Below are 288,358 nucleotides of genomic sequence, written 5' to 3'. Positions count from 1 at the left end.
TCATACTGTGTGTGTGGGGGATGTTATGGGATCATCCTCATACTGTGTGTGGGGGTGTTATGGGATCCTCATACTGTGTGTGTGTGGGGGATGTTATGGGATCCTCATACTATGTGTGTGGGGAATGTTATGGGATCCTTATACTGTGTGGGGGGTGTTATGGGATCCTCATACTGTGTGTGGGGAATGTTATGGGATCCTCATACTATGTGTGTGGGGGAAGTTATGGGATCCTTATACTGTGTGGGGGGTGTTATGGGATCCTCATACTGTGTGTGTGGGGGATGTTATGGGATCCTCATACTGTGTGTGGGGGATGTTATGGGATCCTCATACTGTGTGTGTGGGGGATGTTATGGGATCATCCTCATACTGTGTGTGGGGGTGTTATGGGATCCTCATACTGTGTGTGTGGGGGGGATGTTATGGGATCCTCATACTGTGTGTGGGGGATGTTATGGGATCCTTATACCGTGTGGGGGGTGTTATGGGATCCTCATACTGTGTGTGTGGGATGTTATGGGATCCTTATACTGTGTGGGGGGTGTTATGGGATCCTCATACTGTGTGTGTGGGCGATGCTGTGGGATCCTCATACTGTGTGTGTGGGGTGTTATGGGATCCTCATACTGTGTGTGTGGGGTATGTTATGGGATCCTCATACTGTGTGTGGGGGATGTTATGGGATCCTCATACTGTGTGTGTGGGGGATGTTATGGGATCCTCATACTGTGTGTGGGGGATGTTATGGGATCCTTATATTGTGTGGGGGGTGTTATGGGATCCTCATACTATGTGTGTGTGGGGGATGTTATGGGATCCTCATACTGTGTGTGTGGGATGTTATGGAATCCTTATACTGTGTGGGGGGTGTTATGGGATCCTCATACTGTGTGTGTGGGCAATGCTATGGGATCCTCATACTGTGTGTGTGGGGTGTTATGGGATCCTCATACTGTGTGTGTGGGGGGATGTTATGGGATCATCATACTGTGTGTGGGGGATGTTATGGGATCCTCATACTGTGTGTGGGGGTGTTATGGGATCCTCATACTGTGTGTGGGGGATGTTATGGGATCCTCATACTGTGTGTGTGGGGGATGTTATGGGATCCTCATACTGTGTGTGGGGGATGTTATGGGATCCTCATACTGTGTGTGTGGGGGATGTTATGGGATCCTCATACTGTGTGTGGGGGATGTTATGGGATCCTCATACTGTGTGTGGGGGGATGTTATGGGATCCTCATACTGTGTGTGGGGGATGTTATGGGATCATCATACTGTGTGTGTGGGATGTTATGGGATCCTCATACTGTGTGTGGTGTTATGGGATCCTCATACTGTATGTGTGGGGGATGTTATGGGATCCTCATACTGTGTGTGTGGGGATGTTATGGGATCCTTATACTGTGTGGGGGGTGTAATGGGATCCTCATACTGTGTGTGGGGGGGATGTTATGGGATCCTCATACTGTGTGTGGGGGATGTATAGGATCCTCATACTGTGTGTGTGTGGGATGTTATGGGATCCTCATACTATGTGTGGGGGAGTTATGGGATCCTCATACTGTGTGTGTGTGGGATGTCATGGGATCTTCATACTATGTGTGGGGGAGTTATGGGATCCTCATACTGTGTGTGTGGGGGATGTTATGGGATGCTCATACTGTGTGTGGGGGTGTTATGGGATCCTCATACTGTGTGTGTGGGGGATGTTATGGGATCCTCATACTGTGTGTGTGGTGGATGTTATGGGATCCTTATACTGTGTGGGGGGTGTTATGGGATCCTCATACTGTGTGTGTGGGGGATGTTATGGGATCCTCATACTGTGTGTGGGGGATGTTATGGGATCCTCATACTGTGTGTGAGGGGATGTTATGGGATCCTCATACTGTGTGTGGGGGATGTTATGGGATCCTCATACTGTGTGTGGGGGATGTTTTGGGATCCTCATACTGTGTGTGTGGGGCATGTAATGGGATCATCCTCATACTGTGTGTGGGGGTGTTATGGGATCCTCATACTGTGTGTGTGTGTGGGGGGGATGTTATGGGATCCTCATACTGTGTGTGGGGGATGTTATGGGATCCTTATACTGTGTGGGGGGTGTTATGGGATCCTCATACTGTGTGTGTGGGCAATGCTATGGGATCCTCATACTGTGTGTGTGGGGTGTTATGGGATCCTCATACTGTGTATGGGGGGATGTTATGGGATCCTCATACTGTGTGTGGGGGATGTTATGGGATCCTCATACTGTGTGTGGGGGATGTTATGGGATCCTCATACTGTGTGTGGGGGGATGTTATGGGATCCTCATACTGTGTGTGTGGGGGATGTTATGGCATCATCCTCATACTGTGTGTGGGGGTGTTATGGGATCCTCATACTGTGTGTGTGTGGGGGATGTTATGGGATCCTTATACTGTGTGGGAGGTGTTATGGGATCCTCATACTGTGTGTGGGGGGGATTGTATGGATCCTCATACTGTGTGTGGGGGATGTTATGGGATCCTCATACTGTGTGTGAAGGGATGTTATGGGATCCTCATACTGTGTGTGGGGGATGTTATGGGATCCTCATACTGTGTGTGTGGGGGATGTTATGGGATCATCCTCATACTGTGTGTGGGGGATGTTATGGGATCCTCATACTATGTGTGTGGGGGATGTTATGGGATCCTTATACAGTGTGGGGGGTGTTATGGAATCCTCATACTGTGTGTGTGGGGAATGTTATGGGATCCTCATACTATGTGTGTGGGGGAAGTTATGGGATCCTTATACTGTGTGGGGGCTGTTATGGGATCCTCATACTGTGTGTGTGGGGGATGTTATGGGATCCTCATACTGTGTGTGGGGGATGTTATGGGATCCTCATACTGTGTGTGTGGGGGATGTTATGGGATCATCCTCATACTGTGTGTGGGGGTGTTATGGGATCCTCATACTCTGTGTGTGTGGGGGATGTTATGGGATCCTCATACTGTGTGTGGGGGATGTTATGGGATCCTTATACCGTGTGGGGGATGTTATGGGATCCTCATACTGTGTGTGGGGGGATGTTATGGGATCCTCATACTGTGTGTGGGGGATGTTATGGGATACTCATACTGTGTGTGTGGGATGTTATGGGATCCTCATACTGTGTGTGGTGTTATGGGATCCTCATACTGTATGTGTGGGGGATGTTATGGGATCCTCATACTGTGTGTGTGGGGATGTTATGGGATCCTTATACTGTGTGGGGGGTGTTATGGGATCCTCATACTGTGTGTGTGTGTGTGTGTGTGGGATGTTATGGAATCCTTATACTGTGTGGGGGGTGTTATGGGATCCTCATACTGTGTGTGGGGGGGATTGTATGGATCCTCATACTGTGTGTGGGGGATGTTATGGGATCCTTATACTGTGTGTGAAGGGATGTTATGGGATCCTCATACTGTGTGTGGGGGATGTTATGGGATCCTCATACTGTGTGTGTGGGGGATGTTATGGGATCATCCTCATACTGTGTGTGGGGGTGTTATGGGATCCTCATACTGTGTGTGTGTGGGGGATGTTATGGGATCCTCATACTATGTGTGTGGGGAATGTTATGGGATCCTTATACTGTGTGGGGGGTGTTATGGGATCCTCATACTGTGTGTGGGGAATGTTATGGGATCCTCATACTATGTGTGTGGGGGAAGTTATGGGATCCTTATACTGTGTGGGGGGTGTTATGGGATCCTCATACTGTGTGTGTGGGGGATGTTATGGGATCCTCATACTGTGTGTGGGGGATGTTATGGGATCCTCATACTGTGTGTGTGGGGGATGTTATGGGATCATCCTCATACTGTGTGTGGGGGTGTTATGGGATCCTCATACTGTGTGTGTGGGGGGGATGTTATGGGATCCTCATACTGTGTGTGGGGGATGTTATGGGATCCTTATACCGTGTGGGGGGTGTTATGGGATCCTCATACTGTGTGTGTGGGATGTTATGGGATCCTTATACTGTGTGGGGGGTGTTATGGGATCCTCATACTGTGTGTGTGGGCGATGCTGTGGGATCCTCATACAGTGTGTGTGGGGTGTTATGGGATCCTCATACTGTGTGTGTGGGGTATGTTATGGGATCCTCATACTGTGTGTGGGGGATGTTATGGGATCCTCATACTGTGTGTGTGTGGGGGATGTTATGGGATCCTCATACTGTGTGTGGGGGATGTTATGGGATCCTCATACTGTGTGTGTGGGGGATGTTATGGGATCCTCATACTGTGTGTGGGGGATGTTATGGGATCCTCATACTGTGTGTGTGGGGGATGTTATGGGATCCTCATACTGTGTGTGGGGGATGTTATGGGATCCTCATACTGTGTGTGGGGGGATGTTATGGGATCCTCATACTGTGTGGGGGGGATGTTATGGGATCCTCATACTGTGTGGGGGGGATGTTATGGGATCCTCATACTGTGTGTGGTGTTATGGGATCCTCATACTGTATGTGTGGGGGATGTTATGGGATCCTCATACTGTGTGTGTCGGGATGTTATGGGATCCTTATACTGTGTGGGGGGTGTTATGGGATCCTCATACTGTGTGTGGGGGGGATGTTATGGGATCCTCATACTGTGTGTGGGGGATGTATAGGATCCTCATACTGTGTGTGTGTGGGATGTTATGGGATCCTCATACTATGTGTGGGGGAGTTATGGGATCCTCATACTGTGTGTGTGGGGGATGTTATGGGATGCTCATACTGTGTGTGGGGGTGTTATGGGATCCTCATACTGTGTGTGTGGGGGATGTTATGGGATCCTCATACTGTGTGTGTGGTGTATGTTATGGGATCCTTATACTGTGTGGGGGGTGTTATGGGATCCTCATACTGTGTGTGTGGGGGATGTTATGGGATCCTCATACTGTGTGTGGGGGATGTTATGGGATCCTCATACTGTGTGAGGGGATGTTATGGGATTCTCATACTGTGTGTGGGGGATGTTATGGGATCCTCATACTGTGTGTGGGGGATGTTTTGGGATCCTCATACTGTGTGTGTGGGGCATGTTATGGGATCATCCTCATACTGTGTGTGGGGGTGTTATGGGATCCTCATACTGTGTGTGTGTGGGGGATGTTATGGGATCCTCATACTGTGTGTGGGGGATGTTATGGGATCCTTATACTGTGTGGGGGGTGTTATGGGATCCTCATACTGTGTGTGGGGGATGTTATGGGATCCTCATACTGTGTGTGTGGGATGTTATGGGATCCTCATACTGTGTGTGGTGTTATGGGATCCTCATACTGTATGTGTGGGGGATGTTATGGGATCCTCATACTGTGTGTGTGGGGATGTTATGGGATCCTTATACTGTGTGGGGGGTGTTATGGGATCCTCATACTGTGTGTGGGGGGGATGTTATGGGATCCTCATACTGTGTGTGGGGGATGTATAGGATCCTCATACTGTGTGTGTGTGGGATGTTATGGGATCCTCATACTATGTGTGGGGGAGTTATGGGATCCTCATACTGTGTGTGTGGGGGATGTTATGGGATGCTCATACTGTGTGTGGGGGTGTTATGGGATCCTCATACTGTGTGTGTGGGGGATGTTATGGGATCCTCATACTGTGTGTGGGGGATGTTATGGGATCCTCATACTGTGTGTGGGGGGATGTTATGGGATCATCATACTGTGTGTGGGGGATGTTATGGGATCCTCATACTGTGTGTGGGGGGATGTTATGGGATCCTCATACTGTGTGTGGGGGATGTTATGGGATCCTCATACTGTGTGTGTGGGATGTTATGGGATCCTCATACTGTGTGTGGTGTTATGGGATCCTCATACTGTATGTGTGGGGGATGTTATGGGATCCTCATTCTGTGTGTGTGGGGATGTTATGGGATCCTTATACTGTGTGGGGGGTGTTATGGGATCCTCATACTGTGTGTGGGGGGGATGTTATGGGATCCTCATACTGTGTGTGGGGGATGTATAGGATCCTCATACTGTGTGTGTGTGTGTGTGTGTGGGATGTTATGGAATCCTTATACTGTGTGGGGGGTGTTATGGGATCCTCATACTGTGTGTGGGGGGGATTGTATGGATCCTCATACTGTGTGTGGGGGATGTTATGGGATCCTTATAGTGTGTGTGAAGGGATGTTATGGGATCCTCATACTGTGTGTGGGGGATGTTATGGGATCCTCATACTGTGTGTGGGGGATGTTATGGGATCCTTATACCGTGTGGGGGATGTTATGGGATCCTCATACTGTGTGTGGGGGGATGTTATGGGATCCTCATACTGTGTGTGGGGGATGTTATGGGATCCTCATACTGTGTGTGGTGTTATGGGATCCTCATACTGTATGTGTGGGGGATGTTATGGGATCCTCATACTGTGTGTGTGGGGATGTTATGGGATCCTTATACTGTGTGGGGGGTGTTATGGGATCCTCATACTGTGTGTGTGTGTGTGTGTGTGGGATGTTATGGAATCCTTATACTGTGTGGGGGGTGTTATGGGATCCTCATACTGTGTGTGGGGGGGATTGTATGGATCCTCATACTGTGTGTGGGGGATGTTATGGGATCCTTATACTGTGTGTGAAGGGATGTTATGGGATCCTCATACTGTGTGTGGGGGATGTTATGGGATCCTCATACTGTGTGTGTGGGGGATGTTATGGGATCATCCTCATACTGTGTGTGGGGGTGTTATGGGATCCTCATACTGTGTGTGTGTGGGGGATGTTATGGGATCCTCATACTATGTGTGTGGGGAATGTTATGGGATCCTTATACTGTGTGGGGGGTGTTATGGGATCCTCATACTGTGTGTGTGGGCGATGCTGTGGGATCCTCATACAGTGTGTGTGGGGTGTTATGGGATCCTCATACTGTGTGTGTGGGGTATGTTATGGGATCCTCATACTGTGTGTGGGGGATGTTATGGGATCCTCATACTGTGTGTGTGGGGGATGTTATGGGATCCTCATACTGTGTGTGGGGGATGTTATGGGATCCTCATACTGTGTGTGTGGGGGATGTTATGGGATCCTCATACTGTGTGTGGGGGATGTTATGGGATCCTCATACTGTGTGTGTGGGGGATGTTATGGGATCCTCATACTGTGTGTGGGGGATGTTATGGGATCCTCATACTGTGTGTGGGGGGATGTTATGGGATCCTCATACTGTGTGGGGGGGATGTTATGGGATCCTCATACTGTGTGGGGGGGATGTTATGGGATCCTCATACTGTGTGTGGTGTTATGGGATCCTCATACTGTATGTGTGGGGGATGTTATGGGATCCTCATACTGTGTGTGTCGGGATGTTATGGGATCCTTATACTGTGTGGGGGGTGTTATGGGATCCTCATACTGTGTGTGGGGGGGATGTTATGGGATCCTCATACTGTGTGTGGGGGATGTATAGGATCCTCATACTGTGTGTGTGTGGGATGTTATGGGATCCTCATACTATGTGTGGGGGAGTTATGGGATCCTCATACTGTGTGTGTGGGGGATGTTATGGGATGCTCATACTGTGTGTGGGGGTGTTATGGGATCCTCATACTGTGTGTGTGGGGGATGTTATGGGATCCTCATACTGTGTGTGTGGTGTATGTTATGGGATCCTTATACTGTGTGGGGGGTGTTATGGGATCCTCATACTGTGTGTGTGGGGGATGTTATGGGATCCTCATACTGTGTGTGGGGGATGTTATGGGATCCTCATACTGTGTGAGGGGATGTTATGGGATTCTCATACTGTGTGTGGGGGATGTTATGGGATCCTCATACTGTGTGTGGGGGATGTTTTGGGATCCTCATACTGTGTGTGTGGGGCATGTTATGGGATCATCCTCATACTGTGTGTGGGGGTGTTATGGGATCCTCATACTGTGTGTGTGTGGGGGATGTTATGGGATCCTCATACTGTGTGTGGGGGATGTTATGGGATCCTTATACTGTGTGGGGGGTGTTATGGGATCCTCATACTGTGTGTGGGGGATGTTATGGGATCCTCATACTGTGTGTGTGGGATGTTATGGGATCCTCATACTGTGTGTGGTGTTATGGGATCCTCATACTGTATGTGTGGGGGATGTTATGGGATCCTCATACTGTGTGTGTGGGGATGTTATGGGATCCTTATACTGTGTGGGGGGTGTTATGGGATCCTCATACTGTGTGTGGGGGGGATGTTATGGGATCCTCATACTGTGTGTGGGGGATGTATAGGATCCTCATACTGTGTGTGTGTGGGATGTTATGGGATCCTCATACTATGTGTGGGGGAGTTATGGGATCCTCATACTGTGTGTGTGGGGGATGTTATGGGATGCTCATACTGTGTGTGGGGGTGTTATGGGATCCTCATACTGTGTGTGTGGGGGATGTTATGGGATCCTCATACTGTGTGTGGGGGATGTTATGGGATCCTCATACTGTGTGTGGGGGGATGTTATGGGATCCTCATACTGTGTGTGGGGGATGTTATGGGATCCTCATACTGTGTGTGGGGGGATGTTATGGGATCCTCATACTGTGTGTGGGGGATGTTATGGGATCCTCATACTGTGTGTGTGGGATGTTATGGGATCCTCATACTGTGTGTGGTGTTATGGGATCCTCATACTGTATGTGTGGGGGATGTTATGGGATCCTCATTCTGTGTGTGTGGGGATGTTATGGGATCCTTATACTGTGTGGGGGGTGTTATGGGATCCTCATACTGTGTGTGGGGGGGATGTTATGGGATCCTCATACTGTGTGTGGGGGATGTATAGGATCCTCATACTGTGTGTGTGTGTGTGTGTGTGTGTGGGATGTTATGGAATCCTTATACTGTGTGGGGGGTGTTATGGGATCCTCATACTGTGTGTGGGGGGGATTGTATGGATCCTCATACTGTGTGTGGGGGATGTTATGGGATCCTTATACTGTGTGTGAAGGGATGTTATGGGATCCTCATACTGTGTGTGGGGGATGTTATGGGATCCTCATACTGTGTGTGTGGGGGATGTTATGGGATCATCCTCATACTGTGTGTGGGGGTGTTATGGGATCCTCATACTGTGTGTGTGTGGGGGATGTTATGGGATCCTCATACTATGTGTGTGGGGAATGTTATGGGATCCTTATACTGTGTGGGGGGTGTTATGGGATCCTCATACTGTGTGTGGGGAATGTTATGGGATCCTCATACTATGTGTGTGGGGGAAGTTATGGGATCCTTATACTGTGTGGGGGGTGTTATGGGATCCTCATACTGTGTGTGTGGGGGATGTTATGGGATCCTCATACTGTGTGTGGGGGATGTTATGGGATCCTCATACTGTGTGTGTGGGGGATGTTATGGGATCATCCTCATACTGTGTGTGGGGGTGTTATGGGATCCTCATACTGTGTGTGTGGGGGGGATGTTATGGGATCCTCATACTGTGTGTGGGGGATGTTATGGGATCCTTATACCGTGTGGGGGGTGTTATGGGATCCTCATACTGTGTGTGTGGGATGTTATGGGATCCTTATACTGTGTGGGGGGTGTTATGGGATCCTCATACTGTGTGTGTGGGCGATGCTGTGGGATCCTCATACTGTGTGTGTGGGGTGTTATGGGATCCTCATACTGTGTGTGTGGGGTATGTTATGGGATCCTCATACTGTGTGTGGGGGATGTTATGGGATCCTCATACTGTGTGTGTGGGGGATGTTATGGGATCCTCATACTGTGTGTGGGGGATGTTATGGGATCCTCATACTGTGTGTGTGGGGGATGTTATGGGATCCTCATACTGTGTGTGGGGGATGTTATGGGATCCTCATACTGTGTGTGTGGGGGATGTTATGGGATCCTCATACTGTGTGTGGGGGATGTTATGGGATCCTCATACTGTGTGTGGGGGGATGTTATGGGATCCTCATACTGTGTGGGGGGGATGTTATGGGATCCTCATACTGTGTGGGGGGGATGTTATGGGATCCTCATACTGTGTGTGGTGTTATGGGATCCTCATACTGTATGTGTGGGGGATGTTATGGGATCCTCATACTGTGTGTGTCGGGATGTTATGGGATCCTTATACTGTGTGGGGGGTGTTATGGGATCCTCATACTGTGTGTGGGGGGGATGTTATGGGATCCTCATACTGTGTGTGGGGGATGTATAGGATCCTCATACTGTGTGTGTGTGGGATGTTATGGGATCCTCATACTATGTGTGGGGGAGTTATGGGATCCTCATACTGTGTGTGTGGGGGATGTTATGGGATGCTCATACTGTGTGTGGGGGTGTTATGGGATCCTCATACTGTGTGTGTGGGGGATGTTATGGGATCCTCATACTGTGTGTGTGGTGTATGTTATGGGATCCTTATACTGTGTGGGGGGTGTTATGGGATCCTCATACTGTGTGTGTGGGGGATGTTATGGGATCCTCATACTGTGTGTGGGGGATGTTATGGGATCCTCATACTGTGTGAGGGGATGTTATGGGATTCTCATACTGTGTGTGGGGGATGTTATGGGATCCTCATACTGTGTGTGGGGGATGTTTTGGGATCCTCATACTGTGTGTGTGGGGCATGTTATGGGATCATCCTCATACTGTGTGTGGGGGTGTTATGGGATCCTCATACTGTGTGTGTGTGGGGGATGTTATGGGATCCTCATACTGTGTGTGGGGGATGTTATGGGATCCTTATACTGTGTGGGGGGTGTTATGGGATCCTCATACTGTGTGTGGGGGATGTTATGGGATCCTCATACTGTGTGTGTGGGATGTTATGGGATCCTCATACTGTGTGTGGTGTTATGGGATCCTCATACTGTATGTGTGGGGGATGTTATGGGATCCTCATACTGTGTGTGTGGGGATGTTATGGGATCCTTATACTGTGTGGGGGGTGTTATGGGATCCTCATACTGTGTGTGGGGGGATGTTATGGGATCCTCATACTGTGTGTGGGGGATGTATAGGATCCTCATACTGTGTGTGTGTGGGATGTTATGGGATCCTCATACTATGTGTGGGGGAGTTATGGGATCCTCATACTGTGTGTGTGGGGGATGTTATGGGATGCTCATACTGTGTGTGGGGGTGTTATGGGATCCTCATACTGTGTGTGTGGGGGATGTTATGGGATCCTCATACTGTGTGTGGGGGATGTTATGGGATCCTCATACTGTGTGTGGGGGGATGTTATGGGATCCTCATACTGTGTGTGGGGGATGTTATGGGATCCTCATACTGTGTGTGGGGGGATGTTATGGGATCCTCATACTGTGTGTGGGGGATGTTATGGGATCCTCATACTGTGTGTGTGGGATGTTATGGGATCCTCATACTGTGTGTGGTGTTATGGGATCCTCATACTGTATGTGTGGGGGATGTTATGGGATCCTCATTCTGTGTGTGTGGGGATGTTATGGGATCCTTATACTGTGTGGGGGGTGTTATGGGATCCTCATACTGTGTGTGGGGGGGATGTTATGGGATCCTCATACTGTGTGTGGGGGATGTATAGGATCCTCATACTGTGTGTGTGTGGGATGTTATGGGATCCTCATACTATGTGTGGGGGAGTTATGGGATCCTCATACTGTGTGTGTGTGGGATGTTATGGGATCCTCATACTATGTGTGGGGGAGTTATGGGATCCTCATACTGTGTGTGTGGGGGATGTTATGGGATGCTCATACTGTGTGTGGGGGTATTATGGGATCCTCATACTGTGTGTGTGGGAGATGTTATGGGATCCTCATACTGTGTGTGTGGTGGATGTTATGGGATCCTTATACTGTGTGGGGGGTGTTATGGGATCCTCATACTGTGTGTGTGGGGGATGTTATGGGATCCTCATACTGTGTGTGGGGGATGTTATGGGATCCTCATACTGTGTGTGAGGGGATGTTATGGGATCCTCATACTGTGTGTGGGGGATGTTATGGGATCCTCATACTGTGTGTGGGGGATGTTTTGGGATCCTCATACTGTGTGTGTGGGGCATGTTATGGGATCATCCTCATACTGTGTGTGGGGGTGTTATGGGATCCTCATACTATGTGTGTGTGGGGGATGTTATGGGATCCTCATACTGTGTGTGGGGGATGTTATGGGATCCTTATATTGTGTGGGGGGTGTTATGGGATCCTCATACTGTGTGTGTGTGTGTGTGTGTGTGTGGGATGTTATGGAATCCTTATACTGTGTGGGGGGTGTTATGGGATCCTCATACTGTGTGTGTGGGCAATGCTATGGGATCCTCATACTGTGTGTGTGGGGTGTTATGGGATCCTCATACTGTGTGTGTGGGGGGATGTTATGGGATCATCATACTGTGTGTGGGGGATGTTATGGGATCCTCATACTGTGTGTGGGGGTGTTATGGGATCCTCATACTGTGTGTGGGGGATGTTATGGGATCCTCATACTGTGTGTGTGGGGGATGTTATGGGATCCTCATACTGTGTGTGGGGGATGTTATGGGATCCTCATACTGTGTGTGTGGGGGATGTTATGGGATCCTCATACTGTGTGTGGGGGATGTTATGGGATCCTCATACTGTGTGTGGGGGGATGTTATGGGATCCTCATACTGTGTGTGGGGGATGTTATGGGATCCTCATACTGTGTGTGTGGGATGTTATGGGATCCTCATACTGTGTGTGGTGTTATGGGATCCTCATACTGTATGTGTGGGGGATGTTATGGGATCCTCATACTGTGTGTGTGGGGATGTTATGGGATCCTTATACTGTGTGGGGGGTGTAATGGGATCCTCATACTGTGTGTGGGGGGGATGTTATGGGATCCTCATACTGTGTGTGGGGGATGTATAGGATCCTCATACTGTGTGTGTGTGGGATGTTATGGGATCCTCATACTATGTGTGTGTGGGATGTCATGGGATCTTCATACTATGTGTGGGGGAGTTATGGGATCCTCATACTGTGTGTGTGGGGGATGTTATGGGATGCTCATACTGTGTGTGGGGGTGTTATGGGATCCTCATACTGTGTGTGTGGGGGATGTTATGGGATCCTCATACTGTGTGTGTGGTGGATGTTATGGGATCCTTATACTGTGTGGGGGGTGTTATGGGATCCTCATACTGTGTGTGTGGGGGATGTTATGGGATCCTCATACTGTGTGTGGGGGATGTTATGGGATCCTCATACTGTGTGTGAGGGGATGTTATGGGATCCTCATACTGTGTGTGGGGGATGTTATGGGATCCTCATACTGTGTGTGGGGGATGTTTTGGGATCCTCATACTGTGTGTGTGGGGCATGTTATGGGATCATCCTCATACTGTGTGTGGGGGTGTTATGGGATCCTCATACTGTGTGTGTGTGTGGGGGGGGATGTTATGGGATCCTCATACTGTGTGTGGGGGATGTTATGGGATCCTTATACTGTGTGTGTGGGCAATGCTATGGGATCCTCATACTGTGTGTGTGGGGTGTTATGGGATCCTCATACTGTGTGTATGGGGGGATGTTATGGGATCATCATACTGTGTGTGGGGGATGTTATGGGATCCTCATACTGTGTGTGGGGGTGTTATGGGATCATCATACTGTGTGTGGGGGATGTTATGGGATCCTCATACTGTGTGTGGGGGATGTTTTGGGATCCTCATAATGTGTGTGTGGGGCATGTTATGGGATCATCCTCATACTGTGTGTGGGGGTGTTATGGGATCCTCATACTGTGTGTGTGTGTGGGGGGGATGTTATGGGATCCTCATACTGTTTGTGGGGGATGTTATGGGATCCTTATACTGTGTGGGGGGTGTTATGGGATCCTCATACTGTGTGTGTGGGCAATGCTATGGGATCCTCATACTGTGTGTGTGGGGTGTTATGGGATCCTCATACTGTGTGTATGGGGGGATGTTATGGGATCATCATACTGTGTGTGGGGGATGTTATGGGATCCTCATACTGTGTGTGGGGGTGTTATGGGATCATCATACTGTGTGTGGGGGATGTTATGGGATCCTCATTCTGTGTGTGTGGGGGATGTTATGGGATCCTCATACTGTGTGTGGGGGATGTTATGGGATCCTCATACTGTGTGTGTGGGGGATGTTATGGGATCCTCATACTGTGTGTGGGGGATGTTATGGGATCCTCATACTGTGTGTGGGGGGATGTTATGGGATCCTCATACTGTGTGTGGGGGATGTTATGGGATCCTCATACTGTGTGTGTGGGATGTTATGGGATCCTCATACTGTGTGTGGTGTTATGGGATCCTCATACTGTATGTGTGGGGGATGTTATGGGATCCTCATACTGTGTGTGTGGGGATGTTATGGGATCCTTATACTGTGTGGGGGGTGTAATGGGATCCTCATACTGTGTGTGGGGGGGATGTTATGGGATCCTCATACTGTGTGTGGGGGATGTATAGGATCCTCATACTGTGTGTGTGGGATGTTATGGGATCCTCATACTATGTGTGGGGGAGTTATGGGATCCTCATACTGTGTGTGTGTGGGATGTTATGGGATCCTCATACTATGTGTGGGGGAGTTATGGGATCCTCATACTGTGTGTGTGGGGGATGTTATGGGATGCTCATACTGTGTGTGGGGGTGTTATGGGATCCTCATACTGTGTGTGTGGGGGATGTTATGGGATCCTCATACTGTGTGTGTGGTGGATGTTATGGGATCCTTATACTGTGTGGGGGGTGTTATGGGATCCTCATACTGTATGTGGGGGATGTTTTGGGATCCTCATACTGTGTGTGTGGGGGATGTTATGGGATCATCCTCATACTGTGTGTGGGGGTGTTATGGGATCCTCATACTGTGTGTGTGGGGGGGATGTTATGGGATCCTCATGCTGTGTGTGGGGGATGTTATGGGATCCTTATACTGTGTGGGGGGTGTTATGGGATCCTCATACTGTGTGTGTGTGTGTGTGTGTGGGATGTTATGGAATCCTTATACTGTGTGGGGGGTGTTATGGGATCCTCATACTGTGTGTGTGGGCAATGCTATGGGATTCTCATACTGTGTGTGTGGGGTGTTATGGGATCCTCATACTGTGTGTGTGGGGGGATGTTATGGGATCATCATACTGTGTGTGGGGGATGTTATGGGATCCTCATACTGTGTGTGGGGGTGTTATGGGATCCTCATACTGTGTGTGTGGGGGATGTTATGGGATCCTCATACTGTGTGTGGGGGGGATGTTATGGGATCCTCATACTGTGTGTGTGGGGGATGTTATGGGATCCTCATACTGTGTGTGGAGGTGTTATGGGATCCTCATACTGTGTGTGTGGGGGATGTTATGGGATCCTTATACTGTGTGTGGGGGGGATGTTATGGGATCCTCATACTGTATGTTTGGGGGATGTTATGGGATCCTTATACTGTATGGGGGGTTTCATGGGATTCTCATACTGTGTGTGGGGGATGTTATGGGATCCTCATACTGTGTGTGGGGGATGTTATGGGATCCTCATACTATGTGTTGGGGATGTTATGGGATCCTCTTACTATGTGTGGGGGATGTTATGGGATCCTCATACTGTGTGTGGGGTGTTTGTTATGATCCGGTGACCTTGGAGCCGCATGAGACGTTCTCTGGAGTAGGTGGTACCTGTACTGACCGCAAACCCTAAACTGACACCGCAACTAGAAGTAGCCGTGGGGTGTACCTAACACGTCCTAGACACCTCGACACAGGCGGAGGACTAAATACCCCTATAGATGGAAATGGGAATTCTATCTTGCCTCAGAGCAGAACCCCAAAGGATAGGCAGCCCCCCACAAATATTGACTGTGAGTATAAGAGGAAAGACACACGCAGGCAGAAAACAGGATTTAGCAAAAGAGGCCACTCTTGCTAAATAGGAAAGGATAGGACAGAATTCTAAGCGGTCAGTATTAAAACCCTAAAAATATCCACAGCAGATAATACAAATATTCTACATCTAACTAAAGACATAGAATGTATATCTGCATCTCCAGAGAATCCAACATGACTGAAAAATCCAAACAAAGTCTAAGCTGGACAAAAACACAATGAATTGCACTGAATTGTAAAGCACACTGCATGTGTGCTGCAGAGACAAAAAACCAGACACTTATCTTAGCTGAATTGACAGCAGGGCATGAGGAGCCAGACAGAGATGCAATCCCTCCAAGAACAATGGACAACTGGCAAGGACTAATGGATCCTACACACCTAAATACCTAGTAGAGCTGCAATCAGCAGAAACACCTGCCCTGGATTACAACCCAGAGACAACTGCAATACCACCAACAACCACCGGAGGGAGCCCAAGAACAGAATTCACAACAGGTGTTATGGGATCCTCATACTGTGTGTGGGGGATGTTATGGGATCCTCATACTGTGTGTGTGGGGGATGTTATGGGATCCCCATACTGTGTGTGGAGGGATGTTATGGGATCCTCATACTGTGTGCGGAGGGATGTTATGGGATCCTCATACTGTGTGTGGGGGATGTTATAGGATCCTCATACTGTGTGTGTGGGGGATGTTATGGGATCCTCATACTGTGTGTGGGGGGGATGTTATGGGATCCTCATACTGTGTGTGGGGGATGTTATGGGATCCTTATACTGTGTGGGGGGTGTTATGGGATCCTCATACTGTGTGTGTGTGGTATGTTATGGGATCCTTTTACTGTGTGGGGGGTGTTATGGGATCCTCATACTGTGTGTGTGGGCGATGTTATGGGATCCTCATACTGTGTGTGTGAGCGATGTTATGGGATCCTCATACTGTGTGTGTGGGGTGTTATGGGATCCTCATACTGTGTGTGGGGGATGTTATGGGATCCTCATACTCTGTGTGGGGGATGTTATGGGATCCTCATACTGTGTGTGTGGGGGATGTTATGGGATCCTCATACTGTGTGTGGGGGATGTTATGGGATCCTCATACTGTGTGTGGGGGATGTTATGGGATCCTCATACTGTGTGTGGGGGGGATGTTATGGGATCCTCATACTGTGTGTGGGGGATGTTATGGGATCCTCATACTGTGTGTGAGGGTGTTATGGGATCCTCATACTGTGTGTGGGGGATGTTATGGGATCCTCATACTGTGTGTGTGGGGGGGATGTTATGGGATCCTCATACTGTGTGTGGGGGGTGTTATGGGATCCTCATACTGCGTGTGGGGGGTGTTATGGGATCCTCATACTGTGTGTGTGGGGGGTGTTATGGGATCCTCATACTGTGTGGGGGGGATGTTATGGGATCCTCATACTGTGTGTGGGGGGTGTTATCGGATCCTCATACTGCGTGTGGGGGGTGTTATGGGATCCTCATACTGTGTGTGGGGGGTGTTATGGGAGCCTCATACTATGTGTGGGGGTGTGATGGGATCTTACTGTGTGGAGGGATGTTATAAGAGCATTATACTGTATGTGGGCTGTTATGGAATCATCATATATTTCGCAGTATCATTAAAAGACCCTGGGAACAGAAGCTGAAGAACTTCTTTGGAACTGGATCCTTCAACAACACTCCAAGATCCTCCTAAGGTCAGTTTCCCATCCTCGTCGCTGTTTTTATCCTGCCTGATCCGAAATTAACAACTAATTTGAGAATTTGGTAAAAATTAATTTTTACAACCACTACTCCCATCATCTCTCTTATTATATGAAGTGAATTTCAGTATCCTTCCGCCATCATTCAACCAAAAATGTAGTCCCTCCACTTCTGATTATTTCCCTTCCTCTCCAGACTCTCCCGCTGCCGCCGTTTCTTTTCCCTCCAGCTTTTGTTTTTTCTTCCCATTTGGCTTTCCTTTGTCATTCAAACTGAATTTTACAAGAAAAAACCTCCTCACAATAAAAAAAAGAAGAAGCAGCCAATATCAAGGCGCGAAGAGATCGCAAACCCCAAGCCCACAGCAGCTGCGCCTCAACCTAACCCGAGGCAAACGGAAGCGCCGGCTTTTTCTTTTTTTTTTTGACGGACAACATGTTCAACTAATAAGGATACGAGGCCTGCTTCCAAAATTCGTCAGCGACCAATAGGGATGCGAGAGGGACGGGACTAGCTGGAGGAGCGGGTTAGGTTGTGGCCGAGCCGCTGTGGCTGAGGCAGAGTGTGTGGAGCCAGTGCGCGCGGCGATGTGACGGGAAAGTTGTCGCTTGTTCTGTGGGGGAGTCGCGCGGCACCGGCAGAGGCGGCTGTCACGAGCGGCGGCTCCTCTCGGGTTATCATCCCGCTGCACACCGGCAGACGCACGGTTTTATTATTTATCTTTTAATTCCCCGCCTGAGTGGAGCTCCCCTCTAAATGCCCGCAGCCATGATCGAGAAGGGGGCAGAGGGCTCGGGGAAGCGGAGGGGCAGGAATAACGCCGCCAGCAGCAAAAGTTTGACTGCTCCGAATGGCAATGGCAGCAACTCGTGGGAAGAAGGCAGCAGCTCCACCGCGTCCAGCGACGACGAGCACGGTGAGTGGTAGCCTCGGACTCCGGGATGTGCGGCCCGCCGGGGAGCTGCCGCCTCACCCTCTCCTCTCTTCCAGGTGGCGGCGGCGGGATGCGGGTGGGCAGCCAGTACCAGGCGGTGGTGCCGGAGTACGACCAGGGTAAGTGAGCGTGCATGTGTGCGCTGCTGGGAGCCTCGAACTCCTCTGTGTCTGTCCGGGGGCAGTGGCGCCGACGTGACTGGCCGGGGCTGCTGGAGGAAGTGCCTGTTAGATGGGGGGGGGGGGGGAAAGGGTCGAAAACTGTAAAAAAAATGTTTTCTATTTTCCCCTCCTTATCACAACTGTTTGCGTGTGGCACTGCAGGAGTTAATGGGGTGGGTACAGCTTTACTTGAGGTAGTGATGTGTTGTGGGTACTCACCTTTCCCAGAACCCACAATGGAATTCCCTCATCTGTCTAAAGCTTATAAATACAAGGAATAGAACAGTCAGTCACCCGGCTATCCCGGGGCATAGCTATAAGGAGGTGCGGGCAGTCACCTAGCTTTCCAGGGGGCATAGCTTTCAGGAGGCGCAGGCAGTCATCCAGCATTTCTGGGAGCATAGCTATAACAAGGCGCTGCGGGCAGTCACCCAGCTTTCCCGAGAGCATAGCTATAAGGAGGTGCTGCAGGCAGTCACCCAGCTTTCCCAGGAGCACAGCTATAAGGGGACGCTGCGAGCAGTCACCCAGCTTTCCCGGGAGCACAGCTATAAGGAGGCGCTGTGGGCAGTCACCCAGCTTTCCTAGGAGGCATAGCTATAAGGAGGTGTGGGCAGTCACCTAGCTTTTCTGGGAGCATAGCTATAACGAGGCGCTGCAGGCAGTCACCCAGCTTTCCCAGGAGCACAGCTATAAGGAGATGCTGCGAGCAGTCACCCAGCTTTCCCGGGAGCACAGCTATAAGGAAGCGCTGTGGGCAGTCACCCAGCTTTCCTAGGAGGCATAGCTATAAGGAGGTGTGGGCAGTCACCTAGCTTTTCTGGGAGCATAGCTATAACGAGGCGCTGCAGGCAGTCACCCAGCTTTCCCAGGAGCACAGCTATAAGGAGACGCTGCGGGCAGTCACCAACTTTTCCGGGAGCACAGCTATAAGGAGATGTTGCTGGCAGTCACCCAGCTTTTCCAGGAGCACAGCTATAAGGAGACGCTGCGGGCAGTCACCCAGCTTTCCCGGGAGCACAGTTATGAGGAGGCGCTGCGGGCAGTCACCCAACTTTTCCCAGGAGCACAGCTATAAGGAGACGCTGCGGGCAGTCACCCAGCTTTCACAGGAGCACAGCTATAAGGAGACGCTGCAGGCAGTCGCCCAGCTTTCCCAGGAGCACAGCTATAAGGAGACGCTGCGGGCAGTCGCCCAGCTTTCCCAGGAGCACAGCTATAAGGAGACGCTGTGAGCAGTCACCCAGCTTTCCCAGGAGCACAGCTATAAGGAGATGCTGCGAGCAGTCACCCAGCTTTCCCAGGAGCACAGCTATAAGGAGATGCTGCGGGCAGTCACCCAGCTTTCCCAGGAGCACAGCTATAAGGAGGCGCTGCAGGCAGTCACCCAGCAATCCCGGGAGCACAGCTATGAGGCGCTGCAGGCATTCAGCTTTTCCAGGGAGGCTGTAGCTATAACGGAGCTTTCCTAGGGGGCTATTGCCATCAGCGGTGTTCACTCAAGTTTCCAGGGCAGTCACCCAGCTGTCCTGAGGGCCATAGCTACAAATGAGGCGCAGACAGACGCGCAGCTTTTTGGAGGGCAGAACCCTGTGCAATGGACACCCAGGTTTCCCACAACCCATTGTGGTATCCCATCAGCCTTACAAAAGTCTACAGATACTAGTTAGATCAGAACTGCCCAGCTTTCCCAGAGTCCATATGTCAGCTGTGTTCACTTAGATTTCCAGGGGTAAATGGCTTCATACAGCAGTCACCCAGCTTTCCCAGAAGCCATGACGGACAGTCACCCAGCTTTCTCATGGGTCATGACTATAATGGAGGGGCAGGCAGTCATCCAGCTTTTCCATTGTGGTATTCCCTTATCTCTCCAAAAGTGAATAGATACTAGAGAGAACAGGTTGTCACCCAGCTGTTCCCAAAGGCCATAGCTATAATGGAGACGTGGACAGTCGTACAGCTTTACCAAGGGCCATTACCATGAGCGGTAGTCGCCAAGCTTTTTCAGGGGCATTGAAACAAGACCAGATTAGTAACCCAATTTTTTTTTGTTTGTTTGTTTTTTTTGCAATAGCTGACAGAAAACTGCACTTGCCCAATTTTCCCAGAGTTAATATGTACAAGGGGGATGAGGGAGTCACCCAGCTTTCCTAGAGGCAATATCTGTAAGAGCTGATTGTAGTCTACTTTAAGAGTGGACTACAAAGTAATCCAACTTTCTGAACCGGAGTCTCATTTATGGGAAGAGTACTAGTAGTCACCCAGCTTTCCCAGTCTTCTGAGTCTTAAAACGGCTAATATAGACTTGTCTAGATAGCTGGGTGACTACCTGTCCTCTTACATGCAGTTATCAGGCTGGAAAGGTTGGGTGCCTCCCGTGTAACCTACCCGAATATAAGAAAGAGCTGGAAAAGCTGTGTGACCATCTGCTTCCCTTAATGCAATACACTCCCTTAATATGGGTCTTAAAATTTGGGCAAGTTGGGTTTTCCAGCCTGTGAAACCCTGGAAAAGTTGGATGCTTACCCCTCTCCCTTTTTAAGCTGTGTGACTGCAGTTCTCCACCTTACATGTACAGTGCTGCTTGTGCACTTTGTTGCAGCCATTGTTTTCTAGGCGTTCTATATTCTGGCATATTTAGGTGACATTGTATTTATGTCCTGTCTAGTCCAGTTCTGGTTTATTCCTCATTTGCAGAGTTTTTATCAGGATTTCCTTGTAGTGTTTCATCAGTAGATGTAAAACGAATACAAAGAGCAAAAGTCCTGAGATGTGCTGCGGTGGTAGCCTCAAACTCTCCGACACTTGCTGCCACGCTGCAGCTCTTGGCTCCTGTAATTCCACATGTGGACAGCAGGGGGCCCAGAAAAAAAAGTCCTGCAAATCCCCCTCAATGTTTCACAGTTTAAATTAATTCTAGAATGATTAAATTGATAGGATTAAGAATAAAAAAAAAAAATAAATAAATTTTTTTATGTTGCCAGGAAATTTAAGAGACACAACAGACATCACTACAGAGGGTCGGGTATTCAGGGAAGGAGGGAGATGTAAACAATGAGCTTTACTGTGTATTAAAGTAATTTGCTTGTCTTGTTACTTTGTTTTATTGTTACTTTTTTTTTGCACATAAATGTAATCTGATTGTAAACGTTGCGCCGAGATCTGCGCCGACTTGTTACATATCACATCTGACTATTACAACCTTGTAAGAATCGATGCTGTGGGGTGATTGCAGAGATCTGGTAATTTCTTCTCCATGCCCCTGTATTTGGCTGCCGTCACACTAGCAGTATTTGGTCAGTATTTCACATCAGTATTTGTAGCCAAAACCAGGAGTGGGTGATAAATGCAGAAGTGGTGCATATGTTTCTATTATACTTTTCCTCTGTTTGTTGCACTCCTGGTTTTGGGTTACAAATACTGATGTAAAATACTGACCAAATACTGCTAGTGTGACGGCAGCCAAATACTGTAAATGCTACATCCTAGTTGGTGGGGACAGTATAGATTTTTTTCCATTAATGTTAATACCTTACTGATTGCAATTTTGGAGAGAAGAGCCTCTGATATTTTCTTGCATGCGCAAGAGTGAAGCGTTTACGTCATCGTGGGGCGGGTGCACTTTTGCTAGAGGGGAATACTTTGGCGATTTCTCGCTGCTGTTGTCATCCTCCATGTAGGTGGCGATTAAATGGGGAGTAATAAAAGTGCACCTAGCGTTCAGAGAGGGAATGGCAAACGGGACAAATGTTCCCTGCGAATGTAGCCCTGGATGCTCCTCCCTGCAATGTCGGGTGCTTGTGAGACATGCAACTGGAGGCACATGGGGTGAATAATGCAAATCCCAATGGTAATTTTTCCCTACAGTATACCCTAGATTTGTGTGGAGTGCGGCTGGTGCAGCAGATGAGAGCAGCTCGGAGTTGTTTGGCCCAGACTTCATTCTTGATATTAAATGCTGATTGTAATGAGCGCCACCATTGGGGAATTTGTTCAGAAATGGCCCCGCTCTGCATATATTCCATAGGATAATCCCTTTGAGCTTATTTGGCCGGCGTGTCGGCTTGTGCAGCATTTTTTTGCTAATGCAGTGTATTGGAGTTGGCCATGCGTTTGTCGTCTAGCACCTTTTGTCAATGAAGGGTGTTGACTTTGCTGGAAGGTGCATTATCTGAGACTCTGCCTGCTGGAGAAGTGCATGGACTAATTAAAATCAACAAATTCCCATTTCTTCTGTTTCCTATGCTCCTTGCATTGTGATCGATTTAACCATTTGAGGGCTGCTTTATTCTTACTCCATTATATAGGAGTCATGCACTTTTTTTCTTATGCCTGCACATATTACACCTCCTCCCTTTTTTTTTTTTTCTTTGCTTTCCACTCTTTTTAAGCTATGCAAATGGCGGCTGCCTGGGCCAAGACAGATTCAATCACTTGTTCTCAGAGAAGGCACCCCTCATTGTATGTCTTATGCACACTGACAGGGCCCACCCGCCTATTTCACAATATGGTGAGTGTGCGCTGAAGAGGAGGGGGCTGCTGTTGTGAATAACTTTTATACTTTCTCCCCCCTCCTACCTCATCCTACTGCTGCTCACTATAAGCTGCTTATATTCATTATATAATTATATTTACATCACATGAATACTGATAACCAGGAAACCACGTCAACTTTCCCACTGTTTTTTTTCTGCAGTTTCAGCGTCAAAAGTACAGTTGAATTATTTTTCAAACCGTAAATGAATGGTTGAGGGTCGCCTTTAAAGATTTTTCTTGAAACTCATATAATTCACACAAGAAAAAAATTATTTACAAAAATAAAAGCTCTTATGTAAAAAAAAAAAAAAAAAAATTATATGTATATTTTTTTACATATTGTATATTTTTATTCTCTATGTTGGGAGGATGTTTTTGGAAGCTAAAATAAAAAAATTGTAATTTTTTTTTTTTTTTTTTCCCCCTTAAAAGCGAATTTCTTAGACCATTATATAGGTTTCCAGAAATGGTTCCTTAAAATATTTTTTTACAGCCTATCTAAAGTTACAGTAATTAGAAATAGAAAAAAATAAAAATATGTAATCGGTCGCATTTGTCCCAGCTGCAGCCCATTCCCACGGGACAGAACTGCAGCTTTGCTAATAGGCATTGGCCTGTGTCTGTGTAATGAGTGAGCGAGGCGTGGAGCATCGCAGCCCATCAGTCTGCCTGACCATCAGCTCTTAGTAGCCACTATTTAAAATCCCTAGAGATATATATATATATATATTTTTTATTATTATTATTTTTTCATATTCCATGGCGTTTTACATGTGAGGAGGGGTATACATAATAAAAACAAGTACAATAATCTTGAACAATAGAAGTCACAACTGGTACAGGAGGAGAGATGACCCTGCCCGCGAGTGCTCACAATCTACAAGGGATGAGTGAGGATAGAGCTCGTCGTGCAGTGGTTTGGTCGATCTGTAGTTACTGCAGGTTGTAGGCTTGTCGGAAGAGGTGGGTCTTCAGGTTCTTTTTGAAGGTTTCGATGGTGGGCGAGAGTCTGATGTGTTGTGGTAGAGGGTTCCAGAGTAGGGGTGATACGCGAGAGAAATCTTGTATGTGATTGTAGGAAGAGGAGATAAGAGTGGAGTAGAGAAGGAGATCTTGTGAGGATCGGAGGTTGCGTGCAGGAAAGTACTGGGAGACGAGGGCACAGATGTATGGAGGAGACAGGTTGTGGATGGCTTTGTATGTCATGGTTTTGTACTGGAGTCTCTGGGTAATGGGGAGCCAGTGAAGGGATTGACAGAGGGGAGAGGCCAGGCAATAGCGGGGGGGACAGGTAGATTAGTCAGGCAGCAGAGTTTAGAATAGATTGGAGGGGTGCGAGAGTGTTAGAGGGGAGGCCACAGAGCAGGAGATTACAGTAGTCGAGGCGGGAGATGATGAGGGCATGGACTAGGGTTTTTGCAGATTCTTGGTTTAGGAATGTACGGATCCATGAAATATTTTTGAGTTGAAGTCGGCAGGAAGTGGAAAGGGCATGGATATGAGGTTTGAAGGAGAGATCAGTGTCAAGGATTACCCCGAGACAGCAAGCTTGTGGGACTGGGGAGAGTGGGCAGCCGTTTACTGTAATGGATAGGTTCGTTGGGGGGGGTCGCGTGAGATGGTTTTAGAAATCTAGCAGAGAAGAAGGATGAAATAGGATTTCTGGTTAGTAGGGTGGTGATATCTGGTCCAGAGATGCAGATCTGTGTGTCATCAGCATAGAGGTGACACTGAAAACCATGAGATTCTATGAGCTGTCCCGGGCCAAAAGTGTAAATGGAGAAGAGCAGGGGCCCAAGGACTGAACCTTGTGGGACTCCGACAGATAGGTGAGGAGGTGGTGTGTGAGTGGGAGACGCTGAATGTCGAGTCTGTTAGGTATGATGAGATCCAGGATAGGGCCAAGTCTGTGATGCCAAGGGATGAGAGGGTCTGCAGCAACAGGGAATGGTCCACTGTGTCAAAGGCAAAGGACAGGTCTAGGAGGAGGAGGATAGAGTAAGTGTCGCTTGCTCTTGGCAGTTAATAGGTCATTGGTGACATTAGTTAGGGCAGTTTCAGTGGAGTGGTGTGACCGGAAGCCAGATTGTAAGCTGTCGAAGAGGAGCAAGAAGATAGATGGGAGGACAGTTCAAGATGGACGTGGTGTTCCAGTAGTCTTGAGGCATAGGGGAGAAGTGATATAGGGCGATAGCTCTATACAGAGGATGGGTCAAGAGAGGGCTTTTTGAGGATAGGTGTGATATATATTTATTTTTTTGCCTTATGCAATACCCTGCACAATATACATGAACAGGACTTTGAATCTTTACTGTTGCTATACATAGGATCTAAGTACTTTGTATAGTACGGCGCCGCCTGGTGGTTGGTCTACAGCAACATGCACAGCCCATAGTCAGCTTGATGCACATCCTCAGTCACTCATCCTAGAGCCGGGTCCTTGCATAGTGATCCTCCAAGCCTCTAGTAACGGCTTCTTGCCTGCTTGTCAGGAAAGGAGCTGAGTCTCTGCTGTAACATGACGCTCAGTGCTGCTGCCGAAGTACAAAGGGACTATATTGTCACCTGTTGGAAGACTGTTAGGCTATGTGCACACGTTCAGGATTTCTTGCAGAAATTTCCTGAGAAAAACCAGAAATTTTCTGCAAGAAATCTGCATGCGGTTTTTGCGCAGATTTTTCCAGACTTTTCCCAATGCATTACATAGTGGGAAATCCGCAAAAAATCCGCAAAATTAATGAACATGCTGCGTTTTTTAACGCAATTTTTTTTCGCTGAAAAAAAAACGCGTCATGTGCACAAAAATTGCGAAATTCATTCTAAATGATGGGATGCATAATGTATGCTGTTTTTTTGCAGTTTTATAGCGAAAAAACGTGAAAAATTAGCAACGTGTGCACACAGCCTTAAGATTCAGGTCGCTGGATCCCCAAGGGTTTATTTTATTTTTTTGTGTATCATAGAAATGCAGCTTATCAGCTGACACATAGTAGTATGTGATCTGAACTTTTCACATTTGCAGTTCATGTGTATCTGTATCAGTGTGAAATGTTTCATTTGCTGCTGCACTGAACTTGTGAAAAGAAGCTGCTCTGTTGGTTCCCGAGTCAGTGACTTAAAGGGACAGAGCGCACTGAGGAGATTGCATTAAGTTTCTGTCTGGTGATTGTGCTCGTAAAAAAAAAACAAAAAACAAACCCTGTGTATGAATGTAGTCGGGCCCCGCTCTGATCTTTATTCTGTTATTTGCAGCTTATTTTGAGAATTGTCTGTTCCTTGTTGTCTTGTAAACGACAGCTGCCATCATAGATGCATGTACTGAGCAGATGTTAGCAGCTCATAAATGGAAGCCCGTGACCCGTTCCGTATTGATGCCTTGTCTTGCAAGAATGGTTAGGTCCTCTGCTTTTTTTTTTTTTGGGGTGGGGGGGGGAGCATACTGTGTTTTCTCATTGTGGCAAGTGTTGATGTGTATAGGTACAGGCATATAGATACACTTTTTTTTTTTTATAATGCTCATAGAAAATATGTATAAAAGGGATTATAGCTTCATGCACTGTTTGTAAACCTCCCTCTGCAGGGTCTATCTGTAACTTTCAGGTTTCTCTGAGCTGCTGGGTACCGACTTGCTGCAGTGATATCTTGCAAAGAATTCATCAGGTCTGTTTAGCACATGTTCAGAAGCAGCATCTTGGAGGATATTATACAGCAGTACTGATCAATGTAGCTGTGAATGCTGCACCAGGCTGAAATAGTGCTTACTAAATAGAGCAGCACTCAGTGCCTTTTTCTTCTCCATAGACTTACAATAGAAAACTGTAATCTGATTCCTCAGTTTCAGAGTAAATAATGATTTTAGAAGGCGGGGCAAGATGTGGCTCATGAATGGAGAAAGATTATTTTGCTTGTAAGATGTATTACGAGTTGTCTCATTTTGCTTGTTTATGTAAACCCTTACTAATTTAGTTTGTCGACATTTAAGACATCTGGAATCTCCGCACCCCATACATAGGGCCCTGTGATTTACCTTGCGGCGCCGCAGCGTCGCCGCAAGGTAAACTGACCTGCTGCATTCTAAAAAGACGCGCCGCATGTCCGGAAACGCAGGGCCGCCGGGTGCGTGTTCGCACGCATAGTGGAGATGGGATTTCATAAAATCCTCTCCACTATGCTGTAACATCTGGACGCTGCGGGTTGAACGTAATCCGGCCCGTGGACACATACCCTAAATCTGAGAAGCAGTGGTGGTTTTTTTTTTTTTTTGTTTGTTTTTTTTTTTCTTGGTCAGCTTGTCAGAGTATTATGGGAGACGTGAGCAGGAGGCTGAAAAATGGCTAATGTGAAGATCTAGTCATCTGTGACATCTTCTGAATGCCATTTATTGCTATAACATAAGATATAATGTGTTAATATATTAAATGTCGCCTGTTGCATGTTTTTTTTAATCCAATTAATAAATGGCTTTTTATATTGCCTTATTGCAAATATTGGGATTTTCACATGTTCTACCTTTTTTTTTTTTTTTTTTTTTTTTTTTTTACTGCATTGGATGCCTCTACCAACCCCATTTTTAAGGTTTTATCTACTAAATGTTGCACTATTAATTCTAAATAGCTGTCCTTGTCCTTGGAAGTGTTGGCTGGTACTTCTACAGACTAAGCTCTGTTCAGTTCCCTTCCCCTTGTAATGACGTGTTCCCTTCTGTGCTGAAAGGCCCAGTGTAGACGGAGAGCGACAACCGGCACTTCCTAGTCTGTGACGTTGCACATCATTCCCTCTGTGCAAAGAGGACAGATAGCTGCACGCTCCCAAAGTGCTTTCAATACCGACAATTATCCGTATCCCAGTTGTGCGCTTGCTGCCTATATATTTAGATTTTTTTTTTTTTTTTTACCTTCTTCCTACGCACAATATATCAGATCATACAAGAAACTACTAGAGGGGACCATTGATGGGGCTTCTGTGCGTCGCTTGTATTTTTTGCTCTGGGATTGCAGTTTGGAAAAAGATGGCGGGCAGCCTTCTGATATTGCATTTATTTATTTTTTCTCAAATTGATTGCATCTGTTGCACTAAAGACAGAAGATCTAAAAGTTACGGCTATTCCTTCTTTCAGTGGTTCTCAATACTGACCCCTCCTCTATTATCCAGAGTCTCAACCACGAACTGAAAGTGTATATATAAAATATATCATAGCTCTTTCTCTGCTCCTATTTATCATGTAATCCTTTTTTTGAGACTTTATCTAATGTGAATGGCCTGCTTAATGCAAATTCCCTCCTCCATTCACCTGTCCGATAGGAAGTAAGAAATGGTGTAACTACAATTCTCGGAAACACCCTATTTCTCGCCATTGTGACTTGTATTCTTTCCTTCTCCGTTAAAAGCATCAGCAGTTTCAACTTGCTACTTTTCTTCTTTTCGTTTCTTTCCAACTCCCCTCCCTCACTTCTTCATAGACTTCTATAGGGAGCAGGTGTAAGTTGATTCCTCACTGCAAGCAGATTTGAGCAGCTCTTGAGGGTGAAGGTGACAAAATGAGCCTCTTTCCACACTTAACAGACAATAAATGTTCAACCACAAAAAATTCCCATGTGTAATACCTGTGGCAATATGAAGATTAAATACAAATTAATATTAAAATTCAACTTTATTAAATATCAATTAAATATACCATCAAGGGCCACCATGCAGAAAGAAGGGGGGGGGAGAGATATTGCACCAAAATTGATTTAATTAATCAATGACATGCAAATCATGTGCCAAAAACCCATTTTATGCAAAACCTAAATTGTTTAAGTTTATAGGACTAAACGTATACAATATCTCGATGTGGTTACCCCTTATAAGTACAACTAATGACCAATGTAAAACTGCATGTGAACAATATCCCCTTACAGTTTCAAGGCAGTTTCAATCCCAAAATTCATAACACCCAAAAATCAGATGCAATATTAATTCTATAATAGCTGTGAAAGAGATTGTTTATTATGCCCAAGATAGTTATACTCTTATAAATAGAGGTAGCATTACCGGTAGCAAGAGGTCACGTGTAGTCCTATAAACTTAAGCAATTTGTTTTTCATAAGATGGGCTTTTGGCACATGATCTGCATGTCATTGGTTACTTAAAGGGAACCTGTCACCCCCAAAATCGAGGGTGAGGTAAGCCCACCGGCATCAGGGGCTTATCTACAGCATTCTGTAATGCTGTAGATAAGCCCTCGATGTATCCTAAAAGGCCTCTGACCTTTCCCGGCGCCTGTGCACTGCAGTACTTTGCTCTGCCCTCAACAGGGCAGACAAAGTATGCCTGCACCGGAGCCGCAGCGTGAAGACAAGAAGAGGACGTCATCTGATGAAGATAGGAGGCACTAGACCGGACCAGCAGCTGGACCGCCCCTGGGTGAGTATAATATAACCTCTTATTCTCATCTTTTATGGTACATCGGGGGCTTATCTACAGCATTACAGAATGCTGTAGATAAGCCCCTGATGCTGGTGGGCTTACCTCACCCTCGATTTTGGGGGTGACAGATTCCCTTTAAATCAATTTTGGTGCAATATCCCCCCTTCTTTCTGCTTGGTGTCCCTTGATGGTATGTTGCTTTTTATATGGTATTTTTAATTGATATATTAAAGTTGAATTTTAATATTTGTATTGGATCTCTTCATATTCCCATGGGTATTACACATATGGGAGTTTTTTGTTGTTTGTTGTTGAATCTTGTTGAAGTGCCTTCTATACTATGGACATACTTTTTTTGAGACAATAAATGTTACAAAGTTTCTTAACTTTCTCTTTCAGAAATTAATATTAAAAGCCAACATATTTCCTCTCCCTCCCTCTCTTGCTGCATATGGTTCTCCCTCCTTTACTCCCCTCTTGTCTCCCTCTCTTCATCCTCCCCTGGCCCTCCCTCTCTGGCTTCCCCTGGCTCTCCTTCCTTGCCTCCCTCTTCCTTAGCTCTCCTTCCCTCCCTCGGCTCTCCCTCCTTCCCTCCCTCGGCTCTCCCTCCTTCCCTCCCTCGGCTCTCCCTCCTTCCCTCCCTCGGCCCTCCCTCGGCTCTCCCTCCTTCCGTCCCCTCTCTTCATCCTCCCCTGGCTCTCCCTCCTTGCCTCCCTCTCTGGCTTCCCCTGGCTCTCCTGCCTTGCCTCCCTCTTCCTTAGCTCTCCCTCTCTCCAGCGTCCCCTGGCTCCCCCTCCTTCCCTCCCTCTCTTCAGCTTACCCTGGCTCACCTGCTCTTCCTCATTCTCTTTTGGTTCCCTCCCTCTCTGCAGTAGACATATCACTAAAGTGTGACTTTCCCAGTGTGACCAAACTCAACTGGCATTTCATGTCTGTTCATAGAGGCTAGGAAGATGAGCACATTTCAGACTTTTGTGATGCTACTTATGAGAAATAAGGGGAAGGGGTGATGGGATAGGACACAATGCTCACAGGTTGCGTGTCTTAACCTCTTTCACTCCTCACATAAGGGCTGATGTTAGTCAGTGTGTTGTTTTTTGTTTTTTTTTTCTCCTGTAAAGCCCCTTAATGTGGGTAAGAACAACCGCATGTCCGGTCATCTAATTAGTAAAATTAATAAATATTAACAGGATTTGAAATCCTGATTCATTGATCTCTCCTGAATGGTGGACAGTGTATCTGAGTAACTGGTTTTAATTAGATTTTCGAGGGCTTGCTGATTTCTAGACCATCTGTCAGGGTTGAAAGGTAGATCAATGTTTTTCCAGGAAGGCCCACCCCATTTAAATTTAGAGTATTGGGGACAGATTACCAGCACCAAGTAAAGTTTAATTGTTTTGGACGTCTTTGAAGATTGGATTAGGTACAAGTTTTGACTCTATTTCTATGAAACCATAAAACTCCTCTACAGGGCTTTAAGGTACCTTCACACTAAACGACTTTGCAACGAGAACGACAACGATCCGAGACGTTGCAGCATCCTGGATAGCGATATCGTTGTGTTGACACGCAGCAGCGATCTGGATCCCGCTGTGATATCGCTGGTCGTTGCTGAAAGTCCAGAACTTTATTTGGTCGTCAGATCGGCGTGTATCGTCGTGTTTGACAGCAAAAGCAACGATGCCAGCAATGTTTTACAATGGTAACCAGGGTAAATATCGGGTTACTAAGCGCAGGGCTGCGCTTAGTAACCCGATATTTACCCTGGCTACCATTGTAAAAGTAAAAAAAAAAAACACTACATACTCACCCTCTGATGTCTGTCACGTCCCCCGGCGTCCGCGCTGCTGCTCAGAGCTTCCTGCACTGAATGTGTCAGTGCCGGCCGTAAAGCAAAGCACAGCGGTGACGTCACTGCTGTGCTTTAGGGCCGGCGCTTACACAGTGCAGGGAAGCTGAAGGCGAGGGACGCGACAGACACAGCAATGTAAGTATGTAGTGTTTGGTTTTTTTTACATTTACACTGGTAACCAGGGTAAACATCGGGTTACTAAGCACGGCCCTGCGCTTAGTAACCCGATGTTTACCCTGGTTACCCGGGGACTTCGGCATCGTTGGTCGCTGGAGAGCTGTCTGTGTGACCGCTCTTATAACTGTAAAAATATTCAGTGGGAGGGTGGGGATGCAGGGCCTCGCACCAGCCATACTTTGTGCAAAAGTTAAGGGGTTCAAGCCCATTCCTTTTTTTTTTTTCCCTTTTTTTTTTTTTTTTTCTTAGTCATTGCTTAGCTGCAGGGGAGGGGGCTTCGGTCTAAAAGGTTTACTATGAATTCTGCTAGAAATTGTGCTAAATTACAGCAGAAACCAGCGCCAGGGCTTCCTAGCATGCACCAAATATATTAAGAGGTGCGTGCACTTGGTGTGGTTTACCCAGCCCTTTTTTTTTTTTAATTAAGATTGGAGTATGAAAGCTGGTCTTAACCCCTTTCTGCCAGCTGACTCAATAGTACGTCAGCTGGCAGATCCCCTGCTTTAAGGTGGGCTCCGGCGCTGAGCCCACCTTAAAGCCGCGACATGTCAGCTGTTTTGTACAGCTGACATGTGCGCGCAATGAGCACGAGCGGAATCGCGATCCGCCTGCGCCCATTAACTAGTTAAATGCCGCTGTCAAGCGCTGACGGCGGCATTTAACTAGCGCTCCCGGCCGCGCGGCCGGAGGTCCTCGCACTGCTGACCCCTGTCACATGATCGGGGGTCAGCAGTGCATTGCCATAACAACCAGAGGTCTCCTTGAGACCTCTATGGTTGTTGATGGCCGAATGCTTTGAGCGTCACCCTGTGGTCGGCGTTCAAAGTACACGACCATTTCTACTACATAGAGGTGATCTGTACTTCACCTCTATGTAGCAGAGGCGATCGTGTAGTGCATGCTTCTAGCCTCCTATGGAGGCTTTTGAAGCATGCCAAAATTTAAAAAAAAAGTGTTCAAAAATATATAAAAGTTTAAATCACCCCCCTTTCGCCCCAATCAAAATAAAACAATTAAAAAAAATCAAACATACAGATATTTGGTATCGCCGCGTTCAGAATCGCCCGATCTATCAATAAAAACAAAAGATTAACCTGACTGCTAAATGGCGTAGCAAGAAAAAAAAAATCAAAACGCCAAAAATTACGTTTTTTTGGTCGCCGCGACATTGCATTAAAATGCAATAACGGGCAATCTAAAGAACGTATCTGCACCAAAATGGTATCATTAAAAACGCCAGCTTGGCACGCAAAAAATAAGCCCTCGCCTGACCCCAGATCACGAAAATTGGAGACGCTACGAGTATCGGAAAATCGCACAATTTTTTTTTTGCAAACTTTGGAATTTTTTTCCACCACTTAGATAAAAAATAACCTAGACATGTTAGGTGTCTATGAACTCGAAATGACCTGGAGAATCATAATGGCAGGTCAGTTTTAGCATTTAGTGAACCTAGCAAAAAAGCCAAACAAAAAACAAGTGTGGGATTGCACTTTTTTTGCAATTTCATCACACTTGGAATTTTTTTCCCGTTTTCTGTTACACGGCATGGTAAAACCAATGGTATTGTTCAAAAGTACATCTCGTTCCGCAAAAAAAAAGCCCTCACATGGCCATATTGACGGAAAAATAAAAAAGTTATGGTTCTGGGAAGGAGGGGAGCGATAAACGAAAACGAAAAAACGGAAAAAGCTCCGGGGGGAAAGGGGTTAAAAAGGTTTGCGGCAATATTTTAAGTGATCAGTGGGAAGCTACCTTTCCAAAAGATGGCGTACTTGCTATCATAATCCGCTCTCCACTTGGTCAATTATGTCCAAACCAAGAATTACCCGACTGCTACAGTCACTGATTTTGTCTGCTGACTGGTGGTCGGGACATCACTTTGGTTAAGCAGAGACCTGATTATGATGGTTACTATGCCTTCCTTTTTTATTAAGAGAAGCTTCTCCACTGATCTTAGACAATTATATATATATATATATAGATACATATACACAACCTTTTTCTAAGGGTATGTCTCCACGTTCAGGATTGCATCAGTCTTTGGTCAGGATTTTATGCAAGTAAAATCCTGACCAAAACTGCACCTGAGGTCACTGGCAGGTCACCTGCGGTGTACCTGCGTGTTTTGCTCATAGTAGCAACATGCAGCGTTTTGAAAAAACGCACAACGCATGCGTTTTCGCGGCAAAAACGCATGCGTTTTTAAACGCATAGTGGAGTCTGGATTTCATAAAATCCCATCCACTATGCTGTAACATCTGGACGCTGCGTTTTTGACGCAGCAGAAAAACGCAGCGTTTCCTGAACGTGGAAACATACCCTTAGGGGTACTTCTGTCTGTCTGTAACGGAAATCCCACGTTGCTGATTGGTCGCGGCCTGGCGGCTGCGACCAAATCAGCGACTGGCACAGTCCGGCCGAGAATTAGTCCCTCCCTACTAACGTCCAGTCAGTGCCCGGCGCCCGCTCCATACTCTCCTCCAGTTAGCACTGACACAGGGTTAATGGCAGCGTTAACGGACCGCATTATGCCGCGGGTAACGCCCTCCGTTAACGCTGCTATTAACCCTGTGTGAGCAACTTTTTACTATTGATGCTGCCTATGCAGCATCAATAGTAAAAAGAACTAATGTTAAAAATAATAAAAAAACAAAAAACCTGCTATTCTCACCTTCCATCGTCCGCCGATGCGCAGCTGCCGCCAGCTTCCGGTCCCGGCGATGCATTGCGAAATTACCCAGAAGACTTAGCGGTCTCGTGAGACCGCTAAGTCATCTGGGTAATTTCACAATGCATCGCCGGGAACGGAAGCTGGCGGCAGCCGCGAGCGCATCGGGACAGCTTCGCTGGACGCCGGAGGGCGAGTATATAACTTTTTTTTTTTTTTTTTTTTTTTAACAGGGATATGGTGCCCACACTGCTATATACTGCGTGGGCCGCTGTTATATACTGCGTGGGCCGCTGTTATATACTGCGTGGGCCGCTGTTATATACTGCGTGGGCCGCTGTTATATACTGCGTGGGCCGCTGTTATATACTGCGTGGGCCGCTGTTATATACTGCGTGGGCCGCTGTTATATACTGCGTGGGCCGCTGTTATATACTGCGTGGGCCGCTGTTATATACTGCGTGGGCCGCTGTTATATACTGCGTGGGCCGCTGTTATATACTGCGTGGGCCGCTGTTATATACTGCGTGGGCCGCTGTTATATACTGCGTGGGCCGCTGTTATATACTGCGTGGGCCGCTGTTATATACTGCGTGGGCCGCTGTTATATACTGCGTGGGCCGCTGTTATATACTGCGTGGGCCGCTGTTATATACTGCGTGGGCCGCTGTTATATACTGCGTGGGCCGCTGTTATATACTGCGTGGGCCGCTGTTATATACTGCGTGGGCCGCTGTTATATACTGCGTGGGCCGCTGTTATATACTGCGTGGGCCGCTGTTATATACTGCGTGGGCCGCTGTTATATACTGCGTGGGCCGCTACATACATATTTATTCTAGAATACCCAATGCATTATAATCGAGCCACCATCTAGTATATAATAAACCTTCAAGGAAATGTCCAACTAGTTATCCCAGTTCCCTTTCTGTGTGTCCTGGTGGGTTGTTACAATGTCTGTTTGGAATTTGGCTGTTGGGCTCATGATCCTTTTTCACTGGATACAATTGTAACCCCTCATGTAAGAAACATTCCTGTGCCTCTTTTCTTTGACTGATCCAATTCACTGACATCAAGCAGTGATTTTAAAAATAGTAAGTAGCTGAAACAAAAACATTCTAAAGTCATTCTTTTATAAGTCTGTGGTCTCCAGATGAGAATGCAGGAAGGAATTTACTATTGACACAAACTGTCCTAATATTTCCTTTTTGCCATGTTGCCCACTGATACATATAATTGCAACCCAGATATAACTCCACATTGTCTTTTGATGCGTTTATCTCTGGGTCATCTTACAATAAGATCTTTAGTCCCGAAGGAGATTGTCCAACAATAAAATATAATTTATATACTTAAAAAAAATATATAAAAGGAATACCTAAACAAAATGTAGTGTGAAATTAACCTGTCTAGTTATGAAGCAACACTGATCGTGAATCCATTTCTTCTGCTATTGTGTAAATGGAACAGACAGGTAGAAGTGATAGACAATTAACAAGACACCCCCTATAAAGGAATGGTTCTGCAGGGGATGACAACAGACCATTTCTCTGTTCGCATTGTTTTTGGCTGTTTTGGTCATTTTTGCATTTTGTCAATACTTTCCACCCCTAGAGGAGGTACTGTACAGTAGCATGAGGCGGCGTCTACAAACCACAGAGGTTGCACAGGTAGTGTATCTTTTGCAGTATGGCACATCAATGCAAGCTGTGGCAAAAAGGGTAGCTGTGTCTGTCAGCAAAGTGTCTAGAGCAGGGGTCCCCAACCTGTAGCTCGGGAGCCACATGTGGCTCGCTGTCCCATGAATTGTGGCTGTCTGTCAGCTTGCTGCATTAGCTCCAGTTCTAGCAAACAGATATGAAGAGCACATCTGAAAATGATTAATTTTTTGAGCAGCCCTGCACAAAAGAGCAGATCTGGATGCATATATCCTGGTCTTAGGGGTTTTGAAATAATTTAAGTATGGTACGCTGGAGACAAGATGACACCACCTGTCAGAGGAGATGTTTGAAGCTGGATGTGACAGTGTCTTGGGAGTGCTTTATAGGAGAATACTGAATGGAGGTTATTGTAGGAACCTCTGGATCTTTGTATACTGCTTTGGGGTGATTGTTTGTTGTGGAAAAGTTTTGGTTATCATTATTCCTGTAATGGGGGCTTTGGTTGCCACTATTGTGAGGGGAGCACGAGCTGAATGTGGCTCGCGACCCTCTCTGAGCTGAATGTGGCTCTCGAGGTCAGAAACGTTGGGGACCTCTGGTCTAGAGCATGGAACAGATACCAGGAGACAGGCCAGTACACAAGGAGACGTGGAGGCGGTTGTAAGAGAGCAACAACCCAGCATCAGGACCCCTATCTCCTCCTTTGTGCAAGGAGGAGCACTGCCAGAGCCCTGCAGAATGACCTCAGGCAGGCCACTAACATAACATCCATGTGTCTGCTCAAACTGTCAGAAACAGACTCCATGAGGGTGGTATGAGGGCATGACGTCCACAAGTGGGTGTTATCCTTACAGCCCAACGCCGTACAGGCTGAGAGGCATTTTCCAGAAAACACCAGGATTGACAGATTCGACATTGGTGCTGTGTGCTCTTCACGGATGAGAGCAGGTTCACACTGAGCACATGTGACAGTCTGGAGACTCCGTGGAGAGCGATCCTCCAGCATGAGTGGTTTGGCAGTGGGTCAGTAATGGTGTAGGGAGGCATTTCTTTGGAGGGCTGCACAGCCCTCCATGTGCTCGCCAGAGGTACCCTGACTGCTGAGTACCGGGATGAGACCCTCAAACCCATTGTGAGACCATATGCTTGTGCACTCGGCCCCCTGGGTTCCTTCTGACACATGACAATCCTAGGCCTCATGTGGTTGAAGGGTCAGCAATTCCTGCAAGATGAAGGCATTGAAGCTATGGACTGGCCTGCCCGGTCCCCAGATCTGAATCTGATTGAGCACATCTGGGACATCATGTCTCGCACCATACACCGATGTCACGTTACACCACAGACTGTCCAGGAGTTGGCGGACGCTTTAGTCCAGGTCTGGGAGGAGATCCCTCAGGGAGACCATCCGCCGCCTCATCAGCACCATGCCCAGGCGTTGTACAGTAGGGAGGTCATACAGGCACGTGGAGGCCACACACACTACTGAGCATTATTTCCTTGTCTTGAGACATTTCCACTGAAGTTGGATCAGCCTGTAATTTGATTATTCACTTTTATCTTGTTTCCTTCCAAATCCATACTTCCATGGGATATTGATATGATTTACATTGATCATTTTTCGATTTTATTGTTCGCAACGCATTCCATTATGTAGTGAATAAAGACTTGCAACTGTAATATTCCATTCAGTGATATTTAGGATGTGGGATTTTGGTGTTCCCTTTATTTATTTTATTTTTAGCTGTGTATAATCGATATCTAAATGTAATTAGTCTCCTTCCAGCGCTCCCATGGAATTTGAGCAGGCTGCTCGGGAGATGTCGGCCCACTCCAGAAGTGGTGTTTGCCTTATCAAGAATTCACAGCACCGCTGCAGCAATCACTTGACTAGGAGAGCGCATCATTGTGATATTTCTCTGAGTACACATTCTTCTATTCACAAATGATTGGCTGCATCTGTGTTGGAACTTGCGAATAGGAAAAACTCCACATTCTGTGCCTGCAGACATCTCTGCAGCAGGGGGCTCTGGATCCATGGGGGGAGGGCATGCACAGAATAGTGAGTATCCCTTTATTTTTAATCAGTACTGTCAGACAAACCTTTCTCATTCAGGTGACTTTTCAGAATAAGCTATCGTGTATCCAGACAAGGAATAACACTATTTCTGGCCATTATTACTTTTTAACTATATTTCTCGGCAGTTTCCCCCTCTGCAGACTCCATCTCTAATTTTCAGTTATCTCTGAACTAGAGGATGAAGACTCACTGCTGTGATGCCTGCACACAAACATGAGGGATTCCTGCTCTCCTGTGTCTGTAGCTCATGTTCAGCACCAGACGCACAGAAGACATTATCCTGCAGGGTGAGAAGCATCTACTAAAGCGCAGCCGCTTGATTCTCTCATCTCCATAGACTTCAATAAGCAGCTAAACTCTGATCAATAAATGACCATTCCAAGATGTGAGTGAAAGATTTCTGATTATAATATAATCTTATATTCTTGTTCTATTGATTTCTGCAAAGTTTGGAAAAGACTGAGCCTATGAAAATTCTAGGAAAAACCATTTTAACGAGAAAGCTAAAATATTTAGGGCATAAGACGAGTGTGACCCGTAGGGCTCCGCTCCGCTCTGCATGGTGCAGTGCTTAGGTCTTTCTTGGAACTTTCTCTTATTTTTCTGCCGGTTGCTCCAAGGAATAGAAGTGAGTGGGGTAATGTTACCATAATTATATGGATCTGGCTACACCCATATGGCCAATATTACTAATCCATGTTTAGTGTTTATCTCATCCGCTATGGGAGATTTCTCGGGTCTGTCATTGGATAATGAGCACTGGGACTTGCTGCTGTTAATAGGAAGCAATCGGTAATCTTTCATAATCCGATATACGGGTGTCCACTCCCCGTATACATCAGTGCCGTCCTGTGCGTATTCCACTGTTGCCTTGGAGGAAGATGTAATTCACCATTCTGCTTTCTGCTGTTCCTTGCATTAATCTTGGATACTTCTTCGCCCTACTCTTCTGGCTTATTTTAGTATTTGGATCACCCGGTCGTCTTCTAGGAAGCGGACGGATATTTCGCCTTCCGCTTGTGTGGAGTGACCTTTTTCATATGCTGCGAGTATGTAAAGGATAGTAGTGGCAAACTTGAGTTAAGATTATAAAAGGGGCAACTATCGCTGTTCACAAATGTATATAGAAATATCTGCAGACATTAACCCCTGCATGACCTTGGGATTTTCCGTTTCTCCGTGCTTGTTTCTACCTCCCCTCCTTCCCAGAGCCATAACTTTTTAATTTGTCAATATGGTCATGTGAGGGCTTATTTTTTGCGGGACGAGTTGTAGTTTTGAACGACATCATTGGTTTTACCATGTCGTGTACTAGAAAGCAGGAAAAAAATTCCAAGTGCGGTGAAATTGCAAAAAAAAAGTGCAATCCCACACTTGTTTTTTGTTTTGGCTTTTTTACTAGGTTCACTAAATGCTAAAACTGACCTGTCATTATGAGTTCATAGACACCAAACATGTCTAGGTTCTCTCTTATCTAAGTGGGGGGAAAAAATTCCAAACTTTGCTTTAAAAAAAAAAAAAAAAAAATGCGCCATTTTCCAATACCCGTAGTGTCTCCATTTTTCAGGATATCGGGTCGGGTGAGGGCTTATTTTTTGCGTGCCGAGCTGACGTTTTTATTGATACCACTTTTGTGCAGATGACGTCCTCTTCTTGTCTGCCCTGTTGAGGAAAGGTCAGAGAGGCCCTGCGCACTGCAGTACTTTGCTCTGCCCTCAACAGGGCAGAGCAAAGTACGCCTGCGCCAGAGCCGCAGCCTGAAGACAAGAAGAGGACGTCATCTGATGAAGATAGGAGGCGCCGTACCAGACCAGCAGCGGGAACGCCCCTGGGTGAGCATAATCTAACCTTTCTCATCTTTTAGGATATATCAGGGGCTATTCTACAGCATTACAGGATGCTGTAGATAAGCCCCTGATGCCAGTGGGCTTATCTCACCCTCGATTTTGGGGGTGACAGATTCCCTTTAAAGATGAAGTCGTATAGTCGTGATAGAGGGGGTTCGGCCTCGGAGGCCTTCTCATCGGCATTATTTTGCTGCCTTTCCTTTCAGCACCCTTACTTTGGGCTCTTGGCTTTGTTGGACAGGATGTCCAGTTAAGCGATTTTGTTACTAAATTGCAACACTCAAAGGGGGTACTTAATTTCATGTTAATCATCCTGTAAAAAAAAAAAAGAAAAAAAAAAAGACCCTTGCGATTTGCCTACGCCTAGGCTCATTTGGCGAGAAGATGGTATTTCAGGTTGTTGTCACTTTAAATTCAGAGTCCACTTACATAGTTATTAATGGGCTTTGTGGACTTTAGAGGTGGTAGTCAATCACATTGGTGCTGGACACCCACCTATTGGCTGTTTCTCCACCAACAGCTGAAAGTAAATATTGTACAGAGCCTACACAACACGACTCCATACCCTTGTCTAGTGGCGGTTATCGGGTACTGCAGCTCAGATCACAAGTAAAGGGGAGCTGAGCTGCAGTACCCAAAACAGCCACTACAGTGAATGGCGCTGTGCTGTTTTCAATTTGGATACTAAACTTCTAGTGGGCGTGGTACAGCTGAATGGTGGGGGTGCTGGGTTTCAGATCCCCATTGATATATTGCTGATCTATCCATAGGTAATAAGTATCTTAGTCCTGGGTGCTGGGTTTCAGATCCCCATTGATATATTGCTGATCTATCCATAGGTAATAAGTATCTTAGTCCTGGACAATCCCTTTAATCTGCTCGTTGCATGAATACATTATTTTGCAATTTGTCCTTTCTTGTATGCAAACAATCTGAATGACCGCACTTCTGGAGTCATGTTCCTCAGCCCAGGCACTAGGCAGACAGGCGGCCGTCTGTGTATCAGGTAGATGACCTGTTACATTATTTATAATGCATTCTTCCAGGGCCTCCCTCTCTGACGCAGGAGCAGATCTTGCAGTAATTACCTAGGTTCTGTGAGCTTTGTACCTTGTGGAGGGATCGTCTGGGTTCAGCGCTGGGGAGCAGGGGATTTGTACAGGCTTTGATGCACAATGCAACTTTCAGCCCAGTCCAAATCATTAAAGTATTCATCTCAGAAAAGAGTTTAATGAAGACGTTTTCTGCCAGAATAGTCAAAATATCACTGCTGCCCATTGGCGGCTATGCAGATCTTCCTTACAAATGAAGAGGGCAATGTACATTTGAGTTCCTGCATAAGATTACATGGTATAGCGAATTGTTACATGTGAGAATATCTGATGCTGTCAGTTCAGTTTTATATAAGAAATCCATTAACATTTTGTTAGAAATAACGTTTGGCAGTGTAGCCCCCAAACAGATTAATATTGGCTGATTGCACTCACACGTACCCCCGATTTTGGTGAGACCGAGTCACAAGATGCATCCTCTATTATACTCCAGAGCTGCACTCACTATTCTGCTGGTGCAGTCACTGTGTACATACATTACATTACTGACCCTGAGTTACATCCTGTATTATACTCCAGAGCTGCACTTACTATTCTGTTGGTGCAGTCACTGTGTACATACATTACTGATCCTGAGTTACATCCTGTATTATACCCCAGAGCTGCGCTCACTATTCTGCTGGTGCAGTCACTGTGTACATACATTACATTACTGATCCTCAGTTACATCCTGTATTATACTCCAGAGCTGCACTTACTATTCTGTTGGTGCAGTCACTGTGTACATACATTACTGATCCTCAGTTACATCCTGTATTATACCCCAGAGCTGCGCTCACTATTCTGCTGGTGCAGTCACTGTGTACATACATTACATTACTGATCCTGAGTTACATCCTGTATTATACTCAAGAGCTGCACTCGCTATTCCGCTGTTGTCACTCGTGGACCTCGCCCGTTGCTGCTGTGCAGTGGCTGTAAGATATTCTGGTGACAATGAGTCATGACGACCTAGAGAGACTCCCTGCTCAGTATTTATCCCTGGTTATCGGCGTTTCTCTCTGTAGCTGGTAATGGACATTAGACGCCTGCAGATTGCTCACTTTTCGGATCCGCGCTTCCTGCATGGATTCCTGTGCGCTGCTGAGCAGGATGACCGCGTGGCTGCTCCACAATGCACGTTCACTGCCCCCTGGAGGCGAGCGCTGGAAGCACAGCCTCATTACAACATATGTATTGGCAGCAGTATATAAAGGCGCAGTGGGTGATACTGTTACTCAGTAGGATGCAGGATTTTCTACAGAAAAATCGATGAATCCAGCAGAAATGTAGTAAAATCAATAAATTTATGTCTTCATTTTTAAAAAAATGAAAGGGTTGTATCCTATGGTACACCACTTGTAAATGAGTTCTAATTTCTTACAGCATTATGCACACATGGCAGCGTTCTTCCGACGCGTTTTGACTAACATCTTAATCATTGCTCACATTTGCAGGATTTTCTAGGTTGCGAAGTTTCAAAAAGAATGTTTATAAGGAAAAACATGTTCTGTTACACTAAAACGCACTACTGTATAGCTTTCTAATGTTTTATTTTCTAGCTGCTGTAAGATTTCAGTCTCTTGCTTATCATATATAACCTGTATTTTGTTTTCACTTATTTTATTGTTTTTAACCTACAGAGGTGGCAAAAGCTTGTCAGGAACGAGAAAACCTTGGCATGCTGGTGTGGTCACCTAATCAAAATCTATCAGAAGCTAAATGTGAGTATCTGGTCTGCTGTGGCAGGGAGTGGGTTAATCTGCATCCATGCTGTATTCAGCCACTAGATGGCAGTCGTGGGCCGTATGACGGCACAGCACGGTTTTTAATGCCTTGCAGATCGGCCCTGGATCACCCACCGTTCACACTGTCCTGCTTGGTAGATAATTTTATTGATTCTAGTTTTTTTTACATTACCACCTAACCAATAATTCAGTGAAAAGTTTGCCCATGTGCACTCTGAGACTTTCTTTCTCCAGTCCTTACGTTTCCCACTCTGTTGAGCAGCACGTAGTTCATAGTCTATTCCTTGCAGAATTGCTCTATCGGTCGGTACACTGCACCTTTCTCCATGGCTTTGCTTCTGTTTGACACCGCGTTGTCAGATATTTGTCACACAGGCTTATACACTGATCTAACCTCTTTGCTTTTCAGTGGATGAATATATTTTGGTTGCAAAGGAGAAACACGGCTACAACATGGAGCAGGTAATGAGTAGCACAGAGGTGGTGTGGTCAGGGTTTGTGGTTTTTACAGCAGCTGGGAAGACACCATTTTGAGAGTAATTTCAATGATAGTAGAGATCATCCTACGGAAAGCCATGCAATTGGGAAACTACAACACCCAGCATGTAACAGCCCTAGATAGCTATCTGCATGCTGGGTGTTGTAGTTTCTGGAGCACCACAGATTGCATTTACTAGACAACAGATCAGCAAAGTGATTTCCTTGGTATTTTTTTGCCGCATTGGGGGGAGATGACCTGCCGGGTCTGGGTGTATGGAAATATTGGCAGCTCTATGAAGCGAGGTTCATGCTCCCGCCACTGCTCACGTGATTTCACTCTTCCTTCACAGGCCCTGGGAATGCTTTTCTGGCACAAGCACAACATTGAGAAATCCTTGGCTGATTTACCTAACTTTACACCATTTCCAGATGAATGGACTGTAGAAGATAAGGTTCTGTTCGAGCAAGCGTTCAGCTTTCACGGGAAAACCTTTCACCGGATCCAGCAAATGGTAAGAACGATACAAGGGGCAAAACATGATGACTGCAACATGCAGGACAAAGCATCTTCCACAAGTCAGAGCGCATTTTTTTTTTTCCCATCAACAGCCGTATAAAGGATTGTGATTTTACTTTTTTTTGTATACCCACGTCATAAAAAAAAAAAAAAAAAGGTGACACAAACTGATTCTTTTATTTTATTTTTTTAAATTAAACCGTGAAATGTATATAAAAAAATTAGACCATTTTGGTATTGCAGTAATAATGGGTTTGTCTCCATTTTCTCACACCTTTAACAGTTCTCTCAGCTGTGCGAGAGAGGGCTTATTTTTTTATGTACCTGGCAGCAGTCTCTCTTGGACTTGGTGATTAGTGATGAGCGAATACACTCGTTACTCGAGATTTCCCGAGCACGCTCTGGTGTCCTCCGAGTATTTTTTAGCTCTCAGAGATTGTTTTCCTCACCGCAGCTGAATGATTTACATCTGTTTGCCAGCTTGATTACATGTGGGGATTCCCTAGCAACCAGGCAACCCCCACATGTAAGTACATGCTGGCTAACAGATGTAAAGCTGCAGCGATGAAAACTCAATCTCTGAGCACTAAAGAATACTCGGAGGACCCCCGAGCGTGCTCAGGAAATCTCGAGTAACGAGTATATTCGCTCATCACTAGTAGTGATGGCTTAATTGTATAATTCTTTTATTTTTTCTTTATAGCACTTATAGTAAAAAAAACACATATTTTCAATGTACCAATTTAGATAGATCAGACAGGTGTGACAATAGCATATTCCCTCCCTCACCCCTTCGAAATGGACTCCCAAGTTCACTTAATTTTTGCACATCTTCAGGTTGTGAAAGTTTTGTGAATTTTCATAGTGTTTGGCACAAAACTTGTCTTGCAGGTAACTGCACCTGCTTAATAGTAAAATTTCAGTATTGCAGTACATTGTGAAGTGGAAACTCAACTGTGGAAAGACTGGCAAACTGCTGTCAGAAGGATGCAGACTGTGTGATACAGATGGCACCTGTCATCTACAGGGCAGCGCTCCTTCCACCGGCACCCAAACTGTGATGTTACATGTCGAGGAAGGGATCGATCGATAGATCGCATAGTGAAGAAAGCATTTACTGTGTTATTACCCGAATATGCCTGATGCTCACATGCGGCCTGGACGATTTATTAACCATTACATCTTTGCCCTGTTTCTTTACAGCTTCCAGATAAATCCATTGCCAGCCTCGTTAAATTTTACTATTCATGGAAGAAGACCAGATCCAAGACCAGCGTGATGGACCGTCACGCACGCAAGCAAAAGCGCGAACGTGAAGGAAGGTGAGCGAAGCTGAAGGCTCTGGGATCAGATGCCTCGTTCCCGCCAGTCACTTCTCACCCGTGTCTGTGCCAGATTTATCCTGGTACTTTCTGTTCCCGGTGCTCTATTTTACAGTAATGTCCCTTTGTTAATCGCTCCAGGAATAAGCTAAAATGGTCTACAATTCACCGAAGGAAAATATCCATAGCAACATTTCTTCTCCACTACACGCCAACATTGTTTGGTCGGCTGGCGGAAGCCAGTGGCATTGTCCATTACATGTAGGAGTTTTGCTGATTTCATTTTGATAGCGGCTTTAAGATGGCTGAATGCTCCAGCAGTCAACCGCTTTGTCCCCCTCCTCCATAAATAAGAGTTTAATTCCACTGGGAAAAAAGCTGTATAGATTGTGTACAGACCCCAGATCAGCAATAATACCCCTTTAAAGGGATATTCTCATAACGAGATGGTTGTGCCATCACTTCATGATCTATATGCATTTTATCTCTGGGACCCTCACTGATCCTGGAAATAAAGGGGCTGCAGCACTTCCCTACACAGTAGCGCTCCTGGGCAGACACTGTGCAGAGTAACAGCAGCACAGGACCATTCTACAGGTCCCTGCACAGCCGTATAGTCGCGCACCGCTGTGCAGGGGTAGCGCAACCTGCAAACTGATACATGTTACATGTAATGTATCATGATGTGTGATTAAATATTTTTGAAGTATATAAATGAACATATTTATATGCATTTTTATTTTAGCGGAGACGAATTGGAAGAGCACAATGGCAACAACCCAATTAATATGGAGGTCGATCCACAAAAAGAACCTAAAAAAGAGGCAAGTAGTTGTCCATGGGCTCTGAAACATAGGAAAAGGGACCTTTGTTTAGGTGATGATGCACGTCCGACAATAATTCTGGATCTTTATTTCATAATTCTGCATTGTGCAGGTCCTCTGTTGTTCCTCCTGGACATATTATTGGCCACTGGACTGATAACGTTTATTTTGTCGGCAAGTTGTGTGCACTGATTACGCCCCATTGTATGACTCCCCATTAATAATTTATTAATAGATTAAAAGGAGCCGTCAGTGTTATATTAAAGGATACACGGGTATTTACTAAAATGGCCACGTCAGGAGTGGAGATAGATGTCAGAGATGACTTTGCAGATTGTATATACTGACGTTTTGTCGCTATGTTTTGGTGATACTTTCTTCTGTTCCCTGTTTTCTGGGGTAATTTTGCAATTACAAATGGCCGCCTGAGTCTATGATTTGAATGAAGAAAATTACTGCGTTGTGTTTAGTTATCAGCTGCCTTTTGTGTGTTAATGGTGAACATTCATCTATTCCCGTTTTACATTTTCCAACTAAAATTGAATTAGAGGATCAGTCGCTGCCGGGAAATTCATTATATAACACTTTTTGAGTATTTATTCAGGGTTTATTCTGCTAAAAGTATCTGAGATTCTCACTGTTACGTAAAATAAACGGTTATTGAATTTTATCACATTAATCTTCAGTGTTCACAAACGTTACATCCTTATTATACCCCAGAACTGCACTCACTATTCTGCTGGTGCAGTCACTGTGTACATACATTACATTACTGATCCTGAGTTACATCCTATATTATACTCCAGAGCTGCACTCACTATTCTGCTGGTGCAGTCACTGTGTACATACATTACATTACTGATCCTGTACTGATCCTGAGTTACCTCCTGTATTATACCCAGAGCTGCCCTCACTATTCTGCTGGTGCAGTCACTGTGTACATACATTACTTGACTGATCCTGAGTTGCATCCTGTATTATACTCCAGAGCTGCACTCATGCAGACAACCCCTCCTGACCCTTCCCTTCTCCCAAAGGTGTAGCGATCTTGCTAGGAGAGAGGAAAAATTCTGCAAAATATCTTAAAAATGCCACAAAATTTATACAAAATGCTTTACGATTTTAGAGCTTTTCCATTTATAAAAAAAAGGTTATTTCTCTATTATCGTAAAAGTTTAATTCCTCTGATTTTTAGGAATCGTTCAGATTACGTTGCATTGATATGTGTTATCTTACATGCGGACAGGAACCGAAAAATGATACCATCCCCCATGTTAAAAAAGAGAAACATCCATCACAGGCGAAGAACCGAGCGAAGAGGAAACCTCCCAAGGGAATGTTTCTTTCCCAGGAAGATGTATCAGCCGTTTCTGCGAACGCCAATGCTGCGTCCACACTGCTGAGACAGCTGGACATGGAGCTCGTGTCCTTAAAGAGACAGGTAAGTACCAGCACCCGGCATCCAGGGGAGTGATCACAGATGATTACTGTAGGGGGCGCTGCAATGTGCTTCACAAGGGACACTGATTTCAATACTTAAGGACAGAAGTGGATGACCAATCCTTGACCCACGTCAATAATACGTAATAATAATACGCCCACGTCGGACTCCCTCCCTTTGATGTGGGCTCCGGTGCTGAGCCCACATCTTTTCCGGCATATCTCAGCTGTTTTGAACAGCTTACATGTGCCTCTAGCAGCCGCTGGTGGAATTGCGATCCGTCTGCGGCTGTTAACCCATTAAATGCCGCTGTCAAACTGACAGCGGCATTTAACTCACACTGGAAATCCCACCCATCAGTGACCCAGTCACGTGATCGCTGGTCACCGATGGGTTGGCATGACAACCTGAGGTCTCCAGCAGACCTCTATGGTTGTCATAGCCAGATTACTATGAGTGCCGCCCGGTGGTTGGCGCTCATAGCAAGTAAGTAGTTCTGCTACATGTTATCTAATCATCGTCTGTATGTAGCAGAGCCGATCGGATTATGGCAGCTTCTAGTCTCACATGGAGAGACATATTTGGTATCGTCGCATTCAGAATCACCAGATCGCTTAACGGTGTAGCGAGAAAAAAAAAAAAGTCAAAACGCCAGAATTACGGGGTTTTTTTTGTCACCACTGCATTGCAATTAAATGCAATAACGGGTGATCAAAAGTTCTGCACCAAAATTGTACAATTACAAACGTCAACTCTGTGTGCAAAAAATAAGCCCTCACCCAGCTTGAGATCACGGAAAATGGTGACGCTATGGGTCTCGGAAAATGGCGCTTATTTTTTTAACCAAAGTTTAAATTTTATTTTTCAGCACTTAAAAAAAAGAAAGAACCTAGACATGTTTTGGTGTCTGTGAACTCGTAATGACCTGGATGATCATAATGGCATGTCAGTTTTAGCATTTAGTGAACATGGTAAAAAAAAAACTGTGGCACTGCACTTTTTTTTTTTTTTTTAATATGCAATTTTACCGCTCTTGGACATTTTTATTTTTATTTTTTTCCCAGTACACGATAAGTTAAAACCAATGGTTTTGTTCAAAAGAACAACTCGTCCTGCAAAACACAAGAGCAAAAAATTAGTTATGGGTCTAAGAAGGGGAGCAAAAATGGAAAATGGCCCGGGGGTTGAAGTAAGGTCTCCTTTATTTTGCTGTTCATTGGGATAACCGTTCTGATTATTTTACCAAATGTACTGGAAAAACCAAAAAAAATGGAGTTCAGTGAAATGGTAATAAATAAAAACGCTACAGGTCATGGAAAACGCAAAAACTTTTTTTTTCTTTTTTTTTTTTCTAATTTTTCAGTACCTAAATAAAAAATAAGTGGTATCTGTGTACTCGTACCGAGCTGGGGAATCCTTTTGCCAGATCAGTTTTACCATATAATGAACATGGTAAATAAAATCACAATTGTGGATTTGTAGTTTTTTATTTTTTGCTATTTCGCCACACTTGGAATTTCTTTTTCTCGTTTTTCAGTACACATTGTGGCAGAATAAATGATGACATTTTAAAAGTACAACTCATCCCGCAAAAAAACAAGCAGTCATACTGCTTCATGACCAGAAAAAAAGTTATGACTCCTGGGAAAGGAAAAAATGTAAAAAAAAAAAAAAAAAAAAAAAAAAAATCTGAATGGGATTTAAAGTGCCCCTGTCAGCAGGATTGTGCACAGCAACTACAGACAGTGTCAGGTTGGTGCCGTTATACTGATTGCAATGATACCTGGTGATGAAATTCGTCTTGTGGTTGTTGTGTAATCTTTCTCCTTCCCTGGGGCAGCCTGGAGTGGGGTCTTCATGTGGTGCTCTGATTAGGTATTCATAATGCACACAGCTGACAGATCACTGATCCCTCACGGTGATCTCCCGAGAGCTGCTACTGCACAGGCGTAGGCTGCGCCATCTTGAAGGAGGATTTTTCTCCTACACCTCATTGGGGGACACAGACCGTGGGTGTTATGCTGCTTGCCACTAGGAGGACACTAAGTGATACAAAGAAAGTTAGCTCCTCCCCTGCAGTATACACCCTCCTGCTGGCCCTCAGCTAACCAGTTCTTGCTTAGTGTCTGTAGGAGGCACTTGGGTCTGTTTTCAGACCCCAACTTTCTTATTTTAATTTAAATTTTTATTTTTCTGTAAATTTTTATTTTTTATTCAACGGAGTGAAGGGGGCGACGGAACCTTTTTTATAGGACCCGCTCTCCCCCGAACCAGCAACAGGCGAGCACGGCGAGTATACCTCCCCGTCCCTCTCCTGCGACGCTGGAGCACGCCAATTTTTACTGGGGCGACGGGTTTCCATCTTTGGTCCCGATCTCCCCCCTGCAAGACGGCGAGCACATAGAGCCTGCTCTAATGTTCCTCTCCGGTGGCCCGACATACAAGGCCCACATCACATGGCGTTGCATACTTGCGGCAGAGCCCAAAGGGATTACAGAAGAGGATGAGGATGGAGCGCGCAGGGACAGGGGGACCTGCATTACCGGACTGTGAGTACATCAGGAGTTCCCCTCCTGCGCTCCGGATCGCTTTGCGGCCGCGCCACCACACACCGCCGGGCAGGCCGGAAATTTAGTCCCCGGCTTTTCAGCCGGAGTAGGCCGCAGTGGCCTCTATGGGGTAGGCGCCGGCGGTACTTGCGGCAGAGCCCCTGGGGAGAGGCGCCGGCGGTCGGGAGCTGCGGCGGTTAGCGTCGCTCCGTTGCGGCCGCCGCGCATCACCAGGCAGGCCGGAAATTTAGTCCCCGGCTTTTCAGCTGGAGTAGGCCGCAGTGGGCAGATCCCTCCCACGGCCGTAACCCCGCCCCCTATATCGGCGCTTCTCGTCTGGGACGAGAGGCGCCCTGCAGATCTCGGGGGCCATTCTTCCTCACGCTGCCTGCGTGGAAGATGCGGTCCTGGGGGTGCCACTGGCCGGTACGCCAGCGGCAATCATTCGGCGCGCGGCCCGCCGACGCGCTCCACCGGCAGCCTCCATAAATTTAGTCCCCGGCTTTTTCAGCCGGACTAGGCCGCAGTTGAAATCCCCTTCAGGGGCAAAAGTGCCTTCACGGTCCCGATGGGCTGAACTTCGTGAATGTACAGAAGCCCCTCCTTCGCCCCATTGGGGGACACAGACCATGGGTGTATGCTGCTGCCACCAGGAGGCTGACACTAAGTAATACAAAGAAAGTTAGCTCCTCCCCTGCAGTATACACCCTCCTGCTGGCTCCCAGCTAACCAGTTCTTGCTTAGTGTCAGTAGGAGGCACACGGGTCTGTTTCAGACCCCAACGTTTTTATTTATTTTTTTTTTTTTAATTTATTTTTTTTTGTTTGTTTGTTTTTCGGCATCCATCGACACTCGGGATGCTTACCCTCTTTAAAAAATTCCTTCGCCTTTCCATCCGTGAACAGCATTTTCAAGTCACAACCTTGTCCTTCGGCCTTGCTTCCGCACCCAGAGTGTTCGCACAGGTCATGGCGGATGTCATGTTTTCTCTTGCACCCTAGAGGCGCGCTCGTCCTGCCCTGTTTGGTCGACTGTCTAGCCGCCCTTCCAGGACTACGCTGAGTCGTCTAGATCACTTGCGATACCCTCTCACCTGGACTGGCAGCTACACTTAAACAAATTCTCCTCATTTCCAGCCCAGCAGATATCCTTTTTGAGGATAATCCTGCACACTTCTAGAACGCTGGTAATTCTCCCTCGAGACAAGGTCATGGCCCTTCAACAGGGATCTCGCGCAAGGAGAGTTCTGAGGGCTTGATTACTCTCCCCCTCATTTCATTCGATTTGCTAGGAGAGTTCTGAGGAAAAATGGTGACGACAATGGAAGCGGTTTCCTTCGCTCCGTTCTTTTTCAGCAAGTCAAAAAGACTTTCAGGCGATAGTCTCTGAGCTCCTTCTTCATCCAGGGCCTTTCTCCTGGTTCAATGGTTATTAGTAACTACCAATGCCAGTCTTCCTCTCCCTATCATTGCTCTGGAGATCCGAACGGTAGTCCTACAGCAGGTCCACTGCCTTCTGGCGGGTCACCCTATCCAAATTCAATTGGATAATGCCACGGCAGTGCCATACCTCAATCATCTAGCAGGTACCCATGGCCAGGCGCCATGACCGAGATACCTCACGTTCTATGATGGGCCGAGATCTATCATTCAGTGATCTCGGCAGTATATATCCCAGGAGTAGAACTCTGGACGGCAAACAAATTCAGCCATCAGGGTTCCGCCTCAAGTCAGTGGGAACTTTATTTGGGCTTCCTGACGGTAGAAGAAGGCTTCCTGACGTTTTCAGGAAGGGTTTAGCCATTTCATCGGCCATGCTAACATGGTGAATCCGTTTCACCATCCAGGAGTCCTTCCATGCTAGATGTCAGCCTATCTCCCTGTCTGTCGAGGGTTCTAGGCACCAGGCGTCGGCAAGGCACGCCTGCAAGCTTGCGGATTCGTCCAGTCCGCATGCATTGTTGAAGCACTATAATTCCCACACTTCCACAGATGTGAGTCTGGGCAGGCGGACTCTGCAGGCCGCAGTGGCGCACTTGTAAGTGGCGGTTACACGGCCTGATCTGATGTTGTCCCCACCCAGGGACTGCTTTGGGACGTCCCATTGTCTGTGTCCCCCAATGAGGCGAAGGAGAAATAGGGATTTTTGTGTACTCACCGTAAAATCCTTTTCTCCGAGCCATTCATTGGGGGACACAGCTCCCTCCCTATTATTAGTTGTACTTGTTTTTATCATTTGATATGTTATACTCTCATAATGTGACATGCTATACGCTTATATGTTGTTATTGATCTCCTACTGCTTTTGCACCGAACTGGTTAGCTGGGAGCCAGCAGGAGGGTGTATACTGCAGGGGAGGAGCTAACTTTCTTTGTATTACTTAGTGTCAGCCTCCTGGTGGCAGCAGCATACACCCATGGTCTGTGTCCCCCAATGAATGGCTCGGAGAAAAGGATTTTACGGTGAGTACACAAAAATCCCTATTTTTTTTGTCCTTCTCCAGTAAGATGGTGCCGCTGGGGCATGCGCAATAGCAGTTATCGGAACATGTATATACACCAATAACTGCTACTGCGCTGGCGTGTCAGGCGCCATTTTCAAATAAAATTTTTTTCTAGTAGAATAACATGAAGAACAATTATTGGCACATATAATACATGCGATTATGCTTGTAGAAGGTGTGTGTTTTTTTTTTTTTTTTTTTCCCCTTCTATAATGTGCAGATATTAGTTATGCAAACTAGGGGGCAAGTCAGTGAGGGATCAGTGATCTGTCGGCAGTCTGCGTTAACTAATCGGAGCACCACATAACCATCCCCATACGCACGCATGCCGTACCGGAGCATAGGTATATTATTAATTCAAAATGAAAATAAAGATTCCACAACAACCACAAGACAGATTTAATCACCAGGTATCAGTGTAATCAGTATAACGGCGCCGACCTGACACTGTCGTTACTGTGCACAATCCTGACAGGGGGCACAAAAAAAACACCTCAGTATATTTTTCAGTTAGTCATTTTTTTTTTTTCCTCACATATTTTTACCATTTTAATCACTTTTTACCATTTTTTTTTTTTCACTGTTCTACATCAATACTCCTGAATATAAGAATTTTTTTTTCCTATGAAGCCTATCCACAAGCGCTGCTTTGCAGGAGCAGAAAGATGGTAGCCATTGGGGTCTTCAGCTGTCCTTAGCGGTCTTAACCTCCAATTGCCCCCTCCAATGATCGCATTGGCAATTACATTTTTCACTTGCTGTAGTCAGTGATTGGCATCAGCATCTAAATGATTAGACTGTAGCAATCAGAGATGGTGGCCGTGTACCAACAGCTTGGATCTTCTGGGTTTGGTGCTGGCTACGCTCCTGAGCCTGATCCTCACACTGACACCCAACATGACGTGTTATGTCACCTATTGCTAAGGGGTTGACACTGGAAAGTCCAGGTAATCTTGTCTCTCACTGTCCTGTTGGTTTATTCTTTTTATTTTTTTTCTTAGATCCAAAATATTAAGCAAACGAACAGCGCCCTTAAGGAGAAGCTTCAGGGTGGAGTAGAAGAGTTCAGGGTTCCTGAAGTAAGTGCTGGTCTTTTCAGCCTTTATACAGTGATGCGCCATCATGTTGATCTGTGAGATCTGTCCATCATGAATGGAAGGAGAACCTGAAAACTCCAGTGACTTGATATCCTGAAATGAAATCCTTTGTATTTATATTAAGGTTGCTCAGAAGTTCAATGCTCGCTGGACGACCGAGGAACAACTTCTCGCTGTACAAGGTAGTGATAAACGGTCAACATCATGATGATGTATTTATTTTTTTATGTGCAGTCCCTTCTCCCTGGGCACTGATGCATATTCTTACCAAGGTACCCACCAAATAATCACGTGTCCTCTTACAACAGAGTTTTCGGATGCTAGGAGAGTTGATTGAAACCTTTGCATACCCACCCATAGCTCCATGCTGGGTCTCCATGAGACCCGAATATTATAAATGTTTCCCATTTTATTAACTTATTTTTACATCATGCATCCAGATTCTAGTTTTAGTTTTGTTCCCTGACTCACAGCGATCCGAAAGTACGGACGTGACTTTCAAGCGATCTCCGACGTGATTGGAAACAAATCTGTGGTTCAAGTGAAAAATTTCTTTGTGAATTATCGTCGACGTTTCAATATTGACCAAGTTTTACAAGAATGGGAAGCTGAACATGGCAAAAGCGAGGAGAATGGCGATTTCCTGGAGAAGCCCATGAAATTAACAGATACTGCTAATAAGATGTCCGATGAGGAGGAAGAGGTATGACATGACCCCGTTGGGTGTACTGGTTGCTTGGAGATATCAGAGTTTACTGCTTGGTGTTATGGGTTAAATGTAGATAAGGGAGATAGTGAACACCTTGTGTTAAAGGGGTATTCACACAAATAAGTTATTGCCCCCCAAACCTGTGGATAACTCTGATTACTGGGTGTCCAACGCTGGGATCCTCCAGTGATGTCAATATTGGGGCCTTGCATGATTCTCTCATGGGATTGTCAGAAAAAGCAGAGCGCTGAGCTTTGTTTTTTTGAAACAGAGCACCATTCAGACTGTTTTTTGCAGAACCCTGTTCTCAGGTTTGCAAAAGTTCCTTTTAATAAAATGACATGTTCCAGCACTGTCTTTACGGACATAAGGATATAATGCATCCGTAAGCTGTCCCTGTTATTGGACAATGCTATAAAGACGTTTGCTCCCATGATATCCGCCTGGCAGTTTAGCTAAGAGGTTGTCCGTAGTGATGAGCAAGCATGCTCGGATAACACTATAGCCAAGCACGCTCGCTCATCACTAGTTGTCTTACACAAAAAAAGGCATGACGGCGCCTCCTAAAAAATTATACATTGACCTAATGCCGCTAGGCAAAAATCTATGACTGAACATGATTGTTCTTAGTGTAACATTCTGATCAGACTGTATGACACCCACTGCCACGGTGAACTTCTGAGGGTCTCTATCCCTCTAACAAAGCGGAGCCGTGCGCCAACCACCATTGCAGCGACAATGCATCGGCAGGGCAGACGGCCTGGTGCCTCAAAGTGCCCATGGCAAGGCAGAGTCTCCATGACTCCAGACCGCGTCGACCCACCAGCAAAAACCACAACAATGGCTGCCACACAGCACCGACACCTAAATGAAAGGAGCATTCAAACTCCCCTTCCTCAAACTGTCTCCAGTTAATAAAAAATCAGCTGTGCCAAATGGAAGGAGTGCAGACAGAAAATGCAATAACGCCAAGAAAAAGCATGACTACACCTCCAAAAAATCATACATTAATCTAATGCAGCTAGGCAAGATTTTTTTTCTCGTCACGGCGAACCTCTAAGTGGGACCTAACTATGGTTTTGTGCTGTCTGGAGTCATGGGGACTCTGCCTTGCAGCATGGGTGCTGTGAGGCACCAGGATGTGCGCCCTGCTGCTGCATTGTCGCTGTGAAAGTGGTTTGCTCATGACGCTGCCATTGAAGATGGGACCCACTGAGAGATTTGCCGTTATGTGGCAGTGGCTTCGTACAGTCTGATCAGAATGTCACACTAAGACACTCATGTTCAGTTATATATATTTTTGCCTAGCGGCATTAGATCAATATATGATTTTTGGAGATGCGGTCCATGCTTTTTTTTTTTTTAATGTTGTCAGACTTGCGTCTGGTCCAGATGGGGCGTATTTCACTGTCCATGTACCGACTAAAATGCCAAGACTGACGGCATGTTTCCTGACCTGAGCCAAAAGCCTCATGGACACAAACTTACAAGCCCGGTTTTGGAGACCTATGGTTAGTCCAGACATGTGATGGACGCCCATCTGAACCTGGCCTTAACAGAGCTGATTCACCTCATAATACTTTTTTCACTTTTTTTTTTTTCCTACTTACAGGCTGCTCTTCTAGACGTCAGATTCACCCCGGCTTCATGAGACCAAGAACTGTTACCGTTGACTTAGTTTCCCAGAATTTCAGGTATTACAAGGACTCGGCTAACCACCTGCATCATACTTTGTGGACAAGCAGCTACTTACCAAAAAGGCAAATAACGTCCAGCCCTTGAAGATATCTGCCTTAATCATCTCTAGTCCCCACACACATCCAAACTCTGCTTCCACTCCGATAAGCAACGACGGGGGACTACACTTGTTCCCCTCGACACTTTCTACACACCATCAGAACGATGTGACCTCTTCTGCCTGTAAATACCCTGCAAACTATCCCCAGCCCCAATCTTCTAATTGAGACTTTTATTGCTGCCAGATGACCACGGTTCCAGCTGTACAGATGCTGCATGCACAAACTTGTGTGTTCTGCTTTTTTTGGATGTTGTATAATTAGTTTAGCATTAATGAAGACCCATCCTGTACGCAGGAATTATTCCTTTCCTCCAGTTTTATCATTTTGTTTTATGGACAAACGGATTGTTGGATTTTTGCTGATTTCTACGGACATGTAATTTCAATCACTGTTCAGGGTCTTGGGTGTTGTCTCCATATTTTGGGAGGGAGAAGAATCTACTAGAATTTCCCTAAATATTAGGGAGTGTGTTTTATTAACTAGATAGGTTTTTGGTTTAATTTCTTTTACGATTTTATTTTTGTAATTTAAATATTGGCTTCATGTCCTGATAGCCAAGAAAAATGTAATAACACGTGTAGTCTTTCACATAAATGGCCCTGCCTCGCAGTCATATCGAGCTGGTGTCAAAACTTTGCTTTGTAGTCTTGGGACCAGACCGTTGCCTCATTGATGCATTAACGTCCTAAGTCTTAACAATCCACCATCCCATCCGCTACACTTTAATGCAGCTTTGGCTGTGAATGGATCATAAAATCAGAAAACAGCACTAGCTCACCGTGCCGAGCATTGTGCATACATCTAAACTGTGAAAGGTGGAGGGTTTTTTTTTTTACCTTTCTTAGCATTAAGAGTGGTGCAATGTTCAAATGATCCCATAATTTCTGTAATATCGATATCATGTCTATAATTTTAGTCTTTGTAACTTTACAAAACTCCAGACTTTCATCGCTATCTTGTCTCCATATTACTGGCTAATACAAAAAATTTTTTTATATATATTTTTTTTCCCGTTCCATAATTTATTTCCTCTTCAGATCATGTGTATTTAAGTCTTTTTTTTTTTTTTTTTTAAATATATATTTATACTTGCATGCTCGTCTTATGTGCCTTTTACATTTTACTACTGGCGAATGACCTGTATCTACTGGATATATTAAGGTGTCTCCTTTTTTTTTTTTTTTTTTTTTATATATCCCACCCCTTCCTCTATTGTGACTTTTTCTTGTTTCTGATTTGCAGTTCAGAAAACTGATATATTTGCAAATTTCTTTTTTTTTCTTAGTCTGTATAGAAGCGTTCTGTAATCGTACTTTATATTTATTCAAGCGGGGAGAGAATAGTTGGGAGATATGGTTATATATTATGCCGTGTTTTCTGTAAACTGGACTCCTGGCTAATAGAAAGCTGTGTTTACTGTCACCTACTCCATATTGGGGTCTCGCTCCTTCTGCCTGCCCGAGACAAAGAGCCAGCAGGATAAAAAAACACTGAATCCTATATTAGAATAGAAGACTGAACATGATGATCTGCCCTGTGCCCGGATAAGGCCAGGTTGACCTCTGAGTCATTGTGAAAATCAAGGTGCCAGATAAGCAAGTGCTGAATACTGGTGTCGGCAGCTCCGCAGTTTCCGCTGCTTTCTAGATATAAAAGCAATACAGGGTGTTGTTGGGGCATAATCGCCCACTTGTCAGCTGCCCCATGGGTGTGCCTGCATCCATTATGTCCTTTTACAGACCAGTTAGTCCGAGCCTCAGCCTGCAGGGACATACCTGCCACTCCTGACAGCTTCTTTTCTGTGGGATCTCCCCACCTTTATCTTTAGTGTAATAGTTGCTTAAAAAAAAATTACTTGCAGTAATACAGAACTTAATTTATTCTTATTTAACACCAGGAAGAAAAGTTTCCATTGTTTCCCTGAGTCAATGTACGTTTCTATTTGCATTAATTTTTGTGAAATTCTTGCCCGATACATTCCCGCAATTTTATAGCAATGTGAATGTGCAAATTATGTTTTAGTGAAAAACGGAAACTTACTGTGTATAACAGAATAATGATCTTATAGTTTTCTTTAATCTGAGCAGTAATTCCCTTACAGCAGCACAAGAAGAAGTCGGAGCAATGTACAATAATGCAATCCTACTTTTCAGACCACCTCCACTCGTTTACATTTTTTTTTTCCACATTATCTTGTATGTAAATCTAATGGACGATTTATTCCCTTCATGAGGAGCAAAGTGCAGGTATCTCATTAGATATGTTTTGGATGCATCGGTACCTTATAGACATCATTGGCTGATAACGCAAAGCCCCTACACAACCCACCTTAAAGTAAATCCTACACCTTTTAGCAGATAGATATATCTTTTTCATACAGTGTGACGAATCCCCGGCAGAAATAATTTAAAGGGTAAGTGATGGCGGATTCCTAAAATATGCCAACAATGAATAATCGCTGGTGATGAGGAAGGGGCAGTAACGTGGGGTCACCTGTCATTTTCACCCACACGCCTATATTAAAGGGCTGCAAACCTACCAATTTCTAGATCGGTGGGTGTCAGACTGCTGGGACCCCCCCAACAGTGTGATGAATGCCCCTTTGTAATTGACTTGTGATTGCCACTGCATCGTCCATTTTCACTGGGACTGTTCTGTTTAGGAGTGATTGCTTCAGTCACCACTAGAGGGGGTGTACTGTGCTGACACTTATCCAGTGTGCTGAAGGCACCCTCTAGTGGCAGCTGTAGGCAGACTGGTGGTTTTTAAACCCCTTAGTGACTAGGTTATTTTTTTTTTTTTTTTATCTGACCAGTGTCATTTTATGTATTAACTCTAAAATGCTTCAACATGTCCCATTTATTTTAAGATTGTGTTTTTTTGTTTTTTTTTCTTGACACATTATACTTTTGATAATGGTGAATTTAAGTTGATGTGTTTGGCTTTAATTTACAAAAATATCAGAAATTTGAAAAAAATGAGCAATTTTCAACCTTTGAATGATCCAAATGGTGATACCACGCAGAAACATTAACACAGAACAATTCTCTCATGTCGGCTTTACATCAGTGCCCTATTGGAAATGTTTTATTTTGTTTTTGTATTTTAGAAGGTTTAAAAAATGTAGCAGCAATTTGTTCACTTTTTTCCAAAGAAATTTGCAAAGCTTATTTTTTAGGGACCTTTTGGAGTGACTCTGGGGGTCCTATGTATTGAAAACCTCAAAAGTGATGCCATTTTAAAAACGGCACCCTTCAGCATTTTAAGGTACCTCTTTAACCCTTCAGGTGACATGACAGGAATGAAAGTTTATTTTTACCACCTAAGTTTTTATAACTTTTAAACAGGCTGCTATAGCCAGCAGGCTCTAAGGCTGCTATTTGGCCGTGAATTGCTATGGTAAACATCAGGACCACACAGTCATGATCTCAGGCCGCCGATGGCGATAAATAGGAAGCCCCCACACTCTGATAACCATTTATGATGTAGTCACTATTGACAGCAGCATCTAAGGGGTTAAACAGTTATGGACTGTGCCAACACTGATCGTGGCTGATGCAGTAAGTTGTCAGCTGTAGTGTTCACTACTGGATTGTCACCTGTATGGGAATGCTAGACTCATATCTCTGGTCAGTAAAAAGACGTATTGGCGGCCATTAAGGGGTTAATTTACCCTCTCCGTGCCACAGGGAGATCACTGATGATCCGCGCTCACAGATAATTATGGATTATCATCTAGTACACCTCTGTATAGCCCTTTCAATTTAGTTTTTTTTTTCTGACTTTAATCAGTTGAGACTTTATTTAATGTGTCGCACGTTACACCCCGTTCTCCTGAGAGCTTCAACCCTTTTGTTTTGACACTTTAAGATGAATATTTAAGATGTCGCTTTTCTTTTGATCGTCATTTTGTAATTTGCAAGGGAAAGTTGTGAACGTTTTAACATTTTTTTAATTTTTTTTTTTAATTTATTTTTATTTCTCTTCTCTGAGTTATATTCTCAAGTCACATCCCAAGCTGAAAACTAAATGTTTTCACTGCAGCTGTAGGTGTGACTTCAGTGTCTAAACCTCAAGACAAGTGTACTGTAAAACAATGAATCAAAGCAGTGTCAATGATTTGTGACTTTGGAGTCTTCATAAATACAGAATGATGGGGGTTATACTATCATCTCTGCAATGCCTGCCCCGGCTTCCGCTGTGTGTGTTTTATAACTGGGCGTCTGCATATATTAAATGACATTTCTGCTGAATGATTATTACTTTCCAACCCGACGCTTCAGATCTTCAGGATAAGAACGACCTGCAATCATCGTAAAAAAACAATCCTGGTGTGGTGATAGATGAGATGAATGTCCACGGCTCATCAAAATGCTTAATCACTGGCGATTGTTTTTTTTTTTTACGTTTGGTTTTATTTTGAGGGTAAGAAATTTATAATTTTTCTGTATTAAAAGGAAAACAAAAGTGGAAGCAGAATTGGTGATCTTACACTATTAAATATATTCTTTATGTATGAATGTGTTTGATTTTTGTTCTTAAAAGGAGACACTAGATCTGAAACACTTTGCATTTTAAATAAAGGAAATAAAATTGTCATTTTTCTGTATTCACCTTCCAACACAGCATAGGAGGTTATCTCCACACCCTAATAGGGGGCAGGAAGCACAAAGAGGTTAAAAGCCCCTCCCTCCGCCTACTTGCCAATGTCTTTCCTGTCCCCCATGGAGCGATTTTGGGTATGCTGCGTGGCTGGCGACTGCAGTTACCTGTTCTAATGTAGCCGTGCATTGGTGGTCGAGGGCTTTGCCTTTTCCACTTCCTTGCTGCTCCCGCCTCCCTTTGCTGGTGGATTCTGGGAACCCCTGGCCCACCTGTGCCCCCGTGAGGGTAAAGCGGGCCAGGGATCCCCATGCCAGAGACCTCCCTGAGCTCTCTGATCTTCCTCCTTGCGTGTGCGCTGTTCGGTGACCCGGAATTGATGTAATTGGAAGGCGCGTGTCACTTCCGGGTCTTGTTTTCCACAGTGGAATGCATGAACTTCTGGTTTCGGCCTCCGGACCTCTGAACGGTGTGCAGAGCACATGGAAGTTAGTGGAAGCCTGCTCAGGACTCCGGGAGGAGAGAAATGGCTGTCAGTGCTGAGAGCAGGGCTGATTTCTCTGATGCCCATGACGGCACCACGGAGAGAGGGGATCCGCCCACCAAGGACAGGAAATCTACAGCTAAAATGGCGGTACCTCTCTCCCACATCAGTTGGTTTCCTGTTCTTGATGGGAGACCTACAGACTCACCTCAGAAGAAAGACATTGTCGTGGGATTCCGGGGCCAATCAGCTCGATTCAGGCAGCGGGGGTCCCCCTGCCTCAGCTGGTGTGGTGACCCGAAGCGCCACCGCTGGGGCTAGTGGGCCTCTAGGGTGCTCGGAGATAGGTGGCTGGATCACGGCCATCTCTCTAGGTAAGACGCAGCAGCGGTATTCAAGGGGGGACCGACCCTCTGTGGATAGGAGCCGACATCTTGCTCCTCTAGCGTCAGTCTGCGGGCTGTAGTTCCCGGGGGTTCCGGGAATCCAGCAACATGCGGTGATGCGTGGCGCCATCTTGGTTCAATCTGCGCATGCATGAGATCGGACGAGATTTCACGTGGCGCAGGGACTCTGCGCGCGCGGCTGGCTGAAATACCGCTCACAGCGATTCTCGCTTCTGCGCACGCGTGGGCTCTAAGCAAACTGCGCAGGAGCGGGATTTTGTGCGCGATCTTGCGGGGCAGCTGCGCATGCGCGGGCGGGAAAAGTGGCGCAATCCACCAATATTTAAACAAAGGCACACCTGGGTGCAAACGCTTCCAATGGAGACCGGCCAGTGCTCACCAGCCATGATCGACGCAGAGCAGGCTTCTCCCCTGTCCAGGGCATCTCCACCGCCACAGCAGCAGAAGCGACGACCGCAGAAAGGACACCAGGATATTACCGGCAAAGGGCGTTCTGGATCGCTGCACCGCAAAGAGTCCAGTATAACGTCCGGCTCAAGGGATAAACCGATAACAGACATGGATCGTCCCCAAATGGTATTTATGGGTCCACAAGGTGGTAAGTGATCTCCGTGAAAGCTAGTGATAGTGAGGGCTATCTTTGTGTTTTCTTACTATAGGGGAAGAAAAGCACAAGCAAATCTAAGCATAAATTATGTGCCCTGTGTAGAGAGAATCTTCTATCTTCGTTGGAAAAGAGACTTTGCAGTGTTTGTATTCAACAGAGTGTCAGAAGGCCTTCCCGGGTTCGCTGCGGACCTTAAAGGGAACCTGTCACCTGAATTTGGCGGGACCAGTTTTGGGTCATATGGGCGGGGTTTTCGGGTGTTTGATTCACCCTTTCCTTACCCGCTGGGTGCATGCTGGCTGCAATATTGGATTGAAGTTCATTCTCTCCTCCGGAGTACACGCCTGCGCAAGACAATATTGTCTTGCACTGGCGTGTACTCCGGAGGACAGAGAATGAACTTCAATCCAATATTGCGGCCAGCATTCAGCCAGCTGGTAAGGAAAGGGTGAATCAAACACCCAAAAACCCCGCCCATATGACCCAAAACTGGTCCCGCCAAATTCAGGTGACAGGTTCCCTTTAAAAACCTGATCAAAGTCCAGGTAGAAGAGACCTTTAGATCTCTTAAAGGGGGAGAAAAGCGAAGGAAGACCAAGCACAGATCTCCTTCTCCTGAGTCCGGTGATTCAGGGGAAGATATGGATTCGGACATGTCTAATTCTTCCTCCTCGTCGTCTTCATCATCTTCTTCATCTTCCTCGGGAGGTCATAGTTGCTTTCCTTTAGAGGAAACTGACAGTCTTGTTAAAGCTGTTAGGAGCACTATGGGGTTGACAGACTCACCCAAAAAGATCAGTTCAGGACATAATGTTCGAGGGTCTCGACCAAAACAAGAGAGGGCCTTTCCCCTTAATGAGAAAATCCAGGCTTTAATTAAGAAAGAGTGGAAGAAACCTATAAGAAAGACACTACTTACGCCAAAAAGGAAATATCTGTTCGATGACCAATCTTGTTCCTTCTGGGATAAGGCGCTTAAGCTAGATGTTGCCATCGCTAAGGCATCCAAAAAAGTATGTCCTTCCATTTGAGGACATGGGGGTCTTAAAAGACCCGATGGACAAGAAGGCAGATGCCTTCCTCAAAGGTTCATGGGAGGCAGCTGGTGGAGGCCTTAAACCAGCAGTCACTGCCGCATGTACATCCCGCTCCCTACTGGTATTGTTAGACCAATTAGAAAGCCAGCTCAAAAACAGGTCATCTCGTGATTCAATCTTAAATACTTTACCAGTTATGCGTGGAGCTGCTGCCTTCTTAGCAGATGCTTCTGCCGATTCAATCAGACTATCTGCTAGGTCAGGGTTTTTTCCTAATGCCGCAAGAGCCCTTTGGCTAAAATGTTGGCCGGGAGATCTCCAGACAAAGTCTAAATTGTGTACCATCCCCTGTGAAGGAGAATTCCTATTCGGGCCAACTCTAGATGATATCTTAGAGAAAGCGGGTGATAAAAAGAAATCATTTCCCTCCCTTGTTTTCCTTTCATACAGGAGGCCCTTTCGGAGCAAGAGGTTCTTCCGAAGGAAGCCGGGGAAAAACCAAGATAGGTGGGAAGACAAGCGAAACAAAAACAAGGGTTTCATATTCAATAAGAACCCTAACGACAACAAAAAACCTGCCCAATGAATGCTTGCCCCAGGTGGGGGGGAAGACTGTCCCTCTTCCTTTCAGCCTGGGAGAAAATTACCAGCAGTCCTTGGGTTTTGAATATAATAAATCGGGACTAAAGCTGAAATTTCAAAAAAACCCTCGTCCCTCCTTCATGATGACATCGCTAAGGGCTTCGGAGGAGGAACAACTAGCATTAGAAAAAGAAGTCATGGGACTAGTGACCAAAGGGGTTCTCATGGAAGTCCACCTACAAGAAAAAGGGCAAGGATATTACTCCCCTCTGTTCCTGAGGAAGAAACCGGCTGAAGAATTGGACGGCTGACTTCCAATCGAAGGTCAAACTCTGGGGGGTACCCTGTGAAGGACAATATCTTTTTGGTAAGGCCCTAGATGAGATCCTAGAGAAGGCATCGGACAAGAAAAGCGGTTTCCACCTCCTTCCTTTCCTAGGCGCCGATGGGAGACCTCTTGTTAGTCCTTTCGTGGATCTGGATATAGAGTGGGACGCTGCCGGTCAGACGACAGGTCTGTTCGGGGCAGACCTTGGAAAGACAGAAAAGAAAGGGGATTCCTTTTTAATAAGCCTCCCCCCCAAGCCTGATCCCAAACATCAATGACTACAAAATCCCAGTGGGGGGAAGACTCTGATGGTTTGTCCACCACTGGGCAGCGCTACCGGCTTCTCAATGGGTAACCAGCTTATTGTCAGAAGGTCTAAGACTCAAGTTCTCCAGCCTCCCGCCAAATCGCGTAATAATGACCCAAGTGGCCGAAAAAAATCAGGCCACACTAGAGAGAGAGGTTCATCTCATACAAAAGGAAGTACTAATAAGAGTACCCCATCAGGAGATAAGGGAAAGGTTTCTACAGCACCTTGTTTCTAAAGCCAAAACCAGACGGCTCGCTGAGAGCAATATTAAACCTGAAGGCTCTAAACCATTATATTCAAGTGGAGAAATTCAAAATGGAGACCCTAAGAACAGCGATAAAAGTACTCAACCCAAACTGTTAAATGGCAGTAATAGATCTTACAGATGCTTACTACCATGTGCCAATTGCTGGCCAACACCAACAATACCTGAGATTAGTGGTAAACCTTGCAAAAAAAAAACACCCATTTGCAATATCAATGTCTTCCCTTCGGGGTAGCTGTAGCGCCCTATGTGTTTACAAAAATCATTTCCGAAGTGGCGTCCTTCATCAGGAAAGAAGACATAATGCTGGTGCCCTATTTGGATGATTTTCAATAGCAAACAGAGAAAATTGCGAAAAAACTGTCGCAAGAGTACTGGAGGTACTAACCAAATTAGGATGGATTATAAACCTAAGAAAATCAAGACTAATCCCAACTCAGACTCAAGAATTCCTCGGGATCCTGTTGGATTCAGTCAAACAGGAATGTGTCCTCCCACAGAGGAAAATTCAAACTATTCAACAGAAAGTACAACTGTTCCAGCTATGACAGGCCATCTCACTACGGAATGTGATGTCGCTATTAGGGGTTCTAACGGCAACAGTTCCAGCAACCCGGTGGGCACAAAGTCACACACAAGAATTACAATGGCAGATACTTACCGAACAAATGAAGAATCCATACAATCTGAATCGGAAGATTCTTCTATCTCCAAGAGTTCAGGACTCACTAGAATGGTGGCTGAGAACAGAAAATTTAAGCAACGCAGTGCCGTGGTCAGTGCAGAATCCAGTAGTCCTTACTACCGATGCGAGCCCATGGGGGTGGGGGAGCACACTTGGAGGATCAGGTCCTACAGGGTCAATGGGGGTCTCAATGAGAGCAGCGTCTTCCAATCTAAAAGAATTGTCGGCAGTAAGGCAAGCACTTCTTCATATAGGAGAAAGTATACAAGGAAGACATGTTGTGGTGTTGTCCGACAACAAAACAACAATAGCCTATGTAAATCGTCAAGGGGGCACAAGATCAGCATCCCTTATGGCAGAAGCCAAAGAACTGTTCATATGGGCCGAGAACAACCTTCTTTCCTTAACAGGAACATACTTAAAAGGGTCAGAGAATCAAGTAGCCGACTTCTTAAGCCATCACATATTACATCAAGGGGAGTGGTCCCTGAACCAGGGAATATTTGGGAAAATGTGCCAGCTGGGGCGTTCCAGAAATAGACTTGTTCGCCACAAAAGAAAATCGGAAGGTGAGGAAGTTCTATTCTCTGAACCCAAGAGAACACCCGGAGGGAGTGGACGCGTTTCTGCACAGATGGAACTTTCATCTAGCGTACGCATTTCCCCCAATACCGTTAATCCCGACAATACTCAAGAAAATTCGGGAGGACAAGGCACGAGTGATCCTCATAGCTCCCTTTTAGCCGAAAAGGGCATGGTTCACGTGGCTCAGACGCATGTCTATCTCGGACCCGTGGATCTTTCCGGATGCCCCGGATCTCCTACACCAGGGACCAGTTCAACATCCCCAAGTACACAGGCTACATCTCACCGCCTGGAACTTGAAAGGGGGCTTCTATTAGCAAAAGGATTCTCGAACCCTTTGGTGACCACTTTGCTCGCTAGTAGGAAAAAGGTCACGTCAGACAAATACCAAAAAATTTGGCAGAAGTTCCTGGAATTCTCGAGGCGACAATTGTCCGACACAAGCCAAGAAATTCCGGTAAAAGAGATTCTAGAATTTCTTCAAAAAGGGTTAGAGAGGGGACTATCTACTAGCACCTTAAAGGTGCAAGTCTCCGCCCTGGGTGCACTGTTTGATCAAAAACTCACTGACCACCCTTGGGTCTATAGGTTCATCCGAGCCTCCTTTACATCCAGACCCTCAAAATTATTACCTAAGGTGGCTCCCTGGGATCTAAATTTAGTTTTAAATGCCCTGTTTCCCCCTTTGAGCCTCTTGCTTCCTTTTCAATAAAATCCTTGACCCTGAAAAGTCGTCCTGGTTGCCTTCAGCCCGACGTACCTGCGAGCTGCAAGCTATTTCGGTGAACCCCCCTTACACTACCTTCCAGGATGACAAAGTGATTATTAAAACCGACCCGGCCTTCCTCCCAAAGGTCAACTCAAAATTTCATAGGGACCAGGAAATAATTTTGCCCTCAACCAAAATCCCAGGGAGAGCAAACCTTCCATTGTCTTGATTTCAGACGCTGCTTCGATACATAGAAGCCCCAAAATCTTGGCGTCAGTCATCAGCCCTTTTTGTCGCCTTCCAGGGGACAAACGGGGAAAAAGGCCTCAAAGGCAACTATTGCACGGTGGTTGTGTACGGCTATTTCACTTTCATATTCCTCCTCTGGCAAAGTTCCCCCACAGGCTGTTACGGCCTACTCCACGCGTGCTGTTGCCACATCCTGGGCGGAAAAGGCAAACGCTTCGGTGGAGCGGCAGTATGGTCTTCACCCTCTCTTCCTTCTTCTGACATTATAGGCTAGACTTAGGTCTATCTGCTGTTGTCCCACCCTAGGATTCTTTCTATTTCTTCCTCTCACGTACGGTGCTGTCATGGTGAAGGGAAAAAATGCTAATTACTTACGGGTAATTTGATTTTCCAGAACCATGACCGCACCGCATTAATTCCCGCCCTATCTTGGTGATGGTTGTGTGATTCACAAAAAAAAACCAACACTTTATCATTGTGTGTGTGTGTGTGTGTCCCTGTTCGGTTGTGTAGGCCTCCACCCGCGCTTTGGGGGCTCTGCCCCCTATTCTGGCACCTCCAGCATACTCTCGGTAGCCATCTCCATTCTCCTGCCTCTTCTGGACATGAGCTAGCATCTGGAAGCGGCTGCTGCATAGGACTCAGCGGTATTCAGTGCTGAGGACAGCGCTAATCCAATGCGAACTCCGGGGACCCAGGATCCAGGTAAGGAGGCGCTGCTCCCGCACCTCCCCCCTGCAGTGCCTCCTACAGTATTCCCTGGTCTTAAAGGGGCAGGACCAGTATAAAGCTCCCAAAAGGTCTAAGAAAACTATAAGGCTACTTTCACACTAGCGTCGTACACTGCACGACGTTGCAGCGCACCGATGCATAGTGTGGAAGCGCTGCACAACGGGGGCAGCGGATGCTGTTTTTCCACGCATCCGCTGCCCCATTCTGAGCTCCGGGGAGGAGGGGGCGGAGTTCCGGCTGCACACAACGCACAAAAAAAGTTACATTTAACATTTTTTTGTGCTGACGCAGGATGACGCACTGCGTCGCTAATTCATGTCTATGGAGAAAAAACGCATCCTGCAAGCACTTTTGCAGGATGCGTTTTTCCTACAGAACGACGCATAGCGACGTGCAGTGCACGACGCTAGTGTGAAAGTAGCCTTACAGTCTTCACTCTGCAAACCCGGTCACCCCAAATGCGCTCAGGAGCCCTCCGCTGCCGCCGATCCCAGTTTATCCCACTTCCCCTGAGTGGGCTTCGTCACAGCCACAATCCATGGCTTCTTTGGCCAAAGAAATTGGATTCCTCTATGATCCCTCTGTGGATCAGAGCGTTTGCAGGACCGATATATAGGGATCCTCTCCTACACGGGAGCCGTCAGCTAGCAGGGGCTGCAAGTATTCTAGAAACGTACAGGCGTCTAGGAAACGGATCCATAGAGTATGTTACCCGAGCAATCACGTGCCTTGGTGTCCGTGAGCTAAGTTTCCCGATCTCTCACCAGAGAATTGCAGCGAACAAGACTGCGTATGAATCTGATGTTTCCTTGCATCTGGACTTGCCAGAGTTCCAGAAAATGGTGGATTTGCTTATTGAGGCCGTCAACCAGATTCTGAAGGTTGTTGATAATTCCAGTTCTGTCCCGGATCACGCAGTGTCCTTCAAGAGGACTAAATGAGCCTCATACAGCATTCGCCATTCACCCGGGAGTTCAGGTTATAGTTAACCGGCGCAGGGAGCGACCAGATAAATGCTTTACAGGTCGGAAGCCTTGTGAGGCGAGGTACCCTTTTTTCAGCTGGTCTGCAAGTAGATTGGGCTGAATCTCCTGCATTACATCTGCCAGTATCTTGCCTGACATCCAGAACCCGTCTATCCTAGCTGGATGGATCATCAATTAAAAGTCCCACGGACCGTCAGACTGAGAATCTGGCTCACTCCGTCTTTCAGGCCAAGGGTACTGCAATCTATCCATTTGCTGCGGCATGGGAAGCTAAGGCAATGGTCTCCGGAATTCGTCTTTGGATGCAGCTAGCTGCACTGCACTATCAGCTGCAAATGCCATCACTGTCAGAAGGATATGATTGCTTAGAGAATGGACAGCGGACTCTGCGTCCAAAATCTCTCGGACATCTATTACCAGAATGGCTGTTTATTTGAAGAGAAGCTGTATCAGCTTGTCTCTGATGCTGAGAGGAAAGAGCAAATTTCTTCTCCAGCAAGGCTCAGGCGTCCTTTTCGGCGTCGGCAACAAATCCATTTTCGGTCCTTTCGCACAGGGCATTCCCCACATAGGGACAAAGGATCACAGGTCTCCTATAGGACCTGCCAGCAGTGGAAGAGTCGATCCAAACAGTCTAGATTTAAGGGATCTAGGTCCAAGAGATTGTCCGTTCAATGACTCCAGGCATTATCTGATCGACACCAGCAGGGTATGCAGCAACCTCCGGTTCATCAGGCTTGGTTTTCGATCGTTCACAACGAATTGGGTCAGAGACCTGGTGTCTTCTGGATACAAGGAAACTGCAAGAAGACACGGTCACATGTGAACTGGCGGTAATGCAGGAATAATCGTCACTGGTGTCTTCTGGTTATGAAATGGATTTTCCCTCCATATTCCTATTTTTGTCCCCTTCACTAGGAATTCCCGTGCTTTGCCATTCACGTACAGCATTTTCAGTTCACGGCCTTTCCCTTCGACCTCGTTGCTGCTCCCAGAGTGTTCACAAAGGTCATGACGGCCGTCATGTCCATTTGGCACTCTGACCGTGGTCGTTCTTCCCTTCTTGGTCGACCTTCTAATCAAGGGTCCTTCCTTCCAGGACTGTGCGGAGTGCGTTCGAATCACTTGCGATACTATTTCTCGCCTGAGTGGGCTGAACAACATAAGCAATGCTTCCCCCCGTTCCATCCCAGCTGATGTCCTTTTTAGGGATGACCCGGGACACCTCCCGAGGGTTGTTGATTCTTCCTCGAGTCAAGATCCAAGCCCTTCAACAAGGATCCTGCACATTTTCCCACTCGTCCCATCATTCCATCTGGTTTACCATGAGGGTACTGGCAAAAATGATGGAAGCGGTCCCCTTCGCTCAACTGCATCTCTGTGCTCCACAGCATGCTCTTCTGGAGGCTAGGGATAGGAGCCCGTTCTCCCTCGACCGCCGGTGCCACTTGCCCTGCGGGTCAGGCAGCCTCTCAGGTGGTGGTCATTGAGGTCTTCTATCATCCAGGGAAAACCCTTTCTCCTGGTTCAATTGCTAGTGGTGTCTACCAACGCCAGTCTTCTTGGCTGGGGAGCAGTCTTTCGTATCCACACTGCTCAGGGATGCTGGTCAACTCAGTAGTCGAACCTCCCTATCAATGTTCTGGAAATCCCAGCAATCCAGCTAGCCTTGCAGCAGTTCCATTATCTCCCGGCAGGTCACTCTATCCGAATTCTATCGGACAAAGCCACGGCTGTGGCATATATCAATTGTCAGAGGGGTACCTGCAGCAGGATGGCCATGCGTGAGATAGCCCATATTCATGATGGGCAGAGAGGAACCACTTGGCATTTTCAGCAGTGCACATCCCAGGCATAAAAAAGAGAAACAATAAACTGAGCGGCAGTTTTGTCTCAGCCGTCAAGTTCTCGCCTCGGAACAGGGGAACTTCACCTGGAGGTCTACGACAGATGTTTTCGTTATGGAACTCCGGTTGTGGATCTGATGGATTCAAGATTGAACACCAAGGTACTTTACTTCTTAGCTTGGTCTCGGGACTCTTAAGGCCATCGAGGTGGATGCACAAATTTTCTCCGTGGCATCAGTTTTGTTTTCTTTACTTCCAGGGGTTATCAGGAAGATCAAGGAGCAGGGGGTTCCAGTAATCCTAGTCTCCCAGGTTTGGCCAAGCAGGATGTGGTATGCAGAGTTATTGCAGAACGTCGCCAATGTCCCTGGCATCTGCCAGATCGTCCAAATCTGCTCTGCCAATGTCCGATTTGCCACCAGAACTCAGGGGACCTATTTTTAGCGGCTTGGCCATTGGAGCTTGAGTTCTAACTCAAGTTGGGTTCTCTCATCAGGAGTTTCCACCATGATTAGCATTTGGAAGCATGCATCAGCTCGCATCTATCACCTCACCTGGGAAAAAAAAAAGGTTTGCATGGTGCAAGGGGCCATGGACGTCCTCCTTGTCTCTGTTCCTTCCATTTTGGAATTTCTCCAGACTGGCCTGTCATCAGGTTTGGCGCTCTGCTCCCTCAAGGGTCTGATCTTGGCCTTATTCCTATTATTCCAGCACAGGATTTGTTCCAAACTGCAAGTGAGGATTTTCATTCAGGGGGTCTCCCATGTGGTACCCCCTACAGAATGTTTTTAGAGGCCTGGGACCTTAGCTTGGTTTTGGGAGCTCTTCAGGAGACACCTTTCGAACTGTTGCAGAATGTCTCACTGACAGTTCTGTCTTGGACAGTTGCCTTTCTTGTCGCAGGGACACCTATCAGGCAAGCCTCGGAGCTAGCTGCCTTGTCCTTTCTAGCTCCTTTCTGATTTTCCACCGGGACAAGGTGGTCCCCAGACCGTCTTCATCTTTTATGCCCAAGGTAGTCTAGTTTTCCACCTTAACGAGGACGTTGTCCTTCCTTCTTATTGTCCAGCACCTGTACATCAGGTGGAAAGAGCTCTACACACCCTGGAGGTAGTGAGGGCTCTTGGAAGGTACGTTTTGAGGACGGCACCTTTCCATAAGTTGGATGCCCTATTCGTGCTTTCTGAGAGTCTCGGGAAGGGTTTAGCTGCTTCAGGGCCACAATAGCCAAATGCATTTGTTCGGCTATTCAGAGTCTTACTGTATCAGAGGCAAGCCTCTACCTGCGGGGATTAAGGCACACTCTACTTGGTCAGTGGGTTCTTGGGCCATTTGGCATCAGCTTTTGCAGACCAGATCTGCAAGCCTGCGACTTAGTCTAGCCTGCACACATTCCCAAAGCATTACAGTATTCACATTCAGACTTCTGCACATGCAGCCTATAGGCAGACGTATTCTGCAAGCGGCAATACCGAATCCTTAGTCAGTTGGTACATGGGGTTCGATCTGTTATGTTCCCCACCCAAGGACTGGTTTGGGACATCCCATGGTCTGTCCTCCAATGAGGCGAAGGAGAAACAGGGATTTTTGTGTATTCACCGTAAAATCCATTTCTCCGAGCCACTCATTGTAGGACACAGCACCCACCCTGTTAGCCTTTTGGCTTGTGCTTGTTTTCTTTATTTAGATGTGTTTGTACTCTGATATGATGTTTATGATCTCCTACTGCTTTTGCACTGAACTGGTTCTCTGGAAGCAAGCATGAGGATGTATAATACAGGGGAGGAGCTAACTTTCTTTGTATTCACTTAGTGTCAGCCTCCTAGAGGCAGCAGCATACAACCCATGGTCTGTGTCCCCCAATGAGCGGCTCGGAGAAAAGGATTTTACGGTGAGTACACAAAAATCCCTGATTTTTGTCCCTATCTGCCTCAGACCTCTCAAGCTAGGGAAGACTGGAAGGTGGAGCTATGCTAAGGGGAGAGGAACATCCGTGTCCCGAAGCACCAGGATAAACAATGACTCTGATCCGGTGGGGGGGGGCCTCTCTGGGTTCTTTCATCAGTAGCTGGCGATTTCCAACTGCCAGTGGGTCCTCAATATTATGAAACATGGCCTTCTTATAGAGCTCAAGTTCTCCCCTCCTCGGGGTCTGAGAGTCACCTTCCTAACGTCCAAAGCAGCTCAAGACCTCTTGATCAGGTCTCCAGAAATTGACGAGTTAAAATCTAATTTCCCCCGTGCCAACAAAGGAGTCGGGAAGAGGTCACTACTCCCACCTCTTCATAGTAAATAAACCTTCAGGGGATGCACGCATCATTATAAATCTGAATGCGGTACAGAAGATTCAAGATGGAGTCAGTGAAGCCAGCACTTCCACTGATAGGTCCCCATTTTGTTATGGCTACCATAGACTTGAAGGATGCTTACTTTCATGTCCCCATTCACCCTCGCCACAGGAAATACTTAAGGTTTGTGGTTCTACTAAACCAGCAGGTGAAGCACTACCAGTACAATGTTTTCCCCGTCAGCATCTCCAGCACCGAGGGTATTCTCGAGAATAATGTCAGAGATAGTAACCTACATCTGGGGGCAGGACATCTGCATTGCACCATATTTAAACCTGCTAATCATAGCTCAGTCTGCTCAAACACTCAAGAGTTCAAATACGGAAATCACTGGACAAACCACTGTCTCGAGGATGGGTCCAGAATCTAATAAAAATCCGAGCTCCAACCTTCCATATGTCAAAGTATATTTGGGCAATGTCACCACTGTAGCTCACCTCAAACATCAGGAGAGCACAAAGTTCGACAGTTTAAAGAATATATCTGTCACGGGGAGGATACCTTTATCATCCCCACCACTTACACCAATTTGTCTTGAACCGGAGTTATTTGGTTGCCCCTGGTTCTTTCTGAAGCGGATTTATCTATAGCCCACTTCCTAATTCCAGTTTGGAACTTGCAGCTCTCTGGCACCCCCTTTACCCTCAGGTCAGACCAGGTACTGCACCTAGAATAATTAGTCGCCAGAAAGGCTGCCTTACTTTGTACTGGCTAATGGGCACGCTGCAGCGAGGGCGATATAACTACTCCCACTCAGGCGGGAACAATAATCAACGCCGCCGTCGATACAAAGCCTCCCAAATGCACAGGACAAATTCCGCTGCCACCAGCCCCGATTTCTTAATTATTAATGGATCCAGAGCCAACCCAGTAGCGTAATTCACTTCAGAGGATGTGACCGTATGTTATAGAGCAAGGAGAGACACGGGAAACATTTCAGCTCACCCAATAGAAGCATTCATCTGTAATCCACGTAATGTCCGAGCAGGGAAACATCTCTGTCCGACGCTGAAGCTTGTATACAAGGAAAGAAAGAGGATCCTGCTCCAGGAGTAAAAATATCAAAAATTTATTTGAGCATATTAAAATTTGAAAACGTGCTAACAAGCGATCTTGCTGAAGTCTAAGAGCACCGTTTGTGCTCGAAACGCGTCCAGCGGCTACATGGTAGCTTCCATCCAAATGATGTTATTGTTAGCAGCTTTCCAAATTTTAATATGCTCAAATAAATTTTTGATATTTTTACTCCTGGAGCGAGATCCTCTTTCTTTCCTTGTATAGAGCAAGGAGAGACAAAGCTAGTAGTTTTATATTTTACTCCCAAAAAAAGGTAGGCAGTGTTTACAGAAGTATAAAAAGATATTATAAAGAAAAGTGTCGTATTTACAGTATAATTACAAATAAAATGGGTTTAAAGTTGAAAAAACACTTACATTTCGTTCAGATCATTTCATCTCCTGGTCGCCAATGTGCGCAAGGGACACATCAAGATGCATATCACACATCTGTGTAGCAGCTAGACCCTGGACAAGACACTCACAACTCAGTAGGGTTAAGATATGCCCTCTGGTTGTGACATCACTGAGTGGGCTGAGTTATGAAATGCACTCCTCCTTTCTCAGAGTTATGACAAACCATTTTTTGACATAGCTCGCTGTATGAACTTCGTATACGGATGACACAATGAACAGGAGGTGCATCACATCGGGGGGATTCTTTTAAGTGTATACGGCGTAGTTACACGACCCACTTACGGAGCAACCCGCTACTTGCACTCGTTGGGTTTAGCTTCTAGCGATTTCAGGGAGTTATACATCTCTCGATGGGCATCCGGAATATATAATCCTTATATCTGTAGCCCTGATCATTGCCAATATACATAACCTTAAAAGAACAATAGAATCCCATGCGTTCTGTACCAGTTTTAGCCAGTATCAAGTGGGAGGGGGGAATGAGGAGTGTAGGGAGACTTGTCTGTCCTAGCACAGAGCCATAAAAATTCTTGAAGGGGGGGGGGAATGGGGGGTTTAGGATTCCAGCCTTCTGCTGGCAGGCACAGGAAACTGCAACTGAGAGCTTTGTATGTGTAATTGCAGAAATCGGAGCTTCCTATTTCCTGACAATATCAAACCGAATACTTTGCTGGGCCGAAAAGCATCTCCTATCACAGCTGTCCATCTGCAGGGATCCGCCAATCTTCAGGCAGACTTCCAGAGTTGGCAGGACATACAACCAGGAGAATTGAGTTTTAAACAGGGAATCTTCCGTATGCTAGTAGCAAGAGGGGGGCTGCCAGAGATAGATCTGTTTGCCTCAGGTCAGAATTCACAGCTCTAGAATTTCTTCTCTCTGGATCCCAAGGACAGATCCAAGGGGATAGACGCCTTCGCTCAGCAGTGGAATTTTCATCTGGCTTCTTCTTTCCCCCCCAATCCCGATGCTAGCAAAAACTCTTCAAAAAATCCGGGAAGATCAGGTCCCAACCATCCTGGTGGCTCCAATGTGGCCCAAAAGAAGCTGGTTCAACCTGGTGATCGAACTTCAGGAGGACGGTCCAATCCACTTACCTTTAGATACAGTTCTCTTTCAGGGACCTTTGTATCACCCAGATCCCCAGAAGTTGAAGTTAGCTGCTTGGCTACTGGAGGCCAGGTCTTGCGTGTGCAGGGGCTATCGGACAAAGCAATTGTCACCTTACAGGCGTCCAGAAAGACAGCAATGCAATATATAACAAAGTATGAAAGAAATTCTCTTCCTGGTGCACACCTAACACGCCAGACCCCTTTAACCCCAACATTTCACAAATTCTGGACTTCTTACAGAGTGGGTTAGAGCTAGGCCTTAAGCCTAGTACCTTTAAAAGTTCAAGTCTCTACCCTTAGTTTAGTGTTCGACCAGAACTTAGCCAACCACCGTTGGGTTAAAAGATTTATGGTGTCGGCCCTTAGACAGTTTCCTAGGAAACAGCCTGTCATCCCCCCCATGGGATCTAAATGTAGTCCTCCGGGGTCTTACACAACCACCATTCGAACCTTTATCCTCCTGCACCCCTCAACTTCTATCTTTTAAAGCAGCTTTTCTAGTAGCTATTACCACGGCAAGGCGCATAGGGGAACTACAGGCTCTATCTGTAAGAGAACCGTATTTAATAATCAAAGATGATTGCTTAGTTCTCCATCTGATCCATCCTTTCTGCTCAAGGTTGTGTCTGACTTCCACCGTTCTCAGGACATTGTGCTTCCCTCCTTTTGTCAAAATAACAAAAATACAAGGGAGGAAGAATTCCATACACTGGATGTTCGACGTACAATTTTATCCTACCTGGAACAAACCAAATCATGAAGAATTGATCCAAATCTATGTATTCATCCATCAGGGAAGAACAGGGGAAGGAAGGTGGCGAAGAGTACAATTGCAAACTGGATCAAGAGGGCTATCTCTGAATCATATTTAGCCCAAAACATGACTCCCCCAAGTGGCGTCAGGGCTCTTTCTACAAGATCTACCTCAACCTCCTGGGCTGAGAGAGGCGGTGCTTCTACTGCGCAGATTTGCAGAGCCGCTACATGGTCATCAATTCATACTTTTACCACACACAACAAATTGGACTTATTGTCCAATAGGGATTTAGCCTTTGGCCGGAAAGTTCTCCAGGTTATTGATCCCCCCCAAGTGTAGAATCAGTTGGTATTCCTCCCTTTGCTGTTGTGGAAGGTGACTAGAGAAAATAGAATTAGACTTACCTGTAATTCGGTTTCTAGGAACCTTCCACGACAGCACTATTTCCCTCCCTATGTTCCTTGGATTATTCCGGGGAGCTTAAAGGTAACCGATGCTATGGTGTCCGTTATAAGTCACTGGCAAGTAGGCGGAGGGAGGGGGCTATTAACCGCTTTGTGCTTCCTGTCCCCCATTAGGGCGTGGAGACAACCTTCTATGCTGTTGCCTATGCTGTCGTAGAAGGTTCCTAGAAACCGAATTACTTGTAAGACTAATTCTATCTTTGTATCCATGCATCCTGTAATATACTCCAGAGCTGCACTCACTATTCTGCTGGTGCAGTCACTGTGCACATACATTACATTACTGACCCTGTACTGATCCTGTATTATACTCCAGAGCTGCACTCACTATTCTGCTGGTGCAGTCACTGTGAACATACATTACTGATCCTCAGTTACATCCTGTATTGTACTCCAGAGCTGCACTCACTATTCTGCTGTGCAGTCACTGTGTACATACATTACATTACTGACCCTGTACTGATCCTGAGTTACGTCATGTATTATACTCCAGAGCTGCGCTTACTATTCTGCTGGTGCAGTCACTGTGTACATACATTACTGGTCCTGTACTGATCCTGAATTACATCCTGTATTATACCCTAGAGCTGCACTCACTATTCTGCTGGTGCAGTCACTGTGTACATACATTACTGGTCCTGTACTGATCCTGAATTACATCCTGTATTATACCCTAGAGCTGCACTCACTATTCTGCTGGTGCAGTCACTGTGTACATGAATTACATTACTGATCCGGAGTAACATCCTGTATTATACTCCAGAGCTGCACTCACTATTCTGCTGGTGCAGTCACTGTGTACATACATTACTGGTCCTGTACTGATCCTGAATTACATCCTGAATTATACCCTAGCGCTGCACTCTCTATTCTGCTGTTGCAGTTACTGTGTACATGCATTACATTACTGATCCTGAGTAACATCCTGTATTATACTCCAGAGATGCGCTCACTATTCTACTGGTGCAGTCACTGTGCACATACATTACATTACTGATCCTGAGTTACATCCTGTTTTATACCCCAGAGCTGCATTCACTGTTCTGTTGGTGCAGTCACTGTGTACATACATTACATTACTGATCCTGAGTTACATCCTGTATTATACTCCAGAGCTGCACAAACTATTCTGCTGGTGCAGTCACTGTGTACATACATTACTGATCCTGAGTTACATCCTGTATTATACTCCAGAGCCGCACTCACTATTCTGCTGGTGCAGTCACTGTTTACATACATTACTGATCCTGCACTGATCCTGAGTTACATCCTGTATTATACTCCAGAGCCGCACTCACTATTCTGCTGGTGCAGTCACTGTGTACATACAGTACAGACCAAAAGTTTGGACACACCTTCTCATTTAAAGATTTTTCTGTATTTTCATGACTATGAAAATTGTACATTCACACTGAAGGCATCAAAACTATGAACTAACACATGTGGAATTGTATAGTTAACAAAAAAGTGTGAAACAACTGAAATTATGTCTTATATTCTAAGTTCTTCAAAGTAGCCACCTTTTGCTTTGATGACTGCTTTGCACACTCTTGGCATTCTCTTGATGAGCTTCAAGAGGTAGTCTCCAGGAATGGTCTTCCAACAATCTTGAAGCAGTTCCCAGAGATGCTTAGCACTTGTTGGCCCTTTTGCCTTCACTCTGCGGTCCAGCTCAACCCAAACCATCTCGATTTGGTTCTGGTCTGGTGACTGTGGAGACCAGGTCATCTGGCGTAGCACCCCATCCATCTCCTTCTTGGTCAAATAGCCCTTACACAGCCTGGGGTGTGTTTGGGGTCATTGTCCTGTTGAAAAATAAATGATGGTCCAACTAAACGCAAACTGGATGGAATAGCATGCCGCTGCAAGATGCTGTGGTAGTGTCTCCAGCAAAGCACCCCTACACCATCACACCTCCTCCTCCATGCTTCACGGTGGGAACCAGGCATGTAGAGACCATCCATTCACCTTTTCTGCGTCGCACAAAAACACAGTGGTTCGAACCAAAGATCTCAAATTTGGACTCATCAGACCAAAGCACAGATTTCCACTAGTCTAATGTCCATTCCTTGTGTTCTTTAGCCCAAACAAGTCTCTTCTGCTTGTTGCCTGTCCTTAGCAGTTGTTTCCTAGCAGCTATTTTACCATGAAGGCCTGCTGCACAAAGTCTCCTCTTAACAGTTGTTGTAGAGATGTGTCTGCTGCTAGAACTTTGTGTGGCATTGACCTGGTCTTTAATCTGAGCTGCTGTTAGTCTGCGGTTTCTGAGGCTGGTGACTCGGATAAACTTATCCTCAGAAGCAGAGGTGACTCTTGGTTTTCCTTTCCTGGGGCGATCCTAATGTGAGCCAGTTTCTTTGTAGCGCTTGATGGTTTATGCCACTGCACTTTGGGGCACTTTCAAAGTTTTCCCAATTTTTCGGACTGACTGACCTTCATTTCTTAAAGTAATGATGGCCACTCATTTTTCTTTACTTACCTGCTTTTTTCTTGCCATAATACAAATTCTAACAGTCTATTCAGTAGGATCAGGTGTGTATCCACCAGACTTCTGCACAACACATATATCCAAAAGAAGGGAAGTACTACTCAAAATGCGTAAAATATGAAATACTTTATTAATATATTTTGAAACATACAAAAAACAAAAATAATAATAAATATATATGATACTCAAAGACAAGAGGGCAAGGCAAAGTAAACCAAAGCAATCCAACATATAAAAAATAATTATACATCCAAAAAAGATAATATAAAGGATAAATACCCTATGCACACCAGCAGGTGTCGCTAAAGCTCACATAGTAAAGATAATTGAATAACAAAAAAAGGGGGGCTCAATATGAACGGTAAAGTGTCCGTGCACTTATTGCAGCAATAGGTAAGTATAAAGTGTCACTGCATGTGCAAACCTGGAATTAAATAAGGACTTAAATAGTCAGGCTCCTAGATGGAATAAAGTGTCTTATGCATGTGCAGATCTAGAAGTCAAGTAAGCCAGTAAAAAAACCTATGGAGATGTAACATGGCAGCAAAGTTGGACTACATAAATACCTGCTGGGAAGTGGATTGCAGTGGACAGGGAAACCCCGACGCGCGTTTCGCAACGTAGCTTCTTCCTGGGGGTCGACCCCCAGGAAGAAGCTACGTTGCGAAACGCGCGTCGGGGTTTCCCTGTCCACTGCAATCCACTTCCCAGCAGGTATTTATGTAGTCCAACTTTGCTGCCATGTTACATCTCCATAGGTTTTTTTACTGGCTTACTTGACTTCTAGATCTGCACATGCATAAGACACTTTATTCCATCTAGGAGCCTGACTATTTAAGTCCTTATTTAATTCCAGGTTTGCACATGCAGTGACACTTTATACTTACCTATTGCTGCAATAAGTGCACGGACACTTTACCGTTCATATTGAGCCCCCCTTTTTTTGTTATTCAATTATCTTTACTATGTGAGCTTTAGCGACACCTGCTGGTGTGCATAGGGTATTTATCCTTTATATTATCTTTTTTGGATGTATAATTATTTTTTATATGTTGGATTGCTTTGGTTTACTTTGCCTTGCCCTCTTGTCTTTGAGTATCATATATATTTATTATTATTTTTGTTTTTTGTATGTTTCAAAATATATTAATAAAGTATTTCATATTTTACGCATTTTGAGTAGTACTTCCCTTCTTTTGGATATATGTTACATTTTGGTTGTACACCATATTTTATTTGTTGGTCTATATATCTGGGAAATAAAAAAAAAATTCTGCACAACACAACTGATGGTCCCAACCCCATTTATAAGGCAAGAAATCCCACTTATTAAACCTGACAGGGCACACCTGTGAAGTGAAAACCATTCCCAGTGACTACCTCTTGAAGCTCATCAAGAGAATGCCAAGAGTGTGCAAAGCAGTCATCAAAGCAAAAGGTGGCTACTTTGAAGAACCTAGAATATAAGACATATTTTCATTTGTTTCACACTTTTTTGTTAAGTATATAATTCCACATGTGTTAATTCATAGTTTTGATGCCTTCAGTGTGAATGTACAATTTTCATGGTCATGAAAATACAGAAAAATCTTTAAATGAGGTGTGTCCAAACTTTTGGTCTGTACTGTACATTACATTACTGATCCTGTACTGATCTAATTTACCTCCTGTATTATACTCCAGAGCTGCACTCACTATTCTGCTGGTGCAGTCACTGTGTACATACATTACATTACTGATCCTGAGTGGCATCCTGTATTATACTTTCAGAGCTGCACTCACTATTCTGCTGGTGCAGTCATTGTGTACATACATTATATTACTGATCCTGAGTTGCATCCTGTATTATACTCCAGAGCTGCACTCACTATTCTGCTGGTGCAATCATTGTGTACATACATTATATTACTGATCCTGAGTTGCATTCTGTATTATACTCTAGAGCCGCACTCACCATTCTGCTGGTGCAGTCACTGTGTACATACATTATATTACTGATCCTGAGTTACGTCCTGTATTATACTCAGGAGCTGCACTCACTATTCTGCTGGTGCAGTCACTGTGTACATACATTACATTACTGATCCTGAGTGGCATCCTGTATTATACTCCAGAGCTGCACTCACTATTCTGCTGGTGGAGTCACTGTGTACATACATTACATTTCTGATCCTGTACTGATCCTGAGTTACATCCTGTATTATACCCCAGAGCTGCACTCACTATTCTGCTGGTGGAGTCACTGTGTACATACATTACATTACTGATCCTGGGTTACATCCTGTATTATACCCCAGAGCTGCACTCACTATTCTGCTGGTGGAGTCACTGTGTATATACATTACATTACTGATCCTGAGTTACATCCTGTATTATACTCCAGAGCTGCACTCACTATTCTGCTGGTGGAGTCACTGTGTACATACATTACATTACTGATCCTGAGTTACATCCTGTATTATACTCCAGAGCTGCACTCACTATTCTGCTGGTGGAGTCACTGTGTACATACATTACATTACTGATCCTGGGTTACATCCTGTATTATACCCCAGAGCTGCACTCACTATTCTGCTGGTGGAGTCACTGTGTACATACATTACATTACTGATCCTGAGTTACATCCTGTATTATACTCCAGAGCTGCACTCACTATTCTGCTGGTGGAGTCACTGTGTACATACATTACATTACTGATCCTGAGTTACATCCTGTATTATACTCCAGAGCTGCACTCACTATTCTGCTGGTGCAGTCACTGTGTACATACATTACATTACTGATCCTGAGTCGCATCCTGTATTATACTTTCAGAGCTGCACTCACTATTCTACTGGTGCAGTCATTGTGTACATACATTATATTACTGATCCTGAGTTGCATCCTGTATTATACTCCAGAGCTGCACTCACTATTCTGCTGGTGCAATCATTGTGTACATACATTATATTACTGATCCTGAGTTGCATTCTGTATTATACTCTAGAGCCGCACTCACCATTCTGCTGGTGCAGTCACTGTGTACATACATTATATTACTGATCCTGAGTTACGTCCTGTATTATACTCAGGAGCTGCACTCACTATTCTGCTGGTGCAGTCACTGTGTACATACATTACATTACTGATCCTGAGTGGCATCCTGTATTATACTCCAGAGCTGCACTCACTGTTCTGCTGGTGGAGTCACTTTGTACATACATTACATTTCTGATCCTGTACTGATCCTGAGTTACATCCTGTATTATACCCCAGAGCTGCACTCACTATTCTGCTGGTGGAGTCACTGTGTACATACATTACATTACTGATGCTGGGTTACATCCTGTATTATACTCCAGAGCTGCACTCACTATTCTGCTGGTGGAGTCACTGTGTACATACATTACATTACTGATCCTGAGTTACATCCTGTATTATACTCCAGAGCTGCACTCACTATTCTGCTGGTGGAGTCACTGTGTACATACATTACATTACTGATCCTGGGTTACATCCTGTATTATACCCCAGAGCTGCACTCACTATTCTGCTGGTGGAGTCACTGTGTACATACATTACATTACTGATCCTGAGTTACATCCTGTATTATACTCCAGAGATGCACTCACTATTCTGCTGGTGGAGTCACTGTGTACATACATTACATTACTGATCCTGAGTTACATCCTGTATTATACTCCAGAGCTGCACTCACTATTCTGCTGGTGCAGTCACTGTGTACATACATTACATTACTGATCCTGAGTCGCATCCTGTATTATACTTTCAGAGCTGCACTCACTATTCTGCTGGTGCAGTCATTGTGTACATACATTATATTACTGATCCTGAGTTGCATCCTGTATTATACTCCAGAGCTGCACTCACTATTCTGCTGGTGCAATCATTGTGTACATACATTATATTACTGATCCTGAGTTGCATTCTGTATTATACTCTAGAGCCGCACTCACCATTCTGCTGGTGCAGTCACTGTGTACATACATTATATTACTGATCCTGAGTTACGTCCTGTATTATACTCAGGAGCTGCACTCACTATTCTGCTGGTGCAGTCACTGTGTACATACATTACATTACTGATCCTGAGTGGCATCCTGTATTATACTCCAGAGCTGCACTCACTGTTCTGCTGGTGGAGTCACTTTGTACATACATTACATTTCTGATCCTGTACTGATCCTGAGTTACATCCTGTATTATACCCCAGAGCTGCACTCACTATTCTGCTGGTGGAGTCACTGTGTACATACATTACATTACTGATGCTGGGTTACATCCTGTATTATACCCCAGAGCTGCACTCACTATTCTGCTGGTGGAGTCACTGTGTATATACATTACATTACTGATCCTGAGTTACATCCTGTATTATACTCCAGAGCTGCACTCACTATTCTGCTGGTGGAGTCACTGTGTACATACATTACATTACTGATCCTGAGTTACATCCTGTATTATTCTCCAGAGCTGCACTCACTATTCTGCTGGTGGAGTCACTGTGTACATACATTACATTACTGATCCTGGGTTACATCCTGTATTATACCCCAGAGCTGCACTCACTATTCTGCTGGTGGAGTCACTGTGTACATACATTACATTACTGATCCTGAGTTACATCCTGTATTATACTCCAGAGCTGCACTCACTATTCTGCTGGTGCAGTCACTGTGTACATACATTACATTACTGATCCTGGGTTACATCCTGTATTATGTATTGCAGGGGTGCATTCGTGCACTATTATTCGTGTACTTTTTTTTTTTTTTTCAAAGTATATTTTTTTTCTAAGAATGACGCAGTTATAACATGGCAGAATATAACAAGCATCTCTCTTCTCTTCAATACAGGTAAACATATCATTCATTCCCTGAACTGAACTATCCTGCATGTCTATTGCTCCATTCCCTGACAGCAAGCGGCTTGGATGGTAAACATATCATTCATTCCCTGAACTGAACTATCCTGCATGTCTATTGCTCCATTCCCTGACAGCAAGCGGCTTGGATGGTAAACATATCATTCATTCCCTGAACTGAACTATCCTGCATGTCTATTGCTCCATTCCCTGACAGCAAGCGGCTTGGATGGTATCTGATTCATTCTATCTTCGGCATTGAATCCAGCCTATAGCTATATATGTTAGTCATCTTATTATGCATTTGTTTGTGTTTATAGATATTTAACTCACTTTTGCTTGTCCCTATGTAGAGAGATCACATAACTTTTTCAAAGGGGTTTATGATCCATGTAGACCTGGACATTTGTTTATCTGATCACTACATTTATTGTGTCCTGCTGTCTCTACTGAGTTAGATTGATTGGTAACAAGAGGGGGAGAAACACCCTTTTCCCCCAAAAAAAATGAGATCTAAGAGCTAGCCTTCTATAAATGTGGACATAACTTGTGGATGCATTCATGCAGGGGTGCATTCGTGCACTATTATTCGTGTATTTTTTTTTTTTTTTTTCAAAGTTTATTTTTTTTTCTAAGTATGACGCAGTTATAACATGGCAGTTAGACAGGACAGGAGACAGGTAAGACAATCTAAATCTATTCACTATTCATTTGGAACAGAACAAATACTCACCATATGTATCTGTATAATCTATATCCTGGCTGCTGCATTCACTCACCGCCCTTGCATAAACTCTTTAAACTCCATCCATATCGGCCCCTCTGTCCTTGCCTCTCCTATGTATAGCACTCATGCTCTGTTCACATTGCTTAACAGCGCAGATCCATTCAGTCCCACCATCCAACACAAGAGACGCTCGCACAAATCAGTTAACCATCTGCTCACTCTTTCTATCCTCCTTCTCCTAGTCGCTGGAGACATCTCTCCAAACCCCGGCCCCCCATGTTATAGCCAGTCAAACCTCCCAACTGCTACACCCAGAAACCCCTCTAACCTTATTAATATTCCATGCATGCCTTCAGTCTCTTTCAATTGTGCTCTCTGGAATTCTCGCTCTGTGTGTAATAAACTCTCCTTCATTCATGACTTCTTCCTTTCTAATTGTCTTAATCTCCTGGCTCTTACTGAAACCTGGATCCAGCAGTCAGACACAACCGCTGCTGCTGCTGCTCTCTCCTATGGTGGACTACACTTTTCTCATACCCCAAGATCAGACAACAGAGCAGGTGGAGGTGTTGGGCTGCTCCTTTCACCCAAATGTACCTTCCAAGTTATCCCCCAAGTACCCTCACTTGTATTCCCTTCCTTTGAGGTCCATGCTGTCAGACTCTACGTCCCCTTCTCCATGCGAGTGGCGGTGGTGTATCGTCCTCCTGGCCCCTCTCATCAGTTCCTGGATCACTTTGCCACCTGGCTTCCGCACTTTCTCTCCTGTGACACCCCCACCCTTATCATGGGTGATTTCAACATCCCCATTGCTTCTCCCCTTTCCCCGTCTGCTTCTCACCTTTTATCTCTAACCTCCTCTTTCGGCCTCTCGCAGCATACTAACTCTCCAACGCATGAAGATGGAAACTCCCTTGACTTGGTCTTCTCCCGACTTTGCTCAGTGGATGATTTCACAAACACCCCTCTCCCGCTCTCTGACCACAACCTTCTTTCATTCTCTATCAAGAACTGCCATCCCGCTCAGGTCACCCCCACTTTGCACACTTATAGAAACATACAGGCCATTAACACCCAGAAACTTATGAAGAACTTGCAGTCCTTATTGGCCCCAATCTCCTCCATCTCATGTCCTGATTCTGCTCTGAACCATTACAATGAAACCCTGCAAAGTGCCCTGGATGAAGCTGCTCCTCCTATACATAGAGCAACTCGACACAGATGGCGACAACCGTGGCACACGCTGCAAACACGCTTCCTGCAGCGGTGCTCCAGGTGCGCCAAACATCTGTGGAGAAAATCTAATTTACCCGAAGATTTCATCCATTATAAGTTCATGCTAAAAACATACAACTCTGCCCTTCACCTCTCCAAACAAACCTATTTCAACACCCTCATCACCTCACTGTCCAATAACCCTAAACGTCTCTTCGACACTTTCCAGTCCCTACTCAACCCAAGAGAGCAGGCCCCAACCACAGATCTCCGCGTTGACGATCTGGCCAATTACTTCAAAGAAAAAAATTGACCACATTCGACAGGAAATCCTCTCCCAATCTCTTCATACCAGGCACTGTCCTCCCTCCCCCACTGCATCTAGTTCACTCTCTGACTTTGAACCAGTTACTGAAGAAGAAGTAAGCAGGCTCCTTGCATCTTCTCGCCCGACCACTTGCACCAGTGACCCCATTCCGTCACATCTCCTCCAGTCCCTTTCCCCGGCTGTCACCTCTCACATAACAAAAATATTCAACCTTTCTCTCACTTCCGGTATTTTTCCCTCCTCATTTAAGCATGCCATCATACATCCATTACTTAAAAAACCCTCCCTCGACCAAAACTGTGCCGCTAATTATAGACCTGTCTCTAATCTTCCCTTCATCTCTAAACTCCTGGAACGCCTGGTCCACTCCCGTCTTACCCGCTATCTCTCAGATAACTCTCTTCTCGACCCTCTTCAATCTGGCTTCCGCTCTTTACACTCTACTGAAACTGCCCTCACTAAAGTCTCTAATGACCTACTAACAGAAAAATCTAATGATCACTACTCCATGCTAATTCTCTTGGATCTTTCCGCAGCATTCGACACTGTGGATCATCAGCTCCTCCTCACTATGCTCCGCTCCATCGGCATCAAGGACACCGTTCTCTCTTGGTTCTCCTCCTATCTCTCTGACCGATCCTTCACTGTATGTTTAGCTGGTTCCTCCTCCCTCTCCCTCCCCACTGTTGGGGTTCCTCAAGGATCAGTCCTAGGCCCCCTCCTCTTCTCTTTGTATACTGCCCCTATTGGACAAACAATCAGTAGATTTGGTTTCCAGTACCATCTCTATGCTGATGACACTCAATTATACACCTCTTCTCCTGCTTTCACTCCGACCTTCTTAGAAAACACCAGTGATTGTCTTACCGCTGTCTCTAACATCATGTCCTCCCTCTATCTGAAACTGAACCTGTCAAAAACTGAACTCCTCGTGTTCTCTCCCTCTACTAACCTACCTTTGCCTGACATTGCCATCTCCGTGTGCGGTTCCACCATTACTCCAAAGCAACATGCCCGCTGCCTTGGGGTCATCCTTGATTCCGAGCTTTCATTCACCCCCCACATCCGATCACTGGCTCGCTCTTCTTATCTGCATCTCAAAAACATTTCTAGAATTCGCCCTTTTCTTACTTTCGACTCTGCAAAAACTCTTACTGTTTCACCTATTCATTCCCGTCTGGACTATTGTAACTCTCTACTAATCGGCCTCCCTCTTACCAAACTCTCCCCGCTCCAATCTGTCCTGAATGCTGCTGCCAGGATCATATTCCTCACCAACCGTTATGCCGATGCCTCTACCTTGTGCCAGTCATTACACTGGCTACCCATCCACTCCAGAATCCAGTACAAAACTATTACCCTCATCCACAAAGCACTCCATGGCTCAGCACCACCCTACATCTCCTCTCTGGTCTCAGTCTACCACCCTACCCGTGCCCTCCGCTCCGCTAATGACCTCAGGTTAGCATCCTCAATAATCAGAACCTCCCACTCCCGTCTCCAAGACTTTACACGTGCTGCGCCGATTCTTTGGAATGCACTACCTAGGTTAATACGATTAATCCCCAATCCCCACAGTTTTAAGCGTGCCCTAAAAACGCATTTGTTCAGACTGGCCTATCGCCTCAACGCATTAACCTAACTATCCCTGTGTGGCCTATTAAAAATAGAAAAAAAAACCAAAACACATAATCAGGTTCCTTGCATCGTGTTCTCATACACTTTATGCAGTTAATAGCACTCTGTGTCTGTACTGCTACATACTTAGGCAGTGAACTGGTTCATGCAGCTTTACATGAACATCCGAGCCTTACACTATGGCTGGTCCAAATAACTAAAGCAATTGTTACCATCCACCTCTCGTGTCTCCCCTTTTCCTCATAGTTTGTAAGCTTGCGAGCAGGGCCCTCATTCCTACTGGTATCTGTTTTGAACTGTGATTTCTGTTATGCTGTAATGTCTACTGTCTGTACAAGTCCCCTATATAAGTTGTAAAGCGCTGCGGAATATGTTGGCACTATATAAATAAAAATTATTATTATTATTATTATTATTATACCCCAGAGCTGCACTCACTGTTTTGCTGGTGCAGTCACTGTGTACATACATTACATTACTGATCCTGAGTTACATCCTGTATTATACCCCAGAGCTGCACTCACTATTCTGCTGGTGCAGTCACTGTGTACCTACATTACATTACTGATCCTGAGTTACATCCTGTATTATACCCCAGAGCCGCACTCACTATTCTGCTGGTGCAGTCACTGTGTACATACATTACATTACTGATCCTGAGTTACATCCTGTATTATACCCCAGAGCCGCACTCACTATTCTGCTGGTGCAGTCACTGTGTACATACATTACATTACTGATCCTGAGTTACATCCTGTATTATACCCCAGAGCCGCACTCACTATTCTGCTGGTGCAGTCACTGTGTACATACATTACATTACTGATCCTGAGTTACATCCTGTATTATACCCCAGAGCCGCACTCACTGTTTTGCTGGTGCAGTCACTGTGTACATACATTACATTACTGATCCTGAGTTACATCCTGTATTATACCCCAGAGCCGCACTCACTATTCTGCTGGTGCAGTCACTGTGTACATACATTACATTACTGATCCTCAGTTACATCCTGTATTATACCCCAGAGCTGCACTCACTATTCTGCTGGTGCAGTCACTGTGTACATACATTACATTACTGATCCTGAGTTACATCCTGTATTATACTCCAGAGCCGCACTCACTGTTTTGCTGGTGCAGTCACTGTGTACATGCGCCTTCTGCTTTAATTGTTAAAAGCGCTGCAAACAGGAGTAAAATAACCTATCTATCTTTTTCTGGCGCCACCTAACGTTGAGGAGTGTTCACTGCTATTGTTGAAGTTGCTCTGTTAGCTGTAGGTTGCCATGGGGATCCAATTAACCTCGTATCCAGATACTTTCTCTGCTGTAGAAAACGGTTGACATCGTAGAATGAAAATGGAAAATAAAGCTACTGACAGAAGACAAGGAGAATGGGGCGATAGGCCGGTACACATCACTAAAAGGAGCATCTATATGTAATGTGGGGAGGAAGATGCAAAAGGAAAAAGATTCTGTAATGAAAGCAAAAAAAAGAATGAAGCTCTTTACTTGCTGACAATGAATAGCGTCACTCTTGATTACGTGCAAAAATTAAAACCACAGATCTAATTTTTTTCCCTAATATTTATACTTTTTGCATTCCCTATCACAGGTGTTGTTCTGATATCTGCAAATGTATCCAGTCCCAAGAATGTAACTTCTGTCTGATACATTGTAGCAATTTGTTAAGGTAAGAAACCTGTAGAGTTTTCTTTAGACTGGGTATAATTGTAACAAAACCTCAGCTGTGAGATAACAATGACATCAGTCTTTACCAGGGTAAACAAGGGTTCCTAGTCACTGACTGCAGGTAGCAACGGTGAGGGAGAAACGTGCAAAAAGGTCCGGGAGAAACCTTATAGAAAACTGTCAAAGCCTGTAAATGCTCGCTTCTGTTCCGATTGTATCTCAATGTCTTTCACTTGTTCCATCCAGTCTGTGTTTCATTACAAAAAGGAACGTGAAATCTTAAAGCAAGAATTAAAGGGGTTTTCTATTTTGTGGACAGGTTTTTTTTTTGTGTTTTTTTATGGAATTATGGTGAGTATGAAAAAAAAATACATGTAAAACTGTAGCTGCATTTATGCTACATGTGATCAGGGCCTTAAAAAATACAATTTTGCTTTACAGGCTGTTTGTCTCCTGACACATTTAACTTTATGTTGTCTGTGGTCATTAATCAGCTGAGAGGAGATCAGAAAACAATAAAATAGTTGCAATCTCTCCCATTGGACCAGTTGAATTAACTCCTCCCGCAGACCGTGCAGCACTGAGGATACAGAATGTAAAGGGTGCAAAACTTTTTTGAATCCCAATTGTAAAATTGATTTTTAGCTGAAAATACATGCATTTACACTGTGTTCCAAATTATTATGCAAATAATATTTCCTCATATTTTCTCTAAAATACCTATCTGAATTGCAGTCATTGTTATTTTCCAGTCATCTACTATTCTAGTATAATTGCAATGTTTTGGAACAAACTGCCTATGAAAACAGTATCTTTTAAAAAAAAAAAAAAACACTCAAAATGCATGTTCCAAATTATTATGCACAGCAGAGTTTTCAACCTTTTTTATTTTATTTTGAACAAAAAAATGGCCAATTGTGAAGTTATAAGCATTATCAGCTTATTACAAAATGAAATCAAACAGTTTTCAAGTGAAAACTTTATTCTAGGTGATGTTACATTTGCACATAGGACCCCTTGTTCAAAATAAGCTTCTGAACTCTCTCGTCCATTGAATTTGTCAGTTTTTGGATGGTTTCAGCTTCAATTGTTTTGCATGTGGACAGAATACCCTCCCAGAGCTGTTGCTTAGATGTGAACTGCCTCCCGCCATCATAGACACTCCTTTTGATGATGCTCCAGAGGTTCTCAATGGGGTTGAGGTCAGGGGGAGATGGTGGCCACACCATAAGTTTGTCCTCTTTTATGCCCATAGCAGCCAGAGATGCAGATGTGTTTTTTGCAGCATGAGACGGTGCATTATCATGAATGAAAATGATCTTGCTGCGGAAAGCACGGTTCTTCCTCTTGAACCATGGCAGGAAGTGTTGTTTTAGAAACTCAACATAGATTATGGAGTTCATCTTTACCCCTTCAGGGATCATAAAGGAGCAGACAATCTCTCTCCCCATGATTCCAGCCCAAAACATTACTCCACCTCCTCCTTGTTGGCACCTTAGCAGTGTTTTCATGGGGTGTCCATCAACCAGCCATCCTCCACTCCATCCATCTGGACCATCGAGCGTTGCACGGCACTCATCGGTGAACAAAACAGTTTGGAAGTCAGTCTTCATGTATCGTTTGGCCCACTGGAGCCATTTCTGATTGTGTGCAGTGGATAGAGGTGGTCGACAGGATGGCTTACGCACCTCTGAAGGACCCTGCATCTTGTTGTTCTGGGGACCTTAAAGGCACCAGCAGCTTCAAAAACTTGTCTGCTGCTATGACAAGGCATTTTTGCAGCTGCTCTTTTAACCTTACGCAATTGCCTGTAGGGAAGAGCCCTCAATTTTTCCTTATCAGCACGCACACGTGTGTGCCGGGAATCAGCTACATACTTCTTGATTGTGCGATGATTACGATGAAGTGTCTTGGCAATGTTGATTGTAGTCATGCCTTGACCTAAATACTCCACAATTTGTTGCTTCTCAGCAGCCGACACATCCTTTTTCTTCCCCATTTTGGCCCAAAATGTAGGCTGCTTAATAATGTGGAACAGCCTTCTTTTGTAGTCTTGCCTTTATTTGGACACACCTGCCAAACTAATGTGCACAGGTATCTGCAATTGCTTTCAGTGATATAAAGAGCCCTGACACACATCACCATCAATGAGTTTAAATGACAAACAAAAAAATTCTAACCTTATCACTCCTAAACTCTTTGTGCATAATAATTTGGAACACAGTGTATGTAAGAAATCCCCATAGGAAGACAGGACCACTTCTCGCTTCCATTTCATGGACTTTTTTTTTTAGGAAAGTAATACTCCCAAAGTAAGTTGGGAGTTGTAGTTTGTTACAATTTTTGGGGGGCTCAGCTGGATCTACTGATGAGATATGGAAGTGAAGAAGTGTTGTTGTAAACATGGTGGTTAAAAGGGTTTTTGCCATGGTTACACGTTATCCCCCATCCATAGGATAGATGAGATCTTACTGATTTGACCCCCGTCATAATGAATACTAACGGATATAAAGAGATGTGTTTATCCTTGCTAAGTGACCAAACAACATATGTCAGAGTCCCAAATAATCCAATAGAGAGAACCAAGAGTGATTTGAAAAATATCCTGGATGAGGCCAGGACTGACCAATTGATCAGTCAGGCAGAACACGAAATTGGGAATTTCTTCTCCCAAAACACCCGGTGGCGGCCACTTTTTATGCACTTCCAAAATTGCATAAGGGGGTCCGCCCCCTTAAGGGTAGACCAATAGTATCAGGTATAGGGAGCATAAGTCATAATGTAGGTGTGTACCTAGATGAGATACTTAGACCCTTTGTGAGCTCCTTACCATCGTACGTAAGAGACACGGCTGACCTATTGAGTAAACTTGAGAACATCAATGTGGAACCAGGTGTGTTTCTTGCTAGCATTGATATTGAGGCACTTTATTCCTCTATCCCACACAAATTTGGCATGAGAGGTGTCGAACATTTTTTGGTTACAAGAGGTCTTCAGTGTGTCCCCCACAATAGGCTGGTTATCTCTCTTCTTGATTTTGTCCTGAATCAGAATTATTTTTGTTTTGATGGTAAAGTCCTCCACCAGCTCAGGGGCACTGCAATGGGTAATCCATGTGCGCCAAGTTATGCCAACTTGTTCCTGGGCTGGTGGGAGGACACCATCGTTTTTTCAGACATATCTATGAATCTGACTAGTAAAATTGACCTTTGGGTCAGGTTCATAGATGATGTTTTCATACTATGGCGGGGTACTGTGGTTGAATTTGAGGAGCTCATTGACTTCCTGAACCATAATGAGATGGGCCTGAGGTTTACGTATGAAATTGATTTAAAACAACTGGCCTTCCTGGATGTCCTGATTACAAAATCAGAGAGGGGCGATACCTTGGAGACTACCATTTTTCGTAAATCAACCTCCACAAATTCCTTGTTAAAGTGGGACAGTCATCACCCTTATTCCTTGAAAAAAGGTATACCTAAGGGTCAGTACCTTAGGCTAAAAAGGAATTGCTCAAATGAAAAAGAATTTAAAAACAAGGCAGACGATCTCCATCAAAGGTTTCGTACCAGAGGCTATCCTGACCATATACTCAGGGAAGCATTTAAACATGCCATTAATCAAGACAGGAGAGGACTTTTGGTCCCCAAAAAAAGAATTGAGAATTCGGCAGGGAAGGCTCGACTTATTTGCACGTTTGATAATGGAGCCCATATGGTCAGAGAGGTAATCCAGAAACACTGGGGTATCCTCCAGATGGATGAGGACATCAGAGAGTTTATAGGTGAGAGACCACAGATCACCTATAAAAAGAGCCGGACGTTGGGAAACCGCTTGGTACACAGTCATTTTGTTACACCTACGGTTAGGGGAACATGGCTACCTGCCAGAACGAAGGGATGCTACCGCTGTGGGGAATGCATTGCCTGTGAGCACATCCTGGTGGGTAGGAGTTTTGAAAGCGCCGGTGAGTCTTTTGAGATCAGAGACTTCATCAATTGTAAAACCAAGGGCGTAATCTACCGTATCATCTGCAGATGTGGCAAGGCCTATGTGGGTAAAACCATAAGAGAATTTAGGAGGAGGATAGGAGAACATCTGGGCGACATCCGCAATAAAAGAGATACATCTGTGGCAAGACACGTTAATGGTTCACATACTGGGGACATGGGGGCCATACAATTTATGGGTATTGAGAAAGTGACGCCACCGAGAAGAGGTGGAGATTACGATAGGATTCTGCTCCAAAGGGAATCCAGGTGGATATTTCGCCTTAATACGTGCCATCCATATGGCTTAAATGAGCAACTAAGCTACAGTTGTTTCCTTTGAATAGAAACTCGATATAGTCTATTGCTGTACATTTATAGGTTGGTGTGTTGGAATTTTGTCTTTTAGAAATGTCTAGCTAATAAAACAGACTTTAGGCCTTCTATTAAGAAGGAATTAGTAGGATATCAGCCACTGCCATATCTTACATATATCCATTTCTCTGGCCTAAACATATATGGCAGAAATTGAGAATTATCTTTTATGGACTGCTCTGATTGAAGGGGTTTTTTTTCCCCCATTTATATGGTTTCCTCATGTATGAAAGATCTGTTATTTGTCCCTTATATAGTTACTGCTTTACTTACTCTATCCCATTTTATTGGAACGAAGAACCACGATGTTCTATAACTCCAGAGACACGTATTTGTTTCATGGGGTCTAGGTAGCTTTTTCACATAACTACCGTGCCCTGACCTATTTAGGCTATATCCTACTAATATCTTAAATCTAAATTGGTATTGATGTGGTTCTTGGCTTGTTGCCATATTTATAGTACTGTTTATCAGTAAAATTGAGTCAACGTAATATACCATCTTTATTATGGAGTATAAATATGTGTCTCCGGTATATGGTAATAATAAGCATTAACATAAACACATCTGGATATAATATCCAGTATATGGGCATTTATATGAATATGGGCACCTTTTTCAATAATATCCAGGTGTTTATTATAACATTGGTTCAAGCCCCCTTGTCTTTCTGGGAGCATTTTATATGGGCAGAACAGCTTAAGAATAGCAGGGACACCTTTAAAAGTTATTAGTACTCATATTGTATGTCTTTATATATTGCCGATAATGAGCACATAAGTGAATGTGGGCGTCATGATTGTAACCGCTATGATATGCGCGTTACCTAGGAGACGGGTACTCTGCCTGTACAGGAACCGTTTTTCTCGTCCACTTTCTCCTGATTGGAGTTGCGCGTGCGCAATGAACATGGGTCCGGGCAGCGCAAACCGGAAGTGACGGCGGCGTGTTTTCCTTACTGCATGTGCTGCGGGTTAGAACGCAGCACCTCCGACACGGAGACACCTACTTATAACAATGGCGGTGCAACGCCATTGAACGCCATGTGGTCCTAATGTAAGAGAGGTAGGACGCCATACAATTATTTGCTCAGAGGAACAGGAAACTATATAAGGGGGTATATTGCCGCCCTGTGTCTCACCCTACCATTTAGTCTATGCTAGAAACCGGAAGCATCGGACACATAGCAGCTACCTCCCGATGGAGGGGCGCTTTTTCTGAATAGCATATCCCACAATCTTGTATTTCCCCTGATGAGTCTCACTGACGTGAGAGGAAACGCGTAGGGTAGTTTAATTCCTTTTGTGGTGGGTACAAATATTTAGCCTGACTTGGGTACTGCCCTTGTCAGGGCAGGAGCAACACAGGGGCACGACTGGGGTAGTATAGTTATTGTCTTCCTCCCCCTTCCCCCTTAAAGCATCAATTCACTCCTGTCAAGAATTAATCATCAATTTGGTGAGACAAAACCATTTTTTTATTGAGCGCTGGTATGCACTGTTTGCACTTTATCACGTTTTGTTGTGTCCATAAAATGTTTTTATAATAATGGTATTAAAAGTTATGTTTTAATTTATTCTATAAAGGATTCTCTTGGCTATTTATGTACATGATTTGACCCCCGGGACCCTCATCAATCACGATAATGGATTTCAGAGCCCTGTACTTGACTGTCTCCTGCAGCCCCATAGACAATGGAGCGGAGTTGCTCATACTCGACCTCTGCTCAATTCATGCCTGGTTTGGAGCAAAGGTTAAAGGTTTTTGTTGTTGTTGTTGGTGCCCCTTTATTTTATAAATAAATAGACTTTAGAAGCTTTTTATTTCTTCTTTGTTGTTAGTACATGCTGTTTTTGCTGTTTTCATATTTAGCATTTCCCCATTGGATTTCAGTAGGAATATTTGCCCTAGAAATGCCAAGTATCAGGCATAACGGTGACTTGTAGCATGTCCCGGCAATATTGTCCTGTAAATTTGCCACGTAATAAAATTTTTAGATGACTTGATGAAATCTTGCTTGTGAGCTGGGGCAGGTGATGACCAAAGCACCGAAAAAAATAAAAATTAAACAATTTTGCAAATAGTAATAAATAATAATAAAAAATAATAAAATATCTTAGGCCCCATTCATTACTGCAGATGTGCCTGTTTCTTGCCTAACGTTTTGTGTTTTCTGCCTTTTTTTATTTTTGTTTGGAGCAAATTCATCTTTCCCTTTGTGACTTTTTTAACTATGTATGTATCCTAGTTTTTTTGTTTTTCTTTTATTTCTAAATGTTGACGCTCTTGGTAATGTTTACGGTTTTCAGATCTCAGATTTTTTCCGATTCATCATCTGTGACTTTTCAAAAAAGTTGCAAATGTATTCCTGCTCCTCTCTAAAGTGATACATATCAGAATTTTTTTAAGCAAGTTTTGTGACAATTTGAACAATATTTTTGCTCTAAAAAGAGAATGGACAGAAAAAAAACTATTTTTTTTTTTTTACTTTTCTCAAAATTAATGAACTGTGTGCGCCATTTTAATCAATTTGCCATAAAAAAAGAACACAGCAAATGCTACAAAATAAAAAAAGAAGAGTGACATAAAATAAAAAGCACAAATGATCAATCAGGCCCCTACTGGTTTAGGAATACAGCTTCTGTGCAGACAGATATGTTTCTGTAGTTACAAGCTATATACTCCTTTGAGCTTATATATTATTTGCATTTTTTTTAAACTGACTTTTATGTTTTGTGATATTTGTAGCATTTTTGTGCCAAATTCGGCAAAATGGTGCACGCTGGAGAATGTATTTTGAGTGACTTTTTTTGTCCTTTTTTATTCTTAGAGCAAAAAGTTGCTTCCTATTAGTTTTGCAAGGTTGAAGACGGACGTGTGACAATATAAACCAAACAAGATTTTGTCCTCCACTAGGGCATGAAGGTATGTGCACAAGTTCAGGTTTTTTTGCATTTTGTTCAGGTTTTTTTCGCGATAAAAACGCTATAAAAACTCATTAAAAACGCATGCATTATGCATCCTATCATTTAGAATGCATTCTGCATGTTTTGTGCACATGGTGCGTTTTTTTCCGCGAAAAAAACGCATCTCGGTAAAAAAAGCAGCATGTTCATTAATTTTGTGGATTTTCCGCGTTTTTCCCGCAATTCTATGCATTTGGAAAAAACGCACAAAAAAAAAGTGTCAAAACGCGAAAAAAACGCATGCGGATTTCTGGCAGAAATGTCCGGTTTTTGTCAGGAAAATTTCTGCAAGAAATCCTGACGTGTGCACATAGCCTCAGTACGCGACAATTTAGCAACTTTTTGCAAATGACAAAAAACATCCGTATAATCAACACTAAGTAAAGTTAACAAAAAAGCACAGACTAAATGAGGAACTAGACGCAGACGGGGAGCTCTTTATTAAATCTATGTTTGCTTTTGTCTATGAAGAAATGATGTAGGTGAAGCGCCTGCCGGATCAGACTTACATGGGAGCTGTGTACAGAAAACACAATCTTCTATTCATAAAGCTATTCTTTTTTATTTTAGATGCATTTAGGAAATAAAATAGCTGCAGAAGTGTGTATATATATATATATATATATATATATATATATATATATATATATACTCTATACTAGTGGTTAAAGTGCACAACCACCAACATGCAAGACTGAGGTTCAAATTCCAGCTCTGCCCTGTTGGAAATAATAAACCAGTAGTGGTCCTTGGGCAGGACTACTAACACTATAGTGCCTACCTCAATAAACATGAGAGTGTCACGAACAAAGAGATTCATACCGGCTCGGATGTTGCGTGGATTAACAAGGTTTGCGTCAGATGTTGAGGAACCAGGACAATCTAATGATAAATGGGCTACTGGAACAAACCATACATGGACAAGGCAAGAAAACCTGGATCTGATGAAATGCTACTATAACAGCAGACCAAATGAGAGAGGATATATGAAGCGTATGAGGAAACTCTGGATGGATACAAGACCTGCATCTCCATTGACTGAGAAACAACTAGTCACCCAACGTTTCAATATCGTAAACAGAAAGCTATTATCACAACTTGAGATGGATCAACTTCACTGCAGATCCGCCCCACATAAAGATCTGGAAGAACAACATGTGCAACCCCCTGAAGAGCCTGATCCAATCCTACAACTAGAAAGCACTGCAGCTGATCTGAAACAGAAGATCTTAGATAAACTAAATACCATCAATTCCAGAGATCAACTGCTAAAGCTCAGCAAAGAAACACCACCAGACAGTATGCTAGAAGATGCCAATAGAGCACTTGCATCAATACCTACCACCACCATAACTCAAACTAATCTATGCTACTGTGATTGCAATTTATTTTTAATAAAAAATATATTTTATTTAATATAATCTGGTCTGAAGGAAATTTTTTAAGGGTTCATTTCTAATCTATGCTACTGCCTGAGCAATCATGGAAATGCTTGGCTATACAACCAGCAAAAACAGCAGAAGTACGTGCCCCCCTTGGAAAAGAAGACTGGGGACAAACATCAAGGTGACACGAAGGGAAGTCAGTCAACTAACAGAAATACAGAAGGGTGTAAAGATCAAGAATAAGACCAAGCTAGACACGTACAAAGGGCTGAACAAAGGCTCGCAGCATTCGCTGCAAGACTAGGTAGATAAACTAGAGAAGCTGAGGCCAAGCAGATAAATGCCCTGTTTTCCAAAGAACCATCCAAGGTGTACTCCCAACTACAGAGTAACAGCACAAAGGCAGCAACTCCACCAATAGCAGAGACTGAGCAATATTGGAGGAACATTTGGGAGAAGGAAAAAACACACAACACCAGTGCAATGTGGCTGCAAGATCTGAGAATGAAACACAGCAACCACCTAGTCACAAGTACAGAAGCAGACATCCAACAGCGTGTCAAGAACATGAAGAGCTGGACAGCACTTGGCCCAGACATGATCCACACCTACTGGCTAAAGAAATTAACAGCGGTACATGAACGCATTGTAAAGCAGATGAACCAACTGCTAGAAGCTGTCCACCACCCAGATTGGCTAACACAAGGAAGTTCCATCCAATTACCACCCAATAACCTGCCATACAACAACATGGAAAGTCCTGTCAGGCATCATAGCCACCAAGCTACAGAACCATATGAACCAGTACATGAATCCAGCTCAGAAAGGCATTGGGACCAACACCAGAGGCTCCAAGCACCAGCTCCTAGTAGATAGAGCAATCGCTCAAGACTCAAGATCCAGACAGACCAATTTCAGCACAGCCTGGAGTGACTACAGGAAAGCCTATGACTCAATGTCACACACATGGATCTGTGAATGCTTGGCTCTCTACAATGTCAACAGGAAATTAAGAACCTTCCACAGAAACTCAATGGGGCAATGGAGAACAACATTGGAAGTCAACTCAAGACAACTAGCATAATTGACCATCAAATGCGGCATATACCAAGGTGATGCACTGTCCCCGTTGCTGTTCTGCATAGGCTTGAACCCCCTCAGTCAGATAATTACAGAATCTGGCTATGGATGCAAGTTCAAGAGTGGAAGCACCATCAACCACCTTCTCTACATGGATGAAATCAAGCTGTATGCGAAAAACGAATGAGACATCAATTCACTGATCCACCTGTCAAGGATCTACAGCAAAAGACATCGGGATGTCCTCCGGACTGGAGAACTGCTGCTGGTTGGTAATAAACAGGGGCAAGGTAGTCAAGACTGATTGAGTGGAATTAGCAGCAGGACACACATCAGATTTCTTCAATTCCTTGGATATCTTTTTGTATCCCTTTCCTGTTTTAAACAGTTCAACTACCTTTTCCTGTAGATCCATTGACAATTCTTTTGCTTTCCCCATGACTCACAATCCAGGAACGTCAGTGGCTGGATGAAAGATGCAAGAGTCTGTCTGGATCCCAGAAGCTCTCTCAGCTTTTATGCACACACACTGATTACAAGCAAACAGGTCACAGGTGAGAATGTTACCTTTAGTAGACATTCAAACCCATTTGTGTCAACTTCTGTACATGTTATGAGGCCAAAATCATCAGGGTATGTGAACTTTTGATCAGGGTCATTTGGATGTTTTTTGTTGTCATTATGATTTAAAAAGAGAAAACACAGTAGTTTGACAATAAATCGCTTCACCCAACCACTAACCATGAATAGAGAAAATGGTTTTTGTTATCGTTCATATTCTCTGAAAGCTCTCCCTGGCTCCTGAATGTCTCTGTATATTGCATTGAATTTTCTATGCCTTCCCTGGATCTGAGTGTCTTGGTGCAGCACATATAATCCTTTTTAGTATGCTTTCTTACCTATCAGCCTGTTTCCATGACCTCTTCCATATATCTCATTGTGTTATTCTGGCATCTCTCTGAGTGGTCAATCCAACCCCTCCCTCTCTTTATGACCTCTGCTTAACTCGCTACATCTGGTCTCCCATACCCAGCCACCTCCTCATTCACACCTGAATGCCCTTAACTGGGGATATATTCACATGCAGGCGTCTGCTACAGACGCAGTCTGCTGCATTTCATCTTTTATCTTCCATCTTTTAAATTACATCTTTTTAATTATGAATTTGAATTAGACTGAATTGGACTGGAATTCACTGGAAGGTAACAGAACACCAAACCACTACAATGTTTCGGTTTCTTTTCTCATTCACCCCCATACTACTTTCCTTCTTACAATCTCCTGCAATCCCTCCACCTTGTAAGGAACTAGTCATTTCTTCCTCCATCCTCCCCAGCCATCTCACCTTATCCTCAGAACTGTTCCTCCACATACAATCCTTTTTCTCCAGACACACACGACCACATCATGTCCTATCCTGCTCCCACCTTCTAACGCTCTGTCTGCTACTCCTCATTGCCGGTGATGTATCCCCAAATCCCGGCCCACCTCAACACATCCCCACGCTCATTTCTAACCCCCTACCTCGATCCTCCGCACGTTTTCCCAACCATGACAACCTCATACCCATTCATCCAGCCCCCACTCCCCCGGTCCCCTTACCTGGAGCACTATGGAACGCACGCTCCGTCTGCAACAAACTGCCATTTATCCATGACCTCTTCATCACCAACAAACTCTCCTTCCTTGGCATCACGGAAACCTGGCTCACCCCCTCTGACTCAGCCTCTCCAGCTGCGCTTTCCTACGGCGGTCTCCACCTCTCTCACACCTCTCGCTCCACCAACAAACGTGGTGGAGGGGTTGGCTTGCTGCTGTCTGACACCTGCTCCTTCACTCCAATCCCGCTACCACCCTCCGCTACTCTTCCCTCATTTGAGGTGCACTCCATCCGCATCTATTCCCCCTCCAACCTCCAGCTGGCTGTCATCTACCGCCCCCCAGAACTAGCCATCTCCACCTTTCTCGACCACTTCACCACATGGCTACTTCATTTCCTCTCTGTTGACATCCCCACTATCATCATGGGTGATTTCAACATCCCGATTGACACTTCCACCTCAGCTGCCTCTAAACTTTTATCACTGACTGCCTCCTTTGGCCTCACTCAATGGTCCTCTGAGGCCACTCACAAAGATGGCCACACGCTGGACCTCGTCTTCACCCGCCTCTGCTCCCTTACTAATCTCACTAACTCACCCCTCCCCCTGTCTGACCACAACCTACTGACATTCTCTTCCCTCTCCTCTCCTAGTGTGCAACCCCCACTCCACGAACTCCCTCGCAGAAATCTCAAACATCTCAACTTACAATCACTCTCTGAGTCCCTTCTCCCTCTTACCGACATAGCCTCCCTTCATGACACAAATGCTGCTGCTGCTTTTTATAACGCCACAATAACAGCAACACTCAATTCGGCCGCCCCGCTCATGCATAGCAAAACTCGTACAGTCAACAGGCAGCCCTGGCTGACCAGCCTGACTAAAGAACTGAGACGGGCTTCCAGGATCGCTGAGCGAAGATGGAAGCGATCCCGCTCTGCTGACCACTTCACCGCATACAAGCAGTCCCTCGCCAGCTTCAAGTCCGCGCTCACTGCCGCAAAACAAACTTACTTCTCATCTCTCATATCCTCCCTGTCTCACAACCCTAAACAGCTTTTCAACACTTTCAATTCTCTACTCCGTCCCCCTGCACCCCCTCCCTCCCCTCTCATTTCTGCTGAAGACTTTGCCTCTTTCTTTAAACAGAAGATCGATACAATCAGAGAAAGCTTTGGCCCACAGCGCCCACTGCCCCTCTTAGCTGCTCACCCCTGCTCCTCCAAAACCAGCTTCTCCACCATGACAGAAGATCAGCTCTCCACCCTCCTGTCGAGATCACACCTCACCACCTGCACGCTCGACCCGCTCCCATCTCACCTCATCCCTAACCTTTCCACGGTCTTCATCCCAACCCTAACGCACCTCTTCAACCTCTCACTCACAACAGGTGTCTTCCCCTCATCCTTCAAACATGCCAAGATCACACCCATCCTCAAAAAGCCCTCCCTCGACCCATCCTCTGTGTCTAGCTATTGCCCGATATCTCTTCTTCCTTATGCCTCCAAATTGCTGGAGCAACACATCCATCTTGAACTGTCCTCTCACCTCTCCTCCTGCTCCCTCTTTGATCGATTACAATCTGGCTTCCGTTCCCATCACTCAACTGAAACTGCCCTAACTAAAGTCACCAATGACCTACTAACTGCCAGGAACAAGAGACACTACTCTGTCCTCCTTCTCCTGGACCTGTCTTCTGCCTTTGACACTGTGGACCACTCCCTAACAAGAGACACTACTCTGTCCTCCTTCTCCTGGACCTGTCTTCTGCCTTTGACACTGTGGACCACTCCCTTCTGCTACAAATCCTCTCATCTCTTGGCATCACAGACTTGGCCCTTTCCTGGATCTCATCATATCTGACAGATCGGACATTCAGTGTCTCCCTCCGCCACACCACCTCCTCACCTCGCCCCTTGTCAGTCGGTGTTCCTCAAGGCTCTGTTCTAGGACCCCTACTCTTCTCCATCTACACCTTCGGTCTGGGACAGCTCATAGAATCCTACGGTATGCAGTACCATCTCTATGCTGATGACACGCAGATCTACCTATCCGGACCTGACCTCACCTCCTTACTTACCAAAATCCCGCACTGTCTGTCTGCTATTTCAGCCTTCTTTTCTGCTCGCTTTCTACAACTGAACATGGACAAAACAGAATTCATCATCTTTCCCCCATCTCACTCTACCCCTCCACCAGACCTATCCATCAATGTCAATGGCTGCTCACTTTCCCCAGTCCCACACGCCCGGTGCCTCGGGGTGATCCTCGACTCTGCCCTCTCTTTCAAGCCACATATCCAAGCCCTTGCCTCCTCCTGCCGCCTCAAACTCAAAAACATTTCCCGGATCCGCGCATTCCTTGACCGTGACACCACAAAAACACTAGTGCATGCCCTTATCATCTCCCGCCTCGACTACTGCAACCTCCTACTCTCTGGACTCCCCTCTAGCACTCTGGCACCACTCCAATCCATCCTACACTCTGCTGCTCGACTAATCTACCTGTCTCCCCGCTATTCCCTAGCCTCTCCCCTATGCCAAGCCCTTCACTGGCTTCCTATTGCCCAGAGACTCCAGTTCAAAACCCTCACAATGACCTACAAAGCCATCCACAACCTATCTCCTCCATACATCTGTGACATGATCTCCCGGTACCTACCAACACGCAACCTCCGATCCTCTCAAGACCTCCTTCTCTACTCCCCTCTCATCTCTTCTTCCCACAACCGCATCCAAGACTTCTCCCGTGCTTCCCCCATACTCTGGAACTCTCTACGCCAGCACATCAGACTCTCGCCTACCATAGAAACTTTCAAAAAGAACCTGAAGACTCACCTCTTCCGACAAGCCTACAGCCTGCAGTGATCCTGAACCTACTGAACCGCCGCACAACCAGCTCTGCCCTCTCCTAGTGTATCATCACCCATCCCCTGCAGATTGTGAGCCCTCGCGGGCAGGGTCCTCCCTCCTTATGTACCCGTGTGCCTTGTTTTTTTTGCTCATGTCTAATGTATTTGTCTATATTTGCCCCGTATTTCACATGTAAAGCGCCATGGAATAAATGGCGCTATAAAAATTAATAATAATAATAATAAATGTATGTGTGTGTGTGTGTATATATGTATATATATATATGTATATATATATATATATATATATATATATATATATATATATATACACACATACATATATATATACAGTGGGGCAAAAAAGTATTTAGTCAGTCAGCAATAGTGCAAGTTCCACCACTTAAAAAGATGAGAGGCGTCTGTAATTTACATCATAGGTAGACCTCAACTATGGGAGACAAACGGAGAAAAAAAATACAGAAAATCACATTGTCTGTTTTTTTAACATTTTATTTGCATATTATGGTGGAAAATAAGTATTTGGTCAGAAACAAAATTTAATCTCAATACTTTGTAATATATCCTTTGTTGGCAATGACAGAGGTCAAACGTTTAAGTAAGTCTTCACAAGGTTGCCACACACTGTTGTTGGTATGTTGGCCCATTCCTCCATGCAGATCTCCTCTAGAGCAGTGATGTTTTTGGCTTTTCGCTTGGCAACACGGACTTTCAACTCCCTCCAAAGGTTTTCTATAGGGTTGAGATCTGGAGACTGGCTAGGCCACTCCAGGACCTTGAAATGCTTCTTACGAAGCCACGCCTTCGTTGCCCTGGCGGTGTGCTTTGGATCATTGTCATGTTGAAAGACCCAGCCACGTTTCATCTTCAATGCCCTTGCTGATGGATGGAGGTTTGCACTCAAAATCTCACGATACATGGCCCCATTCATTCTTTCATGTACCTGGATCAGTCGTCCTGGCCCCTTTGCAGAGAAACAGCCCCAAAGCATGATGTTTCCACCACCATGCTTTTCAGTAGGTATGGTGTTTGATGGATGCAACTCAGTATTCTTTTTCCTCCAAACACGACAAGTTGTGTTTCTACCAAACAGTTCCAGTTTGGTTTCATCAGACCATAGGACATTCTCCCAAAACTCCTCTGGATCATCCAAATGCTCTCTAGCAAACTTCAGACGGGCCCGGACATGTACTGGCTTAAGCAGTGGGACACGTCTGGCACTGCAGGATCTGAGTCCATGGTGGCGTAGTGTGTTACTTATGGTAGGCCTTGTTACATTGGTTCCAGCTCTCTGCAGTTCATTCACTAGGTCCCCCCGCGTGGTTCTGGGATTTTTGCTCACCGTTCTTGTGATCATTCTGACCCCACGGGGTGGGATTTTGCGTGGAGCCCCAGATCGAGGGAGATTATCAGTGGTCTTGAATGTCTTCCATTTTCTAATTATTGCTCCCACTGTTGATTTCTTCACTCCAAGCTGGTTGGCTATTGCTGATTCAGTCTTCCCAGCCTGGTGCAGGGCTACAATTTTGTTTCTGGCGTCCTTTGACAGCTCTTTGGTCTTCACCATAGTGGAATTTGGAGTCAGACTGTTTGAGGGTGTGCACAGGTGTCTTTTTATACTGATAACAAGTTTAAACAGGTGCCATTACTACAGGTAATGAGTGGAGGAAAGAGGAGACTCTTAAAGAAGAAGTTATAGGTCTGTGAGAGCCAGAAATCTTGATTGTTTGTTTCTGACCAAATACTTATTTTCCACCATAATATGCAAATAAAATGTTAAAAAAACAGACAATGTGATTTTCTGGATTTTCTTTTCTCAGTTTGTCTCCCATAGTTGAGGTCTACCTATGATGTAAATTACAGATGCCTCTCATCTTTTTAAGTGGTGGAACTTGCACTATTGCTGACTGACTAAATACTTTTTTGCCCCACTGTATATACATACATATATATCATTTTGCAGAATTTTTGTACACCCTTTCTGATTTATTAGGTGTAATATTTGCATTTGGCAGTAGTATTAGAGCAGCACGATGGCTCATTGGTTAACACTGCGGCACTGCAGTCCTGGGTTCAAATCCCACCAAGGACAAGTTTGTATGTTCTCCCCTGTGCTTGCATGAGTTACTTCACAGACTGATAGGGAATGTAGATTGTGAGCCCCAGTGGGGACAGTGATGATAATATGATGGAGCATAATAATTTGGTGCCAATTTTTGGGCGATCATAATTCCTGTGCAGACTTGCTGCTTTTATTTAAAAAAAAACAAACAAACTATACTAATGATGTATTTTTGCATTTTGTGCAAGCGGGGGTGTGGCCACCCTCTCCTGAGCTGGAAATTACATTTAAAGGCTTCCCTAGACTGGTTTCCACTGGTTGGGACCTGGTCCTTTTCTCTACCCTTATTCACACACTGAGGTCAACTCTGAAAAATGGTAAGGTTTTTAATATTAGACAATGTAGGAGCGTCCCAATCAGAGTTACCTTGTCGTGGTGGGATGGCTTTTATGCTATTTTTGATCAAAAACAATATTACTAAAAACCCTGAGTTATTTAATTGCACTTGCTTTTTACTTATTTTGTTACACCAAGGTTTTGAGGTCTGGTATTGTCCTGCATTAGGAGGAACCCAGGGCCAACCGCACCAGCATATGGTCTCTCAAGGGGTCTGAGGATCTCATCTCGGTACCTAATGCCAGTCAGGATACCTGTGGCAAGCACATGGAGGGCTGTGCGGCCCTCCAAAGAAATGCCACCCCACACCATAACTAACCCACTGCCAAACCGATCATGCTGAAGGATGTTGCAGGCAGCAGATCGCTCTCCACGGTGTCTCCAGACTCTGTCACGTCTGTCACATGTGCTTAGTGTGAACCTGCTTTCATCTGTGAAGAGCACAGGGCGCCAGTGGCGAATTTGCCAATCCTGGTGTTCTGTGGCAAATGCCAAGCGTCCTGCACGGTGTTGGGCTATGAGCACAACCCCCATCTGTGGATGTTGGGCACTCAGACCATCCTCATGGAGTCGGTTTCTAACCATTTGTGCAGACACATGCACATTTGCGGCCTGTTGGAGGTCATTTTGCAGGGCTCTGGCAGTGCTTCTCCTGTTCCTCCTTGCACAAAGGCTGAGGTAGCGGTCCTGCTGCTGGGTTGTTGCCATCCTACGCCACCTCCATGTCTCCTGGTGTGCTGGCCTGTCTCCTGGTAGCGCCTCCAGCCTCTGGATACTACGTTGACAGACACAGCAAACCTTCTTTGTTGTGAATTAGACTTTTTTGGCTCCCTCTTGTGGTCACTAGTGGTATGACTCTGAGATTGTCTTTCCCTAGTTTGGCACCCACCTGGGTCGTTAGTCCAGGGGTATTGCTATATGAACTTCCTGAATTCTTAGTCTGGTGCCTGGCATCGTTGTAATCAGTCCTTTCTGTTTGCTCCTGTCTGCTGGTCCTGGTTCATGCAAAATTAAGCTAAGTCCGGCTTCCTTGTTTTTTGGTTATTTGTATTGCTCTTATTTTTTGTCCAGCTTGTACTAAATGTGATTCCTGATTTTGCTGGAAGCTCTAGGGGGCTGGTATTCTCCCCCCGGGCCGTTAGACGGTTCGGGGGTTCTTGAATATCCAGCGTGGATATTTTTGATAGGGTTTTTGCTGACCGTATAAGTCATCTTACTATATTCTGCTATTAGTCAGTGGGCCTCTCTTTGCTAAATACCTAGTTCATTCTTATGTTTGTCTTTTCTTCTTACCTCACCGTTATTATTTGTTGGGGGCTTGTATCCAACTTTTGGGGTCTTTTCTCTGGAGGCAAGAAAGGTCTATCTTTTCCCTTCTAGGGTTAGTTAGTTCTCCGGCTGGCGCGAGACATCTAGAACCAACGTAGGCACGTTCCCCGGCTGCTGCTATTTGTGGTGCTAGGATTAGATATACGGTCAGCCCAGTTACCACTGCCCTATGAGCTGGTTTTTTGTGTTTGCAGACTTGGTATTTATTGCAGAGACACTCTGCCATTGGGGTCATAACAGTATGCCAGGCCCAAGTTGAATGTTTAATGCATTGCAGAAGTGGGATTATAAGAAAGGAAATTCTGAGTTTTTTTTTTTTCCTCTCTTTCTTCCTCCCCTTTACCTCTGAGTGGCTTAAGCTTGCTGCAGACATGAATGTCCAGACTCTGATTACAAGTGTGGATCAGCTTGCTGCTCGTGTGCAGGGCATACAAGATTTTGTTACCAGTAGTCCTATGTCTGAACCTAAAATACCTATTCCTGAACTGTTCTCTGGAGATCGATTTAAGTTTAGGAATTTCAGGAATAATTGTAAATTGTTTCTTTCTCTGAGACCCCGTTCGTCTGGAGACTCAGCTCAGCAAGTTAAAATTGTTATCTCTTTCTTGCGGGGCGACCCTCAGGATTGGGCTTTCTCGCTAGCGCCAGGAGATCCGGCATTGGCGAATATTGATGCGTTTTTTCTGGCGCTCGGATTGCTTTACGAGGAACCCAATCTTGAAATTCAGGCAGAAAAAGCCTTGCTGGCTATTTCTCAGGGCCAGGATGAAGCTGAAGTGTATTGCCAAAAATTTCGGAAATGGTCCGTGCTTACTCAGTGGAATGAGTGTGCTCTGGCCGCAAATTTCAGAAATGGCCTTTCTGAAGCCATTAAGAATGTGATGGTGGGTTTCTCCATTCCTACAAGTCTCAATGATTCCATGGCGCTGGCTATTCAAATTGACCGGCGTTTGCGGGAGCGCAAAACTGCTAATCCTCTGGTGGTGTTGTCTGAACAAACACCTGATTTAATGCAATGTAATAGAATTCAGACTAGAAATGAACGGAAAAATCATAGACGGCAGAATGGGTTGTGTTTTTACTGTGGTGATTCTACACATGTTATATCAGCATGCTCTAAACGCCTTACAAGGGTTGTTAGCCCTGTCGCCATTGGTAATTTGCAACCTAAATTTATTTTGTCTGTGACTTTAATTTGCTCATTGTCTTCCTACCCTGATATGGCGTTTGTGGATTCAGGTGCTGCCCTGAGTCTTATGGATCTGTCGTTTGCCAAGCGCTGTGGTTTTGTTCTTGAGCCATTGGTAAATCCTATCCCTCTTAGAGGTATTGATGCTACGCCATTGGCGGAAAATAAACCGCAGTTTTGGACACAGGTAACCATGTGCATGACTCCTGAACATCGGGAGGTGATTCGTTTTCTTCTTCTGCATAAAATGCATGATTTGGTCGTTTTGGGTCTGCCATGGTTACAGACCCATAATCCAGTCTTGGATTGGAAGGCAATGTCTGTGTCAAGTTGGGGCTGTCAGGGAATTCTTGGTGATTCCCCACCGGTGTCTATTGCTTCCTCTACTCCTTCGGAAGTTCCTGAGTATTTGTCTGATTATCAGGATGTATTCAGCGAGTCCAGGTCCAGTGCTCTTCCTCCTCATAGGGACTGTGACTGCGCTATAGATTTGATTCCGGGTAGTACATTTCCTAAGGGAAGATTATTTAATCTGTCTGTACCTGAGCATACCGCAATGCGTTCGTATATCAAGGAATCTCTGGAGAAGGGGCATATCCGTCCATCCTCTTCCCCTCTTGGTGCGGGATTCTTTTTTGTGGCCAAGAAGGACGGATCTTTGAGACCTTGTATTGACTATCGGCTTCTGAATAAAATCACTGTTAAATTTCAGTATCCTTTGCCTCTGTTGTCGGACTTGTTTGCCCGGATTAAAGGTGCCAAGTGGTTCACCAAGATAGATCTTCGTGGTGCGTACAACCTTGTGCGCATTAAGCAAGGAGATGAATGGAAAACTGCATTTAATACGCCCGAAGGTCATTTTGAGTACTTGGTGATGCCTTTTGGGCTCTCTAATGCTCCTTCAGTGTTTCAGTCCTTTATGCATGATATTTTCCGGAAGTATCTGGATAAATTTATGATTGTTTATCTGGATGATATTCTGTTTTTTTCTGATGATTGGGACTCGCATGTAGAGCAGGTCAGGATGGTGTTTCAGGTTTTGCGTGAGAATGCTTTGTTTGTTAAGGGCTCAAAGTGTCTCTTTGGAGTACAGAAGGTTCCCTTTTTGGGTTTTATTTTCTCCCCTTCTGCGGTGGAGATGGACCCAGTCAAGGTCCGAGCTATTCATGATTGGACTCAACCCACGACAGTTAAGAGTCTTCAGAAGTTCTTGGGCTTTGCTAACTTCTACCGTCGTTTTATCGCTAATTTTTCTAGCGTTGTTAAACCTTTGACGGATATGACCAAGAAAGGTTCTGATGTTGCTAACTGGGCTCCTGCAGCCGTGGAAGCTTTCCAAGAGTTGAAGCGCCGGTTTACTTCAGCGCCTGTTTTGTGCCAGCCTGATGTCTCACTTCCCTTTCAGATTGAAGTGGATGCTTCTGAGATTGGGGCAGGGGCCGTTTTGTCGCAGAGAGGCCCTGGTTGCTCTGTAATGAGACCATGTGCTTTTTTCTCTAGGAAGTTTTCGCCTGCTGAGCGGAATTATGATGTTGGCAATCGGGAGTTGCTGGCCATGAAGTGGGCATTTGAGGAGTGGCGTCATTGGCTCGAGGGTGCTAAGCATCGTGTGGTGGTCTTGACTGATCACAAAAATCTGATGTATCTCGAGTCTGCTAAACGCCTGAATCCTAGACAGGCCCGTTGGTCATTATTTTTCTCCCGTTTTGACTTTGTGGTCTCGTATTTACCAGGTTCAAAGAATGTGAAGGCTGATGCTCTTTCAAGGAGCTTTGTGCCTGACTCTCCTGGAGTCGCAGAACCAGTTGGTATTCTTAAAGAGGGAGTAATCTTGTCAGCCATTTCTCCGGATTTGCGACGTGTGTTGCAGAGATTTCAGGCTGGTAGACCTGACTCTTGTCCACCTGACAGACTGTTTGTTCCTGTTAAATGGACCAGCAGAGTCATTTCCGAGGTTCATTCCTCGGTGTTGGCAGGGCATCCGGGAATTTTTGGCACCAGAGATTTGGTGGCTAGGTCCTTTTGGTGGCCTTCCTTGTCGCGGGATGTGCGGTCATTTGTGCAGTCCTGTGGGACTTGTGCTCGAGCTAAGCCTTGCTGTTCTCGTGCCAGCGGGTTGCTCTTGCCCTTGCCTGTCCCGAAGAGGCCTTGGACACACATTTCCATGGATTTCATTTCAGATCTTCCGGTGTCTCAGGGCATGTCTGTCATCTGGGTGGTATGTGATCGCTTTTCCAAGATGGTCCATTTGGTATCTTTGCCTAAGCTGCCTTCCTCTTCCGATCTGGTTCCTTTGTTCTTTCAGAATGTGGTTCGTTTACACGGCATTCCTGAGAATATCGTGTCTGACAGAGGATCCCAGTTTGTTTCCAGGTTCTGGCGATCCTTTTGTGCTAAGATGGGCATTGATTTGTCGTTTTCGTCTGCCTTTCATCCTCAGACTAATGGACAAACGGAGCGAACTAATCAAACTTTGGAGGCTTATTTGAGGTGTTTTGTTTCTGCGGATCAGGATGATTGGGTGACCTTCTTGCCGTTGGCTGAGTTTGCCCTTAATAATCGGGCTAGTTCCGCTACTTTGGTCTCGCCTTTTTTCTGCAACTCTGGTTTCCATCCTCGTTTTTCCTCGGGACATGTGGAGCCTTCTGACTGTCCTGGGGTAGATTCTGTGGTGGATAGGTTGCAGCAGATTTGGAATCATGTGGTGGACAACTTGAAGTTGTCACAGGAGAAGGCTCAGCGTTTTGCCAACCGCCGCCGCGGTGTGGGTTCCCGACTTCGTGTTGGGGATTTGGTATGGCTGTCTTCTCGATTTGTTCCTATGAAGGTCTCCTCTCCTAAATTCAAGCCACGCTTCATCGGTCCTTACAAGATATTGGAAATCCTTAATCCTGTGTCCTTTCGCTTGGATCTTCCGGTGTCGTTTGCCATTCACAACGTGTTCCATAGGTCTTTGTTGCGGCGGTACGTTGTACCTGTGGTTCCCTCTGTTGAGCCTCCTGCTCCGGTGTTGGTTGAGGGCGAGTTGGAGTACGTGGTGGAGAAAATCTTGGATTCTTGTCTCTCCAGACGGAGGCTTCAGTATCTGGTCAAGTGGAAGGGCTATGGTCAGGAGGATAATTCCTGGGTGGTTGCCTCTGATGTGCATGCGGCCGATTTAGTTCGTGCCTTTCACGCTGCTCATCCTGATCGCCCTGGTGGTCTTGGTGAGGGTTCGGTGACCCCTCCTTAAAGGGGGGGTACTGTTGTGAATTAGACTTTTTTGGCTCCCTCTTGTGGTCACTAGTGGTATGACTCTGAGATTGTCTTTCCCTAGTTTGGCACCCACCTGGGTCGTTAGTCCAGGGGTGTTGCTATATGAACTTCCTGAATTCTTAGTCTGGTGCCTGGCATCGTTGTAATCAGTCCTTTCTGTTTGCTCCTGTCTGCTGGTCCTGGTTCATGCAAAATTAAGCTAAGTCCGGCTTCCTTGTTTTTTGGTTATTTGTATTGCTCTTATTTTTTGTCCAGCTTGTACTAAATGTGATTCCTGATTTTGCTGGAAGCTCTAGGGGGCTGGTATTCTCCCCCCGGGCCGTTAGATGGTTCGGGGGTTCTTGAATATCCAGCGTGGATATTTTTTATAGGGTTTTTGCTGACCGTATAAGTCATCTTACTATATTCTGCTATTAGTCAGTGGGCCTCTCTTTGCTAAATACCTAGTTCATTCTTATGTTTGTCTTTTCTTCTTACCTCACCGTTATTATATGTTGGGGGCTTGTATCCAACTTTTGGGGTCTTTTCTCTGGAGGCAAGAAAGGTCTATCTTTTCCCTTCTAGGGTTAGTTAGTTCTCCGGCTGGCGCGAGACGTCTAGAACCAACGTAGGCACGTTCCCCGGCTGCTGCTATTTGTGGTGCTAGGATTAGATATACGGTCAGCCCAGTTACCACTGCCCTATGAGCTGGTTTTTTGTGTTTGCAGACTTGGTATTTATTGCAGAGACCCTCTGCCATTGGGGTCATAACACTTCTTGCCACAGCTCGAACTGATGTGCCATCCTGGATGAGCTGCACTACCTGAGCCACTTGTGTGGGTTGTAGAGTCCGTCTTATGCTACCACGAGTGTGAAAGCACAACCAACATTCAAAAGTGACCTAAACATCAGCCAGAAAGCATTGGTACTGAGATGTGGTCTGTGTTCCCCACCTGCAGAACCACTCCTTTATTGAGTGTGTCTTGATAATTGCCAATAATTTCCATCTGTTGTCTATTCCATTTGCACAACAGCATGTGACATTGATTGTCAAACAGTGTTGCTTCCTAAGTGGACACTTTGATTTCGCAGAAGTTTGATTTACTTGGAGTTATATTCTGTTGTTTAAGTGTTCCCTTTACTTTATTGAGCCGGCTTTTGCCGGCTCCTCTTCCTCTCCTCGTCCCCTTACTATCGGGGTTCCGCAAGGCTCAGTCCTAGGCCCCCTCCTCTTCTCTTTACACGGCCCCTATTGGACAAACAATCAGCAGATTTGGGTTCCAGTATCATCTCTATGCGGATGAAACCCAATTATACACTTCTTCCCCCGACATCACCCCTACCCTAATTCAAAATACCAAGGATTGTCTGTCTGCTGTCTCTAACATCATGTCCTCCCTCTACCTGAAACTAAATCTCTCCAAAACGGAACTTCTTGTGTTTCTCCCTTCTACTACCCAACATCGAAATTACCCTGGAGGGTTCAACCATAACTCCCAAGCAGCATGCCCGCTGTCTTGGGGTCATATTCGACACCGAACTTTCCTTTACTCCCTATATCCGATCACTCACTCACTCTTGTCACCTGCATCTTAAAAACATCTCCAGAAAACAACCTTTTCTCACCGTTGAAACTGCTAAGACTCTTACTGTCGCTCTTATTCATTCTCGTCTGGACTACTGCAACTTTCTTCTAATCGGTCTCCCTCTTACCAAACTTTTTCCTCTCCAATCCATTTTAAATGCTGCAGCCAGAGTCATATTTCTGTCCAGCCGCTTCACCGATGCCTCCATCTTGTCCCAGTCATTACACTGGCTACCCATTCGCTACAGGGTCCAGTATAAACTCCTCTCTCTCACCCACAAAGCCCTCCACAGTTCTGCACCGCCTTATATCTCCTCTCTCATCTCTGTCTATCGCCCTACACGCGCCCTCTGTTCTACAAATGACCTAAGGGTACCGTCTCACTATACGATTTACCAACGATCACGACCTGCGATACGACCTGGCCGTGATCGTTGGTAAGTAGTTGTGTGGTCGCTGGGGAGCTGTCACACAGACCGCTCTCCAGCGACCAACGATGCCGAGGTTCGCTGGTAACCAGGGTAAACATCGTTTTACTAAGCGCAGGGCCGCGCTTAGTAACCCGATGTTTACCGTGGTTACCAGCGTAAAAGTAAAAAACAAACAAACCGTACATACTCACCATCTGATGTCCTTCAGGTCCCTTGCCGTCTCTGCTTCTCGCTCTGACTGAGTGCCGCCGTACAGTGAGAGCAGAGTGCAGCGGTGACGTCACCGCTGTGATCTGCTCTCACTTTCCGGCCGGCAGTCAGTCAGAGCGGGAAGCAGACGGCAAGGGACCTGACGGACATCAGATGGTGAGTATGTACGGTTTGTTTTTTTTTTACTTTTACGCTGGTAACCACGGTAAACATCGGGTTACTAAGCGCGGCCCTGCGCTTAGTAACTCGATGTTTACCCTGGTTACCAGCGAACGCATCGCTGGATCGCTGTCACACACAACGATCCAGCGATGACAGCGGGAGATCCAGCGACGAAAGAAAGTTTCAAACGATCTGCTACGACGTACGATTCTCAGCAGGGTCCCTGATCGCTGCTGCATGTCAGACACTGCGAGATCGTAACTATATCGCTAGAACGTCACGAATCGTGCCGTCGTAGCGATGAAAATGCCACTGTGTGACGGTACCCTAAGACTAACATCCCCTGTAATCCGAACCTCACACCTCCGTCTCCAAGACTTCTCTCGTGCTGCGCCAGCTCTCTGGAATGCACTTCCCCAGACGATCAGACTGATACCTAGCCCCGACCTATTCAAGCGCGCTTTGAAAACCCATCTATTCAAACAAGCCTACCACATCAACTACTCAGTAAACTAACTTTGCCCTGTTCCCTCCTTCCAAATATTACTCTGAATCTGCACCCTATATTCATCTGTCTCCACACCCTCCATGCACATGATAACTGCACTTGATACTTGACTATTGCACTTAAACACATGGGCTGATGACCGGATCATGCAGCTTTGTATGAAAATCCCTATTTATTATAATTGCCTGACCTGAAATAACAAGCACTTTTCACCTATTGTGTCCCCCTATTTCCTTGTAGATTGTAAGCTTGCGAGCAGGGACCTCACTCCTAATGTCACTGTTTAAATTGTCTTAACTCGTACCGAATTTATTGTTTGTGCATGTCCCCGCTTAATTGTAAAGTGCTGCGGAATATGTTGGCGCTATATAAATAAAAAATTATTATTATTATTAGTATTATTATTGAGCAGTGTATATACGGCTGATCTGGAGGAGACGATACTTTGTATATACTCATGATCTGGAGGAGATGATACATTGTATATACTGCTGATATGAAGGAGATGATATTTTGTATATTCTGCTGATCTGGAGGTGATGATACTTTGTATACTGATGATCTGGAGGTGATGATACTTTGTATATACTGATGATCTGGAGGAGATGCTACTTAGTATATACTGATGATCTGGAGGTGATGATACATTGTATATACAGATGATCTGGAGGAGATGATACTTTGTACATACTGATGATCTGGAGGTGATGATACTTTGTACATACTGATGATCTGGTGGTGATGATACATTGTACATACTGATGATCTGGAGGTGATGATACTTTGTACATACTGATGATCTGGTGGTGATGATACTTTGTACATACTGATGATCTGGAGGTGATGATACATTGTACATACTGATGATCTGGAGGAGATGATACTTTGTACATAATGATGATCTGGAGGTGATGATACTTTGTACATACTGATGATCTGGAGGAGATGATACTTTGTATATACTGATGATCTGGAGGAGATGATACTTTGTATATACTGATGATCTGGAGGTGATGATACATTGTACATACTGATGATCTGGAGGAAATGATACATTGTATATACTGGTGATCTGGAGGAGATGATACTTTGTATATACTGATCTGGAGGTGATGAAACTTTGTACATACTGATGATCTGGAGGAGATGATACTTTGTATATACTGATGATCTGGTGGTGATCATACTTTATATATACTGATAATCTGGTGGTAATGATACTTTGTACATACTGATGATCTGGAGGTGATGATACTTTGTATATACTGATGATCTGGAGGTGATGATACTTTGTACATACTGATGATCTGGAGGTGATGATACTTTGTATATACTGATGATCTGGAGGTGATGATACTTTGTACATACTGATGATCTGGAGGTGATGATACTTTGTATATACTGATGATCTGGAGGTGATGATACTTTGTATATACTGATGATCTGGAGGTGATGATACTTTGTACATACTGATGATCTGGAGGTGATGATACTTTGTATATAATGATGATCTGGAGGAGATGATACTTTGTACATACTGATGATCTGGAGGTGATCATACCTTGTATATACTGATGATCTGGAGGTGATCATACTTTGTATATAATGATGATCTGGAGGAGATGATACATTGTATATACTGATGATCTGGAAGAGATGATACATTGTATATACTGATGATCTGGAGGTGATGATACATTGTATATACTGATGATCTGGAGGTGATGATACATTGTATATACTGATGATCTGGTGGTGATGATACTTTGTATATAATGATGATCTGGAGGAGATGATACTTTGTACATACTGATGATCTGGAGGTGATGATACTTTGTACATACTGATGATCTGGTGGTGATGATACTTTGTATATACTGATGATCTGGAGGTGATGATACTTTGTACATACTGATGATCTGGTGGTGATACTTTGTATATAATGATGATCTGGAGGAGATGATACATTGTATATACTGATGATCTGGAAGAGATGATACATTGTACATACTGATGATCTGGAAGAGATGATACTTTGTACATAATGATGATCTGGAAGAGATGATACTTTGTATATACTGATGATCTGGAGGTGATCATACTTTATATATACTGATAATCTGGTGGTGATGATACTTTGTATATACTGATGATCTGGTGGTGATGATACTTTGTATATAATGATGATCTGGAGGAGATGATACATTGTATATACTGATGATCTGGAAGAGATGATACATTGTATATACTGATTATCTGGAGGTGATGATACATTGTATATACTGATGATCTGGAGTTGATGATACTTTGTATATACTGATGATCTGGAGGTGATGATACATTGTATATACTGATGATCTGGTGGTGATGATACTTTGTATATAATGATGATCTGGAGGAGATGATACTTTGTACATACTGATGATCTGGAGGTGATGATACTTTGTACATACTGATGATCTGGTGGTGATGATACTTTGTATATACTGATGATCTGGAGGTGATGATACTTTGTACATACTGATGATCTGGTGGTGATACTTTGTATATAATGATGATCTGGAGGAGATGATACATTGTATATACTGATGATCTGGAAGAAATGATACATTGTACATACTGATGATCTGGAAGAGATGATACTTTGTACATAATGATGATCTGGAGGAGATGATACATTGTATATACTGATGATCTGGAGGTGATGATACTTTGTACATACTGATGATCTGGAGGTGATCATACTTTGTATATACTGATGATCTGGTGGTGATGATACTTTGTATATATTGATGATCTGGAGGTGATGATACTTTGTACATACTGATGATCTGGAGGTGATCATACTTTGTATATACTGATGATCTGGAAGAGATGATACTTTGTACATAATGATGATCTGGAAGAGATGATACTTTGTATATACTGATGATCTGGAGGTGATGATACATTGTACATACTGATGATCTGGAGGTGATGATACATTGTACATACTGATGATCTGGAGGAGATGATACATTGTATATACTGATGATCTGGTGGTGATGATACTTTGTATATACTGATGATCTGGAGGAGATGATACTTTGTACATACTGATGATCTGGAGGTGATGATACTTTGTACATACTGATGATCTGGAGGTGATGATACTTTGTATATAATGATGATCTGGTGGTGATGATACTTTGTATATACTGATGATCTGGAGGTGATGATACTTTGTACATACTGATGATCTGGAGGTGATGATACTTTGTACATACTGATGATCTGGAGGTGATGATACTTTGTACATACTGATGATCTGGAGGTGATGATACTTTGTATATAATGATGATCTGGTGGTGATGATACTTTGTATATACTGATGATCTGGAGGTGATGATACTTTGTATATAATGATGATCTGGAGGAGATGATACTTTGTATATACTGATGATCTGGAGTTGATAATACTTTGTATATACTGATGATCTGGAGGTGATGATACTTTGTATATACTGATGATCTGGAGGTGATGATCCTTTGTATATACTGATGATCTGGAGGAGATGATACATTGTACATACTGATGATCTGGAGTTGATAATACTTTGTATATACTGATGATCTGGAGGTGATGATACTTTGTATATAATGATGATCTGGAGGAGATGATACTTTGTATATACTGATGATCTGGAGGTGATGATACTTTGTATATACTGATGATCTGGAGTTGATAATACTTTGTATATACTGATGATCTGGAGGAGATGATACTTTGTACATACTGATGATCTGGAGGTGATGATACTTTGTACATACTGATGATCTGGAGGTGATGATACATTGTACATACTGATGATCTGGAGGAGATGATACTTTGTACATAATGATGATCTGGAGGTGATGATACTTTGTACATACTGATGATCTAGAGGAGATGATACTTTGTATATACTGATGATCTGGAGGTGATGATACTTTTGTATATAATGATGATCTGGAGGAGATGATACTTTGTATATACTGATGATCTGGAGGTGATGATACTTTGTACATACTGATGATCTGGAGGTGATGATACTTTGTATATAATGATGATCTGGAGGAGATGATACTTTGTATATACTGATGATCTGGAGGTGATGATACTTTGTACATACTGATGATCTGGAGGTGATGATACTTTGTATATACTGATGATCTGGAGGAGATGATACATTGTATATACTGATGATCTGGAGGTGATGATACTTTGTATATACTGATGATCTGGAGGTGATGATACTTTGTACATAATGATGATCTGGAGGTGATGATACTTTGTACATACTGATGATCTGGAGGTGATGATACTTTGTATATAATGATGATCTGGAGGAGATGATACTTTGTATATACTGATGATCTGGAGGTGATGATACTTTCTATATACTGATGATCTGGAGGTGATGATACTTTGTATATACTGATGATCTGGAGGAGATGATACTTTGTATATACTGATGATCTGGAGGTGATGATACTTTCTATATACTGATGATCTGGAGGTGATGATACTTTCTATATACTGATGATCTGGAGGTGATGATACTTTCTATATACTGATGATCTGGAGTTGATGATCCTTTGTATATACTGATGATCTGGAGGTGATGATACTTTGTATATAATGATGATCTGGAGGAGATGATACATTGTATATACAGATGATCTGGAGGTGATGATACTTTGTATATACTGATGATCTGGAGGAGATGATACTTTGTATATACTGATGATCTGGAGGTGATGATACTTTGTATATACTGATGATCTGGAGATGATACATTGTATATACTGATGATCTGGAGGTGATGATACTTTGTACATACTGATGATCTGGAGGAGATGATACATTGTACATACTGATGATCTGGAGGAGATGATACTTTGTATATACTGATAATCTGGAGGTGATGATACTTTGTATGTACTGATGATCTGGAGGTGATGATACTTTGTATATACTGATGATCTGGAGGAGATGATACATTGTACATACTGATGATCTGGAGGAGATGATACTTTGTATATACTGATGATCTGGAGGAGATGATACTTTGTATATACTGATGATCTGGAGGAGATGATACTTTGTATATACTGATGACCTGGAGGAGATGATATTTTGTACATACTGATGACCTGGAGGAGATGATACTTTGTATATACTGATAATCTGGAGGTGATGATACTTTGTATGTACTGATGATCTGGAGGTGATGATACTTTGTATATACTGATGATCTGGAGGAGATGATACTTTGTATATACTGATGATCTGGAGGTGATGATACTTTGTATATACTGATGATCTGGAGGTGATGATACTTTGTATATACTGATGATCTGGAGGTGATGATCCTTTGTATATACTGATGATCTGGAGGTGATGATACTTTGTACATACTGATGATCTGGAGGAGATGATACATTGTACATACTGATGATCTGGAGGAGATGATACATTGTACATACTGATGATCTGGAGGAGATGATACTTTGTATATACTGATGATCTGGAGGAGATGATACATTGTATGTACTGATGATCTGAAGGTGATGATACTTTGTATATAATGATGATCTGGAGGAGATGATACTTTGTATATACTGATGATCTGGAGGTGATGATACATTATACATACTGATGATCTGGAGGAGATGATACTTTGTATATACTGATGATCTGGAGGTGATGATACATTATACATACTGATGATCTGGAGGAGATGATACTTTGTATATACTGATGATCTGGAGGAGATGATACATTATACATACTGATGATCTGGAGGAGATGATACTTTGTATATACTGATGATCTGGAGGAGATGATACATTATACATACTGATGATCTGGAGGAGATGATACTTTGTATATACTGATGATCTGGAGGTGATGATACATTGTATATACTGATGATCTGGAGGAGATGATACTTTGTATATAATGATGATCTGGAGGAGATGATACATTGTACATACTGATGATCTGGAGGAGATGATACATTGTATATACTGATGATCTGGAGGAGATGATACATTGTATGTACTGATGATCTGAAGGTGATGATACTTTGTATATAATGATGATCTGGAGGAGATGATACATTATACATACTGATGATCTGGAGGAGATGATACTTTGTATATACTGATGATCTGGAGGTGATGATACATTGTACATACTGATGATCTGGAGGTGATGATCCTTTGTATGTACTGATGATCTGGAGGTGATGATACATTGTATATACTGATGATCTGGAGGTGATGATACAATGTTACATTTAAATTCAATATTTTTTTCCATGCCATCCACAGACTGCTGTGCAAAAACTGCCCAACCTGATCTTTTTTTTTTTTCTCCTCCTCGGGCTCAACCATTACCATTTGCACAGGGGGTGAGCGCTGCCTATACGCTCCTTTTCATTCTTTCAGGCAATCCTTTATACAGACAGTCCCCCTGTGCACTGGTGGCACCCAGCCGGAGTACAGCAGTGCTATGGGTGCTATGCTGTCTGCTCTAGAATCTGCAGCTGCAGCATCTGTTCCTCCCTGACCCCTCAGCACCGCAATGGCCTCATTCCTCCCAGCAGCCTACAGATGACATGCTGCCATCTCCTGTGCACCTATCCCATGCCTACCTGCTCGCTTACCTATGCGCCAGCACACCAGTATTGCTTGTAATTTACTTTTTCATTTGCATTAATTAATATATATATTTTATTTTTATTTTACAATGGAATCTAGAGCTCTGGTGCTAAGAGCCAGCGCAGAATTCAATAAAGTGAGGAAAAGGTAAGTGCAATGTGCTAATGTGCACTGTGATGGGTGACCTTAGTGCTCTGGAGGGGGGAGCACTTAAGGAAAATGAATGGATGTGCATGTCCTTTTACATTTTTTTTTTTCCATGGGTTTTTGCTGCAAAAACTGCCCTTGTTTCCCATGTTGGCATGCTGGATGCAGAGACAGGGAGAGCTGCAAAGGAGGTTACACTCCATGCCAGCGCTGGGGCAGGTGCAACAGTGATTGATTGCATCCGTATGTGATCAGATATGGTGCATAGGAATAAATATGTGCACCCCCCTTCTCCAACCTGGGTACCGATACCGCAGTGTTAGGGGATCAGAGCGCTGTGCACTGGATCAATGCAGGAAAGCGTAATATAGGGCTCCCTCAGTATAGTGACTGCAGGAATAAATACATCTATGACTGAGCGATTCGCATCTGCCAGGATCACGGTGCAAATATTCATGACTCCTGGCATGGCACGGTGCGGACCGATGCTGTGTCATCCAAGGAAATAAAATGTTACATTGTAACAGAAATGTATCCGCTGTCACTAATATAACAATTATCTAATACTTTGGAAGCGATACCCAAATTTTAAGTGAATTATAACCAGGTCTTTTTTTCAAATATATCCACTTATTTAGTATTATTATTATTTTGTTAATTGGATTATGTTCCAGGATCGGATTATTTTAAAATTATTTTTCTTCGTGTAGTCGTCTTATTTTATCTTCTCTAAAATGGCTTACTGATGGTACAGTATGATGGCGTTCACCTAACTGATGATTTAGATTTCCCCCCCCCCCCCCAATTAAGAATATATAAATAAAAACCTGGATATAATGTCTTGTCGGACCCGTTATATGAGATTAATGTGTGATGAGATGAAGTAATGAGACGGTTGTAGAATGTAATTGGGGGTGCAGTACTACTGATGGCAGCTAGGGGTCTCCACGGTCTTACATGAACGGTGTCTGACACTTCTGGATTGGATTGTGGAAAGATGAATTTCTTATTATTTTCTGTAGCGGTAACATAGTCTGCAGCACTGTGCGGGGGAATATAACTGCTCTAGTGGGGGCTCTGATCTCAGACTTTATACTCTGAAGTGTGGGCCCAACAAAGAGTCTCCATGCAGATATTATCCCTGGTCAGATTCAAGCCCAGAGCCGCTGTACAGCAAAGTGATCCTTATACGCATAAATCAGTTTATAAAGGGATTGGCCATTACTTTTCTACAGGATAGGCCATCCATTCCAAATCGGTGGGGGGATGACACCCGGCACTCCCACCGATAACATCTGGCCAATACTGGAACCAGGTTATGAATTGCAGATCTGCACAGCTCCATAATCTGTATAGTGGCCACAGTCGGTACTGCACATCTGCCCCTATCGGATAATTAGGAAGGATCTGCAGTACCCCACTGCAGCCACAATACAGATAATGGCGCTGTGCTCTTTCGACTCCACAACTAACATCCTTTTTTTTTTTTCTATACTATGTTGTGCATAAATATGTGATTCTTCAGAATTTGTTTTAGTCTTTGCCTGATGAAGAGACGTATGTAGTCTCGAAAGCTTGCAATTTGTTACCATCTTTTCAGTTAGCCATTAAAAGGTATCAACCACTGAGGACTCTCAATTCTAAATGTTTTTCTATCCACTGGCTAACACGGTACCAAGATATATATCTTTCCTGCAATTAACATTCAGGCAGAGCCAGAAACCGCTGATCGGTGGGGGGTGCGATGCCTGGGGTCACAACCCCTTTCTGTCCTAAGTAGAGGTCATCAGTATAAAAGTAGTGGACAACCCCTTTAACCCTACAGTGTGCCTTTCCCTGACTGATCTTTATAAATTATGAGAAACCTCCTTGGTCACCCCCCAAAAAATCATCTAGAGCCTCTCCGTAAATGCTGGACAGAGAGGAGGGGGGATGCAGTTGCAGCTGGGCTCTGTCTGAGATTTATGCTGTGAGAGGGGAGAAGGAGAAGACCCGAGATTAGAGCTCGCAGCAATCAGGCGGACTGACATAAATTGGTAAGACGCTTGTGCATGACTGTGAAATTAGATCTAACATGGCTGACTATGGTAGCAGAACTAGAAAGAGATGCCTGCACATAATAATCATCATAGAGACCTGTAGTGATTTAAAGGGGTTGTCCTGGTGAGGGGATTGGGCACCAGGCTGGAAGAAAGAGAGAACACCACAGCGCCGCACACTGTGTGTGGCCATTATCAGGTACTGCAGCACAGTGTCTATTGAAGTGCATGTGACCTAGGGTGCAGTGCCTAAAAATGACCAATAGAAGGTGTATGCAGCTGTACTGCTTTGGCTCCATTTCCTGTTTACTTATGACTGTCACTGATTAGCTGGTTTCAGACCCGACTCTGTCCAATCTGATGAAACGGCCTTCATCCATAACATAGTAGTGGACAACCCCTTTAAGTGCAGCGTTCTCACACTGTTCAGTGGTGGAGAGATAATTGGAAGCATGTTAAAATCTAATAGGGTCCCATAGACCTCCATATGTGCCGCCATCTGGCGCCCTGCAGCTATGAGCCGTCAAGGTGGTGGTATATTTGTGTCGCCATCTGGTGGACGTGGTGGTTACTGACCCTGACTAGCAGCTAAGCTGTATGCTAAGAGGATATCCTGGTGGTCTCTTGTATATATGTGACGATCAGATCAATTTTCGGCACCGGCGCTATAGACACGCTCACAGTGGTATAAAAGGGAGAATGACTGATGCTCGGCATCAGCAGGAAGGATTTACTCATCATGGCAGCCATAACAGTAGAAGGAAGAATTGTGGGGGAGGTATAAAATGTAGGTTGTTACAATGTATCGGGCAGACAGATATACAGCCGCTTTTTTCTTACACTGATGCATTGCAACAAACCTTCAGCTGTAGCATTAGGTCCGGGGATTTTCACCAGATCTGTGTGCATGAATCCTAACAGCAGAGGGTTTGTCTCCTCCACCATCTTAAAGGGATTGTTCACTGCGTTGATATTGATGATGACCTATCCTTAGCATATCAGATCGGTAGGGTCCGATACCCAGTGTCCCCGCCGAGCAGCTGTTATTGGCCTCAGCTATGCTGCCAATTACCCCACTGAAAATCCACAGTAAAAGGAATTCTTCTTTTTCATGTGTTTTTTTACCGCAATGTGTGAATTAACGCTGCCTGTGAGACATGTTAGGTAAAGAACATCTGAAATATTATATTGGGGCAACAGGATGCACGGATTACTGTACGTATGTCGTGGGGTACTGCAGAAGTGGGGCACCCACTAGGACCGTGGGGTATTCGGTACCGGGCCAGTTCTGTCCTTAAAGGGGTGGCCACGTTGGCAGTGACCCGGTCCGTGGCCCTGGGCATCCAAGTAAAAAGAAAGGTCTTTAAAGGGGTTGTTGTGAATAAAGAATAAAGTTTGTTCGTGATGCCATCTGTGGTATTCGGTCAGGGATGACCGACGCTACTTAAAGGGGTCCACTGGGAATGATGTTATGGCAGCAGGGATGGTATGGCTTCCCACAGGTGAAGCCTAGTCCCAGGGCTCCCGGTGTAGTAGGCAAAGATGACCGACGGTGTAGTGCCGGAAAGAATCAGAGAACACAAGGTTGCAGTCTCTTTACCTTTACTGGTAGTAGGCAGCCACAGTCCAGGGTACCAGATCACAGGTGATGGTGAGGTCCGGCCAGCCTGGAAAAAGATTTGGAATCCCCCTAGCGAGGTGGGGTTGGAAGCCTTGCTTACTGCGCTGTCTTGTAGTCCCTTGCTGCCTAAGGCTTCACACAAGGTCCTTGCTTCCTTTCTTTGTCCTATTAATAGGACAATATCCGTATGGCAGGCAACTCGAGCCTTTTTACAGGTGTCCCTACTTGCTGCGACTTCGGGCTCTGTATGGTGCTGTGCCTTCGGATGTAATGGTGGACAATCTCCTGCCCGCTGGTTTATGCTGTGGGGCATACAGTTCCCCCACAGCCTTGGAATTCTGGCCTCCGGTTTCTGCGCTTTAGCGCAGAGGGAGCTCAGTCGTGGCTCCCCTCCAGCTCCTAACTTCTCCTCTGCTCCTTCTCCCCTCACAGTCTCTTACAATCTGCTCTGTCTCTCTTCTCTTTCCAGGAGTTGCAGAACATCGTGTCTGCACGGCCCCAGCTTTCCACTCCTCACTCCTGACCAGTGTTGGACTGGGGTGCCAAGGGCCCACCAGTTACATTGACTTTGGGGGGCCCACTTTTCACCTGTATACGAATATTACATTATTCTCATTCACAAATGTATGTATATATATATATATATATATATATATATATATATATATATATATAAATAAATACAAAACTGGATAGTTTGGTTAATGAATGAGATGCTTAGTTTTTCTGTACAGAGTGAATAAAGTGAATTATGCCATGTACTGCCCATATAGTGGGGTTGGGGGCTCAGATTTGCACAGGGGCCCCGCCAGGGGATTTCCCTGTTACCCTATGGGCCAGTCCGAGCTTGCTCCTGACAGACTCTCTCTGTCTCTCCCTCTGACAGACTGACTAACTCTTCCCCCAGCCAGAATATATATAGAGAAGCTCCCTTGAAACCAGATATAGATCCCCCTCCTGGCCTGGAGTCAGAACAGTGTTGTGTGTACATGTTACCTGACAAAGGGATCCTCGTTGCTTCCAAGCATGGCATCACCCTCCCCGTGAGGAAGGCAATACCACTGTGACAACCAAACTCCTGGGGTGTCACAGAAGAATGGGGGTGCATTGCGAGCCCCCAGGCAATGTGATCAGCTGATTCCAACTTTTATTATTGCAGGTCACAATGCGACCACATTGGATTGGATTCTCAGTGGCATAAGCGATCTTTAGCCTTGAGTCATCTGTCGCCACAACAGTCGCAGTGTCACCTGGCATCAATCAGACAAGTCGAGCCATTTACACTGATGTGTAGATGGATGCATTGCATGATATTACAAGAAAATGGTATTTCCCCAAGTGTAAAGTTCTCCCAAGGATCCAGGAAGGACGATGATGATGAGGATGATGATGTCGGTGGTAACAGCTTCCTGCTCCACCAGTTCAGCAGATCGTCCTTGCTGACGTCATCGTCGCCTGCACTAAGGCAGCAGCTCTCTGCACCCTTGTGGCAGGGAATAAATTAAAGAACATGGAGCACAAGAACACTAACAAATTTCAAAAATAAAAGGAATAATTTTATTGATACATTATAAAATATACAAAATACAAAGACAGCCCAAACAATGGGCAATCTACAAGTAAGAGGAAAAGGTAAGGAACCTGCTAGCACAGCAGGCAAAAACGGACCAAAAAGGTAAATATTGCAAGGGCTAGTCTGGCAGAACCAAAAGAGGGGGGAGGGGAAAATAAATTCCCAATGAGTCCTAAGTAAGACCACGGACCAGGCTCTGTACATAAGGCCCTGTGGATATCGCCACCAATGAAACCCCTTCTTGAAGAAGCACTTACGCGAAACGCGCGTCAAGGGGTCACAGCAGGCGTGACCGAGGATATCTGTAACTATGGGTGAGTGTTGGCAACCTATTGATATGTGTAGGGGGTTTTGAGGGGTTTCATTGGTGGCGATATCCACAGGGCCTTATGTACAGAGCCTGGTCCGTGGTCTTACTTAGGACTCATTGGGAATTTATTTTCCCCTCCCCCCTCTTTTGGTTCTGCCAGACTAGCCCTTGCAATATTTACCTTTTTGGTCCGTTTTTGCCTGCTGTGCTAGCAGGTTCCTTACCTTTTCCTCTTACTTGTAGATTGCCCATTGTTTGGGCTGTCTTTGTATTTTGTATATTTTATAATGTATCAATAAAATTATTCCTTTTATTTTTGAAATTTGTTAGTGTTCTTGTGCTCCATGTTCTTTAATTTATTTCATGCTTTGGGAGTAGTACACGCATGATTAGTGTAGTTTCATTTATGTATATACGGAGAGAGCAGGGCTTCGGCCCCTCTGTCTGGATATTTTGTTATATTTGTTGTGATTTCTGTTATATACCCTTGTGGCAGGGATTCGGGGGGCTTTTTGCATCACCCACACCAGTGCCCGTCTGTGCAGACACTGCTGTTTTAAGATTAACCAAGACACAAGCCTAACGGGTATTTAGGACTTAGCGGCCCTGACCTAGGTTACCTTTACCTTTACTTTTTTTTATGTAAATGAAGAGTAAAAGTTCTGCAACTTTCTAATAACTATTTACAAACCCTGAGCTCGCTGTAATCAGAACCTTCTTATTTAGCTCCAAAACTTGTTCCCATCCGATATTTCTCACAGCTGAGGGTTTGTTACAGTCATGCAATGGTCACTGAGTATATTAAAAAGAAAATGTTGTTGTCACTCTCTTCCTTTCCCCTTGCTGCACTCTTGGGGAGACGGGAGGAATATGTATGTGAATAATGCTGTACAGGGTCGGTTGGCAGCCAGTGCAGGCAGCAGCCTATGGGCATTCATGCCGCGGTCACAGATCCATTGGGAAAGGTTACCTCTTCTCTCCCTCCCTGCTATAAACATACTTCTCATTACAGGTAACCTTCGTACAAGAAAACAAGTCTGTACAATGACCTTTGTATGGTAACAACCGCCGAGACCTGAAAGGACCTTCCTTATATAATATAGGGGATTTCCTGCCTATAGATCAGCACACATGGCTGCCTGCACCTGCTTTCACTGGGATCTATCAGGGCAACATGGTATTCATCCCTCTAAGGCAGAGCAGCAAAACTACAACTCTCAGCATACCCTGAATGCTGCCGCCATTCTGGGGTCTTAAGAGTTTGCTTGAGTGTCAGCCCCCTGAGGATACACAGATGCTGCTCCAGCAGAGGGTGGTGGGTAGGGGGAAATGGGCAGGTTTCAGACTCTTTAAGTGTGCAGACCCCATATACTTTGCAGTTGTGCTCATGCCCAAGGAGAACAAGGCAGCAGCGCATGCGCAGGATTTGGCGGGCCTGGGCGATGATCCAACACTTGCAGGGGCAGGATACCCTGACTCGCTGCAGCGTACCCTTCCACCAGACGTGCTCAGTCTGATACATGGCTGATCTCTCCCCTCCAGTTTAGATTGAAATCCCCCTCTGCCTACCAGACTCCTCCAAACCTTGCGTGCGCTACACCAGTGCCTTGTACTTTTGGGCATGAGCAAGGAGTGTTGACTGTGCCCGGCTTATTCACGGTGCACCTCGCTAAGGCTACGTTCACATTTGCGTTGTGCGCCACAGCGTCGGCGCCGCAACGCACAACGCAAACAAAAACGCAGCAAAACGCATGCACAACGCTGCGTTTTGCGCCGCATGCGTCCTTTTTTTCATTGATTTTGGACGCAGCAAAAATGCAACTTGCTGCGTCCTCTGCGCCCAGACGCGGGCGCCGCAGGGATGCATGCGGCGCAAAACGCAAGTGCGACGCATGTCCATGCGCCCCCATGTTAAATATAGGGGCGCATGACGCATGCGGCGACGCTGCGGCGCCCGACGCTGCGGCGCCGACCGCAAATGTGAACGTAGCCTAATCTGGGCATGCTCGGATGGACCCGACTACGTGACTCTTCCGTACAGACCCACAGGACTCTTCACCGGCCATTAATATTTGCAGTTTTTAAAAGTGATTTTATCACTTTTGCTGCAAGTAATAAATACCGAGTCAGATTAGGAAGAATTGTGTAAACACCCGATAACCTTCATACACAGCCGCCCGACCGATGGTCACTTCTTGGAATATGTAGTGAAAATATGACATATAGTGGAGGAAATAAGTATTTGATCCCTTGCTGATTTTGTAAGTTTGCCCTCTGACAAAGACATGAACAGTCTATAATTTTAAGGGTAGGTTAATTTTCACATTGAGAGTTAGAATATCAAAAATAAAATCCAGAAAATCACATTGTATAAATTATATACATTTATTTGCATTTTGCAGTGAGAAATAAGTATTTGATCCCCTACCAGCCATTAAGAGTTCTGGCTCCTACAGACCAGTTAGACGCTCCTAATCAACTCATTACATGCATTAAAGACAGCTGTCTTACATAGTCACCTATATAAAAGACTCCTGTCCACAGACTCAATTAATCAGTCAGACTCTAACCTCTACAACATGGGCAAGACCAAAGAGCTTTCTAAGGATGGTCAGGAACAAGATCATAGACCTGCTCAAAGCTGGAATGGACTACAAACCATAAGTAAGATGCTGGGTGAGAAGGAGACAACTGTTGGTGCAATAGTAAGAAAATGGAAGAAATACAAAATCACTGTCAATAGACATTGATCTGGGGCACCATGCAACATCTCACCTTGTGGGGTATCCTTGATCATGAGGAAGGTGGAAGATCAGCCTAAAACTACACGGGGGAACTTGTTAAAGATCTCAAGGCAGCTGGGACCACAGTCTCCAAGAAAACCATTGGTAACACATTACGCCATAAAGGTTTAAAATCCTGCAGTGCCCACAAGGTCCTACTGCTCAAGAAGGCACATGTGCAGGCCCATCTGAAGTCTGTCAATGAACACCTGGATGATTCTGTCAGATGAGACAAAAATTGAGGTCTTCGGCATTAACTCAACTCACCGTGTTTGGAGGAAGAGAAATGTTGCTTATGACCCAAAGAACACCATCCCCATTGTCAAGCATGGAGGTGGAAATATTATGTTTTTGGAGTGTTTCTCTGCTAAGGGCACAGGACTACTACACCGCATCAATGGGAGAATGGATGGAGCCATGTATCATAAAATCCTGAGTGACAACCTCCTTTCCTCTGCCAGGACATTAAATATGGGTCGTGGCTGGGTCTTCCAGCAAGACAATGACCCAAAACATACAGCCAATGCAACAAAGGAGTGGCTAAAAAAAAAAGCACATTAAGGTCATGGAGTGGCCTAGCCAGTCTCCAGACCTTAATCCCACAGAAATCTTATGGAGGGAGTTGAAGCTCCGAGATGCCAAGTGACAGCCTCAAAATCTTAATGATTTAGAGATGATCTGCAAAGAGGAGTGGACCAAAATTCCTCCTGACAAGTGCGCAAACCTCATCATCAACTAGAAAAAATGTCTGACTGCTGTGCTTGCCAACAAGGGTTTTACCACCAAGTATTAAGTCTTGTTTGCCAGAGGGATCAAATACTTATTTCTCACTGCAAAATGCAAATACATTTCTATAATTTATACAATGTGATTTTCTGGATTTTATTTTTGATATTCCGTCTCTCAGTGTTAAAATTAACCTACCCTTAAAATTATAGACTGTTCATGTCTTTGTCAGTGGGCAAACTTACAAAATCAGCAAGGGATCAAATACTTATTTCCCCAACTGTATTGTGTCTTCTGTCCTCCAGATCCCGGAGCTGCGCCAGCGATGACTCTTCTGTGTTTTGTTTTTAGACTCTCGGCCTTAAAATACATTCATGGGGCTTTCCTGAGACCTCGGAGTCTGGTTTTAGAAAGATTTCTTCTGGTTTTGGCTCCAAGAAAGCTGCTCACATGATTTCCACTTAAAAGGTCACTCAGCTCTACAGTATTTCGCTTCACTCTAATTTTATTTGTCCTTTTCTGTGGCTGATTAGAGAGGACATGGCTGTCTCTGGTTACCATGCCATAAAGCCAGCCCTGTCCTGGCAGCGGGATCTTGCATCGCACATATTGGGGTACAGGTGACCCGCCTTGGGGAAGCCCAAGTCTTACCCTGCATGTGCCCTACTCCTGCTGCTACTTTTAATTCTTTTTTTAAACTGCAGCACAGAGGAAGTCAGGAGGTTTTTCATTTCCTTGGGTGCTTTCCCAACGTTAATTACATGGTTGGTTGCATAAATGTATCTTGTCACGATCACACAAGAGCAGGCTTCAGTGGGGTAAGTGTCATCCTGAGAAGATCCAGGAGCGATGCCGGGCGTCCTCCCCCCCTTACCTGTGAGTGGTTGCCTACATTTCATTATGGCTATGTATTATGGTGCCCTATGCATCAGATACATTTACTGGATCTACTTCGATACATTTTATCCTTCTACTTAACTTCTCTTCACCAGACTATTCTGTTATCATTAATCCATAGCGGTGAGTCCGACCGTTGGATCCTGTGTCACAGCAGAACGGCGCACCTTTATGACTGTTAGAATGGCGCAGCAGTGCACATGCTCGACCGCCGCGCCATTCATTCTCTAAGGCTAAATGGAGCGATGGCGGAGTGTGCACACTGCGGTGCCCCCTTATGCGCTCGGGGCCGATTCCCCACTGATCTATAAGCGATCACCGATCTTCACCGGACAACCCCTTTATAGCTCTTCTTCAATTTTGTCAATATCTCTGCTTGCTGTCAATAAATGTCAAAACTTGCTGCATATCCAGGTGCTGAAAACTCTTCTATTTCTCTGAAGAGTTCGGTACAGTCTCCTCTGTGACCTGAATACTTCAGCATCACACTTTTTGTTATCATGTCCTGTTTTATGCAATGTATCGATACAAAAAAAATCTCAGACTGAAGTCCTGTGGTATTTTAGTCACTGCAGAGTGTCTTGAGCGGATGCAATTGTAACGAAGCTTCAGCTGTGAGATGCATTAGCTCTGTACCAGGTTTTAGCTTTTGGTGATAGATGAAAATGCTAAAAGTAAAAATGAAATATTAATTTACAGAAATGTACTGTTTATGTGACTATATAATCTTCTGGTTCGGTGACGTTTTACATGACATCGCAGATCTGTGCTGGATTATCGGACTTTCTAGATTATCAAGTGTCAGATTTGACTGCATTTTATGATCAGCATAGGGCCGTGCTTAGACGATTCCTATTGCATCGGTTTCATACTTTACCTGCATTGGATATAGGGTTATTATTATTCTTTAAATATTTGTTAGTTGTTTTTTATGTTATTTTTCAATTCAGTCGCTGGCACAACCGGCTCAGATTCCTGTGATGTTGACACATAATCTTCTGTTTGTGAGCGAAAGGGGAACTCCAAAGAATTTGAGAAGGAAAAGATCACATCAAATTCCTCGGTGCCTCTTGTACCAAAAATAATGTTTACTATTATTAAGAGACGATAATCGCCGCAGATTTCCCCCCATCGGGTTATTTACAGGGGGATTAGTGTTTGCGAGAGAGTAAACTGATAATTAACATCGTTCCCCTGATAGAAAGCAATGTCTGGGGGGCTTTTCCGCTAATGAAATGCAGTAACATGGGCACAATATGGACACAGACTACAGTAAGGATCCTGTGGATTATCAGAAGTATCGATTTACGTGATACATATCATCCCCACATCGCCTCTCGCTGCACCGCGTTCACACCACGGCGTCCGCCAGTGTTGATTTGTCGCAGACCACCAATAATCCGGCGCTGATCACCTAGCACCAAACTGCCATCTCCAAGAATACAACTTCATTAATATTGCTCCTCGCCGATCAGAATATACGCGAATGGGGAGGTCGGGTTTTATATACAGTTGCGAGGAAAAGTAAAAGTCTGTCCTTAGATTTACCGGGATTTCAGCATGAATGTGATAAAATGTGGTCAGCTTGTTATCTCCTGTCACTATTATCTATAGATACAATGTAACCAAAGTAATAACATTTGTTTTTTCATTAAGTAAACATTCTCAGGGCGTGGTGGCGAACTTTGTGCTAAAATGTACCTGAAGTTTCAGGTGACTTCAGAATAAGTCATCCTGTGTGTGTACATGAGGGAATATCACTATTTCTGGCCTTTGGAAGACTTGCATCCTGCCTTTGTTCACCATATTCTTCTCCTCAGTTGTCTCTGAGCTAGTGGCTAGAGATTAGCTGTACATTGTCTCCCATACACAATGTACGTAAAGACATGAGGGATTCCTGCTCCTTTGTGTCTATGGAGCATATGTTCAGAATCAGCAGCAGGGCGGACATTATACAGCAGTACTGAGCAGTGTAACTGTGAATCCAGCAAATGAGGAGAGATCAACACTTTCTAGAAAGCCACAGATGAAGAAAATTATACAGCAGTACTAAGTGATGTAGCTGTGAATCCTGCACTTGGAGACAGAGAAAACACTTACTGGAAAGCCGCAGCAAGATGTATGCCTCTCTTCGCTCCATAGACTTCAATAAACTACTGTAATCTTATCCTATAGTTAGCAGGCAGCCCCTGTTGTTTGAGTTTACTAGACACAAGGTGGAAGTGGATCAAAAGTGGAAAGAGACATAAGAGATATTGATAAGAAAATTACAAAAGAGTCTTATATTATTTGTACTATTGATTTGTGAAGAGATTAATAAAACAACCATTTAATGACCTCTTCCAGGGCTATTTGGCTAAAGTTATTGTAGTTAAGCAGATGAGATTGACAGTGGTGTTCGCAGGTACTGTGCAGCTAATAAAGGAGCACAAAGCCTGGTTACTGGCTGTTTATCTCAAGATTGCCAAGTTTGGACCTTTCCTTGTCAAAGCGACGCATGAAAACTAGAAAAGCTTTGGTAAAGAGTCAATCCATGGTTAGACACGTTCTGTACAGATGAAGAAAACATAGAATTGATTTAATTCTCCGTAAATGTGAGATCCTGCTAAGATCACTCAAAGTGCACATTGGGAAATATTGCAAGAGGCGAGGAAGAACCCAATGGTGGCTGTAAAAGTCCACTGTAAGAGGATCAAGAATGGAAGAATGCTACAACTGCTCTCCATAAAAATGTGTAGGCCAGGCTCAAGATTTACCCAAGACCACCTGGATGTTCCATAATGCTACAAGGAAAATGTTCCAAGGACAGATGAGAGAAAAGTGGAGCTTTTGACTACAAATTCACAAGGAGTCTTATTGTAGATGGAATCTAAAGAGGGATAGAGGCTCATTGTGGAGGGAGCTTCTTAGTGAAGGAAGCCTCAAGGAGTATCATGATGGAGGGAGCATTCCTGGGCTGGAGCACCTTGCTCAAAAAAAGCTTTATGGGGGAGGTAGCATCATGTCGGACAGACCATCTTGGTGGATGAATCCTCCTGTTGGCTGAAGCATCATGGCAGCAAGAGGATCTTGGTGAAGGGGGTCAAATGGTAGTTGGAGGAAGTATGATGGTGGATGGAACCTCATGGAGGAGGAAGTATGATGTTGGATGGACCCTCATGGTGGAAGAAGTATTATGGTGGATGGACCCTCATAGTGGAATCATGGTGGTGGATGGACCCTCATGGCAGAGGAAGTATGATGGTGGATGGACCCTCATAGTGGTGGTGGATGAACCCTCATGGTGGAGGAAGTATGATGGTGAATCGACTTTCATGGCTGAGGAAGTATGATGGTGGCTGGACCTTCATGGTGGAGGAAGTATGATGGTGGATGAACCCTCATGGTGGAGAAAGTATGATGGTGGATCGACTTTCATGGGGCAAGAAGTATGATGGTGGCTGGACCCTTGTGGTGGAGGAAGTATAATGGTTGATGGACTCACATGGTGGAGGAAGTATGATGGTGGATTGACTCTCATGGTGGTGGATGGTGCATCATGGTTTGGGCTGTGACGCTGCCTCAGGGCCTGGATGTTTTGGGATTTGGGGGAAAGAATGAATTCTATGGCGTATAAAATCATTTTCCAGCAGATGGTAAGGGACGCCATCCATGACCTCAAGCTGAAGAGATTGTGGGTTATGTGACAAGACTATAACTGAAAGAACGCAAGTGATCAACTAAATAATAGTTAAAAAGCAGATTTGTGTTTAGGATTGGCCAAGTAAGAGTCCTGACATTAACCCTATATATGGAGACATTGCAGCATGACCGGAGTAGGACTGTGCACACAAGCGCCCCAAATACTCATGAGCTGAAGCCATACAGTATTTGTAGGAAGGAATGGTCCGAAATGTTCTCCTTTCTAAGCACATAAAACTTATGGTGGAGGCTTCCTGCACTGTGGATACTTACCCAATGTGTGTAATGACTGGCAGGAATTGTTATTACTTTAGTTGCATCGTGTTTGTCTGTGACGTAGATTACAGACCGCATTATCATCATCAGTGCAGAAAAGTAGCGTTCACGTCGGCTTTCCTGCATATCATTTCTGGATATATATCATTTCTAGCTATAGACTCAATCTTTAGATAGTTGCATATTGCTCATACTTTAGCTCCTCTTCTCCCACAGAAAGCTGTAAGTATAATAGATATTTATTTCCTTAAATAACGTGATCTCTAATTCCGACACTTAATCCAGCCTCGATTATTTATTTATTTCTATAAGTGCACTCATGAGACTAGGCTGAGAGCCCCAGAATTGGCGCCACCTCCCCGAGCTATACAAGGATGGCGACAGTCCTGGAAGGAGCCTTGGTCGTCCTGTGCCCGCTATCGGGTTACTGTAATCCAGTGTACCAGCTGTTTATTCTCAGATCTGTGCGGCCGGTCTCCTCTGCTCACCCACAAGGCAGGAGTCACTCAGTCCTTAGAGGAGTTGTCCAGATTTGGTAAATTCGGTGCTTTTCTTCCTCCTTCTTACCTGTAGCTGCCCCCCCTATCCCCTTATGAATGTGGCTACAACGTTGCATTGTTGAAGCTTTTTTTATTGACAAGAGACAATAAATCAATACATGGATTTCAGAGACAAGGGACCATGGGATTGGTGTGGCCGCCCCCTGTAAAGTGGAGCCCCCCACTGATAGAAATCGGATGCCCACAGCAATGTACTGATTGTTTTTCATTTTCGACATAATGTGGAAAGTCCCGTTCCCATGTTTACAATGAAATTTAAAATTCATCTTTAGGAAACCACCAGCAAACTGCTGTTGACGGATCTGTTATTCTGTTTATAACCTTGAATACCTATTGACTCATTAACACCTTAAACCCCCCTAACCTTGCTGCTCACTAACCCACAGGTAGCTTCCCAATTTTACATTTGTTAAGTGTATACAGAGAGGACTGTCAATCACTGAGTAGGACCGCCCACTGGACTCCGAGCTATAGAAATGGCAGGAATTTAAAGACATAAAATACAAGATATACTGTATTAATTCCCACAAATGCTTCCTGCAGATCGGACTCCATGTTTTCTGTGTCACTGGAGCTCAGAAAACAACCGATGTGAGTTACAAACCCTCCAGACAGAAGGAGCTCACTGATGGATTCTCAGTTCACTCATTCGGCAGTCAGCAATAGCCCACACAACATTGAGGTTTATAGAATGGAAACTGTGCAAAATGTTTAATGAAACCTGATTGCAAACGTGATTAATTTTTTTTTTAGCTCTCAATACACTTGTTATTAAATTGCTTTGGGGGGGGTGGATTAGTAAATGGAGGGGATTTTACAGCCCCTCCTTTTCTCTTGCTCCGCCTCCTATGACATCACATGTAACCCTTGGCTCACCTATTGTAATCGTAAAGGAAAACCGTCCTATTCTGGAAGGAAATGAAGAATGACTTAAGAACCACATGGCGACTTCCAGTCAAATGTCATGAATGATCTGATAATCTCAACCAAAACAATCAGTAATTAAAACTGCATTGTACGCGGAAAACCCCCCGAGCCGTGTGTACGTTCAGTGACGGTAAACGGCCATTGTGAGTCATGAGAAGGCGAAACACAGATCATTGTGACATCAATAGTTTTATCCTCTGTTATCCCCTGAGAACAGGATACGGGACACCTTACTGCAAGGTGGAGCATGATCCCTTCAGTCTGGATGCGCCTGTTACTTTCCCGCAGTCCGACAGGTTTGCACGTATGCTCACCCCACCCTCCATTCAGATGGTTCATTCTCACAATTGATGGGCATCCCCAGCAATTGGTAAGTTATTCACTGGCCAAGGGATAGAGGATAACGTATAAAATTAGTACCGCCCCTTTAATGCGTCATTCCAGGTGCAGAATAACCCGTCCTGTGTGTCCATGATAAATTACATCATCTCTGGCCATTATATGACTTGTATACTGTAATTTCACTAGTTTTTCACACTGCAGGCTCTATCTCTAATTTTCAGTTGTCTCTGAACTGGTGGGTGAAAACTTACTGCTGCATTGTCTCGCATACACATCACACACAGACATGAGGGACCTATACTCTCCTGTATCTATGTAGCACACGTTCAAAAGCAGCATGGGGGACACTAAACAGTAATACTGAGCAGTGTGGCTGTGAATCCAGCATTGGGGGTGAATAAACACTTACTCGAAAGCAGCAGCATGATTTATTACTCACGGTCTCTCATTCTGCTCCACCCCTATCCATAGACTTCAATAGGCAGCTGAAATTTGATCCTTTAATTAGCTGACCGTCCCTGTTTGCATTTTATCAGTTTTTCAGATTAATGATGAGTTCAGGAGACATAAACAGATAAACATAAACATAACAGATATTTCAGCTAAGATGTATTACAAAGTGTCTTCTGTTCACTTCTATTGTTGATTTATACAACTGTTAGGACAGAAATCATAGAGGCAACCTGTCGTGTTGTAAATGGTTTCTGATCTGCAGGGCGGATGTTATAAAACAGAGGAGAACATTTCAGTAAAAGTTGGATTTTATTACGGTAATTGAAATCTCTGGTGTTTGTATGCATGAGTCCATTGGGCGGTCCTACTAGTGATTGACAGTCATCCATGCATGATGCATGCAGCGAGAGCTGTCAATCACTAGTAGGACTGCCCACTGGACTCACGAGTACAAACACCAGGAAATTCAATGAATAAAATACAAGTTATGCTGAATCTTTTCCAAAAATATTCTGCCCGGTGTCTCCTTCTCTATAAAGAATGCAGCTCTGGAGTACAACACTGGATGTTACTTGGGATCAGTAATGTAATGTATGTACGCAGTGACTGCACCAGCAGAATAGTGAGTGCAGCTATGGGGTATAATACAGGATGTAACCCAGGATCAGTAATGTAATGTATGTACACAGTGATTGCACCAGCAGAATAGTGAGTGCAGCTCTGGGGTATAATACAGGATGTAACTCAGGATCAGTAATGTAATGTATGTACACAGTAACTGCACCAGCAGAATAGAGAGTGCAGCTCTGGGGTATAATACAGGATGTAACTCAGGATCAGTAATGTAATGTATGTACATAGTGACTGCACCAGCAGAATAGTGAGTGCAGCTCTGGGGTATAATACAGGATGTAACTCAGGATCAGTAATGTAATGTATGTACACAGTGACTGCACCAGCAGAATAGTAAGTGCAGCTCTGGAGTATAATACAGGATGTAGTTTAGGGTCAGTACAGGATCAGTAATGTAATGTATGTACACAGTGACTCCACCAGCAGAATAGTGAGTGCAGCTCATGTATAATACATGATGTAACTCAGGCTCGGGTCACTATTTCACTATATACATGGATTCTATAGACACCTGTACACTATGGAGTAGCTGAGGTTACTATACACAGTGGTTATATAAGCGCCTGAACACAGGAGCAGCTCAGGTCACCTTTTACATGGATTCCATAGGTTCCTGTACACCATGTAGCAGCTCAAGTCACTATATACAGTGACTCTATAGGCTCTTGTGCACTATGGAGCAGCTCTGATACCTACGTACAGATATGCTATAGGTGCTTATACACTATGGAGCAGCTCAAGTCACTATACACAGTGATGCTATAGGCGCCTGTACACCATGGAGCAGCTAATGTCACTATATACCTGAATTTTATAGGTTCCTGTGCACCATGAAGCAGATCGGGTCACTATATGCATGGATTCTATAGGCTCCTGTATGCTATGGAGCAGTTCAGGTGACTATATACATGGATTCTATAGCTCCTGTATCCTATGGAGCAGCTCAGGTCTCAATATACAGTGATTCTATAGGCTCCTGAACACTATGAAGAGGCTGAGGTAACTATATACAGTGATTCTCTAGGCACTTGTACACAATGGAGCAGATCAGGTCACTATATACATGGATTCTATAGGCCCATGTACATTATGGAGCAGCTTATGTCACTAAATGCATGGATTCTATAGGCACTTGTACACTATGGAGCAGCTCAGGTCACTATATACATGGAGTCTATAGGCCCCTATGCATCATGTAGCAGACCAGGTCACAATATATATATATATATATATATATATATATATATATATGGATTCTATAGGTTCCTATACTCTATGGAGCAGCTCAAGTCACTATATACATGGATACTATAGGCTCCTGTGCACCATGAAGCAGCTCAGATAACTGTACAGAGATGCTATAGGTGCCTGTACACTATGGAGCAGCTCAGGTCACTATATACAGTGAGGGAAATAAGTATTTGATCCCTTGCTGATTTTGTAAGTTTGTCCACTGACAAAGACATGAACAGTCTATAATTTTAAGGGTAAGTTAATTTTAGCATTGCGAGATAGAATATTACAAATAAAATCCAGGAAATCACATTGTATAAATTCTATAAATTTATTTGCATTTTGCAGTGAGAACTAAGTATTTGATCCCTCTGGCAAACAAGACTTAATACTTTGTGGTAAAACCCTTGTTGGCAAGCACAGCAGTCAGACTTTTTTGTAGTTGATGATGAGGTGTGCGCACATATCAGGAGGAATTTTGGTCCACTCCTCTTTGCAGATCATATCTAAATCAAGTTGTTGCTTGGCAATTCAGAGCTTCAACTCCGTCCATAAGTTTTCTATGGGATTAAGGTCTGGAGACAGGCTAGGCCACTCCATGACCTTAATGTGCTTCTTTTTTAGCCATTCTTTTGTTGCCTTGGCTATATGTTTTGGGTCAATATCTTGCCGGAAGACCCAGCCACCACCCATTTTTAATGTCCTGGCGGAGGGAAGGAGGTTGTCACTCAGGATTTAACGATACAGGGCTCCATCCATTCTTCCATTGATGCGGTGAAGTAGTCCTGTGCCCTTAGCAATGAAACACCCCCTAAACATAATATTTCCACCTCCATGCTTGACAGGGGGGATGGTGTTCTTTGGGTTATAGGCAACATTTCTCTTCCTCCAAACACAGCGAGTTGAGTTAATCCCAAAGACCTCAATTTTTGTCTCATCTGATCACAGCACAGCAATATATTTATAAAATTTATACAACGTGATTTTCTGGATTTTATTTTTGATATTCTATCTCTCAATGGTAAAATTAGCCTACCCATAAAATTATAGACTGTTAATGTCTTTGTCAGTGCGCAAACTTACAAAATTAGCAAGGGATCAAATACTTATTTCCCACACATGGATTCTATAGGCTCCTGTACACTATGGAGCGTCTCAGGTCACTATATACAGTGATTGTATAGGTTCCTTGATACCATGGAGCATATCAGGTCACTATATACATGGATTCCATAGGCGACTGTACACTATCGAGCAGATCAGGTCACTATATACATGGATTATATAGGTGTCTACACTATGGAGCAGCTCATGGCATTATATACTGTGATTCTATAGGTTCCTGTACACCATGGAGCGGCTCAGGTCACTATATACAGTGATTCTATAGTCTCCTGTACAATATCGAGCAGATCAAGTCACTATATACGATGATTCTATAAGCACCTGTACACTATGGAGCAGATCATGTCACTTTATACAGTGATTCTATAGGCGCCTGTACACCATGGGGTGGCTCAGATCACTATATACAGTGATTCTATAGGCTCCTGTAAAGCACAGAGTGGCTCAGATCACTATATAGTGATTCTATAGGGTCATGTACGCAATGGAGCAGATCAGTTTGTTCACTGTATACAGTGATTATATAGGTGCCTGTACACTATGGAGCACATCAGGTCACTATATACAGTGATTCTATAGGCTCCTGTACACCATGAAGCAGACCAGGGCACTATATACAGTGATTTTATAGATGCTTGTACACTATGGAGCAGATCAGGTCACTATATACAGTGATTCTATAGGCACCTGTACACTATGCATCAGATTAGGTCACTATATACAGTGATTCTGTTGGCTCTTGTACACTATCAAGGAGATAATGTCACTATATATAGTGATTCTATAGGCTCCTGTGCGCCATGGAGCAGATCAGGTCACTATATACAGTGATTTTATAAGTTCCTGTTTACCATGGATCAGATCAGGTCACTATATACAGGGACTCTATAGGTTCCTGTGCACCATGGAACAAATCAGATCACTATATACAGTGATTCTATAGGTGCCTGTACACAATGGAGCAGATCAGGACACTATATACAGTGATTTTATAGACGCTTGTACACTATGGAGCAGATCAGCGCGCTATATGCAGTGATTCTATAGGCTTCTGAACACCATGGAGTGGATCAGGTCACTATATACAGTGATTCTACAGACACCTGTACACTATGGAGCAGATTGAGTCACTATATACACCATGTTCCAAATTATTATGCAAATTACATTTTTCTCGGATTTTCCTAAATGGTCGTCAGGCCCGGATTTAGGGATGGGCCCAAGGGGCACAGGCCCTGGGCCACCCACCAAGCGGGGGCCTCCCACCAATATAGGGATAAATATCTCAAAACATGTAAAATACACGTCTCTTTGCTGTGAACCATGTCTAATGATAAAGAACATTTAACAAAAGACAAACTATTGAAAGTGTAGGGACCTGGCTACGGTCCTACAGCTCAGTGGCTGGCGCAGAGCGGCAGAGTCATGGCACCTGAACTACGTCAGCATCCACTGACCTGGCTAGCCTAGCCAGACTTCCTTAGTACCCTCCATGTACCTAATGCTTAGCTTATGGCATGCGGCAGCCTTCTCCGATCCCAACAGAAGCTTCTAGGCGCTACCTATTCAGCTATATGATCGCTCCCTCGGATTAGATGAGATGAGAGTTTGTTCAGCTACCTTCGAGGAAGGAGGAAGGAGGCGGAGCCACGATGTCGGCGCGAGAAGAGGATTCTCCACCGCGGAGAGCGGCAGGACTTCACTCAGTCACTGAAGATCCAGAAGTGAAGTGGTTCAGTCTTCACAGTGTCGCGGTGGGTGAGTATGATTCTGTCTGTGTGTGTGTCTGTGTGTCTATCTGTGTATCTTTCTTGCAGCTCCGGTCCTACACAGTACCATACTGTATATACAAGTCCACACTATATCCTGCATTACAGTGTGTCTGTGTATACTGTATGCATATAGTGTGGACCTGTTTACAGTATAGTGCTGTGTATACACTTTATACAGCCCCTCAGCCTCTATTCTATATACAGCCAGCACAGCAACAGCCTCTGATATATACAGGTAAACAGCCTCTGACATATACAGCCCCGCAGCAGCCCCTCATATATATACAGCCCAACAGCAGCTTCTAATATATACAGCCCGGCAGCAGCCCCTCATATATATATATACAGCTAAACAGCAGCAGCTTCTAATATATGCAGCCCAGCAGCAGCAGCCCCTCATATATATAAACAACTCAGCAGAGGCCCCTCATATATATACAGCCAAGCAGAAGCCTCTCATACACATACAGCCCAGCAGAAGCCTCTCATACATATACAGCAAGCACAGCAACAGCCTCTGATATATACAGCCTGGCAGCAGCCCCATACATATATATATATATATATATATATATATATATATATATATATATATATATATACACTCACCGGCCACTTTATTAGGTACACCTGTCCAACTTCTTGTTAACACTTAATTTCTAATCAGCCAATCACATGGCGGCAACTCAGTGCATTTAGGCATGTAGACATGGTCAAGACAATCTCCTGCAGCTCAAACCGAGCATCAGTATGGGGAAGAAAGGTGATTTGAGTGCCTTTGAACGTGGCATGGTTGTTGGTGCCAGAAGGGCTGGTCTGAGTATTTCAGAAACTGCTGATCTACTGGGAGTTTCACGCACAACCATCTCTAGGGTTTACAGAGAATGGTCCGAAAAAGAAAAAAAATCCAGTGAGCGGCAGTTCTGTGGGCGGAAATGCCTTGTTGATGCCAGAGGTCAGAGGAGAATGGGCAGACTGGTTCGAGCTGATAGAAAGGCAACAGTGACTCAAATCGCCACCCGTTACAACCAAGGTAGGCCTAAGAGCATCTCTGAGCGCACAGTGCGTCGAACTTTGAGGCAGATGGGCTACAGCAGCAGAAGACCACACCGGGTACCACTCCTTTCAGCTAAGAACAGGAAACTGAGGCTACAATTTGTACAAGCTCATCGAAATCGGACAGTAGAAGATTGGAAAAACGTTGCTTGGTCTGATGAGTCTCGATTTCTGCTGCGACATTCGGATGGTAGGGTCAGAATTTGGCGTAAACAACATGAAAGCATGGATCCATCCTGCCTTGTATGGAGCATCTTTGGGATGTGCAGCCGACAAATCTGCGGCAACTGTGTGATGCCATCATGTCAATATGGACCAAAATCTCTGAGGAATGCTTCCAGCACCTTGTTGAACATATGCCACGAAGAATTGAGGCAGTTCTGAAGGCAAAAGGGGTCCAACCCGTTACTAGCATGGTGTACCTAATAAAGTGGCCGGTGAGTGTATATGAGGGGCTTCTGCTGGGCTGTATATATATGAGGGGCTTCTGCTGGGCTCTATATGTCATAGGCTTTTGCTGGGCTCTATATGTATGAGGCTTCTGCTGGGCTGTATATGTATGAGAGGCTTCTGCTGGGCTGTGTATATATGAGGGGCTTCTGCTGGGCTCTATTTGTCATAGGCTTCTGCTGGGCTCTATATGTATGAGAGGCTTCTGCTGGGCTGTATATGTATGAGAGACTTCTGCTGGGCTGTATATGTATGAGAGGCTTCTGCTGAGCTGTATATATATGTGGGGCTTCTGCTGAGCTGTATATATATATATATAGATTCAAGATTCAAAGAAGCTTTATTTGCAGGACCAAATGCACATTAGTTTTGCCAAAGCAAGTGTATAAAGGCAATAGGGATAGGGACTGTGGGGATGTTGGGTAGGAGCTGTAGGGGAGGTGGATGGGGGCAGATCCAGGGTGGGGGCTATAGTCCATGGCATAGGGAAGGTGGATGGGGCAGATCCATTTTGGGGGCTATAGTCCATGGCATAGGGAAGGTGGATGGGGGCAGATCAATTGTGGGGGCTATAGTCCATGGCATCATGGCTGTCTTTCTCGCAGTCTATGACATTCGCTCACATACCGCGCTGCTATCTCCACTGCTCTCTCTTCTTCTCCCAGCAGGATATATGTCTCCTTCATGGTGATGAAGTCCGGGAAGAGATGTGAGAGTCTCCTGAAGTGAGACTCTCACTTCATATATATATATATATGAGGGGTTTCTGCTGGGCTGTATATATATATATATATATATATATATATATATATATATATATATATATATATATATATATATATATATATATATATATATAAAAAATATATATATATATATATATATATATACACACACATACAGCTCAGCAGAAGCCCCTCATATATATACAGCCCAGCAGAAGCCTCTCATACATATACAGCAAGCACAGCAACAGCCTCTGATATATACAGCCTGGCAGCAGCCCCTCTTTTATATATATATGTATATATGTGTGTATATACACTCACCGGCCACTTTATTAGGTACACCATGCTAGTAACGGGTTGGACCCCCTTTTGCCTTCAGAACTGCCTCAATTCTTCATGGCATAGATTCAACAAGGTGCTGGAAGGATTCCTCAGAGATTTTGGTCCATATTGACATGATGGCATCACACAGTTGCCGCAGATTTGTCGGCTGCACATCCCAAAGATGCTCCATACAAGGCAGGATGGATCCATGCTTTCATGTTGTTTATGCCAAATTCTGACCCTACCATCCGAATGTCGCAGCAGAAATCGAGACTCATCAGACCAAGCAACGTGTTTCCAATCTTCTACTGTCCAATTTCGATGAGCTTGTACAAATTGTAGCCTCAGTTTCCTGTTCTTAGCTGAAAGGAGTGGTACCCGGTGTGGTCTTCTGCTGCTGTAGCCCATCTGCCTCAAAGTTCGACGCACTGTGCGTTCAGAGATGCTCTTAGGCCTACCTTGGTTGTAACGGGTGGCGATTTGAGTCACTGTTGCCTTTCTATCAGCTCGAACCAGTCTGCCCATTCTCCTCTGACCTCTGGCATCAACAAGGCATTTCCGCCCACAGAACTGCCGCTCACTGGATTTTTTTTCTTTTTCGGACCATTCTCTGTAAACCCTAGAGATGGTTGTGCGTGAAAATCCCAGTAGATCAGCAGTTTCTGAAATACTCAGACCAGCCCTTCTGGCACCAACAACCATGCCACGTTCAAAGGCACTCAAATCACCTTTCTTCCCCATACTGATGCTCGGTTTGAACTGCAGGAGATTGTCTTGACCATGTCTACATGCCTAAATGCACTGAGTTGCCGCCATGTGATTGGCTGATTAGAAATTAAGTGTTAACAAGAAGTTGGACAGGTGTACCTAATAAAGTGGCCGGTGAGTGTATATACAGCCCAGCAGAAGCCTCTCATACATATACATCCCAGCAGAAGCCTCTGACATATAGAGCCCAGCAGAAGCCTCTCATATATATAGAGCCCAGCAGAAGCCTCTCATACGTATACAGCCCAGCAGAAGCCTGTCATACATATACAGCCAGCACAGCAACAGCCTCTGATATACAGTTAGGTCCATATATATTTGGACAGAGACAACATTTTTCTCATTTTGGTTATAGACATTACTACAATGAATTTTAAACAAAACAATTCAGATGCAGTTGAAGTTCAGACTTTCAGCTTTCATTTGAGGGTATCCACATTAAAATTGGATGAAGGGTTTAGGAGTTTCAGCTCCTTAACATGTGCCACCCTGTTTTTAAAGGGACCAAAAGTAATTGGACAGATTCAATAATTTTAAATAAAATGTTCATTTCTAGTACTTGGTTGAAAACCCTTTGTTGGCAATGACTGCCTGAAGTCTTGAACTCATGGACATCACCAGACGCTGTGTTTCCTCCTTTTTGATGCTCTGTCAGGCCTTCACTGCGGTGGTTTTCAGTTGCTGTTTGTTTGTGGGCCTTTCTGTCTGAAGTTTAGTCTTTAACAAGTGAAATGCATGCTCAATTGGGTTGAGATCAGGTGACTGACTTGGCCATTCTAGAATATTCCACTTCTTTGCTTTAATAGACTCCTGGGTTGCTTTGGCTTTATGTTTTGGGTCATTGTCCATCTGTAGTATGAAACGACGACCAATCAGTTTGGCTGCATTTGGCTGGATCTGAGCACACAGTATGGCTCTGAATACCTCAGAATTCATTCGGCTGCTTCTGTCCTGTGTCACATCATCAATAAACACTAGTGACCCAGTGCCACTGGCAGCCATGCATGCCCAAGTCATCACACTGCCTCCGCCGTGTTTTACAGATGATGTGGTATGCTTTGGATCATGAGCTGTACCACGCCTTCGCCATACTTTTCTCTTTCCATCATTCTGGTAGAGGTTGATCTTGGTTTCATCTGTCCAAAGAATGTTCTTCCAGAACTGTGCTGGCTTTTTTAGATGTTTTTTAGCAAAGTCCAGTCTAGCCTTTTTATTCTTGATGCTTATGAGTGGCTTGCACCGTGCAGTGAACCCTCTGTATTTACTTTCATGCAGTCTTCTCTTTATGGTAGATTTGGATATTGATCCGCCGACCTCCGGGAGAGTGTTGTTCACTTGGTTGGCTGTTGTGAAGAAGTTTCTCTTCACCATGGAGATTATTCTGCAATCATCCACCACTGTTGTCTTCCGTGGGCGCCCAGGTCTTTTTGCATTGATGAGTTCACCAGTGCTTTCTTTCCTTCTCAGGATGTACCAAACTGTAGATTTTGCCACTCCTAATATTGTAGCAATTTCTCGGATGGGTTTTTTTCTGTTTTCAGAGCTTAAGGATGGCTTGTTTCACCTTCATGGAGAGCACTTTTGACCGCATGTTTACTTCATAGGAAAACCTTCCAAATGCAAGCACCACACCTCAAATCAACTCCAGGCCCTTTATCTGTTTAGTTGAGAATGACATAATGAAGGGATTGCCCACACCTGTCCATGAAATAGCCTTGGAGTCAATTGTCCAATTACTTTTGGTCCCTTTAAAAAACAGGGTGGCACAGGTTAAGGAGCTGAAACTCCTAAACTCTTCATCCAATTTTAATATGGATACCCACAAAGGAAAGCTGAAAGTCTGAACTTCAACTGCATCTGAATTGTTTTGTTTAAAATTAAATTGTGGTAATGTCTATAACCAAAATGAGAAAAATGTTGTCTCTGTCCAAATATATATGGACCTAACTGTATACAGGTAAACAGCCTCTGATATATACAGCCCGGCAGCAGCCCCTCATATACAGTGGGGCAAAAAAGTATTTAGTCAGTCAGCAATAGTGCAAGTTCCACCACTTAAAAAGATGAGAGGCGTCTGTAATTTACATCATAGGTAGACCTCAACTATGGGAGACAAACTGAGAAACAAAAATCCAGAAAATCACATTGTCTGTTTTTTTATCATTTTATTTGCATATTATGGTGGAAAATAAGTATTTGGTCAGAAACAAACAATCAAGATTTCTGGCTCTCACAGACCTGTAACTTCTTCTTTAAGAGTCTCCTCTTTCCTCCACTCATTACCTGTAGTAATGGCACCTGTTTAACCCCTTAACGACCTTTGACGCATACGCTGCGTCATGAAAGTCGGTGCCAAAACGACCTATGACGCAGCGTATGCGTCATGGAATGATCGCGCTCCTGCAGATCGGGTGAAAGGGTTAACTCCATTTTCACCCGATCTGCAGAGACAGGGGGAGTGGTGCTTCAGCCCAGGGGGGGTGGCTTCACCCCCCCGTGGCTACGATCGCTCTGATTGGCTGTTGAAAGTGAAACTGCCAATCAGAGCGATTTGTAATATTTCACCTAAAAAACAGGTGAAATATTACAATCCAGCCATGGCCGATGCTGCAATATCATCGGCCATGGCTGGAAAACCTGAAGTGACCACCCCCCACCCCACCGATCGCCCCCCCAGTGCTCCGGTGCGTGGTCCGGTCCCCTCCGTCCTGTGCTCCGCTGCCCCGTGCTCCTGCCCGCTCCCCCGTCCTGCTGTCCGCTCCCCCCGTCCTCCGATCACCCCCCCTGTGCTCAGATCCACCCCCCCACCACCATTTCATACTTACCGATCCTCCCGGTGTCCGGCCGTCTCCTCGCTGGGCGCCGCCATCTTCCAAAATGGCGGGCGCATGCTCAGTACGCCCGCCGGCCGGCAGATTCCTTACAGGTACATTTTGATCGCTGTGGTAGGTTCTACCACAGCGATCAAAATAAAAAAAATAATAAATAAACCCCCCCCTTTATCACCCCCATAGATAGGGACAATAATAAAATAAAGAAAATATATATATTTTTTTTTTCCACTAGGGTTAGGGTTAGAACTAGGGTTAGGGTTAGAACTAGGGTTAGGGTTACGGGTAGGGTTAGGGTTATGGCATGTGCGGATTTGGCAGCGGATCCGCAGCGGATCGGCCGCGGATCCGCAGCGGATCGGCCGCGGATCCGCAGCGGATCGGCCGCGGATCCGCAGCGGATTGGCCGCTGCGAATTCGTAGCAGTTTTCCATCAGGTTTACAGTACCGTGTACACCTATGGAAAGCCAAATCCGCTGTGCCCATAATGCGGAAAATTCCGTGCAGAAACGCTGCGTTGTATTTTCCACAGCATGTCAATTCTTTGTGCGGATTCCGCAGCGTTTTACACCTGTTCCTCAATAGGAATCCGCAGGTGAAATCCGCACAAAAAAACACTGGAAATCTGCTGTAAATCCGCAGGTAAAACGCAGTGCCTTTTACTTGCAGATTTTTCAAAAGTCGTGCGGAAAAATCTCACACGAATCCGCTACGTGGGCACATACCCTTAGGGTTAGGGTTGGAATTAGGGCTAGGGTTGGAATTAGGGTTACGGGTGTGTTGGGGTTAGGGTTGTGGTTAGGGGTGTGTTGGGGTTAGGGTTGTGATTAGGGTTATGGCTACAGTTGGGATTAGGGTTAGGGGTGTGTTGGGGTTAGTGTTGAAGTTAGAATTGAGGGGTTTCCACTGTTTAGGCACATCAGGGGTCTCCAAACGCAACATGGCGCCACCATTGATTCCAGCCAATCTTGCATTCAAAAAGTCAAATGGTGCTCCCTCCCTTCCAAGCCCCGACGTGTGCCCAAACAGTGGTTTACCCCCACATTTGGGGTACCAGCGTACTCAGGACAAACTGGGCAACAACTGTTGGGGTCCAATTTCTCCTGTTACCCTTGCAAAAATAAAAAATTACTTGCTAAGACATAATTTTTGAGGAAAGAAGAATGATTTTTTATTTTCACGGCTCTGCGTTGTAAACTTCTGTGAAGCACTTGGGGGTTGAACGTGCTCATCACACATCTAGATAAGTTCCTTGGGGGGTCTAGTTTCCAAAATGGGGTCACTTGTGGGGTGTTTCTACTGTTTAGGCACATCAGGGGCTCTGCAAATGCAACGTGACGCCCGCAGACCATTCCATCAAAGTCTGCATTTCAAATGTCACTACTTCCCTTCCGAGCCCTGACGTGCGCCCAAACAGTGGTTTACCCCCACATATGGGGTATCACTGTACTCACAACAAACTGGGCAACAAACATTGGGGCCCAATTTCTCCTGTTACCCTTGTGAAAATAAAAAATTGCTTGCTAAAACATCTTTTTTGAGGAAAGAAAAATGATTTTTTATTTTCACGGCTCTGCGTTGTAAACTTCTGTGAAGCACTTGGGGGTTGAATGTGCTCATCACACATCTAGATAAGTTCCTTGGGGGGTCTAGTTTCCAAAATGGGGTCACTTGTGGGGTGCTTCTACTGTTTAGGCACATCAGGGGCTCTGCAAATGCAACGTGACGCCAGCAGACCATTCCATCAAAGTCTGCATTCCAAAACGTCACTACTTCCCTTCCGAACCCCGACGTGTGCCAAAACAGTGGTTTACCCCCACATATGGGGTATCAGCGTACTCAGGAGAAACTGGACAACAACTTTTGGGGTCCAATTTCTCCTGTTACCCTTGCAAAAATAAAAAATTCTGGGCTAAAAAAATATTTTTGAGGAAAGGAAACACATTTATTATTTTCACGGCTCTGCGTTATAAACTTCTGTGAAGCACTTGGGGGTTCAAAGTGCTCACCACACATCTAGATAAGTTCCTTGGGGGGTCTAGTTTCCAAAATGGAGTCACTTGTGGGGAGTTCCTACTGTTTAGGCACATCAGGGGCTCTGCAAATGCAACGTGACGCCCGCAGAGCATTCTATCAAAGTCTGCATTCCAAAACGTCACTACTAGGGTTGAGCGAAACGGGTCGATCATTTTCAAAAGTCGCCGACTTTTGGCTAAGTCGGCGTCTCATGAAACCCGATCCGACCCCTGTGCTTGTCGGCCATGCGGTACGCGACTTTCGCGCCAAAGTCGCGTTTCAATGACGCGAAAAGCGCCATTTCTCAGCCAATGAAGGTGAACGCAGAGTGTGGGCAGCGTGATGACATAGATCCTGGTCCCCATCTTAGAGAAGGGCATTGCAGTGATTGGCTTGCTGTCTGCGGCGTCACAGGGGCTATAAAGGGGCGTTCCCGCCGACCGCCATCTCACTGCTGCTGATCTGAGCTTAGGGACAGGTTGCTGCCGCTTCGTCAGAAGCAGGGATAGCGTTAGGCAGGGTCCACTAACCACCAAACCGCTTGTGCTGCAGCGATTTCCACTGTCCAACACCACCTTCGGTGTGCAGGGACTGTGGAAGCTATTTATTTTTTTTTTTCCCCTCAGCGCTGTAGCTCATTGGGCTGCCCTAGAAGGCTCCGTGATAGCTGTATTGCTGTGTGTACGCCACTGTGGAAACCAACTGCTTTTTTCAAAGCACATATCCTCTTGTTCCTTCCTTTCTGCACAGCTATCTTTTTTGTTTGTCCACACTTTTTATTTAATTTGTGCATCAGTCCACTCCGTATTGCTGCCTGCCATACCTGGCTGAGATTACTGCAGGGAGATAGTAATTGTAGGACAGTCCCTGTTTTTTTTTTGTTTTTTTTGTGGGAGATTAAGATTGGCATTTCTGCTACAGTGCCATCCCTGTGTGTGCCATCTCTCACTGAGTGGGCCATAGAAAGCCTATTTATTTTTTCCGTGATTTGTGTTCTAAATTCTACCTCAACACAAAAACACTACATCAATCAGTGGGAGAAAAATATTGGCCTCAGTCAGGGCTTGTGTGCCACTGCTGTGTGTGCTATCTCTCATTCAGTGGGCTATAGAAAGCCTATTTATTTTTTTAAATATTATTTGGTTTCTAAAGTCTCCCTGAAAAAAAAAAAAAAACCTAAAAAAACAGTGGGAGAGTAATATTGCCCTTTCAGCTTGTGTGCCAGTCTTGACTCCTGGGTGTGCCACCTCTCTCTCTCATTCAGTGGGCCATAGAAAGGCTATTTTTTTTTTGGTTTTTTTAATATTATTTGGTTTCTAAAGTCTCCCTGAAAAAAAAAAAAAAACATAAAAAAACAGTGGGAGAGTAATATTGCCCTTTCAGCTTGTGTGCCAGTCTTGACTCCTGGGTGTGCCACCTCTCTCTCATTCAGTGGGCCATAGAAAGCATTTTTTTTTTTTTTTCCTTGATTTGTGTTCTAAAATCTACCTCAACACAAAAACACTACATCAATCAGTGGGAGAAAAATATTGGCCTCAGTCAGGGCTTGTGTGCCACTGCTGTGTGTGCTATCTCTCATTCAGTGGGCTATAGAAAGCCTATTTATTTATTTATTTTTTTTCTTATTATTTGGTTTCTAAAGTCTCCCTGAAAAAAAAAAAAAATAAATAAAAAAACAGTGGGAGAGTAATATTGCCCTTTCAGCTTGTGTGCCAGTCTTGACTCCTGGGTGTGCCACCTCTCTCCCTCTCATTCAGTGGGCCATAGAAAGCCTTTTTTTTTTTTTTTTTTTAAATATTATTGGGTTTCTAAAGTCTCCCTTAAAAAAAAAAAAATACATAAAAAAACAGTGGGAGAGTAATATTGCCCTTTCAGCTTGTGTGCCAGTCTTGACTCCTGGGTGTGCCACCTCTCTCTCTCATTCAGTGGGCCATAGAAAGGCTATTTTTTTTTTTGGTTTTTTTAATATTATTTGGTTTCTAAAGTCTCCCTGAAAAAAAAAAAAAAAACATAAAAAAACAGTGGGAGAGTAATATTGCCCTTTCAGCTTGTGTGCCAGTCTTGACTCCTGGGTGTGCCACCTCTCTCTCTCATTCAGTGGGCCATAGAAAGGCTATTTTTTTTTTTTGGTTTTTTTAATATTATTTGGTTTCTAAAGTCTCCCTGAAAAAAAAAAAAAAAACATAAAAAAACAGTGGGAGAGTAATATTGCCCTTTCAGCTTGTGTGCCAGTCTTGACTCCTGGGTGTGCCACCTCTCTCCCTCTCATTCAGTGGGCCATAGAAAGCCTTTTTTTTTTTTTTTTTTTTAAATATTATTGGGTTTCTAAAGTCTCCCTTAAAAAACAAAAAATACATAAAAAAACAGTGGGAGAGTAATATTGCCCTTTCAGCTTGTGTGCCAGTCTTGACTCCTGGGTGTGCCACCTCTCTCCCTCTCATTCAGTGGGCCATAGAAAGCCTATTTATTTATTTTTTTAAATATTATTGGGTTTCTAAAGTCTCCCTTAAAAAACAAAAAATACATAAAAAAACAGTGGGAGAGTAATATTGCCCTTTCAGCTTGTGTGCCAGTCTTGACTCCTGGGTGTGCCACCTCTCTCTCATTCAGTGGGCCATAGAAAGCATTTTTTTTTTTTTTTCCTTGATTTGTGTTCTAAAATCTACCTCAACACAAAAACACTACATCAATCAGTGGGAGAAAAATATTGGCCTCAGTCAGGGCTTGTGTGCCACTGCTGTGTGTGCTATCTCTCATTCAGTGGGCTATAGAAAGCCTATTTATTTATTTATTTTTTTTCTTATTATTTGGTTTCTAAAGTCTCCCTGAAAAAAAAAAAAAACTTAAAAAAACAGTGGGAGAGTAATATTGCCCTTTCAGCTTGTGCGCCAGTCTTGACTCCTGGGTGTGCCACCTCTCTCTCTCTAATTGTGGGCCATAGAAAGCCTTTTTTTTTTTTTTTTTTTTAATATTATTTGGTTTCTAAAGTCTCCCTGAGAAAAAAAAAAAATAAATTAGGTGGGAGATTAATATTGACATTAGTGCTTGAGTGACAGTCCTGCGTGTGTGTCATCTCTGTGATTTTGTGCCACAGAAAACAGAGTGTGTAACATTGTGCCTGATTTTCCTTGTGGTCTCACCAACCTGTTAAGGGATATTGAAATCATACTGAAGTTATAGCTCACCGTGTAAGTTGTTTGACAGCAACAAATAAAGTTACTTTGGTTAAGATTTTAAAACAATGAGGAAGTCTGGTGCAAGAGGTCGTCGTGGGCGTTCATTGTCAGCTGGTAATGATGGTAGTGGTAGTGGAGCATCAGGTGGTCGTGGGGATAAAAATATTCCACCTAAGTCTGGAGCTGTGGAGCCAGTTTCGTCGTCAGGCTACACAAGGCCTCGAACGCTCTCTTTTCTGGGAGTAGGAAAACCGCTTTTAAAGGCGGAGCAGCAACAGCAAGTTTTGGCTTACATTGCAGACTCAGCCTCTAGCTCTTTTGCCTCCTCTTCCGAAACTGGTAAATGTAAAAGCAGCGCGTCGCTTGTGGATGTTCACGGTCAGGGACAAGTCGCTTCCTTGTCCTCCTCAGCAAAAACTACAACAAGAGAGAAGGATGCAGCAGGCGACACAACGGGTCACTCCATGGAGCTCTTTACACATACCGTCCCTGGCTTAGAAAGTGAAACATTTAACAGGCCATGCCCATTACAAGTATATTCTGACATGGAGTGCACTGATGCACAGCCACAGCCAGAGTACTATGCTGCTCCTTTGACTCAGACCACCACATTGCCCTCTCAGGGTACAGATCCACAATCAGACCCTGATGAGACTATGTTGCCCCGCCACGAACGCTATACCACCGACCGACACAGTGACACAGACGAAGTTGCACACGAGCTCGAAGAGGAGGTAATAGATGACCCAGTTATTGACCCCGATTGGCAGCCATTGGGGGAACAGGGTGCAGGCGGCAGTAGTTCAGAAGCGGAGGTGGAGGAGGGGCCGCAGCAGGCATCAACATCGCAACAGGTTCCATCTGCCGGGCCCGTATCTGGCCCAAAACGCGTGTCAAAGCCAAAACCTGTTGGAGGACAGCGTGGCCATCCGGTTAAAGCTCAGTCTGCAATCCCTGAAAAGGGATCCGAGTCTAGGAAGAGTGCAGTCTGGCATTTTTTTAAACAACATCCAACTGATCAGCGCAAAGTCATCTGTCAAAAATGTTCAACTAGCTTAAGCAGAGGTCAGAATCTGAAAAGTCTAAATACTAGTTGCATGCATAGACACTTAACCACCATGCATTTTCAAGCCTGGACTAACTACCAAACGTCCCTTAAGGTTGTAGCACCCTCGGCCAATGAAGCTAGTCAGCAACGCAACATCCCTTCCGTCACTGTAAGGCCACCATTTTCCGCACCACCGGCAGTATCTGTGCAGGTTTCTTTGCCAGCCAAAAGCAGTCAGGGTCAGGGAACCACCAGTTTTGTAGGAGGAAATATTACATCTAGGGCACCGGCGGAAACAATACCGTCTCCAACCGTCTCTCAGTCTGCCATGTACACCGGCACACCCGAAAGTTCCACAATCTCCAGCTCTCCAGTCCAGCTCACCCTACATGAGACTCTGGTTAGAAAAAGGAAGTACTTATCCTCGCATCCGCGTACACAGGGTTTTAACGCCCACATAGCTAGACTAATCTCGTTAGAGATGATGCCCTACCGGTTAGTTGAAAGCGAAGCTTTCAAAGCCCTGATGGAGTACGCTGAACCACGATACGAGCTACCCAGTCGACACTTTTTTTCCAGAAAAGCCATCCCAGCCCTGCACCAGCATGTTAAACAGCGCATCGTCCATGCACTCAGGCAATCTGTGAGTACAAAGGTGCACCTGACTACAGATGCATGGACCAGTAGGCATGGCCAGGGACGTTATGTGTCCATCACGGCACACTGGGTGAATGTGGTGGATGCAGGGTCCACAGGCGACATCAATTTAGGGACAGTTGTGCCTAGCCCACGGTCTAGGAAACAGTTGGCTGTAGGCGTTCGCACCCCCTCCTCCTCCTCCTCCTCGTCCTCCTGCAGAAGCTACAGCTCTTCCACAGAACGCAGTCTGCCAACCACTCCATCGGCAGATGACACTGTTGCACACCAGTTGTCCCATTATGGGCCAGCTACTGCCAAGCGTCAGCAGGCTGTATTGGCTATGAAGTGCTTGGGCGACAACAGACACACCGCGGAAGTTCTGTCTGAGTTCTTGCAACAAGAAACGCAGTCGTGGCTGGGCACAGTAGATCTTGAGGCAGGCAAGGTAGTGAGTGATAACGGAAGGAATTTCATGGCTGCCATCTCCCTTTCCCAACTGAAACACATTCCTTGCCTGGCTCACACCTTAAACCTGGTGGTGCAGTGCTTATTGAAAACTTATCCTGGGTTCTCCGACCTGCTCCTCAAAGTGCGTGCACTTTGCTCACATATCCGACGTTCGCCTGTACACGCCAGCCGTATGCAGACCTATCAGCGGTCTTTGAACCTTCCCCAGCATCGCCTAATCATAGACGTTGCAACAAGGTGGAACTCAACACTGCACATGCTTCAGAGACTGTGCGAACAGAGGCATGCTGTTATTTATTTGTGGGAGGATACACGGGCAGGCAGTAGGATGGCAGACATGGAGTTGTCAGGTGTGCAGTGGTCTAAGATACAAGACATGTGTCAAGTCCTTCAGTGTTTTGAGGAATGCACACGGCTGGTTAGTGCAGACAACGCCGTAATAAGCATGAGCATCCCCCTAATGCGTCTGCTGATGCAAAGTTTGACGCACATAAAGGAGCAGGCGTCTGCACCAGAGGAAGAGGAAAGCCTTGATGACAGTCAGCCATTGTCTGGTCAGGGCAGTGTACAGGACGAGGTAGCGGGCGAAGAGGAGGTGGAGGACGAGGAGGATGATGGGGATGAGTATATTTTTAATGCCGAACCTTTCCCGGGGGCACAGGAAATTGGTTGCGTGTCACGGCCGGGTTCTGGTTTTTTGAGGGACACAAGTGACGTAGATTTGCCTGCAACTGCCCCTCAACCAATCACAACCGGAGATTTGACAACTGGAACTTTGGCCCACATGGCGGATTATGCCTTACGTATCCTAAAAAGGGACACACGCATTACGAAAATGATGAACGATGACGATTACTGGTTGGCCTGCCTCCTTGATCCACGCTATAAAGGCAAATTGCAAAATATTATGCCACATGAGAACTTGGAACTAATATTAGCAACCAAACAATCAACTCTTGTTGACCGTTTGCTTCAGGCATTCCCAGCACACAGCGCACGTGATCGTTCTCACACGAGCTCCAGGGGGCAGCAGACTAGGAGTGTTAGGGGTGCACACATCAGAAGTGGCGTTGGACAGAGGGGTTTTCTGACCAGGTTGTGGAGTGATTTTGCTATGACCGCAGACAGGACAGGTACTGCTGCATCAATTGAAAGTGACAGGAGACAACATTTGTCCAGTATGGTTACTAACTATTTTTCATCCCTTATCGATGTTCTCCCTCAACTGTCATTCCCATTTGATTACTGGGCCTCCAAATTAGACACCTGGCCAGAATTGGCAGAATATGCATTGCAGGAGCTTGCTTGCCCGGCAGCAAGTGTCCTATCAGAAAGAGTATTCAGTGCTGCAGGTTCAATATTAACCGAAAAAAGGACTCGTCTGGCTACCCAAAATGTTGACGATCTAACATTCATTAAAATGAACCACAACTGGATTTCGAAATCTTTTGCCCCACCTTGCCCGGCCGACACCTAGCTTTCCTATGAAAGGCTCTTGCCTGTGAATTACTTTTCTAATGTCTAATTTGCTGCAGCTGATTGTACAGCATACGACATGTTTACACCTCCCTAAATGGCCAAACTCCCCACACGGGGCCGTGGTATCGCGACTTGGCGCAAGCACCCGTGAGACTGCTGTTTGTCTGAAGAGGTGGGTGTGCTCGCTTTTGGTTGACGGCATTGCTACTGGGTCCCTCATAGTACAATGTAGTGTCTCTGGCGGTGGTGGTGCGCACCCAACGTCAGACACACCGTTGTAACATGAGGGGCCCTGGGGCGGTCCCGCCGGCCTCTAGAGAGTTCCCCCCTACCCCAGCTCAAAATGTGCTCTACCACATGCAAAATTATGTCGCACAGCTCCACCAATCTTTAGTCTATTCGCTGACATCATTCAATGTCTGGCACTGACAATACAAATTTGTAGACATCTATGATGCAACTTAAAGTAGTCTGTGTCTGTGTCCTATATTGGCACCATTAAATAGTTACTGCCAAATTACTATGTCAGAAACTCAGCAGATGAGCCCACCCCTGTACCTAAGTATGCCACCTTTTTTTTTGTTTTGGTTGTTTTGCGAGACATTAACATCTATTTATATTTTGGGAGTACTGGGACAGACACTCCTTGCACTACTCCTCCACTCACCACCAAGCTGCCCGTGTATCCATGTAACCGCTGTAAAACTGCCATGAGCCTATTGTTTGTTATTTTAGGCCTTTGATAGCCTGTCTGCGGTCCCTACTTTAAATACTCCTCCACTCACCACCAAGCTGCCTGCCCGTGTATCCATGTAACCGCTGTAAAACTGCCATGAGCCTATTGTTTGTTATTTTAGGCCTTTGAAGCCTGTCTGCGGTCCCTCCTTCCACTAGTCCTCCACTGACCAGACCACTGCTGCCCGTGTACCCCTGGAACCAATTATAAAGTGCCTACAGCCAGCCCATTTTTTTATGTTAGGCCTTTGAAGCCTGTCTGCGGTCCCTCCTTCCACTAGTCCTCCACTGGCCAGACCACTGCTGCCCGTGTACCCCTGGAACCAATTATAAAGTGCCTACAGCCAGCCCATTTTTTTATGTTAGGCCTTTGAAGCCTGTCTGCGGTCCCTCCTTCCACTAGTCCTCCACTGACCAGACCACTGCTGCCCGTGTACCCCTGGAACCAATTATAAAGTGCCTACAGCCAGCCCATTTTTTTATGTTAGGCCTTTGAAGCCTGTCTGCGGTCCCTCCTTCCACTAGTCCTCCACTGACCAGACCACTGCTGCCCGTGTACCCCTGGAACCAATTATAAAGTGCCTACAGCCAGCCCATTTTTTTATGTTAGGCCTTTGAAGCCTGTCTGCGGTCCCTCCTTCCACTAGTCCTCCACTGGCCAGACCACTGCTGCCCGTGTACCCCTGGAACCAATTCTAAAGTGCCTACAGCCAGCCCATTTTTTTATGTTAGGCCTTTGAAGCCTGTCTGCGGTCCCTCCTTCCACTAGTCCTCCACTGACCAGACCACTGCTGCCCGTGTACCCCTGGAACCAATTATAAAGTGCCTACAGCCAGCCCATTTTTTTATGTTAGGCCTTTGAAGCCTGTCTGCGGTCCCTCCTTCCACTAGTCCTCCACTGGCCAGACCACTGCTGCCCGTGTACCCCTGGAACCAATTATAAAGTGCCTACAGCCAGCCCATTTTTTTATGTTAGGCCTTTGAAGCCTGTCTGCGGTCCCTCCTTCCACTAGTCCTCCACTGGCCAGACCACTGCTGCCCGTGTACCCCTAGAACCAATTATAAAGTGCCTACAGCCAGCCCATTTTCTTATGTTAGGCCTTTGAAGCCTGTCTGCGGTCCCTCCTTCCACTAGTCCTCCACTGACCAGACCACTGCTGCCCGTGTACCCCTGGAACCAATTATAAAGTGCCTACAGCCAGCCCATTTTTTTATGTTAGGCCTTTGAAGCCTGTCTGCGGTCCCTCCTTCCACTAGTCCTCCACTGACCAGACCACTGCTGCCCGTGTACCCCTGGAACCAATTATAAAGTGCCTACAGCCAGCCCATTTTTTTATGTTAGGCCTTTGAAGCCTGTCTGCGGTCCCTCCTTCCACTAGTCCTCCACTGACCAGACCACTGCTGCCCGTGTACCCCTGGAACCAATTATAAAGTGCCTACAGCCAGCCCATTTTTTTATGTTAGGCCTTTGAAGCCTGTCTGCGGTCCCTCCTTCCACTAGTCCTCCACTGGCCAGACCACTGCTGCCCGTGTACCCCTGGAACCAATTATAAAGTGCCTACAGCCAGCCCATTTTTTTATGTTAGGCCTTTGAAGCCTGTCTGCGGTCCCTCCTTCCACTAGTCCTCCACTGGCCAGACCACTGCTGCCCGTGTACCCCTGGAACCAATTATAAAGTGCCTACAGCCAGCCCATTTTTTTATGTTAGGCCTTTGAAGCCTGTCTGCGGTCCCTCCTTCCACTAGTCCTCCACTGGCCAGACCACTGCTGCCCGTGTACCCCTGGAACCAATTATAAAGTGCCTACAGCCAGCCCATTTTCTTATGTTAGGCCTTTGAAGCCTGTCTGCGGTCCCTACTTTAAATACTCCTCCACTCACCACCAAGCTGCCTGCCCGTGTATCCATGTAACCGCTGTAAAACTGCCATGAGCCTATTGTTTGTTATGTTAGGCCTTTGATAGCCTGTCTGCGGTCCCTACTTTAAATACTCCTCCACTCACCACCAAGCTGCCTGCCCGTCTATCCATGTAACCGCTGTAAAACTGCCATGAGCCTATTGTTTGTTATGTTAGGCCTTTGATAGCCTGTCTGCGGTCCTTACTTTAAATACTCCTCCACTCACCACCTAGCTGCCTGTGTATCCATGTAACCGCTGTAAAACTGCAATGAGCCTATTGTTTGTTATTTTAGGCCTTTGATAGCCTGTCTGCGGCCCCTACTTGCAATACTCCTCCACTGACCACAATGCTGCCTGGAGTGCCTGCCTGTGTATCCATGTAACCGATGTAAAACTGCCATGACTGCCTACTGTTTGTTATTTTAGGCCTTTGTTAGCCTGTCTGCGGCCCCTACTTGCAATACTCCTCCACTGACCACACCAATGCTGCCCGTGTACCCCTGGAACCTATTTAAAAGTTCATAGAGCCTAGTTATATATTTTATTTACTATTAATAAGGCCATGATGGACTACGCTGTACCACGCTACAAGCTAACCAGTCGACACTTCTTTTGCGAGAAAAGCCATCCCAACCCTCCACCAGCATGTAGAAGACCGCATTGTCCATGCACTCTGGCAATCTGTGAGTACAAAGGTGTACCTGACAACAGACGCATGGACCTGTAGGCATGGCCACGGAAGATTACGTGTCCATTACGGCGCAATGGGTTAATGTGTTGGATGCATGGTCCACAGGGGACAGCCTACTAAGTCTGTCTGCAGTCCCTAATTCAAATTGTCCTCCACTGTCTAAATCGGAGCTTCCACCTTCTGGCTTTCGGCCTATAGTATCAGAAATTAAACTGCATTTGGCCTTCAACTTTGGTTAGGGCCTACTAACGGCTTCTGCCCCTCCCTGGTGTTGCCCTCAACTAAATAAAGCTGAGCTTCAACCTTCTGCTCCAAATTACCATTTTAAAAAATGCAATAGGCTTTTCCGGCCTACTAAAGGTGTCTGTCTGTGTGCCCCTGCCTGGTGTTGTCCTCAACTGAATAAAGCTGAGCTTCAACCTTCTGCTCCAAATTACCATTTTAAAAAATGCAATAGGCTTTTCCGGCCTACTAAAGGTGTCTGTCTGTGTGCCCCTGCCTGGTGTTGTCCTCAACTGAATAAAGCTGAGCTTCAACCTTCCGGCTCTCATTAAGTGGTTTTTAAAAAAAAAAATGGTGGTTAGGGCCTACTAACGGCTTCTGCCCCTCCCTGGTGTTGCCCTCAACTAAATAAAGCTGAGCTTCAACCTTCTGCTCCAAATTACCATTTTAAAAAATGCAATAGGCTTTTCCGGCCTACTAAAGGTGTCTGTCTGTGTGCCCCTGCCTGGTGTTGTCCTCAACTGAATAAAGCTGAGCTTCAACCTTCCGGCTCTCATTAAGTGGTTTTTAAAAAAAAAAATGGTGGTTAGGGCCTACTAACGGCTTCTGCCCCTCCCTGGTGTTGCCCTCAACTAAATAAAGCTGAGCTTCAACCTTCTGCTCCAAATTACCATTTTAAAAAATGCAATAGGCTTTTCCGGCCTACTAAAGGTGTCTGTCTGTGTGCCCCTGCCTGGTGTTGTCCTCAACTGAATAAAGCTGAGCTTCAACCTTCTGCTCCAAATTACCATTTTAAAAAATGCAATAGGCTTTTCCGGCCTACTAAAGGTGTCTGTCTGTGTGCCCCTGCCTGGTGTTGTCCTCAACTGAATAAAGCTGAGCTTCAACCTTCCGGCTCTCATTAAGTGGTTTTTAAAAAACAAAATGGTGGTTAGGGCCTACTAACGGCTTCTGCCCCTCCCTGGTGTTGCCCTCAACTAAATAAAGCTGAGCTTCAACCTTCTGCTCCAAATTACCATTTTAAAAAATGCAATAGGCTTTTCCGGCCTACTAAAGGTGTCTGTCTGTGTGCCCCTGCCTGGTGTTGTCCTCAACTGAATAAAGCTGAGCTTCAACCTTCTGCTCCAAATTACCATTTTAAAAAATGCAATAGGCTTTTCCGGCCTACTAAAGGTGTCTGTCTGTGTGCCCCTGCCTGGTGTTGTCCTCAACTAAATAAAGCTGAGCTTCAGCCTTCTGCTCCAAATTACCATTTTAAAAAATGCAATAGGCTTTTCCGGCCTACTAAAGGTGTCTGTCTGTGTGCCCCTGCCTGGTGTTGTCCTCAACTAAATAAAGCTGAGCTTCAACCTTCTGCTCCAAATTACCATTTTAAAAAATGCAATAGGCTTTTCCGGCCTACTAAAGGTGTCTGTCTGTGTGCCCCTGCCTGGTGTTGTCCTCAACTGAATAAAGCTGAGCTTCAACCTTCCGGCTCTCATTAAGTGGTTTTTAAAAAACAAAATGGTGGTTAGGGCCTACTAACGGCTTCTGCCCCTCCCTGGTGTTGCCCTCAACTAAATAAAGCTGAGCTTCAACCTTCTGCTCCAAATTACCATTTTAAAAAATGCAATAGGCTTTTCCGGCCTACTAAAGGTGTCTGTCTGTGTGCCCCTGCCTGGTGTTGTCCTCAACTGAATAAAGCTGAGCTTCAACCTTCTGCTCCAAATTACCATTTTAAAAAATGCAATAGGCTTTTCCGGCCTACTAAAGGTGTCTGTCTGTGTGCCCCTGCCTGGTGTTGTCCTCAACTAAATAAAGCTGAGCTTCAACCTTCTGCTCCAAATTACCATTTTAAAAAATGCAATAGGCTTTTCCGGCCTACTAAAGGTGTCTGTCTGTGTGCCCCTGCCTGGTGTTGTCCTCAACTGAATAAAGCTGAGCTTCAACCTTCTGCTCCAAATTACCATTTTAAAAAATGCAATAGGCTTTTCCGGCCTACTAAAGGTGTCTGTCTGTGTGCCCCTGCCTGGTGTTGTCCTTAACTGAATAAAGCTGAGCTTCAACCTTCTGCTCCAAATTACCATTTTAAAAAATGCAATAGGCTTTTCCGGCCTACTAAAGGTGTCTGTCTGTGTGCCCCTGCCTGGTGTTGTCCTCAACTGAATAAAGCTGAGCTTCAACCTTCTGCTCCAAATTACCATTTTAAAAAATGCAATAGGCTTTTCCGGCCTACTAAAGGTGTCTGTCTGTGTGCCCCTGCCTGGTGTTGTCCTCAACTGAATAAAGCTGAGCTTCAACCTTCCGGCTCTCATTAAGTGGTTTTTTAAAAAAAAAATGGTGGTTAGGGCCTACTAACGGCTTCTGCCCCTCCCTGGTGTTGCCCTCAACTAAATAAAGCTGAGCTTCAACCTTCTGCTCCAAATTACCATTTTAAAAAATGCAATAGGCTTTTCCGGCCTACTAAAGGTGTCTGTCTGTGTGCCCCTGCCTGGTGTTGTCCTCAACTGAATAAAGCTGAGCTTCAACCTTCCGGCTCTCATTAAGTGGTTTTAAAAAAAAAAAATGGTGGTTAGGGCCTACTAACGGCTTCTGCCCCTCCCTGGTGTTGCCCTCAACTAAATAAAGCTGAGCTTCAACCTTCTGCTCCAAATTACCATTTTAAAAAATGCAATAGGCTTTTCCGGCCTACTAAAGGTGTCTGTCTGTGTGCCCCTGCCTGGTGTTGTCCTCAACTGAATAAAGCTGAGCTTCAACCTTCTGCTCCAAATTACCATTTTAAAAAATGCAATAGGCTTTTCCGGCCTACTAAAGGTGTCTGTCTGTGTGCCCCTGCCTGGTGTTGTCCTCAACTGAATAAAGCTGAGCTTCAACCTTCCGGCTCTCATTAAGTGGTTTTAAAAAAAAAAAATGGTGGTTAGGGCCTACTAACGGCGTCTGCCCCTCCCTGGTGTTGCCCTCAACTAAATAAAGCTGAGCTTCAACCTTCTGCTCCAAATAACCATTTTAAAAAATGCAATAGGCTTTTCCGGCCTACTAAAGGTGTCTGTCTGTGTGCCCCTGCCTGGTGTTGTCCTCAACTGAATAAAGCTGAGCTTCAACCTTCTGCTCCAAATTACCATTTTAAAAAATGCAATAGGCTTTTCCGGCCTACTAAAGGTGTCTGTCTGTGTGCCCCTGCCTGGTGTTGTCCTCAACTAAATAAAGCTGAGCTTCAACCTTCTGCTCCAAATTACCATTTTAAAAAATGCAATAGGCTTTTCCGGCCTACTAAAGGTGTCTGTCTGTGTGCCCCTGCCTGGTGTTGTCCTCAACTGAATAAAGCTGAGCTTCAACCTTCTGCTCCAAATTACCATTTTAAAAAATGCAATAGGCTTTTCCGGCCTACTAAAGGTGTCTGTCTGTGTGCCCCTGCCTGGTGTTGTCCTCAACTGAATAAAGCTGAGCTTCAACCTTCTGCTCCAAATTACCATTTTAAAAAATGCAATAGGCTTTTCCGGCCTACTAAAGGTGTCTGTCTGTGTGCCCCTGCCTGGTGTTGTCCTCAACTGAATAAAGCTGAGCTTCAACCTTCTGCTCCAAATTACCATTTTAAAAAATGCAATAGGCTTTTCCGGCCTACTAAAGGTGTCTGTCTGTGTGCCCCTGCCTGGTGTTGTCCTCAACTGAATAAAGCTGAGCTTCAACCTTCCGGCTCTCATTAAGCGGTTTTTAAAAAAAAAAATGGTGGTGAGGGCCTACTAACGGCTTCTGCCCCTCCCTGGTGTTGCCCTCAACTAAATAAAGCTGAGCTTCAACCTTCTGCTCCAAATTACCATTTTAAAAAATGCAATAGGCTTTTCCGGCCTACTAAAGGTGTCTGTCTGTGTGCCCCTGCCTGGTGTTGTCCTCAACTGAATAAAGCTGAGCTTCAACCTTCTGCTCCAAATTACCATTTTAAAAAATGCAATAGGCTTTTCCGGCCTACTAAAGGTGTCTGTCTGTGTGCCCCTGCCTGGTGTTGTCCTCAACTGAATAAAGCTGAGCTTCAACCTTCCGGCTCTCATTAAGTGGTTTTAAAAAAAAAAAATGGTGGTTAGGGCCTACTAACGGCTTCTGCCCCTCCCTGGTGTTGCCCTCAACTAAATAAAGCTGAGCTTCAACCTTCTGCTCCAAATTACCATTTTAAAAAATGCAATAGGCTTTTCCGGCCTACTAAAGGTGTCTGTCTGTGTGCCCCTGCCTGGTGTTGTCCTCAACTGAATAAAGCTGAGCTTCAACCTTCCGGCTCTCATTAAGTGGTTTTTTAAAAAAAAAATGGTGGTTAGGGCCTACTAACGGCTTCTGCCCCTCCCTGGTGTTGCCCTCAACTAAATAAAGCTGAGCTTCAACCTTCTGCTCCAAATTACCATTTTAAAAAATGCAATAGGCTTTTCCGGCCTACTAAAGGTGTCTGTCTGTGTGCCCCTGCCTGGTGTTGTCCTCAACTGAATAAAGCTGAGCTTCAACCTTCTGCTCCAAATTACCATTTTAAAAAATGCAATAGGCTTTTCCGGCCTACTAAAGGTGTCTGTCTGTGTGCCCCTGCCTGGTGTTGTCCTCAACTGAATAAAGCTGAGCTTCAACCTTCCGGCTCTCATTAAGTGGTTTTTAAAAAAAAAAATGGTGGTTAGGGCCTACTAACGGCTTCTGCCCCTCCCTGGTGTTGCCCTCAACTAAATAAAGCTGAGCTTCAACCTTCTGCTCCAAATTACCATTTTAAAAAATGCAATAGGCTTTTCCGGCCTACTAAAGGTGTCTGTCTGTGTGCCCCTGCCTGGTGTTGTCCTCAACTGAATAAAGCTGAGCTTCAACCTTCCGGCTCTCATTAAGTGGTTTTTTAAAAAAAAAATGGTGGTTAGGGCCTACTAACGGCTTCTGCCCCTCCCTGGTGTTGCCCTCAACTAAATAAAGCTGAGCTTCAACCTTCTGCTCCAAATTACCATTTTAAAAAATGCAATAGGCTTTTCCGGCCTACTAAAGGTGTCTGTCTGTGTGCCCCTGCCTGGTGTTGTCCTCAACTGAATAAAGCTGAGCTTCAACCTTCTGCTCCAAATTACCATTTTAAAAAATGCAATAGGCTTTTCCGGCCTACTAAAGGTGTCTGTCTGTGTGCCCCTGCCTGGTGTTGTCCTCAACTGAATAAAGCTGAGCTTCAACCTTCCGGCTCTCATTAAGTGGTTTTTTTAAAAAAAAATGGTGGTTAGGGCCTACTAACGGCTTCTGCCCCTCCCTGGTGTTGCCCTCAACTAAATAAAGCTGAGCTTCAACCTTCTGCTCCAAATTACCATTTTAAAAAATGCAATAGGCTTTTACGGCCTACTAAAGGTGTCTGTCTGTGTGCCCCTGCCTGGTGTTGTCCTCAACTGAATAAAGCTGAGCTTCAACCTTCTGCTCCAAATTACCATTTTAAAAAATGCAATAGGCTTTTCCGGCCTACTAAAGGTGTCTGTCTGTGTGCCCCTGCCTGGTGTTGTCCTCAACTAAATAAAGCTGAGCTTCAACCTTCTGCTCCAAATTACCATTTTAAAAAATGCAATAGGCTTTTCCGGCCTACTAAAGGTGTCTGCCCCTCCCTGGTGTTGTCCTCAACTGAACAAAGCTGAGCTTCCACATTCTGGCTTTCGCCCTATACTATCAGATATTAAACTGCATTTGGCCTACTAGTGTGGTTAGGCCCTTGAAACAGTGTCTGCTGCTCTTGGGTTTGCTACTCCACTGAACAAAGCAATGCCGCCTGTTTAGTCCTGTTACCAATTTTGAACTGCATTTAGCCTACTTTATTCTTTGGCCCTATATCTGTTTCCTCCTCATCCTGCCCATTGCCCAGCCACTGCTAAATGAGTCTGCTGGTACATTGACCTAGACCACTACATTCCCCTTGTACTCTACACAGCCAGAATCTGACCCTGCTGAAAGTAAGGTTCCCCTTCCCGCATGTTATACCACCTTACACAGGGACAAAGAGGAAGGTGCAGATGAAAGTGCAGGTTCCTTCATCAGGTGGGGGGGCATACTCGTTGGCGACGTCACTGGCACAGGGCCCCTCAGAGTACGCAAAAGTGTCGCTGCTGGTGGGAGGCGCCCCCGCCATGCAAACACACCGCCGTACTTTGAGGGGCCCTGTGCCAGTGCCAATGCGAACGAGTGGGCCCCCCCCTGCTTGCTCAGGATCACAGCACTTGCAACGTTTAAATACTTACCTTTCCCTGCAACACCGCCGTGATGTAGTCCGCATTTCCTGGGCCCACGAAAAACTTGAGCCAGCCCTACTCCCCCCACAACTTTCCCCCAATTCCCTATGCCCAACTATTATTATACAGTTAATTAAGATTGGCAAGCTTCAGAAACAAGAATGGATGTTTTTGGCATTAAAATGGGCACTGTAGGTGTTTTCCTGGCCTCCACTCACTGCCGACTATGCTTCCCCATTGACTTGCATTGGGTTTCGTGTTTCGGTCGATCCCCGACTTTTAGCGATAATCGGCCGACTGCACTCGACTCGACTCTGGACAAAATCGGGTTTCCCAAAACCCTACTCGATCTTAAAAAAATGAAAGTCGCTCAACCCTAGTCACTACTTCCCTTCCGAGCCCCGGCATGTGCCCAAACAGTGGTTTACCCCCACATATGGGGTATCAGCGTACTCAGGAGAAACTGGACAACAACTTTTGGGGTTCAATTTCTCCTGTTACCCTTGCAAAAATAAAAAATTCTGGGCTAAAAAAATATTTTTGAGGAAAGGAAACACATTTATTATTTTCACGGCTCTGCGTTATAAACTTCTGTGAAGCACTTGGGGGTTCAAAGTGCTCACCACACATCTAGATAAGTTCCTTGGGGGGTCTAGTTTCCAAAATGGAGTCACTTGTGGGGAGTTCCTACTGTTTAGGCACATCAGGGGCTCTGCAAATGCAACGTGACGCCCGCAGAGCATTCCATCAAAGTCTGCATTCCAAAACGTCACTACTTCCCTTCCGAGCCCCGGCATGTGCCCAAACAGTGGTTTACCCCCACATATGGGGTATCAGCGTACTCAGGAGAAACTGGACAACAACTTTTGGGGTCCAATTTCTCCTGTTACCCTTGCAAAAATAAAAAATTCTGGGCTAAAAAAATATTTTTGAGGAAAGGAAACACATTTATTATTTTCACGGCTCTGCGTTATAAACTTCTGCGAAGCACTTGGGGGTTCAAAGTGCTCACCACACATCTAGATTAGTTCCTTGGGAGGTCTAGTTTCTAAAATGGGGTCACTTGTTAGGGAGCTCCAATGTTTAGGCACACAGGGGCTCTCCAAACGTGACATGGTGTCCGCTAATGATTGGAGCTAATTTTCCATTCAAAAAGCCAAATGGCGTGCCTTCCCTTCCGAGCCCTGCCGTGTGCCCAAACAGTGGTTTACCCCCACATATGGGGTATCATCGTACTCAGGACAAACTGGACAACAACATTTGGGGTCCAATTTCTCCTATTACCCTTGGAAAATTAAAAAATCCTGGGCTAAAAATCATTTTTGAGGAAAGAAAAATTATTTTTTATTTTCACGGCTCTGCGTTATAAACTTCTGTGAAGCATCTGGGGGTTATAAGTGCTCACTATGCATCTAGATAAGTTCCTTGGGGGGTCTAGTTTCCAAAATGGGGTCACGTGTAGGGGAGCTCCAATGTTTAGGCACACAGGGGCTCTCCAAACGCCACATGGTGTTCGCTAACGATTGGAGCTAATTTTCCATTCAAAAAGTCAAATGGCACGCCTCCCCTTCCGAGCCTTGCCGTGCACCCAAACAGTGGTTTACCCCCACATATGAGGTATCAACATACTCAGCAGAAATTGCCCAACAAATTTTAGGATCCATTTTATCCTGTTGCCCATGTGAAAATGAAAAAATTGAGGCTAAAAGAAATTTTGTGTGAAAAAAAAGTACTTTTTCATTTTTACGGATCAATTTGTGAAGCACCTGAGAGTTTAAAGTGCTCACTATGCTTCTAGATAAGTTCCTTGGGGGGTCTACTTTCCAAAATGGGGTCACTTGTGGGAGCGCTCCAATGTTTAGGCACACGGGGGCTCTCCAAACGTGACATGGTCTCTGCTAGCGATGGAGATCATTTTTCATTCAAAAAGTCAAATGGCGCTCCTTCCCTTCCGAGCCTTACCATGTGCCCAAACAGTGGTTTACCCCCACATGTGAGGTATCAGTGTACTCAGGAGAAATTGTCCAACAAATTTTAGGATCCATTTTATCCTGTTGCCCATGTGAAAATGAAAAAATTGAGGCTAAAATAATTTTTTTGTGAAAAAAAAGTACTGTTTCATTTTTACGGATCAATTTGTGAAGCACCTGGGGGTTTAAAGTGCTCACTATGCTTCTAGATAAGTTCCTTGGGGGGTCTAGTTTCCAAAATGGGGTCACTTGTGGGGGAGCTCCAATGTTTAGGCACACGGGGGCTCTCCAAACGCGACATGGTGTCCGCTAAAGATTGGAGCCAATTTTTCATTCAAAAAGTCAAATGGCGCTCCTTTCCTTCCAAGCCCTGCCGTATGCCCAAACAGTGGTTTACCCCCACATATGAGGTATCAGCGTACTCAGGACAAATTGGACAACATCGTTCGTGGTCCAGTTTTTCCTTTTACCCTTGGGAAAATAAAAAAATTGTTGCTAAAATATCATTTTTGTGACTAAAAAGTTAAATGTTCATTTTTTCCTTCCATGTTGCTTCTGCTGCTGTGAAACACCTGAAGGGTTAATAAACTTCTTGAATGTGGTTTTGAGCACCTTGAGGGGTGCAGTTTTTAGAATGGTGTCACTTTGGGGTATTTTCAGCCATATAGAACCCTCAAACTGACTTCAAATGTGAGGTGGTCCCTAAAAAAAATGGTTTTGTAAATTTTGTTGTAAAAATGAGAAATCACTGGTCAAATTTTAACCCTTATAACTTCCTAGCAAAAAAAAAATTTGTTTCCAAAATTGTGCTGATGTAAAGTAGACATGTGAGAAATGTTATTTATTAACTGTTTTGTGTCACATACCTCTCTGGTTTAACAGAATAAAAATTAAAAATGTGAAAATTGCGAAATTTTCAAAATTTTCGCCAAATTTCCGTTTTTTTCACAAATAAACTCAGAAATTATCGACCTAAATTTACCACTATCATGAAGCCCAATATGTCACGAAAAAACAATCTCAGAATCGCTAGGATCCGTTGAAGCGTTCCTGAGTTATTACCTCATAAAGGGACACTGGTCAGAATTGCAAAAAACGGCAAGGTCATTAAGGCCAAAATAGGCTGGGTCATGAAGGGGTTAAACTTGTTATCAGTATAAAAAGACACCTGTGCACACCCTCAAACAGTCTGACTCTAAACTCCACTATGGTGAAGACCAAAGAGCTGTCAAAGGACACCAGAAACAAAATTGTAGCCCTGCACCAGGCTGGGAAGACTGAATCTGCAATAGCCAACCAGCTTGGAGTGAAGAAATCAACAGTGGGAGCAATAATTAGAAAATGGAAGACATTCAAGACCACTGATAATCTCCCTCGATCTGGGGCTCCACGCAAAATCCCACCCCGTGGGGTCAGAATGATCACAAGAACGGTGAGCAAAAATCCCAGATCCACACGGGAGGACCTAGTGAATGAACTGCAGAGAGCTGGGACCAATGTAACAAGGCCTACCATAAGTAACACACTACGCCACCATGGACTCAGATCCTGCAGTGCCAGACGTGTCCCACTGCTTAAGCCAGTACATGTCCGGGCCCGTCTGAAGTTTGCTAGAGAGCATTTGGATGATCCAGAGGAGTTTTGGGAGAATGTCCTATGGTCTGATGAAACCAAACTGGAACTGTTTGGTAGAAACACAACTTGTCGTGTTTGGAGGAAAAAGAATACTGAGTTGCATCCATCAAACACCATACCTACTGTAAAGCATGGTGGTGGAAACATCATGCTTTGGGGCTGTTTCTCTGCAAAGGGGCCAGGACGACTGATCCGGGTACATGAAAGAATGAATGGGGCCATGTATCGTGAGATTTTGAGTGCAAACCTCCTTCCTTCAGCAAGGGCATTGAAGATGAAACGTGGCTGGGTCTTTCAACATGACAATGATCCAAAGCACACCGCCAGGGCAACGAAGGAGTGGCTTCGTAAGAAGCATTTCAAGGTCCTGGAGTGGCCTACCCAGTCTCCAGATCTCAACCCTATAGAAAACCTTTGGAGGGAGTTGAAAGTCCGTGTTGCCAAGCGAAAAGCCAAAAACATCACTGCTCTAGAGGAGATCTGCATGGAGGAATGGGCCAACATACCAACAACAGTGTGTGGCAACCTTGTGAAGACTTACAGAAAACGTTTGACCTCTGTCATTGCCAACAAAGGATATTTTACAAAGTATTGAGATGAAATTTTGTTTCTGACCAAATACTTATTTTCCACCATAATATGCAAATAAAATGATAAAAAAACAGACAATGTGATTTTCTGGATTTTTTTTTCTCAGTTTGTCTCCCATAGTTGAGGTCTACCTATGATGTAAATTACAGACGCCTCTCATCTTTTTAAGTGGTGGAACTTGCACTATTGCTGACTGACTAAATACTTTTTTGCCCCACTGTATATATATATACATCCCAGCAGAAGCCCCTCATATATATATACAGCCCAGCAGAAGCCCCTCATATATATACAGCCCAGCAGAAGCCCCTCATATATATACAGCCCAGCAGAAGCCCCTCATATATATACAGCCCAGCAGAAGCCTCTCATACATATACATCCCAGCAGAAGCTTCTCATATATATACAGCCCAGCAGAAGCCTCTCATACATATACAGCCCAGCAGAAGCCCCTCATATATATACAGCCCAGCAGAAGCCTCTCATACATATACATCCCAGTAGAAGCCCGTCATATATATACAGCCCAGCAGAAGCCTCTCATATATATACAGCCCAGCAGAAGCCCCTCATATATATACAGCCCAGCAGAAGCCTCTCATACATATACATCCCAGCAGAAGCCCGTCATATATATACAGCCCAGCAGAAGCCTCTCATATATATACAGCCCAGCAGAAGCCCCTCATATATATACAGCCCAGCAGAAGCCTCTCATACATATACATCCCAGTAGAAGCCCGTCATATATATACAGCCCAGCAGAAGCCTCTCATATATATACAGCCCAGCAGAAGCCCCTCATATATATACAGCCCAGCAGAAGCCTCTCATACATATACATCCCAGCAGAAGCCCGTCATATATATACAGCCCAGCAGAAGCCTCTCATATATATACAGCCCAGCAGAAGCCTCTCATACATATTCAGCCCAGCAGAAGCCCGTCATATATATACAGCCCAGCAGAAGCCTCTCATACATATACATCCCAGCAGAAGCCCGTCATATATATACAGCCCAGCAGAAGCCTCTCATATATATACAGCCCAGCAGAAGCCTCTCATACATATACAGCCCAGCAGAAGCCTCTCATACATATACAGCCCAGCAGAAGCCTCTCATATATATACAGCCCAGCAGAAGCCTCTCATACATATTCAGCCCAGCAGAAGCCTCTGACATATAGAGCCCAGCAACAGTCTTTGATATAGACAGCCCACATTTCTACAATATACATACATACATACATATGTACATATTTTAATCTTTAATGCCCTTTCAGGACTTTAAGGGCTGACAAGGTCAGATATACTGCGTGAATTGGACTTTAGTGACATCATTAGTGATTTTGCAGCACGAAAATCAAGGAAAGTGCCCGGATTGCAAAAAATGAGTGATTTTACCTGAATTACTCTGCATAAATGATTTTTGTAAATAAACTTGCGTTCGTTTCATTTTGTGTTTTTGCATTACATATTGCAGCACCTTGAAAAATGGGCCTCCCTCCAAAATGGGCCCCGAGCCACCCACCTCTTAAATCCGGCCCTGATGGTCGGTGCAAATGACAGTCAGTCTAATAAAAGTCATCACCCGTTAGAGTATACATCGAATTTTATTGAAGAAACCTCCCAATGATAACAGTATAATCTCCAAAATGAATAAAAACTCAAAATGCACTGTTCCAAGTTATTAGGCACAGTAGAATTTCTAAACATTTGATATGTTTTAAAGAACTGAAAATGCTCATTTGTGGAATTTGCAGCGTTAGGAGGTCACATTCACTGAACAAAAAAGCTAATTTTCACACCTCCAGGAACCTTAAAGGGCCCTACCAGCTGTTTCCCCATGATTCCGGCCCAAAACATGACTCCTCCACCTCCTTGCTGATGTCACAGCCTTGTTGGGACATGGTGGCCATCCACCAACCATCCACTACTCCATCCATCAGGACCATCCAGGATTGCTCGACACTCATCAGTTAACAAGACTGTTTGAAAATTAGTCTTCATGTATGTGTGGGCCCACTGCAACCATTTCTGCTTGTGAACACTGTTTATGGGTGGCCGAATAGTAGGTTTATGCACCACAGCAAGCCTTTGAAAGATCCTACACCTTGAGGTTCGAGGGACTTCAGAGGCACCAGCAGCTTCAAATAACTGTTTGCTGCTTTGTAATGGCATTTTGGCAGCTGCTCTCTTAATCCAATGAATTTATCTGGCAGAAACCTTCCTCGTTATGCCTTTATCTGCATTATCTGCATGAACTCTGTCTGTACTCTGTGTTTCAGTCACAAATCTCTTCACAATATGATGATCACTCTTAAGTTTTCATGAAATATCTAATGTTTTCATACCTTGTCCAAGGCATTGCACTATTTAACACTTTTCAGCAGCAGAGAGATCCTTTTTATTTCTCATATTGCTTGAAACCTGTGGCCTGCTTCATAATGTGGAACATCATTTTTAAGTAGTTTTCGTTTAATTAGAATCACTTGGAAAACTAATTATCACATGTGTTTAAGATTGATTTCAGTGATCCATTGAGCCCTGAGACACAATACCATCCACAAGTTTATTTGAAAAACAAATGTCTGCAAATTGAGATACTGATTTGGCTTTTATCCTAAGTCATATTGCACGACTCGTTAAAGGGTTGATTGTGACTTGTAGGATCGCTACTTCCAACAGGTGGCGCTAAAGAGTTAAGTCCTCTTTTTCTCAGAAGAGGCAATTTGCATATTTGAAAAACAAAAATTTAAATCTTTTTGACACTTAAATCCAATTTGCATAATAATTTGGAACACAGTGTACAGTGATTCTATAGGCTCCAGTGCACCATGGAGCATATCAGATCACTATATAAAGTGATTATATAGGCTCCTGTATGCCATGGAGCAGATCAGGGCACTATATACAGTGATTCTATAGGCACCTCTACACTATGGAGCAGGTCAGAGCACTATATACAGTGATTCTGTAGGCTCCTGTATACCATGGAGTGGCTCAGGTCACTATATACAGTGATTCTATAGACTTCTGTACACCATGGAGCAGATCAACTCAATATGTACATTGATTCTATAGGCACCTATACACCATGGAGCAGATCAGGACACTATATACAGTGATTATATAGGTGCCTGTACACTGTTGAGTAGAACAGGTCACTATATACAGTGATTCTATAGGCCCCTGTGCACCATGGAACAGATCAGGTCACTGTATACAATAATTCTATAGGCTCCTGTGCATTATAGAGCAGATCAGGGCACTATATACAGTGATTCTATAGGCTCCTGTGCACCACGGAGCAGATCAAGGCACTATATGCAGTGATTCTATGGGTGTATGTACACCACGGAGCAGATCAGGTCACTATATACAGTGATTCTATAGGCGCTTGTATAGTATGGAGCAGATCAGGTCACTATATACAGTTATTCTATAGGCACCTGCGCACCATGGAGCAGCTCAGGTCACTACATACACTGATTCTATAGGTGCCTGTATAGTATGGAGCAGGCAGATCATGGCACTATATACAGTGATTCTATAGGCACCTGTGCACCATGGAGCACCTCAGGTCACTATATACACTGATTCTATAGCTGCCTGCATAGTATGGAGCAGATCAGGTCACTATAAACAGTGATTCTATAGGCGCCTGTATAGTATGAAGCAGCTCAGGTCACTTTATGCAGTGATTCTAAATGCTCCTGTATAGTATGGAGCAGATCAGATCACTATACAGTGATTCCATAGGCACCTGTGCACCATGGAGCAGATCAGGTCGCTATATAGTGATTCTATAGGTGCTTGTACACTATGGAGCAGATCATGTCACTATATATGCTGATTATATAGGTGCCTGTACACTATGGAGCAGTTCAGGGCACTATATACAGCGATTCTATATGCACCTGTATATTATGGAGCAGATCAGTTCATTATATGGCCCCTCTCATCAGTTCCTGGATCACTTTGCCACCTGGCTTCCACACTCTCTCTCCTGTGACACTCCAACCTTAATATGGGTGATTTCAACATGCCCATTGCTTTTCCCCTCTCCCCATCTGCTTCTCACCTTTTTCTCTAACCTCCTCTTTCGGCCTCTCGCAGCATACTAACTCTCCAATGCATGAAGATGGAAACTCCCTTGATTTGGTCTTCTCCCAGCTTTGCTCAGTGGATGATTTCACAAACTCCCCTCTCCCGCTCTCTGACCACAACCTTCTTTCATTCTCTATCAAGAACTGCTATCCCGCTCAGGTCACCCCCACTTTCCACACTTATAGAAACATACAGGCCATTAACACCCAGAAACTTATGAAGAACTTGCAGTCCTCATTGGCCCCAATCTCCTCCATCTCATGTCCTGATTCTGCTCTGAAGCATTATAATGAAACCCTGCAAAGTGCCCTGGATGAAGCTGCACCTCCTATACATAGAACAACTCGGCACAGATGGCGACAACCGTGGCACACTCTGCAAACACGTTTCCTGCAGCGGTGCCGAATGTCTGTGGAGAAAATCTAATCTACTCGAAGATTTCATCCATTATAAGTTCATGCTAAAAACATATAAAGGTACCGTCACACTAAGCAACGTCGCCAGCGATCTGTGACGTTGCAGCGTCCTAGGGAGCGATATCGCTGTATTTGACACGCAGCAGCGATCAGAATCCCGCTGTGAAATTGCTGGTCGCTGCTAGAAGGTCTGCACATTATTTGGTCGCTAGGTCGCCGTGTATCGCCGTGTTTGACAGCAAAAGCAACGATACCAGCGATATTTTACACTGGTAACCAGGGTAAACATCGGGTTACTAAGCGCAGGGCCGCGCTTAGTAACCCGATGTTTACCCTGGTTACCAGCGTAAAATGTAAAAAAACAAACAGTACATGCTCACCTGCGCGTCCCCCAGCCTCTGCTTCCTGACTCTACTGATCGCCGGCCCTAAACTGAAAGTGAAAGCACAGCGGTGACGTCACCGCTGTGCTGTTAGGGCCGGAGCTCAGTCAGCGTCAGGAAGCAGAGGCTGGGGGACGCGCTGGTGAGTATGTGCTGTTTGTTTTTTTAACTTTTAAGCTGGTAACCAGGGTAAACATCGGGTTACTAAGCGCGGCCCTGCGCTTAGCAACCCGATGTTTACCCTGGTTACCAGGGGACCTCGGCATCGTTGGTCGCTGGAGAGCGGTCTGTGTGACAGCTCTCCAGCGACCAAACAGCGACGCTGCAGCGATCGGCATCGCTGTCGCTATCGCTGCAGCGTCGCTTAGTGTGACGGTACCTTAACTCTGCCCTTCACCTCTCCAAACAAACCTATTTCAACACCCTCATCACCTCGCTGTCCAATAACCCTAAACGTCTCTTTGACACTTTCCAGTCCCTACTCAACCCAAGAGTGCAGGCCCCAACCACGGATCTCCGCGCTGACGATCTGGCCAATTACTTCAAAGAAAAAATTGACCACATTCGACAGGAAATCATCTCCCAATCTCTTCATACCATGCACTGTCCTCCCTCCCCCACTGCATCTAGTTCACTCTCTGACTTTGAACCAGTTACAGAAGAAGAAGTAATCAGGCTCCTTGCATCTTCTTGCCCAACCACTTGCACCAGTGACCCCATTCCGTCACATCTCCTCCAGTCCCTTTCCCCGGCTGTCACCTCTCACCTAACAAAAATATTCAACCTTTCTCTCACTTCCGGTATTTTTCCCTCATTTAAGCATGCATCATACATCCATTACTTAAAAAACCATCCCTCGATCAAAACTGTGCCGCTAATTATAGACCTCTCTCTAATCTTCCCTTCATCTCTAAACTCCTCGAACGCCTGGTCCACTCCCGTCTTACCCGCTATCTCTCAGATAACTCTCTTCTCGACCCTCTTCAATCTGGTTTCCGCTCTTTACACTCGACTGAAACTGCCCTCACTAAAGTATCTAATGACCTACTAACAGCTAAATCTATTTGTCAATACTCCATGCTAATTCTCTTGGATCTCTCCGCAGCTTTCGACACTGTGGATCATCAGCTCCTCCTCACTATGCTCCGCTCCATCGGCCTCAAGGACACCGTTCTCTCCTGGTTCTCCTCCTATCTCTCTGACCGCTCCTTTACTGTATCTTTTGCTGGTTCCTCCTCCTCTCACCTTCCCCTTACTGTTGGGGTTCCTCAAGGATCAGTTCTAGGCCCCTTCCTCTTCTCTTTGTATACTGCCCCTATTGGACAAACAGTAGATTTGGTTTCCAGTACCATCTCTATGCTGACGACACCCAATTATACACTTCTGCTCCTGTTATCACGCCGACCTTTTTAGAAAACACCAGTGATTGTCTTACCGCTGTCTCTAACATCATGTCCTCCCTCTATCTGAAACTGAACCTGGCAAAAACTGAACCTCGTGTTTTCTCCCTCTACTAACCTACCTTTGCCTGACATTGTCATCTCCATGTGCGGTTCCACCATTACTCCAAAGCAACATGCCCGCTGCCTTTGGGTCATACTTGATTCCGGAGCTTTCATTCACCCCCCACATCCGATCACTGACTCGCTCTTCTTATCTGCATCTCAAAAACATTTCTAGAATTCGCCCTTTTCTTACTTTCGACTCTGCAAAAACTCTTACTGTCTCACTTATTCATTCTCGTCTGGACTATTGTAACTCTCTACTGATCGGTCTCCCTCTTACCAAACTCTCCCCGCTCCAATCTATCCTGAATGCTGCTGCCAGGATCATATTCCTCACCAACCGTTACACCGATGCCTCTATCTTGTGCCAGTCATTACACTGGCTACCCATCCACTCCAGAATCCAGTACAAAACTACTACCCTCATCCACAAAGCACTCCATGGCTCAGCACCACCCTACATCTCCTCTCTGGTCTCAGTCTACCACCCTACCCGTGCCCTCTGCTCCACTAATGACCTCAGGTTAGCATCCTCAATAATCAGAACCTCCCACTCCCGTCTCCAAGACTTTACACGTGCTGCGCCAATTCTTTGGAATGCACTACCTAGGTTAATACGATTAATCCCCAATCCCCACAGTTTTAAGCGTGCCCTAAAAACTAATTTGTTCAGACTGGCCTACCGCCTCAACCTAACTATCCCTGTGTGGCCCATTAAAAAAAACAAACAAACAAACAAACAAACAAACAAACACCATAATCAGGTTCCTCGCATCATGTTCTCATACACTTTATGCAGTTAATAGCACTCTGTGTCTGTACTGCTACACACTTAGGCAGTGAACTGGTTCATGCAGCTTTACATGAACACCCGAGCCTTAGGGTATGTGCACACGTCCAGATTTCTTGCAGAAATTTCCTGAAGAAAACCGGAAATTTTCTGCAAGAAATCCTCATTTTTTTTTTGCGTTTTTTTCGCGGTTTTTTAGCATTCTGCAAGCATAATTAGCTTGCAGAATGCTAAAGTTTTCCAAGCGATCTGTAGCATCGCTTGGAAAACTGACTGACAAGTTGGTCACACTTGTCAAACATAGTGTTTGACAAGTGTGACCAACTTGTTACTATAGATGCTGCTTATGCAGCATCTATAGTAAAAGATAGAATGTTTAAAAATAATAAAAAAAGTAAAAAATGGTTATACTCACCCAGACGATCTCCTCAGCGGCGTCTGTTCCTATAGATGCCGGTGTGGTTCAGGACCTGTGATGACGTCGCGGCTTGTGATTGGTCGCGTGAGTCACATGAGCGGTCACGTGACCAATCACAAGACAGTGACGTCATCACAGGTCCTGAACCACACCATCTATAGGAACCGAAGAGAGAGCATGCACCGGAGAGGCGGGAACACTTCTGGGTCCATCAAAGGGTGAGTATAGGACTATTTTTTATTTTAATTCTTTTTTTTTTACCAATTATATGGTGCCCAGTCCGTGGAGGAGAGTCTCCTCTCCTCCACCCTGGGTACCAACCGCACATAATCTGCTTACTTCCCGCATGGTGTGCACAGCCCCGTGCGGGAAGTAAGCAGATCAATGCACTCCTAGGTGTGCGGAATCCCTGCAATTCCGCATTTTTAATGAACATGTTGCTTTTTTTTCCGCGATGCGATTTTTTCGCGGAAAAAATCGCAACATTTGCACAAAAAATGCGGAATACCCTGTAAATAATAGGAGGCATATGTTAGCATTTTTTTCGCGTTTTTATAGCGAAAAAACACGAAAAATCCTGAACGTGTGCACATGGCCTTACACTATGGCTGGTCCAAATAACTAAAGCAATTGTTACCATCCACCTCTCGTGTCTCCCCTTTTCCTCATAGTTTGTAAGCTTGCGAGCAGGGACCTCATTCCTCCTGGTATCTGTTTTGAACTGTGATTTCTGTTATGCTGTAATGTCTATTGTCTGTACAAGTCCCCTCTATAATTTGTAAAGCGCTGCGGAATATGTTGGCGCTATATAAATAAAAATTATTATTATTATTACTATATACAGTGATTCTATAGGAGACTGTACACTGTGGAGCAGATCAGGGCACTATACACAGTGATTCTATAGGCATCTGTATAGTATGGAGCAGATCAGATCACTGTATACAGTGATTCTATTGGTGCCTGTACTCCATGAAGCAGATCAGATCACTATATACAGTGATTAGATAGGCACCTGTGCACCATGGAGCAGATCAGGCCACTATATACACTAAGTCAATAGGCGTCTGTATAGTGCGGAGCAGCTCAGGGCACTGTATAGTGATTCTATAAGCATCTGTATAGTATGGAGCAGATCAGGTCACTATATACAGTGATTCTATAGGCTCCTGTACACCATGGAGCAGATCAGGGCACTATATACAGTGATTCTATAGGCTCCTGTACACATGGAGCAGATCAGGGCACTATATACAGTGATTCTATAGGTGCCTGTATAGCATGGAGCAGATCAGGTCACTATATACACTGATTTTATAGGCGCCTGTAAAGTATGGAGCAGATCAGGACACTATATACAGTGATTCTATAAGAACCTGTACACCATGGAGCAGATCAGGTCACTATATACACTGATTCTATAGGTGCCTGTATAGTATGGAGCAACTCAGGTCACTATATACAGTGATTCTATAGGTGCCTGTATAGTATGGAGCAGCTCAGGTCACTATACACAGTGATTCTATAGGTGCCTGTATAGTATGGAGCAGCTCAGGTCACTATATACAGTGATTCTATATGCGCGTGTATAGCATGGAGCAGATCAGGTTACTATACACACCAATTCTATAGGTGCCTGCATAGTATGGAGCAGATCAGGTCACTATACACAGTGATTCTATATGCGCCTGTATAGTATGGAGACGATCAGATCACTATATACAGTGATTCCATGGGCACCTGTGCACTATGGAGCAGATCAGGGCACTATATACAGTTATTCTATAAGCGCCTGTATAGTATGGAGCAGATCAGGTCACTATATACATGGATTCTATAGGCGCTGGTGTAGTGTGGAGCAGCTCTGGTCGCTATATAGTGATTCTATAGGCGCCTGTGTAGTGTGGAGCAGCTCTAGTCGCTATATAGTGATTCTATAGGCACCTGTGTAGTGTGGAGCAGCTCTGGTCGATATATAGTGATTATATAGGCTCCTGTACACATGGAGCAGATCAGGGCACTATATACAGTGATTCTATAGGTGTCTGTATAGCATGGAGCAGATCAGGTCACTATATACATGGATTCTATAGGCGCCGGTGTAGTGTGGAGCAGCTCTGGTCGCTATATAGTGATTCTATAGGCACCCGTGTAGTATGGAGCAGATCAGGTCACTCTATACATGGATTCTATAGGCGCCTGTGTAGTGTGGAGCAGCTCTGGTCACTATATAGTGATTCTATAGGCGCCTGTGTAGTGTGGAGCAGCTCTGGTCGCTATATAGTGATTATATAGGCACCTGTGTAGTGTGGAGCAGCTCTGGTCGCTATATAGTGATTCTATAGGCTCCTGTACACATGGAGCAGATCAGGGCACTATATACAGTGATTCTATAGGTGCCTGTATAGCATGGAGCTGATCAGGTCACTATATACACTGATTTTATAGGCGCCTGTAAAGTATGGAGCAGATCAGGACACTATATACAGTGATTCTATAGGTGCCTGTATAGTATGGAGCAACTCAGGTCACTATATACAGTGATTCCATAGGTGCCTGTATAGTATGGAGCAGCTCAGGTCACTATACACAGTGATTCTATAGGTGCCTGTATAGTATGGAGCAGATCAGGTCACTATATACAGTGATTCTATATGCGCGTGTATAGCATGGAGCAGATCAGGTTACTATACACACCAATTCTATAGGTGCCTGCATAGTATGGAGCAGATCAGGTCACTATACACAGTGATTCTATAGGCGCCTGTATAGTATGGAGATCAGATCACTATATACAGTGATTCCATAGGCACCTGTGCACTATGGAGCAGATCAGGGCACTATATACAGTAATTCTATAAGCGCCTGTATAGCATGGAGCAGATCAGGTCACTATATACATGGATTCTATAAGTGCCGGTGTAGTGTGGAGCAGCTCTGGTCGCTATATAGTGATTCTATAGGCTCCTGTACACATGGAGCAGATCAGGACACTATATACAGTGATTCTATAGGTGTCTGTATAGCATGGAGCAGATCAGGTCACTATATACATGGATTCTATAAGTGCCGGTGTAGTGTGGAGCAGCTCTGGTCGCTATATAGTGATTCTATAGGCGCCCGTGTAGTATGGAGCAGATCAGGTCACTCTATACATGGATTCTATAGGCACCTGTGTAGTGTGGAGCAGCTCTGGTCGCTATATAGTGATTCTATAGGCGCCTGTGTAGTGTGGAGCAGCTCTGGTCGCTATATAGTGATTCTATAGGCACCTGTGTAGTGTGGAGCAGCTCTGGTCGCTATATAGTGATTCTATAGGCTCCTGTACACATGGAGCAGACCAGGGCACTATCTACAGTGATTCTATAGGTGCCTGTATAGCATGGAGCAGATCAGGTCACTATATACACTGATTTTATAGGCGCCTGTAAAGTATGGAGCAGCTCAGGTCACTATATACAGTGATTCCATAGGTGCCTGTATAGTATGCAGCAGCTCAAGTCACTATACACAGTGATTATATAGGTGCCTGTATAGTATGGAGCAGCTCAGGTCACTATATACAGTGATTCTATATGCGCCTGTATAGCATGGAGCAGATCAGGTTACTATACACAGTGAATCTATAGGCGCCTGTATAGTATGGAGAAGATCAGATCACTATATACACTGATTCCATAGGCACCTGTGCACTATGGAGCAGATCAGGGCACTATATACAGTGATTCTATAAGCGCCTGCATAGTATGGAGCAGATCAGGTCACTATACACAGTGAATCTATAGGCGCCTGTATAGTATGGAGAAGATCAGATCACTATATACAGTGATTCCATAGGCACCTGTGCACTATGGAGCAGATCAGGGCACTATATACAGTGATTCTATAAGCGCCTGTATAGTATGGAGCAGATCAGGTCACTATATACATGGATTCTATAGGCGCCTGTGTAGTGTGGAGCAGCCCTGGTCGCTATATAGTGATTCTATAGGCGCCTGTGTAGTGTGGAGCAGCTCTGGTCGCTATATAGTGATTCTATAGGCACCTGTGTAGTGTGGAGCAGCTCTGGTCGATATATAGTGATTCTATAGGCGCCTGTGTAGTGTGGAGGAGCTCTGGTCGCTATATAGTGATTCTATAGGCACCTGTGTAGTGTGGAGCAGCCCTGGTCACTATATAGTGATTCTATAGGCGTCTGTGTAGTGTGGAGCAGCTCTGGTCACTATATAGTGATTCTATAGGCACCTGTGTAGTGTGGAGCAGCTCTGGTTGCTATATAGTGATTCTATAGGTGCCTGTGTAGTGTGGAGGAGCCCTGGTCGCTATATAGTGATTCTATAGGCACTTGTGTAGTGTGGAGCAGCCCTGGTCGCTATATAGTGATTCTATAGGCGCCTGTGTAGTGTGGAAGAGCTCTGGTCGCTATACAGTGATTCTATAGGCACCTGTGTAGTGTGGAGCAGCCCTGGTCGCTATATAGTGATTCTATAGGCGCATATGTAGTGTGGAGCAGCTCTGGTCGCTATATAGTGATTCTATAGGCACCTGTGTAGTGTGGAGCAGCTCTGGTCGCTATATAGTGATTCTATAGGCGCCCGTGTAGTGTGGGGCAGATCAGGTCACTCTATACATGGATTCTATAGGCGCCTGTGTAGTGTGGAGCAGCTCTGGTCGCTATATAGTGATTCTATAGGCGCCTGTGTAGTGTGGAGCAGCTCTGGTCGCTATATAGTGATTATATAGGCGCCGTGTAGTGTGGAGCAGCTCTGGTCGCTATATAGTGATTCTATAGGCGCATGTGTAGTGTGGAGCAGCTCTGGTCGCAATATAGTGATTCTATAGGCGCCTGTGTAGTGTGGAGCAGCTCTGGTCGCTGTATAGTGATTCTATAGGCGCCCGTGTAGTGTGGAGCAGCTGTGGTCGATATATAGTGATTCTATAGGCGCCTGTGTAGTGTGGAGCAGCTCTGGTTGCTATATAGTGATTCTATAGGCGCCTGTGTAGTGTGGAGCAGCTCTGGTCGCTGTATAGTGATTCTATAGGCGCCCGTGTAGTGTGGAGCAGCTGTGGTCGCTATATAGTGATTCTATAGGTGCCCGTGTAGTGTGGGGCAGATCAGGTCACTCTATACATGGATTCTATAGGCGCCTGTGTAGTGTGGAGCAGCTCTGGTCGCTATATAGGGATTCTATAGGCGCCCGTGTAGTGTGGAGCAGCTCTGGTCGCTATATAGTGACTCTATAGGCGCCCGTGTAGTGTGGAGCAGCTCTGGTCGCTATATAGTGACTCTATAGGCGCCCGTGTAGAGCAGCTCTGGTCGCTATATAGTGATTCTATAGGCGCCTGCACACCATGGAGCAGCTCTGGTCCCGCAGATGCCGCAGTCTGGGGCACAGGGGGCAGCAGAGTTCAGAGCTGTAACACTTGTGCAGCAGGGGATTTCCAGGCAGCAGAGGAAGTAGCTGCTGGGACTTTCCAGCCGAGCAGTGGGCCGGCGCAGCACAGCTCTCTGGGTAAGGGGCTTTTTCTGATTCACTTTTCCAACAATGTCGGTTTGTTCACGTTTGGTGTGAGCAGAGACCTGGGCGGCTGTTACTGACCCGGCGGCGTCCTCCTCTTTACCTTGGTTGCCGCCGACGAATAGTAAGTAGCCACCACCAGGCTCTGCCCGCACAAGGAGCATGTCCCCCTCCCCCTGTAGCCTGCAGAACCCTGGTCGGTACAATGCAGCACCGTGTGTGCGGCTGGGAGGACCATGGACTTAAAGGGCCAGTGTCTGGCTCTGTGGTGATGAGGGGGTGGGTTGGGGCATTCTGAAGGGCCTGCCGTGTAGGAGGACTGAGCTGGGGGCCTGACTTCTTCTGTGGGATTATGGGGGTGAGACATTTTAAAACTATTAAAGGGGTGATGTCTGGCGCTGCAGTTTTGATGTGGCAGGATAAGGGTTAATAGTTGCTATAGAGCTGATGCTGGGGTGAGGGCTGTAGGTATGATCTGTGCAATGGCCTCTGCTGGGATACACTGATCTGTACTGTCTGCTGTGTAATCGTGTGTGTATATATATACTGTTCATGTGTGCGTATGAAGAATAAATATACAGCCTTGCACGTGTGCCTTCATACTTGTGCCCACGAATAAGCTCGTCCATATAATGTCATACATATACATGCTAACGTGTAGCTAAAGGTGCCTAATATATCATTCATACCTGCACTACACATTCATACTTACGCAGCTGTATATATATATATATATATATATATCTATATACATGCACTCCTGTATATATGCATTCTTACATACACACCTGTATTTACATATTTATACAGACGCACCTCTGTATACACATACACAGCTGGATCATTCATACATACGCACCTGTATATACACATTCATACCTGCATATACACATACATACGTGCATTTATATACGCATTTGTATATAAGTATTCATGCACACGTGCCTGGATATATGCAATCCTACAAACCTGTATATTCATATTTATACATACCCGGCTGTATATACACATTCATACATACACAGCTAATGATATATATTCATACGTACACTTCTAATAATATATGTATTCATATTTGCACATCTAATGATATATATTCCTACATTTACATCTAATGATATATGCATTCATACATACACAGCTAATGATATATATTCATACGTACACTTCTAATGATATATGTATTCATATTTGCACATCTAATGACATACACTCACCGGCCACTTTATTAGGTACACCATGCTAGTAACGGGTTGGACCCCCTTTTGCCTTCAGAACTGCCTCGATTCTTCGTGGCATAGATTCAACAAGGTGCTGGAAGCATTCCTCAGAGATTTTGGTCCATATTGACATGATGGCATCACACAGTTGCCGCAGATTTGTTGGCTGCACATCCCAAAGATGCTCCATACAAGGCAGGATGGATCCATGCTTTCATGTTGTTTACGCCAAATTCTGACCCTACCATCCGAATGTCGCAGCAGAAATCGAGACTCATCAGACCAAGCAACGTTTTTCCAATCTTCTACTGTCCAATTTCGATGAGCTTGTACAAATTGTAGCCTCAGTTTCCTGTTCTTAGCTGAAAGGAGTGGTACCCGGTGTGGTCTTCTGCTGCTGTAGCCCATCTGCCTCAAAGTTCGACGCACTGTGCGTTCAGAGATGCTCTTAGGCCTACCTTGGTTGTAACGGGTGGCGATTTGAGTCACTGTTGCCTTTCTATCAGCTCGAACCAGTCTGCCCATTCTCCTCTGACCTCTGGCATCAACAAGGCATTTCCGCCCACAGAACTGCCGCTCACTGGATTTTTTTTCTTTTTCGGACCATTCTATGTAAACCCTAGAGATGGTTGTGCGTGAAAATCCCAGTAGATCAGCAGTTTCTGAAATACTCAGACCAGCCCTTCTGGCACCAACAACCATGCCACGTTCAAAGGCACTCAAATCACCTTTCTTCCCCATACTGATGCTCGGTTTGAACTGCAGGAGATTGTCTTGACCATGTCTACATGCCTAAATGCACTGAGTTGCCGCCATGTGATTGGCTGATTAGAAATTAAGTGTTAACAAGAAGTTGGACAGGTGTACCTAATAAAGTGGCCAGTGAGTGTATATTCCTACATATACATCTAATGATACACATACACTCATACATACACATCTAATGATATATATGCCTTCAAGTATATACATCTAATGATACATGCGTTCATACATACACATTTAATGATACACATACTCTTACATACACATCCAATGATAATATATGTATTAATACATACACATGCAGTGACACACATATTCAAACAAACTCATCTAATAATATACGCCTTGTAAGTTGCCTGCCAGACGAGTCCTTGAGGGGAGATATGTATCATTGTGGTTGGTAGCTTCGGTGATGTGAGCTCGGAAAGCATGCTCCAGCACATATGGTGCTGAGAGAGTTATTAGGCCATTCTAGGGCCGGGTTTTACGAACAGTCATAAGAGATGGGCGGGAATGACTGCTCACATATCCCAATCCCAGGGGTGTAGTTGGGCAGATAAAATGGAAACCGAGTGTCTCATTCAGCATCTGGGTCTGGAGATCTGTGGATCTCCTCTGTGTTGGTTTGTGCTAAGGCCTAAAGAACCGGACACTATCCGGAGCGGGCGGACCCGCGATATTGTATGGACTTTTCACTTTGTGCCGGAAAAGACTATCTTTTGCTTGCGTATTCTTAAGCAGGATTATGGAGTTTTAATAAACCTGCCTGGACATTTTAACAAAATAGCTTCTTGTGACTACCTCAACCGTAGCTGAGTGAGTACGAAACCCTACAATCGGTGGAGAATGCGGGCACGAATCCCAAGGGGCAGTATGACTGCTGCAGAGATACCGCATGTCCTGGGTGAAAGCGACTGGAGGAGTGAAAGCTGACTATATGGGGGAGTTGATAAAGCAGCTTGTGCAGGCTAATCTCCAGCAGCCACAGATATGGCAGCATCAACAGCAGCATTGGAAACAGCAGCACAGGCAGCAGATGAACTCCTATTTGAGGCAATCCATGGCAGGGCAACCGCCCCATCCCTAAATTCAGGTGATGGCTCAAATGTGAGGAAGACGGCTTTGCAAAAGATTACCCTGGGTGATGATGTTGAGGCTTTCCTGACCGTTTTCGAGAGGGTGACGGAACGGGAGAAATTTCATCCGGAACAGTGGGTGAAGGTTCTGCAGCCATATTTAACATGGGAGCCACAGAAGGCTATTATGACCTGGCCTTGCAGGACTCAAAAGAGTATGCCAAGTTAAGAACTGAGATTTTGGTGCACTTAGGAGTGACTATGACTGTCTGGGTGCAACGGGTGCACCACTGGGCCTATTGCAGTGACAGACCTCCCTGGTACCAAATGTTTGACCTCGTACACCTGGTCCAAAAATGGTTGCAACTTGAATCTTCCTCCCAGCACCGATGGTGGAGTAGGTCATCATGTACAGGTCCAAACACTCCCTACCGAAGCCGGTGCAATCCTGGGTTGCCAAGGGAGATGCTTCGCAATGCCGATGACCTGGTGGGTCTGGCGGAGAGGTACCAGGCAGTTGAGAGTTCCTTGGGGAAGCAAGGGGTTGTAGCATCCCCATACTGGGGTTCCCAAAGGGGAGCTGACACCCAAAAGAGGGGAGCTAGAGCCACATCTGGGGAGGCTTCCAAGAGATCAGGAGGCGTCTGAGTTATTGTCAAAGGCCCCATCCAATAGTGTAATTTATTGGAGGTGTCATACCCCAGTTCACATAGCTACCCGTTACCCCATGACCATCGAGCCAGTGGACTGCAGCACAGGACGGCACTGCTCGTATTTTGAATATCCTGCCTGCAGTGCTGTCTCTCAAATGGTGGAGGGGCCACAGGCATGTCCAGTGTCAGTGAACGGAGTACAAATGACTGTGGGGGAAAGAGAGGACATATGGTTGCCCGGACAACAGTCAGGTTGCTCCTAGAGAAACCATGTTATAGGCCGCAGCTGATGGGTTTCCCTTTTGTATGCTTGTTGGCGATGAGAATGGGGGGCATCCCCAGAGACCGATATCCTTGAGCTGGAGGTGTTTGGACTTTGGAGCCGCCCAACTTAGGGATTTAACTCTAATGGGTAGTTACTCTACCGGGTCACCAAGCTTAGCTTGGGTCACCAAGCTAATAGGGGAGGTACTTGATCAGTTACTGGTGCCAGGGCCGTACAGACGCAAGGTGTTAGACTTGGCCCATACAAATATGTTAGGTGGTCATCTGGGTGTAGAAAAAAAACAGGAACGGGTCCTGCAGACAGTCTAGTGGCCTGGTTGTCACTGAGAAATCTTAAATTACTGTAGGTCATGTCCCACCTGCCAGCTGACCTCCCCGGTGGCTCACTTCCGTAGCCCCTTAGTGTTGTTGCCTATTATTGAGGTGCCATTTGATCGCATAGCCATGGATCTAGTAGGACCCCTTGTCAAGTCAGCGAGAGGGCATCAGTATATCTTGGTGGTACTGGACTATGCTACACGGTGCTCCGAGGCCATACCACTATGAAACTCCTCCACCAAGTGTATAGTCCGGGAGTTGGTTCTCTCCTTAGGCAAACCCATAATGGACCAAGGGACCCCGTTCATGTCAATGGTGATGAGGGAATTGTGAAAAACCCTGCAAATCACCCATCTCCAGACCTCAGTTTATCAGCCACAGACCGATTGCTTGGTGGAAAGATTTAATAAAACCTTGAAGGCCATGTTCAAGAAGGTCGTAGAGAAAAATAGCCGGTACTTAGACTGTCTGCTGCAATACCTTTTATTCTTCATCAGAGAAGTCCTGCAGGCCTCTACTGGATTCCCCCCTTTTGAACTATTGTATGTCTGACACCCCCGTGGGCTCCTTCGACGTATCAAAAGAGACATAGGAAGCAGAGTCTACACCCTACTGGAGTGTAATCGAACATGTGGCCCAGATGCAAGAGAGGATTGCCAAGGTGATGCCCCTCGTGAGAGAACACCTCCTCAAAGCACAAGAGGCACAGTCGAAGGTGTACAATAGGTTGGCAAGGGTGAGACACTTCGACCCTGGAGATCGAGTACAGGTGCTGGTACCTAACAGTGGAGAGAAAATTCCTGGCCAAGTGGCAGGGCCCCTACAAAATAGCTGAAAAGGTTGGAGATGTCAACTAAAAAGTCCACCAACCAAACCTGATTAAGCCATGGTGAACTAGGGAGCCAGTGAAATCTCCGTGTTTGATGGCTAAGCCTGAAGGTGACATGGAAGAATTTAAGGTGGCAGAGATGCTGTCACATGCCCAAAAAGCAACAGCGCTGAGAGTTGCTACAGTGGAACAGAGACCTGTTCTCAGAACTGGCAGGTTGTACAAAGATCATAGAGCATGAGGTTCTGACGGAGCCTTATGTCCGGGTCAACGTGAAGCTATATCGCATTCCTGAAGCCCACCGAGAGGTAATCTTGAAAGAGGTGAAGTGGATGCTGATCCTGGGAGTCATTGAAGAGTCCAAGACTGGCTGGTCCAGTCCCATAGTCTTAGTGCTGAAACCAGATGGAGAATGGCGGTTTTGCAATGACTATAGTTAGCTGAATGAGGTCTCTTAAGTTCGAAACATACCCAATGCCCCGTGTCGATGAATTAATTGAGAGACCGGGGCCGGCTCGGTACATTACTACCCTTGACATCACAAAAGGGTATTGACAAATTCCCATGTCCCAAGACACCAAGGAGAAGACCTGCTTTCTCAACGCCAGGTGGATACTTCCAGTACACAAGGATGTAGTTTGAGTTACAAGGAGCTCCAGCCACGTTCTAGAGAACCATGGACCGGACCCTAGATCCCCACAAGAGGTATGCAGTGGCCTAGCTGGACGACATTGTGATCTTCAGCCCGGATTGAGGAGGCCATCTGAGCAAAGTCCAGGCAATACTTGATGCTCTATGGAAGGCGGGTTTTTTTTATAAGAAGTGTGCCTTGGGAATGGAGGAAGCTAAATACTTGGGATATGTTGTAGGCAGGGGCGAAATAAAGCCCCAAAGTTGAGGGGATCCAGAGTTGGCTACAACCCCTCTCAAAGAAGCAGGTCAGAGTGTTCCTGGGCATGTGGGCTATTACTGCTGGTTTATCCTGAACTTCGCCATGATAGCTTCTTCTCTGACAGATGCCCCTAAAGGGACAAAGTCGGCTATAGCTAAGTGGTCTCCAGAAGCTGAGACGGCCTTCCAGGATGTGAAGCTGGCCCTGTGTAAACAGCCATGGTGGAGAAGGAATGTTTGGCCATCAAGTGGGAGTTGAAAACTCTAAGATACTATCTGTTAGGCCTCTTTCACACGTCCGTGTCTCCGGTACATGTGGTTACAGTTTTCACACGAACCGGAGACACGTACACAGGTAGACTCATTGAAATGAATGGGTCTGTGCACATGTCCGTGTGTTTCCACGGACCGTGTGTCCGTGTGCCCCACACGTAGACATGTCCATTTTTTACCGTCAGCACGGATGGCAAAACATCGTGCACATGGAGAACGTCCTCCGTGTGACACGCATCGGAGAAGAAGCGCTACAGTAAGCGCTGTTCCCCAGCGGCAGGTGCTGAAGATGGCTCTCATCATTCTCCGCTGCTCTGCCAGCGATCGGCGTGAGCAGAGTAGAATTATGAATTATATTAAAGTCCGAGTGATAACAGCAGGTGGGGCTTTTGGGACTCTTACTCCCATCATCCGACACCTGCTGCCCCTAATAACAGTGACAGCAGGAGTGGTTGATCGGGGTATTCCTTAGCCACCACCTGCGATCTAACGAAATAAATGAATGAAAATCCTGAAGAGGGTTGCCCCCTATTTGCTTGAACCAACCAGGCAAAACTCACAGCTGGGGGTTGCAACCCTCAGCTGTAAGCTTCAGCAAGGTTGGTTATCAAGCTGGGGGCTTGTATTCTCAGGCTGGTAAGGGGCCATTGATATCTATTAGATGCGCCTTTTCTGGCGCTCTGCCCTGCATTCTCTTGATGAGCTTCAAGAGGTAGTCACCGGGAATGGTTTTCACGTCACAGGTGTGCCCTGTCAGGTTTAATAAGTGGGATTTCTTGCCTTATAAATGGGGTTGGGACCATCAGTTGTGTTGTGCAGAAGTCTTGTGGATACACAGCTGATAGTCCTACTGAATAGACTGTTAGAATTTGTATTATGGCAAGAAAAAAGCAGCTAAGTAAAGAAAAACGAGTGGCCATCATTACTTTAAGAAATGAAGGTCAGTCAGTCCGAAAAATTGGGAAAACTTTGAAAGAACTACTTTGAAGAACCTAGAATATAAGACATATTTTCAGTTGTTTCACACTTCTTTGTTAAGTATATAATTCCACATGTGTTAATTCATAGTTTTGATGCCTTCAGTGTGAATGTACAATTTTCATAGTCATGAAAATACAGAAACATCTTTAAATGAGAAGGTGTGTCCAAACTTTTGGTCTGTACTGTATGTATATAGCAGCCAGATACTACATGGCCTGTGCTATATACTATTTGTCTGCTATATACTACATGGCCTGTGCTATATACTATGTGGCTGCTATATACATACATACATACATAGATATTCTAGAATACCCGATGCGTTAAAATCGGGCCACCATCTAGTTCATACATACACATCTAATAAAACACACATTCATACATACAGTTGTGGCCAAAAGTATTGACACCCCTGCAATTCTGTCAGATAATACTCAGTTTGTGATTGCAAACACAAATTCTTTGGTATTATTATCTTCCTTTAATTTGTCTTAAATGAAAAAACACAAAAAGAATTGTCCTAAAGCCAAATTGGATATAATTCTACAACAAACATAAAAAAGGGGGTGGACAAAAGTATTGGCACTGTTCGAAAAATCATGTGCTGCTTCTCTAATTTGTGTAATTAACAGCACCTGTAACTGACCTGTGGCACCTAACAGGTGTTGGCAATAACTAAATCACACTTGCAGCCAGTTGACATGGATTAAAGTTGACTCAACCTCTGTCCTGTGTCCTTGTGTGTACCACATTGAGCATGGAGAAAAGAAAGAAGACCAAAGAACTGTCTGAGGACTTGAGAAACCAAATTGTGAGGAAGCATGAGCAATCTCAAGGCTACAAGTCCATCTCCAAAGACCTGAATGTTCCTGTGCGCAGTGTCATCAAGAAGTTTAAAGCCCATGGCACTGTGGCTAATCTCCCTAGATGTGGACGGAAAAGAAAAATTGAAAAGAGATTTCAACGCAAGATTGTGCGGATGTTGGATAAAGAACCTCGACTAACCTCCAAACAAGTTCAAGCTGCCCTGCAGTCCGAGGGTACAACAGTGTCAATCCGTACTATCCGTCGGTATCTGAATGAAAAGGGACTGTATGGTAGGAGACTCAGAAAGACCCCACTTCTTACCCTGAGACATAAAAAAAGCCAGGCTGGAGTTTGCCAAAACTTACCTGAAAAAGCCTAAAACGTTTTGGAAGAATGTTCTCTGGTCAGATGAGACAAAAGAAGAGCTTTTTGGGCAAAGGCATCAACATAGAGTTTACAGGAGAAAAAAAGAGGCATTCAAAGAAAAGAACAGGGTCCCTACAGTCAAACATGGCGGAGGTTTGCTGATGTTTTGGGGTGGCTTTGCTGCCTCTGGCACTGGACTGCTTGCCCGTGTGCATGGCATTATGAAGTCTGAAGACTACCAACAAATTTTGCAGCATAATGTAGGGCCCAGTGTGAGAAAGCTGGGTCTCCCTCAGAGGTCATGGGTCTTCCAGCAGGACAATGACCCAAAACACACTTCAAAAAGCACTAGAAAATGGTTTGAGAGAAAGCACTGGAGACTTCTAAGGTGGCCAGCAATGAGTCCAGACCTGAATCCCATAGAATACCTGTGGAGAGATCTAAAAATGGCAGATTGGAGAAGGCACCCTTCAAATATCAGGGACCTGGAGCAGTTTGCCAAAGAAGAATGGTCTAAAATTCCAGCAGAGCATTGTAAGAAACTCATTGATGGTTACCGGAAGCAGTTGGTCGCAGTTATTTTGGCTAAAGGTTGTGCAACCAAGTATTAGGCTGAGGGTGCCAATACTTTTGTTTGGCCCATTTTTGGAGTTTTGTGTGAAATGATCAAAGTTTAGCTTTTTGCTTCATTCTCTTTTGTGTTTTTTCATTTAAGACAAATTAAATGACGATAATAATACCAAAGAATTTGTGATTGCAATCATTTTCAGGAAGAAACTGCGTATTATCTGACAGAATTGCAGGGGTGTCAATACTTTTGGCCACAACTGAACACATCTAATGATACACACATTCATACATACACATCTAATGATACACACATTCATACATACACATCTAATGATACACACATTCATACATACACATCTAATGATACACACATTCATACATACACATCTAATGATACACACATTCATACATACACATCTAATGATACACACATTCATACATACACATCTAATGATACACACATTCATACATACACATTTAGTGATACACATATTCATACATATACACTTGAATATACATTTCTTCATCATTACATACAGTTCTACAGTCACAAACATAGATACACACACGTATGTTCCCATCTCTGTAGATGCTCATGCACATACCTAAAGGTACATTTTCATACACATTTGGATACGTTCATGCATGTATTATCTTATATAGTTACCTATATTTATAGGTCTCTATACCCACCCAGAGATACATACATACACACCTATACATGCACACACACCCAGATCGATCTATGTACCTTGTTGCTCATATATAAACACACACACATTATACGTAGATAATTGCTGCTTTGTGATTCATGATTTGCTCCAGATTAACTTCTTTCTGACTCATCCTGGATGAACTCGCTTTCCTGATGTTGTAAAAAATACTCTTTGGTGCTAAAAACATTATATAAAAGATGTGTCCGATCTCCTGTGGAGTTGTGCAGACGTCCCTTGTGATTATATCCGTTGTGTTTTTGTAAATATTGTCTTATTTGTATCATTTCGTTATAATATTGTTCTACATCAGTGCAGGCATCGGGCTCACACACTGCAGCAGATGGTCCCTGGTCTCAGGGGCTTGTGTAATTGTGAGGTCATTGGTATGGGGTAGAAGCATGGCAGCTGAGCGGTGTGTCAGTGCGCGGCTGTGCGCCCGGCTTCTTTCCAGACGTCACGTTCTGACCATGTGAGGTATCTCTCGAGGAGAGCACGTTAGTGAAGCTCTTGCGCAATGCATACTACAAACCTTGTGTAATCCCGGTAACAGAATGTTCCCTCCACTTCACTCATTGAGAAATTTGTATTCCGGATGTTTCTTTTCTTATCTTGTGGAGTTTTTGCAATCCTTGTCTCACGTCAGGATGGTGATATCCGCACTGGTCAGGATGGTGATATCCGCACTGGTCAGGATGGTGATATCCGCACTGGTCAGGATGGTGATATCCGCACTGGTCAGGATGGTGATATCCGCACTGGTCAGGATGGTGATATCCGCACTGGTCAGGATGGTGATACCTGCACTGGTCAGGATGGTGATATCCGCACTGGTCAGGATGGTGATATCCGCACTGGTCAGGATGGTGATATCCGCACTGGTCAGGATGGTGATATCCGCACTGGTCAGCATGGTGATATCCGCACTGGTCAGCATGGTGATATCCGCACTGGTCAGCATGGTGATATCCGCACTGGTCAGCATGGTGATATCCGCACTGGTCAGGATGGCGATATCAGCACTGGTTAGGAAAAGTGATATCCGCACCTGTCTGGGTGGTCATTTTTTTGCAATACCGGACCATATCTGGCTTTATTCCCATGTATCTGTTTTTTTTCTACTGCATGTAGAATATCTACAGTGTTTAAAAGTTCAAGGAAAGTTGATACAATTTCATGCTTTTCTTTTTGTGCATTGTTTTTTCCTTACAGTCTTCTATGGAGAAAAAGCCCTGAAAAAGCCCATGAAAAAGTCCCTCAATTTAGTTTTTCAATATCAGAATCCTATCTACTGCAGGAGTAACCAGCTAGTTGTTAAAGGGCCCTGATGTTACCTTTAAGGGAACCTGACAGCAGACACATACTATCCACAGGCAGTATGTTCCTGACCATGTATGTTTGACTGTGAAACACAGTGGAATTTCACAGAAAAATATATTTTTAAAGCCGGCGGAAACTGGGTGACTAGTTAAAAAGGCGACTTCTTATGACCTGCTGCCAATGACTGACAGGTCTCTCCCTTTACATGCTCAAAGGGAGAGAGCTGTGACTCAAGGAGAGCGGGCGAGGAGTAACTGCTGGGGACCTGCCTTTTCGACTAGTGCCCCGTGCAGCTGCAGCTTTAAGTATGTTTAAAGACTCCGCAGCATTTCAGGGTCAAACACATGACTAAAATCATACAGCTAGGTTCCCTTTGACTACTAGATGGGGTCATGCAGGATGTTCAGGGCTGGGACCTCTACAGACGTGTGTGTGTGTGTTTCCTACATTACTTTTTTTTTTGTTGCTAAAATTTGCCAAAGTTGCTTCTTCGGGATCCTGGATTTCCAGGAAGTTTTCTATATTACAGTCATTGATTATTTATAAGGCAACACGAGCGTTGATTGTAATCTGATATGAAGATGTTTGGATGTTGGGGGTCCAGGGGGTTTAAGTCCTGACCACTTTGATATATTTTGGTGCTGCAAAGTGTCCAGGATTAGAAAACCATGTATGGGCTAATAGAGCTCAGCTGCAATATCAGACACGGCCTACTGTCAGGAGGGGCGCTGCATCTCAAAGAAAGCAGACATGGTTTTCTAATCCGAGACATCCCCTATGGGTGGTGAGCGGCATCCCCCTACACACCTAATCTGAGGTGGTTCCTGAAAGTAAGGGTAAGTTCACATGTGGCGGATTTGGGTGCCGGAAATCTGCAGCGTAATAGATTTCATCAGAAAAATCTCCAAATCCGCAGTCTGTGAACTTACCCCACGGCTACATGCACGCATCTTTACGTCCTTATAAAACATTTGTCTCCATCATTGCCTGTCCAGGGGATACGTGGGCATCTGACAGCTGGGACCAAACCCCAGAAGGAGGAACGTTTATCCCTATTAGAATGGAGTGTGAGTGCTTGGTTCTGACTGCTCGTTCTGCCGGTCCATTCTGCTGGCTGCCTGACTGCTGCTCCGTTCTTCTATAGGGCTGCCAGAAAAAGCCGCAGTCCTGCCATCCCATAGAAAGTAAATGGCAGTCAAGCATGCGCACTGACACTTCATTCTAAGGACAGGTGCAGACGACCGTATGTTTTCTCATCTAAGAGAATCTTGATCGATTATACAAATCCCTCTGTAATCAGAGTGTGAGCCCAGTGTGATGCGATTCTCTTCAATGAGGAAAAAATGGACAAAAACCTTTCTCCATATTTTTCCCTTGTGCCAGTCCATGGAAATCAGACTGCATTCAGATGCCATTTGAGTGCAGTCTGATGATTTCCATGCACTTATTAACTTATCAGATCAAACTCGGGCTTGCATTGATTTTTGTTTTATTCAGACTGAGGACCTGGGTCCATTGTTTCCCCCAGACTCAATTCCCCCAGTATTCATCTCCTATCTAGTGGACGGTACCCCGTGAAAGCTGCAATCTGATCTGTTGTTGTGAGTATTTCGGGATATTTCCGTGCAGGCTGCTCTGCTTTATGAAGGGAGCAGTAAACAGGGAGATATTTGCATTTCATTATTTGGAAAGATCATTGCTGATAATTTTGTCTTTGAAATGGCAATTATCTGGGAGTGACGCTGGGAAGCTGCGGTGATGCCCCCCCATCCCTGGGCTGTGGCGAGGGTGGGGCAGTTCACAATTGCCTCTGGTGCAATTTACTTTGACCGAGCTGTTTACAGCCTGCCAGAAAGTTTTTTTTGCTTATTTTTGGGCTGAGATCCCTGTGTTGCAACGGACGTGTGCTTTAGGAGAAATATTAGGGGGTTTTCATCAAAGGGCCGGCAGCTCCTAAACAGGGAAACGTCCTGTTACCAGTAAACAGGGTGTAGATTCCTGAGAAATGTGTAGAAATCGTCTGTGGTGATGTCAATCAGATGTCGAGCTGTGATAATAAGGCTGCGTGCACACACAGGGGGGTTTTAAGAGAAGTGGAAGTAGTCACCTTAGGATGAGTTTTCTTTTGTGTTTTTGGAGCCTTCTGAATGGGAGGTTTGGAGCAGATTCCAGAAGAAGTGGCAGCCATTTCTTTTTTTTTTTTTTCCTGCTAGTCATTTTTGAAGACCTGAAGCAGAAAAAAATGCTCAAAATGGTGATCATACGAACCGAAAAAAACAGGGTCGTGGAGTCGGAGTCTGAGTCGGTGTCATGGAAATTAAGGAGTCGGAGTCCACAGCCCTGGGAAAAAGGGGATTTTACCATAGAAATGATTAGGAAGAAACTTTCAAGCGTTTTTGTTGCTGTTTTCTGGAGTAGACGCGCTGTATAATCCTTCCTTTCGATATAAGTCGCTACTAAGAAGCAGCCATTGTGCTAACGTACGGCACCAGATTATGTCTTTATTCTTTCCTGGGAGCGTTAATTGCAAATATCACTGTAAAAAGTTTTAATTTATTTCCATATGAATCCAAAAGAATAAAATTGGAGGCGCGTGGTTGTTTAAAGTAAAAAAAAAAAACATAAATATTTAGGCTTTCTGTATTCCAGCTTTGTACAACGCGGGGATTGTGTGGAGCTGGAAACGAGTGAGATAACTTGGCCTCAAGCAAAAAGTTTGAAGATAATTAATGATCAGGAAGGTGATTAGAATTTTTTGACTGGATGAGAACTGGAAACTGGTTTGCATTTTTAGCAGCGTGAATCCCTGGAATACCTGATGATGGGATTTCCGTGCTGTCACAACACACTGTACGCTGGCGGATGCATAGAGAAGTAGCCCAGGGCAGCCAATCAGATTCCAGCATTTCCTTTTCTAAGTTGGAGAAGGAATCTGATTGGTTCCCCTCTTTCCTTTGATACATGTCCTGTGATTGCAGTGATCATAGTGATCAGATTTTTTTATTGTGGATGTAGCGGTGACCCCACGTGTACATTAGCCGTCATTGCCACGTGACGGTCTCTAAGCAGAAGTGAAAAGTCGGATCCGTCACATTCCAAGGATCACAGCTGTATTAATGGAAAAAAGTTATACCGACACACACACCAGAAATTAAAACCCACTAAGTTAGGATTCTTTTTAACCACTTAAAAATAAAAAGTTTTATAAATTTGGTATCTCCGTAATTGTACTGAGCAGGAGAATCACGTTGGCACTCGATGCTTATGGCACAATGAACGCTGTAAAAACAAAACCCAAAAAACGAAGTCTGCCCTTTTTCTTTTCTTTTTTTTGTTTCACTATTTCACTGCACTTCAAATGATTTTTCCAGTTCTTTTTATGGAAAAATATACAATGTCATTCAAAAGGCCAACTTGCTCTGCAAGAAAAACAAGTCCTCACTTGGAGATGTCAATGGAAACATAAAAAATGTTATGGTTCTGGGAAGAAGAGGAGAAAAAAACGCAAAAGTTCTAATTGTTTGACCTTTGGTACATGTAAAGCTGCTCAGATATTGGCTGTTTCATGTCTGTCTCCTTAGTTTTGGGGATGTGTCTTACCTCTGGTGACCTCTTTCTTCTGATGATGGTTAACCAGATCCAGTCCTGGTTTTGGAAACGACAAAAGTGCCCCACATCCCCCAAGCTGATCTCGGCTTATTTTCCTGGGTTTTGTCCTATTTTCCCAACTTGGGAAAGACTCCCAATTCTTGACTTAATTTTTGACCAATTTTCATAGACCCAATCACAGTTCCTATGACACCTTGAGGAGCCGAGATGTTGCTCCAAGGGTAGTCATACATTCTACATATCACTTGCTAGGCTTCATCATTGTGTTCTCCTTCGTTGGCTGGTTGGGGCGCCGTCCTGTGGGCTCCGGGGTGACACTGGGTCATTGCGTCGGTCGGATGAGTCAATACGATTCCATTGCAGTGGGCAGAGCTCGACTATATATATGTATTTTCGCTTGTGAGTAGAGTAGGCATGGATCTCTGAGAAGATAGTGGGCTGATGCCAAAGGTTTTAACTCAGCAAGAAAGTAGGTGGCGGCTGAATAGTACAGACATTGTGAATTTTATAAAAACGAAAACTTTTTTAAAGGGGGTTGTCCAGTGGAAAACAGTTAATATATGTTCATCAGATTGGTGATAACTTTTTGTCCCTCACCGGTCCGCAAAACAGGGCTCTTAAATCCCCATTAGAATGGGCCCCACATTCTCCACAATCGCTTCATTCATTTCCTACGCCTTTTTCCGGCCGCCCTATATGTGGTGACCATCGGATGTCCTCTCTGCCTCTTCATTTTGGGATAAGGGTCCCCTATCTGTCCGGTCCCAGTGATCAGACTTATTTTAACTGGGCAACCACTTCAAGAAGACGAGTGATCTCCTCCTGGATTTTGTGATATCTATTGATGCTAATCACTTTTTTCTTTTTCAAGGTAAGATAACTATTTGGTTTTTTTTTCATCCCTGTATTGTTTTTATTTGAAATTTGCTGAATGTTGAGGAACACTCTGAATTTGTTCATGTTTTTGGGTTCTTTTTGCTGGGGATTTCCCTTCTCGGAGAGCCTCGTGTGCATAATTTATTTTTTTTCACAACCGCATCGCAACATTGTTACATTAAGTATTTTAGTTATTTAATGTTTAGCACTAAGAAGCTAGCGTCCACTTTCACAGCACCCCGTCTAAGGGTACTGTCTCACAGTGCAATTTTGATCGCTACGACGGCACGATTAGTGACGTCGCAGCGTCGTATGATTATCGCTCCAGCGTCGTAGACTGCGGTCACACTGTGCAATCACGGCGCTGGAGCGATGCCGAAGTCCCCGGGTAACCAGGGTAAACATCGGGTTACTAAGCGCAGGGCCGCGCTTAGTAACCCGATGTTTACCCTGGTTACCAGCGTAAACGTAAAAAAAACAAACAGTACATACTTACATTCCGGTGTCTGTCCCCCGGCGTTCTGCTTCTCTCCACTGTGTAAGCGCCATAGCCGGAAAGCACAGCGGTGACGTCACCGCTGTGCTCGCTTTACGGCCGGCAGGCGCTCACAGTGCAGAGAAGCTGAGACGCCGGAGGACAGACACCGGAATGTGAGTATGTACTGTTTGTTTTTTTCACGTTTACGCTGGTAACCACGGTAAACATCGGGTTACTAAGCGCGGCCCTGCGCTTAGTAACCCGATGTTTACCCTGGTTACAAGCGAACACATCGCTGGATCGCTGTCACACACAACGATCCAGCGATGTCAGCGGGTGATCAAGCGACGAAAGAAAGTTCCATACGATCTGCTACGACGTACGATTCTCAGCAGGGTCCCTGATCGCTGCTGCGTGTCAGACACAGCGATATCGTATGGATATCGCTAGAACGTCACGAATCGTACCGTCGTAGCGATCAAAATGGCACTGTGTGACAGTACCCTAAGTTGTGCCTAAGGCTCCCCATGTTGGCAACATACAGCGTGCTCTACACTGCAGAGGGGTAAAACTCAGGCGCAGCGGCTGGCAAATGGGTCGCTCTTCCTTTTGGAAGCGAGCGATTCTGTAGATGACTTGTTATAATAGTGGTGCATTGAGTAAACCTGGAGGAGCTTTGGAAGTCTTCAGGGTAAATCTAGATCCATATACAGTGGCGTGTAAAAGTTTGGGCACCCCTGGTCAAAATGACTGTTATTGGAACAGTTAAGCAAGTTGAGGATTAAATGATTTCTAAAAGGCCTAAAGTTACAGATGACACATGGGCTGTTTCTGCATCCTGCATGATTAGTACCTAGTGGTATCCCCTTTTGGAGGTATCACAGCTTTTAAACGCTTTTTGTAGCCAGACAAGAGTCTTTCAGTTCAGTTTCAGGATTTTCTTCCATTCTTCCTTGGAAAATTCCTCCCGTTCTGTGAGATTCCTGGGTCGTCTTACATCCTCTGCTATTCTGAGGTCTAGCCACAGATTTTCAATGATGTTCAGATCAAAGGACTGTGAGGGTCATTGTAAAACCTTCAGCTTGTGCCTTTTGAGGTCATCTATTGTGGATTTTGACGTGTGAGGTTTTCTTCTGATAACTTGTCCGTGTAGGCCATATTTGTGCAGGTGTCTCAGAACTGTAGAACAATCAGCCACAACTCCAGAGTCTGCTAACTTTTTCTGAAGGTCTTTTGCAGTCAAGCTGGGTTTCTAACTTGCTCCTCTAACAATCATACGAGCACATCTCACTGAAATTTTCCTTGGTCTTCCAGACCTTATCTTGACCTCCACTGTTCCTGGTAACGGCCATTTCTTAGTTACATTTCAAACTGTGGAAAGGGCAACTTGAATGCGCTTTGCTATCATCTTGTAGCCTTCTCCTGCTTTGTGGGTCTCCACCATTTTTATTTTCAGAGTGCTAGGCAGTTTCTTAGAAGAACCCATGGCTGCTGTTTTTGGTACAGGGTTACAGGAGGCTGGATTTTTATAAAGCTGGGAAATTTGCATCACCTGGCCTTTCCTATTATGGTGAACAAGCCACAACCCTAACAGGCTAATTAAGGTCTGAAACCTTGGTCAAAGCTATCTTAAAGACTCAAATCTCCAAGGGTGCCCAAACTTTTGCATCGTACCATTTTCCTTTTTGTAATTTTGAAAATGTAAAAGATGAAAATAAATATTTTTTGTTGCCACAGATACAAAGGAATTGTGCTATCTGTAACTTTAGGACGTTTAGAGATCATTTAATCTTCAATTGGATTAACTGTTCGCAATAACAGTAATTTTGACCAGGGGTGCCCAAACTTTTACATGCTACTGTATTCTATTTTGGTGACGACGGGCGGAGGGAAATCAGGAGAGGGTAACATCGAAGTTTCTGTTTTGGGATATTTCGGGGTCTGGTCTTTGGTCAGTAAGGCTATGTGCACACGCTGCGGATCCGCAGAGGATCTGCAGCTGTGGGTCCGCAGCAGTTTCCCATGCGTTTACAGTACAATGTAAACCTATGGGAAACGCAATCCACAGTGCCCATGCTGCGGAAAAAACCACGCCGAAACGCAGCGGTTTATATTCCGCAGCATGTCAATTCTTTGTGCGGATTCCACTGCGGTTTACACCTGCTCCATAATAGGAATCCGCAGGTGTAAAACCGCAGGTGGAATCCGCACTAATTCCGCAAAAAATCCGCAGAGCTCCAAAATACGTGTGCACATACCCTCAAGGTAGGGATTTGACATTTTTTCGGGATCTGGGCTCCTGATGTATCTACGTAGATTCTACTGCATTTTGTACAGTTATTTTTTAGTTGTTCTAAGGCTCTATGTATTTGGGGTCCTCTCCTTTTTTTAGGGGTTCCGGACTGTGGTTTTTATGTCTTAGGCTACGTTCACACTAGCGTTGTGCGCCGTTGCGTCGGCGACACAACGCACGCAAAAACGCGTCAAAACGCACGCAAAAACGCTGCGTTTTGCGACGCATGCGTCGGTTTTTGCCGAAAATCGGACGCAAGAAAAATGCAACTTGTTGCGTTTTCTTGGTCCGACGCTTGCGGCAAAAAAGACGCATGTGTTGCACAACGCAACAAAAAAAAACGCACGCGTCCCCCATGTTAAGTATAGGGGGCGCATGACGCATGCGTCGCCGCTACGTCGCCGACGCAAACCCGACGCACATTAGCTTAACGCTAATGTGAACGTAGCCTTAGAAGGACAGGTCTGGATTCTCTTTTTAGTATAGGAAGAATAATCTGTGAATATTTTAAGGGATCTGGTCTGTGGACGTTCTTGATTAGGGGGTGTCAGCAGTTTTATTTTTTTCAAGCTTTTCTTTTTCTTACAGGATCTGGTTTGAGTTTATTTTTCTAGTGAGTCTTCTTGAGGATCCATTTGAGTTTTGTGTTCTGAGGTCTGTTTTTAGTAGGTCTAGCTATAAGTTTAGGGGGTCTGGAATGAGCTGTATTTGTGGATCTATTGTTAGGGGTTTTGTCTGGGTTCTTCATTCATTTATGGGTCTGTATTGTTTAGAGGGGCCCGATGTGTGTATTGGTGTGGTCCGTTCATTTTGGAGGTTTGCTGACGGGGTCTTACCGTATTTGTGATGTAAGTGCAGTGTGTTAGGGGCTCGTCCTATAATACTGCGCACGCTCTGGTCTGTATTGCTCCCGGACCACGGTTGCTCCTGAGCATTTGGCTCGTACAATTTAGATCCTTCGCTGTATCACTGGCACATTGTGCGGCAATACATCCTTCATTGTCATATCCCCGTGTGACTGTCTGGAGAGTCGCCACGACGCGCACTCGAGAGGAGCATGAACACTGATTTAGGAATCTGCCGATACGGTGATGATATTTGTGCCCAGAGGATATAGTTACTTGTCTGTGTAGAAACGACCGGAATTGAGAATATGTCATCTGCTGCAGCGAAGCCCAGAGCAATGATGGAGAACAGAGGAGCCCCACTGTATAATGACACACACGCACAGCCCCACTGTATAATGACACACACGCACAGCCCCACTGTATAATGACACAGGCACAGCCCCACTGTATAATGACACAGGCACAGCCCCACTGTATAATGACACACACGCACAGCCCCACTGTATAATGACACAGGCACAGCCCCACTGTATAATGACACACACACACAGCCCCACTGTATAATGACACACGCACAGCCCCACTGTATAATGACACACGCACACAGCCCCACTGTATAATGACACACGCACAGCCCCACTGTATAATGACACACGCACAGCCCCACTGTATAATGACACACGCACAGCCCCACTGTATAATGACACACGCACAGCCCCACTGTATAATGACACACGCACAGCCCCACTGTATAATGACACACGCACAGCCCCACTGTATAATGACACAGGCACAGCCCCACTGTATAATGACACAGGCACAGCCCCACTGTATAATGACACAGGCACAGCCCCACTGTATAATGACACACACACAGCCCCACTGTATAATGACACACATGCACAGCCCCACTGTACAATGACACACACGCACAACCCCACTGTACAATGACACACACGCACAGCCCCACTGTACAATGACACACACGCACAGCCCCACTGTATAATGACACACACACCACAGTCCTTGAATCTGCGCTTGCAGTAAAACACTTTGCCCAATACTCCCTTCCCTCCTCTCCTCTTGTCAGGCCATGTAATCTTCAGCTCGTATGTAGATCACTGGTCACCATTCCTGCTGTCCACCGCCCATACAGTACCTCCATAACGCATCATAGAAAACTTCCATAACAACACCATAGAGTACCTGCATAAGACCACAATACATTCCCTCCATAACAGTACCATACAGTCCTTCCTTAACAGTACCATACAGTCCTTCCTTAACAGCACCATACACTACCTCCATAACACCACCATACGGTCCCTCCATAACACCACCATACAATACCTCCATTACAGCACCATAGATTACCGTTATGCCGCGGGTAACTCACTCCGTTACCGCCGCTATTAACCCTGTGTGACCAACTATTGATGCTGCCTATGCAGCCTCAATAGTAAAAACATCTAATGTTTAAAAATAATAAAAAAAAATAAAAAATCATTATATACTTCCCTTCCGCTGCCTTTCCCGCTCCTCGTGACGCTCCGGTGACCGCTCCATGCAAGCGGCAGGTTCCGGTGCTGAGGATGGTACGGGAGAAGGACCTGCCATGACGTCACGGTCATGTGACCGCGACGTCATCACAGGTCCTACGCGAGAGGGACCTGCCATGACGTCACGTCATGTGACCGCAACGTCATCACACCCTGGGACCGGAAGCTGCTGCCTGCACCGCACACAGGCGACAGAACTACAAGGGTACCCTCGGAAGGTGAGTATATGTTTATTTTTTACGTGGCTGGGCAATATACTACGTAGCTGGGCAATATACTACGTGACTGGCCACTATACTACGTGGCTGGGCAATATACTACGTGGCTCTGTGCTCTATACTATGTAATTGGGCAATATACTACGTAACTTGGCAATATACTACGTCACTGGGCAATATACTACGTGGCTGGGCAATATACTACGTGGCTCTGTGCTGTATACTACGTCACTGGGCAATATACTACGTAACTTGGCAATATACTACGTGGCTGGGCAATATACTACGTCACTGGGCAATATACTACGTCACTGGGCAATATACTACGTGGCTGGGCAATATACTACGTGGCTGGGCAATATACTACGTGGCTGGGCAATATACTACGTGGGCTGTGCAATATACTACGTGGGCTGTGCAGTGTACTACGTGGACATGCATATTCTAGAATACACGATGCGTTAGAATCGGGCCACCATCTAGTATACTACATAACTGGGCAATATACTACGTAACTGGGCAATATACTACGTGGCTCTGTGCTGTATACTACGTCACTGGGCAATATACTACGTGGCTGGGCAATATACTATGTCACTGGGCAATATACTACGTCACTGGGCAATATACTACGTCACTGGGCAATATACTACTTAACTGGGCAATATACTACGTGGCTGGGCAATATACTACGTGGCTGGGCAATATACTACGTGGGCTGTGCAATATACTACGTGGGCTGTGCAATATACTACGTGGACATGCATATTCTAGAATACCCGATGCGTTAGAATCGGGCCAGCATCTAGTACCATCATAATGTGCCTCAGCAAAACCTACAGTGTCTGAACAGTACCACACACACATATCCATATGTTCACGCAAGGTCATAAAGTGTGTGCGCGCGCTTGCGCTTATTTGTGTGTGTATATATATATATATAAACAAAACAACAAAATAGAAACAACTGAAATTATGTCTTATATTCTAGGTTCTTCAAAGTAGCCACCTTTTGCTTTGATGACTGCTTTGCACACTATTGGCATTCTCTTGATGAGCTTCAAGAGGTAGTCACCGGGAATGGTCTTCCAACAATCTTGAAGGAGTTCCCAGAGATGCTTAGCACTTGTTGGCCCTTTTGCCTTCACTCTGCGGTCCAGCTCACCCCAAACCATTCGATTGGGTTCAGGTCTGGTGACTGTGGAGACCAGGTCATCTGGCGTAGCACCCAATCACTCTCCTTCTTGGTCAAATAGCCCTTACACAGCCTGGAGGTGTGTTTGGAGTCATTGTCCTGTTGAAAAATAAATGATGGTCCAACTAAATGCAAACCGGATGGAATAGCATGCCGCTGCAAGATGCTGTGGTAGCCATGCTGGTCAGTATGCCTTCAATTTGGAATAAATCCCCAACAGTGTCACCAGCAAAGCACCCCCACACCATCACACCTCCTCCTCCATGCTTCACGGTGGGAACCAGGCATGTAGAGTCCATCCGTTCACCTTTTCTGCGTCGCACAAAGACACGGTGGTTGGAACCAAAGATCTCAAATTTAGACTCCTCAGACCAAAGCACAGATTTCCACTGGTTTAATGTCCATTCCTTGTGTTCTTTAGCCCAAACAAGTCTCTTCTGCTTGTTGCCTGTCCTTAGCAGTGGTTTCCTAGCAGCTATTTTACCATGAAGGCCTGCTGCAGAAAGTCTCCTCTTAACAGTTGTTGTAGAGATGTGTCTGCGGCTGGAACTCTGTCTGGCATTGACCTGGTCTCTAATCTCAGCTGCTGTTAACCTGCGATTTCTGAGGCTGGTGACTCAGATAAACTTATCCTCAGAAGCAGAGGTGACTCTTGGTCTTCCTTTCCTGGGGCGGTCCTCATGTGAGCCAGTTTCTTTGTAGCGCTTGATGGTTTTTGTCACTGCACTTGGGGACACTTTCAAAGCTTTCCCAATTTTTCGGACTGACTGACCTTCATTTTTTAAAATAAAGATGGCCACTTGTTTTTCTTTACTTAGCTGCTTTTTTCTTGCCGTAATACAAATCTAACAGTCTACTCAGTAGGACTATCAGCTGTGTATCCACCAGACTTCTGTACAACACAACTGATGGTCCCAACCCCATTTATAAGGCAAGAAATCACACTTATTAAACCTGACACGGCACACCTGTGACTACATCTTGAAGCTCATCAAGAGAATGCCAAGAGTGTACAAAGCAGACATCAAAGCAAAAGGTGGCTACTTTGAAGAATCTAGAATATAAGACATATTTTCAGTTGTTTCACACTTTTTTGTTAAGTATATAATTCCACATGTGTTAATTCATAGTTTTGATGCCTCTGGCATCTTCCCCGCTTTTCAGCACCGCTCTGGTCCCACAACACCATTTTGAAAATGCAGCTTCTGACAGCTGGAAGTCAGAAGTTACATTACAAGCTGTCAATACAAGGTTATGAAAGCCAGAACGAGGCCAGGAGGATGATCTCGTAGACTTGTACTGAAAAGTGACCTCCTCACCACTCCACGAAACACTAGAGCTTCAAGCAGGTCATTGTTCACAGGAGACGAACCAGGGCAATGCTGGAGACCAATGAAGGCAGCGGAAAGTGAGTATGAGACAGGGGGCAGCAGACTTACATTTAAAGTACCACTCCAGCCGTGCAATAAAGAAAAATGCTGGAGTGGTGCTTTAAAGGAGTCATTTGAAGAGCTACATGTGAATGGTGCCGCAGTGAGCGGGATCGACCACAGCTCTAGTTACTTGATGCTCTTCAGAGCTCCGGTTCTCGAGATTATGGGGGTCCCAGAGATTGGCAAGTAATCCCATATAGTAACCCATTTAAACAGGTTTTCCAACCTGTTTGTTTTTGTTTGGCCAAAGGAATATAAAAAATAAACCAATAAGGACATTCTAGAAGTTCAATACATCCTCTCTGACAATGTGACAATAGAAGTGTGTATATATATATATATAAGTGTGTATAAAACTGAAAATAAAGATCAGACAACAACCAAAAGGCGGATTTCATCACCAGATATCATTATATTCAGTATAGCGACGCCAACATGACACTGTGTGTAGGTTACTGTGCACAATCCTGCTGACAGAGGCACTTTAATTATGCCGTTTATGTCACAAGGGATACGCTGGGGGCCGACAACTATCCACCACGCTGGTTCCAGCGGGGCCGGCCACTATTCACCACGCGGGAAACGCCGGGGCCGACCACTATTTGCCACGCTGGATACGCCAGAGCCAATGACCGCCATACAGGGTACTCTTGGACTGATATATATATATACACATTACAAATGTGATATTTGAAAGTGAAATTATGGGCTGTCCACACGCTCGCATACATGCACGCTCGCACACATGCACGCTCAAAGACAGTAAAAACACGCACACATGCACGCTTACACACTTGAAAAAACATGTACACACATGAGAAAACAATTACACACATCAGAAAACCACACACACAGTGGCATAACTACAAAAGTATGGGCCCCGGTGTGAACTTTCAAATGGGACCCCCCCCACCAATCCAAAATATTTTCCATCAAAATTCACATTTTCCCTATTCATTTCGCACACTATAGCTTTATTGCAACGTTGTATAGTATGACCTCAGTGGCGTAACTATCCTGTGCCCCATCCTGTTATATAATTGTCCCCCGTACTGCCGTTATGTAATGTATAAAAGAAAATAAACCATTATACTCATCAGAAGCTTACACAGAAATGGGGATCCATATAAGAATCCATAGTCCTCTTTATAATATACTGCACAGTTCATAGTCATCCATATAGTATAATACACACTCCATAGTCTTCCATATAGTATTATACACTGCTCAGTCCTCCATATAGTATAATACACTCCTCAGTCCTCCATATAGTATAATACACTGCTCATAGTGCTCCATATAGTATAATGCACCCCTCATAGTCCTCCATATAGTATAATACACTCCTCAGTCCTCCTTAATACACTCCTCATAGTCCTCCATATATTAAAATACACTGCTCAGTCCTCCATATAGTATAATACACTCCTCACAGTGCTCCATATAGTATAATGCATCACCATCGTCATCCATGTCGTTCAATTCACTTCCCATAGTATAATGCACCCCATAGTTCTTCATATAGCATAATGTATTCCCCATAGTCCTCGATACAGTATAATGCAGCCCACATATAGTATAATGCAGCCACCCCACAGAGTATAATGCAGCCACCCCACAAAATGCAACCCCACCATACAATATTATGTAACCCCCATAGAATATAATGCAGCCCCCCTCATAGTATAATGCTGACCCTCCATACAGGGGCAGTGAGAAGGACACGGGCAAACGGTGACTAGGGGGCAGCGGAGAAGGACACAAGGGGGCAAGGGGAGATAGACACAAGGGAGCAAGGAAGACAGGCACAAGAGGACACACGGGGACTAGGAGGCAGGGAAGAAGGGCACAAGGGGACTAGTGGGCAAGGGAGACTGACACAAGGGGACACACAGGGATTAGTGGGCAAGGGAGACTGACACAAGGGGGCACACGGACTAGTGGGCAAGGGCGACTGACACAAGGGAGACTGACAAAAGGGGACACACGGACAAGGGACACAAGCAAAAGGGGACAAGGGCGACAGGCACAAGGGGATTCATGGGGACTAGGAGGAAGGGGAGAAGGGCACAAGGGGACACACAGGGACTAGGGAGCAAGGGAGACAGGCACAAGAGGACACAAGGGGACTCCGAGGGCAGAGTAGATAGGGACGCACGGGGAAACGGGGCTGCAAGGGGTCATGAGAATACGGGGGGAGACATAGAAGCAGGGAAGAAGGGGACACAGGAATTACGAGGACAGGGTAGATGGGGAACACACGGTGAGAAAGGGGACAGGGGAGACTTGAGAGCAGGGCAGATGGGTCACACGGGGACAAGGAATGCATGGGGGTGCAGGAGGACTCAGGGCATGGGAGATGGGGAGCATTGGGGGACCAGGGGAGGAGGGACAAGGCGCGTACGGGGGCCTGGAGGAGCATAATGACCTGAACCTGGGGACCTACAAAGACATGTGGCACGAGAGAGCAGGGAGGAAACGGGGCTTGTGTCACGGGGCCGGGGACGCTGGAGGCTGAGGACGGCGACACACAGGCAGCAGACACACCTTACTGCCGCCGCTCCCGTACACCTCCATTTTCATCCCCGCATCCTCCACATGGCTGAGCTGCTGCGGCATCCCCCTCCTGGGCAGCTCGGTCCATGCGACCCCCCCCGCCAGCCCCGGAGCCGCCTGATCCTGGTCCCAGCAGCCGCCACAGGCTCTGCCAATATGACAACCGCTATCACCTGTGAAGATGCTGCACTGCCTGGGAAATGACGTCATCGCGCACCCGCAGTATCAGAGGCAGAGGGGAATGATGGCTGACGCTCTCTCCTCCATCATTGCTTTGAACTGTACCAGCGTCATAGACACTGGTATAGTTCGATGTAGCGGGGGGAGTCGGCTGCCTCTGACGGGCTGGGCCCCTGACCTGCCACCGTGGTAGTTACACCCCTGCACTCGCACACACACACCCTGGAAAACACACACACACACCCACCAGGAAAACACACACCCACCCAAGAAAACACACATAGGAAAGTGCACATACCCAGAAAAAAAACACATACTCTGACCTGCCATATTTAATTTGTCAACTGCCCCCCTCAGCTGCTTAGGCACTGGCCCGGGGGGCATATGCATTCCTGCCACCCGGCCCAGCCTGCCCCTGACCTCAGCTGCTGCAGAACCTCAATACACACCTCTGCTGCTGCATAACCTCATAGTACACACCTCAGCTGCTGCAGATCGTCATACTACACACCTCAGGTGCTGCAGAACCTCATAATACACACCTCAGCTGCTGCAGAACCTCATAATACACACCTCAGCTGCTGCAGAACCTCATAATACACACCTCAGCTGCTTCAGAACCTCATAATACACACCTCAGCTGCTGCAGAACCTCATAATACACACCTCAGCTGCTGCAGAACCTCATAACACACTCAGCTGATGCGTGCTTCTTGCCCAGGTACTTTCCCAGTTGTGTGATGATTCTGACCGTCACTATCATCACTTTTTACAAGAAGCATGACGGTTTATGACTTATCGGGGAAATGGCCGGCCGTCAGGCGCTGCAGCAGATAGGAATGTGGCTCCGCTCCACGCTGACTGTCTCCAGCTCCACATGTTTGGGGACCACATTTGGGGCCATAAGTGTATTATGGAGATTTATATAAAGCAGATCTCCCATATACTACAGCAATGTGGGGGTTTGACCTCCTTGGACCCTCATCAATCCCAAAAACTAAGAGGTCAAGATCTCTTCTGCTGAGCTGCACCTTTGTGTCTGGACTGTGCCCCATCGGTCAGTGCTTACTGGTGATTTATTTAAAGGGATTTTCCATTTTTTTGTAACTGAAGCTGAATCACGTGTGCAAAGAGCTCCGTCATGTTTCGTTTCCTCTCCAGTCCTTAGACCTGCTTGTTGTCAGTGATTGGGAACATTCTTAGTTTCCCAAAACTGTGATCTGCATGGGCTGATACTTCTCCCATCCGAGAGGCTGTTGCAGTGTAATAAGCCAGAGACAATCCTTTGCGGACTCCGGATTGATAAATGTCCCCGGCAATAACATGTTGTGAATAATTTACCAGAAATTGTAAAACAAAGCAAAAATACCCTTTTTATTTTTCATTTTATTATTTTAGATATTTGTTTTTGCTATTGACTTTTGGAAAAGGAAAGCAATGCCACGTCTTGGCCGAAAGTCAAGATCGCAGATTATACTTGTACATAATAGACGGGAAATAAAAGCAGGCAGCGGGCAGCGTGCCCACCGTATTGTAGTGTTCACCACGGGGGCGCTAATTGGCACAGTGCTGGGACGGGGGCGAGGGGAGGATTCAGAAGGGGCTTGTATTTCCCAGCTGCCATCGGATTTGTGTGTTGTCGGGGGGCTTGTTAGAATTAATGCAAGAAAAGCAGACGCCGCTGTCCTGGTGACATTTCTTTCTGCAATCTAGATGCTGGAAAACCTTCTGGAGTTGTCTTTTAAGCAATTGCCTTTTGAATGAAGCATGTAGAGAGAAGAGCGGGGGGGGGGAATTAAAGGGATTGTCTCATTTTGTTAAGTGGGTAAAATGGCAACTTCTGAGGCGCTTGCTCAATATCCTCTCCGTTCTCTAGATTGAAGGATGTTTGAATTCTACATTTACGGCTTTTTATAACTCATAAAGTTTGGATTTTTGCCATGTTATTTTTGCACCAATTATGCCTTTTGCATCGGATTATTCCTGTCTTGATATTGCGTTGTGTGACACTCAGTTTTCATTAACCAGATATTTTCAGCCGATTCATCATTTTTTTTTTTAGAAATGTCGCAGAATTAATTGTTCCCCAGTCCCCAAGTGAAGCACAAAATCTGTGTATGGAAAGGGTCGTTCAAAAAAGCAGTAGAGCTCCGCTTTGATTAATTTGGCAGCAATACAAAAAAATAAAAATGTGCTAAATCTATAAATACATTGTTATATATTCTATGGAAAGCCATAAGGAGGGCCTGAGAAAACTGCTGCGCATTCAGCTTGCATTATTAAAAAATAAGATTTTGGTTCCAAATCACCTGCGGCCACTAGGGGAGCTGTACTATTGGCTGCAAATTCACAATTTTTCCGCCAAGCAACAGATTTGTTTGATTCATTAACTGCTTTAAGTTGTCATGTAGGAGGAAGAATCCCGGAGAGATCCCGATTCCGGCTTTCTAGCCAAAATTCACATTGCGAGACTTTATATAGTTGGAATTACCAGATATTGCGCCCTCTGCTGTTCACTGCGTGTCCATCCTGGCACAGAGCCAATCCCTAACTAAACTATTATTGTGCAAGACTGAAAAAAATTATGTACGGATTTCACTTTCAATTTTATACAAAAAAAAAAAAAAAAAAGTTTTGTCATTTAATCTTGTACATTAAACTCTTGAAAACTTTCCGCAGAGGAAGTGTTTCTACGGACTCAATTTAATCTGCAAGGCAGGTAATCCCCTAGAAATCAGTCATAGCATTGAGCAACATGAGGAAGATAAGCCATTTGTGCTCATAGCAGCAAACACCGAGGTTCTAGGATTTCTGCCTCTCGCACTTGTGGAATAGCAAAGAAAACTTGGAAAGAGACAATTTTTAATTTTTATTATTTTTTATTTTGGGGGATTTTTGATTGAGGTTTTCTTTGTCGACAGATGTTAGGGATTACAACCAGTCTGAAGATGGCTGCTACATTCTGTATGTATATTTAATTTGATTTTCAATATTCAGCTTAAAAACGGTTATATTTTATATACTACTTATAGTAAAAAAAAAATATTATTATAAGTTATTAAAAACAACATTCTTCTTTTAGGTAAGTGCTCAGTACAGACCCTTACTATATGTATAGGTGGGTTATGGAAATCTTTATATAATTGTCTTGAGAGTCTTGATTATCTGTACAGTATTCTGTATATAGTAATATCCCAACAGACAAAAGTACAAAAGGTTTGGAGGGTAAATCTTATAGGGCATGCTCAATCTTTTGACTAAGTCACTAGTATTTTAAAATACACAGTGACTGCACCTGCAGACTAGTGAGTGCAGCTCTGGAGTATAATACAGGATGTAACTCAGGATCAGTAATGTAATGTATGTACACAGTGACTGCACCAGCAGAATAGTGAGTGCAGCTCTGGGGTATAATACAGGAGGTAACTCATGATCAGTAATGTAATGTATGTACACAGTGACTGCACCAGCAGAATAGTGAGTGCAGCTCTGGGGTATTATACAGGATATAACTCAGGATCAGTAATGTAATGTATGTACACAGTGACTGCACCAGCAGAATAGTGAGTGCAGCTCTGGGGTATAATACAAGATGTAACAGGATCAGTAATGTAATGTATGTACACAGTGACTGCACCAGCAGAATAGTGAGTGCAGCTCTGGAGTATAATACAGGATGTAACTCAGGATCAGTAATGTAATGTATGTACACAGTGAGTGACTGCACCAGCAGAATAGTGAGTGCAGCTCTGGGGTATAATACAGGATGTAACTCAGGATCAGTAATGTAATGTATGTACACAGTGAGTGACTGCACCAGCAGAATAGTGAGTGCAGCTCTGGGGTATAATACAGGATGTAACTCAGGATCAGTAATGTAATGTATGTACACAGTGACTCCACCAGCAGAATAGTGAGTGCAGCTCTGGAGTATAATACAGGATGTAACAGGATCAGTAATGTAATGTATGTACACAGTGACTGCACCAGCAGAATAGTGAGTGCGGCTCTGGAGTATAACACAGGATGTAACAGGATCAGTAATGTAATGTATATACACAGTGACTGCACCAGCAGAATAGTGAGTGCGGCTCTGGAGTATAATACAGGATGTAACAGGATCAGTAATGTATGTATACAGTGACTGCACCAGCAGAATAGTGAGCGCAGCTCTGGGGTATAATACAGGATGTAACTCAGGATCCGTACAGGATCAGTAATGTAATGTATGTACACAGTGACTGCACCAGCAGAATAGTGAGTGCAGCTCTGGGGTATAATACAGGATGTAACTCAGGATCAGTAATGTAATATATGTACACAGTGACTGCACCAGCAGAATAGTGAGTGCGGCTCTGGAGTATAACACAGGATGTAACAGGATCAGTAATGTATGTACACAGTGACTGCACCAGCAGAATAGTGAGCGCAGCTCTGGGGTATAATACAGGATGTAACTTAAGATCAGTAATGTAATGTATGTACACAGTGACTGCACCAGCAGAGTAGTGAGTGCAGCTCTGGAGTATAATACAGAATGTAACTCAGGATCAGTAATGTAGTGTATGTACACAGTGACTGCACCAGCAGAATAGTGAGTGCAGCTCTGGAGCATAAGACTCATGGTCCGTGTATGGACCACAATGCACGGACAGCAGGTTCGGGTTGGATGATCCATGACCAGTCTGCATTACGGCCGTATGAGCCAGGCCTTATACTCAGGATCAGTACAGAATAAGTACCGGTAATAGATTTGCTATTTGCCACACAAGTGACAGTGAGCAATACATGTCTGGTACTTGTAGTTCTGGGGTTGTGGCTGCTTTATTCCTCATTCGGCCTCTGGCGTTCTCTTCTTGACCTTGTGAGGAACATTCTTGGAATTGATAAGAAGCTAATTTGCAGCGGAGAGATGTTTCTATCACATCATGTACAGGACCGCGCAGCAGGTTGACTCTTCTATTAATATATCATTGCAAGAAAGCTTTTCTCCAAGGAACATGATACAGATGATGGAACCTATCTTATCAAGGCTGTCTCGGTGTGTTGCAGACATGACGCTGGCTCTTGCCTTCTGCATTGCCTTCCCTGTTCTTTTCTTTCTAGTTTGAGCTTTGCATAAATTAATCAAGTATCTTCAGTTGGGAGTTATAATACAGCAGGTAACTTTTTATCTCAGGTGGTCCGATCCCTATAGCTGAAGAGTACTTCCATCATCAGTAAGGGGTCAGCGAGCAGGAGGCCATACACACGTGATACAATGTAGCCAGACTGAGGCAGTCAGTACATGATACCTTATATGATATATACAGTTGTGGCCAAAAGTATTGACACCCCTGCAATTCTGTCAGATAATACTCAGTTTCTTCCTGAGAATGATTGCAAACACAAATTATTTGGTATTATTATTTTCATTTAAATTTGTCTTAAATGTTAAATGAAAAAAACACAAAAAGAATTGTCCTAAAGCCAAACTGGATATAATTCCACACCAAACATAAAAAAGGGGGTGGACAAAAGTATTGGCACTGTTCGAAAAATCATGTGATGCTTCTCTAATTTGAGTAATTAACAGCACCTGTAACTTACCTGTGGCACCTAACAGGTGTTGGCAATAACTAAATCACACTTGCAGCCAGTTGACATGGATTAAAGTTGACTCAACCTCTGTCCTGTGTCCTTGTGTGTACCACATTGAGCATGGAGAAAAGAAAGAAGACCAAAGAACTGTCTGAAGACTGGAGAAACCAAATTGTGAGGAAGCATGAGCAATCTCAAGGCTACAAGTCCATCTCCAAAGACCTGAATGTTCCTGTGTCTACCGTGCGCAGTGTCATCAAGAAGTTTAAAGCCCATGGCACTGTGGCTAACCTTCCTAGATGTGGACGGAAAATAAAAATCGACAAGAGATTTCAAGGCAAGATTGTGCGGATGTTGGATAAAGAACCTCGACTAACATCCAAACAAGTTCAAGCTGCCCTGCAGTCCGAGGGTACAACAGTGTCAACCCGTACTATCTGTCGGCGTCTGAATGAAAAGGGACTGTATGGTAGGAGACCCAGGAAGACCCCACTTCTTACCCTGAGACATAAAAAAGCCAGGCTGGAGTTTGCCAAAACTTACCTGAAAAAGCCTAAAACGTTTTGGAAGAATGTTCTCTGGTCAGATGAGACAAAAGTAGAGGTTTTTGGGCAAAGGCATCAACATAGAGTTTACAGGAGAAAAAAAGAGGCATTCAAAGAAAAGAACACGGTCCCTACAGTCAAACATGGCGGAGGTTCCCTGATGTTTTGGGGTTGCTTTGCTGCCTCTGGCACTGGACTGCTTGCCCGTGTGCATGGCATTATGAAGTCTGAAGACTACCAACAAATTTTGCAGCATAATGTAGGGCCCAGTGTGAGAAAGCTGGGTCTCCCTCAGAGGTCATGGGTCTTCCAGCAGGACAATGACCCAAAACACACTTCAAAAAGCACTAGAAAATGGTTTGAGAGAAAGCACTGGAGACTTCTAAGGTGGCCAGCAATGAGTCCAGACCTGAATCCCATAAAACACCTGTGGAGAGATCTAAAAATGGCAGTTTGGAGAAGGCACCCTTCAAATATCAGGGACCTGGAGCAGTTTGCCAAAGAATGGTCTAAAATTCCAGCAGAGCATTGTAAGAAACTCATTGATGGATACAGGAAGCGGTTGGTCGCAGTTATTTTGGCTAAAGGTTGTGCAACCAAGTATTAGGCTGAGGGTGCCAATACTTTTTTCTGGCCCATTTTTGGAGTTTTGTGTGAAATGATCAATGTTTTGCTTTTTGTTTCATTCTCTTTTGTGTTTTTTTCATTTAAGACAAATTAAATGAAGATAATAATACCAAAGAATTTGTGTTTGCAATCATTTTCAGGAAGAAACTGAGTATTATCTGACAGAATTGCAGGGGTATCAATACTTTTGGCCACATCTGTATATATAATTTTAGTTTTTTCTGTCTTCCCACTAGGAGCCATTTTAAAGCTGTTAGATGCCCTTAAAGGTTGCACTCAATTAAAGGCAAGAAAGAAATTATGATATCTGAAAACAACAATTTTTAATTCATTTTAACCCTTTACGTATCTGGTGTTGATAGGAGACTCTTTTCGTGCATGCTATGGGGCAGTGTTCTTGAAACTGTTGCTTTTTAACTGCTACAAAACTTCAACAACCGCCCTGATGGGAGTTGTAGTTTTACGTCAGCTGGAAAGCCACAGGTTGGGGAACACTGCCATAGGGTGGTCTTCTCTCCATTCAAGGCAGAGTGGAAAGCAGCATAACATTTCCCATTGCCATTAATATAACTCAGTCTTATGAATTCATAAGAAGTGCCTCGGAGACTTGGACGGGGGCAGGGGCTCTCTTAGGCCATTTTTCGTGCCACTTCTAGGGAGCATTGGAGAATAGTGTCATCCAGAATGTCCTGGTGCTCCAGGATAGGACTAGGCTGTATAGAGCCGGTTTCTCCCATAGTGCAAACCTCATTTTGTCCTATTGCACTTTTTTAGCTGGATTTCTGCAACGATTTCAATACTTTTTGCAACTTTTTTCCTACAAGAAACTTTTCAAGCAACTCCTGAACATGACTCTGCTCAGACCGTGATGCGGTCTGTATACTTGCAGAACAATGTTTAACCCCTTCACCCCCGGAGCTTTTTTCGTTTTCGTTTTTCGCTCCCCTCCTTCCCAGAGCCATAACTTTTTTATTTTTCCGTCAATATGGCCATGTGAGGGCTTATTTTTTGCGTGACGAGATGTACTTTTGAACAATACCATTGGTTTTACCATGCCGTGTAACAGAAAACGGGAAAAAAATTCCAAGTGCGATGAAATTGCAAAAAAAGTGCAATCTCACACTTGTCTTTTGTTTGGCTTTTATGCTAGGTTCACCAAATGCTAAAACTAACCTGCCATTATGATTCTCCAGGTCATTACGAGTTCATAGACACCTAACATGTCTAGGTTATTTTATATCTAAGTGGTGAAAAAAAATTCCAAAGTTTGCTAAGAAAAAAAAAATTTGCGCGATTTTCCGATACCCGTAGCGTCTCCAATTTTCATGATCTGGGGTCGGGTGAGGGCTTATTTTTTGCGTGCCGAGCTGGCGTTTTTAATGATACCATTTTGGTGTAGATACATTCTTTTGATCGCCTGTTATTGCATTTTAATGCAATGTCGCGGCGACCAAAAAAACGTAATTTTGGCGTTTTGATTTTTTTTCTCTCTACGCCATTTAGCGGTCAGGTTAATCCTTTGTTTTTATTGATAGATCGGGCGATTCTCATTGCGGCGATACCAAATATGTGTATGTTTAATTTTTTTTTAATTGTTTTATTTTGATTGGGGCGAAAGGGGGGTGATTTGAACTTTTATATATTTTTTATTTTTTTTTATATTTTTAAACACTTTTTTTTCTTAATTTTGGCCTGCTTCAATAGCCTCCATAGCCTCCATTTAACTAGTTAATGGGCGCGGGCGGATCGCGATTCCGCTCGCGCTCATTGCGCGCACATGTCAGCTGTACAAAACAGCTGACATGTCGCGGCTTTAAGGTGGGCTCACCGCCGGAGCCCACCTTAAAGCAGGGGATCTGCCAGCTGATGTACTATTCCGTCAGCTGGTTGAAAGGGGTTAATAAAGTGTCATGTAGCAAACTCAGCTCTGCTAATTCCCTGTACACATGATAGTGCATTTGTTTGGAGGCCTGGGCAGATAAGCATCTCTTCCTTTTTTTTCTGTGATTTTTTTTTCTTTTTTTTTTTTTTTTTTTGGAGGATTTCTTAGTCCTCTTTGTGAGTTCTGTTTTGATGTTTAGTGATAGGACTCGCAAACGTGGGGACCCTTGTCATAGGTTTGGAGGGTCCATATTTTGGCCATAATATCAACTAATACACATATATTGCTATGTGTTTTTTGCACTTAGTATCTTTTCAGGGTGCAGTTGGGCCCAGATGGCTCTGTAAACTGTGGCCTCTGTTCACACACGATGCTTTTGCTTAGCACTGGGCAGCCCCCCTGATCTAGGAGTATGGGCGTCACTAATATGCTCTGCATCACCTGTATGTGAATAACGCCGCATACAGAATAGTATCTTTTGTGCACTAATATACCAAACAGTCACCCCCTCCATGGATTGGTAGGCTGAGAGTGGCTGTTTTATCGGTATTGCTGCACCTGTGTTGCTGCCATCATTAATCGGGTCCACTGCACCCTGATAGTGCATTTGTTTGGAGGCCTGGGCAGGTAAGGTCTCTGCCTTTTTTCTGGTGTTTTTTAACACATGTATAATTAGCTATAATCACACAGCACAATTTCTGTAACGTCGTCCTCTACTGAGTGTCCTTTGTACCTTATGTTGAATCTGGATTTCTGACAAGGCGCGGGGTTTTCCCTCAGTGGAAGTCAGCGGAGGCCGCACTCCTCCTTCCAACTACCTGTCCTGCAATCAGGAGAATGATCTGATACTTTTTCTTTATGACATTTCCCAGAACATTATTTCTTACAGATTAGCTATCAGATAGGACTGTGATACTGATGACCCATCGGTAGTAGCTCTCTGGTACCAGTGCCCGTTATTCAGTCATAGACCCCTCAGTTGTGGTAATACGGGAGGTTCTGGGATAACAATAGTAAATCCATCGTGCTCCTCTGCACAAGCAGTAACGTCTCCGACCACCACTGCAGTCCACCGCTGCAATCAGGCTTCATTTCTTATAAAGCCAAAGCTTTTTATCTTCAACACAGGATCCAAGAAGTATCGTTTCTCCCTGCGGAGAGTGACATGATAAGTATGTCGAGGTGAGGAGACTTAAAGCCGCAATGCTCTTCTAGGAAATATGCAAATTGTCTCTTCAGAGAGGAAGAGGACTAGAACTCTAGTGCCACCTATTGGAAGTAGCGATCCTAACAGTCAATGTCGACCCTTTAACGAGCCTTGTCACATGACTTAGGATAATAGCCAAACCAGAATCTCAATTTGCAGACACTGTTTCGGGATACTGCCCCTCATCAGTGCAAAGCGGAGATCTGGTTTGGCTGTGTGTGGGGCATCCGACCGATATCCAAAAAGTATCGTTTCTCCTTGCGGAGAGTGGCATGTCGAGGAGAGGAGACTTAAAGCCGCAATGCTCCTCTGGGAAATATGCAAATTGTCTCTTCAGAGAGGAAGAGGACGACATTGACTGTTAGGATTGCTACTTCCAATAGGTGGCACTAGAGTTCTAGTCCTCTTCCTCTCTGAAGAGACAATTTGCATATCTTCAACACAATAATTGAAGCCTGTAAGATGTGTAAAGTATTCCCAAGTCCTAGTACTTCTAAAAACACAACGTAAAAATGAACTTTCACTTTAATTTGTTCAGATTTATAAGATGCATACCTGTATTATACTGTATTATACTCCAGAGCTGCACTCACCATTCTGCTGGTGCAGTCACTGTGTACATACATTACGTTACCGATCCTGAGTTACATCCTGTATTATACTCCAGAGCTGCACTCACTATTCTGCTGGTGCAGTCACTGTGTACATACATTACTGATCCTGAGTTACATCCTGTGTTATACTCCAGAGCTGCACTCACTATTCTGCTGGTGCAGCCACTGTGTACATATATTACATTACTGATCCTGAGTTACATCCTGTATTAAACTCCATAGCTGCACTCACTATTATGCTGGTGCAGTCACTGTGTACATACATTACATTACTGATCCTGAGTTACATCCTGTATTATACTCCAGAGCTGCACTCACCATTCTGCTGGTGCAGTCACTGTGTACATACATTACGTTACTGATCCTGAGTTACATCCTGTATTATACCCCAGAGCTGCACTCACTATTCTGCTGGTGCAGTCACTGTGTACATACATTACTGATCCTGAGTTACATCCTGTATTATACCCGAGAGCTGCACTCACTATTCTGCTGGTGCAGTCACTATGTACATACATTACATTACTGATCCTGAGTTACATCCTGTATTATACTCCAGAGCTGCACTCACCATTCTGCTGGTGCAGTCACTGTGTACATACATTACGTTACTGATCCTGAGTTACATCCTGTATTATACCCCAGAGCTGCACTCACTATTCTGCTGGTGCAGTCACTGTGTACATACATTACTGATCCTGAGTTACATCCTGTATTATACCCCAGAGCTGCACTCACTATTCTGCTGGTGCAGTCACTGTGTACATATATTACATTACTGATCCTGAGTTACATCCTGTATTAAACTCCATAGCTGCACTCACTATTATGCTGGTGCAGTCACTATGTACATACATTACATTACTGATCCTGAGTTACATCCTGTGTTATACTCCAGAGCTGCACTCACCATTCTGCTGATGCAGTCACTGTGTACATACATTACGTTACTGATCCTGAGTTACATCCTGTATTATACCCCAGAGCTGCACTCACTATTCTGCTGGTGCAGTCACTGTGTACATACATTACTGATCCTGAGTTACATCCTGTATTATACCCCAGAGCTGCACTCACTATTCTGCTGGTGCAGTCACTGTGTACATACATTACATTACTGATCCTGAGTTACATCCTGTATTATACCCCAGAGCTGCACTCACTATTCTGCTGGTGCAGTCACTGTGTATATACATTACATTACTCATCCTGAGTTACATCCTGTATTATACTCCAGAGCTGCACTCACTATTCTGCTGGTGCAGTCACTGTGTACATACATTACATTACTGATCCGGAGTTACATCCTGTATTATACTCCAGAGCTGCACTCACTGTTCTGCTGGTGCAGTCACTGTGTACATACATTACTTATCCTCTATTATACTGCACAGCGGATAATTATCGTTATTATTGTCTTTTTATAACCCCTGCTGAGTAATTGTTTAATAGGCCTCCATTTACCAATTACCAGTTCCCATAAAACACCCACAGCTCGCAGTGCTATGATTGTTAGCGCTCTTGTCCATGTTGCAATTCCGAGTATTTTTGTTGGTCTTGATGCTATTTCTGTATGGCTGATTCTGGCCGTTTGACCACTGATTGCACAGGGGTCTCCCCCTCTTATCTACCTGATATGAGAGCCAAGAATATTAATGAACCTCCCTCATCTGTCAGTGGATCAACATTGATATTCTGTGTTCTGTATATGAAGATCATCTCGTCATTCATTCAGACTCCTTTGTGTGGCGCAACGCTCTGCACACTGGTCAGTAGTGGGACTGCTGCCAAATAACTAGTAAAAATAAGCAGCAGCCTAAGCGGGGAGCTACCTGCCCATAGACCATTGCCATCTGAACAATAGACTAGGTAAAATATTTATTTTATTTATTATAACTTCACTCAAAGGATTTTCATTGTGGGAGACGGCATCCTGCATTCTTCACGTCCTTCCTTCCTTATACTGTAGTGACTGCAGGTTTGATGGTCATTAACCCCTTCCCGACCTGTGACACAGCGTATGCGTCATGAAAGTCGGTGCCAATCCGACCTGTGACGCATATGCTGTGTCACAGAATGATCGCGTCCCTGCAGATCGGGTGAATGGGTTAACTCCCATTTTACCCAATCTGCAGAGACAGAGGGAGTGGTACTTTGGCCCAGGGGGGGTGGCTTCACCCCCCCGTGGCTACGATCGCTCTGATTGGCTGTTGAAAGTGAAACTGCCAATCAGAGCGATTTGTAATATTTCACCTATGAAAATGGTGAAATATTACAATCCAGCCATGGCCGATGCTGCAATAGCATCTGCCATGGCTGGAGACCCCGATCTGCCCCCCCCCCCCCACCCCACCGATCGCCTCCCCAGTCGTCCTCTTTGCCCCGATCTCCGTTCCGCTCCCCTCCTCCCTCCTGTCGGCTCCCCCGGTCCTCCTGTCCGCTCCCCAGGTCCAGGTCCAGGCCCAGCGATCAAAATAAAAAAAATAGTAAATAAATCCCCCCCTTTATCACCCCCATAGGTAGGGACAATAATAAAATACAGAAAATATAATTATTTTTGTTTTTCCATTAGGGTTAGGGTTAGGGGTACGGTTAGGGGTAGGGTTAGGGGTAGGGTTGCACTTAGGGTTGCACTTAGGGCTGCACTTAGGGCTGCACTTAGGGTTGCACTTAAGGCTAGGGTTGCACTTAGGGTTTCACTTAGGGCTAGGGTTGCACTTAGGGTTGCACTTAGGGCTAGGGTTGCACTTAGGGTTGCACTTAGGGCTAGGGTTGCACGTAGGGTTGCACGTAGGGTTGCACTTAGGGTTGCACTTAGGGTTGCACTTAGGGCTAGGGTTGCACTTAGGGCTAGGGTTGCACTTAGGGTTGCACTTAGGGCTAGGGTTGCACTTAGGGTTGCACTTAGGGCTAGGGTTGCACTTAGGGCTAGGGTTAGAATTAGGGTTAGAATTAGGGTTGCACTTAGGGTTGCACTTAGGGTTGCACTTAGGGTTGCACTTAGGGCTAGGGTTGCACTTAGGGTTGCACTTAGGGTTGCACTTAGGGTTGCACTTAGGGCTAGGGTTGCACTTAGGGTTGCACTTAGGGCTAGGGTTGCACTTAGGGTTGCACTTAGGGCTAGGGTTGCACTTAGGGTTGCACTTAGGGCTAGGGTTGCACTTAGGGCTAGGGTTAGAATTAGGGTTAGAATTAGGGTTAGAATTAGGGTTGCAATTAGGGTTAGGGTTGGAATTAGGGTTAGAATTAGGCTATGTGCACACGGTGCGGATTTGGCTGCGGATCCGCAGCGGATTGGTCGCTGCGGATTCGTATCAGTTTTCCATCACGTTTACAGTACCACGTAAACCTATGGAAAACCAAATCCACTGTGCCCATGGTGCGGAAAATACAGCGCGGAAACGCTGCGTTGTATTTTCCGCAGCATGTCAATTCATTGTGCAATTCCGCAGCGTTTTACACCTGCTCCATAATAGGAATCCGCAAGTGAAATCCACACAAAAAACACTGGAAATCCGCAGTAAACCCGCAGGTAAAGCGCAGTGCGTTTTACCTGCAGATTTTTCAAAAACTGCGGAAAAATCCACACAAATCCGCAACGTGAGCACATAGCCTTAGGTTTAGGGTTGGAATTAGGGGTAAGACTAGGGTTAGGGGTGTGTTGGGGTTAGGGTTGTGGTTAGGGTTGGGATTAGAGTTAGGGGTGTGTTGGGGTTAGTGTTGGAGTTAGAATTGAGGGGTTTCCACTTTTTAGGCACATCAGGGGGTCTCCAAACGCGACACGGCGCCACTATTGATTCCAGCCAATCTTGCGTTGAAAAAGTAAAATGGTGCTCTCTCCCTTCCGAGCCCCGGCGTGTGCCCAAACAGTGGTTTACCCCCACATATGGGGTACCAGCGTACTCAGGAGAAACTGAGCAACAACTTTTGGGGTCCAATTTCTCCTGTAACCCTTGGGAAAATAAAAAATTGCGGGCTAAAAAATTATTTTTGAGGAAAGAAAAATGATTTTTTATTTTCACGGCTCTGCGTTATAAACTTCTGTGAAGCACTTGGGGGTTCAAAGTGCTCACCACACATCTAGATAAGTTCCCTTGGGGGTTTAGTTTCCAAAATGGGGTCACTTGTGGGGGGTTTCTACTGTTTAGGCACATCAGGGGCTCTGCAAACGCAACGTGATGCCCGCAGAGCATTCCATCAAAGTCTGCATTGCAAAACGTCACTACTTCACTTCCAAGCTCCGGCATGTGCCCAAACAGTGGTTTACCCCCACATATGGGGTATCACCGTAATCAGGAGAAACTGGACAACAACTCTTGGGGTCAAATTTCTCCTGTCACCCTTGGGAAAATAAAAAAATCAGGGCTAAAAAAAAATTTTTGAGGAAAGAAAACGTATTTATTATTTTCATGGCTCTGCGTTATAAACTTCTGTAAAGCACTTAGGGGTTCAAAGTGCTCACCACACATCTAGATAAGTTCCCTTGGGGGTTTAGTTTCCAAAATGGGGTCACTTGTGGGGGGTTTCTACTGTTTAGGCACATCAGGGGCTCTGCAAACGCAACGTGACGCCCGCAGAGCATTCCATCAAAGTCTGCATTTCAAAACATCACTACTTCACTTCCAAGCCCCGGCATGTGCCCAAACAGTGGTTTACCCCCACATATGGGGTATCAGCATACTCAGGAGAAACTGGACAACAACTCTTGGGGTCAAATTTCCCCTGTTACCCTTGGGAAAATAAAAAATTCAGGGCTAAAAAAAAAATTTTGAGAAAAGAAAAATTATTTTTTATTTTCATGGCTCTGCGTTATAAACTTTTGTGAAGCACTTGGGGGTTCAAAGTGCTCACCACACATCTAGATTAGTTCCTTGGGAGGTCTAGTTTCCAAAATGGGGTCACTTATGGGGAAGCTCCAATGTTTAGGCACACAGGGGCTCTCCAAACGCGACATGGTGTCCGCTAATGATTGGAGCTAATTTTCCATTCAAAAAGCCAAATGGCGTGCCTTCCCTTCCAAGCCCTGCCGTGCACCCAAACAGTGGTTTACCCCCACATATGGGGTATCATCGTACTCAGGACAAATTGTACAACAACATTTGGGGTCCAATTTCTCCTGTTACCCTTGGGAAAATAAAAAATTCTGGGCTAAAAATCATTTTCGAGGAAAGAAAAATTATTTTTTATTTTCACGGCTCTGCGTTATAAACTTCTGTGAAGCACTTGTTGGTTTAAAGTGCTCACTATGCATCTAGATAAGTTCCTTGGGGGGTCTCCTTTCCAAAATGGGGTCACTTGTGGGGAAGCTCCAATGTTTAGGCACACAGGGGCTCTCCAAACGCGACATGGTGTCCGCTAACGATGGAGATAATTTTTCATTCAAAAAGTCAAATGGCGCTCCTTCCCTTCCGAGACTTACCATGTGCCCAAACAGTGGTTTACCCCCACATGTAAGGTATCAGTGTACTCAGGAGAAATTGCCCAACAAATGTTAGGATCCATTTTATCCTGTTGCCCATGTGAAAATTAAAAAATTGAGGCTAAAATAATTTTTTTGTGAAAAAAAAAAAAGTACTTTTTCATTTTTACGGATCAATTTGTGAAGCCCCTGGGGGTTTAAAGTGCTTACTATGCATCTAGATAAGTTCCTTGGGGCGTCTAGTTTCCAAAATGGGGTCACTTGTGGGGGAGCTCCAATGTTTAGGCACACGGGGGCTCTCCAAACGCGACATGGTGTCCGCTAAAGATTGGAGCCAATTTTTCATTCAAAAAGTCAAATGGCACTCCTTCCCTTCCGAGTTCTGCCGTGCGCCCAAACAGTGGTTTACCCCCACATATGAGGTATCAGCGTACTCAGAACAAATTGGACAACAACTTTCGTGGTCCAGTTTCTCCTTTTACCCTTGGGAAAATAAAAAAATTGTTGCTAAAAGATCATTTTTGTGACTAAAAAGTTAAATGTTCATTTTTTCCTTCCATGTTGCTTCTGCTGCTGTGAAACACCTGAAGGGTTAATAAACTTCTTGAATGTGGTTTTGAGCACCTTGAGGGGTGCAGTTTTTAGAATGGTGTCACTTTTGGGTATTTTCAGCCATATAGAACCCTCAAATTGACTTCAAATGTGAGGTGGTCCCTAAAAAAAATGGTTTTGTAAATTTTGTTGTAAAAATGAGAAATCACTGGTCAAATTTTAACCCTTATAACTTCCTAGCAAAAAAAAATGTTGTTTCCAAAATTGTGCTGATGTAAAGTAGACATGTGGGAAATGTTATTTATTAACTATTTTGTGTCACATAACTCTTTGGTTTAACAGAATAAAAATTCAAAATGTGAAAATTGCAAAATTTTCAAAATTTTCGCCAAATTTCCATTTTTTTCACAAATAAACGCAGAAATTATCAACCTAAATTTACCACTAACATGAAGCCCAATATGTCACGAAAAAACAATCTCAGAATCGCTAGGATCCGTTGAAGCGTTCCTGAGTTATTACCTCATAAAGGGACACTGGTCAGAATTGCAAAAAACGGCAAGGTCATTAAGGCCAAAATAGGCTGGGTCATGAAGGGGTTAATATGGAAATCTTTAATGGAAGTGGAGTATAAATGGAAACAATAATTCGTACTTAGGAGGTGAGGACTGTAATATTCAAAAAATAACTGACCGTGGAAAAACAATAATAGACATGGAAAAATTGAACGGATAACAACATAGAAAATAACCCGAAGGTGGAAACTTTACAGGGGTCAGTATTATAGTAGTTATATTATTATACATGGGAGGCAGAATTATAGTAGTTATATTCTTGTACATAGGAGCAGTATTATAGTAGTTATATTCTTGTACATAGGGGACAGTATTATAGTAGTTAGGAGCAGTATTATAGTAGTTACCGGTATATTCTTGTACATAGGAAGCAGTATTATAGTAGTTATATTCTTGTACATAGGAGCAGTATTATAGTAGTTATATTCTTGTACATAGGGGGCAGTATTATAGTAGTTATATTCTTGTACAAAGGAGCAGTATTATAGTGGTTATATTCCTGTACATAGGGGCAGTATTATAGTAGTTATATTCTTGTGCATAGGGAGCAGTGTTATAGTAGTTATATTTTTGTACATAGGAGCAGTATTATAGTAGTTATATCCTTGTACAAAGGAGCAGTATTATAGTGGGTATATTCCTGTACATAGGGGCAGTATTATAGTAGTTATATTCTTGTGCATAGGGAGCAGTATTATAGTAGTTATATTCTTGTACATAGGGAGCAGTATTATAGTAGATATATTCTTGTACATAGGAGCAGTATTATAGTAGTTATATTCTTGTACATAGGGGCAGTATTATAGTAGTTATATTCTTGTGCATAGGGAGCAGTATTATAGTAGTTATATTTTTGTACATAGGAGCAGTATTATAGTAGTTATATTCTTGTACATAGGGGGCAGTTTTATAGTAGTTATATTCTTGTACATAGAGAGCAGTATTATAGTAGATATATTCTTGTACATAGGAGCAGTATTATAGTAGTTATATTCTTGTACATAGGGGCAGTATTATAGTAGTTATATTCTTGTACATAGGAGGCAGTATTATAGTAGTTATATTCTTGTACATAGGGGGCAGTATTATAGTAGTTATATTATTGTACATAGGAGGCAGTATTATAGTAGTTATATTCTTGTGCATAGGGGCAGCATTATAGTAGCTATGTTATTGTACAAAGTAGGCAGTATTATAGTAGTTATATTTTTGTACATAGGAACAGTATTATAGTAATTATATTCTTGTACATAGAGAGCAGTATTATAGTAGATATATTCGTGTACATGGGGCAGTATTATAGTAGTTATTTTCATGTACATAGGAGCAGTATTATATTAGTTATATTCTAGTACATAGGGAGCAGTATTATAGTAGTTATATTCTTGTACATAGGAGCAGTATTATAGTAGCTATGTTATTGTACATAGTAGGCAGTATTATAGTAGTTATATTTTTGTACATAGGAGCAGTATTATAGTAGTTATATTCTTGTGCATAGGGGCAGCATTATAGTAGCTATGTTATTGTACATAGTAGGCAGTATTATAGTAGTTATATTTTTGTACATAGGAGCAGTATTATAGTAGTTATATTCTAGTACATAGGGAGCAGTATTATAGTAGTTATATTCTAGTACATAGGGAGCAGTATTATAGTAGTTATATTCTTGTACATAGGGAGGCAGTATTATAGTAGTTATATTCTTGTATATAAGGAGCAGTATTATAGTAGTTATATTCTTGTACATAGGAGCAGTATTAGGCCGGAGACACACTGGTGCGAGATACGGCCGAGTCTCGCTGGTTAAAAGCAAGCTGTGGCACCTGCACTCCGGAGCGGAGCTGTGCAGCTCCATGTATTGCTATGCAGCTGCACGCTCCGCTCCGGAGTGCAGGTGCCACAGCTTGCTTTTAACCAGCGAGACTCGGCCGTATCTCGCACCAGTGTGTCTCCGGCCTTATATTAGTTATATTCTTGTACATAGGGAGCAGTATTATAGTAGTTATATTCTTGTACATAGGGGGCAGTATTATAGTAGTTATATTCTTGTACATAGGGACAGTATTATAGTAGTTAGGAGCAGTATTATAGTAGTTACCGGTATATTCTTGTACATAGGGAGCAGTATTATAGTAGTTATATTCTTGTACATAGGAGGCAGTATTATAGTAGTTATATTCTTGTACATAGGGGGCAGTATTATAGTAGTTATATTATTGTACATAGGAGGCAGTATTATAGTAGTTATATTCTTGTACATAGGGGGCAGTATTATAGTAGCTATGTTATTGTACATAGTAGGCAGTATTATAGTAGTTATATTCTTGTACATAGGAGCAGTATTATAGTAGTTATATTCTTGTACATAGGAGCTCTATTATAGTAGGTATATTCTTGTACATAGGGAGCAGTATTATAGTATATTCTTGTACATAGGAGCAGTATTATAGTAGTTATATTCTTGTACATAGGGGGCAGTATTATAGTAGTTATATTCTTGTACAAAGGAGCAGTATTATAGTGGTTATATTCCTGTACATAGGGGCAGTATTATAGTAGTTATATTCTTGTACATAGGGGGCAGTATTATAGTAGTTATATTCTTGTACATAGGGAGCAGTATTATAGTAGATATATTCTTGTACATAGGGCAGTATTATAGTAGTTATTTTCATGTACATAGGAGCAGTATTATATTAGTTATATTCTTGTACATAGGGAGCAGTATTATAGTAGTTATATTCTTGTACATAGGAGCAGTATTATAGTAGTTATATTCTTGTACATAGGGGGCAGTATTATAGTAGTTATATTCTTGTACAAAGGAGCAGTATTATAGTGGTTATATTCCTGTACATAGGGGCAGTATTATAGTAGTTATATTCTTGTGCATAGGGAGCAGTATTATAGTAGTTATATTTTTGTACATAGGAGCAGTATTATAGTAGTTATATCCTTGTACAAAGGAGCAGTATTATAGTGGTTATATTCCTGTACATAGGGGCAGTATTATAGTAGTTATATTCTTGTGCATAGGGAGCAGTATTATAGTAGTTATATTCTTGTACATAGGGAGCAGTATTATAGTAGATATATTCTTGTACATAGGAGCAGTATTATAGTAGTTATATTCTTGTACATTGGGGCAGTATTATAGTAGTTATATTCTTGTGCATAGGGAGCAGTATTATAGTAGTTATATTTTTGTACATAGGAGCAGTATTATAGTAGTTATATTCTTGTACATAGGGGGCAGTTTTATAGTAGTTATATTCTTGTACATAGAGAGCAGTATTATAGTAGATATATTCTTGTACATAGGAGCAGTATTATAGTAGTTATATTCTTGTACATAGGGGCAGTATTATAGTAGTTATATTCTTGTACATAGGAGGCAGTATTATAGTAGTTATATTCTTGTACATAGGGGGCAGTATTATAGTAGTTATATTATTGTACATAGGAGGCAGTATTATAGTAGTTATATTCTTGTGCATAGGGGCAGCATTATAGTAGCTATGTTATTGTACATAGTAGGCAGTATTATAGTAGTTATATTCTTGTACATAGGGAGCAGTATTATAGTAATTATATTCTTGTACATAGGAGCAGTATTATAGTAGTTATATTCTTGTGCATAGGGGCAGCATTATAGTAGCTATGTTATTGTACATAGTAGGCAGTATTATAGTAGTTATATTTTTGTACATAGGAACAGTATTATAGTAATTATATTCTTGTACATAGAGAGCAGTATTATAGTAGATATATTCGTGTACATGGGGCAGTATTATAGTAGTTATTTTCATGTACATAGGAGCAGTATTATATTAGTTATATTCTAGTACATAGGGAGCAGTATTATAGTAGTTATATTCTTGTGCATAGGGGCAGCATTATAGTAGCTATGTTATTGTACATAGTAGGCAGTATTATAGTAGTTATATTTTTGTACATAGGAGCAGTATTATAGTAGTTATATTCTTGTGCATAGGGGCAGCATTATAGTAGCTATGTTATTGTACATAGTAGGCAGTATTATAGTAGTTATATTTTTGTACATAGGAGCAGTATTATAGTAGTTATATTCTTGTACATAGGGAGCAGTATTATAGTAGATATATTCGTGTACATGGGGCAGTATTATAGTAGTTATTTTCATGTACATAGGAGCAGTATTATATTAGTTATATTCTAGTACATAGGGAGCAGTATTATAGTAGTTATATTCTTGTACATAGGGAGGCAGTATTATAGTAGTTATATTCTTGTATATAAGGAGCAGTATTATAGTAGTTATATTCTTGTACATAGGAGCAGTATTAGGCCGGAGACACACTGGTGCGAGATACGGCCGAGTCTCGCTGGTTAAAAGCAAGCTGTGGCACCTGCACTCCGGAGCGGAGCTGTGCAGCTCCATGTATTGCTATGCAGCTGCACGCTCCGCTCCGGAGTGCAGGTGCCACAGCTTGCTTTTAACCAGCGATACTCGGCCGTATCTCGCACCAGTGTGTCTCCGGCCTTATATTAGTTATATTCTTGTACATAGGGAGCAGTATTATAGTAGTTATATTCTTGTACATAGGGGGCAGTATTATAGTAGTTATATTCTTGTACATAGGGACAGTATTATAGTAGTTAGGAGCAGTATTATAGTAGTTACCGGTATATTCTTGTACATAGGGAGCAGTATTATAGTAGTTATATTCTTGTACATAGGAGGCAGTATTATAGTAGTTATATTCTTGTACATAGGGGGCAGTATTATAGTAGTTATATTATTGTACATAGGAGGCAGTATTATAGTAGTTATATTCTTGTACATAGGGGGCAGTATTATAGTAGCTATGTTATTGTACATAGTAGGCAGTATTATAGTAGTTATATTCTTGTACATAGGAGCAGTATTATAGTAGTTATATTCTTGTACATAGGAGCTCTATTATAGTAGGTATATTCTTGTACATAGGGAGCAGTATTATAGTATATTCTTGTACATAGGAGCAGTATTATAGTAGTTATATTCTTGTACAAAGGAGCAGTATTATAGTGGTTATATTCCTGTACATAGGGGCAGTATTATAGTAGTTATATTCTTGTACATAGGGGGCAGTATTATAGTAGTTATATTCTTGTACATAGGGAGCAGTATTATAGTAGATATATTCTTGTACATAGGGCAGTATTATAGTAGTTATTTTCATGTACATAGGAGCAGTATTATATTAGTTATATTCTTGTACATAGGGAGCAGTATTATAGTAGTTATATTCTTGTACATAGGGGGCAGTATTATAGTAGTTATATTCTTGTACATAGGGACAGTATTATAGTAGTTAGGAGCAGTATTACAGTAGTTACCGGTATATTCTTGTACATAGGGAGCAGTATTATAGTAGTTACCGGTATATTCTTGTACATAGGGGGCAGTATTATAGTAGTTATATTATTGTACATAGGGGGCAGTATTATAGTAGTTATATTCTTGTACATAGGGGGCAGTATTATAGTAGTTATATTATTGTACATAGGGGCAGTATTATAGTAGCTATATTATTGTACATAGTAGGCAGTAGTATAGTAGTTATATTCTTGTACATAGGAGCAGTATTATAGTAGTTATATTGTTGTACATAGGGGCAGTATTATAGTAGTTATATTCTTGTACATAGGGGGCAGTATTATAGTAGTTATATTCTTGTACAAAGGAGCAGTATTATAGTGGTTATATTCCTGTACATAGGGGCAGTATTATAGTAGTTATATTCTTGTACATAGGGGGCAGTATTATAGTAGTTATATTCTTGTACATAGGGAGCAGTGTTATAGTAGATATATTCTTGTACATAGGGCAGTATTATAGTAGTTATTTTCATGTACATAGGAGCAGTATTATATTAGTTATATTCTTGTACATAGGGAGCAGTATTATAGTAGTTATATTCTTGTACATAGGGGGCAGTATTATAGTAGTTATATTCTTGTACATAGGGACAGTATTATAGTAGTTAGGAGCAGTATTACAGTAGTTACCGGTATATTCTTGTACATAGGGAGCAGTATTATAGTAGTTACCGGTATATTCTTGTACATAGGGGGCAGTATTATAGTAGTTATATTATTGTACATAGGGGGCAGTATTATAGTAGTTATATTCTTGTACATAGGGGGCAGTATTATAGTCGTTATATTATTGTACATAGGGGCAGTATTATAGTAGCTATATTATTGTACATAGTAGGCAGTAGTATAGTAGTTATATTCTTGTACATAGGAGCAGTATTATAGTAGTTATATTGTTGTACATAGGGGCAGTATTATAGTAGTTATATTCTTGTACATAGGGGGCAGTATTATAGTAGTTATATTCTTGTACATAGGAGCAATATTATAGTAGTTATATTCTTGTACATAGGGAGCAGTATTATAGTATATTCTTGTACATAGGAGCAGTATTATAATAGTTATATTCTTGTACATAGGAGCAGTATTATAGTAGTTATATTCTTGTTCATAGGGGGCAGTATTATAGTAGTTATATTATTGTACATAGGGGGCAGTATTATAGTAGCTATATTATTGTACATAGTAGGCAGTATTATAGTAGTTATATTCTTGTACATAGGAGCAGTATTATAGTAGTTATATTGTTGTACATAGGGGCAGTATTATAGTAGTTATATTCTTGTACATAGGGGGCAGTATTATAGTAGTTATATTCTTGTACATAGGAGCAATATTATAGTAGTTATATTCTTGTACATAGGGAGCAGTATTATAGTATATTCTTGTACATAGGAGCAGTATTATAGTAGTAATATTCTTGTACATAGGAGCAGTATTATAGTAGTTATATTGTTGTACATAGGGACAGTATTATAGTAGTTATATTCTTGTACATAGGGGCAGTATTATAGTAGTTATATTCTTGTACATAGGGGCAGTGTTATACTAGTTATATTCTTGTACAAAGGGAGCAGTATTATAGTAGTTATATTATTGTAAATAAGAGCAGTATTATATTAGTTATATTCTTGTACTTATGAGACTGTGATATAGCAGGTTTATAATATGATGGTAGAACAAAGTTTGACTCCATATTTGGTAGCCATAATATTATAGGATAATGAAACCTTACTCAGTTCACAATCACACCACATATTATCAATCATTTTTGTTTCAGAACTATGTTCTCTTTATATTCTGTAAGGAAATTTAATTCTACCCAAAAAGACAGTTATGAAAGCTGTGGACGTGCTCACACATTCGTATCTGTGAACTTTTCTTCCTCCTATCAACTGCTTGGTTTTTGCCTTCCTGCAATGTGCCCTCCGTGGAGTTCACCTTACTCCACCAGGCATGTAAATGTTATGTTTTGAATTTCCTCCCTTGCAACAAAATATCTTGCTTATTTGCATTGATGAGCATTTACATGTGAGAATAGAGTGCCAGGATTTCCCAGGGTTTTCCTCTTCATCATTGCTTCCCCATGAACTATCTATCTATCTATCTATCTATCTATCTATCTATCTATCTATCTATCTATCTATCTATCTATCTATCTATCTATCTATCTGTCTCTATATTGTCCATTATCTATCTATCGATCTACAAAACCTACAAGAAACTCTGGTCCATTTGTCTGCCCTTATTCACACACTGAGGTCAACTCTGACATATGGTAAGGTTTTTAATGTTAGACAGTGTAGGACCGTCCCGATCAGAGTTACCTTTTCGTGGTGAGATGTCGTTTATGCTATTTTTGATCAAAAACAGTATTACTAAAAGCTTTGCTTTTTATTTAGTTACAGCAGGGTTTTTGCTCAGTTTGTTTCTAGTAGGTTTTGTATGTTTTATGGCCAATCTGAACATGTGTTTGTGTTGCACGTGTCAAACTCCCAAGCCCAACTTTTGTGTTTTTTTCACTATTATCTATCTATCTATCTATCTATCTATCTATCTATCTATCTATCTATCTATCATATTATAATTTCTTTTTAATTATTTTCTACCAGCTGTTTTCAGGGAAGGCTCATGTAAAATCATATCAAATGTAGCAATCTCTAATATGTTATGTATTTTCACGTTTCCATGTTGTCGCCCACTTTCTTTGAGTCTTATGGTGCAATTATCCACTCATAAAATTGGCATTTTTGATTTTTGTATTGACAACCTTTTCCTCTTTGCCCACATACGTTATTTGCAGAATGAATTTCTTTTTGCAATGTTCATACTATATATCTGTCTGAGTCAGAATATAAAACAAGGTGTGCGGCTTCTGTGACTCTGATGTTTCAGACTGACTGCTGTCCCTGTAACAGTGCCGAGCCCCTCTGAGGAGGATGTGAGGGGTGCAGCGAGTGCTCTATTGTGACATTTTCATCACGTTGACAAAACTTTAGCACATGCATTTCCGAGAAGATGACGAGTAGGTTCAGGTTTTATGATTTTACACAGAAATTAGTAGCGTCACGCTGGCTCATTCATGTAAAGTGTTACCTAATTCTTCCCGTGATGAAAGACTAGACCGCACGAGCGCAGCTCCTGGGGATTCCGCCCTGACACTGCACCCACAAAGGTGGAAGGAAGTAAAGACAGTCCATCCGGTGTGTGCACTCAGTCCTAAAATGAATATTTTTTTATCTGTCACAGCTGATGGGAATAATTTGTATGACATTCACCAGGGTTATCCTGTACTTTTTGGCAAGTTTTGGGAAGGGAAATTTTGAGAGATTGCAAAGATGATCATAAAACGCCAACTTTTTAGTATTTACCTCAATGATTTATGTTGAACACGTGCCCAATATACAGAATTACTTCTTAACGTTCAACACGCTCCAAAATAAACACTGACCACACACCAGACCCCGTAAATAAAAATATATACCCCAGACCAGACTATCCAGACCTGTGATCAGAGGCAACAAGGCGCAGGGGAGCATCCTAATACCAATACCATCTTCCAAGAGATGGACATTTTGGGAGAGTAAAGAAACCTTTTTCCCTTTCCGAACTGTGGCTAGACCTTTGTCAGATAATGAGTGACGTCCACCAGCTTGTCACCCCAATATTGTCCCTTTTTATGAAGCAAATTGGAATGTTTTAAAAAGTTGCATGCCCTTTACTAATGCGGCCTTACCCACATGTAGAGCATGTGCATAGGGCATACGTGCCAACTTTAGCTAGTCGGCATTTAGGAGATAAGCAGCTTTGCCGTAATTGTTTTTCTATAGCGATTCCCTTTTGCTTGTGGAGGCCATAGTCTTGCCGATTCTCTCTACCTCGTCTACCTACGTCTTAGTCCCCGAGGCTAAGAAACATGACCCAAGAAACCTTCTGGAATCACTTATTTCTGGAGGGTTTTGGTAGGGCCTGGTGAATTGCCTACTCTTTCTGGAGCCCAGGAGGTCTTCCCCATTTTCCTGGAGTCTCCCAGATGTTTCAGGAGAGTTTGCAAGTATGGCAAAAGCAATGCAAAGATCAAGAATATGACTTTAATTTCTTCAACCAAAAATTCCCCCAAAAGTTCTAAAATGTAAACAAATGATGACTTACTTTTTTGATGTCCCCAATGTTTTTTGTAGCGTTTTTCAGACACATTAATTTTGACAGTGCATATGTTGACTGGTGTAAATGGACAATTGGAATTTGCCTGCATTATTGCTGCCGATCACTGATTTGCCTCCTGTGTATTTTTTTTCTCTTTCCTTTTGCAGAATTTAGCTGTTATATCATGGATACTAGCAAAAGGATCGAACAACAAACACTACAACAGAGAGCCGACCGCAGTCTTGCCACCACCATCTTCGTGCCAGAGCAAGGAGGGTACAAGGAAAAGTTTTTGAAACTGGTAGAAGAGAAGTATAAGTGTGAAAAGTGCAGGCTGGTCTTGTGTAACCCCCGGCAGACCGAATGCGGCCACCGATATTGTGAGACCTGTATGAATTTGTTAATAAGGTGAGCTCAGAGTGGAATAAAGGATGGAAAGAGCTGACAACTACTAACTAAGCTTTAAATGTATTAAGAGCCATTGTCAGGTTCCTTCTCCCGCACACTAGCCTGGAGAAATGCCAAGTTACAAAACATATTTGGTTGGCACCTGGTAGATTAGTGGAAACTTTCTATATTTACTAATGATTTGATGGTTTTGCCCACAGCTCCCCCAGTGCACAATGTATGGCTTGTGAAGAAATAATTATTAAAGATAAGGTAAGAAGTTTTTACATTTCTTCCAAATTTTCTTCATATTAAGAGATGTGAAAACCATGCAATATTAATTTCCAGACTAATTTAGAAGAAACAAACTTCACCAATATTTATCCGGGAATAGAAGAGTCTTGTAATATTTGATGGATATGTATTGGGTGGAGGTTGATAAGAGAAAGCCTTAATGTAAATTGAAAAATTGGTATGGGTTCTCTGTGTGTCTAAAGTTGGATGTGGTCCGGAGAATTTGGGTATGTTTGCTATGGAAATGGCTTTGTAAAAGTATGGTGAATTCTGGATATCCACGAGAGGAGATATTCCAACTGCTAGCCATTAGTTGTCTTAGCCCCAATAGGTAGGTCTTTGTTCCGCCAATGGGGTGGCCATAAAGAATTGCGTGTAGTTCCACTGTCCAGCTGGTAGCCATTGACCATTTTGGCACTACTTGTCTTTCTGTGTGATGAACATGGGCGATCTTCACCACACTAGGTTATTGAACTCTACTCTCCTGCTAGGTACGACCCATAAACCAAATCTACCAGGCATGTTTATAGGGCTTGTATGTCCCATAAAGACCATCTTCACACTGATGAAATAGCTATTTCCAACTTTTGTGCTCATGAATGTTCTTGGCTTTATTAGACACTTTTATGTAACTGGTCCTTCCATGAGCCAGCTTCACTCCTCTTGACTGTATTGGAGTATTGGTCCTTTCCAACCTGTACCCATGGACGGTCATGAATCTGCTAGACATTCTTGTATGACTGGTCCATCGATGCGGTTACCATGGGCCTAGTAGAAATGGTTCTAGAGTTGATTTGGTTTTCATCTTGGCACTAAACGTTTTTAGAACTGGTCAGTCCTTGTGATAGTATGTAGAACTGGTCCATCTTCTACTAGACATTCTCTTAAAACTGGTTTATTAATGTGGTTATCAAGCTTCCCTCTACTGGAATAAGTTATAGAGCCTTACTGTGCAACTGGTAGCCATGTTGACTCTATTAGACATGTCCATAGGACTGGTCTGTTCATTTAATGCTATGTGCCATCTTCACTATACATGATTATTAATGGTTTTCAACCTGTATCCTTGGGCATGCTTAAGTCTACCAGACTTGCTTATAGAACTGGTCCAACCATGAGCCAACTTCACATCTCTAGACTAGGTTTTAGAGCTCCTCTATCCATCTGGTAGCCATTAAAGATTTTGACCTTTTTAGACTTGTCTATAGGTCTGTCCTTTCAATAAAGGACTTGGTCCATTTTCTTTCTACTGGATTCTGGTCCTTTCCAGCTTGTGTCAATGAGAGATCTTGGCTTTGCTAGACAGACTTTGGAACGAATCCAACCAAACCATGTCACAGATTACTTTTGCTCCTCTAGAGGCTCTACCAGACATAGTTTTAGAAGTGGACTCTCTATATGATGTTTTATGGGTTAAACCTATTTTATAGAAATTATCTGTCCATCGAACCATAGACCATTAACTCATCCAGTCCACTAGAAATCTTGAAGTTGAAGTTGGACGAGGACCATCTTAAAGACTTTCTAGATGGTAGGAACTACAAAAAGACTTAAAGAGGAGTGGTGGGATCCATACGTCTTCTCACTGAATACTTTAATGGAAGCAGCATAAGAGTGAGGAAATGTTTACTACTGCATGACCAAGTTAATTCCTTTACGTAATTGATTTAGTATTGACCTTAGCTACAAATCTCAGTTAATGAGGTTGTGAGGCCTACTGTAAAATAGGGGAAAATTTGCTTGCGTATTATAACTATTCATACGGCTGAATGATTCAAGAATTCTTTCTTCCTCCATATCTTTTTCTTAACGCTGATATCCTCTCCACTAATTATTTAAAGGACAACAAGCTCCTAAAACAGCGTCCTACTTAACGTGGTGGCATATGACACCGGTAATGTTAGCGATTTGAGTTCTAGCATCCAACTAGACCATATTCATGTAATTTCACATGCCAAAATCCATTTGCTGGGAATGGGGCACTTGGATGATGACCTCCACACTTTTTACTCTTCTACATCAAAATGCAGATCCTTCCCATTCTGGAAAACACTACAATCTGATCTACACCAGATTGGCAAATACCTTGTATCTTTTTTTGCATAGTGCCACTTTTTTTCCTTTAGGAGCATCAACACTGTCAAGAAGTTTTGGGTGGTCATATGATTGCAGAGAAATAGCATTGAAACTAAAACTAGAGCTGGGTAAGACTATTGATGTGGCAATCAATGGAAATGATTTAGGTGCTTTCTCCATCCTAACTTAGACCGCAGATAAAAAGCCTGAAAGAAACATTGGGAATGAGTTCTTCATCTCAAGTCTTAAGGTACCTTCACACTAAACGACTTTGCAACGATAACGATAGCGATCCGTGACGTTGCAGCATCCTGGATAGCGATATCGTTGTGTTTGACACGCAGCAGCGATCTGGATCCTGCTGTGATATCGCTGGTCGTTGCTGAAAGTTCAGAACTTTATTTGGTCATCAGATCGGCGTGTATCGTCGTGTTTGACAGCAAAAGCAACGATGCCAGCAATGTTTTACAATGGTAACCAGGGTAAATATCGGGTTACTAAGCGCAGGGCCGCGCTTAGTAACCCGATGTTTACCCTGGTTACCATTGTAAATGTAAAAAAAAAACAGTACATACTCACCTTCTGATGTCAGTCAGGTCCCTGGCCGTCTGCTTCCCGCACTGACTGTGAGCGCGCGCCGGCCGGCCGTAAAGCAGGGCACAGCGGTGACGTCACCGCTGTGCTCTGCTTTTACTTTACGGCCGGCGCTCACAGTCAGTGCGGGAAGCAGACGGCCAGGGACCTGACGGACATCAGAAGGTGAGTATGTACTGTTTTTTTTTTTTTACATTTACAATGGTAACCAGGGTAAACATAGGGTTACTAAGCGCGGCCCTGCGCTTAGTAACCCGATGTTTACCCTGGTTACCCGGGGACTTCGGCATCGTTGGTCGCTGGAGAGCTGTCTGTGTGACAGCTCTCCAGCGACCACACAGCGACGCTGCAGCGATCGGCATCGTTGTCGATATCGCTGCAGCGTCGCTTAGTGTGACGGTACCTTTATCGTGAACACATGTTGTCTTTTTAAGATGGATCCAAATGTATGAAGAAAAAGAATTTGATGTTTTCCCGGGTATTTGTAGGAAGTACGGACACCACATATCTGGTTTCTGGACTTTGCCTTGGACCTCACTTGCTTTGTTTTTGAAACAACGCAACTAATTTGTTTCCCTTTCTGTACCAGAAACTTCTTAGCCTCTGGCGCCAATGTGGGAGGCTTTGCATAGAAAATACAACTCATTTGGACTCCGCGCAGAACAGAGAACTGCAATTATACAGGAAGTGTTAACTCCTTATCCACTATGTGTTAAGAAATGGAGATCAAGGGAGATGAAAATGCGTTGGAAAACTGATCTACAAGAAACAGAAAGCGGACAGAGCAAGGACAGATTGCCAAGAAAATCTGAAGCCCAGCAGTGAAATCAGCAACCTCTTGTGTAAACAGGAATGTGAATTCTGGGAGGTCTTAAAATGGTTGACGCGTTTCAGGTTATTGCGAAGAATAGCTAAGAAACTGTAATTACTACATGACATACGCTAAAACATTAACCACATTTCTCCTGCAATGAAAGCAATGATAAGAGAGATCGTAACTTTGCAGTAGGCCACATGCCTATTACCAAACACATGAAGTCACATAAATGCCAATAAACATCAGACTCTGTTCATGTAAAAGATGAGTAGGGCCTCATAACATATTGTGGTCTGTTTGCCCAAAATGGATGTTCACATATTAACTGAAAAACTGCAAGTCCCAGCATTGTTTCCGTTTGCCACGTCCTTCTTCTTAGACTCTTTGTGTATTGCTAAGATGCAAATTGGGGCTGTTGTTGTACTTGGGTATACAGCTAAGCCAGCTCCTTGCCCGAAAACGGCATCTTGCACATCCCCTCAGGGCTCCAGTGGTCGTGTGATTGCCAGCGGCTGGGAATGTTACTCTGGTCGTGTGATTAGTTACGAGTACGCACAATTGGAACGGGGAGGCAGCTTTCCATATGGCTGAGGATTGTATTGGACGTGTTTAGTAGAGCATCTGTATCATGATAGAGTAAAAATGAAGGTTTGGCGCCCACCAAGGTTGTTACATAAGTAGGATGCACTGAAATCTTCGAGGAAAGGTGCCGAATCCAACCGGTGAAGCACGGTGAGTGACCAGAAAAAAAAAGGGAAAAATTCTGTCACGTCCATCCAATGAAATCAAAACAGCTTTATTTTATTTAATTGGATGGACGCGCTGGAATTTTTCCCTTGTTTTTTTTCTCATCTAGATCATAGTGACCATTATTATGCTGACATACATCATTTGTCTCCTTGGAAAACCCCTTTAAAGAATTGGGCTCATCACCTCATGATGTGGCTCTTAACATTTTTTAACTCAATGGGGGTCAAGATCACATCCCGTTAAACTCTTAATGAGGAAAATAGGGGTGTGAAAGAGAAAGAAGGAACAGAGATGTTGGCAAGGGCTCAGAACGGAAAAAGAGGAAGACTTTCCAGTAAATGATGAGTAGGGAAATACCTAGGAAATCTAAGAGGGTGGACTGCGCAGGAAAATCTATAAAGACTTGAAAGTGGAAGCCTGGGTAGAGGACTTGGATATGACTGCCGACCTGTCAATGATTTAGGCCTTAAGGTGGCCATACATATCAGACTTAGAATCATAGAATGTTAGAGTTGGAAGAGACCTCCTGTGTCATCTGGTCCAACCCCCTTATCAAAGCAGGAGTCACTAAATCATCCCAGACAGGTATCTGTCCAGTCTCTGTTTGAAGACTTCCATTGTGTCACTCAAACCCACCGAGTCCGGCAGTAATTGCCAACCTTCTGACCATGCAATGTTTGATCAACATTCATTTGGCATAAGTCATGTGAAGAAAGGATCAGTTATGTAGAACTTCAGCAAGCCCAAAACTTATCTCAAGGTAGATCAGAACCACCAGAGGTATTTGGATAAGGCTTACTCTCTTTTTCCCATTGAAAATATATGCGCACTCAGCTTATCCAATCACACATGTTATGAAGTCAGGAGCAATAACTTAACACTGAGTTGAACGTTCAACCGATGAGAAATGCTCAGTTTTCCGCTTTCATTGAAGACCTCCCGTGCAGGTTAATGTCACCTTCCCAGAATTGAGCAGTGGATTTAGGAGGAAATAGACTGCAAGCATTCAAATACAGACAAAACTGTGAGAACCGATGAATCATCCTTTGCGTGATCCATCATTTTAAGGAACTGCCCTTCAGTAACAAGATGTAGATAACTGAGAAAACAAATATATAGTGTATTGTGAAGTGTCGGCAATTATGAAGGCAGAGTTCACGTTTTCTGCATTGTTTGTATGAATAAGCTTGGGTTGAGAAGGTTTGGAAAGTCCCAAGCAAAAGAAACAGGATGCGTATCCACAGGATATTTCTGTCGAAATCTGACCTTAACTCCTTGGAGTTAGGTAGATCTATCTATAGGCTTTCTGAACAACGGGAAGCCTTCAGACAGAGAGTACAAAGCTGTTGACTGATATGTGCGTCTGGATTTCGCCCTGGCTCTATGACTTCATGTAAAGATATTTGACGTATGACTGTTCTGTAGAAAAGATTTGTGCGTTCTAACGCCTAACAAAGGATTCCCATAACAAAGGAGTGCCTTCTTGTGTTGTATCCAGAATTGCTTTTTCAGACCTTCCAGGAAGGATTCTGTAGCTGGAACTCTTAGAAAGGTTGGACTGTATCTAGGCTTTCCTTCAACCAAAAACTCAGTTCCCTGCCATAACTTTGTACCTTAAGGCGAAGCATAATGGTTTATTGGTGTCACCCAGGGCAGATGACCCTCCAGCTTTTCAACAGAGTACTGGAAACTCAATTTGTTGGGAGATTTCAAGAACAAAAAGGGCAATTGTATGCAGCAAGCAAAGTTTTGCTGATGAAGGCAGCACAGCTTCCAGAGATTCACATCTTGGTAGCATAGTTGACGTTTACCTGCGTTGGCACAGATGGAGGTTTCAGCATCTGCTTCTCTGTTAGTATTGGTGGTGACAACCTTCTTCCCATGGGTGGTGACTACAAAAACAAAAAGCAAAGGGTTATTCATGAGCAAAAGAAACTTGAAAGTCCCACTAAGATTAGACCTCCCATGGCATTTGTCATGTAGCTATACTTCTAATTACAGCTTACTTTAATGGCTGTTGAGTATTTTGTTGGTGGCTTTAATTAAATCCTTTGCTGCTCCAGAAATACCGCTCCAGAGGTTCTCAACATTCTATTTTGTATTTGTTTTCGTGGTGCAATAAAGTGCCGTTAATCCATGTAAACACTGCAGCAATCATTTGCCCTAGCGGCTATATGTGTAGACCAGTGATTGGCAGCAGTAGTTACAGGAATGTATTCTTTATCACCACTGTAGAAACAGCTGGGGACCACCAGTTCTTCTATGCTATTGAGAAATTATTAGGAAACCATTCTGGTGAATTTTGGCTCTTCGTGTGGTGCAGAAAGATGTTGTTTGAATCATAGAATGGTACAGTTGGAAGGGACCTCCAGGGTCCTCGTGTCCAACCCCCTGCTCAAAGCAGGATTCACTAAACCATCTCAGACAGATGTCTGTCCAGCCTCTAGTTGAAGACTTCCATTGAAGGAGAACTCGCCACCTCTCGTGGCCACCTGTTCCACTCACTGATCACCCTGTCAAAAAGTTTAATCTAATATCTAATCTGTATCTTCTCCCTTTCCATTTCATCCCATTGCTTTTCGTGTTTCCATGTGCAAATGAGAATAATGATGACCCCTTCTATACTGTGACATCCATCAGATATTTGTAGACAGCTGTTAAATCTCCTCTTAGCCTTCTTTTTTGCAAGCTAAACATTTCCAGATCCTTTAACCATTCCTCATAAGACATACTTTGCAGTCCGGTCACCAGCCTGGTCGCTCTTCTCAGAGCTTACTCCAGGTTTTCAATGTCTTTGTTAAAATATGGTGTCCAGAACTGGGCACAGTATTCCATATGAGGCCTGACAAAGGAGGAGTAGAGGGGGATAATTACCTCATGTGATCTAGACTCTATCCTTCTCTTAATATTTTCTAGAACGGTGATTGGCTTTTTTGCTGCTGCATCACACTGTTGACAGTTGTTGTTGTTGTTGTGCAGAATGTGATCTATTAGTATACCCAAGTCTTTTTCACACGTGCTATTGCTTAGTTCTATTCCTCCCATTCTATAGATGGAATTTTCTTTTTTCTTGCCCAGATGTAGAATGTTGTATTTCTCCATTAAATACCATTCTATTAGTTGCTGCCCAAGCTTATCTAGATCCTTCTGAATCCTTTCTCTGTCTTCTCTAGTGTTAGCTATCCCTCCAACTTTGCATCATCTTCAGTTCCCTTATCTAGATAATTTATAAAAATGTTGAATAACACTGGGGCCAGGCAGACCCTTGTGGTACCCCAGTTAAAACACTCTTCCAATTGGATGTGCAGCTATTTATTACCACTCTTTGAGTATGATCACTGAGCCAGTTATGAATCTACCTAACTGTAGCCTTGTCAATTCCATACTTGGTCACTTTTTCAATAAGGATAGTATGAGATAGTTTTATAAAATGCTTTGCTGAAGTCGAGATATACTATATCTACCGCATTTCCCTGATCCACTCAGTTAGTGATTCCATCATAGAAGGAAATTAGATTAGTGTGGCATGACTTGTTTGCTACAAACCCATGCTGGCTCTGGTTAATTACTGTATACTTATCCAAGTACTTTCATACATGCTGTTCAATATTTTTTTCAAAGATCTTTCCTGGTATAGAAGTAAGGCTCACTGGCCTGTAACTTCCCGGCTCCATCTTCCTAGCTTTTTTGAAGATAGGGACAACATTTTCCCTTCTCCCAGCTTCTGGGACTTCTGCTGTTCTCCAGAATTTTTTCAAAGATTCTGGGTAGTGGTTCTGCATTTTCCTCTGCTAACTCTTTCAGTACCTTAGAATGAAATTCATCTGGACCAGGAGATGTAAATTCATCTAAATTAGCTCAGTGTTCCCTCACCATCTCACTGATTATGGGTAGAGTGGATTATTTTATTCCTTTGATGACGCCGTGAAGATCAGTTGATGTTATAATTGATTTCTTAGAGAACACAGATGCAAAATAGAAATTTAAAAGTTTTGCTTCTCAACATCATTTTTGACCACTTCACCTTCTTCATCCTGTAAAAATCCTATAGTTTGCTTCCGGTATGAGGTAGAAAGCCAGTAATATTTAGGAAAAGTAGTTGAAATAAAAAAAGGTGAACGGTTTAGAGGCGCTTAAAATATTTATCCACGTCAGGGCACGCACCTGTGTCTAAAACTTTATGTATTGGCGGACAACTGCACCATCTGTAGGAAATCATCCCCTCATACTCCCTGCAGACTCTAGGATCTACAGACATCTAGTTATCTACTATATAATTGTCTAAGGGTCACTTCCGTCTTTCTGTCTGTCTGTCTGTCACGGATATTCATTGGTCGCGACCTCAGTCTGTCATGGAATCCAAGTCGCTGATTGGTCTCGCCTGCTGCCTGTCACGGCTGCCGCGACCAATCAGCGACTGCCACAGTCCGATTAGTCCCTCCCTACTCCCCTGCAGTCAGTGCCCGGCACCCGCTCCATACTCCCCTCCAGTCACCGGTCACACAGGGTTAATGTCGGAGGTAACGGACCGCGTTATGCCGCGGGTAACTCACTCCGTTACCGCCGCTATTAACCCTGTGTGACCAAGTTTTTACTATTCATGCTGCCTATGCAGCGTCAATAGTAAAAACATCTAATGTTTAAAAATAATAAAAAAAAATAAAAAATCATTATATACTCACGTTCCGCCGGCAGGTTTCGGTGGCAAGGATGGTATGCGCGAAGGACCTGCCATGACGTCATGGTCATGTGAACACGACGTCATCCAGGCCCTGCGTGAGAAGGACCTGGCATGACGTCACGGTCATGTGACCGTTACGTCATGGCAGGTCCTTCTTGCGCAGGCGCGAAGAAGCTACGGTACCATGGGACAGGCAGGGACAGCGTCAGGAGCGCCAGGAGCAGGTGAGTATTTCATATTCGTTCCATCCGCCGGGCGCCGCTCTGTCTTCCCATCCTCTTGCAGTGACTGTGCAGGTCAGAGGGCGCGATGACGAATTAGTGTACGTGCCACCCTCTGCCTGAACAGTCAGTGCGGAGAGACGGGACGCTGAGGAGCAGCGACGAGAGGTGAGTATGTGATTTTTTTATTTTTATTGCAGCAGCAGCAGCATTTACATGTGGCACAATGCTGTATGGAGCGTCTATGGGGCCATAAAGAACTGCATGGAGCATTATATGGGGCATCTATGGGGCCATAACTGCATGGAGCATTATATGGGGCATCTATCGGGCCATAACTGCATGGAGCATTATATGGGGCATCTATGGGGCCATAATGAACTGCATGGAGCATTATATGGGGCATCTGTGGGGCCATAATTAACTGCGTGGAGCATTATATGGGACATCTATGGGGCCATAATGAACTGCATGGAGCATTATATGGGGCATCTATGGGGCCATAACTGCATGGAGCATTATATGGGACATCTATGGGCCATAACTGCATGGAGCATTATATGGGGCATCTATGGGGCCATAACTGCATGGAGCATTATATGGGACATCTATGGGCCATAACTGCATGGAGCATTATATGGAGCATCTATGGGGCCATAACTGCATGGAGCATTATATGGGGCATCTATGGGGCCATAACTGCATGGAGCATTATACTACGTGACTGGGCAAAATACTACGTGACTGGGCAATATACTACGTGGACATGCATATTCTAGAATACCCGATGCGTTAGAATCGGGCCACCATCAATTGACACAAGATAAAACCGTTTGACCCAATGTGAATCCTTAAAAGATGTTCCTATTTCTTTTTCCAAGGCAGAGCAATGATGATGGCTGCTCCTCGGAGATCTGTTTTACAAAGAAACAATAGAGCAATAATATGTAGTGTGTCAGAGAGGACTCTCCAAATCGGAGGCATTGCTATGTGGTCACGTGTCCGTTGTAATGGTTAGGTCAAATTGTTGAAGTTATATATTATTATTAATCAGATTGTATGGGATAACTTACATGGATCTTCAATATGTTTGATAACACTTGTGTAAAGGATATTTTTTCCTGTCTGGAATGTTAGGTTGTACGTAATTGTAACTTTAGCATCTATAAAGGATATCTTCTTCTTTTTTCTTGCGTATTTTAAGGTTAAGATCGTATAACATGTGCTGAAAGACATGTTTTATAAGAATGTCTGAGGTTAGATGTATCCATGGAAGTGTGATGAGATCCTGCGAGCAAATACTTTATGATATTGAAGCCCCAAGCTTTCTCTGGGTATTATATACAAAGACCACCGAAATGTCAGATTTTCTATAATCTGGGAGGTCCAAGCTTCCCTTACATTGTGCCACCGTATCCCTGCTTGGGCATGGCTGTCTGTTTGACCATATAATTGGGAGCACAGGGTGTGCCAGAGGGCAGTGGGAATAAAGATGGGAGTAGCATGGTAAAAGTACTAATCTTAATGTTTTGTAAGTGAATTATTTTGAGGTGGGCTGAGGGATAAGCTGAAGTTGGCATCCTATGGTGATAAGCTTGTTAATGCCAAGAAGATAAGCTTCACAGTTCCGGATTATGCAAAGTGTCCCAAAAAAATGAATCCTACGAGCAATAAAATAATCTCTTGATTTTCAGGTGTTTAAGGATAACTGTTGTCGGAGAGAGGTGCTCGGGCTTCAGATGTACTGCAGGAATGAGAGCCGAGGCTGCAAGGAGCAAATATCACTAGGCACTTTATTGGTAAGCTGGAAATCAAAGCTTTGCTTTAAATATTACTGCCCTGTAATTACCGAGCACAGTACAAAGTGCATGGAAATCCATTTTTTTTTGGAAACTCAACAACAGGTTTGCATGCTGCCCGATACAGAGCACGACCAGATCAATGTCCTATAATACTTCTTCCTTTCTTTTCTCTCTGTCCTTCATTCATTTTTCATTTCTGGCCATCTTAAGTCTTTCTGGTTTTTATTTTCTTTTGAAGGTGACATGGGGATCTTTATATGTGATAGGACCACACTTGGGTACTGCCCTTGTTAGGGTGTGAGCTATTACACAGGGCACGACAGGGGATGTAGCTTGGTTTTCTCCACTCATGACTCCTGTTGTTCTTATTAGATGGCACGTTATAATTGCATGGATTTGGTGAGATGGGCAATATCATACTGTACTCATGTATTGTCTGTTTGTGTACATAGACATTTTTCTTTATCCTCTAAAAAAAAGTTAGGCTTTATATTCCTGTGAATTTTTGTGGTTGGATAGAGGGTTAAATTACCACTATTACCAGTGGGTGTCCATTTTTTGCTGGTTCTTTTTTATTCTTTCCCTTCCTTCCTTTTTCTTTCTCTCCATTCTTTTATCTCTTTTCTTCCATCCTTCTTTCTTTTCTCTGTACCTAACTTTTTACCATCCTTCTCTCCTTCTGTACTTCAATCTTTTTTTCTTCAGTCCTTCTGCTCTGCCTTCCTTTCTTTCGTCCTTCTTTCCTCTGTACTTCTTTCTTCCATCCTTCCGTACTTTTTTCTTCCGTCCTTCTTTCGTCCTACTGTCCTTCTTTCTTACGTCCTTCTATACTTCTCTCTTTCGTCCTTCTGTTCTTCCTTCTGTTCTTCTTTTGTCGTCTTTCTGTGCTTCTTTCTTTCGTCCTTCTTTCTTTTGTCCTTCTTTCTTTTGTCCTTCTTCCGTCCTCCTTTGCGCTTTCCTTTTTTGTCTATCTTTTCTTCCTTCTTTCTTTTTTATTTTTCTTTTCCCACTTCCTCATTTTTTTGTCCCCTATTTTTCATATTCTTTTCTTTACCTTCCATCTTTCCATCTATCTCTTTTCTACCCTTTTATTTCCCCTTCCTTCGTCCCTCCCTTCCTCCCTTTGTCCCTCCCTTTGTCCCTCCCTTCGTCCATCTCTCTCTCCCTCCCTTAGTCCCTCCCTCCTCCCTTCGTTCCTCCCTTCATCCCACCTTCCTTTCTTCATACCTCCTTCCTTCCTTCATACCCCCTTCCTCCCTTCCTTCATCCCTCCTTCCTTCCTTCGTCCATTCTTCATCCCTCTTTCGTCCATTCTTCATCCCTCTTTCGTCCCATCATCGCTTCTTCATCCCTTCCTTCCCTCCCTTCGTCCCTTCCTTCCCTCCCTTCGTCCCTTCCTTCCCTCCCTTCGTCCCTCCTTCATCCCTCCTTCGTCCTATCGTGCCTCCTTCGTCCCTTCCCTTCATCCCTTCCCTCCCTTCGTCCCTTCCTCCCCTCCCTTCGTCCCTTCCTTCCTTCCTTCCCTCCCTCATTATCTCACTTTCTTCCCTCCCTCTCACAAGGTCATATACGGTCAGACACCACCATATAATTTTCATTCATCTCTGTAGACTGCGATCTTCTGACTATTTAAAAAATAAAGAAAGGAATGAGAATGTAATCAGTGAAACACTAAGCGAGAACGACGACATCCTAAACCTTTCAGCAACGTTATCTGTCTTTCCCTAGTGTCAGATTCACTTTAGCTTCCAAGAATTGTGGCTTCTATACTTACAGATGTGACAGTTGCCTCCATATAGTTAGAATTTTTAATGTAAGGTAGCAATGAAGCAGCTCCACCAGCACCATACCTAAATGCACCTGTGGTTATTAGCAGCAGATTTAGCACAAACTTAGGACACAACACGAAGACCTTCTGAGCACCTAATGCCAAGTAGCTGCTGCCAAAGCATGTACGAATTTGTAGTTCTACAAAATCTTCTGTGTCACAAGTTGGCCTTTTCCTATCACCATTTAGGAAAGATGGAGTCAGTGGATGGTCCGCTTCGTAATACCAGCTGCCCTTTATAAGGCTTTTTGACAGTATTTACACCCATGATTCAAACTCCGAGCAGCTGGCATAGTTCACATCTCCTCCTTTATTCTCAAGAGCTGGCATCAGAGTTCGCAAGGAGACAGAAATACCCTTAATGTATTAAGTTCAAATGTTTTCAAAATAATATTTAGACAGTTGGCACACTGTATGCCACAGGGAGGGTCCGTCATGGTGGCAGGTTTATAATAATACTCGCTGTTTTCTTTTGTTTCTTTAGTTACATTTAAAAAGTGATTGTCAGTTCGAAGAACTTTCTTGTCCTCGTGCGGACTGCAAGGAAAAGGTTATTCGCAAGGATCTGAGTGACCACATAGAGAAGACATGCAAGTACAGAGAGACGCCTTGCCAGTACTGCAAGAACCAAGTCCCACTGGTAGAAATGCAGGTAAGGCTGTAACGTGAAGCCGTATATATATACCGTATATACTCGAGTATAAGCCGACCCGAGTATGAGCCGAGACCCCTAATTTGCCACAAAAAACTGGGAAAACTTAAAGGGAACCTGTCACCCCCAAAATCGAAGGTGAGCTAAGCCCACCGGCATCAGGGGCTTATCTACAGCATTCTGTAATGCTGTAGATAAGCCCCCGATGTATCCTGAAAGATGAGAAAAAGAGGTTTTATTATACTCACCCAGGGGCGGTCCTGCTGCGGTCCGGTCCGATGGGTGTTGCGGTCCGGTCTAGCGTCTCCCATCTTCTTACGATGACGTCCTCTTCTTGTCTTCTCGCTGCGGCTCCGGCGCATGCGTACTTTGTCTGCCCTGTTGAGGGCAGAGCAAAGTACTGCAGTGCACAGGTGCTGGGAAAGATCAGAGAGGCCCGGTGCCTGCGCACTGCAGTACTTTGCTCTGCCCTCAACAGGGCAGACTACGTACATCAGAGCCGCAGCGTGAAGACAAGAAGAGGACCTCATCATAAGAAGATGGGAGGCCCCGGATCGGACCGCCCCTGGGTGAGTATAATCTAACCTCTTTTTCTCATCTTTCAGGTTACATCGGGGGCTTATCTACAGCATTACAGAATGCTGTAGATAAGCCCCTAATGCCGGTGGGCTTAGCTCACCTTCGATTTTGGGGGTAACAGGTTCCCTTTAATGACTCGAGTATAAGCCTAGGGTGGGAAATGCAGCAGCTACTAGTACATTTAAAAAATAAAAATAGATACCAATAAAAGTAAAATTAATTGAGACATCAGTAGGTTACATGCTTTTGAATATCCATATTGAATCAGGAGCCCCATATAATGCTCCATACAATTCATGATGGCCCCATAAGATGCTCCATAATAAAATATGCCCCATAAAATGCTCCATAAAGTTTATGATGGGCCCCATAAGATGCTTCATAGAAAATATGCCCCATACAATGCTGCATAGGTTGATTATGGCCCCATAAGATGCTCCATAGATAATGTGCCCCATACAACGCTGCATAGATTGATTATGGCCCCATAAGATGCTCCATAGATAATGTGCCCCATACAATGCTGCATAGATTAATTATGGCCCCATAAGATGCTCCATAGATAATGTGCCCCATACAATGCTGCATAGATTGATTATGGCCCCATAAGATGTTCCATAGATAATGTGCCCCATACAATGCTGCACAGATTAATTATGGCCCCATAAGATGCTCCATAGATAATGTGCCCCATACAATGCTGCATAGGTTGATTATGGCCCCATAAGATGCTCCATAGAGACATTTGCCCCATAGCTGGCTTCTGCAATAAAAAAAAAAAATCATATACCCACCTCTTGTCCTGAGCAGGCCCCCGGCACTTGAAATATTCACCTGTCCTTGTTCCACCGCTGGGCACCGCTGTGTCTTCTGCGTCCTCCGCAGTGACTGTTCAGGCAGAGGGCGGACACGCACACTGATCGCGCCCTCTGACCTGAACGTCACAGAGGACGCAGAAGACAGTGGCGCCCAGCGGTGGAATGCAGACAGGTGAATATTGCACAATACTCACCCTCCAGTCCCCATTATACTCACCTGCTCCCGGTGCGGTCCCTGGCAGCTTCTCGCTCGCAGCTTCTTCCTGTGTTCAGCGGTCACATCTTAGCACTCATTAAAGTAATGAATATGCATCCATATTCATTACTTTAATGAGCGGTACCACGTGACCGCTGAACACAGGAAGAAGCTGCGGGCGCCGAAGAAGCAGGAACAAGCAGAGACGCGCCGGGAGCAGGTAAGTATGATTTGACAGCTGCCACTCCCCCACCGACCCCCTGGGACAATGACTCGAGTATAAGCCGAGAGGGGCACTTTCAGCCCCAAAAAATGGGCTGAAAATCTCGGCTTATACTCAAGTATATACAGTATATATACATAGAATGTAAGTCCGCAAGGACAGGGTCCTCTCCCCTCTGTACCAGTCTGTCACTGTAAACGTGTTTACTGTAAACTATATCTGTAACTCTGTATGTAACCCCTTTCTCATGTACAGCACCATGGAACTAATGGTGCTATATAAATAAATAATAATAATTATATATATATATATATATATATATATATATATATATATATATATATATATCTACATATACATATGTCTACATATACATATGTCTACATATACATACGGCTCTGGCAAAAATTAAGAGAGCACCACATCAAAACCCTGTCATGGGCAGCCCAATCTCCAGACCTGAACCCCATAGAAAACCTCTGGAATGTAATCAAGAGCATGATGGATAGTCACAAGCCATCAAACAAAGAAGAACTGCTTACATTTTTGCGCCAGGAGCAGTGTGAAAGACTGGTGGGAAGCATGCCAAGACGCATGACAGCTGTGATTAAAAATCATGGTTATTCCACAAAATACTGATTTCTTCCTGAGTTAAAACATTAGTATTGTTGTTTCTAAATGATTATGAACTTGTTTTCTTTGCATTATTTAAGGTCTGAAAGCACTGTTGTTTTTTTTTCATTTTGACCATTTTTCTTTTTCAGAAAAAAAATACAAAATATTATTGCTTGGAGCTTCGGAGAAGTTAATAATAATAATAATAATAATAATAATTTTTATTTATATAGCGCCAACATATTCCGCAGCGCTTTACAACTTATAGAGGGGACTTGTACAGACAATAGACATAACAGCATAACAGAAATCACAGTTCAAAACAGATACCAGTAGGAATGAGGGCCCTGCTCGCAAGCTTACAACCTATGAGGAAAAGGGGAGACATGAGAAGTTGTCAGAAGTTTTCAGTATAAAAGAACAATTTACATGTTACTCAAAAATATGCCTATAAAAAGAAAAATTAGATAAACCGAACATTGTGTAGTGGTCTCTTAATTTTTGCCGGAGATATATATATATATATATATATATATATATATATATATATATATATATATATATATATATAATCTTATTTTATATATAAATATGTTTTTATTTTATATTAAAAAAAGTTACAAAACTATATCTTTTATATATAACAAATGTAATATATGTAAAAAATTTAATACCTTAATTAGCCACCTGAGTACAACATTTTCATCTGTTTTATGCAGTTGTGATAACTTTGCTACTTCTTGTCTTTTGCAGAAGCATGAAGACATGGATTGCCCTTCAGTGGTGGTGTCCTGCCCTCATAAATGCAGTGTAAAAAGTTTATTGAGAAGTGAGGTAGGTGAATTGCTAAGTTGCAAGTCATCTTTGGTCTCATGTCGTGCACTCGCTTGATGACCGATCCCTGAGCCATTGTAGCAGATAATAAGACAACTCTCTGTATTGCTTCACCAAATGTAGAGATAATCCATGCAATGTACAAAAAATTATATATACATTAAGGGAATGTAGGATGCTCTGTAATTTGTGACATTTGGTTCATAGTGTTGTATTTTTTTTATTTATTTTAATTTTGTTAGCTAATTTAATTTCTTATTTTCTCCCTCTGCAGCTCAATTCTCATTTATCAGAATGTGTGAATGCCCCAAGTACCTGTGGTTTTAAACGCTATGGCTGCAGTTTTAAGGTCAGTATTTTTCTGATCCCTTATATTATAGGACTAAGTGTAACACCAGAAAATTCCTAATCTGATACTTGAATAAAATACCATGAAAAATATAATGTACAAATTTTGTGGTGTTTCAGGAATATAGATAAATATATGTAAGTGATTGGCTGCTTCGCTTCTGGTCATTTTCAACAAGCAGAAACTTTACTATACTGCCCCGATGTACAAGAATATAACTACTATAATACTGCCCCTATGTACAGGAATATAACCACTATAATACTGCCCCCTATGTACAAGAATATAACTACTAAAATACTGCCCCTATGTACAAGAATATAACTACTGTAATACTGCCCCTATGTACAAGAATATAACTACTATAATACTGCCTCTATGTATAAGAATATAGCTACTATAATACTGCTCCCTATGTACAAGAATATAACTACTATAATACTGACCCCTATGTATAAGAATATAGCTACTATAATACTGCTCCTATGCACAAGAATATAACTACTATAATACTGACCCATACGTACAAGAATATTACTACTATAATACTGTCCCCTATGTACAAGAATATAACTATTATAATACTGTCCCCTATGTACAAGAATATAACTACTATAATATTGTTCCTATGTACAAGAATATAAATATTATAATACTGCTCCCTAATACACAAGAATATAACTGTTATAATACTGCTCCTATGTACAAGAATATAACTAATATAATTCTGTTCCTATATACAAGAGTATAGCAACTATAATACTGCTCACTATATACAAGAATATAACTACTATAACACTGCTCCTATGTACAAGAATATAACTACTATAATACTGTCCCCTATGTACAAGAGTATAACTACTATAATATTGCCCCTATGTACAAGAATATAACTATTATAACACTGCCCCTATATACAAGAATATATCTACTATAATACTGCTCCCTATATACAAGAATATAACTACTATAATACTGCTCCCCATGTACAAGAATATAACTACTATAATACTGCCCCCTATGTACACGAATATAACTATTATAATACTGCTCCTATGTACAAGAATATAACTATTATAATACTGCTCCTTTATACAAGAGTATAGCAACTATAATACTGCTCACTATATACAAGAATATAACTACTATAATAATGCTCCTATGTACAAGAATATAACTACTATAATACTGCCCCCTATGTACAAGAATATAGCTACTATAATAATGCCCCCTATGTACAAGAATATAACTACTATAATACTGCCCCCTATGTACAAGAATATAACTACTATAATACTGCCCCCTATGTACACGAATATAACTATTATAATACTGCTCCTATGTACAAGAATATAACTATTATAATACTGCTCCTTTATACAAGAGTATAGCAACTATAATACTGCTCACTATATACAAGAATATAACTACTATAATAATGCTCCTATGTACAAGAATATAACTACTATAATACTGCCCCCTATGTACAAGAATATAGCTACTATAATAATGCCCCCTATGTACAAGAATATAACTACTATAATACTGCCCCCTATGTACAAGAATATAACTACTATAATACTGCCCCCTATGTACAAGAATATAACTACTATAATACTACTCCCTATGTACAAAAATATAACTATTATAATACTGCCCCCTATGTACAAGAATATAACTACTATAATACTGCTCACTATATACAAGAATATAACTACTATAATACTGCTCCTATGTACAAGAATATAACTACTATAACACTGCTCCTATGTACAGGAATATATCTACTATAATACTGCCCCCTATGTACAGGAATATAACTACTATAATACTGCCCCTATGTACAAGAATATAACTACTATAATACTGTCCCCTATGTACAAGAATATAACTACTATAATACTGCTCCTATGTACAAGAATATAACTACTATTTTACTGCCCCTATGTACAAGAATATAACTACTATAATATTGCCCCTATGTACAAGAATATAACTATTATCATACTGCTCCCTATGTACAAGAATATAACTACTATAATACTGCTCCTATGTACAAGAATATAACTACTATAATACTGCCCCCATGTACAAGAATATAAGTACTATAATACTGCGCCCATGTACAAGAATATAACTACTATAATACTGTCCCCTATGTACAAGAATATAACTACTATAATACTGCTCCTATGTACAAGAATATAACTACAATATTACTGCCCCTATGTACAAGAATATAACTACTATAATATTGCCCCTATGTACAAGAATATAACTATTATCATACTGCTCCCTATGTACAAGAATATAACTACTATAATACTGCTCCCATGTACAAGAATATAACTACTATAATACTGCTCCCATGTACAAGAATATAACTTCTATAATTCTGACTATATGGACAGAAATCTAATTACTGTACTTCTTTTCTGCTTTCAGGGAACAAACCAGCAGATTAAAGCACATGAAGCCAGTTCTGCTGTTCAGCATGTAAATTTAATGAAAGAATGGAGCAGTTTTTTAGAAACCAAGGTAATATATATATATACACTCACTGGCCACTTTATTAGGTACACCTGTCCAACTTCTTGTTAACACTTAATTTCTAATCAGCCAATCACATGGCGGCAACTCAGTGCATTTAGGCATGTAGACATGGTCAAGACAATCTCCTGCAGTTCAAACCGAGCATCAGTATGGGGAAGAAAGGTGATTTGAGTGCCTTTGAACGTGGCATGGTTGTTGGTGCCAGAAGGGCTGGTCTGAGTATTTCAGAAACTGCTGATCTACTGGGATTTTCACGCACAACCATCTCTAGGGTTTACTGAGAATGGTCCGAAAAAGAAAAAAAATCCAGTGAGCGGCAGTTCTGTGGGCGGAAATGCCTTGTTGATGCCAGAGGTCAGAGGAGAATGGGCAGACTGGTTCGAGCTGATAGAAAGGCAACAGTGACTCAAATCGCCACCCGTTACAACCAAGGTAGGCCTAAGAGCATCTCTGAACGCACAGTGCGTCGAACTTTGAGGCAGATGGGCTACAGCAGCAGAAGACCACACCGGGTACCACTCCTTTCAGCTAAGAACAGGAAACTGAGGCTACAATTTGTACAAGCTCATCGAAATTGGACAGTAGAAGATTGGAAAAACGTTGCTTGGTCTGATGAGTCTCGATTTCTGCTGCGACATTCGGATGGTAGGGTCAGAATTTGGCGTAAACAACATGAAAGCATGGATCCATCCTGCCTTGTATGGAGCATCTTTGGGATGTGCAGCCGACAAATCTGCGGCAACTGTGTGATGCCATCATGTCAATATGGACCAAAATCTCTGAGGAATGCTTCCAGCACCTTGTTGAATCTATGCCACGAAGAATTGAGGCAGTTCTGAAGGCAAAAGGGGGTCCAACCCGTTACTAGCATGGTGTACCTAATAAAGTGGCCGGTGAGTGTATATATACCGTATATGTATTTTTTGCCTTTTCCAATAAGCCTCGAATAAAAATGTTAAAATGCTTTCAATGTATCCAAAAGTAAACAAAAACACAGAAATTATTAAAAGAAAACAGAACACATAATTGTGTGCATGATTCTTTTATTTTTTTTCTCACCGGTTAAATAAACAGAAAAGTAATCATAATGCTGAGGGTTATTTCTTTTTCTTTGTTGATTTTTTTGTTTTTTTTATTGGGTTTGCTTCCTTTTACTTGACATTTGTGAATCACTTGGAAATCCCAGGATTTGCCCGCCTGACCACAGCCCTATTCTCTATTTGTATAAGCCAAACATTCAATAACGAATTGCGTCCTTGCTCCAGTGGGGATATTTTCTCCTTTTAACTTTTATATTATTGTTTTTCTTTTCCTTATTGTAAAACCCTTTTAAGTAAAAATGAAATGAAATAATATACATGTTTGTGGGTCTGTGGACAGAATGAAAACCGCCATTGTTTACACTGATGCCAATGTTCACAGAGCTATTAAACAGTGCTGAATTAAAGTGGGGTTATATTAAAAAGTTGCTTTTTTTTCTGTTTTGTGATTGTAGCATAAGGTTAAGAAACCTTTTGAATAATAATGTTACTAAAAGAAAATGTTCTTACTCTTCTGATGTTTTCAATGGGTTTTAAAGCTTTTTTTTAAACATAAATCCATGTATTTTTTTTAACATTGAAATCTGGTTTATACAGCTTCTATGTATCACTGTACATAGGCTGCAGAATGAGTCACCTGTGAATCAGTGAGTTCTCTCTGCAGATAGGGAACTATCTTGTAAGCACAGCCCCTTTAACTTTGATGCGGTCACAGTGTTTAGGAGAGCAGAGGCTAGAATCACACATCATTCTGCAGTCTGTTATGTATATTGATACATAGAGGATGTAGAAGCAAATGGTTGAAAATATTTCATGAAAGTCAACTGCAAAAATAACTTTTATCCAAAAATACATACAGTTAACTTTTGATTTAATTTTTAATTTTTGCTGTCCAAGAGCAGTGTTAGCCCTCTCATAATTTTTTTTGTATGGATCATGACAAAAATATTAATCAGACAGCGGTGTGCGGAGGAGAGCAAATCTGCTCTTCCGAAATATTCTTATTTTTTATTCCAGCATTCGCTAATGATTATCATAACCAAACAGACTATAACACTGACTGTTAATTATATTATTTATTTATTTGTTTAACCAGGTGTCAAAATTACAAAACGAAACCTCCGATAAGAATAAAAGTATCCAGTTGTTACACAACCAGATGTGCACCTTTGAAGTAGAGATCGAAAGGCATAAAGAGCTCCTAAGGAACAATGAAGCAAAAATTCACCAGTTACAGGTATCTATCAAATTGCAACATTTTTTTACTGTATTTTTCGGACTATAAGACTAAGATAAATTTTCAGCAGGAAAATTTGAAAAAAATTAATGCTTCAAATGGGGGTCCGTCTTACAGTCCGAATTCACGTTACTGGTAGGTGGGGGGTCAGCAGCGGTGGTGGAGTGGAGTCATAGGAAGTATTCAGTGGTCTGGTGAATATCTGACTCCTATCCCAGGCTGGTGCAGCAGGTACGTCGGTGCTCAGTAGCACAGGGGCTCGGCCGACATTTAGTGGCCGTTCTTGGTACTGCAGTTCAGCTCTGTGCAGCATGTAGCTTTTGGTACTGCAGCTCAGCTCTCTGCACCGTGTAATGGTCGTTCCTGGTACTGCAACTCTGCACCATGTAGTGCCTGTTCTTGGTACTGCAGCTGAGCTCTGTGCAGCATGTAGTGGTCATTCTTGGTACTGCAGCTCAGCTCTGTGCACTATGTAGTGCCTGTTCTTGGTACTGCAGCTCAGCTCTGTGCAGCATGTAGTGGCCGATCTTGGTACCTCAGCTCTGTGCCGCATGTAGTGACCCTTTTTGGTACTGCAGCTCAGCTCTGTGCAGCATGTAGTGGCCGATCTTGGTACCTCAGCTCTGTGCCGCATGTAGTGACCCTTTTTGGTACTGCAGCTCAGCTCTGTGCAGCATGTAGTGGCCGATCTTGGTACCTCAGCTCTGTGCCGCATGTAGTGACACTTTTTGGTACTGCAGCTCAGCTCTGTGCAGCATGTAGTGGCCCTTCTTGGTACTGCAACTCAGCTCTGTGCAGCATGTAGTGGCCGTTCTTGGTACTGCAGCTCAGCTCTGTGCAGCATATAGTGGCCAATCTTGGTACCTCAGCTCTGTGCCACATGTAGTGGCCCTTTTTGGTACTGCAGCTCAGCTCTGTGCAGCATGTAGTGGCCCTTCTTGGTACTGCAACTCTGCTCTGTGCAGCATGTAGTGGCCGTTCTTGGTAATGCAGCTCAGCTCTGTGCACCATGTAGTGGTCATTCTTGGTAATGCAGCTCAGCTCTGTGCACCATGTAGTGGTCATTCTTGGTAATGCAGCTCAGCTCTGTGCACCATGTAGTGGTCATTCTTGGTACTGCAACTCAGCTCTGTGCAGCATGTAGCGGCCGTTCTTGGTACTGCAGCTCAGCTCTGTGCACCATGTAGTGGTCATTCTTGGCACTGGAGCTCAGCTCTGTGCACCGTGTAGTGGCCGTTCTTGGTAATGCAGCTCAGCTCTGTGCACCATGTAGTGGTCATTCTTGGCACTGGAGCTCAGCTCTGTGCACCATGTAGTGGTCATTCTTGGCACTGGAGCTCAGCTCTGTGCACCGTGTAGTGGTCGTTCTTGGTACTGCAGCTCAGCTCTGTGCACAGTGTAGTGGTCGTTCTTGGTACTGCAGCTCAGCTCTGTGCACCGTGTAGTGGTCGTTCTTGGTACTGCAGCTCAGCTCTGTGCACCGTGTAGTGGTCGTTCTTGGTACTGCAGCTCAGCTCTGTGCACCGTGTAGTGGTCGTTCTTGGTACTGCAGCTCAGCTCTGTGCACCGTGTAGTGGTCGTTCTTGGTACTGCAGCTCAGCTCCTATTGACGTTAATAGAGCTGCAGTACATACGACGATGGAGCTGAGCTGTTCCTGCTCTGTACATTGTGTTAGAGGGTTTCCATTCTCTGAGGACCCCAAGACCATGGGGACCAGGGCAGATGATCAGTTTGCCACCCCCTAAACCAGCTGTGAACCAGCTTAATAGTTGTCCACATAAACTGTGCTTCTTCTAGGAGTCTGTTCTCCTTATGGGCTTTCTGTCTGTGCCAGGATGATGACATTGGGGTCAATAGGCTGCTCATTAGCAGCAATGAAACCTGACCAGTCACTTCTGGATTTACGTTTCACTTGTGTTGTTCCCTACAAGATCCCACTGGCTCTTCCTAGCATTGGTCCGTTCATTGTGAGAACAGATGAGATGACACTCTTTCTATTCAGAGAAATTACAAAATAAGTAAGTCTTGCTAATTTTTCAGATCCCTTTGATCTCTTCTCAGTAGACCTTAAAACCGGTCATTGTTAAGTTTTTGGGGGTTTTATCTGAAGTTCTCCTTTAGTTGTATTTGCAGGACTGGACCTTAGAAGGGTTTTTCCCACTCATGACATTTATTGCCTATGCGCAGGATGTATGGCGCGTCCAGCGATCATACATTTACCACCTACCCTATAAATGGCTCATAAATGTCACTGGTGGGAAAACTCCTTTATGACGCCAGGACCGTAAAGTGAAACTGCAGCCACCATAAAGCCACAGGATATTAAAAGGGCAGGATAGGAGTTTGGAGAAACAGGACAGAATACCCTACAGTGGCAGGGCCGCAACCTAAAGAGTCAAGGAAAGAGGAGATAAAGCAACGAGGCTTAAAATGTGTGAGGCAGAGTGTAAAATGGACAGAGAAGGGCCTTACAGAGACAATGCAGGACACCCTAACGGGTCTGGGAAGGATGGCTAAAGGTAGAGGACAGAAGGCCTCAGAGGACACAAGAAGAAAATCCGAAAAAGGACAGGACAGGGCATCCTGAAACCTAAAGGGCACAGGGAGCCTTATAGGGGTGGGAAAGGGCAAACATACTAAGAGGACATTGTGCCATGGCTGTACACCCTAAAGGGACAGCCCTTCCTAAGGGGACAGGGCCAGTAAAGCTACAGGGAAATGGTAGGAAACCCTAAAGGGACTGGGCCTTAGAGGAACAGGGTAGGAAATAAGCGAAAATGGACCGGGTTCTAAGTCATCCAGGAAAACATGCCCATCCAATATTTATTGTATTTATCTTACTCACTAGACCTTATCATCGCTGTCCCCATTGGGGCTCACAATCTAGAGCAGTGTTCCCCAACTCCGGTCCTCAAGAGCCACCAACAGGTCATGTTTTCAGTATCTCCTTAGTATTGCACAGGTGATAATTGCATCACCTGTGCAATACTAAGGAAATCCTGAAAACATGACCTGTTGGTGGCTCTTGAGGACCGGAGTTGGGGAACACTGATCTAGAGGAACCCACACAAACACGGATCTGGGCAGACAGTAACACTGGTGGACACAGACAGTTCCCCTGTGCAAGAACAGTATATAGGCCCTTTTGCAGTCCAAGAGCTCATCATAATGCACAATTCCACATGTTTTAGAGGTGAATGTGACCCCCTTACCTCTTGAGCCTGTGTGCGGCTTCACAGGTTGCACCAGTGATATGATATGTCCACCCCTGGACAATAATAACTTCTTTTTAATTATATAAGGTTCAAAAATATTTAAGATAGCTGTCAGACAAATTTAACTCCAGCGCAAAGCATTTCCTCCCAACTCCTTCATACACAAACATGCTCTGCCCAGTCCAGCATGCATACATTTTCAGTGGGGAGGGTGGTAAGTTGAGTGCCCATAAGGCTCCTCTGGAAAGGGCTTATTTTCTGCTGGAACAAAATACCAGGCATGTTGAATTCTTCCTTCCCCTTACTTCTTACATCAGGGAAAAGTCAGAACACTCAGAACTTTATTACATAGTGAGAAAGGCTTGTGAAATATGTATTTTTTTTCCTTGAGGTGCACCTATTATGTAAATTAAATGGGTTTTCAGTAACAACTTATTGATCTAACCAAAGGATAAGTCATCAAAATCAGATTGATGTGTTTTTGACATCAAGTTTCCCCACCCATCAGCTGTTATCTGCTCCACTAGTGACTAGAGGACAGCAAGAACATCGTGGTTTCATATATTGTTTAATGGTCACTTTTGAGTACAGCAGTTTATATCTAACTAGCTGAAGAGCCCGGCGTTGCCTGGGCATAGTAAATATCTGGTTAGTTATAGCACCTCACTTCTCTTATTTTCCCATCACGCCTCTCATTTTCCCCATCACATCTTTCATTTTCCCCCTCACATCTCTCATTTTCTCCCTCACACGTCTCATTTTCCCCCTCACTCCTCTTATTTTCCCCCTCACTCCTCTCATTCCCCCCTAACACTTGTCATTTCGACCTCACATCTGTCATTTTCCGATCACTCCACTATTTTCCCTCACTCCTCTCATTTTGCACTCACACCTTTTCATTTTCACCTCACACCTCTCATTTTCACCTCAGTATATACATGTTTGTCATCTCCCTTATATATAGTATACACCTGTATGTCATCTCCTGTATATAGTATATACCTGTATGTCATCTCCCCTGTATATAGTATATACCTTCTGTGTGTCATCTCCCCTGTATATAGTATATACCTGTATGTAATCTCCTCCTGTATATAGTATATACCTGTGTGTCATCTCCTCCTGTATATAGTATATACCTGTATGTCATCTTCTCCTATACATAGCATATACCTGTTTGTCATCTCCTCCTGTATATACTATATACCTGTAGGTAATCTGCTCCTGTATATAGTATATACCTGTGTGTCATCTCCTCCTGTATATAGTATATACCTGTATGTCATCTCCTCTTGTATGTAGTATGTACCTGTATGTCATCTCCTCCTCTATATAGTATATACCTGTGTGTCATCTCTCCTGTATATATCTGTGTGTCATCTCCTCCTGTATATAGTATATACCTGTGTGTCATCTCCTCCTGTATATAGTATATATCTGTATGTCATCTCCTCCTGTATTAGACCTCGTTCACACGTTATTTGGTCAGTATTTTTACCTCAGTATTTGTAAGCTAAATTGGCAGCCTGATAAATCCCCAGCCAACAGTAAGCCCACCCCCTGGCAGTATTTATTAGCTCACACATACACATAATAGACTGGTCATGTGACTGACAGCTGCCGTATTTCCTATATGGTACATTTGTTGCTGTTGTAGTTTGTCTGCTTATTAATCAGATTTTTATTTTTGAAGGATAATACCAGACTTGTGTGTGTTTTAGGGCGAGTTTCGTGTGTCAAGTTGTGTGTGTTGAGTTGCGTGTGGCGACATGCATGTAGCGACTTTTGTGAGATGAGTTTTGTGTGGCGACATGCGTGTAGCAACTTTTTGTGTGTCGAGTTGCATGTGACAGGTTAGTGTAGCAAGTTGTGTGCAGCAAGTTTTGCGCATGGCGAGTTTTGCGCGTGGCGAGTTTTATGTGTGGTGCCTTTTGAGTATGTGCAAGTTTTGTGTGAGGCAACTTTTGCATGTGTTGCAACTTTTGTGCATGTGGCAATTTTTCCGCGTGTGCAAGTTTTGCGTGTGGCGAGTTTTCCATGAGGTGAGTTTTGCACGTGCGGCGAGTTTTGCATGTGGAGAGTTTTGCGCGTGGCGAGTTATGAGCGGCGACTTTTGTGTTTCGACTTTTATGTGGCGAGGTTGGTGTATGTGTGGTGAAATGTGCGCTGAGGGTGGTATATGTGTTCGAGCACGTGGTAGTGTGTGGAGCATTTTGTGTGTGTGTTCATATCCCTGTGGTGGTGTGGTGATTATCCCATGTCGGGGCCCCACCTTAGCAACTGTACAGTATATACTCTTTGGCGCCATCGCTGTCATTCTTTAAGTCCCCCTTGTTCACATCTGGCAGCTGTTAATTTTCCTCCAACACTTTTCCTTTCATTTTTTCCCCATTATGTAGATAGGGGCAAAATTGTTTGGTGAATTGGAAAGCGCGGGGTTAAAATTTCACCTCACAACATAGCTTTGACGCTCTCAGGGTCCAGACGTGTGACTGTGCAACATTTTGTGCCTGTAGCTGCGACGCCTCCAACACTTTTCCTTTCACTTTTTCCCCATTATGTAGATAGGGGCAAAATTGTTTGGTGAATTGGAAAGCGCGGGGTTAAAATTTCACCTCGCAACATAGCCTATGACGCTCTCGGGGTCCAGACGTGTGACTGTGCAAAATTTAGTGGCTGTAGCTGCGACGGTTCAGATGCCAATCCCGGACATACATACACACACACATACATACACACATTCAGCTTTATATATTAGATTAATTTGACGAAAGGCTAAGCTGAAAGACCTGAGAGTGGTCACCATCTTATGTATGTAGCTGTTACCACTCCAAACAATGTTTGGATCAGGCCACCACCAGAGCAGATGAGTGCAGACACACATCAGTTTGATATTGATGACCTGTCCATAGGATAAGTCATCTATATTTTACTGCCGGACAACCACTTAAAGCATTAACTATGGTCCTTCATTGGTTCACTATACATAAACCATCATGTTGTCTCCTAATCATTACCATATTATCCTTATTCTCCACAAATGACTGCAGAAGAGGTTTGTAATGGGCAGCACAGTGGCTCATTGGTTAACACTGTAGCCTTGTAGGTCCTGGGATGAAATCCCACCAAGGACATCTACAAGAAGTTTTGTATGTTCTCGCCAATGGGGACAGTGCCAGTAATGTCTGTAATCAATTCAACAAAACCCAGCACTCAACTTTGCGGTGAGAAACTGAAAAGAATTTATTGATCCCAATGCGTGAAAACAAAAGTATATACAAGCGAATACCACAGAAAATATTCATAGTGGCTAAATTACAGACAAGGGTGAATTCACTATGGGAAGCTGTCACTAATCATGGCATAATGCAACATATTTAGTCATTGTTAGAAACATACCGTACAGAGGAATATGTGGTAAGGAAAACGGCTATGGAAGCCTGTGAGGAAAAAATAATGGTGGTATTTGAACGCCTGTAAGTGAGGCAGGATCGTGAGAAAGCGATGGTGTAGTCTTACCAGTAGCATAGATGTAGTTATGGAACGAGGGTTTCCACTTAAGGTAGGGACAAAGCCTATATATAGAAGTATATTGGCAGGGGTTAGAGCATAGCGCACATAGATGCACATATATACAAAGGGGCAGTGCGTGCTGGCACTAACATGGCATGTGTGGAAGCCGGGTAATGCATACCTGTGTCCTGTGGTGCCGCGGTATCCACCGCTGTAGAGAGGACACGAGGAAGTGGACTTATTTATGCCAAGTAGTGTGTGGGATCCAGCCGGAGTGCAGTTCCGGTTTCATGACGCGGGCCGGACTGCACTGCGCATGTGCGGAAGTGACATGTGCATGGGGATGTTACTCATTGCGTTCCATCGCCGAGAGATCTATGCGTACCACACATAGTGACGCGGGCCGGACTGCACTGCGCATGTGCGGAAGTGACGCGAGTATAGAAATGTCACTCAATGCGTTCCACCGCCGAGAGTTCTATGCGTTCCACTCATAGAGAGTGATGGGGCTCTATCAGTACTGAATTGGGAGCGTGAAACGGGCATGTGTACACTGTGAGATTTATAATAACGGAAAGAATAGCTATTTGGTGGACATAATGGGGTTACCTGACTATGGAAGTGGGATATGACACAAGAAACGAGAAAACTGGAAGATGTGAAGGAAAAGTAAAACAGGATTAGGTACACAATGACCAGGTGCACTTATCAGATAGGGAGGTGATGCAGACCGGTTCATATTAGACCCATAGGTGAGGTGAAGAGATGCTAAACATGCAGGTTTCTATTCAGTGCTCAGCGGTGACCGTGGGTCAATAAAGGCGACTCTGGAGGGATAAAGAAAAAGTATTAGTATATGAACAGAAAAGCATTCTAAATCAATTATAAAAATGCCATCAGGTCATAGTCCTTATTTAGACCCTTGGGAGAGAGAGTTTCCAATGTATGGATCCAAAATGCTTCCCGTTTTTTTAAAAGAGTAACCCTGTCGCCACCTCTCCTAGGAGGTGGAACTGAATCAATAACTTGGTACCTAAGCTGTGATACCGAGTGCCCATGGGACTGAAAATGATTAGGGATTGGTAATAGCAGATTATTGCACCGGATTGTGGACTTATGCTTAGAGATCCTGTTTCTGACGGGCTGCGTAGTTTCACCGATGTAAAGGAGACCGCATGGGCATTTTATCATATACACTACGAAGGAGGAATCGCACATGAAAAAATCTTTGATATGGAAGATTTTACCAGACCTGGGGTGATGGAAAGTATTGCCTCTTTGGATATTGTTACACTGGGCACAGTGTAAACAGGGAAATGTACCCGTTTTAGGTTTAGCTAAGAAGCGTTGTCTTTGAGGGATGCTTGGGCCAATGTCGGCCCTAACTAGATTGTCCCTAAGATTTGGCGGTCTCTTGAAACAGGGTAAAAAGGGTTCCCTGAATTCCTGCACATTGGGATAAGCAGTGGCTAACAAGTGCCAGTGTTTTCTAATGGACTTATGTAGTATATATGAAGCAGGGTGGTAAAGATGGACAAACGGAATACGTTTGTCCGTATTTCTGACAGGATTGGTGGGTGGGGGGTCCCTTGATTGTTCTAAGACATCGGGAGGGTAACCCCTCTTTTCAAATTTATTGGTCATATCCTGGAGACGTTTATTTCTCAGGGGGCCATCTGGAACGATGCGTGTAACTCTATGAAACTGGGATCTAGGGATAGAGCGTTTGACTGGAGGGGGGTGGAAACTTTGAAAATGAAGTATACTATTCCTATCCGTTGGTTTAATATAGAGGTCGGTGGATAGTAAGCCCTCACAGTCTTTGAGGACCATAGTGTCCAAAAAATTGATGGCGTGGTAGTCATAATTCATAGTGAATTTGATCCCTGGCCAGGCATCGTTGAGAAACGCAAAAAACTCCTGTAAGGACTCCAATGAGCCCCCCCAAATGCAAAATATATCATCAATATAACGTTTCCAGAGGGAAACGTTATTGATGTATAGGGAATGTTGGTAAATGATAGAAGATTCAAACTCAGACATGTAGGTATTAGCATAAGGGGGCGCTACATTGGAGCCCATGGCGGTCCCACGGGTCTGCAGGAAAAAGGTACTCTGAAATAGAAAAAAAATGTTATACAACACAGTTGTCAGAAGGTCCACACAAAGATTGATTTGATCGATGTCAAAGCCGGACTTGGTAAGTGAATGATGAACTGAGTTGATACCATTGATGTGTGGGATGGAAGTATAGAGGTCTTTGATATCGAAAGTGACCTCACTTACAGGCGTTCAAATACCACCATTATTTTTTCCTCACAGGCTTCCATAGCCGTTTTCCTTACCACATATTCCTCTGTACGGTATGTTTCTAACAATGACTAAATATGTTGCATTATGCCATGATTAGTGACAGCTTCCCATAGTGAATTCACCCTTGTCTGTAATTTAGCCACTATGAATATTTTCTGTGGTATTCGCTTGTATATACTTTTGTTTTCACGCATTGGGATCAATAAATTCTTTTCAGTTTCTCACCGCAAAGTTGAGTGCTGGGTTTTGTTGAATTGATTACTACGGTTTGGGAACCTACCCATGCACCTTTCAGTTGCTGTGCACACGCCTTTCTGTCAATAATGTCTGTAAAGCGCTGTGGAATTTATGGCGCTATATAAGCAAGTAAAATAAATAAATAAACACAGGGAGGACATACAAACACCTGGTATTGACACCGCCCGGAGATCAGTGACCACAAGGAAGCCCCCATTAGTTGGTATCGTTCATGTTCTGGCATTTCTGATAATCCTGACCCTCGGTGGCCACGTTATTCCCGGTAATGCCAAAGAAAACCACAGTTTTACATTTGAGTTTTGAAAGTAAAACTTTACAATATTTTTTTCTTACTTCTCTTGCCCCACAATAATGACTGTAAGATTCTCACACTGATGAAGCCGGAGATTATATAAGATATTAGAGAGAACAGGGAACCGACACTTGAACACTTTTCTCGTTCTGACACAACAGTTTCACAATTATCTGAAATGGGCAATTTCTCTGAAAGGATTTGCATTTCTTTATCTAGACCCGGAGATTAGAAATGGCTCTAAGAAGTTCCAAAAAGTAAAAAAAAAAAGGAACAGCATCCAGTCCAGGCGATGAAAAAAGAAAAAAAAACAACTTTATTCCGCCATGATACACTGTTTCGACCAGTATTGGTCTTTATCAAGTATACGCAATACACAAAGTGGCAGCCTTATATAGTGTGGAGGCACATGCACACCAGTCACCAACAAGGTACTGCCCGCTAAGTTAATACAGAAAAATACACAGAATATTACATAGTATACAACAATATATATCTTTATCCAACATAGTGAAAATATCTTATATGTGAAATAAAAAGAAATATCAATAATAAAGAAATACACCTGTATAGCATCTGCCCCTATATAGTAATAAACCAGTCATGGTAAAGCATCACCGCTGTTATAGAGACCATAGCCAAATCCAATCCTCCGGCTCATAGGAGGCGCATAGCAAAGGCCCCCAACCAATGTGTGTATGTATCACATACCCTGTACTCCTTCCCCTTGTGTCATGTGATACATATGGCATACAAATGTTTGTCCCTGATCTAATTGTGTGTTAATGCTCCAATAGACCAGGTCTGCCGAATAACTGGCATATGTAGTGGACAGAGTCGGGCTTTAGTTCTTTGATTTTAACATTGGATTAATAGTAGTGATTGCTATGCAGGTTTATTGCCAGTCCAGACCAGGTAGCCAAATGGTTAATTTTCCTCATTCTGAGTGTATCTCTGTTTCCATGGATATGGCCGGACGCTACCGTTCCTCTGCCTTCGGCTGGGTTTGCGTGCGTGCTGGGTCTGGCGCCGTTGAGTGGGGCCGCGTGACTGGTCACGTGATTGCGCTTCAGCGTTGTTGGCCTGGTGCGCATGCGCGGGCGGGTGCTTGCTTGCTGGAGGCGGATCAACAAATGGTGGTGCGTTCTAGGCACATCAGATTAGTGTGAGTATGTATGATTGGCTGATGGATTCAGCAAATTGAGTGCCAACACTGACACATACACACATTGGTTGGGGGCCTTTGCTATGCGCCTCCTATGAGCCGGAGGATTGGATTGGGCTATGGTCTCTATAACAACGGCGATGCTTTACCATGACTGGTTTATTACTGTATAGGGGCAGACGCTATGCAGGTGTATTTCTTTATTATTGATATTTCTTTTTATTTCACATATAAGATATTTTCACTGTATTGGGTAAAGATATATATTGTTGTATACTATGTAATATTCTGTGTATTTTTCTGTATTAACCCTAAGTGGGCAGTACCTTGTTGGTGACTGGTGTGCATGTGCCTCCACACTATATAAGGCTGCCACTTTGTGTATTGTGTATACTTGATAAAGACCAATACTGGTCGAAACGTTGTATCATGGCGGAATAAAGTTTTTTCTTTTTTTCACCACCTGGACTGGATGCTGTTCCTTTTTTACTTTTTGTATTTCCAATTGGGTCATTGGATTTGGAGTGTGCATCCTGGGACTGACGTGCTGTCGGCTGTTTTTCTTTTTCTTGGATGGCTCTAAGAAGTGTCTGGAGATTATGGGGATAATTTATAATTTCAGGGTGCTCGCAGAGCACTTGGCCTCTCCAGATTGACCATGCATGTATAATTATCAAGGATATAAACATCGAGACCCTCACTGAGCCCCAAACAAAATATGCCTGATGCTGGGTAAAGAGCAATGCCCACTTGTGACTTTTTTTTCTTCCATGAATGAGAACGTGCAGCAACAATACCCCCCTCCTGGTCGGACCCTCAATGCTCAAACATTGATGCAGTGTCTTAATGATGAGCCATCAATGTCCTTCTATTGTTGGAAGGCTCCATCTTGTACAGGCACTGTTTCTGATTCTACCGCTTTATTAGGAAATGGTTATTTATGCCATTAGTGTCCTTCCTACATGTATTTTACAGCCGTGTGTGGTAGCTGGCACTGCTGGGCTGTGGTTTAGTTGTGGCTTCCAGTCTTGCAGGAAATACCCGATGCGGTCTGGGCGCGAGGACCTCTGTGTACTTGAGTAAGAAATCTTAAAGCTGAAACAAAGATTGTGGATAGATGAGCTCAACCACTGTACCCACTCCTAAACCTTGATTATCTGCGCCTGGAGTCTCAAGTCTATAAGTGCTGAATAATAAAGTATTAATCTACATAAACTGATAAATCAACCTGTGAATATATTGCATTACTGATCCTGAGTTACATCCTGTATTATACCCCAGAGCTGCTCTCGCTATTCTGCTGGTGCAGTCATTGTGTACATACATTACATTACTGATCCTGAGTTACATCCTGTATTATACCCCAGAGCTGCACTCACTATTATGCTGGTGCAGTCACTGTGTACATTCATTACATTACTGATCCTGAGTTACATCCTGTATTATACTCCAGAGCTGCACTCACTATTCTGCTGGTGCAGTCACTGTGTACATACATTACATTACTGATCCTGAGTTACATCCTGTATTATACCCCAGAGCTGCTCTCACTATTCTGCTGGTGCAGTCACTGTGTACATACATTACATTACTGATCCTGAGTTACATCCTGTATTATACCCCAGAGCTGCACTCACTATTCTGCTGGTGCAGTCACTGTGTACATACATTACATTACTGATCCTGAGTTACATCCTGTATTATACTCCAGAGCTGCACTCCCTATTCTGCTGGTGCAGTCTCTGTGTACATACATTACATTACTGATCCTGAGTTACATCCTGTATTATACCCCAGAGCTGCTCTCGCTATTCTGCTGGTGCAGTCACTGTGTACATACATTACATTACTGATCCTGAGTTACATCCTGTATTATACCCCAGAGCTGCACTCACTATTCTGCTGGTGCAGTCACTGTGTACATTCATTACATTACTGATCCTGAGTTACATCCTGTATTATACTCCAGAGCTGCACTCACTATTCTGCTGGTGCAGTCACTGTGTACATACATTACATTACTGATCCTGAGTTACATCCTGTATTATACCCCAGAGCTGCTCTCACTATTCTGCTGGTGCAGTCACTGTGTACATACATTACATTACTGATCCTGAGTTACATCCTGTATTATACCCCAGAGCTGCACTCACTATTCTGCTGGTGCAGTCACTGTGTATATACATTACATTACTGATCCTGAGTTACATCCTGTATTATACCCCAGAGCTGCACTTACTATTCTGCTGGTGCAGTCACTGTGTACATACATTACATTACTGATCCTGAGTTACATTCTGGATAATACTCCAGAGCTACACTCACTATTCTACTGGTGCAGTCACTGATTACATTATTGATACTGAGTTACATCCTGCAAACTGCAGAGCTGCACTTTCTATTCTGCAAGCTTTAGAGCTTGTTCATTGTCTGCACCCAAGCTGTTCTGGTGATTTGCTGTTTGGGAGTGCCATCTTTCCTCTACAGAAAGAACATTCATCAGATGAGAAAAGATGCCCCCATTTGCATTATATAAGAGGTCGGGTGGGCAGTGAGGGGGTATATTAGGACAAGATGGCGGACTGTTCTAAGTAACAACCAGTAATATTGTGATTTTTATTTTATCATTGGCGTTTCAGTGAACTACCTTTTTTTCTTAACTACATTTCATTTTTATTTCTTTGTACAGAGGGTGATTGAAGGCCAAGCCGACAAACTGAAGGACTTGGACAAGGAAATACGGGGCTTACGGCAGATTGGAGATGACGATGATGGCATGAAAAGCGGCCTTGAGTTATTAAAAACTCGTTTGACGCAATTAGAAGTCATCGGTAAAACAGCAGCTGCTTGGAATCCTGGTGAGACCATTAGCTTTCTTTTAGCATGAATTGAAGCAGGTGGTGGTAACTGTTAGATTGGTGTTGGTCCCCCTACCTATTGCCAGAATGGCTGTGGTCTTGCACCCCCCCCCCCCCCCCACCGCTCCACTGAAGGTGCTTGGCTATGTTCATCACTGCCATAGACCCTTCCTTGACATCGTCTGGTTGGCAGAAGAAGAGCAGGGGTTAACAGGATCTCGGTTCTGTTCAATCTTTGCAGCTCCCAGTAGATTTAACACTTGCGTAGACCTTTCAGCTATATCTGAAGTGTTTATGATATATAGAGGAAGTCGAATGGAGCCTCCATTCATCTCCTCCAGGCTGTCGTTTTTCAGCCAGGGTAGAATGAGGAACACAAGTCCTCCCATTCTGGTGCTGAGTACAGGCCTCCAAAGTTGAACCCTCAATGATCAAGTCGATAGGTAAAACCTTGTTTAGACTGGATGGTGTCTTCAGGGTCTTCATCTTCCAGTGTAATTGGACCCTTTTCTTTGGCATGATTTGGCCAATGTTGGAGCTATATTATACTGTCCATTGTCCAGTTACAAGTGTTCTTTTTTTTTTCCTCTTCCTAAGGTGTCTTGGAGACACAGATTAACAGACACGATCAAATGCTGAGCGTTCACGACATCCGTCTTGCCGATATGGACCTCAGGTTCCAAGTACTAGAAACAGCAAGTTACAACGGGATCCTAATCTGGAAGATCCGAGATTACAAGAGACGGAAGCAGGAGGCTGTTATGGGGAAGACATTATCTTTGTACAGCCAGCCCTTTTACACTGGATATTTTGGATATAAGATGTGCGCAAGGGTTTATCTCAACGGGGATGGCATGGGGAAGAACACGCACCTATCCCTCTTCTTCGTGATCATGAGAGGAGAGTACGACGCTCTGCTGCCTTGGCCCTTTAAGCAAAAAGTCAGCCTCATGCTCATGGACCAGGGGCCATCAAGACGACATTTAGGAGATGCGTTCAAGCCAGATCCAAACAGCAGTAGCTTCAAAAAACCCACTGGGGAAATGAACATCGCCTCTGGGTGCCCTGTATTTGTCGCCCAAAGCGTCTTAGAGAATGGGACGTACATTAAAGATGATACTATTTTTATTAAAGTCATAGTGGATACCTCGGACCTGCCAGACCCTTGATAGTAGGTAGCCCGGTGTTGTCAGGTAGAAGACAGACCAGCTTCGGGGTGTTTTGTACGACAGTCTTGAAAGGAAGGAGGTCCGAAGGTTTAGATGAGGACCTCGTGGTGCTGGAACAGAAGGCTGATGGAACAAGGATGTGGTGTCCAATGCCCGACTCAACAACTTTCCGCACAGAGGATTGAAATCTTTATGTTGTGCTAATGAGAATGTTGGATATCTGAGTAGTGTGACCATTGTGAAAGTTGCAGTTTTCTTTTTTTTTTTTATATAGAGATGGAGGTGTATACAGAACACATTAAGGGAAGGGGTAACAAAATATAAAAAAAATATATTACAAAGATATTTTTTTTCTACTACTCAAAAATGTTATTTTCCAAAAATGTTGACACAGGCATTATAAAAAAAAATATATATATATATGTTTGTTTTTTTTAAACCCAAGTTCTTCCTATTAACCCATTGGGTGCTAGACTTGGCCGCCATCAGCAATAATGCCCTGTTGATGCCGGATTCACATGGGTTAACTGGGGGCGGAGGGGGAGTCCTGTAGGAAGAATTTGGACCCTAATGAATTGCTTCCAAGGACTGCTGCCTTGTCAGTAATATTATTATTTTTATTGCCCATCTTGTGGTTTCCCAATGCCATTGACTTTCATAAACCCACCTATGTTACTATTATGGTCCTCACAGACATTTTATTTTTATTTTTTTTTTGCCGGTGAATACGCTTAAAGTTTTTAACAGAAACGTCTCAGGTTTTTGTTATCACTTCTAAGCTATTCGGTGTTGTATTATTTCACTTTTGAAATGTAAAACCAACTACATGTCGTAGGTTATGACAAGAAACCGATGATGATGATTATTATTATTATTATTATTATTACATATCTGAATGCTTTGTCGATGCCATGCATCTGAAACAGGCTTCGGGCTTTCACCCTAAACTAGGGATATGTTGAACTTTGGAGTTCTCAATAAATTACTTTCATGGTTCCTCTGGTTCTGCATTGATGTGATTGAGCAAAAAGTTGTAGCCCTATGTCCCTATTTCCAGGGTCGTATTCGAATTCTGCTTATTTGCGCTTTGTGACCTCCTGAAGCTTCGCTATGAACAGTCTGTGACTCTATCATCTCTAGAACTCTGGGACTTGTAGTTCTGACATCCACTTGCCAATTCTTGATGTCCCCCAAAAAAATGCAACCTGTAAAACTAAAATTCTACAGCTTGCAAAATGTCAAACTTTACTTAAATTATAACATTTTAAAATATAATTAGTTTGTACTTATTTTGACCTTTTCTGCTCCGTTCACATCCAAATTTAATTCCTGAAGTCTGGTGATTTCCTGTTACCAAACAGCAATGCATTGTGGGAAGCTGTGCCAACTGTAAGGCTGTGTGCACAAGTTGCAGATTTTTCGCGTTTTTTTTCGCTATAAAAACGCGAAAAAAACCGCATACATTATGCATCCCATCATTTAGAATGCATTCCGCAATTTTTGTGCACATGATGCATTTTTTTCGTGAAAAAAACGCATTGTGGTAAAAAACGCAACATGTTCATTAATTCTGCGGATTTCCCACTATATTATTGCATTGGGAACCTCCGGAAAAATCCGCAAAAAAAACGCACCAAAAAGCATACAGATTTCTTGCAGAAAAAGTCCGGTTTTGCTCAGGAAATTTCTGCAAGAAATCCTGAACGTGTGCACATAGCCTTACAGAGATAACATGACGGAAACAAGGTGGTGCTAAGTTTTAAAATGTGAATGGAGAAAAGAACAAGGCTACAAAAATCAGATACAAAACCAAATACTTGAATTTACATTTAGGCCGTGAAATAATAAGAAACGTGCATACCCATATATAACCAGATATGTAAAAAAAAAATAATTTTTGGCATGACATCTTTTGGTAACCGATGCAAAGCGACTGACCAGAGCACGCTATTTAGCACAGATTGCAGAAAATCGTTTATTGATATCTTCCCTCTAGGTTAAGATCTGACTGTTTGACCTTGTAGGCTTTTTTTTTTTTTTTTAAATCTGGTCTCTTTGATCTATTACAAAATAAGGGGCATTATACTAAAAAAATAAAATAAAATAAATAAATTAGTCAAAATGGACACCAAGCCTCTGGTGCTATGTTGTTCCATATGAGTTATAAGGGCTGTGAACCGCTCCCTCCCTCATGTTGGAGGACTGCATAAGGTCAGAGAGCCTATAAGTAAGCAGGGGCGGGCCTTGCAGTAGCTGCAAGAGAACTACTAAAGCTTGAAACCACACCCCCGAGGGGACAACTGGGCACTAGCTGCCAAGGGGCCTATATATCAGCCATTTAGCCTAGCCAGTGTAGGTTTACATGACTAGTGCCCTAGGATTCTCATTACTATGCCTTTTTATTGGGTAGTAACTGTTTCAATAGAAGGAGCTGCATATTTAATGAGTGAGGTTGATGTGACAATGAGGACGTCTGTAATTCAGCAAGCACGAGCAAACATGTAAGCATTGTTTACAGCAAAAATTCCAAGCGGTGATCTGAGCGCATTTCGCCTGTAAAAGCCTTATTATTCACGTTCATTCCCCTTGCCTCCCCCACCCCTGAATGCAAATAGTGTCTGGTCTTAGTGGAGGCAGCCATTTTGTGGGCTGCGCTAATGTTCATAGCACTGCAGCCTATGAGGTCTTAAAGAGACAAAAGAAAAGATTGAACCTTTTTAGTAGGGCCCTTGAATTGGCTGCTTGTGATATGGATAGTTATGGACACGTTATACGCCATAAGGTTGATGGTTGCAGACTGAATGATGTGGCCACATTATAGCCGCCATATTACAACGCTCATCTATGGTCACTGCGTTACCGCTATCCCATAGCTTTCCTATTGGTCACAATCTATGATTATATATGTACAATGGTTTTTTTGCTCATTTTTCTGTGGTTCTTATTACCAAATGTACCTCCCAGAATCTCCAGCACAAAAAGAAAAATCTGATTGTAAGCTCTGTAGCCCAGAGTCTCCCTGCTGCCTCTCATACAGAGGGACTTTATACGCCGTCGCCATGCTTTTTCTACAGTCACATGATAACAAAAATAATGTTTACAGTATTAGCGATTTTTCTCGGGGAGGGGAATGATGTAGATGCTAACGTCACCCCGGAGCGAGACCACGCTTGTAGCATCTAGGACAATAGATAGGAACCAATTTTTTTTATTTTTTTACACATCTTTACAGGATCAGTATATAAATATATATTTACTACGCAAGTTATTTTCTACCAAAATTAGAGTCTAGATTGACAAAATGATAGGAAAAAGTTATTTTGTCTCAATAAAATTGTTTTTATTTCTTTTTTTATAATATACTGTACTATGGAGCATGACGGTCCTTTGGGGACACATGACTAAAACACAACAGGCAAGGGAGCCATAGCAAACCTTCAGACTAGTTCTACAGATAGGTTGCTACCATCCCCGTAGCAACCAATCAGAGTTCACCTTTCATTTTCTAATCAGCACTGAAAAAATAAAATGTGGAATCTGATTGGTTGCCACAGGCAACAAGGCCACATGGTAAAACTTTGAGGCCTAGTGTTTCACTGCCAGTCATAGTGGGAGGCAATGGCCCAGAACAGCTGTCAGCAGCCATTGTGGTGGTCTCATTGCTCCTTAAAATTTAATTTATTTATTTTTTTAAATAAATTATGTTTTGGGCCAAAACTAGGATTGGATCCAGGCGTAGAAGTTAAAAAAAACAAACAAGAAAAACAACTTTCCATATTGCCTCAGGCTGGAATCTATAATCTATATACATTATTAAATGAAGCCAGAAGCCTAAATCGGCCATTAAGACAATCATTAAAGGGGTATTCTCATCTCTAGGATCCTATCACAATATGTAGTAGGTGTAATAATAATATTAAGAAATAAGTTAAGCTAGAAATGTAGTATAGTTCTTCTGATTAGCTATGTCGCTTACCCCATGTGCAGGGCATTGCCAGTAGCTTAAGTACGATTGGTTATGACCACTCCTATAGTGACAGATGTTAGTGGTCATAACCATGGATACCTAACCTACTGCAATGACCTTTACATGGAGTAAACGACATAGGTAATCAGAAGAACTATACTACGTTTTCTAATTGCAGGTATTTCCTAATATTATTACACCTGCTATGTATTAGGATAAGCTCTTGGAGATGGGAATACTCCTTTAATAATAGTTGTTGTGTTTGTTATCTTGGTCGGTTCTGATCTAATGAATCTTGAAAAAAAAAAAAAGTGGCGTGTAAAAGTTTGATCACCCCTGGTCAAAATTACTGTTATTGTGAACAGTTAAGCAAGTTGAGGATGAAATGATCTCTAAAAGGCCTAAAGTTACAGATGACACATTTCCTTTGTATTTTAAGCAAAATACGTATATTTTCATCTTTAGATTTTACAAATTACAAAATGGAAAATGTACCAATGGCAAAGTTTGAGCACCCTGCGTGGTAAGTACCTAGTTGCACCTCATTTTGAAAGTATCACAGCTTGTAAACACTTTTTGTAGCCAAGAGTGTTTCAATTGTTATTTGAGGTATTTTCATCCATTCTTCCTATGAGAATTCCTCCAGTTCTATGAGATTCCTGGGTCGTCTTGCATGCACTGGTATTTTGAGGTCTAGCCACAGATTTTCAATGATGTTCAGATCAGGGGACTGTGAGGGCCATTGTAAAACCTTCAGCTTGTGCCTTTTGAGGTTGTCTATTGGGGATTGTGACGTGTGTTTAGGATTATTATCCATTTGTAGAAGCCGTCCTCTTCCTCTTTTCACCTTCAGTTTTATTACAGATGGTCTTATGTTTGCAACAAGAGTTTGTGTAAATTTCATTGAATCCATTCTTCCCTCTACCCGTGAAATGTTCCTCGTGCCATTGACTACAACACAACCCCATAGCATGATTGATCCACCCCCATGCTTAATGGTTGGCAAGATGATCTTTTCCTGAAATTCTGTGCCCTTTTTTCTCCACACATACCTTTGATCATTGTGGCCAAAGATTTCTAGTTTTTTCTCATCGGTCCACAGGACTTGTTTCCAAAAAGCATCAGGTTTGTTTAGATGTTCTTTTGCATACTTCTGACACTGAATTTTATGCTGAGGATGCAGGAGAGGTTTTCTTCTGATGATTCCCATGAAGGCCATATTTGTGCAGGTGTCTCTAAACAGTAGAACAATGTACCACCACTCCAGAGTCTGCTAAATCTTTCTGAAGGTCTTTTGCAGTCAAGCAGGGTTTCTAACTTGCCTCTCTAGCAATCCTACGAGCAGCTCTCACTGAAATTTTGCTTGGTCTTCCAGACCTTATCTTGACCTTCTCTGTTCCTGCTAACTGCCATTTCTAAATTACATTTCGAACTGAGTAAAGGGCAACTTAAAAACTCTTTGCTATCTTCTTATAGCTTTCTCCTGCTTTGTGGGTCTCCACCATTTTCATTTTCAGACTCCCAGGCAGCTGCTTAGAAGAACCCATGGCTGCTGTTTTTGGCACAAAGTTAGAGGAGGCTGGGTTTTCATAAAGCTGGAAAATTTGCATCACCATTCCTAACTATGATGGTGAACAAGCCACAACCCTAACAGGCTAATCAAGGTCTGAAACCTTGGTCAAAGTTATCTGAGCACACAAATCTCCAAGGGTGCTCAAACTTTTGCATCAGAGCATTTTCCTTTTTGCAATTTTTAAAATGAAAAAAGTGACTATATATAGTATTTTTTTTTTGCCTAAAATACAAAGGAAATATGTCATCTGTAACGTTAGCCCTTTTAGAGATCACTTCATCTTCAATTTGGTAACTGTTCACAATAACAGTAATTTTAACCAGGGGTGCCCAAACTTTTACACACCACTGTAATTGTTATCTATAGAGATGATCCCTACTTTCCCAGTGATCACTTCTGAGAAAGTGTAATAACCTAAAAGGTTAATGGAGTGAGTTAGGCCACTCAATGGCCTCACGGTCATATATGAAGCTGATTGCCGGTCGGTTTGGACAGGCCCGTAAAGGTCTAATTCTCACAGGTCAGAAACCGTATTAGGTTGTCATAGGTCCAATGCTCTTCATGGGTCATTTAGGCCCCATCGGGGGTATCTGAACTTGCAATGAACTATAAGGGGTTTTAAAGTGTCAGGTTCCCACAACACTGCCCTAAATAGTGTAAGTGACCCCCGATTGATGGGGGCTGTGTTACAGAGTGGGGGCCCAGAAGCTTCCAGTTATGCATTGGTCCATTATGTTACGGAGAAGCTGCTAAGATTATTTTTATAATTGTGTATTTTATTGTTGTTATTTTATGACATGAGATGTCGAGTGCCTCATTGACCTCTTTAATCCAACATGGTGGATCCGTCAGTCTATAGGTCTTCAGTGAGCGCAGGTGACAGTGACAGGACACTTAATCCGAAATATCTGCACTATACCTGTAGATTGCAACCGAAGAAGCACTAAGACCTGAGACGCAAGGGGACAATGAGGCGGATTGTGTTCAGACGCAGGATTAAATGTCGTTTTTGTGTAGAGACGCTGCTTCCGTATCACATACAGATCATTGGTGCTCATTTTAAGGTTAAAGCCAAAAAAAAGACTAAAGGAAAAAAAAAAAAAAAGACTCGGCAAAATAAAATACCAAAAGTAGTAAATTATTCAGAGGAAGATGTGTCAGAATGAGGAATTTCTCATGTACTGTCTGTGTTCACACGTATTTCCTCCTCGCATTGGGGGCTTTTAATAATAATTAAAAAAAATAATAATTAAAATAATTCTAAAAATTGCACATTGGTGTCTGGATTCAGTCCCTCAAATATTGAGACTATATTCTAAAGTAATAAAAATGTAGAATTTTTTAGTGGAATCAATGTTTTTTTTGTTTTTCTTTGTAAATTATTATTATATTTTCTAAGAAAGTTGATTTCTTTTTTCATGAAAAATATTTTCCCTTCATATTCACTTTATTTTTTTCTGTTTATAGAATTTTTTTATATACGGTATATATATATTTTTTTCTTCAATTTAGATCATCTTTATTGTTTTGCAAGTGTCCTTTAAAAATAAGATGATCACATGGTGTCCTGCTGGGGAGCCTGGTGTATACCTTAGCAGTAAGTGCTTAATCTCCCTACAGTGCCTCCGCAGGGGAGTTACAGTATTACACAGTGGCCTTCAAATCAATAGTTTATGTAAAGAAGGGAAAGGTTGGATACTCCAGGGGCGAGAGACACTTTTTGGAGACAAACTCCACTTTGCCAAGAGAAGAAGTTCGAGCAAATCTACGTACCTAGAATGCTGTTAGTGTCCATAGAACCACCATCAGGGCTGCCTAACGCAGTGTCATTTGTGCTGGGCTACTATATGCAATGAAAAATGGAATTACATGGGAATTTTTTACCAATTTTATCAAATATTAACCTAAATTTAAAAAAATGGGAAAATGTATAGAATTTTATAATATAACCTACTTGCTCTTCCTGGCACTGAACAGAACCTTGATAGAACATGATCAACCTTTGTGTTCTGTATAGGTCTGTACCGTGGAGTGAGGGAGGGAGAACCGACACCGGGAAATTTAGGTCGTCACTTAAGCTTGTAAAAGGAGCAAATCATGAGGTTGTCGGGCAACTTGAGTTATTTTTGCAATGGCCACAGCTTGAATGTGGCGCTCATTTCTGATGTAGTAGTTAGATTTTGGTTATGTGCTTTAAATGTCTATATGGGTGACAACTGTACGTAATATCATTTCTGGCAGTTCCTGCACAGGGCTGTGTATTTATTCATCATTTATCCCTAAACCCTTTTTTTTTCCATAATCACCATGACCAAGTCTACTATTGAGATTTTAGCCCAAATTAGACAAATATGTAGCCAAACCAAGCTTGTGAATATCAGACTTTCCCGATTTACTGTCTCCACGCTCAAATTCAACCCCAGAACGTGTAGAACCCACCAGCTGGGACGTAATACGGGGGCAAAAATGTGCCTGCATCCCACTCATGTGAAACCTGGCGGAGTATCAGGGGACTGAGTCCAAACACCGTGAATGTATCAGACATGTAAAATACTTGAAACCGACGCCAATACGAGCACGAAGCCGATCCCTCCTGGAACTTTCCTCCCAGTTACGGGAATAATTGTTTATACAGAAGTTGGTGACTGGAGAATTTCCCTTTTGTCCTGCAAAAAAGCCCACTGAGAAAAGAGAAAAGTCCCATCGTGTAACTTTTTTGAAACTTTTGTAACTTTTTTTTATTTTAGAGGGGAAGTTCCTACATATTTATAAGCAATATATCAGTAATAAGCAATCTGAGCCTGCAATAACGCAGAATGGAATGATGGACAATATTACCAACTTGTCTGGTTTAAAGGGGAAACCCATTAATATTAGGATATTTTAAAGGGAATGCTTTTTTTTCAGATCACAAACTGTATTAAACGAAATTACAAATCTTCCAATCTTAACACCTGCCACTGAGGCCATTCTAGAATCATAGGTCCTGTTCTTCAAGGAAATCCATGGGTAACTGACTAACTCAGACCCTATCTTTTGTAATGAAGCATCTAGTAGTGAACATGTGTAACAGTCATTGTACAGGAGGAGGTGAGCTGTGACATCACCTATTGTGAATGGTGAATCCTGTGTTATCTACAGTATATGGAGGTGTTATCAGTCATTGTACAGGAGAGGGAGGAGGTGAGCTGTGTCATCACCTAATGGTGGATCCTGTGTTATCTGCTGTATATAAAGGTGTTATCAGTCATTGTACAGGAGGAGGAGATGAGCTGTGGCATCACCTATTGTGAATGGTGGAACCTGGGTTATCTACTGTATATAGAGGTGCTATCAGTCATTATACAGGAGGAGGAGGTGAGCTGTGACATCACCTAAGCTGAATGCTGAATCCTGCATTATCTCAAATATATAGCGATGTTATCAGTCATTGTACAGGAAGAGGAGGTGAGCTGTGACATCACCTATTGTGAATGGTGGATCCTGTGTTATCTACTGCATATAAAGGTGTTATCGGTCATTGTACAGGAGGAGGAGGTGAGCTGTGAGATCTCCTATTGTGAATGGTGGATCTTGTGTTATCAGTTGTGTAGTGAGGTGTTATCAGTCATTGTAATCTTATCTGTAATGATATTGAGACTGCTGAAGAGTCATCTGAATAGATAAGGAAGCATTATTATTCTATGTTTTTTAATACAGACTGTGATATGAAAAAAATGCTAAATAATGTGGTGTGTTACATATATTTAACACAAAAACATGATTTCATTTTCTAATGATATCATTACCTTAATAACCCCCTAATTCTAGTTAAGAAATTAGCTCTACCCTCTTGACTCCCTCGAACCAGACTTATCCTGACGTGTCAGACCTGTAGTGTCATGTACTTTAAAGGGATCCCTTCAGTAACTGAAAGTGTTAAATCCTATGTAAATAATGGAAATCACAGAGCTCCCAGTCACACTATATCAAATTTTCACTCTTCCAAACTGCATATTCTTTGCTTTTAATGCCCAGGAGCCCCCACTCTGGCTCATTAAACATGGTCGCTCTTTTCTCAGTGGCAGACTTTGTTGCATGGTGCTGTTGACTTAAGGGTTAATTCTCATTAGATCTGATGATAGTCTCACAAGCCCTGAGCCTGGAGCAGCTGCGGCCCTGCCTAGTGCGCCTCTTCCTGCCTGGTGGGTTCGGCCCTGCCTGGTGCACTGGGCCCTGCCTGGTAGGTTTGGCCCTGCCTGGTGCTCTGAGCCCTGCCTGGTGGGTTCGGCCCTGCCAGGTGCGCTGAGCCCTGCCAGGTGCGCTGAGCCCTGCCTGATGCGCCGGGCCCTACCTGGTGGGTTCGGCCCTGCCTGGTGCGCTGAGCCCTGTCTGGTGGGTTCGGCCCTGCCTGATGTGCTGAGCCCTGTCTGGTGGGTTTGGCCTTGCCTGGTGCGCTAAGTGCTGCCTGGTGGGTTCCCCCCTGCCTGGTGCGCTGGGCCCTGCCTGGTAGGTTCGACCCTGCCTGGTGCGCTGAGCCCTGCCTGGTGCGCTGGGCCCTGCCTGGAGGGTTTGGCCATGCCTGGTGCACTGAGCCCTGCCTGGTGGGTTCGGCCCTGCCTGGTGCGCTGAGCCCTGCCTCGTGGGTTCGGCCCTGCCTGGTGCGCTGGGCCCTGCCTGGTGCACTGAGCCCTGCCTGGTGGGTTCGGCCCTGCCTGGTGCGCTGAGCCCTGCCTGGTGCGCTGAGCCCTGCCTGGTGCGCTGGGCCCTGCCTGGTGCACTGAGCCCTGCCTGGTGGGTTCGGCCCTGCCTGGTGTGCTGAGCCCTGCCTGGTGCGCTGGGCCCTGCCTGGTGGGTTCGGCCCTGCCTGGTGCGCTGAGGCCTGCCTGGTGGGTTCGGCCCTGCCTGGTGTGCTGAGCCCTGCCTGGTGTGCTGAGCCCTGCCTGGTGCGCTCGCTTTTGCCTTTCTTGTATTACTTTTCTGTTGTGACTATGTAACCACTTGTTTATTTCCTTTGTATCACTTTTTACCATTTTGCTTTGTACTATTGACTACAATGGATTATGGTGCAAGATAAGTATTGGGGGGAAGGTGGTGTTATAATTGTGGCTTGTTCGCAGATGGATTCCTATAAACCAGTGTCTTAATGTATATGGAACATATAATAAGATTGTATCACAGAAAATCTAACATTTGATAATCTGTTATGTCTGTATCACTATATCAGAGTGACTGTATTTTATATCTGCTACACCAGCTGCTAAATGCGAAAGGGCCCCACCCCCATTTTAAATGTATTTATTTTTTTTACTTCTTAAATATTTTTCTTTCTCTCTTTAAAGATAAAAATCTATAGATCTCATTTACTGCTCAGATCATCCCTTCTCTGAGATCTTCGGTGCTTGCTGTTCCTTTGTGTTTTTGTGCCTGGCTATATCTGTACATGCAAAAATAAATGGACTTTTAAAAAAAAAAATATGGGCTTTTGTTTTTTTTTTGTGTTTTTTTTTTATTATTATTATTATTATTATTTATTTATATAGCACCATTAATTCCATGGTGCTGTACATGAGAAAGGGGTTACATACAGGGTTATAGATATCATTTACAGTAAACAGGTTTACAGTGACACACTGGTACAGAGGGGAGAGGACCCTGTCCTTGCGGACTTACATTCTATGAGAGGGTACTCCTTAAGGCAATGCACTATGGAGGAAAAATTATGCAAATTTGCTTTTTCTCTTGAAGGAGCCAAACTAGAGTCTTCCACAAAAAGAAAAAATGCCCATCTGTGGACATCTGTTGCAAGGTTCTGATGGTCTCTGTTCCTTTTTGGAGGAGATTCTGGTTTAGCTAATCTGAGAGATTTCTTTGCTTCTTCTGGGGAGCTAATTTGCATACTTTTTTTCCCATGGAGCTTTGCTTCTCAGCCAAACAAGCCCAGTTCTATACTGAGAAAGGGCCAGAATCCTGTAACAGCTGCATCTAAAGGATTCATCTGAAGACGTCTTTGCTGCATTCTCTGGTTTGACAGATAAGATTTTTTTTTACCTCTGTGGGAAAAATCTAATTTGCATACTTCTTCCCATGTAGCCTGAATTTTAGTCAATCATTCCTCTGCAATGTCCAAGGGACAAGAAACACTATAAAAAACGGTTTTACACTTAGGTACCATAATTAGTTGGGTTTTTTTTTTACAGGAAAAACAAATCTATTCGCCTTGTTAAACCTGTAAAAAAATAAAATTAAAATAAAAACCAAGCTGCCAATTAAGTCACATGCAGTCTCAGTCTGTGTTCACATGCAGCAGTAATGCCGCAGCTGTTAACTGTAGCAGCCCTGTGCCGCTGTGGTCTGCTTATTGCTTTCCTTGCAAAACTCCTTTATCTTCCTAGGAAACGACTGCGATCGACCGTGCGGACTTGTAGGTGAAACCACAAGATTACGTGATTGTGCAGGAAACCGCACAAAGTCCGCAGCGGCATAGGGATGCTACAGTTTAAAGCCGCTACGTGTGAACGCAGCTGCACTCAAATCACAATAACACAAGATTAGATTATATCTTGATTGGAACAAAAAATTAAAAACTGGATTTGAATTATGACTTGTGCAAAAAAAAAAAAAAAAACACAAATCCTACAGTGTATTCCTGCCATCGCTACAGGTATATTGCCAAATGACTAGATGAAATTTCACTAAGATTGCAGTTTTACAGTGGAAATATGTCTTTTGAATGAAACTGCATTGAAAATTGCTGCAAACTTCTGTATATTTTTAGTGGCAGTAATAACCGTACCACCTGAATGTATTATTTTTTTGGGACTTGTAGTTCCCCAGATGATCACCCTAAAACCACTCCATCTCCAGAACACAGGTGAGTGGTAGGCCGGGGTCACACCTAACGTATAAAAATACGGTCCGTTTTTTATGGCCGAGATACGCAGAAAAGTTCCTGAACAGTGATCCGTATTCAATGCGAGGATGCGATTTTTATCTCAAAAAAGTATCTATGTGTCATCCGTATAGCGAGATTTTCTCGCCGGCTTGCAAAATGGACATATATTGGATCCATGGGCTCAAATTGTCGTGAAAACATATATACTGTGTATATATATATATATATATATATATCTACTATATAATCGTCTAAGGGTCACTTCTGTCTTTCTGTCTGTCCTTCTGTCTGTCTTTCTGTCTGTCACGGAAATCCCAAGTCGCTGATTGGTCGTAGCAAAACAGCCACGACCAATCAGCGACGGGCACAGTCCAGCGGCAAAATGGCCGCTTCTTACTCCTCGCAGTCAGTGCCCGCTCCATACTCACCTCCAGTCAGCGATCACACAGGGTTAATGGCAGCGTTAACGGACCACGTTATGCCACGTTGTGCCTATGCAGCATCAATAGTAAAAAGATCTAATGTTAAAAATAATTAAAAAAAAGTTATATACTCACCGTCCGTCGGCCCCCCGGATCAGGAACAGGCTTTCCCGCTCCTCGCGACGCTCCGGTGACCGCTCCATGCATTGCGAACTCGCGAGATGATGACGTAGCTGTCTCGCGAGACCACTATGTCATCATCTTGCGAGACCGCAATGCACTCTTGGGACCGGAGCGTCGCGAGGAGCATCGGTAAAGGCCTCGCTTGGATCCGGGGGATGACAAAGGGTGAGTATAGAACTATTTTTTATTTTAATTCTTTTTTTTTAACAGGGATATGATGCCCACATTGCTATATAGTACGTGGGCTGTGCTATACACTACGTCGGCTGTGCAATATACTGCGTGGCTGTGCAATATACTGCGTGGCTGTGCAATATACTTGGCTGTGCAATATACTACGTGGCTGTGCAATATACTACGTGGATGTGCAATATACTACATGGCTGTGCAACAAACTACGTGGGCTCTGCAACAAACTACGTGGGCTGTGCAATATACT

At 43.9% G+C, this 288,358-nt stretch overlaps 2 protein-coding genes across 7 annotated transcripts; both read left to right on the top strand.

The window, feature by feature from the left end:
- Positions 1 to 17,949: 17,949 nt before the first annotated feature.
- Positions 17,950 to 56,963, top strand: RCOR1 (REST corepressor 1). The gene is made up of 12 exons (XM_077269049.1): positions 17,950 to 18,480; positions 18,555 to 18,617; positions 42,623 to 42,703; positions 43,137 to 43,189; positions 43,558 to 43,719; positions 44,928 to 45,046; positions 45,792 to 45,870; positions 47,117 to 47,311; positions 53,365 to 53,442; positions 53,585 to 53,642; positions 53,934 to 54,163; positions 55,782 to 56,963. The coding sequence occupies exons 1-12, from the start codon at positions 18,321 to 18,323 to the stop codon at positions 55,818 to 55,820; spliced, it is 1,317 nt and encodes a 438-aa protein (XP_077125164.1). The 5' UTR covers positions 17,950 to 18,320; the 3' UTR covers positions 55,821 to 56,963.
- Positions 56,964 to 121,235: 64,272 nt separating this feature from the next.
- TRAF3 (TNF receptor associated factor 3) lies at positions 121,236 to 281,562 on the top strand. 6 transcript variants are annotated; one of them, XM_077269003.1, is made up of 11 exons: positions 121,236 to 121,695; positions 237,738 to 237,978; positions 238,179 to 238,230; positions 249,085 to 249,189; positions 251,505 to 251,672; positions 254,857 to 254,937; positions 255,212 to 255,286; positions 257,732 to 257,824; positions 259,976 to 260,116; positions 273,563 to 273,731; positions 274,329 to 281,562. In XM_077269003.1, exons 2-11 carry the CDS (start codon positions 237,755 to 237,757, stop codon positions 274,898 to 274,900), a joined length of 1,680 nt encoding a protein of 559 aa, XP_077125118.1. In that variant the 5' UTR covers positions 121,236 to 121,695; positions 237,738 to 237,754; the 3' UTR covers positions 274,901 to 281,562. The 6 variants fall into 6 exon arrangements, with proteins under 6 accessions (XP_077125118.1, XP_077125150.1, XP_077125109.1 ...); XM_077269035.1 differs by lacking the exon at positions 121,236 to 121,695 and adding an exon at positions 184,600 to 184,699; XM_077268994.1 differs by lacking the exon at positions 121,236 to 121,695 and adding an exon at positions 184,720 to 184,829.
- The last annotated feature ends 6,796 nt before the right edge of the window (positions 281,563 to 288,358 follow it).

This window comes from Ranitomeya variabilis, chromosome 1 (genome assembly GCF_051348905.1).
Source record: "Ranitomeya variabilis isolate aRanVar5 chromosome 1, aRanVar5.hap1, whole genome shotgun sequence".
Taxonomy (NCBI): domain Eukaryota; kingdom Metazoa; phylum Chordata; class Amphibia; order Anura; family Dendrobatidae; genus Ranitomeya; species Ranitomeya variabilis.
The sequence above is the reverse complement of the archived record's forward strand: the minus strand, read 5'-3'. Positions and strand labels throughout refer to the sequence as shown.

Excerpts from the sequence above, each read along its gene's own strand:
- RCOR1 (XM_077269049.1), top strand. The coding sequence starts at position 18,321 with ATGCCCGCAGCCATGATCGAGAAGGGGGCAGAGGGCTCGGGGAAGCGG. Across the intron at positions 45,871-47,116 it reads AAAAAGAACCTAAAAAAGAG|GAACCGAAAAATGATACCAT; the intron begins GCAAGTAGTTGT and ends ACATGCGGACAG. Across the intron at positions 54,164-55,781 it reads TGTCCGATGAGGAGGAAGAG|GCTGCTCTTCTAGACGTCAG; the intron begins GTATGACATGAC and ends TCCTACTTACAG.
- TRAF3 (XM_077269003.1), top strand. The coding sequence starts at position 237,755 with ATGGATACTAGCAAAAGGATCGAACAACAAACACTACAACAGAGAGCC. Across the intron at positions 237,979-238,178 it reads TGTATGAATTTGTTAATAAG|CTCCCCCAGTGCACAATGTA; the intron begins GTGAGCTCAGAG and ends TTTTGCCCACAG. Across the intron at positions 257,825-259,975 it reads GCAGTTTTTTAGAAACCAAG|GTGTCAAAATTACAAAACGA; the intron begins GTAATATATATA and ends TTGTTTAACCAG.